We start from the raw sequence: 281,940 nt of genomic DNA, 5'->3' as shown, positions 1-281,940 counted from the left end.
TACACACACTGGAGGGATGTTCTTGCATGTACATACTCAAAGGGGGAACTGAAGCATAGAGCCAATGCAGATTACATAAGCACTGCATTGGGAAGAGGTCCTCGCTGGCTGGAAAGCATCCATGGGAAACTAAAACAAGCCAAGTTGGAGCGAAGATGTGAGGATCAAACAGACAAGCTCATGAGAGAGGTTTCTGTAGTCACTCTCCCTAACAGAGAGACCTGATGAGGCTTTATTATCAAAGTTATTATTTACCTTGTATTTTATGTGGCAATCTGCAACAATTTCAGTGCATGGATATGTTGTCATGACAACAACAGGTAGCACATCTGTAATAAAAGCATGTTTCCCTACTATACTTCAGACAAAAGGAAGGCGATGACGCACAATGCATGGATTTCAGGAGGAGGCGGTGGAGCTGCATTTTCAAAGAAAATCATCATTTCTGTTTTAACATTTAACTGCAGTGTGGGTTTTTGTTGTTGTTGTTGTCCTATCGTATAATAGCAGTGTCTGGAGTGTAGCGTAGACAGCCTGTGTATAAGCCTCAGTTACTGACTCGCAGCAGTATTTTCCCTCACCACATGCAACACAAATAGTGAAGCAACCCCATGATCAAGTAAACCTGAGTCCAGCGTGCCAGACTCTGGTTGGACGTGGCCTTTAGCCTGCTGCCAACCTGAGCATCCACGCAGCCTCTGCCAATGCAATTAGTCGATGTGTTCGTTCATCTTTTGGCTCGGGTTTATGGTCATGACATTTCCAATTAACTGTCCAACAATCCCACTCACACACCAGCATCTGCTAATTTTGCACGGCCTCTTTTGTATTTTTCCTTAAAAAAAAAAATCCCAAAAAAATCCATTACTCCCAATCCAGTAATTACCCAACAATGTAAAACTCTGACCTCCTGCAGATTAACAGGGGGGAGCTCCAGTCAATAGAAAGTCCAGTCCCATTTCATATATTAAATCTATTCTATATTTAACTCGTATTTTACGTAATATTTTGTTTGGGACAAAATGAGATTACTGATGTTTCTGTCTGGCAGGGAGAATATCTCAGTGAAATAAAGATAAATAAATGCAGGCTCACTGCTCGGTAGCGTATCAGTATGATTTAAAAAGGTGGAAAATTAAATATTTTGAGATAAAAGGGAAGTTTTTTTTATTAATTCATGGTGTGGATACTGGAAGCCTGTTACTATGCAACACATCAGCTCCAAAGACATTCCCGAGGAGGGTTTTCATCACCCTCTGCCTCTGTCCTCACTCACAAAGCCTTTTTTTTCTCTCTTTCTTCTTCCTCTTTTCTTTGCCTCACATATCTTTGGGTTGTTTGATTCACAGCTGGTTGGAGTCTTTGATGAGTAAATATGCATTTCCTGCGAGCCGCTATCCTTCCTGCCTTCATACTGACCGTACTGACGGTCCTCTGCAACAGGAGCGAGTGCGCCACATTGGCAGTAAATGCCCCCTCTCGCCCTCCTCTCCATCTCTCTCTAATTGCTGAGATGGCTTTTGATATTCAAAAGAGCTCTTGAGTGGAGACAAAATATTCATAGATCCACACTGTGTTTAACTAATGTGTTACTCTGTGTTACACTACATCTGCATTTGAAATATCTGTTTTAAATATAAAACAAATATTTGCGGTCATGAAATTCAGGAATGGGCAATAAACTGTGTTTGCTGATCTGTGTATAAATTAACTTTTTTTTTTTAAATGCTTGTGCTTAGATTTGTTTCTCTGCTGGGTTTGTGAGGGTCAGTCAGTCTGTTTTCTTTACTGATATCATTACAATAATCTAAATCGTAACTTTGCCCTCTTGTTCTGATGAAAAAAGGGGGACACCAGTTGAGCTATGAATATGAAAATGCACCTCACTGATTTATGTGTGTGTACAAGGACAAGCAGCGGCTCTAGTTACTCATACAAAATCTTATCTGACGTGATTAAGCTTTCTGTTTGCTTTTATGATTCAACGTCTTAAGCGCTTAGTGGGCTGTTTGTTGCCACGAGGTGCACCGTGCAGCTGTTCCGTTTGCTAATTGTGAGAGCTCCTACTGAGCAATCTGCAAGTGTGACATCTCAACATCAACAAACCACAGGTGAAACAAGGTGCCCACTTCAGAACTATGTGGAATTTCCCACCTTCACAAACTTAACCTTGATGTATTTAAAAAAACAACAACAAAAAAACAACCACAATGTAGCCTAGTGATTTAGCTTAGCTTTAGCCTGATCTTCTTTGAATCTCAATCTCTGCACGGATACTCACCCTGGCTCATATTAGAGGAAGAAGTTACATCACACATTGTTAAATAAAACCTTTGTGTGGCTCCCAATCTCTGCCAAAGAGTGCGCTCAGCTGCAGCAACCTAAACTTTGGCAGAGTAATATAAACCGTTGTGCAACATTTATCTTGAGCAGATCCATATTTGTATTAACACTCCATGTGTTCAGTTTGTGAAGCCTTTAAAGCTTTTGCACAGGGTCGTGCTTGAGCCCACTTCTTTTCATAATCATGATGCCTCCTCTGCCACACCAGCTATTTTGTTATTTTGGCAAAAACAAAACAAGCATTTTAACACTAATTATTGGAAATCTTTTGACTACAGTCTATTGATATTATATTTCTATCAGATGTGTAATATGTCTCCTAATTTCAGATTATTAGACAGCAATACTCCCATTCATTTAAATTTAAGGTATTCCAAACTGATCCATATGGAAGAATGAGTTTAAAGGGCTCATTACATTTTGATAGGTGTCACAATACCACCTACCCATGTAAAATATACCAGGCTGCACTGAAACTCAACAAAATCACTAAATGAATGGCTTTGTGTAAAACCAGAGGAGGTGTGATGTGTCCAATATATTCAATTAGACAATTTTTCTCCAGCCTCCATCAGCAGCTTTTTATAATGAAAAGAAATATTTTTTCCACAAAAGTGAAAAAGAAAAATCCAGCTGTTTTGGCTGTTCAGAAGAAAGACAGGCCTTGGTTGAGATTCTTGTTTGTAAAATGACAGAAAGGTCATGCCAGTTGCCATGACAGCCACAACTTAATTGCTCTTATATGAGATAGTCTGAGTGTGGATGGCCAAGGCTGAGGATGCGCACAAGGACAGCAAAGGAGTTTGTTATCCCTCAGTGCACCCAGGACAAGTTCCTTTGTTCGAGTCCTTTTAAATATTTTTCTCTTGCAGCACATCCATTCATTACATTTCCAGACGAATTAGATTTTGAGGCTGGTGCTCAGTCTGACCAAAAATATAAATCATATAACTATGAACAACTGAGAAAAACACTGTTCCTAATTTAGGTTTGGAGAGGTAATTACTGAACATTGTTTTAATCTTCCTCAAAGAGGGCAGATGATGGAACTTGTACCCTCATATCGTGGAGAAACTAGGCGCTCGCTAATGAAGAACAGCTTGAGCAGAGCCTTCAATCTGTGACACTGACAACCCAGCCAAAGATCCCAATAGTTGCCAGCTCTGCTGTTGTGTCCTGTCGGCGAAGTAACTCAGTAAATCTGTCAGCATTACTAAGAAAAGCAGAGGGTCTGTTCTGCTAAATCAGGCAGACTAAAAGCCATGTAGCCCCAGCTCTGAATCAGAGAACAGAATGTGAGAAACTGCCTCAGCAAACACACACACACACACACACACACACACACACACACACACACACACGCACACACACGCACACACACATTCATGTATTCACTGGTGCGTATTCGTATATACAGTATATGCACACACAGATGCAGTCAAGGGCACACAGACAAAAGCCACAGAAGCACTAGCACCCACACACCCACCTTCTATTTTGCTGTTCTTAAGCAAACAGCCTTAGGCGCAGTGTATGAGCATGTCAGCAGTGTGGGTTGACATTCTGTCACACAAAGAGTGTGTGTGGAGACAGATGCCTCCTCGGCCTCCTCCTGTCCATTTACCTAACACACAACACAGGCTAAAAATGTCCTTGTTTGGCATTTATGATTTAAATATGGAGATTTATATTTCAGGGAAGCCAGAGAATTTCTTTTTTTTCTGTCAACATTGGCATTGAAAGAGGAAACTGGGTGAAGGTATATATAAAAAAAACCCTACCTTCAAAGGGTATGCAAAAGTAGGCTACGCCTGGAGTAGATTTCATTACAGTAAAGCGAGAAGAAGTAGTGCCATGCACCCAGATAGACGGGTGCAGCTGTGATTGTGTGACTTCAACACCAGAGGATGAGAGGATGAAGAGGCAGGCAGGAAGGCAGGCGATGTGCCAGGGTTTTCCCCACAGCCAGAGACACTCTAATTAAGGAGCACAGTGGGGAGAGGGGGCGAGAACAACAGCTCTGCATTGTCACATAATGATTTTCTTATCATCTCTAGTACAGGAAACACCACACATCTATGGCCCGATGGGTACGTGTTGCCTGTGTGTTTCTCCAAAGCAGCTGTCTAGTCACACCCAGAAACATGAAATCAACAGTCTGATTTTTTCAGTGCCGGATGGAGAGCAGTGTTTGATGGCTACGAACGTAAGCAGCCACAGATGTATCCATTTTAATCCATACAACCAAGAGATTATTTTCACTCTGTCATCAATCCATTTCATATAGAGGTTTGTCGCTGTATGCTTCATCCACCCACAATATTGCTTTGCATGATTATTTATACATATTTATAGTTCTTTTACATTTCCTTAATTCTTTGCCCTCATTCCCAGATGTCCAGATGGACACTGACAGGGAAGGGAAATATACCTGCAGAGAGGGACAAAGAGTCACTGAATTCTATTTCAGCAGAAACAAAATTTGCATTTATACAATAAATGCCTGAAGAAAAAGTCAGTTGGGAGGATTCCTTCTTATGGAGACACACCTCAGTCTTTCACATGGAATATTTGATGTTCAAATGTAGGTTACATCCGCCGAGCTGAAAATGAATTTTGAAATGTGGATCTATTTGTTGTGTTTCCACAGCCCTTCTCTGCATGTTATAAATGTTCAGTCTTTCTCTGCTGGTTGAGTAAATACTGGACGATTAAAGCTCAAGAGATGAAAATGTGTGATGATGATGATGAGAAATTGATGGACTGGACTGATGAATTATGGGAGAAAAGGTGAGGAGGGGGAGGTGGGCAATGTTACATTTGACCAGATGGGTCCTGGTCTGCTTTGAGAGAGCAGCAGATGCCCTAAGATCCTAGGCCATAGAAATGCCCCGAGCCGCTTAACACAAGAGCACTAAAGAGAACCAGACCTCCACCCAGTCACATGTGCACTTTTCCTGATAGAAATATAGGTTAAAGATATTTTTTTTCATCCCGTAACTCTGTGCTGTCAAGACTGAGAAAGAGATCAGCTGTAAATGATTCATATTCAGTTGTAACTGGAGAGTCGAGCTTCGCTGCATTTAAATACATCTGAGACAATACAGTGGTTTTAGTTGCAGTTTGCAATATTTTCAACTTTATTTGAGTCAGTGGTGGCTACTCTAAGACACCTGTTACAGATTTAACAACATGCAAACGGCCTCAATTAAAAAGAAAAACAGATTATTTTTGTAAAGCTTTATTAACCTTCTAAATTAAATCTCTGTGTGTCTGTGCATGTGATTGCTATTAGTCTTAAACAGTATATGCATTGCCATCAGAAGGCCACAGATGAACAGTTCGATGTGGTCAAACACAGGGCTGCATCTTCCTCTCCACCGTACATACAGTAAATGCTGCTGCTGCTGCTGCTAAAGCTGCCCTGAGCCCCATAGAAACACATGACTCATCATCTACAGCAGATGCTCTGCTCCTCTCACTGACTTTGGGCAATGAGGTTTGGGAGGTGCTGTGGGACTGTGGGTTTGTGATGGTGTTACAGCTGCATACAAAGCAGAAGCCACACAGTACACCATCCTCTTTGAGGTGAGCATCGCCCTCTAGTGGACCACAGAGGTAAAAGAAAGATGTTTTTTTTTAAGTATCAAGAGGTGAATTCAGAGTATTCCTGACACTTGGTCTGATCCTCATTTTATTTCAAATTTAAGTGAACAGTGATGAATGTGCTTCACATACACCTCGTTGTATCATGTTGTCAACAAATATGTCATACATACATTTTTATTGAAAACATTTTTACCAAAACAGCCGGGTGATGTTTTCATAGCAAAGTCTACTCAAACAGTAATAAAGTGCAACTTTAAATCAAAATAAAACACAATGCCCTTACTCATCTAAATGTACATGTATACGGTACAGAGCATGTAAAGGCTTTGGTTATGTACGCAATACTTGCTGGAAGGATTGATTATGTGTTGGTTTTGGTCTTTTTGTGGAATTTGCTGACAGTAAGACAAATGTAAAACATCACCAAACTTAAAATATAACACACTATGACAATGACACATACCGGTACACTTTTACCTGCTAAGTTAACAAATGTCATCTCTATCACATGTATGCAGTGGTCTCCTACATATTCAATGGGTGAATAATTGTCAACAATATCAACGCAGGCACCAAACATCATCAGCGGTACAGTATAGGCACAGTGTTAGTTGGAAATCTTTTGACAGTAATGATATGTTTACATGCAGTTACATTCAGAAATGTCCCAGAGCATCATAAAGCAAATGATGTAAGACTACGAGTTGTGCACAGTTGTGGTCAAATCATCATCAGTCTATTTCACCACTGTGTATTTAAGACACTGTCACTTTATTTTGTTCTGGTAACCTCAACCCTGAGGATCATTTTACCACCTGCTCTGCCTTTAGGCACCAGATTTGTGATCTCATGTGATGCTGCTTTAAACAGAAGTAAATGGGTATATGTTATTGAGATGGTTTCTAATGATCAGTTACTATTGTAATCCTTATTGTATAGGCTGTATTTAAAGTCATTCTTTGCATAGTCTGTTGAAACGTACAATGAGAATCTTAAGGAAAAGCCACAAAGTTGTAAGGAATAATGCAATTGAAACACATTGCAGGAAAAAAACAAAAAAAAACATCTTCAAGTGTCATTGATAAAGGTCCCTGTTTGAGGACTGCGAAAAAAAAGTGCAGACTTTATACAGAACTTTTGTACAATACACAGTATTAAATCTATGTAGGATGTCTTCACCTATCAGTCATCCTCCGTCACTCCTTTGACACGAAGCTCCTCTTGAACCCTGAACAAATATGATGGATCTGGATATCCAAAACTGAAATGTAGAAACACAAGCAATCAGAAGATGTAGTCACTGGTTGCCAGTTTATATTATTCAAGTAAATTAGATATTATGCGACATGAAACGTTGGATTTCTTCAACAAGGAGGGCCACTGAAAATGTAAAACAGCAACAGTATTTTATTCAAGCAGCCATAAAATGCTTGTATTTTTGATTAGTGGCATTATCAATATTCAGACTTACATGATCATTATTATACACAACATCACTGCAGCCACACTAGCATGGATTGCAATATAAGCCTGACTGTAGTCCATCTACCTCTTTGGTCCAGGCTTAACTATATACCAACAGCTAGCTACTGGATTAATTGTCTCAACCATGATACACATTGTTCATGGTACCCAGATGAGGAAACCCCTCACTTTTCCCCCAGAGCCACCAGCAGGTCAAAGTCTGGATGAGAGAAATGACTCTTCTACAGCAATAATGTGCATACCATTGTGGACCACCTGTCATGTTGGTTTTGTGGTGGATGTCGTTCCAGGTGATGACGTTGTTGAGGCCTGTGGTGGCAGATTGTCCAATAGTGAAGGTCAGTCTCCTGTCGAAGGCTTTCCTCAGCAGCTTCAGAACTTTCTCCCCCGCTTCGCAGTTGGGGAGGTAGGCAGTACGAGAGGTGCTGCTGTACCTCACCCCAGGGTTTGGATGCTCAGGCTGCAATATAATAAACATGCACATATACAGTTTGTAATACACTCAGAGATGACAAGGTTGTACTAAATCAGGCAGAAATCCCCTCACGAGCTCAGGAAAAGTGTAATGGATGGGGGGTTTGTTTGGCCTTCCATAGACTCAGACACTAATCAAGAATAAAAATATCCATCACACCTTCTGTTCTGTTGAATTATTAGGCTTGAGCCCAGTTGTTAATAATTTTGGTTTCTGCAAAATCACATATTTTGAAAATACGTAGGCTCTGTTAAAATATTAAAATGCTGTTAATGTTTGCTTTAGGAAGTTTAAAAAATAAAAAAAACCCGACAGCAGACATCACATTGTGCAAATGCTTCCCATAGCAGCTAAAGGCCTCTCTGTTGTTTATTTAGATCTCCTTCTGTGACATTTTTGCATGCACATATTTTTCCATTATGCTTTTTCAATGAGGAATTTTCAATGAAGTCATGGGACTGTCAGGGACTTTCCAGAGGCTCCAGCTTGTATTTAAGCACAGTAGCCCATGTTGAATTTTGAAGTGTGTTTAGGATCACTGTCCAGAAAGCTAGACTATTTCAGTTTCACTATCTTAACTGGCTGCAGAACATTTCTACCCCCAGTCTAGGGTATTATGAAATCAAAGAGAGAGTCGGGTTGTTTGCTTCTATTTTTTTTTTCTTTTTTTAATTCCAGATGTGCTTGAATTTGTTTACTCTCCTTGTGGGTGTAAATATTAATAATAAAGAACATCTATAGCCTAACTCTTTCAAAGTATAATTACCGGTATATCACTTTTAGGTGGAAGTGTACTATATACTGCACTGTGGGCAATTAATAGAAATAATGCACATCTGCACATCTGTCCTCCTCCAGAGTTGCACCTATTGGCCTACATACCATTCCAAAACAAATTTTTTATTTTATTTTTTGATCTCTAACTTTTAGAGAGGGTTTGCTTTACTACACCAGACTGAGGTTAAGGAAGGCATAAGGTGCCTGATGTTTGGGTGGTGCCGAGCTGTTGTGATCTAATCCAGATGTTCTAATGTGCCCATGCAGGGTTATCAATACTATATTTAGAAGTAAACACTGCCCCCTGATGGACGAATGTGTGGGAAGCAGCCGGAAGATGTTGCTACAGCACCCTGACACTAGCTCTAACATGAACATAGTCAGCCTCACCCCTTGTATCCCCGCAGGGAAGCTGTACTGTATGACAATACATCCACAGTGCTCGAAGCCGGGCAGCCGCTGCCAGCTGCGGGTCACTGTCATCGTCCCCTCCGGCTGGGTCCCCGTGTACACTCCGTGATAGGTGTTGCATATCGGGCAAGCAGGTTTAAACCTGAACACCGAGTCGATACACTGAGAGCAAAAGGAGTGAAGGCACTTTAACATTTTCTTCTCCTGGATTTTGTCCAAGCAAATGGCGCAGTCCTCTGTGCTGTCTGTACTTCTAAGGTCCACATTAGAGTGGCCGTGTCCGGTGTTTTCCATTATTTCCCGGTGTGCTGTCTTTCCGTGTACGGGGGCACCGCCAGAGTAGGTTACCGGTGTTTTGTTGGGGTGAATTTCCCCAGTCGTTGTGCGTCTCCTTTTACCTCCTTAGACCAACCCCATTATTATCCTTCGGCCCGGTCAATTATCTCTGCTTCGCCCTATCATAACTTTCCCCTGACCGTCGCCTCGACCACAGAGGGCGGCGCTACCGGGATACGGGAAACACCGAGGGAGGCTTCAACAGCACGGTTCATTTCCTGTGGGTGTCACCACCACACTGAGTGTGAGGAAGCTGTAGGCTACAGACACTTCACCTGAGATTGGTGTGATGTTCATACTGAAACACGTTTACAGTCTAGCATAGCCAACTTTTGCACTACTGAAGTAATTTCTCATTGCCCATACTTGAGATATTGTAGGCTACTTTTTACCTCACTATTTAGCCTATCAGGCAGCTGCTACTCTAAGAAATTAGGATTAAACAAAAAAGTCCTAACAGCACATATAGGCTAACTTATATGTTAATGCATCAGTGGGCCTACTAATAATCCAATTATTACATAACCAAGTTACTTACTACCTTTTAAACTTTCTGTACAATTTGCTATTTCTTAGATAAATTTACTTTGAGTTGAACCAAAGACGGTTTGAACTAATCTAATATTTACTACTTCCGGAAAAAAGCCCATGGCAGAATATTTACTATACCTTTATTTAGTAGAATATGTGTTTGTCGATCATTAGCCAGTAAGTCATCACTTGAAGCCGTTTGCGCACAAGAAAGAAAATCAGGATGATCAGCAGTATCTGCTGCATCCTTATAAAACTGCTTAAGCAATGATTCTCAGTAGATAAGACTTGTATTTATAGTCATGGTGTTTGAAAGGGCAAAAAAGCTGTCATAAATCAGCCTTTTTTGCTATGTGATGCTCTTTTGAGTTAGATCTTAAGTACCAAATCTTTTTGAGAATGTTTCACGAAAAAGGAGGCTTAATATGTAAACTAAAATGAGAAGCCTATTGACATTTCATTACTGAAGGCTGCTTTTTTTTTTTTTTTTTTTTTTACAAAAGTGATACTTTGCTACTTTGCTAAAAAGAAAGAAAGAAGTAATGTAGCAAAGTCTACAGTCTGGTATAGTTAATTCTTAAATCAGCATTAAAGTATTGGCCCCCTACTACTTTTAAAGTTAAAATCTAAAATGCACAGGTACTGTACAAGTGGTGTTGTATCAGTATTACATCTATGAGTAGTGCATTCATTCATAATTCATAACCCTGATCTTCAGTAGTGTGCGCCTCCAAACACGGAGATTTGTGGCAGCATAGGATACCTTACATTCCAAATAATTAATGCAGATTTTTATTTTATTTTAAGTGGTATAGCCTAAGGGGCAGGAAATGTTGGAAGTGTGAGTAGAGTAGATGACGTGCAGCAAAGTTACCAAGCCAGATTCAGACTGCCTTGTTATGCATGTTACACATCATAGCCCCTTGGCTGACATGATGCCCACACTGATATTTACAATTGCACATCTTAATAAGCTGGAAAGTGCAGCCATGAATACTCATGCTGTTGCTTTAAGAAATATCTAATGCAGACTATGTTCAGTTTGTAGTTTTGTTAATACAGTGCAATTGGGTACATCAGGTACCTTACATGTACTGTCTTTTGAGGCTCTATTCACTCCTCAGTCATCATGATGTCCACTATATGACATAAAGTGCATTATAGGATTTCAGTATAGTATGATATACATAGATATAGTATAGCAATAGTGTGGATGATGTCATCTTGCATGGGGACAACCTGAACTCATTCCAAATGGACACTTTCCAAATGGACACAAGTTTGATATGCAGTTGCTTACAATGCACCTATTTATTTGGGGCCTACACTGAATATCCAACACAAACCCAAACATAACTTTTTATTCAAGTATTAAAATGTAAAGCACATTATTCTGAATATCAACAAAGTACGAATCAACACAATTAGAAAATCAAAACTCCAGCTTTTCTTGAACAATCAGTTTGTAATATGTGTAATCTCTCTACTGTCCATTCTTCTGGCTCCTCCTCGTCATGTTATGCATAGAAATGTTTGCACAGTAGCTTTAGTAAACTACAATCCTGTGTCCCAGAAAGATTTCAGTTGGTCCCTTAACTAAAATACAAAGGGGATGAAAACATAATAAAGGGGGTATTTGATTTATGGATCTGACCAGTCAAATTAATGACAAATTTAGCCATTAGCCAAGCGTGTTACTGTACTTAACAAAGCACTTTCACACATACAGCTTCATCCGTTTGAGGGTTTTTTCAGCAGTTGGACTACAAGAATGTTTATGAATGAGACGCTAATTTAACACACATTAGTATACATATTTTCATGAACTGTGCAGTATTTGTACTTAAAGCCAGATAGTATAGCTACAAACAAAATGCTGCTTACCTATCAAATAACACCGAATATGCCCGAACTGCTTACCATTAATAACATCATGCTTGATTTTTTTTAATTTTTTCTATCAAAAGTGAATATAAGAAAGGCACAACAAAATCAGTATCCCACCCACCCTAAATCAGATCAATTGTTCCCGCAACATTTTCTTTTGTTATAGTTTCACTGTGTATCATAGATTATCTATTCAGATAAACAGATTTACAACAGTTACCTCATTTTAAATGAGAACATTAGCAGGCAGATCTCCCAGTTTGACAGGACAGAGGCATAGATATTTAAAGAGCTTTTGTGCCTTTGATTTGGTTTAAGTGGTCTATATGCCCTTAACATTTGACATCGTCTTAAATCTGGTAATTAGATGAGCACATTACTAACAACTGAGGTAATGGGCTCAACACCTGGGAGACATCTTGGAATACCAGGGGTGACCAATGGCAAAAAAACCCAGGTGGAAGTCCTGATGCGTGTAATAAAAGGTGCGGCAATGATACATCGTTCAACATTCTGCCTTTTAAAGTAAAAGGGGGAGGGGGGGGGATCACACGCAAAGATAGAGTTCCAAGCAACTGACATCAACTCGTAGTCACCGTACTAATAGCTGATGGCGGCACAAACTGGTTTGCCCCAAGCACTCTTCCACACAGAGGAAGCAAAAGCCATGACTCCATCTTCACTGAAATACAGACTACCTTACCAAAGTGCCTGTGAGTGCTTTAGATTGCAATAATTTCAAAAAAACAAATTCTTTCTATTCGAACAGTGCTATTCTGTCATATAATCCTTACAACAAGTAATTAGTAACAATCAAATTAGAGACTTACTCAACAAACATTTCTGAGGAGATAAAACCACAAATGTGTGCTTGTAAAAAATAAAGGAATCCCCAGAGTAACAATAAAAAATAATATAACGTAAACTGTCTTTATAACATTAAACTTAGATTTCCTAAATAATATATAAGTACCATGAACGCCAACACCCCACGATGCTCTTAAATAAGTGCATCAGATATCGGTCCTATTGCCAAATGTGACAGGTAGAGGATTGTGTAATACAAGAATGCACTGCACTCAAAGTATTTTCTTCCACATGTAGCAATGGGTCAAGCTTAACTCTGGAGGAAAATGAACAAACAGAGGAACAGCAAGTGGAGTGATGTGGGCTCTGCTGCAGCATTAGACGCTCGTCTGCTGAGGGCCTTGTCTTCAGCTATCCTTTAATGGACGGGCAGTCTCAGAGCACAACCTGGAGCCGAGTCATGTCCACCGCAAGGACAAAGACACTCGGAAAGTCTTACAAAGTCCTGGAAGAGTCTGTCACTTTCGTGCTGTCAGTCCGCCGTGATGCCTTTCTCTCTGAGCTCCTCTGTCACTCGTACCAGGTAAGTGGGGTCTGGGTAGCCAAAACTGTCAGGAGAAATAAAAAAGGCATCACTGCATCTGTATGAGCTCAGCCAGCAATACTACCATCTAGCCAAGGACATCAACTGATTGCATTTCCTTGTCAGGATCTTCAATTACATCTGCCAGTCATGACTGAACCCTTTTTTCCAGCTACTGCACCTCTTAGAACAGTCGTTGAGACAATGGGCATTTACCTCCAACTAAAAGCTCATACGTACCAGCGGGGCCCGCCCCATATTGAGGTCTTGTGGTGAATGTCATTCCAGGTGATGACATTTTGCATGCCCGTAGTCATGGAGGTACCGATGGTGAAGATAAGGCGCTGTTCGAAGGCCCGGCGCAGCAGGCCCAGCACACGGTTCCCCTCGGGGCTGTCAGGGAGGTAGGCCACGCGGTCTGTTCCTGGGTATCGAACACCCGGGTTTGGGTGCTCTGGCTGTGGGCAATAAAGAGGAGGATCAGGATCAGTTTGGAGGGCTTTAAAGTGCTTTTAAAACAGTCATGTGTCTATTGGGATCTAGGACACCGTTACTACAATCATTCTTTTGTGTTCAAAGTTCAAGGAAAACTTAATTATCACCGAGGGGAAATGTGTTTACAGCCAGCACAGTGTCACACACATCCATCAAAACACATACGATATCACAGGCAATGGGTACAACAACATGACAACACCATTTCAATTTAAAGTGCATTATTCAAGAGGCCAATGGCAGTCGGAACAAAGGACTTTCTATGTTTAACTGTGTTTGCAACATGTTTTGTGAGCAGTACATCACAAGGAACTGTGAACACTGAAGTCAAGAACAGGTACGAGTTCATTCTGGTGTTGCTGTTGTACACACCTGAAAACTACATGGGGAATTCTACTGTTTTTGCACTAATACGTCAGTTTGCTTGTCAGAGGAAGTACTACTCATCCTGTAACAGTTTTATGACGCTCTCTGTGGGGAGGACATTTCACACTCAAGTTACTAAGAAGTGCTATTTCTGTTCACTTTTGTAAACATTTATAACAGAAAGCCTGCACGCAAACTGAGCACAAAGAGTTTGAAATGTGTTATCAGGGACGATCTAAAGAGAAAATACTATAGGTTTCATTATTTTAAGTATTTTTGGAGTAGAAAGGGACACAAGGTTGAGGTGCAGTATCAAATCACAGGAGTGTAGTGGTCTGTCAATGAATTTGAAAAAAACAACAGTTTTTTTTTATCCTGTTTTGTTTATTATTCGATGGAGATGGTCGCTTTCTCTTGTTTTGTTTCTGTGTATTTGGAGTTCAGTGTAACGGGGGCAGGTAAAGATTGTAACAGACAACAGATGGAAATTCTCAGCCACTGTGGCTAACTCTGGCACATTTACATTGATGGTAAAACTGACATGTTAATTAATGTGCACTGTCCCTGTTCAATAAATAAATGAAATGAATAAAATGAATTGAAATAAGTGTAAAACAGCTAGATATCAGTCAGGGTTAGAAAAGGAGACTTCACATGATTATTCAAAAAGATCTGATCATGTAAGTATCAAAGCCGCAATGCCACTAAAGAAGGAAAATGTTTTTAATGCCAATCTACATATAAATGTATTCATTTCCGTAAATCTTCAACGCAGTGGTAAAATTTGACAAAAGCACTGCCAAACAGCTGTGAGCTAAATTTCATTACGCTCATAGATGATGTTGAAAAGTAATTTATGTAACACTGAGTGGCACCTGCATCAGCACATGCTGTCTACTCACTGCCTGTAGGCCGGGAGGGAAGCTGTAGATGATGCAGATACACCCGAAGCCTTCATGACCAGGAATCTCCAGATCAGGATCTCTCTCTACGATCATTGTACCATTGGCCGGCTGGTTTCCAATCAGCTGACCGTACACTAGCCGACACACAGGGCACGCTTTCTTCACCTTAAAGGCTTGATCCAGGCAAGAGTGACAGAATGAATGGCCGCACCTCTCCAGGGTAGTCTTCGCTACTATTTCCCCCATGCAGATTGAACATGTATTGTTGTCCTCTGCCTCACTGTGCGAAGCCAAGCCGGAGTCCATGTCCTTCCTGTGTGCCTCCTCGTGGAGCATAGCGCAAGCCTCCTCGTCGGCAGGCTTCCTGAACCTCTGCTGCTGTCTCTGGGAGCGCCGGGGCTGGGGAGGTGGAGGCTGAAGCAGGCTCCCCTCACCGTTTGGCTCCAAGACTCCCACACAGGGTAGCAGAACCCTCTTCCTCTTGTTTCCCCCCTCCTGTTTGCTCATTTCTTTGCGGGCACAGCGGCATAAGTCAATGAAGGCTTTTCGTGTCTCACTGGAGATGGGTCCATCCATCACCCCAGCTCCAGCGGTCCTGAAGCCCTCCACCGGCTGCAGCCTCACAGCGCAGCAGCCCCCCCTCTCTCCTCGCCTAATGATACCAGCGCTCATCCCCTGCTTGCGCTGGAAGTCAATGAGCCAGGGCCGCCCGGCTGCAGCCAGGTAATCCCACACCGCCTGAGAAACCAGCACCTCATCACTGCCCTGGCCAGCACGCACACTCATCTCATCAGAGGAAACTGCACAGAGAGACACACAAAAGTCATTAGCATGTGAGCGTGTTAACAAAGGCATTCGGACAAGCACAATTTACACTTGTGTGAACATAAACACAGTTAACAGAAGTTGTGGCCCCTAAGCCCAGATGCACTAGCCAATACTGCTACTTTCAAATGCATTATGGGGAAATGATGCTATCTTTTGGCCAGATGTGGCTACAGGAGTGCTGATGATCATGGCTTTTACTTTCTTTTCTCCACAGCCAAACTGTGCAAATTTAGAAAAAACAAAAACAAAAAAACAATATGTCCACTTAAGTTGTATAGTTGGCGGTGTATCAGTGCATGACACAGTAAATCTGATCTATACATCTCTACACACATTAAACTAGCCTACTTGCAGTGGCTGCAGCGCGTCAAACACTAACAGGCAGTAACGCGGCACTGCTGAGGACGTATCAGCTGTTCAGAAATTCACACTGTAAACAAAGGGAAACTAAAAGCCCCCGTCACACGCGGAAAAAAAACATGAAAGCCCACACTGACAGGCGTATGCAAACACATAAGTGAGACCACTTTAGGGTTGAAAGGTTACCTTGCGATCCCATAAATCCCCTCAATTGCGAATAAAGCGTCCTGTTGAACAGAGAAAGAGAGAGGAAGAAAAACTGAAGCAGTGGTACCAGCAGCGTTATCACGGCTGCTCGGCGATGTAAAGACTGAGCCATGCTCCGCAGCAGCAGCAAAGGGAATACTGCGATTTCGCAACATTTGCTTTGCCTTTCATATATTTGGATGTCAACATTAAGCTAAGTACGCCTCCTCCCCCCTTTCTTTCCCTCCCCCCTTCCCTCCTTATCCGTCCACCACCACCCCTCAGGACCACTTGGATACCTCACCCTTTGCCGTAGCTAGTCGCTGCCTGTCAGGGAGGTTTCTGGCCGGATTAAAGAGCACCGTGCTCCATCGGAGGAGGAGGCCTTTCTTTCTGACGTGTTGCTGCAGTTTATCCGCGGAAAACGAGTCCTCTGTAGTTAGGACATGGTATCCCAAACATATCCCAAGCCCATGTCGCGTTAGGTCTTCGGCAGCCCTTCCCCGGCCCGGGTAAACGCCATCCAAATCCCGCACCTCGTCCCTCTTTCTCGCCTGTGTTTGCTTTCCTCGTACGTCCTTGGGCTAAGCAGCGTTAACACACAGTCACAAGCATTTGTAGTTCCTCTTCTCCTTATCTAGCTCCCACCACGCTAGCTGTGTGGCAGCTTTCTCCGGCTTGATAATATGCTCTGTGCTCTCACTCACTCTGTGTCTTTGCTTTCAAACCGTGTCCTCCCTGTTGACTGCTGCTGTAGAGGAGCAAACATACCCATCATCAATAAGGGGACTGGGACTTACGAGAAAATGTGACCAGGAAGTTCGTCACCGAGCTGACATGATTGGCTGACAAATGGTGGTTTGTATGTGTGTGTGTATGTATGTGTGTCTGTTTAGGCTGTGAGTGAATCACACTTTTTCGTCGTGATAACAGCTTTTTAATGATCACGCAGTGCACAACATTGTGCACACATGAGTCCGTCCTACAGCCCAGCGAGGGAATACCCACTCATTCATTTATGATGCTAATGAAGCTGTCTGTCAAATTACTGACACATAGGTATTTGTCATACACTGTAAAAGGTATTTGTTGATTCTTGTTGACTTAACTACAGCTTTGCATGTTTGTTAGTTGTGTTTTTTTTATTTATTATAAAGATGATTAATTACTGTACATGCCTACTTATTATTGCAACAACAACATCAATAATAAAACAATAATGATAATAATAACATATTATTGTTTTTTGCATTTTCCCCCTCTTTCTTTCTTTCTTTTCTCAATCCAGGTGGTTGTTTTGGTGCTCTCAGCCCCAAATTTTGTAATTAAGAGCTACTTTCACAAATTCAAGTTTTGTCCAAAAGTTGTTGTTTTTTTCCCCAAAATGACAGTGTGTTTTCACACAGACATTTAAAAGGGTGAAATGATATCCACAACAGTCAGTAAATCCATTTGATTGGACAGTCCACATAGAGCATTAAAAGCAGAAACATTCCCTCTACCAACACAACACAAAAGTCTCTGCTGCTTTTCACTCAATGCAGGCTGAGCTGCCTTTAAATATGAGACAGTTTCTGTATCAAACTTACTTCATTTGACTTGGTCTGTGAGTCTATTTAACAGATCTACTGGTCAAATATACTGTATCTTCAAATAACCAGCTATATTCAACACATATAAATAATTGATGACAGAAACGTCCAAAGAATTTCCTTAGTTTAAGTCATATCAGTCTTGGTAGTGGGCCTGTCATCATTGAGCCTGTAAACATCACTAGTGACTGTGTCTTGAGGGTTTCAGTGGAGAGTGAAGTGGAGATGGTTGATCACTTTTTCCTCTTTCCTTTAAAAACATTGCTGACTCAAGGACATTAGAAAAGTTAGAAGTCCCTCTCTAATCTGCAAAAACGCACCAGCAAGGCTTTTACTGAAACCATGGTATAATCTCTTTCCCTTTCTATTTTGGTTTTTGGTTAGATTTAGGATTTGCTGATGTGACAGTTGGCCCTGGCTGTCAGAGCCCATACACTTCGGATCACCCTGCTCGAAGAGCTTAGGCCAGCAGCATCACGCAATACATTTCACATCACTTCCCAACAAACACTTGATCAAACAGTTTCTTTACTTCTTTATATGTGTCATGTAGCCTAGTTATTGATATTTCAACTGCTTCTCACCAACATACAGTAGACTATAATATCTGGTGGCCTTACTCATCAAAGCATTATATTAAGATTACTGTAGGATTGCTTAGGTGTTTGCGTCAAATCTTTAATTACGTGTATGGCAGCTAAACAAAGCCATTTTTTTCTGATGTAGGCTATACGTTAGTTGAACCCTTCTCTGACTCACTAGCCTTCAGCAGGAGCAGTTTATGCCACAAAAATATTTGCAGTTATAGGTCAATTTAAGATGATTGTATCACATATTTTTCCTGACAGCACTACAAATTAAAACTGGCTTCTTTCATTGTAGTCATGCACAGAGGGAAAATAAAACAAATCTTACATTGTCATACAGTGATGTAGGAAAAATAAAGCCAAAATCAGATAACTCTTCCCTAAACTGATGATCAGAGTATCAGGATGTCATCATTTGAAACTTATTGAGAGTGAAGCTGTGGGCTAAGAGACCACCCCCCCCTTCCCAGATATTGCATCAAACGAGTTTTACATGAATGTAGGACATCCAGCAGTGAATCAGAAAATAAAGTCATATTCCAGCAAAGCTCCCATGGCTGCAGTCATAAAGGGCTGTTCCATTATTTATTGCATAAGCTGCTCCAGGATCTGTGTCTGGCTGACTTCATCGCAGCCATATTTGCCTACTATTTAAAGGAGAGATACCGCATATTAAACCTTGACAGATTAAGAGCTTTAAAGTTATATATACTGTACATAGTGTAAATTCTATGCCTGGGTGGATTTTGTTTTGAAAATGGAGGGCATAGCATAAAGGCTTAACGTTTCCCCTCTTAATTGAATTGTTATTTGTCAGAATTTAGTAAATTAGGAAGTTGTGATACTTTTCTGTTTCTACATATCTATTTTGGACCACAAAATTTTGAGCAAATGGAAAAGCCCTCCTTTTCATCTATGTATTAATGCTGTATTTTTATATTAGGTTTTTGCAGTGTAGCTATTATCTTTTATTTTGTTTCCACTTTTGACAGAGGTTAATAGAGGGACCTGACAGTGTATCATCTTGAAATTTCCGACCAAGTCGCGGACTTTACTTACACTTTCGTCAGCTTACTACGGCGTGTACAAGCTGCGATTGGCTGCTCCTCCTGCTCCCTCTACCTGACTGGTGGAGAATCTTCAGTCGCAGTGGATTTTGGCAAATATGATTACAGGCTGTAGGTGGAGCCAGAGGAGTTGGATTTTGTCCTAAATTACCCATTTAATGTCCAACTATCAGAATTCACAGTTCCAGCAAATATGACTGAATAATTGTTACCAACTGAAGCTTTAATGCTTGCTATTCAGTCATCTTACTAATGACTTACTATAACTGGTTAAAAAAAGTGTAAAACAATTAACCAGAGTTAAAACAATCTGAACAACACCTGTGATTACAATAAGGATGGCTGCTGAAAGCAATCCGCTCAAAGCACAACATTGCCAAGGTCTTAGAGTATGACTGTAGAATCTTGATATGATAATTTGAAATGACATATTAAACTTTTTGAACAGTAAGATCCTAATGAAGTCGACGGGCAGAAATGTTGGATCGTGATGGGGCAAACAAAGAAAGCTCAGTAACTGCCGAGATGTGAGGCTTAACAGATAATTATGGGTTCACTATTTGACAAGTACCAGGTAACTGTTGCCCTTTTAATCTAATGTGTTAAAACAGTTTATAGATGATTTAATAAATTACCATTCATACATCCTTTGCAAGGGTAGTTGTATTGTAAAGTGGTAACTAGTTATGCCATCTAAAGCTTTGTCAACTGATCCTATACCACAGCCAGAGCGTACTGTAGTATGCTTGACTAACTCTATGAATGAATCATTACAATCAGGCCAGTGGGTAAGCTGACCACTCTGAAGACGAAATTAGGTTTTAAGATCACATTAATGCATCCAAATTATGGCTTATTATCTGCCAGTAAGAGTGCTAGAAAAAAAAAACAGCAGCAAAGCTGTTAATTGCCCATTCAAATCACATCTAGCTGCAGAAAGCTCCTGGAGGTAATTCAGATTTCACTAATGTCTTCCTTTTCCTTAATAATGACTAATTAATGTGACTAGTTCATTGTAAAGCTTCTCTCCTCACTGGCTTCAAAGTGCAGGTGCAAGCCTTCGAGGACAGTAACACATTTATATTTGGAGAAATCTGTCATATTAATCAATACACTGACTGAAAGGGGCCACAGCAGACACTGTAGGAGTATTGAATAAATCATCAGACATATCTGCCAAATGATCCATAAAATGTTATCCATAATAAGTAATGCTTAGGCCTCCCAACTTAAAAATGTACATACCTTTTGCACTTGTTGGGCCCCTACAGCCTTTCATGCGGTAAAGTAGAACTCAGCCCCACATCATCAGTATGTTGTCCATCCATTATTTTTCTCGTCTCCCACAAGGCTTGTCACTCTTTTGGCTCCCATCTCTTCTTCTTGAAAGGGCAAATGTCCAGCACAGGGTGATTAGAAGTAGAAACAAAGAAGGATTATTACAGTACAACCTACTGAACTATCATCTGTGTCTGTGCCAGGCATTTCTAATTTGTCTTGTATAATTGACACACGCCCCATCCTCTTTAACATCTCTTCTCATGCTGCATCATTACACATGCAGAAGCAGCCTGGCATTGTTATTCTACACAAGCTATCATCTGTGTCATCTGTGGCTCAATCCACAGTGAACATTTGCAACTTGTCTGATGCTGCTTCTCCCTCCTTCCCTGTTTTGGTTCTTTCACATGCTTCATAAGCAGTCAAACCTCATGACACTGCCTCTCAGCCTATCACCAACCAATCTACTGATCTGTTTATCTTTCAAGTGATCTGTTATTTTCTGTCATTGTCTGCTGCTTGAATGCTTTGGTCCTCATAGAAAACCACCACACTTGCACCAGCAGGTGCATCTGACAGCCTCTAGCCCTATAGGGACCTGAACCGATAAGCAGATCCTCACTGTGATATGATGACTGATAGCGATGCTTAAGAGGCATCTGTTAATATCCCAGCTGAGAAGCAAGCTGTGACGGGAGATGCTTTGGCCTCAACCACTACATCTGTGCTCATCTCTTTTGAGAAAAGACCACCAACCATAGTCATGTGTCTTTTGCATCCAATCTACACTGGCACTCTCTAAATCAACAGGTTTTTTTTTCTTTTGTTTGTTTTTCATTGGTCACCTTTAACTTATGCAATGAACCTGACTCATTATGTTTTTCCTGCCCTTCTATCATTCTTTATAGGAAAACATAAACATTCAATATTCAATATGCTTCGAATTGTATTAGGCATACCACAACCTGATATAATTTAATCATCTTTTTTTACACTTAGTGTTAGCCCCCATATATTATTATTTTTGCTAAGTATTAGGCTAAATAGCCTAAAAAATGCAAACTAATATTTGTTTAAGTCTTAAAACTACATTTTAATAGAGGTAAATTATGTTTTGTGACCCCTGGGTTGGTGTAAACTTCAATACGTACGGTCGCAGTCAGTGTTTTGAGTCAATATCACTATAGAGTGCCTTTGGTGTCCTCATCAGAATCACTCAGTCATCATGAAAATATAGCAAAATAATGAAACTCTGAGGTCTTATTATAAATGGCCAAACATTTACTCACATATTGGTATAATTATAATTCACATAAAATATGTTCCCTTTATTTTATACCGTTTTCTTGCATTGGATGTACGTGATTTTGGCATGTCCCACACAGTGCTCTGCTAACTACAGCGTGTGTAATAAGTGCTTAAATGATACTAAATTAAAACTTTTTTTACATGGTTTTATTGTCCACAACAGCCTATTTGAGAAAAACAGTAAGTTTGATCATGTATATTCTATTTTCATAATTATATTGAACATTTTGTGTGTGTCCCTGAAATCGCTGTCCACCCTGTCATTTTGGGGTAACTGCCCCTTTAAGAAACCCTATGATGTTTTCAGAGACATTACTACCATCATTTTGTCTTTCTTCAATGGAGCCTGACACAGTGGCTAGTTGCAAAGTAAGTATTTACACATATATTTCGTATTTGTTCTCGTATTATGTGTGCAGTTGGATGTTGTCAAGCTTAACATGTCCACTCTGTCATAGTGAAATATCAATTAATATAAATACCTTTCAAAAATTTGAAACATATTTGTTAAAAAGTACACAGTCAGCTTGCTAACTGAATCATGTTGCTAACTGAAGGTCCACCATGTGCTCATTTAATGCTAAAATGATCTTAAAATGTCCACCCTGTCATTGTCCACCCTGTCAGTACAGTACTGTAAACCTCTCATGACAGGGTGGACATGGTTCATGACAGGAAGGACATGTGCATAATTTTGGCCTTATGCTGATAATGTTACACACTACTATACATTTTATAACAGTACATGCTGTACTGTACATAGTAAGAGTGGACAATATGGACTTTTTTGGTGATATTATTACAAATTGTGTTTCAGGCAAAGGCGTCAAGGGGAAAGCATTCGAAGGAGTTCGAAGAGGAAACTGAAAAAACAGCTTGCAAAAGAGAAAACTAAAACTGAGAAATATAAGAAGATTCAATTGTTCAACTGGTTTCCCCCTATATGGGAAAAAGACCTCTGACATTTTTTTTTAACATAATTTCTTTTAGATTTATTGCATTTATGAGTGTCCACCCTGTCATGCCCAATGTCCACCCTGTCATTGTCCACCCCGTCATTTTCATGTTTTATTAAAATAAACAAATTATTTTCACAAGTTATTGAAACCTTTTGTGTGATTCTGTTATAAACAAAAGAGGGCCAAATAGAATTGTTTGAAAGTTTGACCAGATATCTTTGTTGTTAGATTTTATTTAGAAAAGAAAGTGCAATTCTCGCAGATTTTATAGAGAAACAAAGAGTTTGCCATCATTTCATTAATATCCAAATACTTTTCCCATTAACTAAAATATAGTGTTGAGAAAGGGACTAAAAAGCTTTCTAAAAATGTATATTTTATAATCACTATGTAATTACAATGTATTTATTCTACTTTGAATGTGTCCATGACAGGGTGGACATATTTCGCTGTTTGCATATACTTTGTTTGCTTTCAGTAAATTTCTAAAAAGTGTGGGAGCTTGACCATCATGCATTTCTAATAGCATAACATCTACTTAATACAATAAATATGAAGTTACATGGAAAATCTCAGCTTTTTTTTTTGGAAATGGGGAAGTCTCAAAGGCACCTTATAGTGATATTGACTCTTTTAATAATCCAGATGGTACTAGCCTCACTCTCCTCATTATCAGACTGATACTGTCAGTAATGGAATGACTGCTGGTGGAGCTCTCGCACCGCCCTGGAACGCCGAGCACACATTCTAGAATTGTCTCCAACGGTTTTGGCCCGTGCCCACGCTCCATCATGCAGGCGGGTGAAACGGTACGTCACGAGAGAACGACGAAAGCACGCGATGTTTGGAGAAACACCAATGCATCTGTTGTAACTGTAAACGTTAGAGTTAGCAAACTGTTTTGATTTTACTCACCGGCGTTTTCCGGGCGCTACTCCTAGGTAACATTGTTATCTATATCGTGGTCCAACGAGGGATTGTAATTACTAAAACTGAAGATGTAAGTTTTGCAGTCACTGTGCAATCGGTAATGGTCGTTGCTAACTAGCTACAAGTCCAAGCGGTAGTGTGGATCAGACGGCTAGCATTAGCTAAATGAATTAGCACACGAGTTAGCCGGAGCGGTAACACGGATGTCGAGAGTAAAAGGCGCAGTACGTCGCTAAATCCACAATAACATTTACGTCAGTCTAGCAAAATTCAGCGACACTACGTCCCACAAACTGTTAAAAAAATGTTTCTGTACGTTAGCTCAGGGATATTCAGCTAGCAGGCTAATGTCAACCAACAAGACAAGGATAACGTTAACGTTAGCACTGAAAAAGCATGGTGTCATGATTAGCATGGGAGATTTGCTTTAGCTAACGCATGCTAATCTCAATTTTAGACGTGCGTTAGTCAGTGACAACGTTTGTCATACCGGGGAATGTTGTTTTCCCGGTCAGATATATTTCTCTAAACTTACATTCAAATGACGACACAGCTCACTGTTAATATAATGATTCCCGAAGCATGCTAATGTAACGTTGCTTGTAGCCACGGTGTATGTGTAGTGTCTTGTAATGTTAGCCGGTGCACCAATTTTATTAGCGGTTAAGTAGTTAACTGGTTTTGCTTCTCGACAGAGAGATGAGGGATAGTACAGAAGCTGTCATGCTAATCTGGAATGAATGAGTGAAGCTCTCGTCAACGTGATTCAAACGTGACCTCATATGTACTGCACCCTGCTCACGTGTTCCACCAGAGCAGAGTGAGCACCCCTGGCTGTCAGAGTGATGTGCCCAACTAATATAAGTCGACGGGAAACTCTTGGATAGTTACCATGTCAGATTAAATTGAAACATGAATCATGTTGAATTGTTGTAATTTTACTCTCTCCTCTTTGTCATTAGGCAGCCTGCAACCGCAAAATGGTATGACAGACGGGACTCTGTTTTTGTAGAGTTCTGTGTGGAGGACAGTAAAGATGTGAAAGTCCATTTCGACCAGTCCAAATTTGATTTCAGGTAAGCTGCAGTAACCACGCATCAAATTGTAATATTCCTGAGAATATTCCTTTTCTCAAAAGTGACTTAGGGCCCAATTTCCCAGAAGCATAGGGTATACATCTAGACATTCCAGAGATAAGACATGTAAAGAACTTCTTTCAATAATTGGTTTAATATTTTCGATAGTTGTGACATTTATCCATCTTGAATAAAAAAAATTATGATTCTACAAATAAACAAATATTTGTTTATTAATTTAACCTTTGCAAATACCGGACCATGATTGGGTTTCAAATTAGTTGTGATGTCATTAAATCATCTTTTTGGGGTGTGTACAGAAAAAGACATTCTCCTTCAGTAGATGAATGGGAATACAACTGTTATACTTAGATCCCAAACAAACAACCAAGTTTAAGTAACCCTAAAGTATAAACAAAATTTTGAGGGCTCCAGACTAACTTTTTTTTTTACCAGGAGCACAGTGGCCCCTAACTTAAAGCAGAAGTAAGCGATCCGGTCGTTTTGGCTACCGGTAACTTCCTGTCAGCGGATGGAGTTAGCAGTCCCCGCCCTCGTCCCTACGTCACCGCATGCACGTGCATCCCTCGGCTGCACACACAGAAAGGACCGCCCCTTTATGCCGTTCTCTCTCCTCATTGGATAAAGGTTGTAGGATACAAGGAAAGTGTTCTCCTCGGCTTACAGCAGAGCAGAGTGACTGACAGACCCGTGTTTCAGACCAAACACTCTATATAAGTGATTGCTGTCGGAAGATATAACTATTTAAGACTTATATTAACACAAACATTCCGCTTACTTCTGCTTTAAAATTTTAGGAGCGCAAGTAGAACATTTAGGGATGCACACTGTAAATTGACTTGCAAAACAAATATTCCCATTTCCTTTTTATTCATGGTCCTCACACACATTGGCCTGACACCTGTAATGACAGATTCCAGATTCTTTGAGTCGCCCCTCCATGTTTCACCAGTGTTTTTTTTGTTTTGTTTGGTTTTTTTAAGGCAAAGTTGCTGGTTGCACATGCGCAAGTAGATATAAAATTTACTTGCACCGTCTCAAATTTTAGGGGCAAAATGCCCCCATTTAGGGGCAGTCTGGAGCCCAAGGATCGCTTCGATGTTTGGGGAAAATGGGGCCCTGATCTGTGCAACAGTGTATGAGCAGAATGATGAAAACACAAATAATGTCTCCATTTTCTGTTGTGGTTGGCTGATGTAACTGGAATATCATGATCTCTTTTCATTTCATCATTCAGCTGTGTCAGTGGAACAGATAATATCAAGCAACACAATACAGTGGAGCTTTACGGGAAGATTGACCCCAAAGTACGTTTGTCACTATTCATCGTTGAAGATCTACAATGTGTTTTATCCTTTTAAAGCCATTATCAAACGCTCTTTTCCATGCAGGACTCCAAATACAGACGCACTGACAGGTCTGTGTTGTGTTGTTTACGAAAAGCGGAGGCTGGGAAGTCATGGCCACGACTCACCAAAGACAAGACAAAGGTAATTTTTACATTTTGATAGTAATTATGTCAGTCTTGGTAATAAAAATGTGTTATGAATACCATGTCACTTAGCTGAATAGCTAAGTCAATATCAACCTTGTGAAACACTGAAATATAGTAATTGTCATATTTTGATTTAAACACTTGCATCATCTTGTAGTGCAACTGGCTGAGTGTGGATTTCAATAATTGGAAGGACTGGGAAGATGACTCAGATGAGGACCTGTCAAGTTTTGACAAATTCTCAGAGGTAAAGATATTGAACATGCACAGTGCCTGAAGTGTGAATATGTCCAGATGTGCTGTGTGCTGACAAGTGGATTGTCGTCTCTTGTGCATTTCTCCAGATGATGAACACCATGGGAGGGGATGATCTACCTGATTTAGATGGTGCAGAGGAAGAGGTATTTTTTTTAATACACATTGTACTGTTTTTTAAATCTGGGTTATATCTCTTATTCCAGAGACAGGCATTTTATTTGAAGAAATATAAAACAGAAACTTAAAAGGTTAAACAGTGTGGGACGAATTGTAATTTTTTTGTTTGTTTTTGCAGCATGATTCTGCAGACAGCGACGATGAAAGTGAGTACAAAAGAGCAGTCTTAACAATTTGTAATCGAGTTTTTTATTTTTTTTGTGTGAATGATTACATACAAATTTGATGCTGCTCATACACATCACATTTTGAATTTTGTCTCTGTTCCAGAAATGCCCGACCTTGAGTAGATGAATACAGAAGCCACCCCAGTAGTAAACAAAGCGAGTTATACGGCGGTTGAAGAGAGAGACTAGGCATGAGTTGGCAGCCATGTTGGAGAAGAAACCTCATCTCTCGACACAGTTTCCAAAGCGAAACCCCTCCAGGGAGTGACAGGGAGTGACTGTTGGATACAGACATGCACAGAGATCCATAGCGACATACAGTGCTGTGCTTTGCTGTTCTGCATGGACAATTCTGTTCAAATGAAAATGTTATTGTTCATTGACTAATGGGATGTGCTGATGTCTTACACCTTCTCTGTCTTTTTTTTTTCTCGGCAATGTCAGGTTCATTAATTCAACATTGTGATTTCTAATGAAAAGACAAACTCAGAAATGCCTATTTTCCAAAAGAAGTAGATTTTTTTAATGGCAGATTTTCCCCTTTAATGTTTGTATTGTAAATTGCACTTATGTTTGTTAATTTAAAAAGCAGGAGGTTTCGCTTGAAATGGGTTTTCCAATCTATGCCAATATTTCAACTATTTAACAATTTCATTTTTAAAAAACATCTCAGCATTTAAAATAAACGGATATGCTTGTGCAACTTACAGCTTGTGTTGAGATTATGGTAGTAGAGTGATACACTCTTTGCATATAATGACACCGTTGCAAAGTTGAGTTTGTTTCTGCCATTACAAAATATTGCACATTGTAGCAGAATACACAAGTTAATTTTCTTCCATATGCATACTGTGGTGAAAGCAGAAATCCTATATAGTCTACCAAGAGTTTCCCAAGTAGTATAAAACGGTACAGTTTAAGTCGCATACAATAGAACTATGCTTTGGAGGCTTGTGTGTTTGATTCAATATGTGAACACATTTGCGTATGTCTTATGCTGTGGGAGTTTGGGTATAAATTTCTAATAAACTGACTGTTGAATACAAGGACTCTCCTCATGGTCATCGTGGCCACAAAATATTACAGTGTAAAAGAAGGTAGACAAACATCGGCCACCTGTCAAAACTATTTTCATTCTCTAAAGTGAAACCATGATAAGGTGCTTCAACAGCAGGAATTACACAAGTGGTAATCTTCGAAAGTGAGTCCTGTCTTTATTCATAGATTGTTTCCTCACTGTCCTGTGGTGAAATAATAGAAACAACGTTTTTTTTTTTGTATTGCTAGAAAACTGAAAGGTTATCATCGTCTTGATTAGTCAAACCCAGACTGCGGCCAAAAATCGTTCCTCATCTCTTTTACCTTGGAATTGTTCTTGGTGCCCATATGGAAAGGGGAACAATTACAACAGCTTATGGCACTTTCAATCTACAAATGAACACGACTGTTGCATTAAGACGGGAGGGTAAAATGTGAAAGAAATGAAAATTCACTCTGTAACCACCGTGTAGTGCTAAGACTTCACAGCACTGTTCTCACTTCTCTAAAGTTACACAGGGCACTTCAGGGGCTTCCCATCATCTCTGTACTTTTACACTAAGACTAAAAAGGGAAATGGTACTCTAAAAGTTCATGATGCTGTAAATTTCCAGTGTAAATTATTTGAGATGTTGCTGTGTGTCATTTTTTTCTTTTTTAAATTGTGGCAACTGCCATACGTAAAGGAAAAAGAGGCACAGAGGCAGTTAGCAGAGATATCCGCTGATGCCCATCTGATTAAATTTCATTATCTATCAAGGCCAAAGGTCATGCATGGCCATATGAAAGATAGATTATTGTCAGTGACAATAAGATAACAAATGCACTCGATCTGTTTGTTGTAGTCACACATTCTCTACATACTGTAATACATGTTTTCACCACAGTGTGGTGAGTGCAGGCCAGAGTTTCTACTCTACTGTGAGATGTTGAGGGGCTGCATCATGTTGTGTATGTGTCAGCAGTCTGGACCCAGGGAAGAGAAAAATACAATGCAAGCACCTTTTCAACACCCTCCCCTGTAAAACTAAACTGTGGGCTTAAACCCACAAAAGGTGGCTTACCACCGACGGAGGGAGTCATAAGAAGGACATAATACTCATGACAATAGAGATGCACAAACTGGCAAACTTCATAAAGTTTCAGCATCAGAGCGACGGCATATTAACAATATCTCTTTTAAGGAAAAAAGTGATACTTTCTCCAGCCACAATCACCACTGTCCACTGTATGGTTGTGGTTCATTATATGGTGGTCGAGTTGGTTCACTATGCTTTCCCTGAATGGGAGGTACAAGCAACAACATCCACTCGTCAGGCTACTGTGAGACTGATAGAAGAAATCACCATGAACATTTGTAAAAATGCAACTTCCAAAAGCAACCGACATCCTTTGAGGCCTGAAAATGCACGGTGGTCGTCTTTGAATTCCCCTGATATTGCTCCACTCTCTAGTATTTATGGCCTACAGACAAATATATATATATATACCGGTATATCTGTATGGACCAACCGCCCAATGGAAAAGGGAACTCACAGATTCAACAGTGGCAGCTAGACAAACAGATCATAGAAAGCAGCAGAAAGTGTTACTGCCAGCATTTTGTTTCCATGCATAAAGGGGGGAAAGCAGTGAGTTCAGCATAATCCTTTCAGAGGGCTGCGGCCATCCCTCTGGCTGCCCTGGTCAGCATGATGCTCCAGTGCAGAAGCTCAATGCCAGGCCCTGCTCTCCCCTCTTCCTCTCCAACCGTGGATTTTCCATCGCTTTATCTGACCTGAGCCTCCAAACCCATCCAGCACATACAATGTAAAACTCTAGCCTAATCAGTTCTGCTGCCATGAACCTAATTTGTACCAATCCAGAGCACAAGTAGAGAAATTGAGAAATTGCTCGTGCTTTGCCGATCACAGCTTTGATTGGAGTCAATGTGAAATGGTGATTGCACATATCAGCAGAGACTGAATGGAAGATGGAAATCGAGTGAATGGTTGAGATTGTAATTTCATTTCTACTGTGCGTGCAAAGCCTACCAAAAAATATCAACAAAAAAAAGAGGCAAAAGTACCAATGTACTCTACTTGTACCAGCCCTCCAATGCTAATATGTTTTCAGGTTTGAAAGTCTGCAGCTTCTTGAGGGAGGTTTTCAGTCAGTGGTGTTGTGAATGTGATTTTCCACCACTCTCTTGGTGCTTTAACCAGACTGTTGGTGGCCTCCAGGGGCTAGATCTTCACCTCCTCTAGTAACAGCAGCCCCTGAAAAACCCTGTGTAAATGTAAAATGCTGCAAGCCATGTACTGGCAAAATAGCATTGCTTCACCAAACACATTCTGTTTACTTCTCTGCTGTCCATGATCACTAAAGGTAAACCACCATGTCCCACTTTCTGAAGTACCCTTTTAAACTGAGGATGCTGTATTTTTAGAGCTTTCTCACATGAATCCTGTCAAGCTCAACTTTGATTGTTTGAGCAGACAGCGAGGTCAGGGCAGGAGAAGGGTTAAATGATTTTGTTTTGATTCGTAGTATTGTGCACTAGCCCCTCCCCTGAGATCGCTCCGGGCCCTGTGGTGTTATAAAAAGGCCTCTGAGCTCCCCCTGCTCTGGTAAAGAGGCTGAATGTCTGCAGGACATGCTTAACGTTTGTCTATCCATGTTCTTCTACTAACAACCAGCAGGGTTGGCACATAGATGCACAGAGACTGGCGTGTTGCTCCACTCAGGAGCTCTCTATGACAGAAATCAGAATTCAGTAGGCAGAGCAGCAGGTTATTGACAGTTACATGTTGAGTAGTTTATGTGTTGTTGCATTTAGCCTTAGAGAGGTAATTTCTGTTTGAGGGCAAATTTTGTCATTAGCTTTTTTGTGTTTTTGGTCTCAAACAATCATTACTGTGGAGAAGCAGGATCTCCCATTAATTGATTAGTTTGTTTTTTCTTTTGACTTTTCATCCCTCCATTGCTTAGAGGTTGTTTTTTGACCTTTTGACACCATGTGGGAGTTCAGATCTATGTCTTTCTGGCGGGCGGTGTTTGCTGAGTTCTACGGCACCATGTTCTTTGTGTTCTTTGGACTGGGGGCAGCCCTCCGCTGGACGACTGGGCCCCATAATGTCCTCCATGTTGCCTTTTGCTTTGGGCTGGCGGCTGCCACTCTCATCCAGTCCATCGGCCACATCAGTGGAGGTCACATCAACCCGGCCGTTACCTTTGCCTACCTGATTGGCTCTCAGATGTCCCTGTTCCGTGCTTTCTTCTACATCATAGCCCAGTGTCTTGGCGCACTGGCTGGCGCTGCAGTGCTCTATGGGGTCACACCCGGCAACACGAGGGGAAACTTGGCACTCAACACGGTAAGATTACTGCAGGAAGTCTCTATTTCCATAACTACAACTAGGCAGAGTGGTTCCCTCTGTTGTATCATAAATATTACATGATTTTTTTCAAATACAAAACAAGTCTAAAACCAAACAAGTCCAGTATAAGTTCATTCAAAAGAAAAAAGAAACACAATTTGTATCTATGGGAAAACTGTATCTGCATTATACATACAATACAACAGTGTTAAAATTGTTGCAATCTTCCCTATTGTCTTTCAGCTGCAGCCAGGTGTCAGTCTGGGCATGGCCACCACCATGGAGGTGTTCCTCACCCTGCAGCTCGTTGTCTGCATCTTTGCTGTGACTGATGAGAGGCGCAATGGGCGCATGGGTTCTGCTGCCCTCGCCATCGGCTTTTCTGTGCTCATGGGACATCTTCTTGGGGTAAGAACTAATTTGGGGGTCAAGAAAAACAGCTTGCCACACTCGAGGATCGAAACATTGTATCACATCATATATTTCTCTCTGTCTCTGACTTAGATGTACTACACTGGAGCTGGAATGAACCCTGCAAGGTCCTTCGCCCCCGCTGTCCTGGTCAGGAATTTTGTCAACCACTGGGTAAGATGGTCATATCTGTAAATCTGTTAACAGAGAAAACTCTTCCAAATCATAACAATGTGACATCTTCAAAATTCACATGTTCTATACTTTGTTATTTCTTTGTTAATGACAGGTGTACTGGGTGGGTCCCATGATTGGTGGTGCAATGGGTGCTCTGCTGTATGACTTTATGCTGTTCCCCCGTATGCGTGGTCTGTCCGAGAGGCTCGCCACACTGAAGGGCACCCGGCCCCCAGAGGCTGAGGGCCAGCAGGAGACCAGGGGAGAGCCCATCGAGCTCAAGACACAGGCCCTATAAGCCTGGAGTAGAAGATTGGCTTTCTGACCCCCATCCCTCACCCGTCACGCCTCACTCTGCACCCTCAGTTCCCGGTCCATTCTCAGCCCACTCAGCGTTTTCTGCACACATACCTCCTCCCCGCCTCCACAAATGTTGTTAACACAGATCCCGAACTCCTTGTTGTGCATCTAGAACTGGACCTACTGAATTACCATGAAGGGGCACCCACACCCTGACCACCTCTCCTGATTTCCCATCAACTCCTCCTTCCTCCTCCTTCTCCTCCTCCTTCCTCTTGGACTGCAGGACAAAGATGGACGGTTAGAAGAAGACTTGCCACTGAAGAAAGCTCCCTGTGCCCTGTGGTGTGGGGAGTCAAGTCACTCCTGGCTGACCAGGTGGCTACAACTGCTCAGGACAGGGGCCTCTCTATCTACCTTTCCTCCCCTTTCTCTCTTTTTCTGTTTTCCTCCCTATTTTGTAGTCTGCTAGGAGTGAAGCTACAGTAGAGCAGTGGACTTCTGCATGCTTTTCCATTTTGATCTAGTGTGATCTCACCCTTCGTTTTGTTTTGTTTCATGAACTTTGGGTAAATTACATGTACGTATTGTACTTTACCAGTATTTATTTGGCTCACATTCTTTTTTTTTTCTTAGTTGTATGTGTGTGTGTGTGTGTGTGTGTGTGTGTGTGTGTGTGTGTGTGTGTGTGTGTGTGTGTGTGTGCGTGTGTGTGTGCGCGTGTGAGAGAGACAGAGTGAGTGTGCATGCATGTCCGTGTGCATGTGTATGCTTGTTTTAACTGATCATTTATTTTTCACTTTTAATTGCCACGATCTTTTGTCTGTATCAAATTATTATTATCATTATTATTATTATTACTATTACTATTATTACTATTAGTTTGATTTATCATGCAAACTTATTTTAGGGAAAGTTGCTGCCTTTATCGTGCCCTCACTGATACTGCAAAAGTTTAACTCACTAGTTCAACAGGTTCCATGTTTAGAATAATCCCCTTTTTTTATCAGATGACAATCATTTCTGCCTTTGAGTCAAATCCTGAAGCCAAATTCATTCAGTTTAGCATCTGTGTCTCATCTAGTGAAGCACACACAATCATATTTATATTAAAATAAACACAAAATCCTCAACCATCTGGTCTTTTCTGAGCTCAGTCTTAAATGACGTTACAAATATCCAAATGGTATAACTGCCACCAAACCTGTTACCATTGCTTTACGGGTGGAAAATCTACAAGTTTCCACCGCATTTAGAACTTATACAGTATTTGTGTTGGGTTACATTTTCAAACGACTTTCTGACATGATTTTGTCCTTGAAGCTTTAGAGCAGCGCTTTTCACTGATTCATGTACAGGTGTGTGGTAGTTGGTTTGCTTTTACTTTTGCGTGTCTGCCATGGAAAAAACAAAGAGAGCAAACCCGACAAGCTGTCATAAGGAACAAGTGTTTTTTAGTTGAATTGTGTTGTTTGACACGACTGAAGGGTCTTTGTGACATCAACGCGAGGTTAGAAATGACAGAGTGCATGAGGTTGTGGTGGCTTCTTGCTGGTGTTGGCAAACACCTGGTGCCTTCTCTTTTCTACGCTGAGCTGGGTGGCTCTTTAGGAGTGAAGTAGTTTCATTGGTCAAGCCCCTCTCTGATGTTTGGGAGAAGAGAGAAGGTCACCGCGAGGCGACTGAAATCTTTAGTGTGTTTGTACAGGGTGATTAATGTACACCTCTATTTTCATACAAGTCTACGAGAACTTTGAAGTTGAAGCTCTGCATTGGCCCGATGTCCCCTCTCTCTTCCATCCCTCCTTCATTCACCCTACCTCCTCCCTTTGTTTATGAGGCAGCCATCTTGTTCTGCTCCAATGAGGGGACATCTAACGCTGCTGGGATGGAGGGAAGGGGATGGGGCACTGAGATAACTTAGCATTTTGACAAATATCACCAGAGCAGTTACTGAACCAGACATGTAAGCTGATTCTCTCTGCTTCCTCTACATAACCTTTTTTTTCAGTGTGATTTCCCTGGCAGTGGTTGAGTAGAATTTACATTTTAGTGGCATGTTGAAATTAGAATTTGTGTTCTGATGGAAAAGCTTTGTGATGTACAGTGTAAAGTTTTCTTTTTTTAAAAAAACATTTCATGATTGTTGAAACTGGATGGATAGGAAATACAATATCCTAGTAATGCAATGTCTCCTCTTTGGCTGATGGATTATGGAAGTGATGCCAATTATGTTCTACACCAATATGCTTTCATTCAATGGCCTTCATGATACCAGGCATACCTTCCCAATCTCAATGCCACTGATTTATTATTTTTATATGTCAAAAAAATCCAAAAATTCTTACGTTTTCAATCCTTTTTTTGTGTGTTTTTCTTTTAGACTCAGTAGAAAAAATTTAAATAGATGGATCCATGCAGGAGAGACCTGCACCAGCAAAACACCAAAGAATAACCTCAGCTATATGCAACCATGATCATATATGACACATTCATCTCCATTTACATCCATTTGCCAATCAGATGAGGTTATTACTGTGAAACAGCGCAGAGGCAGTGAAAGTTGCGATTCATCTGTCTGTAACTGCTTGTACAGGACATATTCCTCCATGTCCCACAAATTGTCACCCACTCAAAGGTTGACCTAAGGGAGATAATTCATTTCTTGTAAATAAATCACCCAAAAATATTTTTGATATTTTGAGAAAAACTGAGAGTTTACTTGTCACCATAGTTGTAAGATTATTTGGATTGTAGTAGTAGCGTCAGAGTGATTTATCCAGACGTCAATCCACATGATATAAACGATTATCATCCAGCAAATATACATACAGCACGTTACTTCCAACACACTATTGTATGCACAACATTGACAGTAATGTAGTGCAAAGCTTCTTCCAAAACCAGAAAGTTAGTTTATCGGAAAGACTGGTTTTGACATATACTCAGATGCAAATAAAAGCTGCTAAAATCAAAACGAAATCAAATATAGAGTGACGATAATGTATCCCCAGCCAAGTTGTTTCTTATTACCTACAGTGCTAATTATGTTTACGTTTGCTTTTCATTTAATTCATAAGAGCTGCTTTAATATTTAAGGATAACACAGCTCTAACAACACAACACATTGAAATGACATCTTGATATATGTTACGTGATACTCCGAATGGCAATACATTCATTTAGATACACAAGAAAACATCTAATCTGAAAAGTTGAATAAGATAAAGAACATATGGTTTGGGAATAACTTTTTATGATTTTATGACTGCAAAAAGTTATGGCGTATTCCATCACTGAAAGCTTTGTCTGTGCATTTGGGCATGTAAAATAAGAAACAACTATCTGAAGCATGTAATATGTAACATTCACACTCAATTACAGGGATACATACTTATATCTAACATAGCAGAATATAAGCAATGCCCTTCACCAGTATCATCACCACTTACATGTAAATGTCCATCAGTGTGGCTAAATTTCATTCACACTCAACAATGATGGAAAAGCTTATTCCTTTTTATGTCCCTAATCCTCACTACAACACAAAACAAAGTCAGGGCCACAAACACTGACTTGACGTGTGACTGAGTTATGAAGCGTTAACCATGCACACTGTTCATTACGTTGGGGCTGAGTGCAGAACATGCAACAGCTGGGGCTCAGCAAGCCTTTGTAATCACAATAAAAAGTTACTGTATGTACAATAGGGGCTGACATTCATATATGTTTACCTCATCTTACCGTAAAAAAAAAAAAAAAAAAAAAAGATATGCAACAAGCACAAAGGGCAACATGCAGTATGTTTCACAACCTACAAATAATCTCCATTAGCTCAAAGTCCACTGAGCGGTATCGTGTGGGTTACCTCTACCTTTTCCATGGGGGTCACGCTGTCTGCTGTCCCATATCCCATAGTCATTGTTAGAAAAGCACTGTAACCTGTACAGTAATCCACTTATGTTCCTGAATGCAAGCAAACCAAACAAAGAAATCCTCAGCAGACAGCGAAGAAAGCACTTTTCACTCTGGTTTGTTCAGTTTTACTTTGTCCTTGAATAAAAACATTTTGTCCTTTCACCAGCTCAACACATGGAGTCCCAGAGAGATCAAATATGCCTCAAAAAAGTTTTTACTCAAAAGCAGCAGAAGCTGTAGATGGCCGGGGTTGACGAAAGCAAAGGAAGAACGTCTGCACAAACAATGGTACGGTGACGGTCTCTTATATGATGGTAGGACAGATGAGTTTGACTGGTGTCTCTATTTGACATCTGCTTCATACTCCAAAAACAGCTTGGATGGGAAGTCATCCTAATTATGCAGAGTCTGGAGAATACTGTCCAAATCAAGTTCCATGGTAGCAGGGCCTCTGGAACTAAACAGACAGACACACATACTGTATAAAACCATCTTTGGAAAAGGAGAACAATGGCTTTCATGCACTGATATGATGATAAAAAACCTACAGTTCATCGAAGGGAACAGGAGTGGCTGCGCTGAACTCATCGTGGTTAGATGCAGTTTCCATGATGTCCTGATTGATGGACTCTTGTGGGCTAAACGGTTGCTGAAACTGAGGCCTGAAAGAAACAGCAGGAGGAGCTTTACAGCAAATTGATCAATAACCAGTAACACTAATATACATGGTATGTTTTAGAGTAAAAAAGTGACACTGGTTAAGTTAAAAGTATCATTCGTACTAATAACCCTTCAATCCACAAATCACTAAGAAAATAATTCAGCAAACATATGTATAACACTGGAGTCTACTCAGCCCATACGCCCATGGTTATAATAGTTAATATAAAATAATATAATATCACGTAATAATAATAATAATAATAAGTGTTAAAGGAAAATTAATGGGAAAATATAAGATAAAAACATATTTAGAAAACATTTAAAAACAGCTTAGGGATAAATCATGTAATTCATAGTAAATATTGGTTAAAATGCATTGTTTTTCATAAGTTTTAAGTTAAAAATGATCTGCTGGGGGTGCTGTTTAGCCGTTTAGATAACAGTCCTCTCTGCAGCCGGCCCTGGTTCGAATCCCGCAGCCCTTTCCTGCATGTCATTCTCTGCCTCCCCATTTCCTTTGTCTCTCAACTAACCTGTCCATTGAAACCTTGATTTGTTTCTTTTTTTCTCCTGTAAGTTGACATATGTATATGTATAGCTGTTCAACGTGTTGCTAATGTGAAAAAAATATACAATGGTAGACTTGACAGAAGCTACAGCATGTCTGTGTGGTCCTTTTCTTCAATTTTCCCATTTACTGGGGCATTTTGCTCTTTTGATAATGAGATGACAAACATGTGTGCAATTACGAGCTAGTAAAACACATCACCAGGGAATAATGGCATTGAAATAGGGAAATGTGCTTAGACTAGTACTTACACAGAGAAGTTAACAGAACCGAGAGGATTATCAGTCATAGGCGCCATACTGGGAGGTGGGAGTGTGGCTGATCCAGCTTCCCTGCACACACAAACACACACACAATTATGAAATGTTCATTATGTTTTCCATTACTCTCAAAATTAGTTCTAGTGCATCAAATGGCATGGTTTATATATTATTAAACTGTTTCTTACATGCCAACTTTAGTATGCAGTGTCACAGGGATGTAACCTCCAATAGGTGATGGTTGGGGCTCTGTTTCAAAAAGAAAAGAAGAGCTCCATCTGTTAGTTGCCTGTCACTTCTCACTCAAACATCACAACAAAGACTTGACCGTGTATGAAGATCATTACCTGAGTAGAATTTTTTGAAAACGTCATGTTTAGGAAAGTCAGGATACAGGTGTGTAATGTGATTGATGTCACGGATACGGTCACCAAGGCTGCGGATCTCAAGGTCTCTCTTGGTGAAGGGCTGGATATTCTGGATTTTCTGGCCTCCATCTAGGAGGAAATTTTTGATGGACCAGCAAGAGAGGGAGAGATGTGAGAGAGTTGTTCATACTTTATTCCTCTGCCATCCACTGATCCACCTTTAGGACACCACCACTATGTAGAACTATTACAATGTAACTCTTGATTAAACTCATTTTGGTCAAAAACTAAATCTGGTACAATGCACAACTGTACGATGTACATGCATAAAAAACCAACAGACAGACAGAAACTATATATGGCCGGGTTTACTTTTTAAAAGAGTCAGTCCAATGATGTCATAAAATACTGATGTAATTTTGACCCAAGATCAAGAATATGTTTAAGAGCTTAATTAAGCTTAATTAAATGGGCTGGTAGGCTAATTGGGGAGCCTCAACTCTCTATGACAGCCCTCTACGACACACAGATGCAGCGTAAAACCAGCTCTGTTCTTAATGACTGCTCACATCCTTTGCATGGTGAGTTCCAGCTCCTTCGTTCTGGCCGTCGTTTTGTGGTCCCCAAAGGCAGGACAAAACGATACAGATGTTGTTTTGTACCCACAGCAATCATTATGCTGAATAGTAAGGCCACAAGGTGACTTTGTTCATATTGAACTTCCAGGTGATGTTAAAGCACTTTTCTATGACCATATTTTTTTTTTCCTTTCTTTTATGGATGATTGTATTGTTCTTCTATTGTATGATTTGTCTGTCATGATGTCTTATGTCTTTTATATTGGGATTGCTGAGTTCCCGTCTGCACAACAAATTTACCGTCTGGTACCAATAAATAAACCTTGACTTTGACACACTAAAAGTAAGGTTACTAATTTCCCACTCATAAAAAAACAAAAAACTGATGACTAACATTTCCCTCCTGACCATGTTCTCATTGAATTCAATGGGTGTTAATGGGTGTGTACTTATAATCCAAACAGGAAACAGAGGAATCTGAGAAAAAAAGATATGAAACTAAACATAATCAAACTGATACTGGTGCCACGCAAGTACTTACTCTCAGATGCAGACACATAAGCAATGGTGATGCCTCCAATCTCAGAGTCGCTGAAGCGAAGCAAGAATGTCCCGTTGGGCCTGTCTTTGAGAATCAGGTGCAGATGTTGCTTCCCAATAAAACCAAATATCAGCCTAATGGAGTTAAATATCGCAAAGGATTGTTAGTACTGTGCAGCACCAAAGTTATAACAATGATAACTTAACTACCTTTTTAAAAACAGTTTACACAGTGCTTTACCAATGCATCAAAAGCAACGCTAGTCAGAATCATTACAGTCTCCTCACCCTTCGCTCCAGTAGGTTTTCAGGTGTTTCTTAGTCAGATCCATTACTCCCTCAAACCACTGCCAGAATGTGAACGGTCGACCCGGAAGAACCTCCTGTAAGATTGAAAACCACAGTGAAATCTGAGTGTATGACAATCTGTGCATGCCTATATGAAAACAACAAAGGCCATACAAGTGACAAGTGAATACCGCACCTTATTAAACTGGGCCCAGGAAACCATCATGTTGCTGAAGTCGTCGGCAAAGTCAGGCTTGTCAAATATCTTCTGGGCCAAGAAGTGCTGGTTGTAGTGGTCCAAGTTGTGCTGTGTCTGGACCTCAGACGTGAACTTACTGTTGAGAGTGCCGGACATCATCCTCCAGGGAACGCGCTCTGGCACCACGAACGGCACTCTCTCCTGATGACGACAACAAAATGGCTGACATCAACCAGAGCACTGATACACATTTATAATCTCTGTGGCAGACAAAACCAAAGAAATCAATGTATTTCTCACAAATCGTAGTTTATTAATATATTAAAAAAAAGAACTTCGTAATGCCAGAAACATGTTTTCCATATTCTGTGTTATAAACTGTTTTCTTGTCTGTAACAACATCTATTGCACTTCTGCCCGTCCTGGGTGAGGGATCCCTCCTCTGTTGCTCACCCTGAGGTTTCTCCCATTTTTCCCTGTTAAAAGGGTTTTCTCTGGGGTTTTTCCTCAGTTGATGTGAGGGTCTAAGAGCAGAGGATGTTGTTATGATGCTATGTAAAGCCCTTTGAGACAAACTGTACGTAATTTGTGAGGGAAGGAAATTGCATAGCCCATTTTTACAGTGTTTCCAGTCAACATTTTGACTTGACAGAGCAAAGAGAGCAGTAAACAGGAAACTGGTCCAGGCCCAAACAGAGTCTGCATGCACATTACTTTAAGTCTGTGGTTCAATTTCAGCTCAGTAATGTAGATTGGTCAAGCTCTAGACAATGATATATGCGCATGCAGGATGTTTACGAGTTTGCACGTTTGAGTATTTTGAGAGCTAAGTGTTCTATTGGTTTCTAGTTAAAATGAAATGGGATGAGAACATATCTGTTGTCTTATCACAGCAACTATCCTGCAGATGACCACATTTATGGAAACTCAATAACAGAGATTTGGATTTGCCTGAGCAAGAAAAACAGAGGTGTAATTGGTAACATAAACATCTCCATATAGGTGATTTAGGTGAGCTACATTCTGGGGCCTGATATAGTGCGTGTTGACATTGTTATTGAAATCTGAAGCAGCTAAATGTATTACAGCCATCATGATTATCATTATTTCATTGTTGAAAAGACACAGGATGGTCACAAGGCCGTTTTATCCTCACCATTCAGACTCAGCAGAGGATTAAAAGCAGTTTCACATTTTGGGATCTTTGCTAATTAACGTTCTGACAGAGTTAAGGGAACACACTGTTTTTTTTTCAGCTTTCCTTACTATTCATCATATCATTATAACGTCTAAAACTCTGCGTTTGTTTGACAGTTTACCATCTTGCTACACTCAGTCACATGGCAGAGCTACATGAGCTACGCTTGAAGCGCCAACACAGGCACTACTTGGATTTCACCTACTCTGGCTTTCAGAGCCACTACTACAGATGATTCACATTAATGGAATCATCTTTCTGGGGGGGTTTCTGCAGTACTGCCTTATGGTTTCCAATCTACGTTTGCATCCAATACCATATGCATAGGTTTAAAAAAAGATAGTTTTTCTGTGGTTGATTGGGGAGTTTTCACACATTCCTCCTGTAGCTTTCCATCTGAGACATTTTTCAGTTGGCTTGCACACACGTCTGTTCCATGTGCAATGCCTGACTAAAATAGAGTTACACAACAGCACAGAGAGAAGAACATTATTGCTAACAGGAAATAACGGGCAACATGACATAATAGTCCGGCAAAAAAATAAAAATAAAACAAAAGTATAATCTGACTCTTACAGGTTCAGAGAAAGCACAGTCCCATATGATGGTGGCCAGGGCGTTGTTGTCTTGACTTCCATGGACAATGACGACAACAGGCAGTGATATCATCTGTAATCAATGACACAATAATTAGCTCTTAATTATATTCAAACAAAGGATATATGCTTATTCAAAGTTTTACAATGTTTAGCACTTTGTTTCACTGCAGTTAGGCCTGTCACTGCCGTAGCCATTTAATAAGCCTGTATGTTAAGAAGAGATGGCGTGAAAGACAGTCATATACAACTGTATTTAAGGAAACAATGTTATGGGCCCGACCTGTATTCTGTAAGGAGTGTCACAGCCTGTGATAGTGATCTCTGTGGAGAACAGGAGAGCAAATTTCTCCTCTGTCACAGACTCTGATCCCTTTCTGTCAGCTCTCTTGATCTTCTTGATGAACTGTTAAACCAAAAAAAAATCTCATTTGTAAACAAGACTATGCAGTAATTCAATCTAGGCTGTTAAATGGAGACAAGCATACATACCATATTCCTAAAGGTGGCACACGTACTCTTGGTGGCTGTGTTGTGTTCTAGGATGGCTGTGTTGTTGATCAGTTCCCCGACATTATCACTGTGGGCAACATGACACAGTTTCAATGGAACAGCATCATGACAATATGCAGAAGTAACTCGGGTTTACAAAACGCTCAGTAACAAGCTCTATGGTCAGGTACGAGTTCTCTAATTCACTAATATTCATATTATTTAAAAAAATGTTCCCTTATTAAGAGGGTTTAGTAATGAACAGACACAAACACTTCTGCTTTATTCTGGTAAAGTGAAAAAAAGTACTGAATACCATGGCATGAACAGCAATTAAAATCAAGTCTGAAACTCTGATCCACCGTGATGCACTGTAAATATGACTCACCCGGGTACACTGCCCAGGTTCCTGGCCTGCAGTTCGTTAATGATTTGCACCTTGACCACCACAGGTTTCCCAGGAGCTACTTTCTCCCCCAGCAGATATCGCACAGTGGTGGAGAACTTTGACTGAGTCTTAATGACCTGTGGGGGCTGCTTGTCCACAACGAGAGTGCTGAGGGAGACATCGGCCAAGCAAGTGAGGGAAAGATGCATGAAACTTCTTTATCACTGTTTGTGAATCAAATGAACAAACTTTCTTTCAGAGTGCTCCATATGAAAACCTACAGAAGAGAAAACAGCGTGACCATCCTACCTTTGAATCAGGACCTGCAGGAGTTGCCCCAGCCTTTCCTGGAGCTCAGGAATCGGTTCCACTAAGAGCATCAGTTCCTGCCGTAGCTTCCTGTTCACCCCAAGCAGCTGCTCACACCTGACAGAAAACATATGCAAGAAATAAAAAAAATAGGCATTGTGAAATACCTAAAGCAGTAAAGCAAGCAAGAATCTAATGCCCTCCCATGATACTGATAAGCTACACTAATACAGTACCAACTTTTTATTCTATTCGATTATTCATCTTATTTTATTTTTTTTATTATATTAAGTGCAAGAGTAAGTTATTCAATGCATGTGTTTAATTCTGTCATAAAGTAACTGTAAACTACTATGGAATATTATACATTTCATGATAATCTGCTTGATGCCAGCTGCCATATGTCATTTAATGACACTATAAAACACAGGTGTTCATCGTCTGCAAATGTTTTTTGGTTGTTGGCAAACAGCCTTTTAGTGGATTACTGGTTTCAATACAGCCAACACTACTCCTCTGATCGGCTAATAACAGTGGCACCTCACTTCTCAATCAATTACATAAGAATTTGGACCGGAGATAAACAAAGGACTACTCAAAACAAAGGATGTTTTAACAGCATAGCAAACTGTAAATTCCTCCATGTTAGTTCACACTAGCGATAAACAAACAAGCCCATACTACCAGATGTGCGAGATGTGTAGAGCATTGTTAAATGCTTATCAAAAAACAACTTGCAAACACAATGTAGCATGGATACTCAACTTAAATACACATGTTACATGTGTTCATATGTATTCCATGTGGCCAAAGGCATGTTACATGTATCACAAGTGGAACAAACAAGAGGAAGTAATAGGCAAAAAAACAAAAACATCCTGCATTCCTGGAACAACTCCAATCCTGAACAGAGAAGATAATTCTCCAGAGATTTTCAGTGAAAGGCTGATGGACAACATCTGTTTGTTTTAAAGCATGAGAGAGGGAGAGAGCCAAATCTGCTGAGACAGTCTAATCCTGGACCACCACAAATCTCAAGGAGCACAAAGAGTATATGCTCTTTTTAGATATAAAATGTGATCACAGACACATGAACCTAAAAACATACTGTTGTCTTGCTTCGTTGTTTACTGTTTAAGTAGGTCCTTACTTTTACTAGGATGGGACAAAAGTGGTGCAACAACAGAGGCAGTAAGTCCTAAAGGGAACAAGTGGAGTGGGGTGCACCTCACCAGGTCTGCAGGGGGTTGAGGTTTTCGTCAAAGGGATGTCCGATGGCAGCCTTGTGCTGCTCCCACCTCCATGCCTTCAGCCTGGTTACCAGTCGGGTCTGACACTGCTCCAGACAGTCCACACACTCCTGCAGCAGCTGAAAGCGTTTCTACACACAAGCGACATGCAAACATCAAATGCAGTCAACAACAATGTGCATGCCAACAAACATTTTAAACACAGAAAGCTGAGGATTTCCGTTTACAGTAAGATTTCGTATAAAATGACAAATGCCAGAAAAATAATCTTGTATTCGGGCAGAAAGGACAGACATCGCCACAACCAGAGACATACAGGAAGTGATAATCAGCATCAGAGTAGGGAAAACATTGAGCTCTGGCCTTACAGCAGCCTTTCACTTTGCCCTACTACTGTCTGCACCGTCTAATACAAACACGTTTCTTAAACACGAACATGGCAGTAATGTTGGCACTGGCAGCAGAAGTCATTGCCAAGCTCACCGTGGCCATAGCCTTCACATTGTACTCCAGTTGCTGGATGTGGTTCTGGAGTTTCTGGATTTCTGACTTTGTGGGATCCAGTCCGTTCTGCTGGATTGGCCCTGACAACATGAAACAACAGAAAACATCATATCCTTTGTGCGCTATACGATACTACTGCTTTTGCTTCAACAGAAAGTTAAAGACTGCTTTGGTGTGATGAACCCGTGCCAAACCAAGCATTATGAAAACACATTCCTGTCGTTTCTAACAGTGATAGTGACGAGACAGCAAAGTGAAATGTTAAAGTTAACAGGAACGTTGCTAAATAAATCCTGACAGATCAAACAGGTTGGACTGAGCAACAGGAGATAACAAGAAAGACAAGAAAGACAAAACAAAAATGGGCATGCAAAATCCAAAAATACATTACATATGCAAACATACAGAACATTTGTACAGCTGATGTACGTAGTATCTCAGTACTTGCACTGCACATGGAAAAATCATTTTGCAACATAAAGAAAGAAAACTGAACATTAACTCTGGAACAGAGTGAAATGCAAAGACTAAATCTTTCTCACTTGTTGATTTCCTTATATACACAACTGAAATTCAAACTGGGGGACGCAATTTATCCTCAAGTAGCAGGTAGGAGCAGGGGGGATTCCCTGGTGAGCACTTTCAAAAGGAAAAAAATGAACTCACACTTACTGTTATTGTTATGTATTGAGGAATGCAGAAATTAAATGTAGGCGTATAAGTAGAGGGTGCACCTTTTGATAACACTAACGACTGCTAGTGATTGTGTCATCTTAAAATGAGTGGGCACGTCATGGTCTGACTATTTTCGAGAATTTATGACCCTGCATGCAAAACAGGGCTTACGGGCACAAAGCAGCACATAACATGAACAATGTGCATGCTATATAAAGTCTCCCAGTGAGTGTTGAAGAACACTGTGATGTTATGTAATGAGCACTTGGTCTGATTTGCAACACAGATACTTTGCCCTGAATCGTAAGATGTTTGATGTCCACATCTGGTTTCAAAAAAAATTATTTCACTCAACATAACAAGTTGTTGACTTTTGTCCCCTCTGCTCTGTGTGTGACACACAGTAAAACAGAAAGAAGAAGAGAGGAGAGAGACACGACTGTAAATAAGAGCAAAACGCAGTAGAGGTTTTCACTCTAAATTATAATTTATAATTACAATTTATAAATTATATAAAAATAAATTATACTAGTCCACATAAACATTATAATAATTTAAAAATATATAAATAACGTTTTTTTTTTAAAGTAAGAACAGCCAGATTACATTTTCTAACCCTGAATTGAGCTAAACAGTTTTCCACAGAAAATTTGTCATAACAAATTCACATATAAATGAAAACAGAATGTGGTGACACTCAGAAAACTAAACCGAAAATAAAGTGAAATGATGAATTAATATAAAAAAACAGGAACTAAATAAACTACAGTCCAGTTTCTCTGTGGGTTGGTGCTGACATAAGTTCCACTAATCAGTCACTAATGCAGAGGAAAGTGCTCCTGCTTCAGCTGTTCATAGGATTTAAGGGATATGCACATGAAGCACAGCATTTCTGAAGAAAATCTGTGTCTTTCTTGTGTTTGTATATGTGCGTGTGTCTCACCTTGTAAAGTCTCATAGTTCTGTCTCTCCCAGTTGACCTCCTCTTGCAGCTGATGTATCTTTTGTCCGATGTCTTGAAGCTCCAGCACTTTGAGAACCAGGTGGTCGACATCCTGCATGTTGGGATACTGACTGTTCTGGTACTGTTGGTACTGTGGAGGGCTGGTGATCTGAGAGGGCTGCAAATATCGAACACAGTGTGATATAAGTTATAAACAAGAGAATAATACAGTAACACAAGCAATGATCTACATCAGGCGTTTCTGAAGTCTGACTCACTGGGCCTCCCTCCAAAAAACAATAAGACGGCTGTAACCCTGATTTGGGTTATAATCAAGCTTTAATTTGTATAGCTACACTTCCCATAATTTGTGGTTGAATTAGCTATGAGCAGTTCCTGTTTTCTATCATTTCTACGTGCTCCTTGAGCTTTTACTCACAATGGAAAAAGAGAGTAAGTCATGCTGGATATAAAAATATTGACTCAGGTATGAAGCAGTACAAATGTGTATAATTAAGAGTGGGCTTGATTCCTGAGCTTGGGGCCTTTCCGTGCGGAGTTTGCATGTTTTCCCAGAGCCTGCGTGGGGTCCCTCCAAGTTCTCTGGCTCTCTCCCACCGTCCAAAGACGTGCACATTAGGTTGAATGATGATGCCAAAAATTGTCCGAAGGTGTGAATAAGAGTATACAGTATGTGTTTATTTGTTTCTATATTTTAGCTCTGTGACAGAATGGCGACCAGTCCAGGGTGTACCCCGCCCGTGACCTATGTCAGCTGGGACTGGCTCCAATCCCACCTCCCCCCGATCTTGCACACATAAGCAGTACAGCTAGTGGATGGATTATTCCCACACATTTCTACTATCCAGGTAGGTCCTTTGTCTAGAGGATGGAAATCAGACAATAATCAAACTTGCTTTATGTGGTTTAGATAATCCACCACAGTTCACGGTTCCTTGCAACTTCCCCGTTCGAGGAGGCCTGCATTTGAAAGTTTGATCTTCCAGTTTACAGCTTCACATTTGCACCTCTTCGTAGAGTTGCATTGACATGAAAGAATCAGCTTTACCAACAATGTATGAAACATATTTAAGAAAAATGCCATGAGTCAGTAAACAAAAGTCCTGCACCTGTTTTCCAAAACAAGTTCAACATACCCAGGATTACCTATAGTTATCTCTGTTAACTGAACCTGGAACTGAACATAGACTATCCTGGACAACTTGTACTCCAAAAGTGGTTCAGTTACCCCAGGGGTTTTCCTCCCTGGCTACAAGCCCATTCATGCATAGGAGACGAAGAAGAGATGAATGAAGTTGTTCATATGAGGGTTAGGGTTACCAGTTAATCAACCTGCATGTATCCAGGTACAGACACATCTACATGTGAGATTCAACAAGGTCAAATGTAACGATATGATCACAACTTTAATAAATACATTTTAAAAAATCTAAACATATATTGTAAACAGGTGCTCAATATTTTTATGTCTCCAGTATTTTTGCTGATGATGAACAAACTATTGTGAACCTGTGATTCAGGAGTTAATATCTGACTGTTTCTGCAGCAGAGAGAAGAGTTGGTCATGTTTGATGAGTCAGTCTGGCTGAACATTTATAACCATGGTAATCAGGGAGTAGATGTTCTACTAACCAAAAGTTTTTATTTCATCATTGTCACAGAGTCTCCTGTGAGCTGCGGTGATGCCAAAAAATAAAAGCTTCATCACTTTTGTCTGTATATCTGTGAGAATATTTGTTTGAAAGGTTCTTACTGTGCCAAGAAGGGACCTCTCCTTCCTGAGGATTTCCCTGACCATCACTGCAAATTGCAGAGGCTGCTGTTGAAACACAATCTGTAAAGCAAGAACATGTCATTCAATCATAAACAGTCTATAACACCACCATGCAGCTGCCAGTATGCAGTTCTTTTTTGTAGCTGGTTGACACAGTGTGAACCTCTCCCCTTTCCCGGAGCCCCACAAACTCTTTACATCACTCTTAAATACTTTCTTATCCCTCTTCCTGTCTTACAGTCATATGAAATGACCAGAAGAAACTGCAGATGTAGCGCAGTTACAAAGGGGAAAAAGTGACATTGTACCCTTACCATGTTCCTGCTGATCTGCATCAGCTTCATCCTGTCCACCACGTTGGCGTTCTGCTGAGCAATAGACTGCAGCCTGGTGATGGTCTGGTCCAACAGAGCTCGAGCCTGGCTCTCCTGCTCCACCTTGTCCAGGACAAACTCTTCCCTGTAAGCACACACATACACAGTAACATCCACATACAATGTATATGCGCATGCAAACATACACACATTAACACACACACATGATGGCAGTCAATAAAATCTCAGCAAGCATGTCTGTGTAATTGTGTGTTGTTGCTACATGCATATGTGTTGGGTGTGTATGTGTGTGTACCATCTTTGGCTCTCAATCCATTCAGCTAAAAAATGTCTGACTTCAATGGGGAAGGACGTCGGGGGATAGAGGCTGTTGACAGTCTGATCAGGCAGGCACTGGATGAGCTGGGACATTTGGAGCCACTGGGCCATGGTCGAGCAGGGCTGCAAGAGTCAGAGTGAAATGACATAATGCGTTTTTCAAACAGTAAACAGGACATATTATTTTTCAATAACAGAGTGGCATTAAAGTCTGTGCTGGTGTTGTGTTTGTTTTCTTCTCAACAATTAGTAAAAGAATGGAAGCAAAACTGAAATTTCTCTCTCTCTAGTACATCTTTATACTCCTCTATACTTCTAAACCCAATTCCCTACTCAACAGCTTCATTCCTATCCACACAACCCACATAAAAAGTGTTATAGTTTAAGTCCATATGAATTTGGAAGAAACTTCCAACTGAAATGGACGAGAATAAGTCGAGTGTTTCCATTTGATGTTTAGAAATCATGGAGTCTTGGGTTTAAATGGGCTGTTCAGTATAAATATCAAAGCATCAAGCTGGAACAAGGTGATATGTCATAGAAGAAAAACAAGACTTTTCCAAACTTAAAGCTGCCTCAGGGGACATGAAAAAAAAGGATCTTCAGAAGCAGGGGGGAAAAAAACCTCAGCAATTTCCTTAAACAGCTGGGAAATTAGATTTTAAGTAAACATTTGTCAAACAGGAAGGAATAGCTATGTTGTTCAGGACTGTATTTACTGTATTCACAGACCCACATACAGTACATTGTTTATCTGAGCACAGCAATCAAATGTCTAATGTGGTACTGATTAAAAGCTGGCTTCAACTACATGTTTTTGTTTCAGTTTCAGTCTTAACATGGAATTTGTCGCCAATAAAAACAGGATAAATCATTAATAGACACAAAGCTTAATACCTGGAATTTCACCACTTTGTTGTAATGTGACAGTCAAAAGAGGGATTAATGGCCTCTACTTCCTGAATGTGTCAGGTATTCCCCACTCGTGTTTAAGATCCTTTTGACCTTCGTTTGTCATCAAAGGTTGGAAATCTCTCTGTTGTCTCAGTGTTTGTCATTATGTCACTTGACAACATTATAAATTATCTTCACTTCAAACGCTGAGCATCTGAAAGTTGGGAGGAAAGTTAAGAAAAGGCTTTTAAGTCATGATAATGTTCCTTAACACTGAGTAACTCTATAAAAATGTTGACGCATAGTGAAGGAACTCAGTATTGTGTAATGTCTTCTCAGCCAGGCATGTGGGGATCCAGCAAGTCTCGTCATCTAGCTGGAGGCCTGTTGCTTAGCAACATCAAACATTTCCACTGTGAGAACAAACTAAACCTTGTTTGTCCATCAGGAATACAGAATGATAAATTAATGTTCAAGCTAAGTCATAACATTTGAGTGTCTGTGGTAAATGTTGAGTAGAAAGCTCTGCTCTTCTGAGGAGCTCTCCAATCAGTGAGGGGCATCTCGTGGGTTAGAGCACAGGACCTACCACACCATACCATATCGCAGCATACCGTACCATACCAGTGAGGTTTGGTCCTAACCGCAGTGAGCCCTGCTCCAGCCAGCAGCCCTTTACTTTATGGCATCCCCTCTCACTCTTTCTCATACTTCCCTGTCTCTGTCACACTATAAATAGAAGCCACCTAATCTAATCATTAATAAGAAAACTGCTGAGAATAAATCCCCTATAGAGGAGTAGCCATTGCTGTAATTTATAGATGAGGGATTTAAAGGTACACTATGTAAGAAATCTAAAGCAACTGGCTGTAAAATCATCCTAAAATTATGTCCAGAGACTTAGGAATAATGTTCATATAACATACTGAACTCACCAACAACAATAGTAGGCTACAGCCAGAATATTTGCAAAAAAATTTTTTTTTAGCAGACCACAAATCATGTTTATGTTTTCAATCCTACGTGTTGGCATGTGTCGCCACCATAGACTGTAAAAGGTTGCCACCCAGCGCTCTCTCCCGGTCACAGCGTCAGTGGCATTTCAGCCTCCGGGTTGCCAGTTAAGCTTCCACTGAGCTGCAGCTACGGCTGGGAGGTAAAACGAGATTTAGATCGTTTTCTATTATCGGTTATTATGGTCATATTTCTTTAAAGCTAAAGGGAAGAATTACGGAAGAATTATCAAGTGAAAGTTAGAAAAGAGGGAGGAAATGTGGCGAAATGGATCCGATCATGGTAAATTAAGTGATTGTGAACGTGTGGAGCGGTTCATGAGATGAGTCTGGCCCGGTCAGGTCGCCTGTCTCCGGTCCTCATGTTTTATGATCCGACGTCAGAAAGTGGAGGAGAGCTTTTTTTTTTAGCTTTTTACTCTGCTTTGAGACTTTGAGACTGACTGTGAGTGAGCAGAGCAGGGGTTAGCGCGCCGCTGTGTGGCAACCTCGAGTCTGGGGGGTAGGGGAGGGGAAACAACGTGCTGCTGTGTTTTGAATTTGACTGCAGCAACAATTTTGGCCACATTCTTACATATCGCTCCTTTAAGGATCTATGCCTCCAACATGTCTGTATGCCAAGCTTGATGTTTAGCGTTGATTAAGGTGAACAGTGACAGACCACCATCACCTCAAAAGCTCACTCATTAAAATCAATATATATTTCAAATTAACATCAATAAAAATGTAGTTAGGATTATGAAAACTAGTACCTTTGGCTTATAAAAAGATGGAAGTTGGGGTTAAGAATTACTTTACTTAGTTAACACCTTAGTAAAGTCATTAATACCAAAATATATAGGCCATATCAGTGATGGAATAATGACAACTATGTGGAGGTCATGATACTGTAGCTGCACTGCGTGTCAGTTGGTTGTCACTAGCAATGAGCCTGTGGCCCTCAAATGTGAATAAAGCAACCGATGCTCCTCAGGGAGCACCACTCTAGTACTGGGCCTGAACTGATTGTATGTGACGCAGCCTTCTGCCCCTGGCGGACGGGGCTGTGGCTTGATGTTATCTCCTGACGACTCCAGAACTGCATGAACGAGCAGGTGAGCAGGTGTTCCACAGAAACTTGTCAGAGCAACTCTCAGTCTCTGAGAAAGGCTTCAGCTTTAACCCGGGGGGGGGGGGGGGGGGGGGGGGGGGGTAAGATAGCTTCACTTTAGTTTCAGCGAGATAGGTTTCCAAAACAACAACAACAACAAGTCTCAGCGTGTGTGTTCAGTACTTTATTTTAGAAGCATACTCACACCCAGTGTTAATTATCCTCCTACTGCCACCATTTCCTCTCGCAACTGAGCTGTGTCCTCATTTTGGGTCAGCACTTCTACAGCTTTGGTACCAAACAGTCCGTGCTAAAGTTTCACACCAGTCAGCACTGGCATTAGCGGGCAGACCCAGGCCAAGGCGCAGGGACCCATTTCCAGCACATTATGGGTGACTGTTCACAATAAAGTCTCTATCTTCTTTCTCAGCGCTCCCAGACCCCTGTGTTTTTCTTCTGAGCTCACTTGATTGAATTCTAAGTAGCTCACTACCTCGTATTTGATGTAACAGCTCTTTGGGCTTTCCACAAACATTTGGGCCTATTAAGCTGCAGCTGAGAGCCAATTTCTGCATGCATAAATGAACATGCACCACTATGCTCCAGTACTTTAGCTGCCTTGGCAGATACACACAAACAAGTCTCAACCAACAGATAATGGATCAATGTCAACGGTAGAAGACGCAAAAAGGAGGCTTCAGTTGTGGCTATTATCATAATTTCCTATATTTATCTATATGATCTATGTTTTCTGATTACCTCTTATCACATAATATGCCATCAATCAAATCAGTAACTATAACGGTTATGTGAAGTGCTAAGTTCTGTCGCAGTAAAGCAGCTCCCAAAGTCCTGCACTGCTATCAGTGCTATGAGGAGACTTGACCTCATGGCACCAAAAAGACGAAGTAGGTGGTGGTCAGTCACTAGAAGCTCTTTTAGCATTTAAGCTACAGCCCCTATTGTCTCTGGTTTGGGATCAATCTACTGTAAATGCACAGGATTGGAAATATATTTGTATCATGAAACTGCACTTTGTAAACTGGGACTTTTCACATTTGTGCTCAAACCATTTTCTCCTTTAAAAAAAGGCATATTTTAGTTCATTTAATATTTTTACACTACATCTTGGATGCTGTCACTGTTCGGTGAACACCAGCTCAATCCAGTCTCTGCAGTGCAGAAAGTGTTAAATTCTTTCTCATTTTGTGTGGGAACACATATGGGGAGAGGTCCCTAGTTAACAGAGGATTCTCTTTCTGGCCAGACGAATCCCCTGCAGAAATGATCAAGACAAGTACCCCAGCATTCAGCCTCATAATCCCATAAACCTAATATCTGCACTAATCCCTGTTCAAATCACACATTTCATGTAGTAAATCCACATCCATCTCTGTCAGAACAAAACAACATCAAGACTAACACACATTAGGAGGCTGCAAAAGTTTTGGCCCTTATTTTGTTGCCAAACGATTTGATCACATCCCACCAGTGTTTCCCCTAGAATTTGTTTCAGGCCCGGCGGAGCGTGGGACAGCATATTGGCACAGTCGGATTCGGTCAGGTGGTGCAGCAAGCAGTCTGCAATTTATATTTGCATACAATTTTTTGTTTGGCCTTTTATGGGCTCTATGCACAGCTCCACTACTCCCTGAACTTAATGCTGCTCCTTTGTTTCCCGTCTTACATTATTGGACAAACTGATTAACCCAGGTGTGTCTGACCTTTGTGACTACTCAGACATTGTGACTACTAGAAATAAGGTCCAGAATGTAAAAAACGGTAATTATCCTTTAAGAAGAAAGTGGAAACAAAGAAAAAAATGTGAAGATAAGACTGTTCATGTCTGTTAAGTTATGAAAAATCAGACATCAGGTTGATGTCGCTGCACAGATGAAAGCTGGTCATTTTCCGCTGCAATTCTCAGAAAACAGCGAGTGGAAAATACTCTTACGTGAGCAGACGTGTAGGTCGTGTAAGTAGTCCCCTCTGTCTAGGAGCATCTGAACAGTGGCCCTACACTGGATCTTTGTCATCATGGCCACGATACACATAGGTTCAAGCACAAACACTACTTGGTTAGGTTGGAGTAAAGGTTGTTGGGTTAAATGAAGTGACTTACTGACTGTACATAAAACTCTTTTACACTTGGGACTGTTTGAGCAAAACAAGTCATCTAAAAACATCAGCTTTGGGACCTTGTGATTATTTTCTGACATTTGGTAGAACAAGGGATTAAATGGCTGATGTTTTCATCTCTCGCAAAAAATATTCCTTTACAGCCAGCCACAATTTAGATCAAAGTAGAAATCAGATTATTCCTGGGGCGCCAGATAGCTCAGTGGGTTGAGCAGGCGCCCCATATGCAGAGGCTACAGTCCTCGCTGCAACCGTCCCCGGTTCGAATCCCAAATCTGGTGACCCTTTGCTGCATGTCATTCCCCCTCTCTCTGCCTCCCCATTTCCTGTCTCTCTCAACTATCCTATCAATTAAAGGCAAAAAGCCCAAAATATTTTTTTTTTTAAATGTATTAGATTATTGCTGCGATGTATTCAGATGTGGTCCCCTGCAATTACTTAACTGGTCAATAATCTATTAGTCCATTGACTGAAAGTTAATTGGCAATTTTCTAACAATTAATTTTGATAATCAAATATTTACTGCAGCCATATTTGCTGTTTGTAGTTTCTCAGATATGAAGCTTGGATAAATTTTTTTGTCACAATTCACACCCGATAAGTGGATTTGGATTTTGGACTCGTAGTTGGACAAAAGATACCAGACAATGTTGGCTTAGTCTGTAGGAAACTATTCCAGGTTTTCCCCCTACTTATCGTAGTTTTATAGCCCTATTAAATCAAGCAATTTTCAAAATGAGATCACTTTACGGAGGTGATGAATGGTACCTTACTGTCAAAACATTATAGACGTAGAATTCTGTGGAACTGGGAACAGTGTGGACACAATAACCCATAATAACATAAGCACATCTTTAAACCTCCCATTATAAGAGGGGCTTAAGGATGACTAAACAGTAGCCTACTGACACACAACACCAACACTTTTGGTGTTTGCTTCTGGAAGTATTTCCTGCCTAGGCTCTCGCTAATGCTAAAGCTTTTCAAAGCGGCGGCCACAAGATAAAGGAATCATGTGCCCTCACTTTAATCTCATCAGTCATTTCCTCACTTTAGTTTACTGACCTAAAGTTGTGGAAGGCCAGGATAAACTTCCCTAAAGTTTGGGTTGGATCGACACCTCAACATCATGCTGTTTATGGAGTTGATCCAAAAGGAGATCCCAATATGAGACAAACAAAACCTGTCAGACCACAATCTACAACTTGTTTTCTGAAGGTGTAAATATATGTTCTGTAGATTTTTAATATTGACATTCCACAATATAAGATTTCTTTAAATGACAAAGCAAAAGAAGTCCCACTGTGGTTTCATGGTGTTGTGGGAAGAAGTAGCGTGCAGCAGTAGCACAGAAAAATGGATCTGTCTTAGATTGCTGGGTCACTTGGGGAACCGACTGTTTCAGCTCAGCATGATTTACAACCCTGTGTTCGGGAAGCGTTTGGTGTTTTTGGCTAGTCTGTAATATAAATCATTGTATCGAAGATTGTGGTTATCTCACTGAGGCTTTTGACTCTGCCCCCACCCCATTGACCTTGTTGCTAATAGCTTCACTGTCAGATACAGGTGGTGAAATCAAGTTACTTTGATGTTAGCTCTGTGAAAACTAGACAGGTGCCAGTTTGAGTAGTTACTAATTTGTTACCTTACTTTGTACAGGCCGCATGCTTAACATCCACATTAAATAGGACCATGTTTAGAGGTCACTGCAACCAGGGGCCAGAAGCAAGGTGCAGCGGCAAGACTGATTCTAACATAACTTTATTAATCATACAATAACACCATCAACAAGGACAACATTTTCACTGCAATAACAAATAAACTGTGTAACCTGAACTGTCAGAGTCACAAACAAACCACATGACAGATCAAACACTGCTGGATAATAGACACAATTTAATATGTGAAGTGCATCACTCACTCACTCTCTCCTGCTCTGTACCACCAGCCGACAAATGACAAACACACTAGACTGGATCTGTCAGCGAGATGATTCAGTTATTGTCAGCTCATACTATTTCCTTGTGAAAAAGGGCCCAGCCTTCAGGTGTACAAGGACCAAACGTGAGAAAAGCAGAGGAGCAAAAGAGAACCCAGTGATACCAGAGTTACATGATGTTGTTTGCCAAATTCTGATCTTGCCTTGGGCACAAAACGGACATGACTGGCTCTGATCCCAGCTATACATTGTTTCAGCCTGTAATGTAAAGGGGGTTTCCAGGAGTTTTTCCTGAGTCGATATGAGGGTCTAAGGGCAGAGGATGTTGTTATGATGCCATGTAAAGCCCTTTTTAAAATGGGCTATACAAATAAAACTGCCTTGCCTTGCCTAATACACATGATATGTCGGTGTGGCAGGGAATATAGGACATATTCAAATCTAAGGATCAGCTCCATCAGCGCTGGGTAAATGCCACATACACAAACTCTATGAATCCTAAAGCAGCAGAGTTCAGATTATGCACCATAGAACTGCTTATTGAGAGGAACCAGGTTGGTAAAGACAACACTGCTGCTGCTGCTGCTGCTGCTGCTGCTTTGATCATGACTCCACTCCACATTTCCTGAAAATCAAGACAATTATTGAAAAGCAAAAGTGGAGCCATGTCTGATCTATGGACGGTGAGTAAACTGATATAGTCGCTTTTTAATTGGGGTTGTAAAGCTGTGAGAGGATACAAGGCCACTTCAGTTCGACACACAGGCCTGCACCAGCCTGTTTTTTTCTCTCTCTGTGTGTGTAACCAAACATGACAGATACGATGACTTTGACAACCTAATTTATGATGCCCAACAACCAAGGCCTCGCCAACCTCGAGCCGTAGTAGGCCTGTTAAACAAAAAGAAATAAACAAACAAAGGTCAACTACACACATTCTTACCTTTAGTTAAATGGAGATTTCAAAACATTGAAAAGTGCTATCTTCCGTCGCCTCTTCCTCCTCTTCTGTCTCATAAGTCCTCCGCCTGTCCAAGTGTCCTACTCAACATTGACTCCCTCCATCACTCACTTTGACGCGGATGTTTTCTTCCAGAAAAAACGGAGATTTACCGTCGTTTGGATTCGAGAAGAAGTGGATTTAGAAAAGCGCCGAGCACTTCACGCAGGGCGATGTCAACTTTTAACAGCCTACAAAGTGGGTTAGGCTCACTTCCCTGTTACGCACGATGTGCCACTAGACGGAGGAGCGCGCTTTATTTCCTGCCCTCACGTTCACACATGATCAAGATACCGTGTGTGGTTGTTTAGCTGTTTGCAGCTCGTTTGGCTGTTCAAGGGATCGTATTTGTTGTTGGATATTTCTCCAGAGTAAACTTTAAACTACATACGTTTTCTGTCTATGTTTTAGGAGTGTTATTTCTACATATAGGCTTAACTTTTGTGTTTTTGGCATTCGAAATTCAAGAGATTTTTCTGCAGGGATCTAATGTCTCGAGACTGGAGCAATAAGCTGAAAAAGCGCCTAAATTATTAAATGTATCGTAAATGTTTGCAGCGTTTGAGGCAGGCAGGTCTACGTGAATGCAGCGGGCACGTTCACTTCCAGCGGAGAAAGGAGAAGACGGAGGCGGAGTAATGTTGAGTCACCAGGGGCTGTGACTTCCAGTAAGTCTATTGAGACACATGATACCATATCTGCAGATGGCAGTGCCTTCAAGTCGGACATCTTTCCAACGGTATTCACTGACGTACTGACGGAAAACATCAAGTCTGTGGCCACTATTTTACAGTATTCAACTCTTTATTATTCACTTTTTCTGTTTAGATTCCATTGATTTATTTTATTTTTTAAATTTTGTTCCCGTTGTTATTGTATTGTATTTTTTAAGTTGTTTAAAAAAAATCTATATCATCATCTACTTCATGTACATAGGCTACAGTATGTGTGTTTATTAGTTAGGCCTACTTTAGTGCATAAATTCATATGATCCAGAAAAAAAATCTTGTATGGGCTAAAATTATATTAATAATGTATGTGAATTATTTAAGAAAATAAATAAATATTTGTTGACGTTGCAACCACATGCACGTGACATATCCCACTGTTTCCTTTTGAAGAAATAAAAAATTGTCATGTTTCCCGAGTGGAGCCACCAGAGGGCGTTAGTGTGTTTATTTGTCACAGTTCAGCTACTGGTTTGTTACCTGAAGGTTTGAAGCTGTTCTGCCTATGTATTTGATGTGCTGTGTTTATATCGATGTAAATGTTCATAACTGTCACATTGTACTTTAAAACACATAGTAGAGACAAAAACACGCACACCCCCCCAAAAAAACTCAAGACTAGGTGCTGGACCACCAAGGACACATAAAAAAAACACATCTCACTGGATATGAAGCAGTGTTTCCCTTGTTCAGGAAATAAATGCACAGTATTTGGGCTGAATTCATATATTCTGATGAATCGCAACAACGTAATTCTGCTAAAATACATTTCAGACAGAAGTCGTTTTTAGTGTCAGGGTGTTAATCTGACTAGATTCAAGTACTCAATCCAGTTAATACATTTTCCTGATTTGGCCACATGATGGAGCTGTACACCTGCATTAAAAAAAGAAAAAAGAAAACCTGACCTGCCTGTCTTGAGTGTGTCCAACAGTCTGTTTGAAATTAGGTGCCATGGCAAGATCACACATGATCATCAGCAGACTACCCAACATGAGTCAGTGCAGCTCTGCAGAAGAATTTAATGTGATTCCATAAATACCAGATTCTCCTCTTGTTTTCACAGTGACACATCCGTTTCAACAGAAACTTCATTCTCCCACACAGATATTTATCTGTTATTTATTCCATGATTACCTCTTGGTTATGTGAGAGGGGGCAGGCCAAGACATTCCACCTGTCAGATCCAATTTCCTGGAGGTTTTGATTGACCTCTCCAACACAGAAACAATTCAGCTGCAGAGATTTGATCATTTCCCTTCAAAGAACCTGAGGAGTTTCCTTTGTTTCCTTTTCCCCTCAGATTTTAGATTATTTTATTTACCTGGCTTGAAGTTTCAACTTCATCCACTTTTTGTGATTTATATTCTCTCCTCAGGACTCCTCTGACCTGTCAAATGAAGCTCGTCTGGTGGACTCAGACCTCAAAGATTAGACTCTTTAGTATTCAAGCCAATATTTGTAATGACAGCTACTCCTTCCAGGAAAGAGAGAGCCAATATCTGACGTTAAACAGCACCGACCTCACTCTCTAAATGCAGTTTGCAGAGGTAGGAAACAGGAAACCTTTCATTGAGAGAAACTGACTGTTCTTAAGAATTTTTCTGTGGTGTGTTTGTGTTATTGTTGCATTACCATTCTCCGTGCAGGTCTCTCATCATTTTCGGGGTCCTCTTAGGTAAAAGGCCCTCACCACTACCAACATCTTGCAACACCTGGAACCAATACAGTTGTGCTGGCTATCTGTGGGACCAGGGGGCTTGGAGGTTGTAGGCTGGGTTCAGGGGGGAGGCGAGGGGTTGGGCTAGTTGCTGCTTTGGCCCTGGGGGTCCATGTGTCCCTGACTTCAAAATAGACTTGATTGCTAACAGCTGGCAGTCCTAACTCACCCAGTGTCAGAGCTCTCCTCTGATGTCAACCTTGTCAGTATCAAGGCCCGGACAATGGAGGGCCAGCAGCACGGCAAAGGTATAGAGGACTGTGTCCATGTGAAATGAGATTTTTCCCTCTGTTTTTTACCAATGGTTTTAACAGCTAAGTTTTTGTCAAAGCACAAGGATCTGGCATGACACAATGAAAATCCAATATTTTAGATGATTAAGGAAATAACGCTGAAATAATATCTTGCAATCTCATGCTGCTTAAACTATAGCTACATCAGCACAAAGCAAACACGTACAAACACTGAACAAACAGTCATCATGAATGCATCCATCAGTGCAACCCATTGTCTAAAAACGTTGGCTTTAATTATAGCTGCACACATTTAACATTATTACATCATAAAATGTGTTTTACAGTCTATTATCATATTGACTAGTTTATAATCCATAAAGTAATAAGTCATATTCTGATAATTAACATATATATCTCTCAATTATTGTCTAATGTCCTTTCAGTTTCACTCTTATTAGAGTTGTATTGCAGTGAGGAAAGTGTGACAGAGCTGCGTCCTCCTATTCACTGCCACAGTATGAGTAAATAGGACAGCCGCTCATTAGCATCTTTTATTATCCAATTACAAACTCTGCTCGCCTAATTACCTCCAATCAGCAGGGAGAAGAAAATGATTGGCTTCCTGGAGGACAGGCATCACTCAGGACAAAAAAGGACAAACTGGTTTTCACACAAAGTCAGACTGTGGAAGAATGTTTCAGAAATGAATTATCACAAAAATCAAGATAGTGTGGACGTCAAATATTTGCACCAAAAGGTTTATAAAAAAAATAAAGAATTTAGATTTAGAACGTTTGGTATTTTACTTATCAGTGGGTTGATACTGTAACTCCAGTGTGAAATTAGTATGTAATGTGGCCAAATAGGCCCCCCTTCATTTCCAATGTCAAATTTCCACATGGTCTATTCTACTTGTGCAAGGTTATGTTGTTCTGTGGATTATGTTATTGAGATGGTGACAGGAAAAGATAGGATATAATTTTTAAACAGCTGCAGAAACGATTATCCTTCATCAGAGGATGAAGGGCAGCCACTGCACAAGGTTGCGCTTATAACAGAGCTATGCATCATTATTAGACAATTAATTACTCTGTCATCAACACCACCGGCACCACTGGTCTACTGGGATTCAGACACAGATGTTTTCAAACTCTACTTTTGACACCACTATCCATAAACTGGGCACCACTGAATCCCATTTCAGGCTTTGGCTAAAAACTTTGGCTTCTTCGCAGAGAGTTTCTCAGATTTACTTCTTCTCTCAGTTAGTTTTGAGTCTTTGAAAGATGTCAGGGAAGGCCAGAAATAGCATAGGGCAGGCCACTGGGACGGGCTGTTGTTTACAGACAGTGACAGGGATGAAGGACCTCTGTGCTCTGTTGCTGGGCCTGAAGCCTCAGGGGTGCACTAGCACTGCTTCTGCTGCTGTTCTGGACACTGCAACGCACACATAAAAACACACAAACACATAGGCCGACGAACTTGTGTGCACGTGGACACACAAAATACATACAGTAGGCTAATCTCTGCCTTCAACACAAGAACACACACCATTTCCCTTCTCTCTAATCTGGTTTTAATTCTAACAGAAATGGACCATCATTTTTTTTACTGCCTTTACCTGCTGACTATACAACCTGCTGTTGGGTAGGTCAATCCAGCAATCTGTTACTACAAATCCAAAACCTCATGACGTACTCTTGTGCGTTTATACGTTAAAGGTTCAGCAATCAGTTTAAGTAACCATGCTGACCTCAACACTGGGGTCAAGCCAGGCTGCAGACACATGAACATAGAGTCACCAGCAGCATCATGTAGTTTCCGCACTCTGCTCAATTACACTGCCTTGAAAACAAACAAACAAAGACATCACCTCAGTGCAGTATTGACAAATTCTGTTTAATATTGTGTGATACTCTTCTCTTAAAATACAGTCTTTTCTGAGGTAGACCATTACAGTTCAAGAACATTATTATCATTTTTAAAACAGACATCAAAAAAGACATGAAATAAATACTTTCATGTACAATATGCCGCAAAAATGAGGTAGAAATGGTTACAGAAAATGTACAATAACCAAGGACAAAGTTACCGTGATAACAGATCAAAACATGTAAAAAATAAAAGCTTGTTTTGTTGGACAAACTGTGGGGCGTCGTGGGAACAACAACAAATGAAAATATTGAAGCTACTTGTACCTCTCAGTCATCGTTATCATTTCATTCTTGTAATTTCATGTGAATAATTGCTTGCATCATCTAGGCGCTGCAGCTTGAGGCAGGGGCTGCTCTGTAATTTGTAAATGTGTTTTCAGTTTCTGGGACAGTGATCAGTATGCACAGAGGGGGTCACTCTGATTGATCTGGCTGTATGGCATGACTGAAGCCACCAGCTGGAGAGGGAAGGCTGCACTGTGATATAAGGTTGCTGGACATCAATCAGACCACTTCCACTCCCAAAGAATCGGTGTAAGGGGAAGGGGGACGGGGGTGTGGGGAGGGGAGGACACAACGCCACATGGCCACCGGGGCTCGTGGCCAGGGGGCAATCCAATCTAATGAGGCTGCATCAGGGAGAGAGGAAAAAGAGAAAGAGAATGATGAGGAAGGGAGGGAGGGAGAGGAAAGGGCGGGAGGAAATATTACATCATTCTGTGTAAACCTCCTCAGCACCATGTCAACAGCCTAACACCGTCGACCTCTGTACCTGCTGTCCATGTCCAGTGACCAGGTTTTTCCAGCTTGTTAAAACAGAAGTGTACCGTTGCTGGAAAAAGGAGAGATCTGTCTGGATTGTCGGGTTCATCCACTATATGAACACACTTTGGGATTTGCTGAAAGCTACACACAACAACAGAGTTTTTCTTTTCTTTCTTTCTTTCTTTCTTTTGCATCTGTGTTTTTGTACATCGTCTTTTTTGGAAGGTATAATTGTGCTCAGATCTTCACTGTGAGTGCATGTGTGCAGTTGTTTCTGTGTGTGTGTGTGTGTTATATTTACAAATGATATTTTGCAGCTGTTAAACTATAGACAGCAGACATGCATATACAGGATATGTAAACACTAAATAACACAGAGATCTGCAAGCAGTTTGTCCAACAAAAAAAGGAATATTTTCTGTATACTAGCATTTTTTGAAGACAATCATCACTCCACCATAAACTACAATAAAAACAAAAGGTAAAAGAACAGAAAAGAAAAATGTATTTATATATTCATATATAATAATACATGGATTTATGGCATCAAATATCCTTTGAAATACCTGAATTACATTCAATGTTACTCTTTGTAGCATATTCAAGTTTCTCTCCCGAGGTAAAGCCCAGCTGCAGTGAGTGTTACTAGACTGTCAGGTTTCTCCTCGCTCCTTTATCTCGCTCCGCGACACTCCCTACTAAGACCCTAAGATTACATACATTCTTTATTTCGTATTTCTGAGGTAAAGAAATTCTTCCTGAGCATTTCAAACAAGACTACATACTAAGAAAACAAAAGGAGTAAGTGAAATAGAAAACACGCTGTAGGAGAAGCTGGGTGTGCAGGTTAAGTGTTGCTCTGCGGGTGTGATTCTCAGGAAAACTGCACTCGATGAGGAATGTGAGACCCAGAACAGATTTATGGAAGTCCACCAACAACTATCCAAAAGTAATCAAGTAAGTTGTGAATTGTACCATTTTAAGTGAGTGTATATTACCACAATGATACAGATAAGATAAAAGTATTTCTACAACCAAACATGTCTAGTGCGACTGAAAGGTTTTGCTTGTACATTTGAACTCCTGGCGAGGGACAGCCGCACGGTCCAGTTTAATACATGTGATTACATTTTCTTTCCTCCCCCAGAACAGTAAGGACAAACTGCTGCGTCATGATTTGGTAACAAGCGATCAAGAATATTAATATACTGCGATTTTGAGGACCAGTCTGTTTGGGGAGATAGAACAGCACTGTTGATTATGCATTTGGTTTGACATGTTTTTGGTCAAAAACTGTGGTTTTCTGTAATGTTGCTGATCCCGAGCCCTTCGTTCTTAATGATTAGTGACAATCCAATGACTAAATCAACATTAGGATAACATGGTAGTGGACTGGCAATAAATACGATCCTGAGAGTAGCAGTCAAAGGGGGTATTTTGCAAACCCTGATTATCCATAATCTTGGACCACGTTACCTAGCAACAAATAATTGATTTTTGTCCTGGACCAAGGCTAATCAGGATCTCCGAGAGTATCCAAATAGCTATTTGATTCTCCCATTGGCCCTCCAGTACACTACCCCAGTCAGCAAGGCTAATTCATCTTTCTTTTCTTTGGGAAAAATAAAATATTGCGGATATTCATAGCAAAACAAAAACAGTACACCATGGCATGCTTCTGCCAGTAAAACAACTCTGTCAGCTCTCCTGTATCGCTGAGCTTCTCTGGCTCTTTTGGCTTCATAATCTGTAATTACAAAACAACAACAAAACATTCCCAAGGCTTGCCATGTCAAAGCAAAGACAGGTCCGTGGTGCAGTCCAAGTACAGTGACTGGCTGCTCTCTCAGTGGCTATACATCTTGCTCCACTCTGTACAAGTGTCCAGTTCTTTTGTGGTGGTGTGTGGGCACACCTTGCAGAAGGCATTCTCAAAGTCTGTGAAGGCTGGGGGTTTGGAGGGTGTGGGGAGGCCGTGCATGGCCCCGGTGGGGGAGGCCGCGGAGGAGAGCGCCTGCTGGCTGAGCTGCAGCAGCTCCCACACTGAGAAGCCCTCGGTGCGCTGGAGCACAGCGCTCAGCTCCCTCTCGCTCAGGCTGCAGCCCTGAGGCGACAGCGCCTGCAGCAGCACTTGCCTACGCATGCCCACATCTGGCAGGCCGACGTGATATCGCTTGGCAAAGCTACGATGAACCGCATCCTGCAGCAGATCTGGCCTGCCAGTGGCACACACAAGAATCACCAGACCTGTGGTCCCCACCTGGGCTTTCTCCAGGGTGGTCAACAGTGTCTGCCTCAGCCCCTCCTCTTCCATGGCCTCCACCTGGCTGAGCAGCACCACCGAGGGCTGCCGTGCCCCTGCCACCTGCAACAGAGACCCCAGGATGTGCTCTGCCTCGGCCTTTCCTTTAGAGGCCAGCATGGCTCCACTCAGCTGGTAGAAGGAGGCCCCCAGCTGTGAAGCCAAAGAACGAGTCAACGTGGTCTTACCCCCTCCCCGGGGCCCAAACAGCAGGACGGTTCTTGGTGGCCGCACCACTGGACTGGGCCTTAGCACGGGCCACAGCAGGTCCTCCTCCAGGGCAGTCTTGACGTGCGTGAGCCCGACTAGCTCACCCCAGCCTAGTGCCGGACTGCAGTCCAATAACTCCCCATTGACAAGGTCCAGCAGTCGGGGATCTGGACTCTTCATAGTCTCACACAGTGGAGGACGTTTGTGGGCCTGAGAGCGGTGCTGCTGCTGCTGGGTAAAGCCCTGCTCGGCCACACCATTCTCCCCCGTCATACCCGCTGGAGGGCTGTACTCCCCTGCTGCCCCATACTGGGGGGACACCAGAGGCTGGGAAGAGGGCTTACTGGGCTTGAAGGATTGAGGGTCTGTGCTGCCTGAACTGCTGAAGCCGTTTCCCCGGCACTCTGTTTTGTCATTCACACTGTAGGGTGAGTTTCCTCCGGCCTTCAAGGGATCGTAGCTGTATTTCCTGTAACGAGAGCCATCGCCTCCCTCGTCCTTCTCCACAGTCATCTCAAACGCTTTTCTTTTTAATGTCCCTCCAGACTCGGACGTGCCAAGGTTGGTGCTCTGGTAACTATAGCTGCCTCCTACCACTGTGGGCCTTGACGGTACAGGAGTGGGGGCTGGTAGACCTGAAGGCAGGTAGGTCGCAGAGGGATGGCTGTAGCTGGGGGCAAGGCTGGTCTGGGGAGGGTACGTGCTTGGGGGGTAGTTATAGACAGGTGTGGGAGGGCTATAGCTGGGTACCAGAGTGGGGGTGGATTGGAGAGTGTGCAGGGAGGCAGGGGGAAGTGCTGCGCCGGGTTGGGGACAGTACCCTGAGGAAAGATAGGTGCCATTGTAGCTGGAGGGGTACTCGCTGGAGCCACTGCAGGAGCTGCTGCCGCTGTAGCCAGAGTCCGAGAGGTTACTGTTCACCACAGACACGCTGCCAACTCCTGGGGGGCCCGCGGATGTGGCTGCAGCCTTGGAGCCCGAGAGGCTGTCGTGTCCACCCAGGGAATACGAAACATCAGTGCTGTGAGTAAGTGGCCAGGGCTCCAGCTCAGTCTTTGGGCCATTGAGGCCCCCGAAGGCTCCTGGCTCCGGGTAGGCGCCAACGGTAGGTGGCCGGTCATACGGTGAGTCCAGCACGCCAGCGTACTTCTCAGCATAGCGCTTCAACATGTTGGAGGCTGTCATGGCAGAGATGTCGTCGTTGGCCCAGGCGTAGTTGTAAGCGCTGCGGCCGCGGCCAGAGTAGAACTCCGACTTGTGGGCTGGAGAGGAGGTGGTGGAGGAGACGTCCAGGTGCTGCTCAGGCCACTGGCTGAGAGGCTGGGCATGCTCTGGGTTCCAGTGCATCTTCAACAGACCTGACAAAACAAAGACACACACGCATTAAATTTTGAACCTGACAAATCCTCTACAAGACTTGAGTCTCTGCAGACTCAGAACACAATCAAAATAGTTTGTTCACCATTAAATGTGATGAATTACAGGAATCATTTAAAATCTTTAGATACAACATCCACAACATTTACTTCATGTAGAGGACAACACAGATAAAAACTTATTGGACTCATTTGTTATGATCAAATTTGTATGACAATGGTATAACATTGAATATCTTCAACCAAAAATGCTAGTCGACATTCAGCCTAATATGGATTAGCAAACTAGACAGTCCACACGGTGACACATGGTCCGAGCCCCACACTCAAAGTGGCCAGTGACAAGAAATGGCCTTTCTTCTGCTTGGAAATGAATCTTTTTTCATTCATGCCTGGTAGCAGAGGGGGCTCAAATTTCCCAGAGAGGGAGATGGTATGGTAAAGAGGAGGTGGAGGGAGGCAGAGAAAGCTGCAGAAAGGAAAAGAGTGAAAGCAGATCGGTAGGTTGGATTGTGTTGTTTTGCAGTTTCCCAGCTTATGTGGGAGTAGCGATAAGATCCCACTACTATTCCCTATACTGCTAGCATCTGCAGGTCTCCCAGAGGAGCTATTGTTATCTCCCCGTGCATGTTGCTCTGAATGCCTGCTCTCTCCGCCCTGCACCCCCACCTACCACCCACCAATCCACCCACCCACCGAACACCAGAGCTCCAAAGGCCCAGTGGCCGGCTGGACAGAGGGAGGGAGGGAGGGAGGGAGGGAGGGAGGGAGGTTGTGTGGTTGTGTGTGTGTGGTGTGTGTGGACAGTGGTGTAGAGAGAGTGAGAAAGAAAGGAGGAAAGAAAGAAAGAGGGGGGTTGGGTTTGGAGTTGCAGCATAGTGTGCTATTCATCAGCACAGTCTCCCATGGAACATTGGGAAAGTGGAATGTCTGTTCCTCTGGCTGACTTCAGCACAGGCCGAGGTCTGATTGATCATGGCTGCTACACACTGAGCACATCAGGCAAGCTAACAGGAGACAGGGCAGCAAGGCCAAAAACAAAACAAAAAAAAAGAAGAGATTTTTGCTACATTAAGTGTTTTCCCTCCATGTGCACTCATGAAAACGCATTTGAAATCTGTGGAACTTGCACATCTGCACATAGCAAGTAATATAACATCTCCTTCAAGGATGTTACTAACAATTATTTTCATTATTGGTTCATTATTTTGTGATTTTTGTCTATGGAATTCCAGAAAACTGTGAAAAAATGGCTGCAGCAGTTTTCCACTGACAGAGTTAAAGGTTTAACCAACACAACAAAATCCAAAGATATTCAGTTTACTTTCATGTACGACTCTGCTTGAAAAAAATATATAAGCGCAACTGTGCTGAAAACACATAAAACTGACTATTTGATCAACAAAACAGCTGCTTATTTCTGTTGATCATCAAACTGATTCATCAATTTCTCAAATCAGCTCTAAACTCCTATTCCTGCATGTAAACTGCATCTGCACAGTGTTCATACACTATCAAGCCCATTTCACCTGTATATTAACCAGATAAATCACAATATCATAGTTATAGATTCATCTATTTCATGGAGACCAGCACCACCTCTTGCTGAGGCATTAGCTTGACATTCCACACATAGCTTGGCATTATTGAACTGCTACGATTTACCCTGAGGTGACGACTACTGCAGCTAAAAAAGAGAAGTAAAAAGGAATATTGCAAAAGCTGTCATTACCGGCCTCTGCCTTCCCTTCAGTGGACGCCTGATGATTCATTATTCATAGCTGTCTGTGTGTATGGAGCCAGGCTTCTTATTGCCATTTAAATCAAATCTCAATATCCACAGCCTGTGATTTTTTTTTTGCTGCTGTTCTCGCTCTCTCAAGCTCACTCCTAAACTTTGGCCTCTTTCTTTTCCCCGCTTTCCAAACCTCCCCATGTGTATTTTCAGATTACGCCTGTTATTTATTCAGTCAAATGAGACCAGCAGACCAGATGGCCGCTGGATTATCATGTCCTTCATATTCAAATCCACTGCCTTAAGTTCCCAATGGCCAAACCAGTTCAAGTGCTTCCCTAAGCTTCAGCCAACCCACACAACCACACACCCACCACGGCGAGCTGCACAAGAACGTTCTCACACTCTTGTATTTTTACAAACATACTGAAGACAGTGGCTTGTCCACACCCAGATTACCACATATTTTTGTGGTCTGACTTGCAGGTCTTTGTCCAGCCTGCAGAAACCATATATGTCCTGCAGGCCCTTCCCATCTGCAGCCCAACCAGTTTGTGAGCAGCCCCAATAATGGGGCCTGTGTGTGACAGAGATGGATGAGAGCCCAGGGGAGCTCATAAAACCTGCAGCGGGGAGGGAGGGAGGGATGGATGGAAGGAGGGGAAAGAGTGGACAGCAGGCCCTTCGTCCTCTCTAAGCGGACTGGAGCGGACATTAGAGGACTCACTGAGGCGGGCTAACTGCTGTCCACTCCATCATCAGAGCAGCACCAACACAGAATGGACTTCTCTTGCACTAACCCCCCACCACCACCACCACCAAAGTAATGACCAGCTGCCAATACCTGAGGAACCAATTCACCGTTACATCTGAGAGTAATATCCATACGTCTTTTAAGAGCGTGCATTATTCTCAGTAATTCTTTCTGTGTGCACACTGTGAGTTTGATGAGTGAGTGAGTGAGTGATTCGCTGCCACCCACCCCTGATGAACACAGCAGGGTTGCAGTGCAGTTCGGCCCTTTCCATGTAATTAGATCTTGCCTTCTGCTGGACTGTGGTTTTTAGAGCAGCAGCACTCCACAATAAACTGAGCAAGCTCTAATCTACACTTCTGCTTAAATCAGAGCCATCATGTAGATTAATTCACTGGAGGGACAGGAAGAAAGCTAAGATTAGAAGTAGGAAATCAGGACATTGTGGCCACACTGTGGGTAGCAGTGAAATCATTAGATTAACTCCAATATATGTTTCAGAACAATGCTAGATTGTCATTTATCCACTGAAACATGACAACAGGCTGCTAATATAACTTTATAATGTTGTCATCCTGATCAAGGAGGCTGTGTTCCCATTCTTACCTTTATCATGAAACATTTTCAGCTCTGAACAACATGACATTTGCCTTTCCTGCTGCACCCCCATCAACACTGTCTCAATCATATTAGGGGAGGATTATGGATAAAAACACATTTATAAAGCATGGACCAGGACAACAGCATGTTTGAAACTGGGGATCTTGTCCTCATCCTTTTGTTTTGGAAGCATTTGTAGCCGCTGTTAGTTTAAGTAAAGCTGCTCTGCTCTAGTCACAAAGGGGGTGGAGGAGTATTTCATATATTTTATTATTTCTCAGTGGCTTTGTCAGATTTATATCAAATAAAATCACAAATTGTGTCCAGGTTAGGTAAACATAAATATGTGCCGAGGCTGTTTTTCTGTTGACTGATGGTTTCACTTGGCTGCAAGGAGGTTGATAAGAACCTTGTGTCATGCACATGAAACTTCCCTCTGTTTGTGTGTGTGCTCTTGGCCCCAGGAGAGACAGATGTTCTTCTGCTGACCGCCTTACTGTCTGTGCGGCCATTGTCGTGGACGGCCGTCCAGCAGACGTGCACGGCTCGGACAATCCAGTTGGCCCTGAGACAAAGCCTGAAGGATCCTATTGTCAGGGGCCTGTCTAATTATGGAAATCTTATTAATCTATTCAGCAGCAGTCCACTGACAGCTTTTGTGTTAGCCTGGGATTTATTGAGGGACCTGTGTGAGCTGCATCCTATTGTAGGAGTGCGTGATGAAGACAGTGGCACGGCTCTCTTCAGCAGAAACCTGTTTTATTTTGAGGAGGCCCTAAAATTAAAATTAGATCGCTTATGGCTCCGAGGGAGTGTGTTAGGTTTATCTGTGATTTCTGCCCTCGAACGCTCTAATTTAGTTTCCACAAAGTCACTGAATCTGATGTTGACTGAGTGAAACTGAAGTAGCTTCTGGCCCATTAGGGCCTGTAGTACTCTAGACTGTGTTGTGGTTTCCTATAAAAGAAGTATCAGTGGGTGAGGTGAAACGTTATCTTGGCAGGAGGCCCAGAGACGGAGGGCTCCAGTGCCGTTTCACAGCTCCCCTGAGGTTGATTTCTCCTTCTCCCTTCCCGGCACTTTTGTTTTCTCTGCCCCAAGGAACAAAACGGACACGGATGCAACAAGCCTTCTGGGACAGCCGGCTATTAAACTGTGCCGATTGTGAAGAGGCTGCTTGTAAACAAGAGCGCTGTGGATCAATCCAATCAGGACTCTATTCAGGGTTGAGCTCTACCCCCACCGCTGACCAGAGAAAACGCCGCCGCTCCATCGTCCACCTCCACACAGTGGCACAAATTAGGTAGAGGAAAGTGTCTCTAAACCCTGCCACATTCTTTGTTAATAACTCATTAAAAAACATCAAGAGCCATCATGATGTAGACCATGGGAGTTCAGCTGGTCAACTTCACATTTATGAAATATGCTACATATATATATATTTATATATAACAGCAAGTTCTTTCATCAGAATTCAAGTCAAAAGATTTTAAGCTGCACGGTAACACAAGTTAAACAAGTAAAAGCTAAAACTTTCCCTCTGCTCTAAATGAAACCGTTGACCCTGATGGCTTCCACGGCACCAAAGCCATTCTCTCTGTTCAATACGGAGGTAAAAAATGTTGAAAAAGATATCAACATGAACAGTTTACTTTATGCCGAAAACAAAATTCTTTCAGTGCCTCAATAGAAAAAGCTGCACTGAGGGCAGTGTCCAATTGTTTTGAGAATGCTGCTCCGGCTGTTGTGGCAGTATGTCAGGGATTCAATTTAGACAACATCTCAGAAACAAGACACTTTAAAGAAAAAAAAAGAAAAAAACTGGGACTGAATGCACTTAACAATACACAAAGCACACAGCCGCACAAGGGGGAATGAGAGGCAGAAAGTGGAGAGAAGGGCAGACTGTGACAGACACTATATTTGTGCTGATAAATCACAAACTTGGTGCTTTGATGATTGCATCAGTTGTTATGTATTCAGCAAGCGCCGGCTGATCAATGAGAAGCTGGATGAAACTCCTGCTTGCTGGACATTAATATGTAGAAGAAATGTATCTATTTTTTTCTTCAACATTTTTCTAAACACTTTACACATAAACATTTTCGTTAAACTTCATTTTGTTATGTGATTAAGGGATGTGTTATGTGATTTTTTTAAATGAATGATTAAGAGTTAAGTTTGGTGAAAACAACATGGAATCTGTTATTTATCAGAGTTTGTTATCTTGATTTGTCGTTCACTCTTGAAGCCCCCTTTAGTCCTCTGTTCTCAAGTTCACTGTGATTTATGGCACTAATATCAAGCAGGACATTCTCACTAGGCTGCTGCGGTCCTCCCGCTGCATACTACCTGGCCTGTCATAAAAACACCAATCTGAAAGGCCGGCCACATTTCACAGCCTGGCAGGTAGAGACAGAGGAAAATTGTCTCTGGACGTTCTCTCATGTTGGTATGAAATACACATTTTATCAGCTTTTGCTCAGTTTCTACGAACATACTGAAAAACGGCAATGAATTCTTCAGATATATATGTGTGTGTTTTACTGCACTCATCTTAGACAATGTCAAGTTACCATGTCCTATGCTGAATAGCCTCTGTTATCGTGTGGGGTATTGCAAAAAAGCTGTTAAAGGAAGTGTGAGGTCAGTCCCAGAGACCCTTCCCAAACCGCCTTAAGACAGGGATAATGCACACACCAGACAACAGGGATCATAATTTATCAGCCATGCATAATTGGGCATTGCTAGGGAAAATTATTATAAATCTATGCGTTAGTCACAGAGCTGCTATCAATCAAGAGAAACACAATCCCGCACTCCCACTCTGCCTGTCGCTCCCTTCGGCTCATCTGCTCCCTCTTTCATGGCCCTAAAAAGATGTAATAACAGAAGAGTGCGGGAGCTCTGGTGGGGAGTTTTCACACCTGCTGCCCAGAGCACGAGCAGACGCAGCTCTTTTCAAACACGCCTCACCAGTCCAATCCCAGGAGGAAGAAGCCCATCTCCTGCAGTGGCATTGAGGGATGTCCTCTATGTGTGTGTGTGTGTGTATGTGTGTGTCTTTCTCTCTCTCTCTGTCCCTTTCTCTGTACCTTTCTCTTTCTGTGCATAGAGCTATCTGTACTCCATGTATCAGAATGACAGTTTGACTTGCTCTATTTTTTGTTTCATCCTCCTTTGGGAGCGTCCCGGGCCAACTGTCAGAATAGTTTTTGTCAGCATGTACAGCTAATATGGTTTTATTATAAGAGAAGGACAATGTGACAGCACTCTACTGTGCATTTTGTAGGAATAATAAAATCACATCACCCTTGTCTATAATAAAATATACTTAGAATAAATGACAATTATTTTTCAAAGCCAATCAATACGCGTAATGAAATTCACCTCGTTTTAGCACATCTCCAATTCATTATCAGAGAACAAATATACGCCGTCATTAAAAGTTGCTGTTTTGCAGAGTGGAGCAGGCAAACTGTTTGATGACATTTTGTTAAACATTGATTCATTGACAAATGTGTTTAGAGCTGAAACAAACACAACAAAGCAAGTTCCCATGTGAGTGCATGTTCATTTTACATCCCTTTTCTCAGCACTCTCCAAAACTAGAAAGCCTCCGGAATAATTGCTGGATGCGTCACTTCATGCTCGTAATTTTAGAAACAACTCCCCCATCCCCCGTGCCTGCTACGCACGTCCACAAATGGTGGAAGCCCCCCCTTCTACCCCCCACCCCTTTCCTTCAAGAAAAACAGGGTTCCTATTTTCTGTGACTGCAGGCTGGCTTTAGGTCATTGTGTCCACTAATATATCAAAGACCAGCTGTCCCAAGGCTCTGTGATGACCAATCACCCCTTCCATCTGTCTCACTCACCCAATCTCTGCTCTATCTCACCCTATTCAGCCCAATCCTTCCTTGCCTATATTCCTTGCAATCTCCTTCTCTCCCTGTTTCGCTGCGTCCTCCACCTCCCTCATTCCCCCCGTTCCCAGTGACCATGTTGCATTCCCTTCTGTCTGTCCAAATCCCCTGGCCCCCTCCGTGCTCCCAGCTTATACTCTCAGCACATGGACAGCGATGGGATTTGTTGTTTTCTGTTAGTACACACACAAATTAGAGAAAGCTCGATATATTCAACAGCCGCAGTCCCCTGCTATGGCGGTGCATTTTATGATCACTGCGCTATAAACTGCTAATGGAATAAAGATGTAAGTATGTTATTTCTCAAGTGTAGTCATTTACTAATTAGCTGCGCTGGTGTGAAAGACGTTGTGTCTCATTGTCAGGCCCTGGATTCTGCTGCCTCAGGAATCCAGTGAAGTGTTGCCATCCAAATGAGCCTCACCACCCTGCTTCTTAATTGGGCCCTTAACGGGAGCGGAGGTCTCCTTAATGAGCTGATGAACCCTCAGAGAGAGAGAGAGCAGAGGGCCAGCGGACTCACAGGGCCCTGGGTCCCTAACCTTCTTTTCTTGTGGACACAGAGACATGCAAGAAGCATGCACACAAACACATACACACACACACACACACAAATACGCACACATACCCACAATCATGCACACACACTGGGGGCTAATTAGAGCCCATTCACACCCTCCACTAATGATCCCAGCTCTTATTCACACACACTTTAGCAGACTGTGTGTTTACTCAAGGGCCTCACAGGCCCCTCCACTGCACCACTCATACCACTCTGACGACAATGGGGAGAGACGCATGCATGGCCCTCCAACCTGCTCCTTCAGGGGCCAGGATGAGACCTGCTCCTTCTTTTTTTCTATACAAACTACTCCATGACTTGGCCGAGTCATTCACAAAGACACTCGCACAAAACATAAAAACAGAGCCCGAAAGAGAAAGGAGAGGGAGAGGGGTCAGTCAGAGGAGAGCTATAAAAACTGCCAGATCTGGACTACTGTGTGTAGTGTGTGTGTGTATGTGTATGTGTATGTGTGTGTGTATGTGCTGTTTTAAAAGAAAAGGTATCGCTACACCAGCGGGGGCCCCCAGCAACAAGAGTTAGGGCACTCCTGGGTTGGCGGCCTGGGACTGATTTAAGAGTGTGTTTGAAGTGCAGATTACAGATTCTTTGCACCAAATCCCTCCAGGAGTATCCATGGCCCCTGGAATCTCTCTCGGGTTTCTTCTCAGGTCCAGCCGTGGTTTCTCGCCCCAGCTTGAAGTCCTCTGGACTGGCCGGAGACGAGCACCAGGGCCGGACACGCCATGGGAGAGTGTGACACACACACACACACTCACTGAGGCTGCGTGTTAGATTGCGATCACAGAGACTGGATATGTTAGAGCTGCCCTGATAACAAAGAGTGAAGCGTGCTGATGGGCGTACCTGTTCTATCTGTGTCACCATGTGCACATTGGTACACTTGTGACCGGTCCATGTGCAGAGGCAGAAATGCCTACAGCTGGAGTCAGAAATAGGGTTGGGATGTCGGAATGATCAACATTCCCACAAAGGGAATTTCAACATGGAGGTGAGAGTCTTCGCATGTCCTGCACATATGCAAAGTCCCTCACAGTCAGTGTTTCGCTCAGCAGAATCATGACTACAGTCTTTAACTAAAACACAGTGAGCTGCAGTGTCACAGGCGAGCAGAGGGATGTGTTTGTGTGTCACTGGTCTGAGAGTAAACAGCGTGACTACCTAACACTGCCGTGTGCGCTCATACGATCCCTGTGTCTGCACACACTTACACTAAGCGGGCTGTTCTGAAACGATCTGAACCCCGCTGAAGCGCCGCAGAACAGAGCCGCTCTGTGCACGAGAAACCATCAAGCTGCTGGACAAGAGCAGATGAAAACCAGCTTTGTGCGTCCTGATCATAAAAAGCTGATCACACACAAAGGCTGCTGCGTAAAGTACTGGAAGATTCCCATGAAGGAGCGGCAGTGTGCCAGCTCTGAAGACATGCAAACTATTCCACCAGCAGTTTGTGACATTCTTGGACGCGGTGTCCACTGCAGCAGCACCGAGTGTTGTCCGTATGGGCTAACAGGGCGCAGGGGGCTGATGGAACGACCAGTTAAACGTGCATTTGTGAGAAGCAACACAAGCATGCATGCATGCCCTTGAGAATAAATCTATGAGTGTTATTTGAGCAACTCCACCTAATTGGATTTGTTGCTGTAAACATCATTTAATGGGAAAGAAACATAACATGTTCTGGGAGAGCTGACATTAAGAGCCACTTGTGAGAGGACATGTTTCATAACAACACATAAGGTCAACTACTTATTCATCTGGCAACAATTCTGAATTCCACTTAAAATAACACTGGCTATTTCAAGGGTGAAATTTACAAAATGCAAACAAAGTGTAATGGTCACTGTCAAACATCCTCCTCTGATGCTTTAATCAAGCTGTTTTGTCCAGTTTGAATTCACACACCCACACACTTGTCTTACACTGCCTCTGCAACCTCTTTTTGGCAGCTCCAATAACTCCATCAATTACGGAGTCATATTTTTTAAATTAACCATTTTGAGTGATTTCCCTCTTTTCTTGTGAGAGTCATGCCAATAATGTTCCTTTGAGGCGAGTTAAAGAGCTGGGGAAAAGGGGCTGTTGAGGCCGAGGCCGCGGAGGCAGCCCCATGCTGGCCAGCAAACAATGCTGTTTTGGAGAGTCAGAGCACTGGACTCAAATGAAACCTGGTGGGAGGGTGCGAAGGGGGGTGGAGGCCAAAACTGGACACGTCAGTTATTAGGTCAGCACCAAGGAGAGAAAACAGAGAGCAGGGCAAAAAAAAGGAGGGAGGGAGGGAGGGCAGGAGGCGGCGTCGTGGTGGTGGGTCCTGAGCTGTATTGGTAAAACGACACTGGCAGAACTGAGGGGTTTCTGCTGCTCACACCATCAGCCCCCCGCACCCCCTCCCACCCCAGCCATCTCCGTCTTCAACCCAGTCATGAAACATTCAGACAGGGACAGTGCCCAGGGTTTAGCTTTTCCACAATGCAAGTTTCTCACCAGGGCATGCACTTTTTCACCTTTTGTTACCTGTGCATTTTTCTTTCTGTTTGCAAAATACAAAACACGACAGTGTCCACCCCTACTCCTGCATATTTTTTTTTTTTGAGCATTAGGGGCTCATTGATTTCAGGCAAAGTCCAACTAAGTCAAGTGAGGTTGTTTGGTGTTACGTGCAGCTGTGTAGACAGAAAGAAGGGTGCAGTGTACTCACTATAGGGGACAATAGGACTCAGCATTCTGTGGAGCTGGTCTCAGTAAGGAGGAATGCTGTTTTGTGAATGCCAGCTAAGGTTAGCATCCGTCCGGCTGTAGTCCATCACTGGCATGAGCTCGCGCTGACAAAAGAACAACCCTGAGAGAGAGAGAGAGAGAGAGAGAGAGAGAGAGAGAGAGAGAGAGAGAGGTGAGGCAGTTACAGGGTGCTGCACAATGTCTGGACAAACACTCACATGTCAACCAACCAATCACACAAGCTTACACACAGACCTAAACACACACACACACATGCAGAGAGAGAGAGAACACAATTCACTCAGTATGATAGAATTACTGACCAACCTGAAAACACAACCAGTGTAACAAAATCAGGGTTCACACACAGTCTCACAAATACACACACTCCGCCAAATTGACACACACAAGGGTATTCATTATTGGCAGGCATTAAGCTGATTGTGAGGCAGCGTTCAGCCTCTAAAGAGGGCTTTCTAAATCTGCCACACAAAAAGACTCATGCATACCATTGCTCTGTGCACTGGGGCAATAAAGACTGCATTCTTAGGACACCAAACACTTTTGGAGCTGCAAAAGCAAAGTGCAGAGGAAAATGTTGCCTGTTTCACATCTCAACCCATCTTACAAAATATATACTGTGTCAGGTATGAAAAAAAGTAGTCAAAAAAATTACTTTATCTATTTTCAAAAATGAGGCAGAGCAATCTGTGTGTTCTGGTCTGGGTTGTAAATGTCACATTTTAATCATGCACAGATTAAAGGCAGTTTAATCCTCCAGATTTTATTGTTTTATTCTGATATAAAGCACCTTTCTCGGCAGAGCCCAGAGATTAAAACCACTGTCAGAAAATTTTGTCGTTTCATCACAGCCATTTGTGTTATTTCTCGTTTCTGTGGACACCAAAGCACCATTTTTTTTATCTGCACTAGTGCTAAACTGCTTTGTGTAAAAACAGCAGACAAATAACTGAAACTCTCCTCCAGTTTTTACAATATGAAAACTTTTTATCCACAAACACACATTCATGTTTCTGTAAATACACAATTCAACAATTGGTAAAGATGAGAGATATTACAATAGCTATCTAAAAACAGTATAGAAAACCAAAACATCACAAAATCTCAAATACAACCAAGAACTAAACAACAACTTTTAGACACAGTATTTTACCTAATGCAACAGTGGAGACATTTACTGCATTCGCACATTGTTGGAGTAGAGTAAAACAATCAGCAATGTACACTCATTCCTGTAGCCTACCATTCATATGGAGAAGAAATTACGCAATGACCACACGGCTACCCCTGGACACCAACAGGCTTCACACACACAGCACCACCTCTTGACGGCGACCCCCTCCGCTCCCACTGACAGTCAACTTTGAACACTCTGCCCAGAATAACTAACTGCACTACAGCGGCAAACCACAGCTTCCACTCAAAGCAAACACAGCTCCGTCCTGACACAGTTCAGCGAGAGGCTGGAGGGACGGAGGGCAGAGTTTAGGAGGTTTGGTTTGGTTGCGCTCAGGGAAGTGTCTCATGGTCAGTGGCCAAAGAGGAGAGGAGAGGAGAGGAGAGGAGAGGAGAGGAGAGCACTGCCGCCGCTGCTGCTGCTGTTGAAAACACGCTCAGCTCCGGTCCTTCTCCTCCTCCTCCTCCTCCTCCTCCTCTTTCCCCTCCAACTTCAGCGGAGTCAAGTCAAACAGCGGAGACAGTGGATCAACAGAGATGCGGAGAAGACAAGACAGGCAGCCTTACCTCCTCATGCCTGCATGTCCTCCATCAGGTCTGAAAGCGCTACGGTTGTAATCCCTGGAGTAGACCGAGCCCGTGTGTGCACTGCTATGCTTTTTTTCAACATATGGGACTCAACTCCACACTCACTCTCCCTCCCTCCGTCTCTATCTCTCTCTCTACCTCCCCTCTCTCTCTCTCTCTCTCTCTCTCTCTCTCTCTCTCTCTCTCTCTCTCTCTCTCTCTTTCTCTCTCTCTACCTCCTCTCTCTCTCTCTCTCTCTCTCTGGCCAGTGACAACAGAGTGAGCACTCAGCTCCCCTCCCCCATGGATCTCCCATCCCCCCCTCTCTCTCTCCCCTCCTTCTCTCACTTTATGCTAAAAGTATTTAAGTGGGGAGAGAGAGAGAGAATGAGGGGAGGGCAGCAGGGAGGGTGGGGGACTGACCAATCCTGCTCCTAAGGGGAGAGAGGGTGAACACAGAAGCCTGGACACAGAGGACAGTGGAGTTTTTGGTTGGAGGGAAATGACCGGGGTAAGTTTGGTTTGCCCTGGGAGGATTAAGAAAGAGCTGAAGGAACAGTGGTCAGACTATGGTGCAAACACACAGAGGAACAATCTCTTATGTCTCCTCTGATTGACCAAAAGCAGGTTACTTAAAAAAAAAAAAAAACGTATATAATTGCTCTTTAAAAAGCCATTGTTTCACTTCACTAATTGCCCAAAAGCAGAGGGAATGTGGCGTTACTTGTTAACTAAGCGCAGCTCTGTCAAAGATGCCTTCAAACTGCCACACCCACATGTCACATCTTCTGAAGGTAACATGTTAAGAAAGCGAAAACAAGACAATGTGTTCAGCAAGCGGCCATCCCACACATAGTTTGGAGGAATTTACTGATTAACAGCTAGCACCACCCCTGCTGACTACAATCCACTAGTCCTGTCCGCACACAGGCCTCTGATCCTTGATGCCACACACCAACAGTCGAGGGACGGTCTTGGACATTTGAGCTGTGACAGGAAGGATGCTGAAATACAAACTCACCAAGAACAGACACTACAGTCCAGTGGGGAGGACACACTGCAGGACTTTTTCTTTTCTTTTTTTCTGGCCTTTCATGCACGAGATTTATCTTGATTGTGGTCATTAGTACTTTTTTATTGAATGCATTTAACTTCTAAAGTCACAACTGGGCAGTTTCAGCAGGTTTGGTGCTTTTTAGTGTTGTGAATTTGCACAGAACGTGTTGTCAAACTGATGAAGATGTTTTCTTCAGTCGCAGAGTGTTGAGCACTCAGGCCCACCGTACAAAAAAGACTGAACACACGTAGGTGAAACTCACCAACCTCCATCTAACCTCTGGAAAAACAGCAAAGAAAAAGATTCCCCCACAAGAGTTGAAGTAAAGACTGGAAGCAGTAGCGCTGATGTTATTTCTTTATATTTGATGATTAGTATTAGTATGATTATTTGGCGTTTTTATTACCCAATCTTCATGTCACTCAAAAATGTATCTGTGCTTCATCTATCTCATGGTCAGGTGCTGTCCCAGTTTCATTTACTCACTCTTCACACACAGCTGTCAGGCTGTTTTTAGCGCCACACTGAGGGCCACATGTTCCAGTCATCTCCTCCTGTTACACGGAGCCGGTGCTCCAGTCAAGCTTCCCTGCTGCGCTTCCGCACAAGCTACGGGATACCACACACACACGCTGTTCGTCACAAGTGAGCACACAGAGTGAGTGGACTGGCTGAAAATAGAGAGGGACATTGTGATCATATGATTGGTGTTCAGAGCATTCCATGTTCTTCATCATGTGACAGTATTAAGGAAAATGTTTGCTCTCTGAGTGTCCTAAAGGCCCACAGACATGAATCAATCATCCTGGACCAAAGATAGATAGTTCATTATAATGTAACTTAACATGACTTCCCACATTTCCCATTAAAGGATCTGTTATAACAGTTTGGTGTTTATCTAATTAGTTTTGGCCATTACTTCAATTAAGAATTACCATGCATTTTTGTTGCAAGCTGAGAAAGCAGGGAAGCCACTAAAACATCTGTTTAAATAGAATATATGATTAATTAACCCCCATGAAAGACAAACGTATATGGAATAGAAAATTAAGGCATCAAACACATCCATCAATTTACCAACCAATTCCCTGGTTCAAGTTTGAGGTATCTTGGTGTAGGATGCAAAAGCAGTTTGACGCAGCCATGTTTTTAACCCATCTGATCACCTGACCACTTGTGTTTTTTGCCCTGTCAGCCTCTTTCAATCCATGTCTATCTGTTACAACAAATATAAGTACTGCCCCTCACTTCAAAAACAAGACCCAGGTTGTAACAGGTAATAATTACCCTTTAAACACACGGCCTCTGAGAATCCTCTTTTGTAAGACGTGGCTTGAGCTATTTTAGGAGATGCCCCAGCGGTCAGCGACATGGCTCAAATTGGAATGTAGGGCAATAAACCCATTGGAGGAAACACTGCAACTCATTAGAGTGGTTACAAAACTTAACACACCCAGTGAGTCCCAGTTCAGAACCACAATTAGACTCCTTAATGTTTTCCCTAATATGGGATCCTCAATAGATTTGCTAATGGTGTCTCTGTGGGGGGTTAGGTGAGGGTATGGTTGAGTAGGGATGTTGAAAGCAGACAACTCCGCGCTCTCTCTATCACTCTATTGCCTTATTAGTGCTGAGGCAGCAGTGTGTGGACACAGGCAGCATGCTGAGCCCAGCACTACTGAAGCACAAAGACTTCAGGGCCCCAGGACACGAGATGAGCCAAAACCGAGAGAAATGAGAGAGTTTGAGTGAGACCGAGCGGGTACGTGTGCACAGCCTGGATCCTGTGCCACATGAGCGAGTCTGACAGGTGTCAGTCTCTGAGATCACGCCCCCTTTTCTCTGACTCGCATTAAGATATTTCTGCACACGTGTGGCAGGTCAGGCTCCCCGAACGCTCGGAGGAATTTAAGCCCATTGGACACAGGGGGGACATGGGTTACTGTCAGGACTGGGGATGTTGCGTAGGTGCCTGGTGGTTGGAGGTTAATGGAGAGATATGAGAAGCAGACAAAAGAGCCATGGCAGGCTGAAAATGACTCATGAATGGACAGAGGCCACAGGTCAATGCGCTAGTGTTTGACCTCATACGCCGGGGCATGTCAGCTCAACACCTCCATTCAGCAGGTTGTTCGCCCAACGATTAACCGTGTTAGTGTGTCAGCTGATTTCTTCGAGCCAAACTGATGAATCAGGCTTATGTTTAATTTGGTTAAATGAAAATCTGCATGGAATAAGGTGCACAGGTGATTAGCTAAGCAAGAAAGGTCAAAGGTGCACTTCCATGAAAGCACTTGCACACCAAAAGACACGGACTGTGAGATTTCAACAGTTGTTATTTGTCATGCAAGCCACACTGTGAGACACAGCTCTAAATAATATGGAGACATCAGGTTTCATCATGTACAGTAGACTCTGCAGTGATGACAACCACTGGATCGTAGGCTACAACACCAAAAGAATATAGGAGAATAAAATGTAATCAGAATATGTCATCCATCTGTACCGCTATACTGGTAAACAATGGGGTTCAGCAGCACGTTGATCAGTGTGTTTCATTCTGTCTTCCTATTGGCTGATCAGTAGACTTTTGTCATCAAAGCATGTACACATTTTGTGAAGTTCATCCTAAATTTCAGACAGTCAGAAATGTTGTCCTGTGTTATTATTAGTCCCACAACTGTGACGGCCATCTTTGAACGTCTCTCACACCGCAATGTATTTTCACCATTTTACTAGTAAGTGTAGGCAAGGGTCGTTGGATGGAGAAGATCAGAGACAGGATGAAGGGTCAAGTCAAGAAATTCTCGTTTACATGATTTTAACATCATTTTTTATTCATCTTTTTAAAAGAAGTACAACATCTTCTCCTAAAACAGAAAGAAAATATTTAATATAACACATACATTTATCATTTAATTTAGTCTGTAAAATGTCATAAAATTGTCAAAAATCAAAAAAGGTGACATTATCCTTGAGGAATTCCTCTGTATTCACTTGAACTCCTGAAATATGTTACTTGTGAGAGACATTTCCCTTGTGAGAGGGGTTGTTTGAGCCTCATGAAGGCTCATGACCATGTGCATGAGTGTGCTAATAATTAGGATGGTGTCTGCCTCCTTTGACCCAGGAAAAACCCTGTTAATATGCATGTTTTCAGTCATTCCTCATACAACTTGAAAAACTGGAAGTACTCAGCTCAAAGTGTAAATGTAAATACTTCAACCAGTCACACTTTCTGTTGGTGTCAAAAAAAAACCTGAACTAATAATTCAATGTTGTATTAATTTTAGAACACATATTTCAGGACAATGTTTAAAAACTAATGTCCCAGTCATTCAGCAAATATCATACACTTATAAAAATAAAAAAAATGTTTAAATTAAAAAAAAAAAGGTAAATATTACATAGGCTACATAGTTTGAAGTCTAGTCTATGATTCTTTGAAATTTTCAGGAATTTACCTAACAATTAAATTCTCAAACACCAAAAGCATTTTTGTGATCAAATGGCTTAAAATGTCCAGGAAGGGCAAGAATATCTAGATGAAATGTTATTAATTTTCAAATGTGTTGCTTTAAAGACCACAGGCACTGTAACTGACACAGTAGGTAACCACTCGGTTTGAAGACTGGGGGGATGTACAGGCTCTGTGCAGCTAAATGGACAGAGTGGACCAGAACTGAGGCATGAGACTTAAGGTCTGACCTCTGGAGACTAATTGCTTCCAGGACTGTGCAGGCGGCCCTGGACCACGGCACTGCCGAAGGGGAACTAAACACCCAAATTCAAACACAAAGGCCTGCAGGCAGAAAAAGATGCAAGACAAATTTGTACACATTTTGTATTTCAAAACACATTACATGTAATTTCCGGTGTTCCCTCTCTTGTGACGACATCTCAAAGCTCAATGAGGCACAAGTTAATGTTTGAGGAAACAGTGTAGAAAAGCTATCCGATGACACAGCTGAGAGTTGAGAGTTCACCCTTTGCCTACACTGAGGAGGGTGTGCAAGGATTATTTGTGCTTTGATGTGTTCACAAATAATCCACTAAATGTGCATGTGTGCGTGTGTGTATGTGTGTGTGTGTTGATGGCGATAATCAGTTCCAGCCTCCCCAGGTTCGCCGATATCATTTCATTAGAGCCGAGGAGCGAGTGCTTGGGCTTTGGCTGAGATTAGGGCAGAGAGAGAGAAACTCTACCCCAGCCGAGCAGTGGAGGAAGGGACACAGTGAGTGTGCATGTGTGTGTGTAAGAAAGAGATGGACAGGAGTATGTGGGGTGGGTGGGGGGGATTATTAGTGGGAGGTTCAGCTGTTTATTATTCCAATTCTATCTCTAACAGCTGAAAATTGGAGAATTAGGCAGCAGCCCTGGGTAACCTGGGGATCAATGCAGAGGGGTTAAACCCTGTGGCATGGCTCCACACACTGACAGCGCTCACAGATACTGACGCTGCACATACACACACACACACACACACACATCACAGAGGTCATTCACAAAACTTAACAGACACATCAGATTTACCGCTCTGAAGTGATAAGACACTCACACACTTCTTAGGTCGATGAATAGCTTCACACGTCAGTCCTGGTTGAACCATTGAAAAACATAAGAGTGTTAGTTTTCTGCTAATAAATTTAGCTAAAATTCTAATGAGTGAGTTTTCTCTTTCTACAGATAGTTAAAGTCCCACAAAGCCTCACACACAAATTCAAGTTTTGTGTATTACATAAAGAGAAATACTTTGTCATGTAGCCTTGATGTTGTTAATCATAGCCAATAACTAGAGAGGATCCACAGAGACGGCCTATGTCCTCAAACACTGTTTACTTCTCAATGCATCCTGTGCACACATGGACTTTTCTCTGCTACATTCAAATGTTGGCATAAGCCTGTGGTGTCAAAGTGTTTCTGGTCACGTCCATGCATGTTGTTAATCTGGAGAGGGACATGTGACACTGGAAACTGGGAAACCTGAACTTTCCACTCCATGAAGACATGTCTGGGGGCATGGGAATAGGTCTCTGGACATATGGAGGTCAGGGAGTTGAATTTAGATTTTAAATGGGCTTCTAGCTGTTTCAAATTACAATCTGCATTTTGTGTTGTTTAGGCGTTTAAGTTTTTTTTTTCTTTGGCTAAGAGAAAACAAGCCAATCAAGCAAGGAGAGAAGGTGCTGACAAGATGCAGTCCCAGTGGTCAAACATTAACTCCAGATGTGGAGATCTTCACTATTACATCAGTGCTGTGGATCAGTTATAGTATTTGCTGGCATTTGGACATTAGCTCTTAATGCCTCTTGTGTCGATTTACAATGAACAGAGCTAAAATAACAGGCAAAGAAAAACAATTATAGAGTGTAGATAGTAGGAGCAGCTCATGGGATTATTCCTTAATGTTAGCATTGATTTAAACGTTTGTGTGCGTGCGTGCGTGCGTGCGTGCGTGTGTGAGTGAGTGCGTGTGTGTGTGTGTGTGTGTGTGCGTGTGTGTGTGTGTGTGTGTGTGTGCCTGTACATTCTTTCATACTGCCAACTTTAAACTGTAATTAAAGACAGTGAGCTAATCCACTAGCTGCAGCCTAACACAGGTGACTATCAATAAGACTTTAAACATGATTTAACCTCAGAATTCCCTCAGTGTGTGTGTGTGTGTGTGTGTGTGTGTGTGTGTGTGTGTGTGTGTGTGTGTGTGATGAGTGTGTGGATCAATAGAGACATGCTTTTAAACAAGTAAAATAATCATAATTGATATATCTCGACATACACTCAAGGCCCACTGGTTCTCATGTCCTACAGATGAGGACATGTTAATCAAAATAACCGATGCAAAGCAGAACCTTGCTTACTGAGGCAACTTGACGCCACAAGTCACTGACATTAATTTACAAAAATGCTTACTTAATGAAGATGATTTCCTTAAATAATGGCATTCATTTATTCACTATGAATAGGTCAGCTGCAAATTGCATGAGCATATTCATTATTTTAAATATCTTCCAGTGGACTCTCTCTTTTGGCATAAGACTGAGCAATAGTTCACACTGTGTACTTTCAGCTTACTCAGCTGGTTAAAATAAACTTTCTCCTTGAGGATAATTCACAGTCACAACAGTGTTTCAAGAAGTGGCCAAACAATGGCACGCCAAGACTGAACATTAGTTAACCTATAGGCTTTTTTTGCAAATTGCTGTTACTTTGGTGCAGTTATGTGTTCCTTATCAGTTGTTTTCTATTAAATGATTTATGAAATATTGATCAAACTGCATCTACCATGCCACTAAAGTGGCATAGGTATATGTGAATAAAATCTTATCTAAAAATGACACTGTCCTCTCCAAACCAGCGGCTATTGATAGGTGTGTATGTGGCAGAAACTACCTCCAGAAAATTGATTGAATATTGATTTAATTTTGAAAAGACAATTCATATATGCAGGGCAGGCATGAGCGAAATCAATCTCTGCCATCTGCATGCAAAACAGAGGAGTGTGTATGAGTGCATCAAGCTGAGGGTGACTTAACTGAGATGAAATGTCGGAAATAGAGTTTTATCATTATGCGTGTATGTGTGCAGGTACATACTGCACAGGCTGGCAGACACATCATCAGCAAAGGCACAATATGAGTTAACTCACATACAAGTAAGTGAAGATCCATCTGCTGAATTAGACTGGATAAATGAGGTAACATGTGAGCACTCTTAACACGAGCTGCTTAAATTTTGTAGTGAGTGAGGCCAGGTCTTTGATGTAGTATACTGGTGGATCAGTCGGGCTAACGCTTAGGAAAAAGGAATTAGTTTCCCCTTTCCGTGATTGTCACAGACTCCAATAGTTCTTGTTGGTCTATTGGTCCCGCTATTTTCTCCTCCATCAACAGAGGTTGGTAGGGAGCTAATGGCTATTCTCCACTCCTTATTAAACCTTTTCTCCAGGGTCTAACTCGTGCCCAGTGTTCAGAGAAACAGGGGCAACAGAGCGGGGCACAGCTCACCGGGGTGTCCTTTCTAAAGAGTCCACCCTGTTGGAGAAGACCTGGACAAAGCAGGAGCCTGGTGAAAGCTGCCTGTTGTCCACCTAATCCCAGCTATGGCCCCGTCTCCATTGACAACGAGAACTCGAACAAAGGTCTCTTTCAAGAGTCGTTCTCTTCACTGACACACTGACATAGCAACAATAGAAGAAGACACAAGCAATGGAAAACCTTGTCCATGATCAGACATGTGCGTCTTTCACAAACGATACAGGAAGAAAACTGCATCTGTACATGATTGTCCAAAATAAATAGAGACTTCCTCGGAGAAAAAGCTGCGGGGGCAGAAATGAGAAGCCATGGCCACTTGAGATCAGTCTTCCATATCTTCACTGATGAATGCAATAAACAGCAGCCTAGGATAGCCAGTTGTACCAGACCAAAGGGTGAAATAGGCTTCACTGTGTGGTCCGGTATAAAATGATTTCTCTTCTTCCAGATCAGCTTTTCTCGCCACGTTTTTTTCCTTTCCTTTGCGCACATTTGCTGACCAACAGAAAAGGAAGATGAATGCTTCCATTTCAGATGCTGAGGCCCCTTTCTCTCATCTTCTTCGATCCAGATTTCACATTAAACTTGTAATGGCATGCGACCCTGCAAGGCACAATTCTCATTCAGGTGGGCCATGTTATATGAATGAGATTTGGTGAAATGCCAATATTTATGCACATACATTCACATTCTGAGCCTTTCTCATCATAGCATCTACCCCAGTGCTGAAGGAAGAGCAGCTGTCATTTAATACATCAAATTATACTGAGGAACATGCAGGGGTGTGTGTGTGTGTGTGTGTGTGTGTGTGTGTGTGTGTGTGTGTGTGTGTGTGTGTGTGTGTGTGTGTGTGTGTGTGTGTGTGTGTGTGTGTGTGTGTGTGTGTGTGCGCGCACAACACAGCACAAACACTTTATCACAGGCATGAAATGTACAGCTGCACCACAATGTCCAGACGCTGGTCAAGTTGTAATACTCGTCTTCCCAATGCTCGGTGCAGCACGATCTGGCCAGCAGGCTGTCCAGCTACAGCTACAGCTGCTGGGAAGGTCATCTGTCAGAGAATGAACTAGGCTGTGGCCGTTTGGCATCCCCAGGAGGTGTACAGAGAGGGGAGAGCCGTCTCTGAAGGACACTTTCCCTCCTCTCCTGCACTCTAATTCAATCGTTCTGACAGTGTAGCGGTGTCCCAGTGTCTGCCAGCCCAGTAATCTCTGTGTAATTGAGTTCCCAATCAGCCATCCATCAATAATGCATCTGGTTCCATGAGGGAGGAGACGACCACACCGCTCCGGCCCTGTGCATCGAGGAAGGAGACAGGATTCTGCTCCGACTGGCCGACTGGAGAGATCTATTACTTCCTGGAGATCACACACCAGTCTCTCTGGCTTGTATCACTCCTAAACACAAGCTACTTTTAAAAAATGGGATTATTATGTTATATCAGACAGTATCGTGATGGTGAGTGGTTTTGCAGAGCTGAAAACGTTGCTCAAGACAAACAGAAATGTTCAGATATCTGCCCACGTATCGATGTTGCAATGTGTTGTGTGGTTGTGAGATGGAAAAGATTCAAGAGAAATGTCAAGGGCCATCGGGGAGATATTCATGAAGCATCTCTCATGGTGTTTCATAAAGCCTTCTTGAAGCACAGCATGTCCGTACAGACACACACAGGTTTGATGTCTACCCACATACGCCTCACTTTTCAATTGCCACTGCATGCCAACCCATCAATTAGTGACTAAGACCATGGTCCACCAAGGTTAAACTGTACAGCTGTCTGAATGATTTTCAATTATACAGCCAGGAAGCCCCCGACAGCTCACTGGCTCCCACCTCCTTCTCTGGTCTCACAGGGTCATTTATAATACCTAACGCTTCCCACAGATAATTGTGTATCACCACCTTGCTTTCCTTTCCTCCGTAGCGTTATCTCCATTTTCAATTTCCGATCTTGATGCACCTGGTGTCCTTTTTTAAAAGCCTCAGCTAGCCTCGACCCTTGTATTATGAATAAACTGCTTTTGATGGAAGATTCTGAAAAAAAAAAAAAAAAAGCTGTCTTCCCAGAAGCGATGCACAGAAAATGTGTCATTAGGCGATTTAATGTAACACTTTGAAGGAGGATTTAGATGCATATAAGGTCCACCCACTTATGATAGCTACATTTTATATCAGTTATTCTTTTAAAAAATAGGCAATCACAACTAATCTGTGATCACCCGCAGATAGACCCCCACATCTTGGTTACATCATGCTCCCTGAATCCCTGTTGTGCTGTCCCTTTACCCTTGGGTCTGCCAGATTAATGGCTCATTTAAGTCCCCATTACATTACATTAGCCCATTCAGCCAGTGCATGCTGTACACTCCCCAGCAAATAAATCACATCATGAAAATATTAATCAATCTCAATAAGTGACTGCACATAATCTGTTTGATGATAAAGACTATGACAAAGGTTTATACTGGGAGCGGCAAATTACTGTCACTCACAAGGATAGACTGACTCTAATAGTTTTGGAGCTATTGAAGCTATTGGCTTATCATAGCAATGAGACTCTGAAGCTCAGGGACATAAAATATTCTGCTAACAGATTCTGCAACCAGAAACCCACGTATGTCAGTGTGAGAGTGTATTACACTAGTCAGTGGTCTGAACCAATTCCTGTGGTTGGTTGGTTGGGCCAAAAGTCATAAAATGCCACAAAATAGCACTGCTTGCCCAAGCAATTTTAGAAAACCGATTCTCCGCCGCATAATAGTGTGACCGCGTGAGTTGAAGAAAATTCTGTGAGTTGCAGGCATGTAAAAGGCGTAGGTGTGGCTCCCACCACCACACACCAACACACACACAACAACACCATTACCAGCTGGAGGTTAATTCAATCCCAGCGCGTTCCACTTTCAAGCTGCTGTCAGGCTCAGGTCTGCAGTGTGACATTGTGAGGGAGAGGTAATTACATTTTGGTCCAGTCCGGCAACTCAGCGTCTATTCAGAGGGTGCTGTCAGTGCCCTCCTCCTATAGCCCACAAACACCAGAGGAATGTCCAGCTCTGGATACACTGCTGTAGACAAACACTTTTATTAAATGCACCACTACACTTTGCAGGCTACAGCAGTGGACTCTCATTTTTAAATCTAAAATTTTACTTCAAGTAGTTAACTACAGGAAAAATAGAAAACACTTGAAAGAAACAAAACAATGCAACACATTTGTCAGCAAACAAACAGTCACAGATTAAGTTTTAAAACTACTCTCTATTATATGGAAATCCTAAATGGTTGCAGTGAGTCATGGTGCCACAGCTCTATATCACTCTCTGCCTGGCAGGCTGCAACAGACATACAAGCCTTTACGGCAGCTACTCGGCAATTAACAGTCACAAGTTGTTCGACTGATCTGTCTCGTAACAGGATGATCACATTGGGAAGTTTACTTTTGATTTTAAAGGGCTGTTTTTAGAAGACCTTCAGCACTGAAAGACGATTGAGCGATGATGTGACACATGCTGAGGACCCATATGTTTCACTGTGTGCGATTTGTTTTTGTTTGTTTTTTACAATGAGGAGTGACTGTGCTGTGAGTGGAGGGCTGTGGAAGCAGAAATGAGACACACCCAGCTGTTTGCACAGTTTCTCTGCAGTTAGGATGTGCACCTGACCACAAAACTTTGTGATAGATTTACAGCTTTGCTGATGCTCTCAGTTCATGTGTGGTCATGTTGTACTTGTCCATTGTGTACTATTGATCAGGTCCTGGTGAAACTTGTGACTAAAGCTTAGTCCTATCCCAGCAGAATAAATCACAGTATTGACCGTGTGGTTATCAATAAAGGTAATGACAAACATCTGGCCCCACCTTTAATGGAATCGACAGAGTCTTCCTGGCAGCAGCCCAGCATTGGCCACACATAGATTGCCTTGATCTTTTCAGTGGGAGCCCACTCTTAGTATGCAAATGAGAGGGGAGAAATGCAATCGCCATCTAAAGCTAAGCAGTGCTCCTATTGAATTAGGAGCTGAAAATCTCCATAAACACCAAAGAAAAACCTTAAAATGTCCGCTGACAATAAGCCTGTTTTAGACTGACTAAGATTTATTCTGTCAAGGAGCTCTGACACAGTGTATCTATGTCAATGACGGAATAAGTGAGGAGATCAAATCAATGGTCGCTCCACTGAGGTCCAGAGGTGCTGAGGTGGACGTTTGAATTGGCCTGCAGAGGCAGCACTCTGTCCTCCTGTGTGTCTTGGGTGTGTCAGGCCTGGGTCTACACGGGATATCTTATTATTGGGGCCAAGGGTCTCCAGTGACAATATACCCTCATGTATGAAAACGCCTAACCCTGGAAACAGAAACAATATCAAAAGGCTCAAACAGGAGTGTGGCTATTTTTTTTTTATAAAAAGCCATGCTGTCCTTCTAACACTGGATCAATGAGTGGCTCAGAGAAGCATAGATGTCTCTGTTTTCCTGTACACATGAGGATGGGCTATACAGTAATTCATCATATTGAGGCTGCAGCAGCATTACTGAAAACACAGAGGCGGTTGATACCCTGCAGCCCAGTTAGCGTCACTGCAAATGACAATAAAACAGAACATGTTCACCAGACTAATAGTGACTGACATAGAATTGCACTCTATTGACAGTATTGAATTAACGGCAACAACAAGCAATTACAGCACAAGCTATTTGAAATAACATCATTTTGTTCTAATGGAAATGTTATGACATTTTCTTTCATGGATAAAATGGCAACATAATGCACTACTGCAGCACACAACATACGGAGCAATGTTGAATTTATTTATTTTTTTAAAAGTGAAATATGCAATGTTTAAAGATGGATGTGAATTCAACAAAGATGATTTGAGTGTCTCGAAATGAAATAAGCAATAACATCGTCTGCTGTATCTTTCCTGGAGTTATCCAATGAGACAAGAACTAGTGAAATTTTATCAGCACGTCATAAAATTCAGTCATGTGTCTCCAGGTTTCCATCATCATTTCTTTTGGGTTTCCACTTCATTTAGTGGATGGGCTAGAGCACAATGACTGAGTGACTCATAAAGTAGGTAGGGATGTAAACACACAAACATGCATAGGGTGGGGAAAAACATAAAGGTTTACAAGAACAATTTAATTATGGGAGGCTTTAAGGTGTTTCGTTTCTGGAAGGCTGCATGACACAAAAACATAAAATGTATGTGTTAGTTAAAATCTGCAAATAAATACTTAGAGTGGATTCTCCAAAATACAGTTAATTCAGAATTAAGTAGTACAAAAACACAGTGGTGTTTGTCTGTAATGCAACAAAGCCCAGCAGGGATCCACAGAGGGATTATCCTAAAGTCTGAAATGAAAACAATGTTTAACCCTAACCCTAACCCTAACTATTGGCAGTACTTCACATTTGTCTGTAATAATAATAAAATAAAAATCTATTAAGTTGGATTAATATCTGATGTTTTTTTAAGACATGTAGTAAACTTTGTTAATAATGTTTTTGTCTTCACAAAACAACCTGAGGAGAATAACTAATATCCAGTTTAACTGATGACGTCAAATCACCGAGCAGAGAAGATAAGCAATGAGGGTGAATATTTTTCATCATTTTGGGTTTTTTTCTTTCTTTTACGGTAAGGTGAGGCAGCCCTGAACCTTCCAGTTCCCCGCCAATCCTGTTACTGCTGGGATTTGTTCTGGCTGGCCCTATAAAAGATTAGTCCTCGAGGAGAAAGAATGGACTTGATTAGCTAGACAGCAATTTAATGGGATTGTCAGAGGGCCTACAATAAATCAGCTTTTGTGATTAAATGGGATCTCCAGTAAAAGTTGTATGTCTCCAAATCAATAACTATTGAATGTTTCTCCCTTTGTTCCAGGCGAAGTAAAAAAAAAAAAAAAAAAAAAAGAAGATAGAAAAAAAAACAAGAGAAACAAAGCCAAAATTTCCGGTGAGTTAATGACCCTGTGGCCAACGGAGGGAAGCAGCTTACACATTGAGCAGAGGTGGAAAGAGAGGGCAAGGAGCCACTCAGCCTGGACTTGAAAGGGAGGAGGAGAAAAAGAGATGGAGATTTGTATTTAGAGTAAAGAACAAAGCATCAGGGAATAGTTGGGGCATTAAGTAAAAGCAAATGGACTTAAGCAGAGGCGGATGCATGGCCATAATTGGACAGATACTGTAAAAGCTCTAGGCATCTTTGTAATGGCTGACCACAGACAGGACTGTACTCCCTCTTTCCGTCTGTCTCTGTCCATGTGCTCGCAGGGATATGAGTCAGGTCAAAGAGATACTCTCCATGTGTATCGCTCTCATAGTGATTGAACACTTGGAGAAGGAGCTGGGCTTTGTCTATTAGTGGGAAATAAGATGGTGTGGAGGCACAGAGTCTCCAGCCAGCCCATGACCCTGTGCAGCGATGGAGAGGTGCCCTAGTCAATTAAGCAGCAGAGATCTGATTCCTCCATACATATTAACCACCAAACGCCAGTGAGACACGGAGGGAAGTGCCCATAGATCATCACACCAGGTTAAATAGAAAATATCATTGACCAGCAGAAGGTTTTTCTGGCTAAATAGATATGGGATTTGGATTTTGCTGGAGGTATCACAAGGTTAAAAGATTTATTGACGTTCAGAGGCGCATTGTGCTTTTTTTGCAAAACCACAAAAACGGGGGCATTCATCAAAGCATAACAAATGCTCATGTAACAAAACATGTCCACATTGCAAAACAAATGACCACCTCTTTTTCCTCTTCTTCTTCTTCTTCTTCTTCTTCTTCTTCTTCTTCTTCTTCTTCTTCTTCTTCTTCTTCTTCTTCTTCTTCTTCTTCTTCTTCTTCTTCTTCTTCTTCTTCTTGCCTAATGCAGGATCAAGTCTGGTAACCAGCTGTATGATTGTGGCCCTGCTCTGTATCTGGACTGCTATGTGCACTGACGAGGCTCACCCCTCCACTTCACACATCACATCAGATCAGAGGGTTTGAAGAGCGTTCCAGGTCCTACCAGCCCGCTCGACATTCCTGCTGCTTTGATACTGGGAGGGCTCCCCCATGTCTGTCCATCATCATAGTCTCCCCTCTCCTCTACCCTCCAAACCTCCTCTAATCCCCCCCACCATACACATACACATACACACACACACACACCACCACCACCACCACCACAACTCCCTATCCTCCCCCAGCTCAGAGGAATTCTCCAGCTCTGGACAATGTTTCATTTCTTCACAGGCCACAACTTTGATAGCTTAATGGCCCCCACAAAAAGGACAACATGCACTGACAGACAGGCAGCTTTCAAGTCCTATATTCATGAAATTCAGGGGTATAAGCTTAAAGGCCGGTGCGTGGGCCTGTTTGTTGCAATGAAATGATGTGGCATGGCCCATTCTGTTAGTAGAAGGAGTATGTTGACTCCCTTTCCATCTGAGCATGTGTTGTTCTGCGAGATCCGCTCAATGTTCCTTTCACAAGCTGCACTGAGGAACAGGCAAGGACAGAGCACAAGGAAAGAGTGGCCTTGAGCATTGTCCAACTTGCAACCAACAAACATTTGACATAATTGAGCCATGTGCACGAGCCTGGACTCAATTCCCTCTCTCTTTTCACCTCTGTTTCACACTGAGCCGCGGCAGCTCTGCTCTTTATCAGTGCCATTCCACTACCTTTCACTTTGACATCATCACAAGTGTGCGCGCCGTCTATGTGGCCTTCTGCACTTTGAAGGTCTGTTCATTTTCGAAGCTGAAGGCGCAGCACACAGAGAGCTGCCATCTTTTCCCTCTGACAGCATGGATCCTGCTGCGCTGAGAGGAGTGAAAAGCTCTTTATCTCTACGATTTTACACTGAAAGACATGAAAACGTGCCATTGAAATATTCTAAAGATAAAGTGAAAATGTACTGATTTATTTCGAGTGCTGCTTTATGCAAATCTTCTAAAGCAAAAAAAAAAAAAAAACATCACATGTATTACACTTTGCATTTGTCCACCTGTCCATCCATCTATCACATCTTTTTTCTAGATGAGTGGGTCTTAAGCCTCGACCAGAAATAACACAGTTCTGCTCATTTCCTCATCTAATTAAGGAGAGCTTCACACCCGGTTTGCTTTGTGAATGCGGAGAAATGTCCTCTGGATCGTAACCAGCTGAGCACATCATTTTGTAATATGCTGCAGTACCTCCAAAAGGTTCTTTGTGTGCTCTTGGTCCAACTGGGAATTTGTTGTTACACCAGCATGTCCTGGGACTCCTGGCAGACAGTCATGACTCGAAACACCACGAAACAACTGTGCCTGAACAGCAATCACTCCAAAAAGGCTTGAGTGATTCTATAAAACCTATGTAACTGCAGCCATAAAGACTTTTTTTAGTTTTTATGGCTAATCAGTTTTAAGGTGAAGAGGGAGATGGGTTATAAGACGTGCAGATCTCTACACACATTGCTTCAGGGTCAAAGGAAATACAGGAAGAACCACTGTGAGAAATGTAAACAGCATCCAAGAGAAAGTGCAAAGTAGTTGGAGGGTGCTGTAAAATTAGGCTGAATGAGGTGACGCATTTGAGCTATATACAACTGGATGGCATTACATAACATGCAAACAGGGGGATTTACATAACATGTAAACACGCTTAAATGGGGATAAAGAAAGCAAAGACAATTGGCAGGTATGTCTGAGAGAGTGTTGAAGCACAGCTGGAGAACCACAGCTGGCCACTGACCTTCAGGTGCCATTTGAGGGACAAGCCCATGATGCTGCTTTTATAGCCAAAGCCCCCCCCCCTTCCTCTCTCTCTATTCCTGGCTGTAATAGCTTGGCTTATAGTCATTTTCAGCTATAGGACATTTTATGACAGCCATAGCTATGATTGTGGAGCAGGCCTGTGGCAGCAGCAGCAGCAGCAGTGGCTGAATTCGCAGGACAAGGTGCAGGCTGACCCTGAACCAGCCCCCACACTATTGGCTCAGCCACACAGGCAAACAACAAGGGCTGGTGGAAAAGAAAGATTATGGCAGTGGAGGTGCGAGCCTGGGTTAATCTCAGGTGTTGTGAGCAGGTTTTAATATAGATGGTCAGTGAGGATGTGATAGGGGATAATTGCTTTTAGGGTTGTCACAGATGGTGCTGGTTGATCTGTTAACTACGGACAGGCCACAGCGCTGTCAAGGACATTTTTACTGCTCTGATCTCCTTATCACGCTCTCACAATGTCAATCAGAGCAAGTCCAGCAGATGTAGGAATTGATATGTAGTTAATTTCATATTTTCTTTGCTGAGTATTTATTGTGTCATTAAAGCACCATACAGAAGTGTGTTATGAAATGACTGATGTTCAAATCTGCTGAAAGCTGGTGTCATCTTTTACAAACAAGTATCCCAACAACCACATTTCAATACACTGCAACTCAAATAAATGCATGGAAACTGGGGGGGCATGCAACTACACAGTCCCAGCCAGGTTTATCACCCTTTAATGTCCCCTGGAAACAGCTAATTTACATTTTTAAAAATTGTCATTAAAAGTTTTCATTAAAAATACACGATTGATAGATCAGAATTAATGTTGCCTGTCCCCCATCACTTTTAAACCAATCAGGTGTGGCTGCTGAATCAGAGAGGCACTGTGTGTCTATATGCACTGGCCAACACAACAAAAGACAAAAGGCCATGTGGAACATAACAAGTCGGTGACCTTTCAGTACAGTCATCCTTGCAGAATCACTGCAGAATTTACACTCCGAGAGAATTGTGTAACATGGAAATTCATAATAATCCTACATGTTATGCTGAATGTTATGGTTATGTTTTTGACAAATCATCATAACTGTAATACACTGATGACTATAAAAGCAAATCACACGCCTTACCTGTAGTTCATGATTTGTCTCAGCACTGTAAATAATTTATCTTTTAACGATCATTACAAATTGATAAATCCACTTCCATATCACTGTATGGTTTTTAGTGCTACAGTGCTCCCCAACATACAGCATGCACAGACAGAAACAAAGAAAGAAAGCAAGAGTGACAGGGAGCAGCAGCAGAACGATCGAGGTCTGCGCTTGCCTCTCATCAGAGCTATTCCAAGCGGCCGCCCTGTCAGAACACGCCCCAGATGAGGTCTCTCAAGGCAGAGAGAGAGCTGTCATAACAAGACGCCTGGAGGGCCGTTCAATCAGACAGACAGCCCTGAGAGGTGTTAGGCACACACGCAGGACCCGTCTGCATGTGAGTGGTCCTGGTTATAGCCACGGAGTACAGCCCTGCTGACAGACAGCCGTCATTCAGAGGCCTTTATCCTTCTCTCTCTGCATCTCCTTTTACCCTCTTCTTCCTCTCTCTCTTGCTTTCTACTATACCACCGCACCAGGAGGGAGGGAGCACCACTTGACAGGTTTACTTAAATATTTATGCTGACAGAGAAAAGACAAGAATGTTATCTCCAACAAAACGTGCTTCCGTATCAACACGTCCTCCGACTCACATGAAATATTTGCTCCCTAAAACCTCTCCACCTCCTCTTAGAGCTAGTTAAAAAGGCATGTGCGCCAGTGAAGATTGAAAACCCAGATAAGATGACCCCAAAGGTATGTAGCTGCTTTCATCAGGTGTCGTGAATATTAATAGAAGCCACTTATGTGATAAAACGACCGCAAGAAGAAAAATTCAAGGCAGGAGTCATGGCACTAATGAAACACTCCTTCCACTGCAGCCTCTCTCTGCACTGTTGTTCACTCATTGACTTCTCTTGACTCTCCATTTACAAAACACAGATGGGCTGGTGTTGTTACAGTGCGCCGGGCCCCGGGGATGTGTGTGTGAGAATGAGGCAGCGCTGTACCACAGATGCCCCATCTCATGTGATGCACATCCCATTAATGGAGGGTGGACAGCTTCTCAAATCAACAGATCACCTTTTCAAACAGCCCTTTGTTCCTCGACCTCCAGCAGCTGGCAGCAATTAGCTGCCAGGACAGTACACAGCAGTCCGGCTTTCCAGTCAGTCCATTACTGTGGAGGGACGGCTGTAACGTGGGAGTGGACTCGCAAGAACTGGGAACTACAAATTAGATCCGTGATGGATGTGAAAACCATGCAGACCTAACTTTGCAACTTTCTAAGCATAGTCATATCCAAAGCAGAGCAACACACATGTTCATTAAACCCACATTATGCTACAGGGGATACTCTGTGTACAATTACTGAGATGTTAGTCCTCATACTCAGCTGGTTTTTTTGCTTTGCCAAGTTGGCACAACAGCTGATGAGTTCAGTTTACCCAGCGGACTGCCAAGTTTCCCCTTGAAAAGTCTTGTTGCTGACAGCAATAATAAATAGCAATCTGACCAATCAATTGTAGACCAGCTTGAACCCCTTAAGTCCTTAAGAATGAGAGGCTGGGGAAAAAATCAATTTGCAATTTACATCAGGCTGATGAGTGTTGAAAACACTAAGAAAGAGACAGCTCCAAGGATCCAAGTATAATTACATCCCATGCAGCCAGTGCAGAGCCGTGGTCATAATATCATCATGGGTTTCATAATTAATGGTACTGGGCAGGACTCAGTCTCACAGTGCCTAAACTTCTGTCATTCATGTGCACAGACTGCTCAGCACACTGCCAGGTATCACTCAGGGGACATTATTTGTGTCGCATCAGTGGGCAGTGAGTGTGTGATGACAACCTCTTAGTGGCTTAGCTTCCTGGAAACATGGCTACCTGGACGAAACACAATGGGGCTGATGGGAAGAGGACACCGTTAAGGTTAAGGAGCAGATTGAGTCGGTGGGGTGTCTCAGTTGCCAGAGGCTACTGCCACATTGTATTGTAACCTACAGTATGGACACACGTGGCAAAACCAGATCTTGTGGAGGTGTTAAAAGAGCAATGGACTGCAAGGCTTTTATTTTATTCCATTACCTGTGCAAACCAGGATGAAGAGCAGATCCATCCCCTGCCTATCTCTCACATGATCTCACAAACACATGCGGCAAATGAAAAGGGTAGCGACACATTTATGCAAAGGGTGCAGTGCACAGCCAGAGACGGAGCCAAAAGTCATAATGAAAAACAGAAGCAGAGGGAGGTGAATGAATAGTCGTGGTTTCAACTATGTTTTGTTTTCTAGTGGAGACAGAAAGAAGAGGCAGAAAAAGGAGCAGGCTCGAAGGGTTAAACGTTGGCAAAAAGCGGGGAGGGGACAAAAGGCCCATTGTAAGGGCCAGAAGTGTCCCCGGAAAGGAGGGGAGAGAAAAGAAAGCCACCACTGGCTGGTCCCCCGGACCCATTGTAGGCGAAGGGGAGTGCAGCCACGCATGACAGATGTCCCTGGCCATTGTTTCCCAGCAGCCTCCTCTCTGCCTCCTGCTCCAGCTCTGGAATTCCATGAGATGGCCTCCGCCTGTGAGAGTCGTTCAACGCGCCTCATCTCTCGTCGAGTGTTCCCTGGCCGCCACTACCCTGGCGATGCCGGGCCAGTGGGTGTGTACGGAGACTCTCAAGGTGGGGCTGCACGGAGCTGCGCTTCTCAGGAGGGGCTCTAAGCAGGGTGCCACAAGTTCTACTCACTAGACAGCACCGTTCCCACCGGCCTTTTCCTTTATGGTACTGCACTTGCCAAGACATGTGAGTGTACAAACGTATTACTAGAGACAGAGCAGCTGTGTGTGTGCACAGAAAAGAAATATGTTGGTACTACATAAGTCACTACATGAAACCTGACATTCACCAACTTATAAATCAATCAAAATAAGATCAATTGTGTTTGTAATTATCTGAATGGCTTCAAAAACAGCGGTCACATTTTGTTTTGGCCTGGAGGCTATGAGGCAAAGGCAAATTACTAAAGCGCTAAGTGAAGTGCAGGTGAACGCTTTTCGCAACATAAAGAATTGAGGTAAGCTGTTTTTTCAAAGCAGTGACATTTTGCCTTCCCCATTCAGCGGCCCACCATGTGGCAGACCTACAGAGGCGGCTTGTCGGGCTGTCAGTCACAGCAACAGTGTGCCAGTGGGAAATGAGCACAACAATAGCCCTGTCTGGTTAATGGGTGAGAGAAATAGCAGACAATCCTTCATTTCTATGCCTTACCACCACACTGTCTGTTCTCTGTCCTATTCTTCTCCCAGTCTTAACCACATTCTGCCAACACTCGCTCGCTCAGACTCCAGCAGTTACCCCACCCCCGCCGGCCTGTTTCAAACACACACACACACACACACACACTCACACACTCACATTCCTATGCATAAGCATGAGAGAGTGACCAAGCGAGAGAGAGAGAGAGAGAGATGTCTAAACAGAGTGGAAAATCTGCTTGAAAGCAATGAATGTTTACCGCGTGGATCAATGGCTGGCTGTTAAATCATTTGTTGAATTATAACAGAGCTGAGGTGTAGCTGCTGTTGTAACACCCGGCAACTCTGGGCTGCGCTGTCTGAAGCTACCCTGCCACCCTGACCCCAAACTAAACACTGCGTCAGCACAAAACCACCATCTAGGAAGACACTTCATCATTATATAGATGATACAAATGCAACTTCCACATATAAGCAAAATACTCTTTACTCTGTCAGATGCTCAGTACACAATCTGCAGAGGTGACAGGAAATGATCTGAGAGCATGGACTTGAACAGGAGACACTCCAACTGTTAAGATGGCGCTGGTTATACATGTGGGAATGTTTGCTTTGAAGTTGCTTAATGTGCCTGAGTCCTTCCATGTGGGGATGAGTCAGACACGTCACCTAGAACAAGATGCCCCACAATCTCTATTTCATTCAGCACTATAGCGCAGTACTACACCAGCAATCTTTTAATTTACAGGAAAACATACTGCGATTAAAGAAGAGACAACAGGCACAATGAGAATTGGAAAAAAAATAAAAATAAAAAACCTAACCCTAACCCTAAAACTAGGGATGCATGAGTACTGTTTTTTCCCAACCGACACTGATGACCAATAACTTCCTGCTTCTCATAACTGATGCCGATACCGATAACATTTTTAATAGTTTATATACACACCTGAGGTAAAGAAAGACAAAGATGTGATGAGTAAAGATGAATTAAAAGTATATTTTTTGGCTTTAAATACCTTTATTAGATAGTTCAGTTGAGAGAGACAGGAAATGGGGAGGCAGAGAGAGGGGGAATGACATGCAAGGGCCGCCTGATGCAGGATTCGAACCGGGGCCACCTGCAGTGAGGACTGTAGCCTCTACATATGGGGCGCCTGCTCGACCAACTGCGCCACTCGACGCCCCGTAAAGATGAATTTAATATTATAGCTCTGTATCTGACCAACATCACTGCTGTTGTAATCACAACAAAAACACGAACAGTTATGACACTTTAAAAATCAACATTTATTATTGTTTCAAATCAACTTAGACAGCAAAAAAAAAAATTATTTGACTTATCTGTGTATTTTGCCTATAATTATTTAACCCTAACCCCTTTAATTATTGTCCAATATCGGGGCAATAATTATCTGTATCAATAGTTATCGTGCATCCCTAAACATATTCACCACTTTGACGACACATTTATGTTTTCTTTAAAACACAAGAACTGACTGTCCTGGAGAGGCTGTCTGCAAATGTGTGCCACTAATTCACTATAAACAACACTGGGACCTCTGATGATGGGTATCTTATCAAGAGTGGTTGTTGTTGAAACAGCTGTAAACACTGCCCCAAGTATAATCTGCCCCTGAGGCTGCATGTACAACAAAAAGAATCACTTTCTTCGGTTACTTGACTGATGTTATTTTATACTTTATCTTTATTCAGTATTATATTTCTATGTTGAACCTTTTTGTGTGTAAGTTGTCAGTGATTTCCATAGGATCATCTCCTGACTTTTTCACCTCTGCCCTCTCTGCTGCAAACAGAACTGTCTCTGTCAGTCCTGTTGTTTTGTGGTCTAACTTTTTTTTTTTTTTTTTATCCCTGGAGCTCTTTGTGTTGTCTTTCTCAAGATCAACTATTTACCATTTATTCACCTCTGTTCGTCACTGTCACTCCTGGCTCCAGATAAGTGCACGACTGAAACGCTGAAACACAAGATACAGGCCTCTTTCTCTGTCACGTCTGGCAGGTTAATGTCAACAGTGAAGCAACATTAGTGTCATATGTTCCTCAACCCACTCGTGTTAAGAGCCATGTCTGGTGTCACAGCTGAAAGCTCAGACCCAAAACACAAGGTGAGGATCCGCCCACAGTGATTATTTATTCTTCCTAACTAGCCACCATAACCTGGTGGGTCTGACCTTCAATCCGGTGGTGGAGAAAAGCATGACATATGGCCATGTCTGCTCATCCACGGGTCGACCCTGGATTGGGCCGGGAGACCCCTGGGTAAAGTCAAATGAATGCATGTAAACATTTAGCCCCCTGCACACTGTTCCATGATCCCCCGCAAAGGCTTAGGTGACCCCAGTCAACATCAATCAGACAAAACACAATAGGAAGAAGCACACAGGGGAAAAACCGGGGTCAGCCGCACTTTTAATAAGTAGACACTGATGGCAATGTGGAAGCAGACCGGCCCTGTCCGACCGTGGGTAAGCTGGGCATTGCTGCCCCCTCAACCGCAAGCGGCAGTTATGAGGAACCCTCAATGCATGAGCTTTAGAGATGAGTGGATAATCTACTTGGGCGGATTTAAGACTAATCTGCCATTTCTGCTCTCCAAATCAAATCACAATGGGATACATATAGGGCTTATGCACTGATATGATGATTTCAAAGCATGAACAGAAGGAGGACGATTCACAGAATGGCCAGGGGAGCATTTGCAAGGATTTGGCAGGAATATGATATAACAACAACAAAATGAAATGCTTTATTTTGGTTTAGTTTAGATAGCCCAAATGGTCACCAGCTCCCACAACAGCCCGGTACAAATTGTACTATGACAATCTATAACCTCTTCCTTGCAGCTTAGCCGAGCTCTATCTCTCAGGGACATGCATCAAGTACACAGACAGAGAATGGGTGTTTTGACAGCTGCAGGGACAGCATTACCCTATTTCTCTGCCTTCTGAGATAAGAACTATCAACAGAGTAGGAAACGTAGAAGCCGGTCACGCCTTCCCTGCTGCAACATGCTGTGGTTATGTTGTCATCCTGAGGTTTATGTCTACCACAGTGGCACAGCTACAAACCCACAGAGCTAATGATAGTTAGCAAACAGTAACTCACATGGTCCCGTCTGGCTGTCTGACAGTCAGCAGGGGCAGCGAGTGTGGGTCCGAATGGGCATAAACACATGTAATAATTTGCACGTTTGAAGAAACACACACTAACAACATGCTGGATGGTGTGTATCCTCTGATGCGGGTGGCTGTCAGTTAAAGTCTCTCTCTCTGACAGTCCTGGCCCCTCATTTCATTACCAGTCCTCCTCTCTGCCAGACACTTACAATCCCATTACCTTCTACAGATCAGCTCCGGCCTGAGCCAGTGCCTCTCTGCACAGACACAAACAGATTGATCCAAAATCTGCAGCAGCAAACAGCAAGGGAAAAGACGAGCAGTGCCAGATTCACAGCCTCACAATCAATAAGTAAGGAAGTGTGAAAGAGTTGAAAGCAAATCTGGGCGAGTTATAGTCATCATATTTTTCTACCACAGATTAGACATGGATTTGACTTATTACTAACCGCTCTCAAAAGACACACAAGATTACTAAAATATTCTTGGTGCATTGATGCATGAGGACTTATGACACAGAATGAACCATTTCTAACTAAATCTCCCCCTGCGCATGTTTCAAAATCCTCAAATTAAAAAGACTGAATCAATAAATATAAATAAACACAGAACTACTCTGATATACTACATCTCTCCTGCTCTCTCTTTACCCCAAGGAAATTACATGAGGCTATGAAAGGCTACGAGGCAATCACTTGGTGGTTGAGCTTTGAGACCACAGTTGTCCAGTCCACAAGCATCCTCCAAAATCTGCTGAAAATAGACTTCCCCAGCTGCTCTACGACCACATTCACCCAAGCTGACTGCTACACCACCCCCTCCACCTATTCCCCCCGTGGAGACAAGGCCCGAGTCCACGCTGCAGTGGTATTGTTCAACATTTAAGATCCTGTTATGAGGCAGAAAGAAATCAAACTCCCCCTGTTGTGGTATAAGCAGGCAAGGGACCACCGGGCCTGTCCTCCCATTCATCCGCAGGAAAATGCAAGAGATGGAGGAAAGAGCATTTTGTTTTGTGATGGTGAAGAGAAAATCTACAACTAACATAAGCTGCTGGGTCTTTGCAGGCTTCCTTTCATTTCTCCCACCTCCCCGCCCCCACCACCAGCTCTGCCTCCTTTGTGGACCGTGGCCTGGCGTCCATGCCCCGAGTGCGCTCGCTGGAGCACAGGGCCCTGCAAGAAAGGACTCTATTCAACAGCCTTCCTCCAGATGCTTGCCAAAACAGTCCTCCAGGCTACAGCAGGGAGCACAAGAGGGGAAAGAGCAGGAAAGGGAGATAGGAATCTGATATCCTATCATTAACAGGCCAAATAAATTGAAGGAAAAAGTCCCAGGCTACACCGTTGCCCTCAGTCGTGATGTTTATAGGTGATAGCCTTATTGTTTTGTCTCTTGTGGCGTTTCAAAGACTTGTTGCAAAAGTAGAGAAGGTGTTTGTTGTTGCAGATAAATTGTCTAATGTGTAGCGTCCACTGTGATTCAGAGACACTGCCCTCCAAACCCCTAAGTAAGGCACGATCCATATGAGAGCATTGTGTGGGAGATTCTCATCAATGTAAATCAGCCTTACACCTTATGTAACATTTTCTTTCATGTCCTAGAATTGAAAAGTAAAGTAAGTAATGAAACATGTTTAATTATGACCTCCACATTCTTTCAGTTTCAGTCTCAAAACTGCAGTTACCATGTGATAATGTGCAGATACCCATATAATGAACATAAATGTAGCAGACCAAGCACAAAATAACACCAAACCCAGTGAGAGACTGTGAAGCTGTTAGATAGCCTTTACGTGATGCTTTGTAATGGAGTGCCCCTGTGTGTATGAGACAGAGCAGATCAATGCAATATTAATGTATCAATCAGCACCAAGTTATCAAGCAGCAGCAGAGAGAACAGAACTGTCGACCCTGTAAGCATGACCCTCAGCTATATATCCCTGCACTCAACTCCCCATCTTCTCTTAGTGATAATATATATTGAATATAGACTCAAACATTTATACCCTCCCTCCCCAAGGGTAAAGCCAGAGGAAAACACTGAGAAGACTTGTAAGGTAGGTGTGTGAACATTTCTCCAACGATCCAGCACAGTCCTTATGAATACAATATTACTGTTTTTTGTTTTTTACAGATCGTACTGGTCAGCTACTTGCTTTATTCACCAGTGCAATTGCATCAGGCATCTTAATATCTTTGAATACAATCAGGATCTGAAAGTCTCTAGACCTTCAAGACTGCAGATACAAGAATAGAGTTGTTTTCTGTGGGACCTACATAAAGTATGGAGGTACATTTGTGTCTTTATTATTCAATCAAAAAAAGTTGATTTAAACAAAAAAGATATTTTCAATAAAATAATCACTCACTTCAATCAAAAAAACCTTTTCAATCAAAGAAAAAAAGAGTTCAAACGCAATATTTTGGGTCTCAAATATTTTTTCATTCAAACATTTTTTTTGATTGAAACGGTTTTTTTTGATTGAAGTTGCTTTGATTGAAAATATAGTTTTTGTTTAAATCAACTTTTTTTTTTTTGATTGAATAATAAAGACACAAATGTAGGCTACCTCCATAATAAAGTTCCCTTTAGTTTTCTTTATAATAAAAGAAAATTAAATACTGTACAGCAGCAGCATTCAATAACTGACAGTAAAAGGCTGAAATACTCGCCATAGAGGTCACAGTGAACTCTGCAGAGTGAAGACAACCTCACTACTGCCGAGTGGTCAAGTCTGACACTGACACCTGGTGGCCAAAGCCCAGAAGTACACTGTATACAGAAACTAGCTATTCATTTGTGATGATTAGATGGTCTTCTGGTTTTTGACTCAATTAGGGGAGGGGGGGATCAATAAGTTATGTGCAGCTCAAATTAAAGTTAATTCTCAACCTTCACCAGATGAAACCAGAGCTAGCATGTCATTTATGCCAGTGTCTGGTGCATGATTTTTGTCTTTTTATTTGGATGTGATTTTGTAAAAAAGTATGGACAGAGAAACAAACATTTTGGCCATGAATAGAACGTAAAGTAAATACATCAATGAAAACATTAGAGTTAGATATACGTCAGCAAATGGCGGCTGAACGTTTAACACCACACCTGCAGAATTATCAAGAATATAGTATGATGGTTAGATGTTTATGTTTGACTTCAGCACAACAAGATCAACATTATCCAATGTGTGATGATACTAGAGGACAACATAAACTATACTGTATATCTCTCTTGGTAAGGTTTTTCAGATATATTGGTAAATAATCCCCTTTTTGAATATATCTAATGAATTATAACCTCCCAAAGCCATGGAAATTTCCTACTAACTAACAGATGCTTGTTTTATTCTGAAATTACAGTAAGTAACTTGTACATCTGACCCCACAGTGTCAGCAAACTTGAGTCATAAATGTCAAGATATACTTCTGTGAGTCACCTAAGCCACTCGAGTTGGTGGTGTGTTTACATTTAAGAATTGTCTTGTATATATAAGACAGCGGGGCCACTTCTCAAAATACTTACTCTGACTTTCTCTGTGGTCCTGACACATGTGTTCAGTCTAAACAGTGCATTTCATTGTGTGTTGTCAAAATGATTCACTGGTTTAAATACTGTTGAAATTGCAAAACCAATTGCAAAACAACTCTCATTCTGAGGAAAACTATGATGACATCTGAATCATCGGGATGGATTCATGTAAAGGAGAGGATAAGTGGTGAGAGGGAAACTAACAAATTATCAGATCACTAATCTTCTAAAAACCAAAACATTGCATTTAATCAATACTTCAAATACACTGAAGTAAATAAGATGATTTTTTTTTTAAAGAAAAAAAAAAGGTTTACTGAAATATACATCCACCACCAACACAGACAGATATGTACCCTGATAAGTCCTTGAAGACTGCAACACTGTGGCTGCCTATACAGTAGTCTTTATATCAAATATTAAAAAAGTGAACAGTGCAGTTATAAGTGTCATTTTCTTTGCGTCACACAGCAGAACAATGTTTCTCAACACCTGCTACTGTCTCAGTAAGTCAGAATGGGCTGTGACCTTTGACTTATGTCGTGAGTACTCTCCATTCTAGCTCAGATCCACTATGATCCAAAACACTGTAATGAGGAGGAGGGTCGTGGTCTGCGGGAGGTGACCCGTATATATGTCACACTGGGACACCTGCTGTCCTTAAGGAGTGACGGAGACAATCAGTATTTGTAGTTTAGTCCATCCCAGTGTATCTTCAAGGTTTTGATACAAAGTGTGAAGGAGCTCCTCAATACTACACTGCATGTGCACCAGACAAGCAAGTACAGCGCTTCACTGGAGACAAGCCAGAGTTAACCAAGGTGAGTTTGTTCATCAGACCCAAGCATTTCATAAGAAATGCAAGTTTTTTTCATTTCTTTAATAATCAAGTAGGATAAACATTGTGTTTTTGGTTATGTGTTAACCAGGTGACCTAAAGATGAGGCTACTCGTGTGGTGTATGTTGGTGCTGTTCCTCTGCTCGAGCAGTAAAGAGATGGTTGTGGATAAAACAGCAAGAGCAGCAAAGTGTGTCTTCAGCCTTATTCTGCTTAACTGGATATGTGCATGTTTGGACATTTAGCCTTTGTATACTTTTACATTTGATATGATTTTGCAAACAGAGTTATTCTGTGAAATCAATGAAATTATATAATGATCTGAATGTGCAGCTTCAGTTTTCTCTGTATTTTTTTTTCTTTTGCTGAACAAAACAATCAATATAGCCTACTATATTGTGCAATATCTGTATGCAATATGCAACATGATGTCTGGCAATTAAATGGACTGAAAACATAAACTTAACATTCACATATCTGCTCTGGTTGATCTTAGATGGCATTCATATCAGATAGAAAAAGGAGAAGACATCATCCAAAACCTGAAAAGGCACGCAGAAGGGACGTTCAGCAGCGACTTCACCCATCATCTCGATAAGATAAAGGCTAAGGATTTTGTGGAGTGGCTGGCCACCATCAAACGGAAAGGGTGAGCTGACAATCACTATTTATGCTGGAGCTGTTTCTTTGGTGTTGATGTGACAAGAAGGTGGAAAAGTAGACGTTTGTCAATAAATGTTTTTAATGGCTCTAAATCACTGTGATGGAAATCTTTTAATATTGGATCAAAGTGAAAATGAAGTGTTTCCAGCTGAGTGTGCTTCAACCCCTTTATTATTATTTTTTTATTAACCTTTACAGATGTCATGCGGATATACTCCACCCTCCAGAAGTATAAGAACCCCCTCCCCCTCCCAGAATGATGTGTTTGCTTGTTTTGCTTGTTACTGCTTAACGTTGGCCAGCAGCATCAAAGAAGACAAGCCAGTTTTTGCACTTTGCTGTTTCCATTTTAAGTAATAAAATGAAGAATAATTACCATGATGTTTAATTACTTATCTCAACTTCCATGTTATTTTAAAATGTCAGAATTATTTCCTTCATCTGGTTCATCACAGACTTTTATTAATTTATATTTCAGAGGAAACCACTGTCATTGCCCGCACCTTACATAGAAGGCAGGCTGTCTTATTTTAAATTTCTGCAGGATCCATAAACTAAGAACTAAACTGTATGAATGCATCATGAATTCACCTGTATGCCTTTGATGTTGTAATACGCACAAATGTATTTTCAAATTAAGATTTTAGAATAAAATCTTAAATTGTAATAAAAGAGGCAGTATTTAGGGCTCTGAATTATTTTCTTTAACACACATATTTCATACAGGAGTCTGACCAGAGGTAGGTGCTGTTGTTTAGCAAATGGGGAAAAATCAGGCAACCAAGCAGCTCAGGCTGATTTGGAAAATCTAAAAAAAAAAAAAAAAAAAAAAAGGCTGGCCGTGGGTGTAAAGGCATCTGTTTTGTTTCTTTTTGCAGTGCAGACTGTATATAGCACACACATTTACATTGTTGCACAATAAAGTTATGCAATGAGGCGAGCAGAAAATACAGTAGTTAATGGAGTTGATGTTTAGTGAAAAGGGAGGGGCTGGTGGATTTTAGGTATGGTGGGGAGAAACTGAGTGCTATAACTGGTGGTGGTGGTGGTGGTGGTGGTGGTGATGTATAAGCTTTCATGTGCATGTGTGCTGGGAAGGTAGGGGTGGAGGGAGAGGGTGAGTGGGTGGGTGGGGGGTTAGTTATGTGTCTGCCTCTCTCCCATTGAGAAATGTAGAGTTATATGAGGGTGCAGCTGTGGTGGGGGCTCTTGGCTTCTGGCCAGAGTGATAATGGAGAGCTCCCTCTTCGGGCTCCCTCCTCCCTCCTCAGTGTGACTCACTGGGGACAAAGGGAGACCAGGGGGGGGGGGGGGGGGGGGGGGTGAAGGAGGGAAGAAGGAAGGGAGGTGTTAGGGAGAAAGGGAGGGAACACCACAACAGCACAAACACAACCCTCTGATCTCAGTCAAGGGTTGAAATGGGATCAGATAGTAGGAAACCCCCTCTACTCCCATCCATTTGCATTTGCACTGACACTTAGCAGCAGGACTGCAGCAAAACAGGACAGAGTGGGACAGAAATATGATCCATGATCATTGCCTTAGATTATAAGGAGCCATTTGAAAACAGTCCTCATTAGTGACTAAAGGACTGTCATATTATTCAGTGCCACACGCTTACTTAAAAACAATCATCATGGCACAGGAAATACTGTGACACGTTAAATCGTTATATTTAGCCACGTTCAGGTCTACCCACAGAGAAGGCACATGCTATGTGGCAACACACTTCAGAGGAGGGGAGGTGGGTGAGAGGAAAGCGAGGGAGGAGGGTGAGGAGAGGGGAGTGTGGGTGTGGCTGTCTTCGAATTAGGTCGAGCTCCTCTCTCTGCACATTGAACACATTTATACTGAGGTTTATACTGAGCTCCACCGGAGACAGCGATGCCCTCCTCCGATGCAGCCCCGTCCAGAGAGCCTCATACCCCGGGCAGAGGTTGTTCGTCCTCGCGGTACCATCTGCAGCACCAAGGACAGCTCCTCCGCAGTAGCGCGCAGCAGCTAAACCGACAGCCGCGCCGCTGCTGCTGCTGCCGCTTCGCCGCGCTCAGATGCCGTTAACGAGGCTCGGTTAAGGTCTAAAATGTCCATATTTTTTTTGTAATGATTTGTTTTTCTACTGAGAGGGGCGAGCCGCTCTCTTGTAGGCAACCGTGCATGGGCACAAGCTGATGGAGGCACTGGGCCAAACTGGGAGTGTGCTGCTGACTCAGCCTCGACTGCTGCATTAATTTATCTGCACTGCAGTGCTCCACCACCTCCCTCCCCCTTCTCTGTTTCTTACCTCGCCCCTCCCTTCCTGACTCCCCCCTCTCCTCTCTCTCTCTCTCTCTCTCTCTCTCTCTCTCTCTCTCTCTCTCTCTCTCTCCCAGATCAAACCTGGAGCATGTAGCTAGGAGCCAGGAGGTGAGGGTCCATGCAGGCAATGGTTCTCCTATTGCCTGCATGTGTACTGTAGCACAAACATACAAGAATTTGAAACATAAGCAACCATACTGCAGATATAGATGGACAAAAATCCAGGGAGTTGGAGGATTGAGAGGGGAGGAGGGAGATGCTGGGAGTTGAAAAGAAACCATGTGACTTGAGGGAGACATTTTTTAGTGTGAATAAAAAAATAGGGGAGGGACAGATGAAGAATCAGCCATCTAGCTGTTGAGTGTCTGCCCTGCCCAAGGTTCACTCCACACATCATTTAACCTACACTCCAAAAAGCCCCCCGAACCCTCCCCCACCTTGGGGAACCCAACAGAAAAAAAAAAGAGCATAAACAGATCAATATCTCCCAACATGGCCATCTCAGCTCTGTTCACAGAAGGCTTACGTGGGTGATGACTGTATTATCATACCTCTGAGCTGGGCCTATTTATTTTATGGTGTACCACAAAGAGGTAGCATGACAGTACAGATGGACTGCATGGTAATTGGGCTATAGTACATACTCTGCCTGTGAGGGGTGGGGTGGAGAGGGAGGGGGGTGTTAACACAGGGCTCTTAACAAATCCATAAGTCCATTACATTTGAAAGGCTGCCTTTCATGACCCTGTTACCACAGTGGCACTCAGCTCCATTTCACAGGATGTTTTGTAATCCACTCGCATCCTCATACACAACAGAGCAAAAGAAAAAAAAAGAAAAAAAATTAAGAAGTCAAACTTACAGCAAGAAACAAACACAAGTTGTAACTGGAAGGCTGCTTTATTGGTAATAAAAAGGTTCGTGCTCAAATGAAGACAATCTTTCATATATTCTTACCAAGAGTCCAAGTGGTTGTGCAACACACCATCATATTGTACTGTATATCCTCTATCACGGTGTAAAATGATAACAACAGTTTGAAAAGCACTTTTTAATTTTTCAGCAAAAAAGAAAAAACGCCCATAACAAACCATGCTAAAAAAGAATGAGTCCTATAATCAAATATTGATACAAAAATAAATTTCAGATGGAAACAGAAATATAGAAGAAATAAAACAGAAATATAGAAGGCAAGCTGCTTTTTCACAAGCCAAGTGGGTGACACACATAGCACTAAGAACAGGACATTTTGAGTTAGCTGTTTTCTGTTAACATCACACATTGTTGAATATTAAAATGAAGTGGGGTGTCTGGATGATCCTCCGGCAGTATTTCTGACTCGACATCCCTGATTAATGTTGTGCTCACCCTCAAACCCCCACCCTCCACAGTTTGGAAACATGTTTTTTGTTTCTTTTAGTTGTTGTCGTTGTTTATCTTTTCTTTCTTTTCTTTTTTTCAGTGTGGCATCGACATCCAAATTCGCAGAAAAAGCAGAAAAAAGGCACATGCCATTGAGTGGAACACTAAAAACAAACCGTTTATCAAAAGAAATGTGAGGATGAGAAGCAAGTACGTGATTGTATGCATGTTGAGTTGTAATGGCACTGATGTGTGTGTGCATGTGTGTGTGTGTTTGTGTATGCGTGTATGGGGGAGGCAAAGGCCCTGGGGATGGTACTATCTCAAGGTGAGACACTGGGCAAGGAGAAGAGTCACTTGTGTGTGTGTTTGTGTCCGTGACTGTGGGCATGTCCTGTATAATCAGTGAGGGTGAGAGATATGACAGTAAGTGAGAAATGTGCTGGTAACATTATCCTTTCATCATGATCAGGCTACAATCCATGGCAAGCAGCTCCAGTAACATCGCACATGAGCTATTCCCCAACATAGAAGGGTGCTGGAAACAACCAGTTTTAGACATCCACTGAACGTGTTGCACATAAATCAAATGTGACAAACAGTGTTCTTCTGTTTTATGTATATACATATAGACATATATGTATACATGTATATATCTTTTGTATTATATAATATCTATATTTCATTCAATTTCTGTCAACAAAGTGAAAAGTGTCTCAAAAAATCCAAAAGGTAACAAATGTGACAAAGGGCATAGCTGGAAGCCATTCTATATTATTGTTATTATTCATTTTTTGATTATTAGTAGTAACATTTTTAAAATTCCATATTTACAAAAAAACACAACAAAGCATGCCGATAAAATAAAAGAATATAATACAATATTTATAGTTTCTCTCAAAAAGTTCGTTCTTTTTCAGCGATTGTGCCATTTACATCATAGCCTGCACTGTACACATATTATGTTTTTGTGTTTTCTTTTTTCTTTTTGTTTTTTTGTTGTTTTTTTATTTATTACTTTTTTTCAAGTGTGAATGTATCATTCTAAAACATTACATCCAAGATGAACATGGGTAAATTGGATGACATTACTCACTCCTCCTGTGGTTTTCATTGGGAATGTATTTGGTTTCAATGTGCAGCAGCCAAACTGATTCGGAGACCTCATATTGTAAACAGACCTCAGTTATTGTTACAGACAGGGGGTTCTGGTACAGGCAGTGTTAAACACACCAAATGGCATTAGTGGTGTGACAATGGATGCTAGATTTATGTCCAGTCATCCACTTATAAATAGGACCATCACTCCTGTGTAGAAAAGAAATGGCAGGAACACATTAAGGAGGCAGTTGTGTCTTGTCAACCACTTGACAAAGCCTCAGGTTTTTTTGTTTTTTGTTTTATGAAAAACACCCACAAAGCTTATTATACAACATAGCTGCGTCGATGTGAGGCCTGCTGATGTTTTATCTCGGCAAGTGTTAGGTTTCTACCTCCATCTCTGACTAATTATTTTTGAAGCGGGTGGTACTGTAGCGGTTGAAAGCCTGCACGTATGTGAGAAGATGGTGCGAGCCCGGGTCCAACACCACACAGTGTTTAAGAGGTCCCACAAAAGCACAATGATACACTGACAAACATGGGACTTTCAGCACTCCGACTCAGACCAAAGCACTATTCTCTTCTTCTGCTCTTGCGTTTCTTTCTTGTTCTCATGGCAGTCAGTCTAAAACCCTGAAGGGAGGCGCTCTTCTTATTTATTGGTCCACGTTTATGCTGTGTTAGTTATCAACCATCCACCTCCCTGTAATATCAGACGAAATCCATTTGTTTCTGCAGACAAAACCACAAGCCCTTCATGGCCATCCACCTTTCATACATGCTAGGCACGACAAGGCATGTCCTTGTGATAATTCTCTGCTAACTCTGCTGTATTAGATGGTCAGTGTCACACTCACTGATCGAAGCCTTTTCTGAGAATGATTGCATCACAAGGACATCAGAGAAGGACTTCAAGGCTTTTTGTTTTTCTAAAGCTCGCAACTCAAATTGTCTGAAAAGCACTACCTAAGACATCACTCACTGGGAAATTCTGTGGTGGATCTGACAGAGTACAAAAGAGGAACTGCAATGTATCTGTAAAAGTACTCTCTACTGTGTCTATCTAAATGTGATTTTCTGTTCTAGCCCAAAACAGTGAAGATCAAAATGAAGCAGAAAACATAAAAAATTCTTCTGTCCCTTCTCCAGGAACTATGGCAGTAGATGGGATACCTATTGACACTTAAGCACACCAGACCCTGACTGGTGCCAGATATGGATTCCTTGGCATGAAACATCATTTGCTCTCATTGCCAACACAGGGACCACAGGAAAGTGAGGAAAGTGACTGCAGGATGGAAAAGACAAGGAGATGTAAGCCCCAGATTGGGTTCGGGACTACTGACATGACCCTCTCAAAACTATGTATCCTCAACATGAGAATATTCTGCTTCCTAATAGTCATACACTCCACACTTTCTAAACTATCCACATTCAGAGCAGCAAAAAACCTTTTCTAGTTTGTGTTATGGCCGATCTGACTGAAACGTTGCCTCTGAGTGCAAACATCCTTCACTCACCTGAAGATTTGATAAAGGGCTGAATCAAAAGATCAAGGTCAGTTGAATAAACAAAACTAGAGAAGGATGGGATCATATGAATATCATTCCCCCTAATATTCTATATATCACTATCCATAATCTTCATTTTCCTTTTATAGTTCTCATAAATTTTTTCCCAGTGGACAGCCTCAAACTTATAGTCAAGCCACTGCAGTGGTCTGAGAATTAGTGTCTTGTGGACTATGATTACTCATGCATGATTCCTGATCAAAACATGCCTTCATGCAAGTCATTTCTATGCATTGAACGAGCACAATAATTATTATTTATCTGGAACTCGGTCTGAGCAAGTCTCCTTCAGCCCAAGTCAAAACAATAACTGATGACCCCCTACCCGGTCCGTGTGAAAGCCCATGTAGAAAATGTCTTTTTTAGTGTCAGTATAAGAAAGAGGAGATGAAAAGACTAGTGACATGGGCTAAATGTTACCTTTTTTGCTGCTCAAATAATGTAAAGATGCAAGTATACTCAGCACAAACAAACAAACAAAAAAATCTTTGTCTGCGGTTCTGGGTTTCCCCCTCCCTCGCAAGTGTTTCCTTCCTAGCTAAACTTGCTTGGTTGATTATTGTTTTCTTCTTGATAAAGATGGTAAATTCAGCGTTACAGACCCTCCTTCAGACTGCTAACACAGTTCTAGTAGGATATGTGGGATCCAGTCCCGTAGCACTGGAGGTTTCCACGCGTGGTGGTGGCAGGGATTTTGCAATTCTCCAATCATCTAGCGGAGATTTCTGTGCCTTGGCATTTGGTCCCCAAAGAAATGTGTCATTGGCCAGCACACTGTGAGTCACTGTTTTTCATTTTGTAATTGTTCCTCATCTCTATGAACTTGATCACTATGCAGCAAAAGTTCCACGGTAAACTGATTGTGTTTGGTTCAGCTGTCTTTGACGACATAAGAAACCACATTGCCTCAGTAGTATTTGAGTCTGTAAACATTTTTTTGTATGTTTTTGTTGGGTTTTTTTCTTACTTGCAAATGATCACGTTTTCTACATTTGTTGGGTTTGGGCTCAGAGTCTCATCTCGCTGTGTTTTATTGGATTTTGAGTCACTGAACCCTAACACTTGGATTCCCACTCATCTTTTTGGTTTTTGTCCTTCTCTTTCCTGGCCCACTCCTCCTTGTTTCCATCCTGCTTCTCCTTATCAGGTTTGGTCACGCTGTCATAAGAGGGGAGAGAGGCAGTGGAAGGTGTGCTCTCCTTCTTCTCTTGGTTGGTCCCACCATTCTCAAGCTTATTGTTGGTAAAAGGGTGGCGTTTAAAGATGATGCCACGCCTGATGAGGTGAGTGCGGTAGGAATTCTGGATAATTCTGGCAGAGACGTCCTCCTGTTTGCGGCGGAGGGTGGTGGTGATGGGTTCGTACGACACTTTGGAGGGGTTGGCTGCCACAAAACGCTCCTCCATCTGCTGCCTCAGCATGTCCAACTCACCACTGTCACCCAGCACACGCTTTGTGAAGGCAAACAGGATGTCCAGGCAGTGAATGCGATCGCCGCTCACCATGGGCATGTCCATGGCAATTAGTTCTATAGTGTTAGGCTTTGGCACACGAAGTGGGTGCTCCAATGCATCGGCAAAGTCAGACAGCTTGGCAAAAGTAATGAACTGAGAGGCAGAGGGGTCGAACTTCTCCCAGATCTCGTAGAAGGTCTCAAAGTCGTCCTCACTGAGTGGATCAGCACTTTCCTCTGTGGCCACACTGAAGTTCTCCAAGATGATGGCAATGTACATGTTGACCACAATTAGGAAAGAAATGATGATATACATGACAAAAAAGAAGATTCCCACTGAAGGATTACCACAGTCGCCCTTCACTGATGTACCAGGGTTTTCCAAGAGGGGGTCACAGTCTGGTGGGTAGTTCAGGATCGGCAGCAGTAAGCCATCCCATCCGGCCGACGTGGTGATCATGAAGAGAATGATCATACTGTTGCCAAAGGTCTCAAAGTTGTACAGGTCATCAATGCCTGCTCCATGTTTTACGTAACCAAAGTTAGACATGCCAAAGATTGAGAAGATGAACATGACCAGGAAGAGCAGTAGGCCAATGTTGAACAGGGCTGGCAGTGACATCATCAGAGCAAAGAGCAATGTCCGGATGCCCTTAGCTCCTTTGATCAGACGGAGGATTCGACCAATACGAGCCAGCCTGATCACCCTGAACAGAGTTGGCGACACAAAGTACTTCTCAATGATGTCAGCCAAGAACATACCTGAGGGAAAGGAAAAGGGAAAATAAGTGAGAACGCAATCAGGACACAACAGACTTCATATTTAGGCGACCTCCTCAGTGCCTCCTCTCTTCTATCTCTTTCACTCACCAACAATAGACAGGATAACCACAACCACGTCAAAGATATTCCAACCATTGGTAAAGTAATAGTGGCGAAGGGCAAAGAGCTTCAACAGGAACTCCGTGGTGAAGACTACGATGAATATGAAGTTGACCCAGTAGAGGACATTCTCCGTTTCAGGTGACTGATCATCCGTTTCCACCATCATAGTGACCATGTTGAGGCAGATCAGTATCATAATGGAGATGTCGAAAACTTGCTGCTGCACAAAGTCAAACACCATTCCCTGGACCTTGTTCTGTAAGGTAGGACGACACAAAGAGGAACAATGTTGAGATTTACTGACGTATCAACCAACAGCATATGTTGTTGTACCATCTGAACAGTTGGTTAAAAGCACAAAAACACACCTGCGGGCGAGGAATAGGCTTTTGTGGCTTTTTGGACCCAAGTTTTTTCATGGCATTGTAGTACTTCTTCTGCTCCTCTGTCATGAAGATATCCTGACCTCCAAAGTAAAGGAATAAACAAAGATTTGGTTATAATCATAATCTAGCACTTTAAAATAGAAAATATAGATGCAAAATATGGGATTAGAACTCAGAGCGGGTCTTATCTTTTTCTTTTGCTGGTTAAAGTTGTCAATGATCACACCAATGAAGAGATTGAGGGTGAAGAAGGAGCCGAATATGATGAAGACCACAAAGTAGATGTACATGTAGATGTTGACTTCATAGTCAGGCTGGTCTTCCACCTTGGAGGGAGTCACAGTGTTGATGACAGTGTTGTATTTTGTTAACACAATTTAAACAAATTGAAATTGCGATTTTGTGAATTACACTTTTTATTTTCTTACCAAAGGTTACATGAAACCTTTCTCATACCTGTACAATAACTATGATCGGTGTATACAGGGAGAGCATGAAAATATTTCTTTAAAAAAATTTTAAAAAATGAATATACCTCTCTGGAATCCACAGCTGCATACATAATGTCCATCCAGCCTTTGAACGTGGCCTTTCAAAAGAGAAACATAACTAAATACATTTGGAGAAACCATGAACACATAATGCCAAGAAAATTCAAAATTGAAATCAAAGAATACTCAAACTCAAACCGAAACTGATGAATGTCCTGTGGGAGACCTTGCGCATGGAAAGAAATAACCGGATAAAGAAAAGGCCATGGAGAAAACATAGACATATACAGAGTGAATACAGACAATAGACGGCCTCTGAGTGCTGTGAAAGTAATGGAATTTGAAACAACAAAACAGAAAAAACAAAAAAGTGCATAGGAAAATGAGAAAAGAAACCGAGTCAGCGTGAAACAAGAAATACAGTTTACAGAGGACAGAAGGAGTGACACTCTCACCACTTGCAGCAGGGCCAGGTAGCCGGCGCCCACATTGTCAAAGTTGATCTTGACGTTCTTCCACCTGACCTCGGTAAAGTTTGCCAACCTGAGGGCCTCACACTGGGTCTTGTTGTTGACCACGTCAACAGAAAAGTATTCCTCTGACGTCTCATTGAAACAGTAGTAGTACTTGCCCGCAAACAGGTTGACCCCCATTATACTGAAAATCAGCCAAAAGATGAGGCAAACCAGCAACACATTCATAATGGAAGGGATGGCACCCACCAAGGCGTTGACTACCACCTAGACCAGACCAGGGAAGACAGGATATGACAGTGTGAGAACCAGGAAACAAACTCATCTCATTCAAACCCTCCGACAGGACACTGCATACTGTTATGGCGTCACACTTTGTACTATTCGCAGGTGGGGTTAACAGCAGCCGTTCAATTCTATTGTGGCTTCATGTTGCCGAAAATAATCACTGCATACCGCTGTGATGTGCATTCGGAAGTATGGGGAATTAATGGGAAAGAGCGCTGTATCAGTCCCTTTTCTAATTAGAGCAGCACTGATGTGACTCTGAGATGCTCTTTGATCTGTTGAAGAACGCAGCTAGAAATGCTTAAGGGATACTCAAGCACACACGCTTATAAAAATTCTATAAGAATCACATGTTTATGATGTAAAATGTACACTTTTATGCTTTTTACATAAAACATAATGTGAATGTTTATGATTTCATCTTTCAAACCATTATCTAGCACTGACAAGCAGTTTGTAGATGGTTAAAAACACATGATAATGTAGTTTTTAACAGGCTTAAGTTGCATTTGTCAAAACGTATAACTACTGTTTATACAGAGTTACTGAATGTTATGTAGCAACAATGTTCTAAAAATAAAAGTTAATATAAAGTAGCAAACTTAAAATGTCTTATCTACAATCAAACTGCATTTTTATGTGTTGTAATTCATTGTGTAGCAGTGTTTCACCCTAACACTACTTTATGCACACACAAACACAATTACCAAATTCACTTTAAATGCTCCTGTTATTTTTGTGCAGTGTATAATTGCGTACAAAATGGACAGGCATCTGTTGCTGCTAACTTAATAAAGTTTACGAGTTAATCAAAGTGTTTGCCATACCACTATGAAGTGTCCACTCTTACCACCCCAACCTTAGACAGTCAATATTCTAAATGTTATTGATCCATAACTCCCAAGTCAAAAAATAAAACACTGAAGCAGTGAAAATTAACAGTATAACTCCCACCACCACCCCAGAAACCTAGTGCTTTCTAGCAATCCAATCTAATTACCCATAGACTTATCATAGCCAGTATTAAGCTCAGCACATAGTGAACCGCTCACTACCAGTGTTAGGCAGGCCGACCAGCAGCTCTCAGGCAGACAGCTGAGCATGCATGTCTTTGGCAGACTCGTTTTGTGGAGCCATATTCCCTCCTCATTATAGACAGACAGGGAGGAGCTCTAGAGCAGGATTCTCTCAGCGTGTGCACGACCTTCGCAGCCTGATGTAGAATCACATTGCGGTTGTGTATGAAGGGCAGACTGCTAAAACTAACTTTGGAATATTTCGCAAATGTAACTGTGAGTCTGTCCCACACAGTGTTGCCGTTGCACTCGCTGAGAGAATGACTCTTTGCTCAATCTGAGGTACAATTGAGCCACTTTCAAAAATTCTGTGTTTAAAAAAAAAAAGAAATTAGGCCATGCTGTACGGAAAGCATTCTCAGAAAGAGGGAAAATGGCTTTCAAAAATGCGTAATGTGCATCGGCAGTTATATTACATGCGTGTTACATGGCATTGTGCAATCTCAAGAACCGCTCAAGTCAATAGATAAATAAATAGAGAAATGTGTGGATAGAGAGATAGCGGCTAAAGAGATAATGGCTGAAGCTTTGCTTGCGTGTCTGACGAGCCATTCTGACATTTACATGTGTTATTTGGGTGTCCGACAAATATCTACAGCACAGAGACTAACACAACATTTGTAACATGTGTAAGCCACTGAGGTGATCGAGGTTTAGAGGTTTTATCCAAATACCCCCTGATGACCAATAACTTTAACAGGCTGCAAAGCTAATATTACAAAACAATTGTCATTTTAAAATGTTTTAACTTCAGTAGGTTTGTCAGGTAAAAGGGGATTTTCTGGGGTTAAGATGGCTAGACATTCCTGTACAATGCATTACTCAAAAAAGTAGGACTGAGATTACAAAGCAGCATCAAGAGAAAGAGAGAGCAAAGTACAAAGTCAGAACAGCCCATAATCATTGCATGTTAAGCAGTGCAATGTGTCCAGTTGAAGCTGCACTGCTCGATCCGCACTGTTGAGATATTTTGGCCTCTGCGATGCATCGTGCCACAAGTCAACTCAACCAGCGAAGACGTACAAGTTCTCATCATTCTAACTCTCCAGAATCTCTTTCATACGGTGTCATCTCTCCATTCATGTTCTTCCCTATTCATTTATTTATTGTTTTGACCTCAGACTTTCTGGTTTCAGTTCAAACAAAATGGTAACTCAACTGATGAGCATATACTGTACATTGTAGTCAGAAATTGATACAGCAGGATCGTATTCCTCTGTTTCCCTTTCCACCCTCACCCTCTTTTACCCCATACACCCAGTGAATGAGGTCATTCATAGGGCAATCGGCGCTGCATATATCCATATATCTATTTATTTCTCTATTAAAAGCAAATGTGCTATGATGTGCAACCCCAAAAATGACATCATTTTACTGGCAGTTCCGTTTCCCAGAATTAACAGTTAAACATCATTGAAACATTCATGACAACATCCATAAAGCCTATCCAGGGCCTAAAAGCATTGATGTCTGCTCATATGCAACGGCATCACATTTTAGTCGCTGGATATCTAGTATGAATGAGACACTCCGAGTCCAATTTTAAGATTAAATTTGGTTACAACCAATCCACCCACTGAATGATTACATTGGCCTTCTCCACCTGCTGGTCTGTCATTTTTGGGACGTACTAGAAAAAAGGGTGACACATTGTCTGTCTAGGGTTGAGAGTGCTGTCCTGAACGCTCTAGTGCTAGTTAACCTAAGGGCCAACACCTATCCAAGCCCAGAACTCAGTGTGTTGAACTGGGCCCGTTGTTGCCTCCCAGTTTCACTTCCTGTGGCAGTGGAAGGCAACAGGAAGCCAGGGCCTGCTGTACGTGCTACAGGATGTGGTGCCATGACATGACAGCAGTAATGTCTTGTGTGAAATGGCAGCCTGGCGTATTTGCTAAGCTTCTGTGTGCATTGCCAAAGGAAAGCATTGGAAATGACTGTAAGTATGTAATATGGACAATGTTTAAAAAAGTTTACAGTAAAAATCTGCCCCCAGATTGGACCGGTAGCAGATCAGTCGGTCAGATGCTATGACCTGAGGTGCTGACACTGGCAGAAGCTTAACAAATACTTTCCTCCCAAAGCCACAACACAGTGAGTGTGTGGTTTCTGTCTCAGTCCCTGATGCAGAAAGATCCTGGACAAGCAGGAGAGAGTGTGTGGTGACCCTCCAGTGGTCCGGCCCAGCCGAAACCGGGTCAAGATGGAGTGAGTAGTGGAGGGATAAAGGGTTGTGGAGGAAGAGGAAAAGGAAGAAGGGGAAGGATGGGATGGGTGCTGCACATGTGGGGGCTGAGGAGAAGGAGGGGAGAGTCTGAGGTGAAGAGAAGAAGCTCAAACTAGAAGACAAGGCAACCAGTCCAAGAACAGTGAGAGGTTAAAGAGAGTGAGATCACAAGAGAAAATAGGGGAAAGAAGAGAAAAAGACAGGAGGGACTACGCGTGACAACAACCAGGTGCAACCTATCGCTACCACCAGTCAGAGAAAACCAATCAGATCTGTGAATTTTCAGAGGGGACGGCTGAAGCAACCAGAGGTACTTTCACAGCGAGCGATTTGCTCTGCAAACCACTCAACTGTAAAAAATAAGACAGATTCCTCTGAGTGGCTGTCTGGCAGCCGCCCTGCATGCAGAAATTTAGTGTGACTGGTTGGGCAGAGGTTTTTGGTGTCTTGCAGCTCCCTGGTTCCTGCTGGTTGTTCTCGATGCCAAATGCACTGAAGGATGGTGTGAGCCGGGGGGAGGGAAGGGAGGGGGGTTTATGGGAGCAGGGGATGGGAAGGGTGGGGGGTCATGTGGAGAGGAGGGGGGTTCTCAATTGAAAGCAGTGGTTGAGAATCAGGCCAAATGAAGAGCTAATAGTTGATTTGGATGCTCTATATGAGATGGCATGTAAGTTTGGTTAGCTTTGACCAATTTCGCATTCACTTTGGCCAATCAGGACGAAACAAAGTCAGATGAGTTAATCAGAATTTCTACTTTGTTATTTATGTGATGAGGCAGCTTTGTGAAAGATATTTCTGTTGCTCTTTGGGTTATATTTGATCAAGAAACAAATCGATTTGCATGTTGATTTTTTTGTTGTTGATTTAATTGATATTCAATTGAAATGTATATTGTTCTGCTGACAAAAATTACTTCACTGTTACTTTACTCAGTCTCCCAGCTGCATCATGACTTGTTCTTTCGCTCTAACAAAAGGCATGGTACAGGATTGCGCATGAAAAGGTGACTTCTTGGTTTTCATTTCCTGGTTTTAAAAACAATCCCCCAATATTATGGAGTTTTTCTTTTTTTTTTGTCCTCAGTTTGTTTTTAGATCAGTTCTAGCATGCTTTAAACTGTTGAATGGGCATGCGGAAGGATCAGCTGCTTAGCTTTGGATCTTACCCTCATCCCTTCAAAACGTGACAAGGCTCTGAGGGGTCTCAAGGCCCTTAGTGTCCTGAGTGATTTAATGGGGCCTAGATCGGAGTAGCCCAGCGCATTAGCTACAAGGCTGACTATAGACACCTACACAAAAACAGAGAAGCAAAAGAGGTTCCAAACTGTTAGAAGTGAGAATATTCACTAGGGAAGAGAGACGGCCCTGGCATAGGCGGAGAGTTGCTTGACATACACACATAAATCTATGCATGTATATGCATGTATAATATTGCATTTATACATGCATATACACTGAGAGAGAAGGTCAATGTTTAGTATAGGTTTTATGTGCGTAGTATTTTTAGTAGCAGTAGGCCATAGGGATTGTTTGTCAGTGATTTTGGGGCAGTTGACGAGATGTGAAAAGTCCTTTGTACCTGCAAAGAAATTTGTGGTTGAGAGAGAAAGAGAGGAGATAGAGACATAAGACTCAAATAGAGGGTAAATTAGGCAGAGAAGAGTGCTACATGATTTAGTAAAGATACAAGCGAGGGAAATGGGAGAGGAAGAGGAATTGGGGAGGGAGGGAAGGAGAGAGGTTACCCTGTAGTAGCTGATAAAAACCCAACAGACTTGAGAGCCTTACCCTTGCCCCTCTAACATTGTCTCTCCATGTCGCTCTTGGGCTGAGGCATAAAATCCCATATAATTTAAGACAGACAAACTAACGGAACCTAAGAGAAAGAATACAAGTAAACATGTACAAGTGTGTCATTTTGCCATTTTGCTTTCTCAGACATCAAATTGTCACACAGCATTTAGAGTCAAATAGGAGAGCCACAGTCACAGAGACCACACACAAGAAACAGGGATGGAGGTTAAGGGCAGACCGGATATAGTTATTAGCACTGGATGGCACTGAAAGGATAAAAATAACACAGAGTACAGTCAAGTTACACACAGTTAACAATGGCTAACAATAACAGAACACAACCTCAAAGAAACTGGTGCAGCCCCTCTCATGTCCAGCAGCAGCCATCAAGGTACTGCTGCAGCCAAAGAACGCTTTATCATTAGGTAAAAACACCCACTCAACCAATCCTTATATTAGGTCCTTGTTTTACAAAACTGTATACATATTAATTCTCAGCACCACTGTAAATGTACAGAGCTCTTATCCCAGCTATAAATCAATCAATGTAAATGTAGGCACCAGGCCTGAGTTATGGTTTGGTGACTGCGAATGCCCTATAGCTCTGGTCCATAAAGCTGATCTAAGCTGAAAACATATACAGTATTGCCTCATTACCAACGAAGGAAATGGACTGTGGAGTGTGGTCAATAAGCTGCACTAATGTTCTTTGACGGGTGGTAAGTAGCAGAGGAATGACTTAGCCTTGATGAAGTCACAAGTCAGAACAGAAGTGTGCTAAGGCGGCCATTACAGGCTGTCTGCTGCACAGGGTAGCAAAGTATTCGTTGGCTGAATGTAGGTTATTCAAGATGCAAATGTAGGTGGGCAGCTATGTTAGAAAAAAACCTCAAAGTCTAATGACATCATTCAAATAGAGAAATTTTTTAGTTCTTCAGGAATTAGTACATTTTATTAACAGGAATTTAATTTTGTTTAATTTTTTTCCTGAATGTAATCTCTCTGGGTCTGGATGCTGGACAGACTGAAACAGGGGGAATACCAGTTCCTTTCAATAAGGAAAAATATCAACAGTGAACACATGTGAAAGCACCTCCAACCAGCCACCGACACCAACCGGTCAAACTCACCGCAAGAAGTACACAACATCCAAAGCTTACCAAAGTCACGGAGGGAGGATTGTGATAGGCAAAATCTTCATTTTGACTGATGCCATTATCAACATAGACTCCAAGAGATTAACATTTCAACCATCAAAATTTATGGAGAGAACAGCAGGAAAGGTGTCAGCATAGATTTAGACTTCTTACTATACATGTTGGACACTGTTCAAACAGCAGGCCTTCATTTAGATTCTATTGAGTCTCCAAGTACTTACTGTTTGGCACAAAGCCCTTATCAAAATCAATAACATGGCCCCTTGAGTAAAGTTAGCAGCTGTTCTGGCAGGTAGACAGTAAAATAAAGATTTTGCCTTTATCTACACTACAGTACTTGGGGTAATTGTCACCTTCAGCCTGACCCCTTGGAGAGCCCCCCTTTGGGGTGCCTGGCCTCTGACCCCCCGCTGGGCCAGCTGCGCAGTAGCGGACTCAGCACCTCAGCGTCCTTCTCACAGAGCTCTGCAAGGCAAGGCCAATGACATCTGGGGCTGTGATCCCATGATGACGACAGCACAAACCAGAACCTCACAGAAATAAAAACAAACTAAAAAACAAAGGGGAAAAAAACAACAAAACAATGATAATAACCTGAGTGAAAAAGAAAAATGAATGGGGTATGACACCTCTCACCTCACACTCACAACCCTCAGTATCAATGTTAATCTAGAATAACAACATAAACTAAATTGCTCTAAATTCAGCTAATTTAAGATGCATATGGATTCTTATTTCTAAGATTCAAGCTCAGTACTGAATGTTTGTCTTCACTTTACAAATAACTAGCTGAGCTCTTCAACAATGATTCTGTAAATTGATTTACCAGAAGACTTGTCTCTCTAACATTATCTTTCTTCTGACATTTTAGCCAATTTCATTATACAATAGCAAAACATTATTATAATGAAAATCAGGAAGACACAAATTGAATGGATAACAGAAAGATACAGTAACACAAGGGAAATGAGGAGCAACACACTCACACAAAGAGTCGGGCGCATCCACACTCAGAGAAATATACAGGCTGGTCTAATGATGGTGCCCCCCCTTTCTGAGTCCATGGCATTGGTTTTACCCCACAACACAGGACGGCAGAGGAACAGTCAGGCCACAACACAACCCAGACTCATCAAGCACAAGTCTTTTTTTTTTTTTTTTTGAGGGGGAGCGCTAGTGAAGACCAAACTTACCGCCGGCCGCCTGTCACCCACCATCATTACATCTCAGCACAATGTCACCACATTCCTGAGGTTACACTTTCAAGGGGGAATTGGGACGGGGAAAGAGGGAAGGAGGAAGGAGGAAGCTCTTTGTAACATTTTCACAACTTGGGAAATGTAGTGCCCTGCACTGTCCCAAGTGTCGGGCTTGAGATCACACCTACAGGGAGGGAGTATACAATGGCAATAACCAGAATCAGTACAGTGTGGTATTGATAATAATAGCCACAAGCTCTATGTGTGCTACTGTGTTAGTCAAACTTGAAAGTATAAATTAAAAACAGCAGAGTGCTGTCCCTTAAGGGAGTCTTTAACAGTAGCTATGTGTGATTTTAAGCCAAAGATATTATTAAATCTATATATGTAGTTCTAAAGTGTAAGATCTTAAAGCGTAGATCATGATATTGTGTTTGCTGCAGGGGGGTATCTGGATTACAGGAGCTTATAATGAATCAACATGGCAACCTCTGGCCATTGATAGGAGTCCATTCACGGGTATTGGCTGAGGTGTTGGACACTGCAGAGAGGTGGTTAGTTCAAGGAGAAAGCCAGAAGGCAGGGGAATTCTTATTCTATCCAATTCTGCTACTCGGTGCATTTATTACCCTTCGACTCAGACTTTATGTAATATTCAAAGTCATTATACCCCCCCTCCTCCCCCTCCCCCACTAGTGTCTGTCACTGAAATCCGTCACAGACATCTCAGCAAGTAATACAGTGTCAGTATGTACAGTAACTGCAAATGAATAGAGTGAAGAATTATCCCTGGTCTGGTCTTTCAGACTTGACTGGCACAAGGAGCAGATAAGTCCACAGAGAGAGGACAGAGGCACATATCAAACATCTTACAGGTCTGAGACACAGGTAAACACACATCTTTGACACATTTCGTTGAGTGTGACTTGAATATGGTTGTGGTCAATGAGGCTCGTTATCTAATTCATGGTCCAAATTGTTATGTTTTCACTTTCAATTCTTCCTGGCAGATGTTTTCATTAAGTTAAGAAAACAGAGACCTCTGCTTGCGGCACAGCAATAACAGTGTTTAGGTCTTAATAGTTGTACATATTCAAGCATCTCAAAGTCATCAACAAAGTAAAAACTGGGATTGTTGCTTGATGGAGTTGTAAAAGGTGCCACGGGCATGTGTTTACTTGATATGGACAGACATACAGTCTTGTAAAACACTGTCCTTACAACACAAGGAAATAAATTAAGGGTATTCTTGTTTGTACACAGCATGCCCTCTCACCTCTTACTGTATATACCATGAAGCAGATTAAAGCAGTTTATAACCTGACCTTTCAAACCTAACCACACCCTACAGACAACAATTGGGTTTTAGAAACATCAGATCTTGTATCTATGTGGTATACGTACAACATATGCAGAAATTAGCATTAACACTGCTGGTTAATAGACTGTGTAAATCTTAGTGTTAGTGTGTTGCTGTTGGACCAGGGTGTGGTTGAGGACCATGTAACTACTCTTCTGATCTAGTTTACCACACACGGTAGAGGAAACGAGAGCTGGACTTACATCCACAATAAAGAAGTCCAGCCAACACCAGGCATTGGTGAAGTACTTGACAAAACCATAGGCGACCCATTTCAGCAACATCTCCAGGATGAAAATGTAGGTGAAAACCCTGTCGGCATACTCCAAAATGATCCGAATAGTCTTCCTCTGCTCGATGTACACGTCCTCAAAGGCCTGTGGAGGAACAGGAAACTCATCTCAACAAAGAAGAAACTGCACCTGGTGATTTACGATTCTGATAATGAAATTGAGCAGTACAGCTCACTCCAGCTGATCGCTAACCATGATTTACAACAAATACAATCTGTTCTCCATTAAATATTTCTAATAAGTCCCCAGCTAATGTATATTTGCAGTCGCTGGTCTTATTTTTGTAGGATTTGAGATGCTTGAGAAAAAGGCCTCCCTCAATCCCCTGAAATAGATCCCATTCATACAGTCCATTAATCACACCCTTGGCCCCTCCCCCAACCAAGCAGCTCTGAGACTGAGCAACCAAACCGCCTGCATGCATCACTGACATTTAACACACACACACACACACACACACACACACACTGGTCTTTAGGTTATTTTCATTCAATCTTTATCCAAATGGAATTTTCTCAGATTAGTGAAATGTGTGTTCAGTCTTTCTCTGTGTTTTTGCAAAGGGTGCAAGTGCTAACACATGACTCCTTACCAGTGCACCACTACTAAGGAGGATCATGAAGATGATGAGCGTCTCAAACCAGTTGTGCTCCACAATCAAGTAGCAGGTTTTTCTGAGGAACCACCAGGGCTTCCCCCAGCCGTGTGTGATCGGAACGTCGCAGCACTTGTACTTGGCCACACAAGCTGTGTACACACAGAAGGAGGGACAACATTTAACCATAATACCAATATCAAGTGTTTGATTTGAATGTGTGTTGTACCCCTTTGTGTGCAGTTTTAACACTGTTTTGAGTGACTAGGTTAATCCTCCCTGTGAATCCTTGGGATCAAGTAGCAAAATATGTATGAATGAATAAACAGGATACATCCTCTCCAGTGCTTCACATTTCTTAATGTGCTTCACATTAACTAAGTAACTTGATATTTTTTCCAATAAGCATATATAAGTATTTACTTTGACCTGTTCCCCAGAGCTCTGGGAAAATGTTAAAAGTGAATTTCACAACTTGTCTGAAAATCCTGTTGACAACCTGGAGTTGAACTGAGCCAAACTAATCTCATGGCTCATCTGCATCTTCAAAATGCGCATGGTAGATACAAAAAAAAATCTCTTTAGGAATTAAATTGCTAAAAAAATAAATAAAAGATTAAATAAATTGAACATATATAATCTCTAAAGTTATATGTACTCATGCATCAGTCCATTAGTATCATAGCTAGACTCAGTGACTGATTAATTTAATTCCTATGATAGAGTGATCCCCTCATTATGTTACTGTGCTTTAGCCTAGTGCCATCCTATCATTTCCACTCCGCCCAGGGGGAGTCTCTGTGTTGTGGAGTGGAGGTAATGGGTGCAATGGGAGCTGTGGTCTCACCATCTGTCCAGCATGCCTCTGGTTCCATGTATTCCTCCACTGTTTCCACCACCACCACCTCCTCCACATCTGGCTTGATGTCGATGGTGCTGCCCTCTGACGAACTGGTGTCATCCAGCTGCACACACAGACATGCAAGTATAAATTTACACACACACACACACACACATAAAACACAGGGGCTAAGCTTCAGTAATTCACAAACATTTCAGTTTTCATTTCATGGCTGAGAATCGATCACTCATGACGCCTTCCACGACTTGTTGTGTGCTACCATGTGTTTCCTGGGTTGTGTCTGTTTGTATGGCGATACAGTCTACAGTCTGCACTTCTGCCCACAATGAATTTCCATCTGGGACAATAAAGTATATCTTATCAGGAAATATCATGTTATTCCCAATTTGCATGGCCTTAGTCTCGAAATGCAAAAAAAACTTGTACTATCTGATCACAGAGTTTTTTTCTGCCTGGAAATGGCCAACCATAACAACATCACATATCATCCTGACATGGATGGAAGTGAAATGGAAATATCAAATGGCAGATCATCTGCTCTGAAAGATTCCTAAATGAATTTTCTCAAAAGAAATGCATCATCAGATATCCATTTCATCAACAGCGCTCCAGCCACTCTCACAGACTCTGTTGAGTAATAGAGTTATATTAGTGTCTGAGCAGCACAGAGTGGACAGCCACACCCAAGGTTTTACAGTCGTGAGAGACTGCACGTAGCCCGAGGACTACAACAACAGAAACACGTTGCCTCTTGGAGGATCAGCTACTATATAATTACATGTTGGCATTTTAAAAATAAAAGATTATTTTAATAAATGCTTGAGAAACTGCAGATCAGACTCTTGACTATTGTTATTTTCTACATGCACCCTAATGATTTATTAGTTAATAGTAACTACACACTCCACTCACTGACCTCTTTACTGTTCTCATTTTCCGACTCGCTGCTGAAGTCCTCTGTGTTGAGGTTCTCAAAGTCAGATTCTCCCACAGCTATGGGCACGCACACGGTCAGGTTCGGGTTGTGGATGAAAGACATATGGTCCTCATCGATCATGTACTTCCCCACGCTGCTGCCTATACCGCTGGTGGTGCCGTTACCATTCTTTGCATAGTCCAGGTCACGGTTGATGTCGACCCCGGTGTGATTAGCGATACAGTTCAGCTTCTTGTCGTACATGTCGTCCAAAGGCTTCTGCTCGTCCTCCATTGGTGGTTTCTTCAGCATACTGGCCACTAGTATCCGCATCTTTGCTTTAAACCACGCAATCCCTATCTTGATGCGCTTAACTGAAATCTGGAGGTTGTTGGGCTCGCCGTCGTCATCTGTTGCAGCCAAGTTGTCAGCGCTGAACGAGCTCAGCAGCAAGGCAAGGAACAAGTTCAAAACCTTTGAACACAGAATAAAAAACAAGGAACTGAACATTGCACAATATTTTTCATAGATTCTGACCACATTATAATTCTTGTTCTAGTCTAAAATGCCCTGAAGACATGTCATTCTACACATCAAAATACCCTACACCCCCTCCCACTGATGTGCACGCTCACCACCAGGTTGCCGATGACCATGACCATCATGAAGACGATTAGACACATGCCCTGTCCCGCCACTTCCATACAGTCCCACATGGTCTCAATCCACTCGCCGCAAAGCACCCGGAAGACGATGAGGAAGGAGTGGAAGAAGTCGTTCATGTGCCAGCGGGGAAGCTCACAGTCGGCAGCGATCTTACACACACAGTCTTTGTAGCTCTTTCCAAACAGCTGCATCCCAACCACAGCAAAGATGAAGACGATGATGGCCAGCACCAGAGTCAGGTTCCCCAAGGCTCCCACCGAGTTACCGATGATCTTGATCAGCATGTTGAGAGTGGGCCATGACTTGGCCAGCTTAAACACTCTCAGCTAAAGTAGAGTAGGAGGAAAAGAGTGGGTGGGAAATGATTTAGTCACACCATTTCAACATTAAAACTTGCTGCTTTCTTTCAGTGATTTTAAAATGGCATCGGGTGTGTCTGTATGTAAACTCCACCTGCAAAGATGTTGAGTAAACAAAGTTATCTCTATTTTGGTTTTGCTAAAGCGGGGGCTAAAGTGAGCATTTACCAATCGGAATGACCGCAGCACAGACAGGCCTTCGACGTCTGCCAGAGCCAGCTCCACTAAACTCAGCGTCACAATGAAACCATCAAAACAGTTCCAGGCCTCCTGGAAGTAGTAGTATGGATCCATAGCCACCAGTTTGAACATCATCTCCCCTGCAAAGATCCCTGTGAACACCTGGCAAGTTGGAGAGAGGACAGATTTTAACAAAAACATTTGGCTCAACATTTTTTTTTTTTTTTGCAGGACAGTGAAAGACAGACAGATGAGAAATTTGTTCTGATCCATTATTGGAGCTGAACATAATAAATGCTGCATTAAAAAAATCATGTTATAAATTAGCCCTATAGTTAATGCATATTTATGTATTTCAGCAGGGTAAATCTAATTACTGAAAGCGGCAGAATATCTAGTTTGTGTGTGTGTGTGTGTGTGTGTGTGTGTGTGTGTGTGTGTGTGTGTGTGTGTGTGTGTGTGTGTGTGTGTGTGTGTGTGTGTGTGTGTGTGTGTGTGTACCAGCTGCTCTGTAGTCAGTAGGGGTGAAATGGCACTTCTGTGGCCTCGTAACAGCTCTAATAAATTACCAAGGGTGATCCTCAATCATAGACTCCACATAATGAATAAATGCAGTGTGAGTACATGTAAGGTTGTAAGGTTTTTGTGTGTGCGCGCGTGCGTGTGTTAGACGATGACTCATATTGCATCAAGGTGACCTAGAAATTTCCACCTGTACCACCCATCGGCCCTTTCTGATAAATTATTCTGGAGCAGGAGTGGTAAATAACACATCTCTGTCCTCATAGTAAATTAGTACCTGTCTGCACTGTGAATAGACACACACACATTCACTCACTCTCACACAGACACACACACAGTCAATAATCTAGAATTGGACTTGTGTCATTTGAAACAGATGCAGTTTTGGGGACAACTGCAGTACTGACAGGTAAAGTAACACAGTGCCGCCAACATTCAGATTTACTTAGTTTCCCCAAGAACGCCACTAGTGAAAATGGCCAGGTTGAGTTATCCGAGTCATGATTCAGGCACCATTTTAGAGCGGCTCATCGATCAGGCTCCATGAAATATTAACACGAGCCTCCCACCAGTCAGCCAACCAGCAGGAAGCCAGGCTGGTCCCACTGAAGCCAACATCAGCTCCACTCAGCCAGTAGAAAGAAAGAGAAACAGAGAGGGAACATGTGTGTGCTTGCACGTGAAGAAAACGATAAATGCACGGATACAAGGCAGCGGCGGGGGGTTGGGAATTTGTTTTTTTTTTCCCTTTCAACTCTGAATCGGCAATGAAACAGATGCCAATTATAGTCCCAAAAATAACACCCCGCTATTAGCGACTGAGAAGAGAAAAGAGAAGATCTGTTAAGGGCAAATCGGATAAAAATAAAAGAACAAAACAACCTGCCACTCACCAGATTGCCTACAGACAGCATATGCTCAAAGTCTGGGGTCATGGGGTAGTGCTCCATGGCCATGAAGAGGGTGTTGAGGACGATGCAGATGGTGATGGCTAAGTCGACGAAGGGATCCATGACTATGAGGTTCATAATCTCCTTGATCTTAATCCACTGGGGGTGGCACTCCCAGATCAGGAATGTGTTAGAAAACTTATACCAGCATGGCGGACACTTGCGCTGAGACTCCTCCAGTTCTGAAGACATAGCGTGGATCACACATCAAAACCAAACATACTTGCGTGCTTGAGCATACAGCATGCAATGGTATCAAATGATAGAAAAAAATTGTATGCATTGTATGTATCTGGTACTTTTGGATATGCAAAGCAGATAAGCAGGAAATTCATGTCAAACTAATCAACCAATGAGAGCAGCCCTAGTTAAAGAATAATGAGAGCAGGTTAAATAGCTGGGTTAAAGTGGCAGTACCCTCCACTAGTGTGTTGGTAATGACGCTCATGACACTGTTGGCCCGCTCTTTCCGCCCAAAGGAGGTATTGAGCTGGTCCACAGACACCATCAGGGAGCCCGACAGCTTCTTCTTCACCTCAACCTCAGTAGTTGGCTGTCAGGAGGAGAGGAAGAATCAAGCACCCATGGAGAGGACATGAACACCATCCCACATCACCACCGGTGGCCGGCGGAGGGAAGTGCACAACAGCATTGGCAGGAAGAAGTAGTTGAGGATCAAATTTTTTTGGGGGGGTGGGGACAGGGCATGTTTCATTCTTTTCTATCTCAATGCTGGTTTCAAGGAAGATGTGTGTATGCTGTAAATGCATGCAGGTCTCAGCCAAAGTGGGAGCAGTGGTCTAGGGCTACTTGACCTAATTGTGTTCAAATGTAATTAGCTCATCCAGATTAAATAATAAATGGATTGTGAGATATTGTGCAAGGAGAACTGCTTCTGCATGAATGCATTTTCAGTCCTGTCATGCAATAATGGAGGCTTTGCTGCCATTGCAATATAATCATTAGGTTATTTTACAAAAGGTCTCCCAAATCTGGCCATTTTAACATTACTTGCAAATCGATGCTACTGTATCTTCCTACTTTGAAACCATACAACTTATATTGCAACCATCAAGTCAAGAGCATTGTAAAGAGATCATATGGAGGCAGGTAGTTCAGAGCCATCCAGTTGTCATGCACGAGCATGCTCCAAGTCAAAGAGAAGGAGAGGAAATTACAGACACCATAGCCATCGTTCTACTTGTCTATGTCATGCTTGTACGAATTTAGGGTTTAAATCTACCATGCTAACTAGAGAGAGACACAACTAATTCACTACTGTTGACCAGGGAGAGTTTGGAAAACAGAGAAAGATAAAGACAGACAAGGACAGCAGCCCTCCTTTGTTTCTTAAATTATATCATTGAGGCTTGGTAGGATGGTGTTGGTTGCTTGTGTATCTGTTCTGGGATATTATCTGTGCATTAGGGAAGCAGATAAAAATGTCTGTGGCTCTACAGTGCTGGTCCCCTCTGTTTCATCCGCCTCCTACTGTAGATCTACCCACACAGGCTAGCAGAGGACCTGGATTCCTGGAGGAGGAACACATCAACACACTGGAGCATGTTAACTCATCATTATATGCCGTTTGTTAACAAGAATTGTGTTATTATTTGAATGTGTTAAAACTTCATGACATCCATACAAAAAGCTTAAAAATGGGTTTGAGCTATGTGACAAACTCGAATGATCAAATGGGGAGTTACAGAGTCACGTCTGTGGGATTAATGCCACAATGTATCGTGTAAATATTGTGCACGTATGAATAAATTTGATATGAACATATTCAAAACATTGACATTCATCGTTCAAATCAAACAACAAAATTGCCTGGAAGTCATTGATAGACCCAGTTTCACTAACCTACCAATTGCAGGGTTGGCTATAGTATAATAAGAATAAAGTTAAATTATTTCTCCATCCTTTGCCTACTGTCGGAGGGCAGCATACACTGCAGGGGCTGGGGGAGGGGAGGCGCGAGCGCTTAGCCAAGAGATACATACGGACTTGCAAAGATGACAGAGTAGATAGATAGAGAGCCAGAAAGAAAAAGAAACGGACGAGAGGGGGGCCATGCCTAGATAGGTCTACTCATTGACTTCCTTACACTGTCGTCAGTAGCTGCCTTATCTATTTTCACCTCAGGCAGAAGGCGTCCACCGGGCCCAGGGCCGATGAGCGACACCACGCCATTGCAATCCACCGTGCTGTTCCTTTTCCCATGGAAACCGCTGTAGCTGTTCCGCCGGTACGGGCTGAACAAGGAGCCCCGGCGCTCCTCGCACTCCTCGACCGTGCTGTGCTCGTCATCGGCAAATTCGTTCTCGGAGCCCACATCCTTACCGCGGCCCTTGAAACTGAAGATGCTGCTCTTACTGTTATGGCGGGACAGGAAAGGCGAGCCAGGTATACTGAGGAGGGACTGGAGGGGAGCAGGAAGAAGAAGGAGGAGAGGAGAGGAGAGGAGAGGAGAGACATTTATGCCCTGGGTATTCCTGAATTACAATTGATTGCACCATAATTTTTATGCTGTTTGTCATCAGTTCCTGAGGTCAGAGTGAAAGGCAACATCTGTGGGAAATGTAATGGAACCAGGACACTTTTCCCCAAAGAGGAACACTCTGCAGGAGCAATCACGTGACTTAATAAACAAGGGGGATACATATAGTTAGGTCGGTATCCTACACCGTCAAGGACACGCACACACAGGACAGAGCAGTTGAAACAACATATAGAGGAACATGACTCATGTCTACATCAGTCTGTGCTGCTGCCAGTATCCGAATATGAATATAGCAGCACAGAGATCACACTGGCTGAGGTGAAATCATATTTTTTGACAACAGTTCTCCGCCTTTACAGATGATGAATGTAAAGTAAAAATGTAAACATTACACATCACATAAGAAATTTTCACACAAGGCCGGTTTGCTTTTCTGTCTTGTTTAGTGAACACCACGCTATAGAGACATAAAAATCCAGCGGTGCCCAAGTGAGGCCAAAACAAAGCTGCAGGATTTCTCCCTCTGAAACATTCATGCAATCATTGTAAATAATTCAGGACCTGGACATGTGCTTCTATATCTCTGGCCACTATAAGCTGCTCTGTATGTGAGCTCATGCAACACCACATTGCACAGTAGCAGCACTCTCAGTCTAAAATACCACACTAGGCCTACCTAACAGTCAAAAAAACAACTGAAAATACCTTTTGTGTGGCCACATTATTCACCAACATCTTTACTCTATTCATAGATATACAGTAAGAGGCATCTCTGTTGTTTGTTTCCATGGTTTTCTTGTATTTCACACAAACAAGTATCACTGAGACTTAAAAGTGACTTCAGACTTTCACATGTTCGTGTTTTGACATTTTTGTGTGCAAGATTTCCCCCATCGACTGAATAAATAACCCTAATTTACTCAAGTCATTCACCACTTTCATTGATAAACTCATAAAGCAACATGTGTTTTCCAAAACAATTGTATCCTGTTACTTAGGATAATATAGAAATCCTTGTGTTTTTGAGCTGCACAAACAAAATTCTGTTTCATAGTGGATGTGCCTGCACATACAATTGGGAATCTTTTTTCAAATGATGAAAAGTATTTGAAAGTATTTACAAAAATTAAAGAAAAAAGGATGTTTTCTTCACCTGATTCATAATGGAAGACTTTCGACCCAGCCGGTTATCAGGGAAGCGGAAGCGGCTCCTCTTGCTGCCATCGTCTGACTCCGACTTGACAAACTTCTCACTATCACCTTTCTCCTTCTCCTGCTCTTTCTGCCGCCACTTCTTCTTACGGTTTCGCCTCTCTTTGGCACTCTTGGAGCTGAGTTTCGACATCTCAGAGGAGCTGCACGACAGCCGCCCTCCTCCATCGTCCTCTACCGCGTCCTCTGACACTGTGCCCGCAGAGGTTGCCATGGCAGCAGCCTGGAAAGAAAACAACAAACACAAGCATGAAGTCCTGAAACTGATATAACATGACAGAAGGAAGTATTTCAGTCTCCATCCGGCTCCGGACTGACCTGGGCATCTTCCTGCTGCTTCTTAAGCTGCTCCAGCATGGCCTTGAATTCCTCCTCCTTCTGCAGGGCCTCCTCCATGGTGGCCTGATTCTGCTCCTCGTAAGCCATGGCCACCACAGCCAGGATCAGATTCACCAAGTAGAAAGAGCCCACGAAGATCACCAACACAAAGAAGATCATGTAGGTCTTCCCTGCTGCCCTCAGGGTCTGTGGGGAGGAAGTGCAGCCGAGGGGGGAGAGAGGGGAAAAGAAAAACAGAGTCACGACATCTGATACGTGACCTAAACCCCTGCGTCAAGCATAGTGTCGACCTCACTGCACGTCAGACCTCACAATGAATCATCAGAAACAGACACAGTCAGCTGTTGATGGGGCAGAAAGGACAGGCAGTTGGAGTGATGGGACATTTGTGGGAGTTAAAATCAACTCTGCATAAACGTCTATCACTTCCTCTGAACAGCAGATTCAACTAAGAAACACAACACACCTACAGTTAAACAATTATTGCTAATTTAAAAAAAATACTGCAACAGTGAAATTAGCTCAACTCTAATCTCAAACAATAATCAATTGATTTGCAAACATCTATTCTATGTTCTGCATAGAAAAAATCTTATACCCTGAGCTTGTTAATGTTGTCAGTCCAAGGTTGTGTCGTTTATCAGAGAGAGCAACTGTATATTAGGTTACGCATTTTGACCTACTTTTCTATGCACATTATACCAGGCAGCTCTCAGCCAAACAATTTCTATGGATTGGGATGCTATCCCCAGTGGAGATGAGCCTGAGCTGCAGAGGCAGCTATAAAAATTGGAAATTTCTGGAAAAACCTAGGGAAACTGTAAATATACAGTTGCTACCTTCACTTCCATGCAGGTATTTTACAGGTTTTGATATGTCTACAATCAAATAGACAAATATCTTATTTTGTTTTGTTCTCCAATGTATTTTAGAGGTTTTTAGTAGAACACAAGATGCACCAGATATTAATTGAACTGTTCCCCACCCAGAAGCTCCCTCCTTCTGAAGGATAACTATTGTCTTCTGGGAGCAGAGCGGGGGGAAAAAAGGCCTTCCTGGGATAGAGAAGTGAAATTCCCCCACACATCAATTATAGATGTAGTTGACATGTATTGCTGAGAAGTGTATACAACAAAACATTCTCAACAAGAAATGTCCACATGTCTAAAACACAGTCTCTCAGTCCAACACATGACTAAAGCTCATGTGTATAAAAACAGAGACTAATTGTCAGGGACGTTACTGGGGCTGAAGGATGAACAACGGTGTCCTATATTCTCTGCCATGTCACTTTCATTTGTGAACATCTGTCAAGAACATTCAAACCTAAAGACTTTTTTCATTTCCATCATTTTTCTTAATATCCACTACACAATAGCAGTGAGAGTCTGTAGCTGGAAGCTGAATTTCAAAGATAGGACCAAAAATAGAAACAAGAGACTGGGTGCTCTCATCAGGTCTCATCTCCCTCATTGGCCATACTGTAATACTGAGCTGTTAATATTTCATACTCCCTTCCTTCCACTCAGCCTCCATGTGTGGAGGCAGGAGTGACTCCACCATTTATGACAAGCTAGACAGACAGACAGACAGACAGACAGACAGACAGACAGACAGACAGACAGACAGACAGACAGGCAGAACGGGAAGATGGCAGACGAGACAAAGCTAATCAGAATAGGAATCAACACACAGTTGTACTGGTTCTAGATTAATCCACCATTTCCTAAGACCTGGAGTTACAATATACTCAGAAACGTCATGAATCAGTGAAGGAGATGAAATGGTGCAAATAAACACTTGCAATTTTGAACAAATCAGAGCCTCAGCATAAATCTAGAGGACATACTGTAGACAAAATCCATCTTTGTTGTTGTCTCGCTGGCTCTCTGATTTTGAGTCTTTTTTGAGTAGATTTAAATAAACCAAACTATTTATTTAGGAAGTGACAAAATACACTAATGAAGCGCCCTTTATAAGTACTGAGAGCCCAAGGTGTTGTATTTTACTGTCTAGTTTTGTCCAAAGTCCAAAACTATACAACAGAGAAAAGCAGAAAGCCACTACATGTACAAAGCTGTAAACAGTGAGGCTTTGACGTCTCTGCTTCCGCTAAATAAAACATGTCAACATGACTAATTCTCTATTGATGGACTAATCAGGTAATCGACCAATTCACACATTTATATAGTTCTGTTATTTATATGCACCAGGATTTGAGTAATGATATGTGATGTATAGACTTCCTATTGAACAAATACTGTAGACATTTTGACATATCAGCTTTACCAGCATGTAAAGGTTTTCCCAGAAGTCCTGTGTCATGAGTCGAAAGAGAGCAAGGAAGGCCCAGCCGAAGCTGTCAAAGCTGGTGTAGCCATAGTTTGGATTCCTCCCAGCTTTCATGCATGTGTAGCCCTCCGGGCAGCGACTGAGAGATAGGGTGGAGAGGGAGAGAGAGAGTGGGGCACCCGGCCCGAGAATGATGACTCAGCATTATTTACTTACTGTATATTGTTATCTGAGTAAAGGCAGATAGAAGAGCTACATTCAGAGGAGATCAGAGAAGGCAACTCACCCAGAGTCAGAGCTGTTCCCACAGAGAAGAGCATCCAACTGGCCAGGCAGGAAGTAGAAATTGGCTTAAGAAAGAACAAATAACCATAATGAGAAATTCTGTCGCAGCTGCACTTGCAATGGTGTCTAAAATCATTCAGACCACGTTCTGACTTCAGTTAGCTCATGCATACATCTTCAATTCAGCACAGTTCATTTCAAACCATTTCCCTTTGTCTACCCTTTGCCAAAATGACATATTGTTTTTTTTTTGTTCCAGCATATGGGCTGACTCATATCCCTAGATCGCTGCCAGCTCACCATTGGCGAAGCCTTCCTCTACTTACTGTCGTTCATGATGTACTCATCCCAGTCAAAGCCCTTGCTGCCGTTGGCCAGGTAGCTCTCGGTGGTGTTGATGGGCCAGAAAACACACTTGTGGCGCAGGTTGCCCATGAAGAGCTGGAGACCGATGAGGGCAAAGACGCTCAGGCAAAAGACGGTCAGGATCATCACGTCCGAAAGCTTCTTCACAGACTGGATCAGGGCGCCCACAATGGTCTTCAGGCCTGGAGGGCAGCCACGCACACACGTACACAAACCATGCAGGTGATGCAGGAGCTGCAGTTGCCCCAGGTGTGAAAGACTGGACTGCCTACTTCTATTGGAAATGATCTCTTACAGGCAATACTGCAGATTGCTCATTACTTTTAAGGATCTATCACTGGGAAATATCCAGTTTTTACTGGATTTACTGCAGAATGGCAACACTGTACTGATTTCATATGAAATGGTACTATATTGTTTAAAGAAATATATTTTGATTTAATGAGTTAACCGTCAATGTAATAAAATGTCAAAAAAAATTTAACTGTGATAACAACTTTTTGTAGAGTACAACTCACCCAGTGAGGGGGAGAAATTGATTGATATAATAATTGATTTGAACAATATAGATAATTCAATGTAGGTAGTAATACATTTTGGACAAAACTGACAGGATACGTACATGACATCTCTAGAAACAAAACAAACAGGAAATATTTAGGAGCCTTCCCACTCTTTCCAGATTTATCCAGACAGAAAAATTTTGTAACAAACCAATTCTAGTAGATTTTCAACAGAGGAAATTTGCATTTCACTGCCAATGACAGAGATGACGAAAAAGAGGGGGAAGGCTGTAGAAAAGTGAGAGGAAATTCATAAGAGAGCACAGCAGCACAAAGAGGGGCCATGAAAGGGACATCGGCACAGGCAGGGGGGCTGGAAACCACATGCAGGTCATTTAAACTCCAAGGCTGAACAGGAGCAATTCAATGCCAGTGCCAGTGTGGCCACTTTCTTGAACTGTCTTGTATAAGGTGTCATTAGGAAAGCACCGACTCCCCACACCGCGACCCTGCAGTCTGTCTCATCCACAGGTTCACTAAAGACAAAATCGGTTTACCTTCCACACAGGCATCCTCTGGCAGCGTTCACAAAGGTCCGTGAGGAACTAAAACATGGAAGCAGGATGACCCGCACCCCCGTTTCTGTTTGGCCTCTAGAGCTACAGTGGCCTTTGCTGTGCAGTACATACTTTATCTTCTTGTAAAATATGCATAAGTTTCGGCTTAGTAAAAACTCCATTAGCTTGGCAGAGTCCAGTGAGACAAATGCAGGCTCACTATTATTAAATTCAAAATGTCTTGTTCCATCCAGAAGAACGTGAGAAGGTCCAATGAAGAAAATCAACCTAACAGTATGTTACAATATCAGCTGCACTAATATGTCATTAAAACAACCCCATATCTTGCTCTAACGTGTTAACTCCACAGTGCATTAAACATTGATCGCAAGATTAAAACAACTCTATTAAAACTACATTCTCCCACACCGGTGCTACAGGCCTGGATGAATTATTGTTTAGTTTGATTTTGGGACATATGCCAATTCATTTTCTGGCACAGGGTCAGATGAGCACAGATCAATCAATACCACTCTCAGGTCTGCTATAAGGCTACAGTACAGCCAGTTGCTGGTTAGCTTAGCTTGACACAAAGACTGGAAACAAGGGGAGGCAGCCGGCCTCGTTCTGTCGAAACTTGACCAAATCTACCTAAAATGATCATCTCTGAAGCTCAATAATTGACATGTTATACAGTAGCTGAATAAAAAATATAACACATATGGCAAACTTCAACTGAATAGTCTGACATACATACTTATAAATGTCAAACATTTCATAGCTTGTAACTTGTATTACTAGATAAAGCCCCTTTATAGACCCCATCTTGCAATTCAGATTCACTGAACAGTAACATTTTTTCCAGTTTTAGTCTTAGTTCTAGGTTGAGGAAGAGCATTCTCACTTGTCTGTTTATATAATTGTGTTTATGTAGATATCATTATAAAGACTGCTCCTGAGAACAGATGCTTTGGCTGCTTTAAAACACACAGAAGGTGGCTAATGGACTAAACACCAGCCTCTCCTCAAACATCAACCTGCCCTGGTTGATGTTGGAGGAGAGGCTGGTGTTTAGTCCAGCATGCCTTTTATTAACACGCTGTCTGAGTGGACAGTTAAGGACGAGATGAGCCACTTGATTGTGATCCATCAGATGCTTCTGCAAATGTGTTTTTAGCTGCACTGGACAATATCATTGGCCTACAGTCCAAATGTAGGCCAATGATTGCAATCACTTGTTTGTGTATTAAATGATTTTACTCAACTATTTGAGTTCAACTTTTTTTTCTCAAAACCTTATTAAATAAATAAATAAATAGCTACATTATGTCACAAATTAGCATGCAGCATTATGTAGCAACATCTGGCAACAGTCTTTCAAAAGTAATTGCTGCTTTTTGTTTTTTGTGGATTAACTGGTAAAATAGGTGGATTTTGCTCTATGAGAGTCGTACTTTCTCCTCTAACCCCCCACCAGAGCGTGAAAAAACATATTTCCCAAAATGTCACAGTTTCAACCAAATTAGATCCCTTTGGTTTGCACTTGATGAGTTTTCTTTTTTCAGTCTTAACAGTGAGTGCGCCATTTTAGAAAAAAGGCCATCCATTCCATTGTGGTTCTTTTGAGTAAGCATGACATCTGTTCAACATCCTCTCTCAATGGATAGATAGATGTGCGGTCAGTGTCACTCAGAAGGTCAATAGGTCGTCCAACCATCCCATCTGCGTCCCCAACCTTTACAATGTGAGTACACCGGTTTTTTTCCTGCGTGGTATATCATTCAAGTAGGTCATAAAAAAAAGAAAAAGGAAAAAAAAGCAATAATCAAACTAAAAACAAAAGAGGGCAAATCAAACTTTCAATGCCATTTGTCAGCCAAGCTCTTGTTAGGCTAGTATTGTAAAAGCAAGTGACTGAAAGCATCATGCAGCATAAGAGATATGTTCACAAACTAGGCTTGGCAGTCTTCATGCATAAATAATAGGCGTATTCTGTGGGATCTCTCTAAGAGCTATGTCTTTTCTTATATGGACATCAACAAATACCATGTCTGTTTTTGATCCCACAAACATGGGATCCTCAATTCCAATTCATTAACTCATTACAACTGTGCAACAAAATTATTGATCCTTTAATCACACTTGCACATTCTAGATGGATTGCCATCAAATTTGAGACACTGTGATCTATTCTTAGCTGATATATGATAAGTGTAATCACCTTCTTTTTGTCCTTAAAGGTAGAGTCTGTAGGATTTTCCTAAAAAAATAAATATATATAGGGAAGGAGATCCTGCTTAATCATCACCTATGGGCTTCTACTCATGTGTGGTGGTGACTGTGTCTGCAGAGCTCCTGCCCTCTGCCTGTATTTTGATGTTTTGGGGTAGACAGGATGTTTCTGGGTGGGCAGTCGATATGTTTTCCCCAGCCAATGACAGTGTACAGGTGCAGTTGGGCATGTGGCGCTGTGGGCTTGCATAAAAACTACCACCAAGATAGCAACTGGACACTGGATACACACTTTGTAGCGAAGAAATACAGTCCCAATGAAGTGCTGGAGGGTGGGGCCGAATTTCTCCCGGCTTGATGCCATCCAGTCGCTATCTTGGTGGTAGTAGCAAATATTCAAGCAAGAACTTTGAAGGCCTTCAAAGTGGAAAGGGGTTACATGTGACCAGCAGTTGAACATCTACTACATCTAGATCAACTACTGTCAGCAGCAGGGGCTGTGCGCAGTTGAGCCTGAGAGGAGCAGCCCAGTTTGAATGTTGTATTTACTGCAACAAACAAATATACAGACTCTACCTTTAATATGATAATATTCTGTTGATAATTTTTTTTTTGGTATATAAAAAGGGGATTTTCTGAATGTGAAAGCTGGTGAAAGGAGTGGGATAAAGCTAGATCTACAGAGAAACATAGCTGCCTTGTTGGAAATAAGCCCATAATGAGAGTGCTACTGGGGCAGAAGAGAGTGCAGACACTTTGGATGGCCCTAGAGGAGACTGCAAAGCCTATCAAAAATGTATTAGTACCATTTTTGATAATTTTGGAGGAAAAATAAATCAAAAAATGGTTGTCTCCAATTTTTTAGTTGTTGCTTAAATCATAATCGTAATCATAATAGTGAGTAGAAAAGAAAGGGTGAGAGGATCAGCCTTAGTGTTTAAACTGAGTCTCACCTGGAATGACAGAGATAGTTTTCAATGCTCGGAGAACTCTGAATGTTCTCAGCGCAGATACATTGCCCAGGTCCACAAACTCTGTTATATATCTGAAATAGGGGAAGGATCACACACAGAACAAACACGATGACAAAAACCACACACGCCAAGAGCACAACACCACCGAACCAGGAGGAAACGACGCCACTCACAGAGCCTGTCCACTGAGGAGAAGGGTGGAAGGTAAAAGGAAAGAAAGACACACACACCTAACACCGACCCCGCCCCACCGTCCCCCGCCCCATCCTGTCTTACCTGGAATTACAGAAATTGTTTTCAATGCCCTCAACACCCTGAACGTGCGCAGAGCTGAGACATTGCCTAGGTTTACAAACTCTGTTATATACCTGCAGGATCAAACCACAGTTACAACAGCTTGTTATTTACATGCAGATATGAGGTGATAAAGATAAATTCACACAGAGATGGGCCATGTCACACCTCTACAAACAATAATGATGTTGCATTTTACATGGTGGTGGATGATTCTTGGACATGTACTTGCTCATATGGAGGCATTAAGTACTATGTGACATGGGAGAGTAACGTGGGAAAGACAATGGGCCATAAATTGGATGTTGCAGACGACTCCGGCAGATTGGGCGGGAAAAAGGTGAATGAGAGGAAAAGTTAGATGAAAAGAGGAAGATAAGATAAGTCAGATGTCAGATGAGGTGTGGATGTTGTTCAGGGAGGCCTCAGTGTGTCGGATGGAAACCTTCGATTCCCAGAGAGAAAGACCAGAGGAGTCTCAGATCAATGGAGGAAACACGGAAGATGGGTTATCAGATAGAGAGGAAGAAAAAAGAAAGACAGAAGGATGAACAGTCATCTGTAGCACTGAAAGCTTACTTTCTTTACCCACCCTCTTTAATAAAACAATGGCAATATTTGTGCACATTTCATCATCCACTGACAGTTGATCACAAAAAAAATAAATAATAATACTTACGCCATCGAAATGACCATGAAATCCAGCCAGTTCCATGGATCTCTTAGGAATGTAAACCCGTCTATACAGAATCCTCGTGCTGTGATTTTTACAAGAGACTCAAACGTATAAATTCCTGTGAATGTGTACCTGAAAGACAAAAGCGTTGACAGAATCAGTTCACCAGGCTGGATCAAAGCGCACTCATATCTGAATGTCTGCACCCTTGTTAACTGCTGAAACATTTCAGGAAATGACAAAGTTGAGTGTAGGGCACAGGATAAATTTGGAAAGCTTAAATCAAATTAAACTCTATAATAAATTGTTTTTTACTTTAGCACATTAGCACTGGTGTTAGCCCCAGGTTGTGCGTTTAACATGTTCACCATCTTAGTTTAGCATCTTCATGCTAAATAGCACTAAACACGAAGTACAGTTGTGGCTGATGGGAATATCATTAATTTTGCAGATATTCAGTCATAAAACAATGCATTACAAAATTTAGTTTGGTTACAATTCACCCTGAGGGGAATGTGAATCGAAATATTATGCCTACAATTAGAGTAGAGAGATTGGTTGTAAAGGTTTTTCATGAGAAATCCTCAGTGTGGCACTGCAGCATTCATCCTCTGGGGATCATGAATGTCTTTTACAAAACTTTACGACAGATGTTGCATGTTGATTTTATAGCAATAAATTATAAAAGAATAATATGTTTTTTCTCCTTTTACATTTTCTTTTTCAATAATGTATTAACATTATCAAAGACATAATATACTTTCTATCTATTTGCATTAGAAGTCAGAACAATTTTAATCCAAGTGGTTAAAGGAGCCTTTATAATTGGACACAAACTGTTAGTATGCATTCATGCAATCATAATTATGGATATATTAAAAGTGTACTTACTCTACTTGTTTTGACCACTCAGGAGGATCACTAAAGGTCATGAATATACAGTTGGTCAAAATAGTACACATAATGATCATGCTGAAAAGAGTGGGGAGCAGGTTAAGGAAAATGAGGATAATAGTAGAGGCAATCACAAACACAACAGACATTATCATTATCAGCATCAAGGAGACAAGATATCTACTAACTACATTATGGATGTCATGTTCTTTGGTCCAGCCAGCTCTAGCAGCTCCAACATGTAAAGGGTTACCGTCATGAAAACCAACTCATACCACAAAGGCCATTATGTTACCCATGAAATATTTAAACGGTATATATTTAGTGAAAATACAATAGCATGACCAAAAGTACAGCATGTTTTAAAGCTGCAAGGTTCACAGTGCAGAGAGGTTTACATTCAAAAGAGGGAAAGAAAACCTCAGAATTAGCTGTAAAGGCAGCCACAGAGGTCACTTATAGCTCTAGCTTGTGGCTATGAGTGGGTGGATACTGGGTGAATGTAGGGACAGAAATATTCTGTATTGTTAAAGGTGTACAGAAATGGCCGTTTGTCCTGTTTGTCGCGCCGAGTTGTCACGAGCTGCAACACGAGTTTACCCGAGTGAGGAAAACGAATTTGATTGGTCGTTATCGAGCGGGCGGGATATTCAAAGCTTGGGGCGAGCCCGAGCTCCGTGTGTGTGTGCGTGTCTCAGACGTTTGAATGACGGATGACGGATCCAATATCAGTGGCTGGTGAATCGTGTACAGGCTGACGTATAATCCGTGCGCCTGCATTATCCAATGCGAAAAAAAAAATACACACTTTCATCCCGGATTTACTCAAAAATAGAATTTTGCACAAAGTTTGGCCTACAACGTCTGAAAGATGAGTTATCACATTCATTTTATGACCCAAAGTGGGCTCAAATTCAATTTTCTTTTCTGTACACCTTTAAGAATAGAATATACAAGAGGTTTGGGTTTAAGCTTTTGTTATTGCTAGTGTTGCCATATCTGACAATCACCTATTTGCACACTTTTTTTGACAAATGTGTCCGGATAAGGAAATGGCTGCTTGGCAACAAGATGAAGCTTTAAAAATCTTCAAAGCAGAGAGTACAACTCAGCTGATATTGGCTTTCTCTGTGTTTCTTTAAAGGGCCTAAAAGTGGCAGGCCCCACCCACATTAGTATCCAGTAGCCCTGGCTGCTTCGCTTAGTTGGCGGTCAAATAACCCACTCCATAACTTTAAGGGAAGCACTAAAACTGTATAAAGCACCATTGGTTCAGGTGCCTGGTGCACAAACTGGCAATGACGAAGAAAATAATGAAAAAGAAATTATATAAGAAACATGATGTCTCTGGTTCTGCTGCATCATCAGCGCTGATGAGGGGTTTCGGTAACATCTGGGGAACCGTGTCAATGTCACTTTCACCATGTGGTGAATCAATAGGCAGATCTGACCTACTTTATGGAAATGGTTTATCAATAAGAAGAAGAAAGAAGAAAAAAAAACTTTCCCTCCACCTCAAGTCTTTGTGTGGCAGCTCTCTGATGCCACAGTGTTCAACCACAATGGGCTCATTTAGGAGGTCTACCTTGGTTTACTGCTGCTAATGGTGACTCATCATTTGTGTGAGCCTCAGTGAGAAAATGGCTACTGTACAACTTCCTGTATTGGCCTCCATGTAAGGAAGTCTAACATCCTGAGCGTCTGTATCTCTCCTGTAGCATCAGTCACTTGAAACATCAATAGCTGAGTGGTAAGACAGAACATTTCATCATGAATAATACACACGTACAGGAAACTCAAGTCTCTGCTGTTAAGACACTTTTTCAAAGGATATGAATGTATCAAAATTTTAATAGCTATTCGCCTAGCCAAATTAAAAGGACTTATGAAGTACAAGGCAGGTGTGGCACTAAAACGGAAGATTGTCTTCCCTCTATTTAGCACTATAAATGTCTGTGGAGAGAAGAAAAGGAGAAAGAGATAGTGTTAAAAAAAATAATCAGATAGTAGGACACATACAAAACAGATTGTAAATAAAAACATTTACTAAAGGCAACTACGTTTGTTACAAAACCTAACATGCATATTCATATACATGAGGTTATTTATAATACATGCATTAACTCATAAAGTAGTTCAATGTGCATTTTGTGTCACATAAAATGAGCCGTAACACGTTTGAACAGTAGGAAAATGGCTGCCAGGATGTTTCTAATGTTGGTATGTTGTCCCAGTCACTCAGTGCTACCCTGCCCATCACGGCTTTGGTGGTTTCAAGAGAAGGAAACGAGCAAAACCGAGGGGAGCTGGCAAGGCTCTTTCTGTGGATAACCTCATAATTGTTTAAATAAAACATAGCGATTTGCATGAAACTTTAATGAGACTCTGTGCATTTGCACAAGTGATATGGGCCCTTGTGCTTTTAACAAGGCATCCCTCACTACATTAAGCCCTGCAGAGTCAAGGCTGGAGACGATGGAGTCAGGAGGGAGGAGGTGGAGGAACGAGGAGGAAAAGAGGGAGGAGACGTACAGTAAGAGACCTCATGGTAGTGTCACATGACTGTGACATGTATAACGTGCCCTTCCAACAGAAATGGGGTGTAAGATGTTGTTAACAAGGAAAATAAGCATCTCGCAAAGAAACATGGAAGCCGAAGCAAAGAGCATTTCTGCCCGGAGGACGAGACACACTTCTGTCACACGACCCTCTGATATTAATTTGACGGAAATCTACACACATCTCAGAATGAGCCAGTTCAGTCTAACATTAGATAATCTTACTCTCCGGTTACTATTCTGGGTCAAAGTAGCAGCAGCAGCCTCTCCCCTGAGTGGTAATACTCTCATATATACACTGTAAACATTCCCAGTCAGCACCACGGTCAGCCTTAATGACACACTTGGAAATGTCCCAGTTGCCAGTAGCATGGCATTTCTGTTAAATACAGTCAACACACACGCACTCACACATATACTGTATATTGTGTGCACATGCATGACCGACACACATGAACTACTGTGCACACAAACAGCATGCACCAAGCTCTGAAATGAGCAACCAATGTTGTCATCCAAACACACACACACATACACACATGACTGGTATGTATGTATGGAGTCTTTTTTCATAACGCATGACTAAACTGCTGCAAAGCTACTGAAAATTTCATAATCCAGAGCGGAGAGGAGAGGAGAGGAGAGGAGAGGAGAGGAGAGGAGAGGAGAGGAGAGGAGAGGCAGAAAACAGGGGGAGATGGAGAGCGGGAGAAGCAGGCAGGCAGGCAGGCAGCAACTGTGGCAGCAGCAGGCTGAGGAGAGGCAGGACAGAGGGAGCCAGAGCGAGGGAGCTGGGCAGAAGATGGAGAGGAGGAGGGGAAAGGGGGGGATGGGCGGCGGAGATGAGGAGGGAGAGAGTGAGTGAGCGAGCGAGAGAGTGCGGCTTCAGCACAGAAGCTCCAGCCATGAGGCAGGGCTGCAGCATCTGTGCCTGTGAGGGCCACAGCAGCAATTCAAAGAGCCCCCTTCTTTCAACCCTTGTGGTAAATGGCCGCTTTATGGCACCTTTAGCCTAAGAGCCACACACACACACACACACAGGGTTAGGGCTCAGCTGCCATGTAGGTGCTTACTTGTTCAGGTTTGCTTTCTTCTAGAACTACTATCATCTATCTTAATGTGTACAACCTGGGGACAAGTAGACATGTTCTTTAAGATTGAACTGTTTCCCTCATGATCAGACTAACTGTCCCCGAGATGATAACAGAGTTCAAATTAATCCGAGGAGGACGTATGACATGGTTCCTACAGCTTAAGCCAATTTAAATTTAAGACTTTTTAAGATGTTTTTAATGCCACTTGAAATGAAATTTAAGACCGACTTCACAATAAACACAAATGCAAAAAAACAAAACGTCACCACATCTATTATATAGGGTTAGGGACAATTTTACCCACTTTCCTATGTGGTCCAAGGTAAAGTGACTGCTACATGAATGATTGGGGGGGGGGGACTGATTTCGGAGCTGGTGGCGGTAAGAAATTTAGCGGTGACGGCCGCCACTAACTTCTCTATGTCAGAATGTTAACAATTATTTTGAGATTTGAGACTAATTATAATCATAAAATCCCACTTACCAAGTGTTAACATTTGTAAGACCTTTGAAAAATCGATTTAAGACATTTTAATGCCAATTAAGGCCTTGTCTTTAGATGAATGAATTCAATGCCTTTTAAGACTTTTTAAGGATCCGTATGAGTTGCCTAACCTTGTTCGCAGATTTTATTTTTAATAATCAGTTGATATCAGTCCCCTCATTCAGGTTCTCTCTCCTTTTTTTGCACCTTCGGGTCTTCCCCAGCAAAACACATTTTACTGAACCTCGCTGCAGCGAGAAGGAGAGCAAGTGCACTCATGCATCCTTGCACATGTCGTCCATTTCATCCCTGTCCTCACTTCATCTCTCCCTCCCTCCCTTCCTCTGTCATTCTCTTTCCCCTCTCCTTGAAAATGATCTGTTCCACCGGCCTTGTACGCCAACGCCAAGCTCGACCTGGCCTGGTTCAGCATCAGCGTTGCCCGGCCCTGCCCAGGCCACCACCTATAGGCGGGCAGGGCTCGATGCTGCGTCATCCGCCGGCCAGCCTCCTGTCAGCAGCCAGCCCTCTGTTTAAACTATGACACCATCTAAAAGAGCCACAACTGAAGATTTGCGATGAAGAAGATGAACACGTCTCCTTTATCGTTAATCGCTCCCAGAGCCGGCCCGCTGCCTCTCGGTGACAAAGACGTACAGAGCAACGTTCTCCCATCAAGGTCACCACCTGATCTGACGTCACGGCTGCTCGAGCTGCCAGATCCAAAGCAGCATCGGCTCCCATTGGCATTAGAACGAGACTAGATCTAAGGCCATAATTAGATTCGCCTGAGCCGAAACACAAGAAGCAGAAAGAAGCTTCGCAACACTTGTGTGTATCTGTGCCAGTAAGGTGTGGGCATGTGTGCAACAAAAGACAGTTCCTGAGTTAATTTATCAACTGTCCTGTGTATCACTGGACATGTTTTTCCACGTGTCATTTGAATCGTGTCTCTTTCTTGTGCGCTGGACTGACGTGTTACATAACAATCAGTGAGCACTGAGTAAAGACATGGAGGTATGAGACAGAGACAGATGGAGAGAGAGGAACGCAGATCCTGTGCACCAACACACACACACATTTTCTAGACCATTAATGATGGTGACGTTCACAGTATGCTGTGAGGACTGGCAGGGTTACACAACATTGTTGTCATAAAGGCATCAGTATGTAAAAGAATATGTGATAGGAAGGAGACCATTTTGAATAAAAATGCCAATTTTGTTACATAATTCTTTGTTAAAAATAGACAACAAATGATGTTACCAGGGAAGGAGATTTTAGCCTCGCTGCTGAGTCCCGTTATAAACACGGCTGATCTCAGTACACTTTGCATCTTGATTAATGGACAGCCATTTTATGCTAAAGTATTCTTGCGTCTTCTTAAAGTAACAAACAGATTTACAGAATACAGGAGCTCTACAGTGCACAGATGGCTCAGATTTTTCAAAATGGCTGCACATTTCAAGGAAGTTTTTAACTTTCCAGAGCCTCCATGTCACTCTCTATCAATATCTGTTAGATATGGATTTTATTTATATGTTTTTTTGTTTTGTTAAGGATGATTCTTTCAACAAGGGAAAGACGACCACATGTGAAATGACTACAATCTCCTTTACAGGTTTGGTTGACAGGTACACATGACCATGATACTCAGAGACTCTCAAGGTCACCCAGCCGTCTTCACACAGAGCTTTAGACATGACAGAAAACCCCAGAGAGACACGTGTCTCCTTTAAGACAACCAGAGTCCTCACAGCCTGCTGCTGCTTTCCTCTCCTGCCACAGATTAATTTTGAACAATTAGAAAAGTCCGTCATCTGGAACAACAGTCTTTCAACAGCTACCACATCTGACCTTTTCCCCAAAGCCCTGTGAGCACATCAGAGATACGCCAACGTCCCACTCAACAGTTTGAGTGCCTAACTCTTACCCTCCCCAAAGGCCTTTAAGGAGGAAAGCATAATTACATTCTGCAACCTAATCATAAAATTAAGATAACTGTAAACACAGCACAACTGGAAGCCAACGTCACAAACCACACATCTCCATTTTGCCCACGTGAATTCCAGCCATTATCTGTGATTCATTTTGACGTCATGAGGCTGCTACTGGCCATGATCTGAAACAGTCATATGCACGCCTGGGCCTGACAACTGTGCATCAAACACAGAATGTAAGGTGATCAATTAAAATCACCAGACTGACTAAAACATTTTTTTAAAACTAGCACAATTGAAATGACAAGTGTTCCTCTAAAGTTACAATCACACGGGACTTGAATGCTCTACATATTTTGTTTCGTAACACTCAACATACCAGGAAATTGTTGTTTCCTGTTGTTTCTAATTCAAATGAAAAAGAACGATTAAAGACAAAGACATGTATGTTAAATCTCAAACAACACTTACAGTATTTTGATAAAAAGGGAAGAATCTTCTAACAGGGTTAAAGGCAAAACAATACATTGAGAAGTGGCAATGATGTCACGTTTTGATATTACAACTAATATCATGGTTGTAGTTTGAGATTTTGAGAGTCTGAGGAAGTGGGACAAATACCGTCTATAAACTGTACTGGGCATCGTTAAAACATTTCAGTAGTCAATAATATTTCTTTGTGTCAGGATAAATACTTTGACAGACACAGCTGTCACACAAAAAAGCATTTTCTATATTATTTGAATCCAACAGACACGTTTTGGTCCGTGCTCATGTTCGAGGCCCAGTTCCAGTCAGAAGCATCCTGGGCTTTAAACAATTACTTTGAGTTGAGTCATTATGTGTTTGTGTGTGTGTGTGTGTGTGTGTGTGTGTGTGTGTGTGTGTGTGTGTGTGTGTGTGTGTGTGTGTGTGTGTGTGTGTGTGTGTGTGTGTGTGTGTGTGTGTGTGTGTGTGTGTGTGTGTCAGGTCTATATGAACTCACTTTTTGAGAGTTCAGGTAGTATGGGTCCAGGTCCTCCAGTGGTACCGCCACCATTCCTTTAGGGATGTCCCCGTAGATGTAGGGCAGGCTCTTCCCCGCCTCCAGATCGCTGTTGGGCTTGGGCTTGTTCTCGTCATCATCATCGCGGTAACTGCTGTCCTGCTTGGGTGGTTTCTTCTTCTTCTCCTCATTGATGCGCTGCTCAAGGCCAACCAAAGATTCCAAAGTAAACTTCTTGAAGCTATCAGGTCCTGGCGGTAGAAGGGGTGCAGCCATGTTTTCATCCTGCAGCTAATTGGTCTTTAGGTTTGTACCATCCACAGTAGCAGCTCTGCAGGAGACGCAGAAACAAAGAGGATAAGTCAGCCAACAGTCCATCCTTCACTGAGATCACGACTTACAACGTTTTAATATAAAAAAAAATAAAGCTCACATCTCATGTGTTAAATATGTAACATTATTGGTTCTTTTTTAATATCAGCAAGAAAAATAAACCTGTGTTAAAATATTTCTTGGTTAGGAACATGTATAATGAAAATAACAAACATCCTGGTGTATTCATGTTCTCTCATTAACATTTCAAGTGATGAAGTCCTGATGATTGAAATTTGAGTTGAATGTAAAAATGCAATATATCCATTTTTGCTTTAGATAACATAAAGTATTACAAAAATGGCTACCTGAATGTTGCACCCTTAACACAGTTCATATTCATTTACAGTTGCATCATGGTCTGTATAATGCTGGTGTAGGCTATCTGTCATCTGTGTTGTTCCACAGTCAAGGAAGTGTTGAAATGAATGATTCTTAAAAATAATAAATGAAAAAATGATTTTGATTTTAAAGCAGGGAAGAAAATCTTAGCTAATTACACCTTTGCATGTAATAGTAAATTAATTTGTAAAGGCAGCAATGCTTTAACCAAGAGCGTTAAGACAGAAACATAAACAGAGCTGCTGCCTTAATGCATCAGAAGAAAACACAAAACTGTCCGTCAATGTTTTCAACGTTATGTTTACCAGGTTTCTTAGACCTCGCTCCATGTCTGCTTCACTTACATACAGAGATGAGGTAAGTTTGAGAACCTGGGTCTTACTTCCCTATGAGTGACAGGACATGCCATCCTGTAAGGTGACATAGATGAATCTTTCCGTTTTTTTGTGGGTTAAATAATAAGTTATACTGATTTTATTATGAAAACTGGAAAAGGAAAAATGTATGATGCAACTTATGGTCCATGACATTAGATGTATATGTTACACAGGCTTGTAAGAAATATCTAGATGTTTGAGTAGACAGTCCATCCTTGAGGCCTGTATTTCAGATATCCGATCTTTTTTGTAATGTTTTACCCAAGTAACACAATATCTGATCTTTTTAAATTTGAGTAAGCTTTATATAATAATTTCTTGTCCCTTGTTGCTAAATATTTCAACTTGTCACGAATCTTAACATTGTGCACAAGCTGAAAAACACAAACATAGTGCAATTTACCGGTACATATTTTTCATCAGTTACGCTGGGTCTTGTGTTCAGGCACCAACAGTTTAATGCTGTGATTAATAATGATCTCAAATTTCTGTTACCCAGTGCTGAAAAACAAAGTTCTGGCTCCTGCACTAACCCGCTGACAATGAAGACAACGGACCCATTTAAGGATCTTACTCCTTATGATTTTTTGAATAGCTGCAGAAAGGCTGACAGAAAACACAGCACACTTTAATGGCTGCATGACTCAGTGGAGCCTTTATCCAGCACACTTAGATGTAAAAAGGGTATGATGGTTACATGACAACTGTTCAAGCTGCAGGACATTTCAGGGTCAATGTACTAATGTGAGGCAGTGCTGAGGAACAGAGGAGAGGGCTGACAGGGAAGAAGTGTTCGGTGGGAACACGGCCACACCTGAAACTGATACACTGACTATTTGAAAGAAGACAAATGACTTGAATCATTTGATTTGGGCAAATTTTAACATTATGATCCTACCTTTCCTGTGCATTAGCCTATATTACATCCCACTCACTGTTGTTACACATAAACCTGTCCCATGGCAGTGGAGAGAAAGGTGAATGCTGCCTTCACATTACAATTAGCCATATCTGAATCACAAGGCCTTGTCACTTCCCTGCTCCCCTCTTGCATAACACGGTCTAATTAAAAATGCTCCACATAAAGCAGATAGCCTATCACACAGGAAAGACTCCACTCTATCCGTCCTGGTATGAGAAGGTGGGGGGGTGGGGAGGGGGAGTTGATGATGGTGGGGTGGAGGAATCACAGAAAACATGCAGCCTGTGAGCCAAGACGTCTGTTTTAAAATGGACCCCGGAACCTCGCAGTCACTGAGCCTTCTGCTGCTCTGCTGGCGCTGTCCGCTTCAGCACCACAGGAGCGCGCACACACATACACACACGTACACATATGCACATGCACGGATGCATAGCCTACATGGAGGCTTCATTGAGAGAGGGAGAAATCATAACCGATCTGTCTGGGGGAAACCAAAAAAAAAAAGCGTTTCGCTGTACAGCGGGCCTGGCGCTGCTCGACGCCTTCGGGCCTCCATGCACTTTATCCTTCATTTCCCTTCAATGGCATCAAAGTCTCGGTGACAACAATCGTCTTGTTGTGTCTCGGGTCTCGTGGGCTGCACACTGCTTGCTTGCTTGCACCCGGGCTGGTCATTTTCACAGAGAAAACGAGCAGCTTCTGGCACCTTCTCGGTCATTCGCTCAGTTTCAGAGACGCAGTCAGAAATGGAGACACTTGTTTACTAAAGCTGTTAATTAAAGAAGCGGAGGGAGGGGGGCCCGTGGACGCTATTAGGCTATGCATTTTCTCTAACAGGGTAGGGTATATGTCATTGAATGGTAGAAAGTGCAGCCCAGCCACAGAGAGAAGCTGGAGGCTATACTGCGCAGAGAAGTGGCCCGCTACAAACCAAATTGGCCAGAGCAGTGTTGCTGCAGTGGGTGGTTTGTATGTTGAAAATGTCACGCCGTGGTTAAACGCACCCGTGGATTTGTCAAAGTCACATATGTGATGTCGATGTATCATAACGAATCAGTGCAATATCTCCTGCCTCTTGTTATTCAGCAAAAAAAAGAAGTAAAAAACGATAGATTTTTGTAGGAGAGGGTGGGGGGTGGGGGGTATTCTGTGCGTTTTTGCGCGTTGCCTTGAAGGATCTGCACCACACCCGTGAAGCCATGTCGACTGCCAAATCAATAAGGGTCTTAAATCTGTGCACCAGATAGCCCATAGTATGAAGCTAGACATCGGCATAAGGACAACACACACACAGAGACCAAACACAACAAATTAGGGGAATCAGAGAACAGCGATGGTGCTGCCACACCAAAACCCCCCTCGAAAAAACACCACCTGGAGGAATGTCAATTTCTTGCCTATCGATGATGGAAGGAGGATCAGGCTACTCACATAGCATCAGCCCCATTTTCGAAGCCTTGTGGTGAATCAAGAGCATCATCCTGTGATCCGGAGGGTGTAAAAAAAGAAAAAGAAAAAAAGAAAGACAAATACTGTGACCACAATTTTGAAGAAATTAGCAGCTTTCGGCGTTTCTGGGGCTGGGATCAGTCAGACGGTGCCCTACCTGAAGCCGAACCTAGGCTACGAGACATATCCTCTCACAAAAACCTCTAATCAAAAAGCCTCAGATCCTCGATCAAATAGTTAATCCGATGAATTCCACGCCATCGATATCAAATTATTGATAAACAGATCTCCCCCTCCTTCCTTCGCTCTAGTCCAGCCGATAGATGCTCAGCAAATGCAGACACCCCTCTTCCATCCCGCTCCAAAAAAAAAAGAGCAGTGTGCAGCTCTGCGACATTTACGCAAGGATACCGACAGCGAGAAAATGTACCCGCACCTAACATCATGCGCACCTTTCTCTCAAGCGATTAGAAAAGAGGCATACTCACTTTGTTTGCGTTACAATGAATCCGGAGAGCCGCGGCAGGACTGCAGATGTGGAAAAGATTGGGGAGAAACTGCAGTTGTCGCCATATTGTTGCTGCTATCTTCCCCCTCAGTGAGAGCAGTTTCCCTGCATAATTGATGACTCTCAGCGGAATGTGAGGGAGTGTCGGCGAGTGCGTTTCGTGAAATCGTAAAGGTCATTTAGGCCTGCAGCCTCCAAACCCCGGAGTGCAGCTCCGTGAACGCAGCTCGCGGGGCTCGGCGATGAGACTGTGCACAGAAAAACGCGCACATGGTTATTTCTGACAAAACGCACTGGGCAAACCGTGAGCTCCGAGAGGGGAGTTTGTAGTGCAGGAATTTATTGGCTGCCAGGTTTGTCGGTAGTCAAGTCAGTCAGTCAGTCAGAGACATCTTCCAGAAGACCACTGCGTGTCTGAGGTATACAGACACAAGAAAACACATTAATTAGGCTAAATACACGTTTCAAATCATACACAATACGAAATATATCGTATTTAGTATTAAATCATGTACATTTTTATATATGAAAATTAAATTATACATAACCTACTTAGCAACAAACCCTCCTATTCTATTTGTACATTAAAAAAAAGAGTTTATTAAAGCCAATTCAATCATGTTGTAAGCAATATTATGAAATATAAACGATTTCCTCCTTGTAAACTATTTTCATTTATCGCCCCTCCGCCACACCTGCTCTTTAATAGCACAAATTAATATGCAAATAGACAGCTCTTAATCTGGTCACCTGCATTCTCGTCTTTGTGTTATGTAATGTTAAGTGTGTGAATGAACACAACTGAGCTCAATCACACAGAGTTTAAACTCTTTTGATAATAATATAATTAAGACAGACGTCAATTCTGATGCATTATCCCAGCTGGGGGGGTCGTTTTGTTTATTCTGTGTGGTAATTTGGTCACGATGTCATCACAGACTTGAGTTCACTTGTGACTCAGGACGTGCAAATGACGTCATTTGTTGGAAGAACAGAGTTGTTTTTGGTCAAAAAAGAAAAAAGACCAGAGCAGTTTGAATGATGGGGTCTAAGGTGCTTCTGCTGTGTGTGAGTGCTGTGTGTTGGGCTGCAGCGACCTCACCACAGGAGAGTGAGTAAAACCAGAGCGGTTTCTGTGTTCAGATAAGATTTTAATTGATTTCTCTTGACTTGTTTTTAAAATAGATGCTTTCCCTTAGCCTACAGTGACAGTGGTAACTAGGTGCATTTAACGTTACTCAACATTTATCATTTTAACATGTCTTTTGAGTTTTTCCATTTTATGCTACTTTATACTTTACTCAAGATGAAGTTTCATATAGGCTAGAAAACATGTTATGAGCATGATGATTTTTCCTTAAAAAAATAAAATAAAAAAAAGATTGCTGTACTATTTAAAACAGTCTAAATATTGACAATTAGGCTACAACATAAAAGTTTTTGAATTTGGAATAATTAATCTGTTATAAAATATCAGCAAATTTTCTGTAATGAATTGACCGAATCATTGTCTCCCTATTCATTTTAAATAAATTATACGACAGCGTCACACCCACAATCATGTACACTGTGAGATTTCACTTTGAAATTGAACATTTTTCTTTGATTCTGTTTTTTTTTTTAAGGCTGTGGGCAGCGGCCCCTCGTTGCCCCCCCAGGTCTGTCTCGTATAATAGGGGGCCAGGAGGCACCTGAGGGGGCGTGGCCGTGGCAGGTGAGCATCCAGATCAAGTCCAGGCACCACTGTGGCGGGACGATCCTCAACAGCCACTGGGTGCTTACTGCCACACACTGCTTCTACAAATACCTGTGAGTGTTATGCAATCTATACACAAGGTTGCCAAAATTATTGATTAAATAATGTGAACACTTTGATCCTGAAAGGTGTCAATGAAAGCACAAAAACAGATGAAAAGGTGAGGCATTAGGTTACAGTTATCAGCATTTTCCAGCTGTAAAAACATGTCTGTCACATGTTTATATGTGACTTAACCAAACATCATGAAACAACACACAACTGCAAAGAGGACACACAGCATCTGCACTGGATTGTATGCCAAAGTCAACTCAAATGTGAGATTTAGAGACCTAGGAACCATCACACTGCACGCACAGTGGTTTTCTCATCGTGTTGAGACTATTGTCTCAACACGATACATAGCCTAACTCCTAACCATTCAAACCCGGACCACATGGCTGTATAAGTTACACCATATCAAGCTGCGCAGTCTGATGTCCTCAGGCAGGGACCATTTGACGGCTCCTATGTTGAGGTCTAATATGAAACCGGACAGATTGATGCATTAGTATATCTTCTTTTGAATCAATAGCCTACTAACAGCTTATACTTATCAAAAGGGCTTTGACAGCAGTTAAACACAGACAAATCTACCTGGAACAGTTCAAACTAAAATTAGACATCATACATTTAGAGGTGCATCTGTGTTTAACCTCAAGGTGTCAGGATGCAACCAAAATGCAAACAAAGCAAGCAAAGAGTGGTTGATTGTGCTGGTAGATGTGATAGGTGCCTGACTGGGTTATTTGAAAGCCTAGGTCGGTATTTTATCGTCTGTATTAACCTTTCACACACATGGCTTTTATAGATTGTAGAGAGAACAAACCTAAATGCCATAATAAATAGATACAATATTGGCTGCAAAACACACATTACCCTCTACAATCTACACTGTTCAGGTTTAAACACCAGGGAGCCCATAAATCAAACCATGAATGTAGACTGAGAGATGCTGCTGCTGTGATTCAGCATTTATGATGCAGTGTTGTTTGAATTTCTCTCCTCGTGTCAGTCGATGCCATTGTGTGGGCATCATTTGTGCATGTATTGTTGGTTTACAGGTTGTTTTTTAGACCAAAAGACCAAAAGCTGTGAGCTCTTTAGCAATAGGGCCACTTCTCTTCATCTGTTCCTCTTCTAGCATCATCACAGAGGAGCCTGTGACTGCACTGCAGCCATACAAATGTGTACATTTAAAGGATAATTACAGTTTTTTACAATCTGGACCTTATTTCCAGCATAAAACATGATCATTTACTCACCCAGATAACTTTTATGTCATTACAAGTCGTTCCGACGAAATTAGATCCAGCCGAGAGCCGCGTATATCCGTATAATGCGAGTCTACGGGGCAACGGAATGCAGCCTCTAAATAACACATTACTGTATCTGCAGCGAAACTCGTTCATTTCACCAATATTTTGTTATGATACGCTAGTGCTAGTCCCCTCTGAGTCCGGGCTGACCTTATCAACATCCGGCGTCTGTAGGTTGACCTACTAACCTCTGACCTGGATGATGTCTGATATGATACCTCATTCTGATAATAATCATTCCGCTTCGGCATTCTGGTCCATTTTTAGTGCAACTAGCCAGAGCTTTAGTAAGTCCAGATTGCAGAGAGGAAGCCTGTGGATGCTGCTCATTTTGTTCTGACAAGTCGGAAACACGCAGAAACGAACCGTAGCATTAGCGGTAGCAACAAGCCGCGCCGCGGTCGCCGATGACATCATCCAGGTCAGAGGTTAGTAGGTCAACCTACAGATGCCGGATGTTGATAACAGGTCAGCCCAGACTCAGAGGGGAATAGCACTAGCGTATCATAACAAAATATTGGTGAAATGAACGAGTTTCGCTGCAGATACAGTAATGTGTTATTTAGAGGCTGCATTCCGTTGCCCCGTAGACTCGCATTATACGGATATACGCGGCTCTCGGCTGGATCTAATTTCGTCGGAACGACTTGTAATGACACCAAAGTTATCTCGGTGAGTAAATGATCGTGTGTTATGCTAGAAATAAGCATCCAGATTGTAAAAAATATCCTTAAAATGAGCACATGACACAGACAGCTCATCTCTCTGGACTCCCTTTACAAACACAGTTAAATGTGTTACCATCAGGACCGATGATTTACCTTCCTGGAAGTAGCACTAACAGGTGAGAGCCTGATATCAGCCACAGATGTCTCCTGGTGTTTGGCCTCTTCTCCTTTCTTCTCTTCTTAGATAGCTTTGGTGACTGTGGGTTGACTGTCATTATTGTGATTATTAGTGCATCTACATTATTAATCTCTATGGCAGTTTGTAAGTCAAAGTTCTTCTTTAAGGAACATTGAGGTTTTACTTACAGTCTCTACATTATGTTGTACATGTACAATAAAGTTGGTAGGATCTGATGGTGCAAACCTTTGTACTGTATGTCATTTGCCTTGGCTTGGGACAAAGCTGAAAAAATGTAATGACTCCAATTCCGTCTTAATTTAATCTTTGTCCTTCTGGTTTGTCTACAGTTGGATCAACAGGGCCCATTTCAGCGTGGTGGCAGGACGTCATACGTTATCTATTCCTGGAGATCATGCCCAGACCCGTTCCATCAGTAAAGTCAAACTGCACAAGGCCTACAATGAGATGACGTCTGACAGCGATGTGGCACTGGTGCTCCTTAGCCTTCCCTTCAACTTCACTGACCACGTCCAACCTGTCTGTATTCCTCATAACATGGCCCATGAACTCACCCTCAACTTCACCCACTGTTTCATCTCAGGATGGGGGAGCAACCATTACAAAGGTTGGTTTTAACACACACTGATGCAGGATTATAATGAAGGACATGGTGGTGGAAATATTCACACTTAAGTGCACTTGAGCAAGATACAGAGGCCCTGATGCTTTCTCTGTGTGGAAGGAGAGACGGCTCCACTTTACAACGAGATATCAAAATTAATTTAACCAGAAAGTCCTATGAAATTATCATCTGTAAGGAAGGTGTGGACAATAAGGTTTAGGTGTTATAATCATAAAGTTGGGTCAAAATAATCATTCATTGAACTCAGAGGCATAAATAAAACTGGTTAAATAATAGTAAGTTATTTGTTTTGCAGATAAAGAGCAGAGGTAATTGTTATATGTAAATCAAAATGGCCAATTATTGTTCAATGACCGGTAAAACACATTTAGTTGCCTTGGTATGAAATGTGCTATATAAATAAAGATGCCATGCCTTGCCTTCTATACCAACAGGGCAAGTTTGCATGCCCAATTTACAACAATTATCAAGTCATGAAATGGTTTGATAAAAAATAATTAGGCTAAATGTGTAAAAAGGCACAAGCACCAGGGATCTAGCATATGAGTGGACCACGCCACTTGTGCAAAGGTTTAGTAGAACTCTTTATAATAAATTATTTCAAAGGTTTATTGCAGTTTTCTGTTTGGAAATTATGATTTATACCTGCTGAACAGTCAGCTGCCCATTTTGGCTATACAAACCCTTCACCCCTTCCTTCTTCAACTTAAAGCAACATTGCGGAGTTTCAGCACAGTGCTTCCACCATCTGGTTGAGAAGCGCTATCGTCTGGGGGGGGAAACGAAACTTATCAGCCAGCGCATCCAGCAAATTAACGGCTAACTATCCTAAAATATCATAGATGCTAAAATAGCCCCAGGTTGTCCTTTTCGTCGCACTACACCACCGCCACCTCAGACCAAAACAAAGATACTACCGTCTTTGACCAAAACAAACGCTTCTCAACCTCCTTTTCTCAACCACCTTTGACCTATGGCTAAGCCACGCCCCCAAACGCGATGAGCCAATCACAGTGCGCATAGTTAGCCCATACACTCGGACATTCTCTGCTTCCACGTCCATTGAAATGCATTGCAGTTAGTCAGTTTTCATTCGTTTTTATATGTTTTTTCTTGACATTTTAAGTTTAAAATGGTCAAACGGTGTGCATGGGGTACATGCAACTCCGACACTAGGTATCCTGAGAGGCTGGGCGACGGGGTGGATTTTTTTAACCCTTTCCCAAGCCACATCTCAACCAAGAGAAGTGTCTGCTCTGGATAAAGTTATGCAGTAGACCACAACACCAACTAAACGTGGATAAACTTAACAAGGATGTCTACATCTGTTCTAAGTTAAGCCAACGTATTTGAGGCAACATATTGTCAGAGATGTTTAGATGTTAGCCAGCATCACAACTAAGCATAAAGCCCGCTAGCTTAATGCTAACGTATAATGCAAAACTCCATAGACAGGCTAACAGAAGTTAGCCCGTCGCTATCGGCGTTTCGCGGCAAACGGCAGCCATAGCAGTAAAGCTAAGTGAAGTTTTGGCAGAGCCAGTCTATTGACAATTGACAATATTAGAAATTCTCTGGTTTTGGTGACTTCGAGATGATATTTAATCTTTCTGTCTCCAAAAACCATCAATTGCCTCCTGTGAAATGTCTCTTTTTTTTTTCTTTTTTTTTTCTCTTCCTTTTTTTTTTTCTTTTTTTTTATTCAAAACTTTGTTTCACAGTACAAACATAGTTTTTCATGGTAACATGCAATTACTAAAGCACATTTATATTATACGCCAGGGGGAATTTATAAGTTTACAACAAAATGTTCAAATTTTCACATATATTGATAGTCTTAATCGCTTTCTGGTTGTTTGAAAATTTGATGGAGGTTATGTATTGCTTGAGCTCACTGTTAAAAGCAGTAAAGGAAGGTTTTTTTTTAATGAACTTACATTTGTGAATATGAAATTTTGCCATTAAAATAATAAGGTTGATAATAAAAGTTATGTTAGCTTTTTCCTTGTTTTTTTTCAGGTCAGGGAGCCCAAACAGAACATTCCTCCAAAACAAAATAAAATCACCATCAACATTGATAGCAACAAAATTACAAATATCACTCCATAGTTTTTGCACAATAGAGTGCCGAAGCGGAAGCAGGAAGTAACGGCCCCATGGGTCCTCAACTCGAAAAAAGGCTCCATAGAAATGAACGAGACACCAAGATTTATTTCGTGATCCGTTTGAATTGTGCCATGACAAAAAAATATGTCCTCTACCTGTTTAAAACATCACGTTTCATGCCGAGAAATCAGCAGTTTGTTGTAAACCTATTGTAAAATAAAATTCCGAAGAATCCGTAAGCAGAAAGACTACAAGTCGCGTAGTTGACGTCACACACCAAATGCCGCCCTTTCCCGTGTCAGTTGGTGACGTATTTTTTGTGGGACACAGATCTGTAGTCCGTAGAGCGTCGTCACACTAAATACATTCTTCTGTTGCTGTTTTACGATAAACTGCTGATTTCTCGGCATGAAACGTGATGTTTTAAACAGGTAGAGGACATATTTTTTTGTCATTGCACAATTCAAACGGATCACGAAATAAATCTTGGTGTCTCGTTCATTTCTATGGAGCCTTTTTTCGAGTTGAGGACCCATGGGGCCGTTACTTCCTGCTTCCGCTTCGGCACTCTATAGGGCAGAGCCAAAACAAATGGGTCACAGTTTCAGGATGTACAGAACAGAAAGTACAATTCACATCAATATCTTTTTAAAATCTTTTTACAATGTGGTCATTGGATGGATAACATTTATGAATAATTATATTCGCTTATTTTATGCCTTTATTTGATATACAGAGGTAGAAAACCATAAAGTAGCATTTTTTGATAGGGTAGCTTGAATCGATAGATAGACGTCTCGGTTTATGCGGCGGTAGCAATTTTCGACAATTAAAAGCAGCAAAAATCGACAGAACACCGGGCGGGCCATTAGCCTACTGTGCTAGCAGTTAGCCAGCCACCGGTGGTCTGTCACTAAAACCTAAAACAGACATGTAACCTTCTTTTTACAGTCTATGGTACTAACCATAGACTGTAATAGGTACTAACATTACGTAGCCATAGAGTAACTTACAGTGGAGATGAAACACTTGGTCTGAGTCGGACTGGAGCTCCTCTCTGTCTTGACTGAATCCAGGAAAGAAATCCAGTGATTAACTCCTTTGCTGTCAGTGATCAGGTAAAAAAAAAAAAAAAACTTGAACCGGAAGTCTCCGTGACCTGTCCACCTGACCTGGTGCTCCTCTACTCTGATCAAATAGGCCTATGTGGAGCCTTTAATAATTTGGCATAAACTGGTTTCTTCTCTGGAGGAAAATTCTGGAAAGTTGTCCTCACAGGTGCACCCATATATGTCTATGGGTGCACCGAGTAAGTTGAATTACCTGTAGTTATCCCGGCCGGTGGGCGGGGCTTACTCACAGGAGGGCGGGGCTACAGTTAAACAGGAAGACACGGTACATGCACTAACACGCACGCGCCACCAAAACAAAAGTCAGAGGTGGTGTGGATGCCATGATAAACCCACTATATATATATTTTTTATCTAGAACATAGCTGTTGGCTGCTAAAATCAAAGAGTAAGAGACTATAAAATACATAGGCATTGAATTAATTAACATTTGCAAACAACAATTATCTAATGTGTTGTAAACCATTCATATTAATATTTAATACTGCTTATGAATGCTAATGGGGGTAGTAAATGCATGATATATTGACCATAAAAGCCCTTTAAAAATAAAGTACCATTTTGTGTGGACACACTGTAGGCAGGCTGCTGAACAGACTGCAGGAAGCTGAGGTGGAGCTCATTGACAGGACAACATGTAACCTGATCACCTGGTACGACGGCCTCATCACTGAAAACATGATCTGTGCTGGACTGGAGAGTGGAGGGGCTGATTCTTGTCAGGTGCTGTTATTCTAATAAAGTGTAAAGTCAGTTACAGCCAAGGCTGCAGGTTTCTGGGCAGTTCAACATGGCTGCTGTTTATGTCTGCTCCAGGGTGACAGTGGAGGTCCTCTGCAGTGCTACAGTGAAGATGAGGAGAGGTTTTATGTGGTCGGAGTGACAAGCTTCGGAGAAGAGTGTGGACTTCCTCACAGGCCGGGGGTGTATACGCGAACCAGCAGGTTTGCAGGGTGGCTGGAGACAAGTCAGACAGCATCAGTGTCTGCTGCACACAGACTGAACACAAGACTGATCTCTGCTCTGCTCAGTGCTACGCTGATGCTGCTCTGAAATATCCAGCCTGTCGGCAATAAACACCACCGCTGAACAAGAGTGAATGTTTTTAAAATCTTTTTTATTAATGTTTTTGTTGTTTTAGTTTTAATATCCACTCAGCCTGTTAGATTTACCAGTGCTCATTCAGAGGCCTTGGAAACCCATTTCCTCAGTCAGTGTGATGAATTAGAGTGACAATCTCCAACAGTTTTGTTATTTCACATGAGAGCTTTCTCTATCTGTGCTTTTCTTCATTCATCATGGCCCACGGCAAGTTCTACTACCTTGAAAAACTGTACACAAGTGTGGTTTGAAGAATTGCACTTTCTATGATTTATAACTGATAAATAAAACCTAATAATGGCTTCTTCTTTTTTAAAGCATCCTCAGTTTATTTCCTAAAACTTTTGCACAGTACTTAATTATTGATGCAGAAAATGTAATTATAATTCACAGCCTTTGAACCAAAGTCCACTGATCAACAATTTATGAACATTTTTGGAGCTACAGATCAGATGCCCTGAAAAAAAAAACTCATCAGAGTTCTTTGATACATTACTAACATTTTAATTGTATTGTAATTCTTTTTGCAACTTTGCAATCCAAAATATACAATTGATAAACATTCTGAAATAGGAAAATGTTTTATAAGAAACATCAAAAGATATTATATATTTAAAATTGTTGCTGACAATTTGTAAATGCATGCTGTATATTTTTTTTAGATTTTATTGCACCATCAGAGCTACAGAGGAAAGAAGAGGAAACACTGCAGACTTAAATAAATCTGCAACACATTTGCATTTCGAAACAATAACGTAACGGACACACAGCAGTCTGCTGAGATTTTCATATCATACAGAAATTTAAAAATGAATGGATGTCTGAGTATTACACCCAAACATCCTCAACATCCTATCACAGCTTTTTCTATCATAATTCAATAATGTGAATGTGATTTCAGGACATTGCTGTAAAATAACTTTATGCTGAGTCACTCTCCCCTGAATAATAACAACAATGGTTGAAGTGAGAAGTTCTAGTGACAGTTGTGTTACAGATGTTAACATCTGTAAGTCATTCCAAATGGCAGGGAAACATATTCAGCATTGAAGGAAACTGGGCCCTGGCCATGGATGTATTATATTATCGGCCCTGGCGGTATCGGAGAGGAAGCATTTTTAAGACTGACACCTGGTGGAAAGAAGGTGCTGGAAGAAAGAGGCACAAGAAGCTCTGACAAAGCATTTTTTTTCTTTATTTGACGTGAAACACATCCAATGACAGTGTGACAGTGTTTTGTCAAGTAAGACATGTTGTTAGAAGTTATCGCACCATTGACTAGTTCAGAATGTCTTTGCTGCAGCTTGACGATGCATAGTGAACAGACAGTCGTTGAGGTATACATTGTGGGCCCTTGAGATTTTGTGACGTTTGCGTGAAAGATCCTAATTTCATTACCTCACATGTACATTTTACATTTTGTGCTTAGAAGAACTTTGGAGGTTTGAAATGTTGCTCACAACACAACAACTCAAAGACCGATGTAAATATTCAGATGGAGAATGTGGACTTGCATTGTCTTGTGTTGAGAGATTTTTTCATCACAGCTCATAGTGGATGAAAAGTGGTGATGAACCAACAATCTCAGAACTGAGCAGTGAGTGAAAACTGAAGATGTTGGCATGGAAAAAGAATGACTTATTTTCATACAAAAAGGCCATCCAGGAAGAAACCTTGTTTGTAATGACATTGGAGGACTTGAGTCTGTCAACTTTCCCCTATTGAATAGCACCAATGTCTATTGAAAAGGCTTGAAGGGCAACATGAAATTATAAAACTTTATTAAAACTTGGAGTGAAACAGTAGCAACAAAGCAATTATCACACAGTCGCTCAGAAACTTCAGTTTGTTATTCATGAGTAACTGTAACTTGTCCCAGATACTGGCTCGCATACATGTCGTCAGTGTCTGTCACTGAACAGAAAGTGGTTTATTGACGTGCTGCTTCTAAACTAAACCATCCGTTTGCAGAAGTTGTGCAGTCTTAAAATAAAGATTAGATCAGGAAAATATTGATGAAACCTCTATAAAATATATTAAATACCAATTTTGGGTGAAAAGAATTAAAAAATACAGTGGAGGCGACATTAAAAAAAAAAAAAAAAAAATTAAAAAAAAAGGTTTAATATTCTGGGATAATTTTCTTACAAAAGACAAACCTTGTTGCACCAGAAAAGCCAAATATCACTGTTAAACTGGACACACACACACACACACACACACCCGCTTCTACATACACACGCACACACACACAAAATGATATTGGGAAAGTGCACATTGTTCCTGCCAAAATAATCTGAAACCTTTTCTCTTTTGTAAATGTGATATCATTAAATTAACAATGCAGAAAAAATGCTGTCAAGTATGAAAGATCAGTCAAGTTTTTTTTTTGTTTTTTTTTTTCAAATCAACAAAGTTCAATTCCATGTACACATTAACACCAGTAATACAGTATTTGACCTCTAGAATACAGTATACAGACAACACCCTTGCTCTCATGTTACCTCCTGTTTTCTGTTAACGGAGGATTCTGCCATTTTCAAATCACTGATTGCTCTTCATCCTTAATTTGATTTCTTTTCTTTTTTTTCAGTGTTAGAGACATTCAGAGAGAATTGATTTAAATGGTAATGATGAAATGAGAAAGGCATGACCACAAACTTAAAAATAACAAGACACCCCCCTTGCTCTGAACATATGTAAGTGAGTTCTCAATTATAAACTGGGGTCTGATTCATCATGTATGTGAAAAATATTGGAACAGTTCTTTACACTGATCATACAGCCAGAAGTGGGATTAAATGCAAAAAGTACTGAAGTCCCAAAGGTTTAGTAAGGCAAAGTTATGTCCTCATTCTTCAAGTCTTGATTTTTTTTTTCTTTTTAGAGATCAGTCCATAATCGTAAATATCACGTCCCCAGTTCAAGCCAGGAGAGGCAGTGACTTGTGAAGCTCCACCAGCCCGAGACTAATGGAAGAACCCCAACTCAAGGCTGACTTACTCACTTCTTCTGAAGCTTATAGTCATTTTACAGTCTTCATCAGAAAAATTTCCACAGATTTTTTTAATATACATCTGCTGATTCATTACATTTCGGATTCAGAACAAAGCATCTGATTTTCCCAAAAAATAAATACCTGCCTCTTTTTTTCTTTAATCGAAAGGGCTGTTCTGAGAGGCTCCTCTAACATCCTGTTTGCTACATGACTTAAAAAGTTACATTTTCAACCTGTTTCCTGTGTCCCATTTTCTTGTCAGAACAATGGTCCCAGACAGAAATGGCGCATGTTCTTGCTCAATTTCTACATGCATCAAACATTTTACCATCAGTCAAACTGATAAATATTAATGGGTCTTGTCGTACTAAGAGCCCCACTTAACATTACGTCACTTCCTGTTAAGTGAAATAGGAAACACAACTTGTAGCCTACAAATAGAGCTGTCGTATTTATTCATCCAGATGTTTGAGGAGTCTGAGAAATCTGGAAATACCTTTAGAACAGCAATCAAATGTTTTTAGATTTAAGTGTTAGAAAGATTACAGTGTATCTATTCTCAGAGAAACAGATGCTTGTGCTTTGAGTTGCATGTAATTTTAAGAAGAGGCACAAAATGGGGCTCAGCTCTGTCTGCTGTTTTACACCTGGACTTGTTAGATAGATTTCCTTTTCTTTTTTTTTTTGGACTACATGTAGACAATGATTGACTTCTGAACTAGCATGCACAGCTCAACACCAGGCATTGCTTCAACTCTTCTTCTGAAAATTGGTGCTTTTGAGAAAAACTGTATTAGTACTATCACAATCATGAGAACTATCTAACGGACCGCGGCCTACTTACAGCGAAAATGAAGAATCTTGTTTCACCTCTACTATCCAGCTTTGTACAAAGCTTTGCACGAAGCGAGTCTTTCTTTTCCCACACCAACAATTACTCAAGTGTGTTTTTTTGGAGGACTTTTTGTAATGTGTGATTGCCGACAGCATGTCCGCTGGCAAATACAGTATGTAACGGGAGGCGAGAGCCACAGTGCACCTGGTAGGAAGGTCATATATCAGGATCGCCCCCTGTGGGCTGCACTTGCTGGTGGAATTTTTTTAATACTGTTGTGGATTTGCTCTCGTGACAGCAGCAGACATGGGGTGGTGGTGGGGGGAGGGGGTGTCCCCTTGAGGCAGGTGAGACAGGAATTGGACTCAGAGGTGCAAGGACTTAAAAGTGCAAGGGGGGCAAAGTTCCAGCTCCTCTCAGCAGTTCTAGTGCACCAGCCTGCCTTCAAGAATGGAGGGGGGGGGGGTTAAAAACATAAACAGTGATGGATGGTTGAGGATAAAAACCAAGGATTGGAGGGGGAAGGGGAGGGGAGGGCGATTTCTTTCGTTAACGAAAGTATGTAATTAAAAAATGTCTTATAAAAAAGATGAATTGGAGCTATGAGGGAGAAGTGGGATGCACAAAGAGGATGAAGATCAAATTTTCTCCAGTGGACAGATGTGTCTACGACTCAGCGGAGAGAAAACCTCAGTGAACCCGGACTGCAGCGGTCGAGCAGGTGGAAGCAAAGAAGGAACAGTTTCTGAGAGGGAAGCACGTTCTGACTACAGTACTGGTACTGTACTCGCATCCCCACATTGTTTGGTGTTTTGAATGTGTGTGTCTGAGGTTTCACTATCGGGGGCTGCTACTGAACACACGCCCCCCGATTCCTTCTCCCTCGTGTCTGTTCTCAGAGCGCGGCTCAGTTTTCTGCATCGGTTGGTTTTAGGGGGTGTTCACATGTTGTAGGCCACGTAGATGGGGTCCAGTTGGTCTGCCAGGAAGGAGTCTCGCAGGTGCATCCTCTGCTTCTCTCCTCTGGAGTTGATGGGGATCACCCCGGGGTCCACGATGACCACCACCCCGACGATGAGGTGGTGCTCCTCCAGGACCACGTTGGTGACGAGGGGCACCAGGTCCAAGGCCTCCTGCTCCGAGCCGCTCAGCTCCGCCACCACCACCAGCAGGTTGGTCCACGTAAACACGGCACTGAGGAGGGTTAGTGTGGAGAGCACAGGGCAGGTTGAGTTCATTTTCTGTGTTAACTGTCAACCTCTTTAGTCCTTTTTCAGTAGATGGAAAAACTATGCAAAGACACGATTGTTACAGTAACTGAAGCTCACCTCTCTGCAATGCTGCGGTGGGCTCGGGACACAGACGTCTCAATGTCGATGGGGTGATAGCGCAACCCCCTCAGCTCCAAGGTTTCATCAAGGGAGCCCACCACAAACAAGGCATCGTGACGATCTGTAGCAGAAGAGGACAAACGTGTTGGATTATCACTATTATACAGAGTCATGGTGGTATGACAATAGACACACTGGGCCATCAAGAAAACACATTAACAGTGTAGAATATATTCCTTAAATGTGCCTGGTTATATATCGCCACTGCAGACAATGTTGCAAAATTTGCATTGTAGCCATATACAGGGATTTTTAATCAATGTTTTTCAGATCAGGGTGGTAGGGTAAGGCAGAGGTTAGCACTGCCTCTAAGAGTTCGATTCCTGGGCCTTGGCATTTCTGGGTGCATTTTTGCACGAGTTTGCATGTTCTTCCCGTGCCTGTGTGTGAGTTCTCTCCGGGTTCTCTGGCTTCCTCTCATAGTCCAGACACATGCATGTTAGGTTGACTGGTGACTCTAAAAACATGTATGTGTGAATGTGAGTGTGTGTCTGTCCAAGGTGTGTGTGAACTAGTGAACTATTATTACAGCTAATGATGAGCAGCTGGATTTCCCTGAGAATAAAGTAAGTATTTGTGCATTTATTTATCCATCTATCTATCTATCGGGGGAACAATTATCAAATGCCCTCTCACCTCCGCTTGCATCCAGGAGCTCTGTCCTCTTGATGAAGCCCAGGTAGCCCGTCCTAGCCCACAGAGTGTGGGGTTCTCCAAAGCTGAGTCTGGTGTTGAAATGATCCGCCTGCAGGCCCTCCTCACCGTAGATGGTGTAGTAGCCGCTGGCACTATGAGGACTGGTCACCCAGATCTAAACAAAAACAAAGAGGCAAGAGCATATGTGTGATGTCTAAAAGAGACTGAAAGAGAAAAGGCTGCGGTTAAAGAGGAAAGTCACAATGATGGATTGGTGTCTCCCCCCCCCCTCTCTTTGTATCAGCTTGCTCAGCCAGTGAAACCAGTTGCAATGCTGCAGGATCTTAAGAGGAAAGAGAAAATCTATTTAATTATCATTATCCCATGATCCTCTCTGCCCACTCACCTCCCCAAGATGTGAATCTCCCAGCGGGCCTCTGGTCTCCGGGTTGACTATGATGACCCTCACTCCTGGGAGGATCTTATAGGAGAATATGAGAAGAGGCTTTAGCTTTAGGGATAATACAACCACTTCTATTACCTCTCTGGCTCTGTGGGCAGTATGACCACCACACAAATGAGTTAACTAGTCAATAATCAATACTTACAGTGCCTGACTCCATGAGTGGAAGACTCTGTGGCGCTCCTCGCTCCACTAACCTCACCCTGAGGGACATGGACAAAAGATAGCCTGTCAATCATTCTGTTTGATCTGACCCATTGTGATTTGTTTTTGTTTTTTTTTCATATGTAGCATGTATGACTGTAGCTGCCTTGTACTGGTTATGAGGGCGTCCGGTCGTACCTGTCGTGACGCAGTGACTTCATGTCAACATAGACCGTAGAGGGGTCTGGTCCAGCAGTGCCCTGAGGACACAAGAGAGGACAATAAATCAAATCAAATCATCTTTATTGGCATTATGCAGTTTAGAAAACAAAAACAGCACAAAGAAATTTACTTGTGCAACCTCTATGAAAAAAGAGCAGCCTCCAAACATACCTTTACATACACACACACCCTGAAATAACACTGAAATCTGAAAAACTGAGACCAGGACGTTGCCTTTTCAGCAGAGCATAGTTTTTTTTTGCAAACTGGATAAAAGAAAAAAGGGTGTGTGTGGGAAAATGGAAGAAAACTGGCAAATGAAGTAACGATCAGTAGCAAGAAGTCAATGACAATGACAGCGTGTGTCTGTATGAGACTGACCTGCAGGCAGATGGCCAGGTTGACCCTGGAGCCGAAGGCTGTGCTGACGGCGCGCGGCGACAGGCCGAGGTCTTTGAAGAGCTTGGAGAAAGACTGCGTGAGAGCGAGACGGGGACGCTCCTCTGCAATCACCACGCAGCTCCGCACGCACGACAGGTTCAGACCCCGCGCCTGGAGACATGCATGGATAAAGGTTATTCACACTTTTAATGGAGAGGTGTAGATGGAGCTCGACACAAACAAGCACTCAGCAGTGACAGACATTTTGATCCAAAGTGCTGTGAGGTAGCAACAGAAAGAAGCGAGTTATTGTAGAAGAACCACAAGGAAAACTAATCATAGTCATATATTTTAATTTCTGACAAAGTACTTGAGTTTATATTTTCTATTTATTGTTTCCATGTGACTACTGGTACAGGAAAAGCAGACGGATTTGCTTATTTGCTCTTTTCATTATTCTCATTACAACTTATGATACAGTCTTTTTAAAATCTTTGTGCAGGTGTGTATTAGTTAGTTATTAGATAAGATTCTGAAAGAAACTATTAATCTATCACTGTGCTGAAATTAAAATAATGACAGAAATGACAAAGCAGTTCTTTTAAAGCAGAACCACATGTGGCAGATTGCTCCGTGTGCGTGTGTGTTTCTGACCTTCAGCATCTCTGTCTGGGTGCCGAGGCCTTTGGTGCAGAGCTCCATGACAGAGTAGGAGCAGAAGGTGTCTCTGATCTTGTACTGACTGAGCGTGCTCAGCCACACCGGCAGCGAGCTCTCCAGCTCCAGGGGAGGGATGAGGATGGACTGGTGACCTGAGTAAACGCTGAACCGAAAACAAATTCACTATAGCAACTCTGCCAAAATTACAGGCTATAGTTAACATGAAATATAATATCAAGTCTGAGTGTGTGTGTGTGTGTGTGTGTGTGTGTGTTACCTGGAGAGGCACCACAGGACAAAGCCCAGGCCACAGTATGGGTCCAGACAGATGGCTATTTGGCGTGAGGAGTAGAGCTCACACTGAAGCTTAATGGAGCGGCAAAGAGTGCTGACTGCAGCATGAGACATCTGGAGAGATATGTATGTAAAGTGTCATCAAACCTACATAGTGAGATAGTCAGAGCTAATTCAACAGGAGTCCTTGTGCCTTAGATCATATTTTATTATATATAAACACTGCTCATATAAGGTGCCTACTACAGGCTGTGACAGTATAAACAAATCACATTGTTTATGCATCCATTTATTTTCATTTCATTTTAGTGATGATGATTAAAGTGTCTGGCAAAGTTTTGCTACTGTGCTGCACCTGAAAAGTCCATCATCAGTGAATGTAAAGTGGGGGATACACATGTACTATGATGCACTATGATGCAGGCCTGGCTTCCAAAGTGCTACAGGGATTTCAAACTGATCTACTTCATGTGATGTATGAAGATCTGTGTGATTTTGTCAGAGTGAATTACCTTGACTCCCGTCAACATGCCAGTGGTGGACACACTGAAGTCCAGGTAGGCCAGCATCTCAGCTGTGGGAGGTTTATAGATGTGCGGAGGCCGCTTTCTGGGAAGATCATCTGGGCGGAGAGAAGTCTTGTTACATTTTTTTTTACTGGACAAAATAAATCACACACTTTCAACGTCACCAACTGTTTGATGATCTATGTGCTACCACTTGATAACCGATCAGTGCTTTTGTCGCGTGGGAGGACGGTATCATTTCCAATGTAAATGTGCTATTTCCATATAAATTTAAAAAGCTATATACTGTCTTCAGTCAATCCATGACACCTACACATCATACAGTACCACCGTGTTCATGTGTTACCTTCAGTAACTGTTTTATTTTAAGAAATTATTAAATATTTGTAAACATGGTTTCCCCACCCCCATCTCCAACACTTCTGTCCCCTGGAAACACTTCTGTGATTTTGTGGGAATTCATTTGTAACCATTTATTGTCATATCTTGTGATCCTTACAAGTGCAAATTGATGAAAATGTTTTGCATTATGTTTGTGTCTTTGCATGTGTTTTCTTAGTAAGCTGCAGTGCATTGAGCTCTCAGGGCCACCATAGGTTTCCTGCTTCAAGTTTGGTAAAGAGCAAACATGACACCTTGTGGCCAATGAGGGAATACATTTTCTAATCTCAGGTTGTTGTTTTTTTTTGCTAAGCCTAGTGTGCACCGAGAGATGTCATGCTTGTAGCAACTGTGCTCAGCTGCTTCCCATCATGCCTTGGTCCTCTGTGCACATCTCAAGAGTAAAGCACCTGTATCGATAATCGTGGGCCACGTCTTGACGTTGACGCTGGCAGCAGCCTCCCTGGACCTGAGGATCCTCATGAGAGGCTGAGTGGTGAGGATGCAGGCTGCTTTGCTCACCTGTGACACAGCACACACACACACACACACACACACAGAAGGTCATTAGCAGACATAAAACACCACAGTGAACTCTAGTGAAACTCCTCCAATTCAGGAGTTACTCAAATTAAAGGCATTTAATTATTGTCATACTATATTGATCCCAGAGGTAAAATTCAATTCTTTCGGCTTTCCTCCAGGGAAATCAGTTGTGGGGATCAACAGCAGAACTACTTTACTGAATCATGGTGGGATTCAGTTACTATTCATAACAGTTTATTAAAATAGTGCATTTTTATTAGCTGAAAGACACATGTTTTGGGGCTTGACGTCGATCTAATGCTCACAAAATACAGCTATGTTACAACGTTTTGGTAACAAACTACATGTTTTATTTTGGATAGATGCTGTATGATTCAGTGAAAACTAAAATATAAAGGTGTATTGAATTAATTATTTTATTCCTTTTCCGTTAATGTTTGATGTAAAAAAGAAAAAAAAGATTGCTATTGATTTTCATATTCCAGTCCAGATGCTGTGTACTCACATCGATGATCATGCGAACAGTGGGGAGAGTAGCAGCCAGGTTCTGTGGATGAGGCGGTCTCACTGTCACAGGGATGACCCCCGCATAGAGACAACCATAGAAGGCAGCTATCAGGTCAATACCTGCAGAGGTGGGAGACCGACATAAACCTTGTCAACTAAAATTACAGGCATATAAATAGGAAAACTTAGGGAAAGATCCATCCATCTGCAACGATGGCTGTTGTACTGTGTGTATGTTTACCTGGGGGATAAAGCAGCACCACATTGTCTCCTGTGTTGAGGCCTCCTCTCTCCATTAGGGTAGCAGTAATTTTCTCAGCTCTCTTGTGTAGCTGAGCGCAAGTGGCTGTGCACACTGCCACCCCCTAGAGCAGGAGCAGAGGAAGTTCAGCTGATTGTACAACCAACAACAACAAAATGGATCACCACGAGTACCATGGCACAATTTTAAAGATAGAAGACAACTGTTCATTGTTTGTGTGTCAGTATATTTATCTGATGTACTGAGTAGTACTATTCGCTAATTTCTAAAATTGATTGGTTGGGTGTGTCCATATGCAAGTGTGTGTATTTAATCTACCTTGGCATTGAGCAGCACATACAGGACATGGTCTGGGTCGGTTTGGGCTCTCCATTGCAGAGCTTCAGACAAGAACTGGTGCTGGAAAAGCACAGAGAGGAATATGTCATCACCCCCTCCCAAAAAAAAGGTGAGTTCAAATCTATTGTACAATTAACAGTCCCACAAAGGTGCATCAGTGGCAAATAATAACCCATATAAAAACCGATCAAAAGATAGAAACACATAAAAGCAGGGGAACGGTCAAATAAACGGTCTTCTCAGTGACAACAGATACATTTGGTCGTTTCAAACTGACTTTGTGAGGAACAGGGAGGAGCAAACATTGGAAAGTGCATCACAGATATGGTATTCTGTGACGCTTTTGACCTCTCACACAGAGACACACAAGCACACAACAGGAAAACGGGAGTGTCCAGAGAATTTTTTTTTTTTTTTTTGCCAAGAGTAGGGTCATGCTGGGACCATCTGCACCTGGTAGGAGGCAAATTGGAGCCACTGTCCGACAAACATTGACAAGCTTTGGGTCTTTCAAACAAGGGGGTCGTCGTGACAACTTTGAAAAGCTTTTCACCGACTTCCCAGAGAAGATTAGTGCCTCAGTGTACAATTTCTTCAAGAGAACAATCCACCTGCTATATTTATAATTAAATCCATAACTGATATTAAACACATTATTAACATCTTGGTCAGTAAGCTGAGGAACTAGCCAGTGCACAGGGCAAAACGGGACAGGGGGTGGAAGCAACACAGTCCTTTAAAGGCAGAAGACAAGTGAACATTAGGCAGCACACACATGTATAAGAAGAAATAAATAAAGATGACACCATGACGTTCTCTAGACAAACAGCAGTGTCACATAGCTGGCCATTAAAATCACTGGCAGGAGGTACCCTTTGTGCCACCCACTCTCTCAGTCAGACATCATCATGCAGACTGGCTGCCCTGACCACTCATCAAGCCATGCTACAGACGGGAGCATTACAGTGAACGCAGCGAGCAGAGGTGCACACGAAAATGTTCCTAATACTTACAAGTATAAAGTTTGCATAACCTCCTAAAAGAAAGTCTGTGTTTGCAGATTATGTGAAGGGAATATAAACTTTAATTCACGAACAATGAATGAATGTCATTGAATTTACTGCTGGGTTTATTTTACAGCAGGTCGGCTGCTGGCCAACTCCATTTTTTAAAAAGGTGCTGGCAGAGAGAGCTGGTTATGGGAGACCTATAAATGCAGAACGTCTTGTTTAATGTGTTAGAGTAATTTGGGTGTGTGGACCCCTGCTGGCCGTGGAGCCAGCCCGGACAGTCAGTCATCTCTGTGCGCTGGGCCAAAACAGTTGCTGGTGGCCGTCAGGCTCTCGCGGCTGCAAAAGCACATCTGACTGACAGAAGTAGCAGAAGCAAAGACGAGTGGGGGGTGGGGGGGCCAGACTAGAGCCTTACCATCATGGTGGGCCACATACAGAGCTAAAGCCCAACCCAAGCAGAGTAAAGGCAGAACAACAGAGGTTTAGGATAAGACATCAGCATCAGTTAGAGCATTTTATATGGCAGTTTGACGTGAATAGGTTTCCTATAGTGAACAGATGCAAATTATTATTTCCATTAATTTCCTGATTACTTGGGTTTATTTAGTAATTAATTGTTTGGTTTATGGAACATCAGAAAACAATAGCATCATTATACTACAGTCCAAGGTAATGCCATTAATCTTAATTGTCCTATCCATCCGAGAAGCTGGAACCATCACATATTTGGCAGTTTACTATTTAAATGACTTCAATAAATAATCGATTATCATTAGTTGTTGATTCATTTTCTGTCCTTTAGTTGACTAATAACGGCAGCTCTAATTAAGTGAGCAATAAACAGGTACTACGCAATAAAAGTAACAAACAATATAAAATATACTCATGTAAATTTCATCTGTCCAGGTGTTTGAGTCACCATTTAAAGAGATATCAACCATTTAAAGTCGTAAAAACTGTTTTTCTGACATCCCGCTGAAAGATGCTTCATTATCGAGTCTGATCTATTATTCTTGGGAAATGGTTTCAGTACCTTTCGGATCAGATCCTGGTCCTCCACCACACCCAGCTCTCTGCCTGTGGCCTGAGCGATCCGTTTCCCTGCTACCAGGTTTCCAACGAGCATAGAAGCTGGACCGACATCCACTGAACAGAGGAAAAACAATCAGGGTCAGACGGTGACACACCATAATACAAACTCCAGAACAGAAGTAAAGTCCCAACTAGTAATTTATAGATTCACTACTGTATTGGACTGAATTTAAGAAGAAGTCACATGTCACATACTGACAGGACAGTATTTATGATGCTTCCTTCTTGCTGTGATGTAATGTGTAGTAAGCACCAGAGGATGAGGTCTGAGGTGACCTACCTGGCTGTTTCTGGCGTGGTTTGGGGAGATTGGTAACACAGGTGTGTGGGCACATGAGGATATTACAGGGGTGCAGGTTTCCCTCCAAAAAGTTCTGCTTGGTTTCACAGATGTGGATGCCTCCGAGAGGCGTCTTAGGGAGGGTGTTCGCTGGGACGAGCGCAAGGCAGAACAGGCCGACCTGGTGGATGCTGTCGATGGCCTGTGCAGGGAACATACCATGATATTTCAACTGTGAGACAATTGGGTAACACTTTACTTGAAGGTATCGTCATAAGAGTGACATGACACTGTCATAAGACTGACATGACACAGTCATGAACGTGTCATAAACATTATGTCAATGTCATAACGTTGTCATTAAGTGTCATTCGTAACCCTAACCTTAAACCTAACTCTACAAAAACCGAATGACACTTAATGACAACGTTATGACATTGACATAATGTTTTATGACACGTTCATGACTGTGTCATGTCACTCTTATGACGATACCTTCAAGTAAAGTGTTACCGACAATTGTCTTGAGTCTTTGTAAACTTGAGACACAGGTACTTTTATTTTATCCATAAATGGTTTTAAAATGTACATAACATTTTCAAACATAGCTCAAGACCTTACAGAGAAAGATTTACCTGCAGTACTCGACTCATCCACTGGAAGCTGTCCTCCTCGCTGGCATCAGGCCTCTGCTCTGCCACGATCACTATCCTCTCATCGTAGAAAACCGTCACCGAGAACACGGCGATCCTGCGCGGATCAGAGAGGAGTGAGCACTAACACATGACCTAGTCCTACACTCTGAGACAAGCTCTATGGTTTATGCAGTTACACATCAATTATGACTATAATTAAGTTCTATGGAGAGCATGTAACAAATAATCAAGACCTTTAAAGGGATATTTCAACATTTTGGCAAATTCGCCCATTGCCATTATCCCTAATAGTCTTAGGGGTAGGTTTGTTACCTTTACTTGTCGGTGAAAACTGTTTTTAGATCAGTAACTCATCAAATACACAATCCAACAACTCCAAAACGCTCTCGTGGAGAAGTTGTGACCTGCACATTCACCACGCTATCAGATAATAACGCAACGTTACGAGACGGAGTTGTTTTCGAGGTAAATGCAAAGTCGGTGTTATGCCAAAAAGAGACTCCTTGCAAAAAAAGGACTGCCCCCGACGGGAATGTGCATCGGTGGCTTTGCATTTGCCTTGAAAACAACTCTGTCTCATAACGTTACATGAGAGTTACACGAGAGCGTTTTCTGAGTTGTGAAAGATACCATACCATACCATACCATGAGCCTCCGTAGCGTTAGCTGAGCAGCTTGCATCTCTGCCCGACCGATCTAAAAACAGCTTGCACCAATAATTAAAGGTAACGAATCTACTCCTAAGACTAATAGGGATTATGGCAATGGGCGAATTTGCAAAAATGTTGAAATACCCCTTTAAAAAAGATGCAACTCTTTTAACCTTCCATGTAATGTACTTTTTTGAGGGAACTAAACTCAGAGCCTTTTCAGACTTTTTAAGACCACTCTATAAAAGGGAGTATTCAGTTATATACATTTTCTCACTTTCTAATAAAATATCATATATTTAACACTGATTATAAAGGTTTATTTGCTGCAGGAATTGTTCTCCTCCTCTCCTTCCTGTTACTTTAAAATGGTACACACTCACACACACACAGTGGCTCACAGGAAGCCGCCAGTGTCTTACCTCCCCCTGTAAACTGTTTTGACAGGCTCAACTGCGAGTGCTGTGGCCACCAGGTCGTCCGCATTGTGGCGTCGCCCACTCACCATCAGCAGCCCTTCAATCTTCCCCACAACAAACACCAGGCTGCCCTGTGGGGCACACATATTTAACTCAGCAGGGAAAAACAAGTCTCACCACCTTTATTTCACTTAATTTTTGTGCATGTGTGCCTTACCGGTCCTACAAATCCAAGCAGGCCAGTCCGGGTAAAGGGAATCTCTCCGATGGGTGCTCCAGCTTGGTTGACGGGAATCACCTACAGAACGGAAGTGACATCAAAACCCAGACTCAGACAGGTGCACAACAACAATCACCCTGTAATAAGATTTCAAAAGTATACCAAAAGAACTGGGAGATACTTCAGGTAAATTTTGAAAGCACTTCAGGGCTGTTTTATCATCTGCAAGGATTTAGATAATAAACCTCCATTGTGTTATTAAACAGAAATCACACTACGGGGTTTGGGAGAGTAGTTGGGAGGGTAATACTAATATATATGGCTCCATCTAGTGGATCATTTCAGTTCCTTTCCCGTCCATCCATTTTCTAAACTAGCTCAAACACGGAGAAGGGTGACAGGAACTGATCAGGCAAGAGGTAGCTTACACAAGAGGTAGCTTACACAAGGCCACATCAACAGAAAGTTCATTCATTAAAAGATAACCCTTGGGGTAGCAGTGTGTTTGTTTTGCATGCTGTTGAAAACTACATTTCTTGCCTCATACCAACAACACGTTAACTGTTTTACTGTTATAACCTGCACTGATTTTGGCAGAAACTTCACATAGAGATCAGTGCATGAAGAACAGACGTGGAGTCACACAGGCAGCTCTGAAACATGACTTTAAGACTCAATACAGACCTCGAATGTGTTCTTGGTGACACCAGGCAGGCCGTAGTACATGGTGCCTCCAGCCCGAGAGTTGATCACAATCTCTCCTATTTCATCTGTCTTGCACAACTGAGGAGGCCCGTCGGGTTTCACGATGCACATCAGAGCTGAAACACACAGACAGTTCACAATATTGACATTACATACAGTTTGTTTGGGAGCCTGCACCCTGGCGTTGTAGGAGGCAGTGAACATACGTAGGTAAATAAAGTAGCAGCTGCTGCACTAAAACCATGCCAATTAAAACCAACTGCAGTTGCAAACCTCCAGGCATGATGTGGCCCACATCCTGAACCGTAAGCGCAGAGTTTTTGTCCTCTGTGTTCACCCTGATCACACCGTGGCTCAGCCCGCCCATGGACAGGATGGCCCTGGCTGGCAGCGGAGCTCCTCGTGCACCAGGCCTACAAAGACGGCAAAGGTTGTGAATATTTTAATTTTTAATTTTTCAAATTCAATAATGTATGTATGGTCTGTGTTATGTGTCATTTTTACATAGTGTATATCTTAAATTTTGGATGTTAAATGAAAAGTCCCTTAGTATGAGAAGAATGCATTTGTGTAGTTTCCTGTTGTTCCTATACATACGGAAAAAAACCTCAACTTAAAAGAGAGAAGTAACTGTGTCAGAAAGAAAAACAAGTCAGACAGGAAGAGCAGCCTCAGTCTAAAAGAGCAGTGGGTTCAAAACTGTGTCATCATGTATCTTTATCTTTGAAACATAAAAAACACGGTATAGCTTATGTTTATTTGTGCCAAATAATCCTTAACTGAATTTAAATGTTTACCCTTATAGAGGTGAAAATATTTTAGTAAAATTTCTAACTTGATCTAAGAAACATATGATGTTGGCTACAGATGTGAGTTTTTAAGTAACCAGCTGTGCAAGCATAAAGGTCAGCCCAGTTGGTGTCACGACCATAAGTCTGTTGTCTTTTTGTTCCTCTAACACGCTCTGTCTACTACAATCTTCACTTCCTGGGCTTGTGGGTACTCAGTTGCATAACTGTTTCAACATCAACAATAACAATAAACACAATTCAAGTGAGTGTTTATGTGCAAAAGCTCTCTTGCTGTGTGCAGGCAAAACTACACTCGTTTTGACCTCCTAATGTCCGAGAGGATGCAGATGTTGTACCTGCGTATGGCCACAGTCAAGGCCTCAGGAGAGGTGGCACATGGACAAATGACCTCAGGCTTCAGACCATGAGACTGGAACACATTCAGGAAGGCATCACATGACGACACAGACCCTGATGGCAAACAATGGATAAAAACATTACCACAACAGCGCAGTTAGACTATGTAGTAGTAGTTCTTCATTACACAGGGACGGTGTTTGCTCAGTCAAAGTCACTCACATGGGTTTGCACCATCCGCCACAATCAGCATTCGTATAGAGGACAAGTTGGTGTCTCTCTGGTCCTTGTGGGCCATCATGGCCCAGTGGAGGTCACGGCACTTCACCAAGGCCACACGTGCTATGAGAGGATATGGGAGACATGTTAACATACTGTGCTTAAATATTATTTTATCATTTACAAATACATTTGACATTTTCTAACATCACCCATCTTGATGGTATAATAATTGGTCATCATTTGATTTATATTTCAAATAAAATCTGTTTCATTTCATGTGGACAATCCATGCTTTATTTTTCATTTAATATGTAGTTACTTTAAATACATACACTGATATGAAAAAAAAGGCATGTTATAGTGCTTGATTCTTATCCATCCTCAGTGCCACCGAGGAGGCATCCAATAGCAAATTGTGCTGCTCGTCTGTAATGTCCCTTTTGTATTGAAGCCCCGACATGAGAAATTGTTCCAAAAAAAATTAAATAAGTCTATATTTTAAGCTTGTTTGTAGCCGAAGCTCCCAGTGTCTGGGTTCACTGCTCTTCCTGTGTCAGTGCAAATCTCTCGTGATTTGCACTGACCGGCGGAACAATTTCTCATGTCGGGGCTTCAATACAAGAGGGACATTACAGACGAGCACTATGGAGGTATTTGGATGTTTTTTGGTGTGTCTTTTTGGACTAAGAAAGTTGGTACCCATTGACAACCATTATATGAACAAATACTGCTGCGCGGACCTCCCCGTAACTCAGAGAAGGCACGAGGAGGACTCTGAAAATTCTCACAGCTCTTAGTCGACATGAGGGTGAGTAGATAATGAGTGAAATTTGAATTTTGGGTGAACTATCCCTTTAAATACTAATACTATAACTACTAAAACTATACAAATATTGATTATAAGTGAGAATGGATATTGGCTGAACCTTTGTGAATGTGGACCCTTTGCACCCAGGACATGGGACAGGCTTTCATGACAGCATATGGCACTGTGATGGTGTGGATCCTATTCATGACACTCTGCAATAAAAGAAAAAATACACATATTGTCAACGCCACATTGTGTTTCATACCAAGGTTAAGAGAATCTCATAGTCCAAATACTGTATATAGTACAAGTTGTTGTATTTAGCCTCACCGTTAAGACGCCATGCCACATGCCCATATCCTTCTTGCAGTCCAACACATTGACCAGAGTCTCCCCTAAGAGAGAAAACACAGAAAGACGTCAGTGAAGTTATGTGCAGTCTCTAGCACACTGATCCTAATCCTAATCTTCTCTGAGGTTTTCATGCCATGCGTTTCTGACAGCCTCTCTCTGAGGAGGAGAGAGGAAAATTAATTATAGGACAGGCAGCTGATGAAACGTCCTGCTGAAGAGCTCAAGAGTTGTAAAATTTGTTTTAATGCTTAGTTTATAATGCTGCACCATCTCAGAGAGAGAGACAGAGGGAGAGAAGCGCTGAGCTCTGACCTTCACAGTAGTTACAGGCCTGGGTCAGGGCCTGACAGTGGGTCAGCATGGAGATCTTGGAGACAGCCACTCCCATCACTGTTCCCTCCTTACTTGCTTTGTACTTTGAGACACACAGAAACAAACACGCACATTGACAACATTTAATGACAGCATAGTAAACCTGGACACAAACCAATAACAACAATCAGACATTTGCATACTTCACACGTTTACTATTAAAGTTTTAAAGATTAAATGTTATTTTCTTTACAAAGCATAAAAAAATTTACTGAAAAAGGAAAAAACTCATAATTATTATAATAATAATCACCACCACAAATGTCTATAGTGAGTAAAATCAAGCAAAGTCCATCATAACTAAAATAAAAAATGCTACATCTCCTTCAATATTTCATGTTTTAAAGAATACCTCTATGTAGGCGGTGTCTGTGTTGGCGGTGGGGATGTGAGGCTGCCAGTCTTTGGAGGGTTTAGTCAGGTACTTTGTGTCTGTCACTACCCATTTCATCCTTGGCCATCCTGGTGAACATAATCGCCACACCACAGAGAAACATTTATTACAACAAATATTTCAGCTGACAGAGAGCAAAAAGAAGAAAAAAGAGTTTGGGGACATTAATTTGGAAGTGGCCGTAAATTGTCTGCGTTCATGCTGTGACCTCCTGGTTTCAAGGCCAAAGGTGAGGAGCAAATACTTAACAAGCAGAGTGATTACACAGCCACCCACTCGCACATTTGGCCCTAAACTGGCCTTTGAACATCACGCCGTATATTCCCTCTAATGAGTCTATCTAATGGCTCCCAAAGAGACTGGGACAGAGATGACTCCTGCTGAGCCAGCAGATTTAGCAATGGTGCGTTTAGGTTGGCTGACCTTTGAATTGGATGATCTCTCCGTTCGGCGTCTTGGGCAGCCCTTTGAGACACACCTCGCTGGTCAGTGCCAGACTCACACCACAGCTGCCCAACAGGAAGCCAATCTGCTGGCTGCCTGCATCCTGCAGAGAGAGGCAAGGGTGAAGACACTTAGGACACACAGGCACCGTGACAATTAGAAACCATGCATTTACACTCTCACTGTCAATATGTTGGTCACCTAATAAATCATGTGCGGACATAATGAGGAATGAGGCACTTTATACTGAATATGTGTTTAGAAGGGCATGCATTCGGACTGCAACTATGAAATACTTCGATTACCGATGAAACTGCTGAGTGTTTTCTTGATTTAGTCGATAAAATGTTACAAAATAGTGACACAAGTTTCGCCTTCAACTGGTATTATGCTTTTTTTGCTTTTATAAAATAGCTAAAAATAATAATAATACTGTTCAGATATAATTGACCAGGTTTATTTAATCCAAGACCATAACTAAAAGTTAAACTACATGCTTTTGACAGAATGCATGCATTTCATTTGTACACCACAGAGGAATTCATCAATTCACAGCAGCATCTTTACCTGTCGAGACAGAGGAACCTCAATGGGCACAGGGATGACCTCAGCTAACAGGCAGCCATAGAAAGCCACCCAGAACATGCCGGGGTCACTGTTGGGATACACCAACGCCACCTGAGGAAAAACAAAAGACTTACTTTCCTTTTCATTTTCTTTCATACTTTACATACACAGCGGGGGGCTGTCAGACGCCTGACCTTACCCGATCTCCAGGTTGCAGGACAGGTTCAGTCTTGGTGCCAAGTTTATTGAGAAGTGTATAGGCCAACTTCAGACTGCGACTCCATAGTTTGCCTGTGGTGAATGGAAGTGAATAATGACTTTAAAATGTCCTGTTTGTTATTCGTCGTATTAATATTGCATAACTGATGGAGGGTAGGTTTTACTCCTCAACCCACTATAGCACTACAAGGGAGGAAATGTACTGTAGGTGTTATCATTTTCAAGCCAGTGAATTAATTGAGCTGAGCAATATCATATGCAAAATATGTCCCTCACATTTACATTTGTTAGACACGGTGATCTAGACATGCAACCATCTACCTTTGGGTTTTACACAATGAGAAGTTGAATAAAAAATAAAAAAACACGAATCGAGTAGTTGCTCACCATATGTGAGGGTGTAGAGGGGTTTGCCAGTGATGTCTAGAGCAGTGAGGGCAGGACTCTTGGCCTGGGTGGCCCCCCAGCGGGCCAGGGCGGCCTGCAGGGCAGGAGGCCAGTTACTGACCACTCCCAGTGGCTCCCCTTTCACCGGGATGATCTGACGTCCTTCGGGCTTTGGGGTGTTGGGGTCCGGCTGGGGAACTGATCATCAAAAAGGAGACACAGATAAGTACCGGTAGATGTTGCGAGGAGACATTTAGTGAGGCTGAAATCCTGCAATAACACTGTGAGCAACATATCTGATATGTCACAAGCACCTGGGTATTTTCCAAAAGATCTGAGTAACCACACAACAAACAGTCTTGTCACCAACCAGTCTACAGCCAAGATGATTAGCATGTATTTTCCAACCAGTGTGTACTCTTGTTTTAAAATAGCAGTTCTCTCCGGCTAGTGCAAAAAGGTAAATGAGTTCTTTTGGCCTGTACTTTTTTTCTATTACGCCTCCATTACCTCTACATGAATAGCAATAACTAGTAATTCTGGCTGTGCTGCCAACTGTGTAAATAATTAGAAATACCATCCAACCACAGTCACTCAAGACTTAAGCAACACATTCATCAATCCAACAAACTGTGAGATATTATTATTATATATGATGTGATGATAAGTTTTCTGCTGTGAATGTCTCTGTGACATTTCTCCTTTATCCATAAAAAAAGAACCAGTCTTTAAACTGATGTGGCCACTGTTACTGATGAGAAGGAGCGTCTCACCTTCTACTATTTCCTCAGAGTCGTCAAGGAAGAATTCGCTGAGTGGTGGTCTTTTGGGCCGTTTGAGTGTATTCAACAGCTGCTGGATCTTGGTGGACACCCTGCTGTTGACAGGCACGCCTGGACAAACACCAAGAACAACTACCGTCACAAACATATGCAAACAGGCAAACCAAAGGAAACACCGCTCCCCCCACACATGCAGGTCTATTCTAACACAAATCTCCACCGTATCACACACCCTCAGACAGGCAGGACCCTACGCACTAGCACACATTCAGGACCAGAATCAGCAGCAGGAAGGATTCGGAAAAAAAGGGAAATTTGTACTCTAAGAGACACAGATTGGACGATAGGGTAATCAAATACAGAGGATTCTCTACGTCTAGACCTACAACACAAGACAAACATAAAGATAGATCGACAAACACCAGGCTGGAAAGCAAGCTGAGTTGGGCCTCTTCAGCATCCCTCCCATTCCCCGATTTCGATTTATATTACCTTTTCTTTTTCCTTTTTTAAATGAATTGCAAGACAGGGACAGGATTAATGGACCCAAAAGAAAAAACACAAAATATCTGTCATTAGCAGCATTCACCACACACTGGAATGAGGATGATGTTGAAGGCGACTTGGGAAGAGCACGGGTTGATCGTTGACTGATTTGAACACACTTCCAATCATTTGTGTCACTACAATTAAGTGAGTCAAGCAGTCAATGCAAAACAGAAAATGTCACTCCCATGATCAGAACATGCAAATGGTTCAACCTCCCGATCTGAAGCAGGAACCAAAAGGACAGTGGCCGAGGTCATCGCATTTCAGGATCTGAAAAAAACTACTGATTTTTTCTCCCCCCCCCCCGGACATTTCTACACATCCTGGTTTGTGTGAGTGTGAGTGTACCGTCGGCAGTATCAAGCATGCTGGAGCGGCTCTGCCCGCGGCTCATGCCCCTGACCGCCGGGGGCAGGTCCACCCTGGACCCTCTATCCTGGGGAGTGGAAGTTGTCACATCTGGAGGAACACTGTTTTCTGGAGGAGGAGGAGGAGGAGGAGGAAAATTAGCCTCATGAAGAAAAACAACAGTCAACCATCACTGTTACGCTGTATAGGTGTTAACTCTGGAGCTGTTTGTCAGAGAGGTTTACCGATGCGTGTGTGTGCCAGTACGTCAGCCAATAGAGAAGCAGCAGGCTGAAGCTGAGGCTGTGGTTGGGTCTTGGGCTCTCCATGGGAGAGGGTGGAGGAAGCAGATGAGGAGGTGGAGGAGCTTTGGACGGAACGGTTGATCCAGTAATCAGGGCTCTGCAGGCTCTGGGCCAGCACTGCGCTGAGAGCAGCCTTTCTGCGCAGTGAGCCCTCGTCCTCTGATGCAGAAGACGTGTCTGATGTACAGAGAAAGAAACACACATAAATGGAGCATTGTTCTCTGATCCTGGCTCATTCCTTCAGCCGCTTAAGATTTTTTTTCACTTTATTCAGCCCCAGGGAACATATTTATGATTCTGTCCTGCAGATGGTCGGGTTATAGACTTGCTCCAGGGAACTTCAGTAGTAAGGACGTTTGCCGTACAGAGAAAATGAGGCAATTGTTTCTGATTGAAAAGCGGGATCCATAATCATGACACAGAGAGGCAGTTTACCTGGAGGTGTGCAGGTGTCTATGGGAGACTGGACAAAAGCTGAGCGTCTCTTGGTTGGCATGGGCAGTGCCATCTTCTCTTCTTTGTGTTTGGCCAGTGCTGCCTGCACAGCCTCTGTATGGATGTCTGCAGAAAGAGTAAGAGCAAACAAAGAAAACATATATTACAAGGTCAGAAGATAGGCTGATTTTATATTTATTTATTTAAGGTGTTTTATGATTTTACCCGATCTGTAACGATCATCCCTGGCGCCTCCACTGCGGTGCGCACGGTGGTGTCGGGAGGCCGACGAGGTGGAGGGGCCCGGGGCCTCGGGACTCGGGCTGGGGTCGGCACTGTGGCCTGGGGAGAGCTGCACATCTGGCAGAGACAGATCTGCATCTGCAGAGCAGAGGCAGGGAAGTACAACATCAATAAAAACTCATGAAGGACACCATTAATAAAAAAAACTCTTAAAACACAACAACAACAACAACAACCGCATATGAGCTTCTAGTGGAGTTGTACGCACACAAACAGAGCACACTCTTGTTTTACATAATACCATTACAGCTACATGTAGGCATTAATATTATATGATTCTCCCAGAAGCTCCCTAAATATAACCTCGCTACAGAGCCTCTGAACCTGAAGTGAAATAAGGACATGTACTTGACTGACGTAACTTGTACTGTTAACAGAGTACATGAAACTAGGTTAGATTCAAGCAAATATATTTTTAGTCAACTGTCTTCTCTTCCCAGAGGACCCGAGTCCCTTTAGAGACGGATGGTTTGGAGGGATGAGGAGACCTGAGGGGACGGGCGGAGGAGCAGGAGGTGACCTTTGGAGCTTCAAAGCTTCCCAGTGTGTGCTTTGACATTCAGGGCAAACTGACCACAATACAACACAAATCACAGCCCACTGACATCCATAGGAATTGGATTTGAGTTTTAATTTGATTTAGTCCTTTTTTAAATCCCCCTGTGTGTGCGCGTAATCGCTCCATGAAACGAGTATCATGTGTTAGCTGAAGTCAAAAACAACACAAGGTTAAATATAAGGAAGGGAAGTCAAGTATTCCACTTTTTAATTTAAGCTTCCACCGACACATCGAGATGGATTTTTTCAGGTCAGTGTTAAAAGTGGTGCAACTCTTCAAGAGGAAACACCACACCCTCATGTGGAGGCAGCTGACTGAGAGAAACCGAGTGGATCAGCAGCAAACCAATGAGGACAGAGGTGACTGGCTCATAGTGATACTCGAAACTCTGGTACTTCCCTATGGTTATGACGGTAAACCTACAGGAAGCTGTGTCCACGGTTTGACAGATGACAGCACAAGCAGTGTTTTTTTTTATTGTGGAGATTTGAAACATTATGTGCTGTTATTAGAGAAGTGGTTTAGATTTTACTGTACGCTTGGTTATCACCTGTGCAGTTCACATTTTGGCCACTAGAGTGCCACAGAAAGCCAGGAATTCTTTTGGACACAACTCAAGACAAAGAAAATTACAAGTGAAGTTGCTTTTTATGGAGCTATAAAGATACACATCTCCCATTAAAACACACATAACACAAATCTGCTCATTTTCAGTTCAGATTCTCCAGACAGATGGGGAAGAACCACCTGAGTTGTAACTATCAGTACTGAAAACACTGATGACTTGATGAGTTCCTCTGATGCAATTACTCTGAGTTTCTGAGTGGCAGACACCAAGAATGATGACAGAGGGTCGGGGTTGGGAGGAAAAGCTTATAGCAGAAGAAGAGGAGATGATGATCTTACTTGACAGTTTGGGGATGTAGGAGGCCAGCAGCTTGGCTCTCTTCTTCTCGTAGCCCTTCTGTGTGATGTCACCTAGGAGAGAGCACAGCGACACCACACCGTTATGTTGGCAGGAATTACCACACAAACACCAGATACCTCCACACACAAACACACAAACACAAACATAAACCAGATGAAGTACACACACACACACACACACACACACACACACACACACACACACACACACACACACACACACACACACACACACACACACACACACACACACACACACACACACACACACACACACACACACACACACACACACACACACACACACACACACACACACACACACACACACACACACACACACACACACACACACACACACACACACACACACACACAAGCCCCCTGCTTTAGCTAATACATTTGCAGGGGTTGAGTCATAATAATAATCCTCTTTAAACCAAATCTACTGAACTCCACATGTTGACGGCTCAGTCCATTTACAACAAGGCAAGGAGATAACACCATTGTTTGGCCTTACATTAGCCCCGGTGAACAAACATGATGATGAGAGCACAAAAAAAAAAAAAAAAAACCTCCTAACCCTGGCTATGAAACCCAAATATGATTACAGCAACTATGAGATAACCATGCCAGGCACAGAACAATGGCAAAACTGAAGGCTATCGGGAACAGTCGGGATGGTAAGCAGAGCAAAGAGGAAGCCATGTGAGCAAGTTTCACATGGGACTCGGCCATTTATCTCCTCCACCTCCCCCTCTTTTTCCCACTGTACTCCCAGCACCACCCCTTCCTCATTCGGCCTTGGACTGGCAGGCCTCCCAAACGCTACCAGAGTTTGTTAGAGAGCGACAGCGGCAGGGACAAAGTCCACTTAACTGGGACCCCCCCAAAAGCACACAGTCTGTCAAACATGCATGCAGGACACGCCCGATCCAGTCCAACTAACATGCATGCGCACTCCCCTTGAACACACAAACAAATCTCTCCCTCCTGCAATCTCCCACACTCACAGTTATTCCCCTTCCTCTATATCCAGCGATAACACTGTATGCTATGTCAAGTGCACTGAGCCAAAGGACTGCGTATTCTCAGTCCCCTGACACCTCCTCCACACTGAGCAGTGACAATGAGGAGACCCTCACCCAACCTATTGAGAGGAGGAGAGAAAGGAGCAAATCAAAAACAATGGAAAGAGGGAGAGGGTAGAAGTTGGAGTGAGAGGGGAAGAGAAGTTTGGGGATGGGATGGGGCGGGGGGTTGATAAGCACAAAGTGAGAGGCAGTGGTGGATGTGTATGAAACAACAATGGAAAGAAACTGTAGCGAAAGAGGAGGGGGGGGGGCCAGAGTTCAACACCAGATTTGAGGGTGGTGGGCTGGATAAGCCGGCGCTGGGTGGGGAGTCCCATGCATGACTCAGATTCTGTGTTGTGTCTTAATGCTTTCTCACACTTTCGGTCAGTATCCACGGGTGTGTGTGTGTGTGTGTGTCGTTCGCCTGAATAAACAACAGAATCAGAGAGGAAGATGTTTCCCTCAGGACCGTGTATGTAGATTACCAGTATGGGTTGCAAGATTTTTTTTTTTTTCTTTTATGCCTGACCCTTCCCAAACAGAAGACTCTAGAGGTTTCACAATACTGTGAAATCATGAGAAACAGGGGGAAGAGGGAGGGAATAGAGGGAGTGCGCAACATTCGCAGAGAAAAAAGTCAGCAAAACAAAGTCCGAGACCGTTTTTTTTTTTTGTTTTTTTTTACAGCGCGAGGCAGTGTGTGATTGAGTGCTGTGTGCTTTGTCATTCCCTGCGTAAAAAAAAAAAAAAAGCTCAAATGGGGTGGCCGGCATTCAGCTCTGACTTCATGCCTGGATAAGCACACTGGCCCCAAACTCTAGCCCGGGATGAAAAACACAGCAGCAAATGCGTGTTTTAGTCTCTCTCTCTTTGTTTCTCCTTCCCGTAGGCATGCCACGGGCCTGTTGATATAGAGGAAACACTCACAGACAGATACACAAGCACAGCAATCAACAGCAAATTGATTGTAGTGGACTGGAGCGTCATTGTTGTCGGAGACGGGCTCCTGTCAAACCCAGTCCTGGTGTGCCCGAGTCGGGGCCGGTGGAGGGAGGGAGGGAGGGAGGAAGGGAGGGATGGAGGTCATTAACACAGACAGAGGAGAGTCTGTACTGGTGTGGGGACATAACAACAGGCTCAGACTGGCACGACCGCACTGGCTCTGTGGCTGGCAGTGGGCAGAGAGACACTGAGGGGCTCGGGGGGTTGAGAGAGTGACTGTGACAGCTGCTTCAAAACAGAGGAAAAGCTGTATGTTTAGAGAGCAAGAATGTGGTGTTTTGAGTGCGAGCAGGAGCAAAACAGTACAGTAACTGTGTGTGTGTGTGTGTGTGTGTAATCTGAGGTCAGGGGACAGGATATGAGCGTTACCCCACCCTGTGTGTGCACTGCCAAAATCGTCTCCCAGTGTCTGTCTAGAGAAAGAGGAATGTGCTGATTGGAGAGCGCCATACTAACAGAGAGGGCCAACTGGCCAGGAGAGCGAGCTCACTGGCCAAAAACTCCCCTGAGGTGCAGGAAGTGAATGTATGTGTGTGTGTGTGTGTGTGTACGTGTGTGTACACAGCTGGTGCAGGTTAAAGGGCGCTACAGTAACACACAGGAATGAATGCTGAGCGAGCCCTGAGTGAGAGTGGCATTTCAGGCCCTGCCCTGTCAGATGTGTGTCAGTGTGTCAAACCAGGTCTGTGCGTGTACATTTTATCGTCCAGGCTCGTCGCCGTGGAACCCGCTCAGCTCAGTAACATGTCCGAAAAAACATAAACATGTCTCTTACATGCAGTAACTGCAAGGGACAAAGGTCATCTGGTTTTTCATAAGCAATCATCATAATCCTCCGCTCCAGTCCACCCGGCTTTTTAAGGCTGTATTTATGAGGATGGCGGTGTAAACAGGCCGTTTTCAGAGCTCAATGAAGATGACAGTGACGGCACAAGTCTTCCTTTGAACTGGTACTTTGACCTCTGACCCCCGGGATGGGTCAGGCAGAGGGCTGATCCTGTCACAAATGACAGCACAGGGTCACAGCCGCTATAAAAACACACACATGCACAGACACACACGGGGTTTTACATCAATAATTATGGCGAGCTTAAGTGCATTCTGACTTAAAGGGGGTTTTACAGTAGAAGTCGTGCATGCAGTCATTCTGACCACTTCAGTTTTAATCTGTACAGAGTTCTCATTTACTGATCCGCCACATTACAGCGTTTTCTGTTTGTGCAGCTCATCTTTGCTTTATCTCTGTATTGTGCATCATTTCATGCACATATTATAAGAGCTCGCACAATAAGAACAGACGCCAATGATGGTTGAGAGCTATTATTTTGTTACCTGAGTGTCGGCCTCTGCTATTTTTGTGACATTGTTTTACCGTGCACCTGGACCTGTCAACACTTTTTTTTAGAGTTGTGCGGATGTTCTCTACAGATTGAAAAATATAAGAACATACCATGTATGTATTAAAAAGGCTTTTATTGGGGGGGTTTTTTTCTTTGTGCTTTTGAATTTGCCGTCTCTATTATTTAAGGTGTGAAACTGTGTCAGCCTTTGCTTTCCTCTGTGAACCACAAACAAACATTCTTCTAAACGTTTTTTTTTTTATCGTTTTCATTGAATGTTGTTATAAATATCATTAAAAGTGTTCCAAGAAATAATATATAAATTTAGTCTTCGGTGTAATTCATGTAGGTGAAGTGGAGGCACAGGAAATCCTCCTTTTGGGGTGTTGATGACTTCACTCACACTTTTACACCAAGTATGAGATGCTGTTGCCATCAGAGATTCCTGACATCTGACTTGTAATTACAATAGGAGGCCAGTGTGTTCATAATTGAGGTCGAAGGGACATGACTCATTTTCCTAAATGTCTGGAGTTGAATCAAGTCAACCACTGCTGCTGCCTAAAGCATCGACTGTTTATAGTGCTTCAGTTGTGGATCTATAATATCAGTGAACAACAGGATGAAGTCTAATGCCTCTGTGGCCCCATTTGTCATTAAATCTTAACAATGAGATCTTTATGGGAAGTGGCTATTACGCCCATTTCTCCATATAGCCATCAAAAAAACAGAGATCCTCCTCCAAGCTCACAACAAACTGACTACGGCTCACATTTAAGGAACCCAAGAAGAGGTACAAGCTGTTCTTCAGCCATGTCACTTAAAGACTGATGTCCATGTTGAGTCATCTGACTCACTGATTGTGGCTGCCACACACAAACATTTTGTTTCTCGGGTTACTAATAACAATAGACCGAGGGTGGCCTTCTGGAACAAACCTTAAGAGGAACACAGTCACCACATCAGCTGTGAATAACAGATGAGTTAATAGCGACATGATGGAAGTAGCTACACAGGGAAGGAAAGGCCAAGGCTAGGGTTATAAAAACACACTGCATGGAGGGAATATGCATGAGTGGAATAATGATTATTGGAATTAAAAGATGACTTGAAAGGATCTTGATGAGTTTTTGTTGATAATTTTAACAAACAGTTTAATTTGCCACTATTAAGAAAATGACACTTAGGTGCAAGTCCCAGGCATTTACTTAAGGCAGCAACAATAAATCCAGTTTGCTCACTGCTCCACAGCTATTCTTCAAAATCAGAGCCACACATGCTGCCAGCTTTCATACTGTGTCACAGTCTTTTTTCTTCTTATCTGATATTAGATGGCTCATGAAAACTATTCCCAATTTTGGAAAATGCTCCCCTCAGCCCGAGAGGCTTAGTCAAGCACTTTTTAATGCCAAAGTTTTCCATCTGTCTTCTGTCAAAGCACATTTTCTTAAATGAAAAACCCCGTTGGCAGTTTCAAAAAGCAAGAAAAGCAAGTGTGAAAGTGCCGCCAGTTGTTTTTTAAGTATAGAGGAAGCACCCTGGGTTAGAGATGAAGACGGCAGGCAGCATATGAGCATGTTTCTTCCCGCCGCAACCCAGGGACCAGATAATGAAAACACGGGAGAACTTAAAAATGCACAAAGGCAATGAAATCGAGGCGTCAGTCGAGCTTCCAGCGGGTCTCAAACAGAATTGAAAAACAGTCGGAGGTCAGCGCCGGGCTAATGTTTCCTAATCTATGACAGAAGAAAGAGCTAATAGTTGATGATGGCAGACAGGAGAGAGTCTGGGCTGCGTGGTGAACTCCTGTCCATCCACCAACATGTGTACACACCACAACATACATACACACACAGGAACAATGAAGCGACAGTCAATGCTTGTAGTCAGTACATTAAAGGGATAGTTCACCCAAAATTCAAATTTCACTCATTATCTACCCACCCTCATGTCGAGTAAGGGCTGGGAGAATTTTCAGAGTCCTCCGTGCCTTTGAGTTACAGGGGGGCTCCGCGCAGCAGTATTTGTCCATATGATGGTTGTGAATGGGGCTCACTTTTCTTTGTCCAAAAAGACACACCAAAAAACATCCAAATACCTCCATGCTGCTCGTCTGTAGTGTCCCTCTTGTACTGAAGCCCCGACATGAGAAATTGTTCCGCCGGTCAGTGCAAATCACGCAAGATTTGCACTGACACAGGAAGAGCAGTGAACTGAGACACTGGGAGCTTCCACTACAAACAAGCTTAAAATATAGACTTATTTAATTTTTTTTGGAACAATTTCTCATGTCGGGGCTTCAATACAAGAGGGACATTACATACGAGCAGTATGGAGGTATTTGGATGTTTTTTGGTGTGTCTTTTTGGACAAAGAAAAGTGAGCCCCATTCACAACCGTCATATGGACATGCAGTGCTGCGTGGACCCCGCTGTAACTCAGAGAAGGCACGGAGGACTCTGAAAATTCTCCCAGCCCTTAGTCGACATGAGGGTGAGTAGATAATGAGTGAAATTTGAATTTTGGGTGAACTATCCCTTTAACGCACAGAGGTACAAGGTGTGTGTACCAAGTGGCTTTAAAAATCAGCCTCTTAGGCCTCTTACAGCAACCATAATAACATGTGCTGCCCATCTTCATGTTAAATGCACATAATGAGTCAGTTTTCACTGCTTTGTCAATGATGCGTCGACAACAACAACACTGATATGATCTCATCATATAAAGAACACATGTAGACCCCCCCCCCACACCACCACCACCATCCCCTCCTTATTTGCAGACACATATTTAGCCCCCCAGCTGAGAGAGCTGCTGTAATTACTACGGGCAGATTAGCCTGGGAGGAAGTGACACGACTGCTGCTGTCACCCACAATTTCCTCTTGCTTCACAGTTTCAGTTCCTCTCCGTGCATGTGCACACAGGCACCGACATGTCACAGGTTACTGTTTACAAACACGCATTTTAAATCAGACTAACTACCAACATTTCTCAGGCCGTGATAAAATTAAAACCTCCGTTTCGCATTGGTGAGAATCCGGTGTTCACATCCTCGGCTCTGTCCTAATCTGTAATCTGAGATTACTTATTTAAGAGAACAGATTACATCGTTCCGTCTGGACATTTATGTACACTTGTGAGAAGCATAGATGACAAAAAAAATGTCTGTGCTGCTGAAGCTGGCATCTATGTCTGGGATGTAGGACTGTCTTCTAACCCTGTGAAGTCATGGCTGGGCGTCGAGCCAGTGATACTGGTTTGATCTGCACAACGCCGGCTTTGTTTATCAGTGGTTTATTGTCTGTGACGAATGTGATGCTAACATGCAACACTGTTACAACACTGTCTCTTGAGAAATAGATAACAAAAAAAAAAGAAAAAAGAAAAGAAAGATACGGGCCCATAGGGTCCCGGTGAGCAGATGACTGTGGGGACACGCAGCACGAGCACTAACAGAAATACTCACACAAACAGCCACAGTGCGCACATTTACATGTAAATACACTCATACACAGACAGGGGCCGAGAGCAGAGGAACTAACGTCACCCACAGGATCTTATTTATAGAGACTCGGAGCAGAAACACAAAAACAACGAGCAGGCTGTTCTGAGAACACGGCTACATAGCGCTCGGCAGGAAATGCAAATGAATGAGTGTGACACCGAGTCCATTTCACTGCACCTGGTCATTAGTTAGTAAGTACATGGTAGGAGCTCATATCCATGGAGCGTGTGCTAAATATGGAAACAGGGAAGAGGAAAGTAGTAAATCTCCATATTCTCCCTTTGCATGATAATTAAGTACTATTATCAATATTATTAAACGCTTAGCTGTGGGTCAAGCGACAGAAATAAATGGCAACTTTTTTCAGATTCCCTGTGGTTTGTGTGAGAGTTGCAATGGGATTTTTCCACTAGTGTCTGACAATTTACAGACACTAAATAAATAAATTATCACTAGATTTGTTGAGAATGATGAATATCCTCCATGAACACAAAGAATGTTGGTTTGGTTTGGTTATTTTACCAGCTTATCATTGTGTACTCTACTTTGCATTTGTGAAACATTAATGAAATGTGCCGATGGAACAATTTTAGTTAAAAAAAACAAAACAAAGGGAATCACCAGTCACTATACGGTTGGTTGATGTATACTGGGCTTGATAATTAGGACCCTTAGGATTGTGTAGGTGTGCAGGTGCCTTTTTTTCTTGTTGTATCAGTGGTTGCATCAGAGCTATTAGATATCACAGGGTATCTGGGTATTTTCCGCATGTCTGGGTTGTGATTCAAACCGTTGTGCAAAGGCCTCCCACCTCCAAAGCCAATGTTTTCCACTGCAAAAAGCAGACCTCCTATCCCTCTGGGACCCAGGGAGTCCATGTGGGGGTTTTCAGGCAGACAGGGAGGATGAGGTGATATCTGGATGGGTGTAGAAATCAACTGGCCAGCTGAGGAAAAAGACTAGTAGGGACTGTGTAATTTGTCTTGACAGGATCAAGATAGGAAACAAAAATTGTGGTTGGTTTTTGGTCAAACAAACATACCGGTAAACTACATACAAACGTAAGGGAGTCATGAAGAAATTAGGGCCTAGGAGATTAAAAATGAAAATTAAAGAGAGAGTAGTTTCCGTGGCTGGCAGCATCAGCCCTATTTGGTTTCCTTGTGCCTATCAGTTGTGGAATACATCTTCACAATTTGACGCTGTGACGTCGTATACTGATCTCGGTAGAATATTTTTCTGATAACTGGCATCACAATGTGAATATCACCGCCTGCACTGATACGGTAAATTGGATTAGAGACAAAGAGAAAAAAGCAAAGAAGCAGCAGCTCGTGATGCAGAAACACATACATTCACAGCAAAGTGTCTGTATTCGTATCAAGACAGTAAAGCCTGAAAGTGTAAAGCCTCACAAACACCATGCCCGAGAATCATGGGCACACACTTTTAACCACACACATAAACTTGCAGACCAGTTCATCCCCGCCTGAGTAAAGCGCCTAATCGCTTTTGTTTCAAATCAGATCTTCCTGTACGGGGGAAAAAAACACTTCAGCTCAATTGTGTTGGCCGCGGTCAGATCAAAATTAAGATCATGCCCACTGCGAACGAACAGCGAGCAACAATTCATCAGACTGGACGCCGGTCAGCATCCTGGCAAGTTATTTTTGCCAAGAAAATAAAGCTAAAAGTCCCATCCAAGCTTTTAAAGCATTCCCATTCTGTCTGAGTGCAGAGGGAGTATCGCTCTACTTCCTCCATTACTTCTATTACATTGTGCACTTTATATTGGCAGATACAGAACTCTTGAGCCAGCTGTGTGATACAGTGGAGCTCGAAGCTGGGGACAGTTGAAGCATTGAGAGTTGGTTTCTACTTTTGGCTCAGCGAGAAAGCCACAGCGAGGAAGTAAAGAGAGAACACATTCAGTCTGAAGCTCCATAGAGAGAAAACTCTTTTGTGAACAGACCAGTAATATAAACAGATTCCTGATGCATTAAGATGAATTACCTTTCACCCGCATCTCACACTCCCCATTGTTAATCCACTTTCACAAACTAATTTGGGTCAACTGCGTTTCCTTGAAAGGAAAAAGCACGTCATGCAAACAACGGCTATGGCCAGCTGTTCTACAGATAAATTCAGGGCACATTACCTCATCAAAGTGATAAGACTAGTGAACAAGTGTGCACGGTCGATCGATGAGTCAGAGAGACACAAGTGGGTTGGACTGTTACGCTGTGGGAGTTGCAGGAGCTAACAGGTTGTTGTGTGTTTGTGGCATTAGATGAACGAGACCACCTGAGGTGAGAGGCCAAACCCCCGGTAAGATTAGCTATCGGCTCTGATAATTACAGCACCCTCTACTGTGGGGATTATCTATCACCTGGAGTCATTGGGCAACTAGATAATTACTGCCAATGTTGGAACCATTACACCAGTTTGATGATTTACTGGTCGTAGGAGACATGTTGACTTGCAATTACTGTGTGTGATATAACTATGATGACATATAACTGAGTAATTGAGATGAGTAAATGAGATGATGTGACATTTAATAAAACTATAGCCAAAAATTATGTTTTTTTCCTGTTATGGCAAATCAAAATGTTGATGAAACTCAAAACTCACAGAGTTTTGATTTTAGTAATACCATGTGTTCTAGAAATGAAAAGCACAGAGTTATACTCAGTACATGAACAAACGTACACAACACAACCTGCAGTGACGCAGCAGTAGAAAGACAAATGATGATGTTGTAAGTTAAAAACATATTTGCATAGGATGAAATGGTTTGAAGATACCAAAAGTGTCTCTTTTGCATTTCCATTTGCTGGCTGGCAGCCTGACATGACTACAGAGCTCTCAATGCTCTACCTAAAAAACTGAACAGCTTCTGTCAATAACATCTTGCATAACAAGTAACACTTGTACACCACTGCTGCCGTATGTTCTGTCTCAACTGGCCTTTTCACAGAAGGTGTTTCTGATCAGGGTCAAAATAAAAACATCGATGACGGCTGGGAACTAACTGGAGATCACATCTAATCTAAACCCCGCTTCACTTTCACAAATCCTCTCTAGTTCTAGTGAATGAGCCTTCCAGTATAACAAAATCCCAACCCAACATACTGTGGACATTTTGAAACGTGCTATATAAATAAAGTTGTTATTATGAGGTGCTGTGTGTGTGTGGTGGGGCTCAGCATTTCTGCTCACCAGTGAACCTCAGAGATAGTTTCCCTCCACAAACAAACCACTTTTCCTTATCATCCCTCCCTCCAAACCGCAAATCATGAGCTACTGTAGGTTTTGCTCTTTTTTTTTTTGAGCCAGTGGTCAGCAGGTGCCACGGACTGTTACCATGGCAACGGAGGGTTAGCCTCGTGGTCGGGAGGTAAGATTAGGCTTAAAATTAGTCAGGCTTTATTTTTGTGCATAGAAAAAAAAAACATAATTTAAGAGCAAACTTCCCATACAGACCAGTCTCAAACATCGTTGCGAACCCAGGCTCTGGTATTTTATGGACTGCTGCCTCACTATCACATTGTCATCAGCCATTATAAATGTTATTATACACCTGTGATTTTCCTACAATGACAAGTCAAAATGTCTGCTGTGTAAAATAACTATTCCCCAGTGGAAATTGACCAGTGGGAGTTCCTTTGTCACTGCCTCTTCTGGCTCATTTATTTTAACAATGAAGGCTGCCTCTGGTCTCCGACTTAATTCAGCACGCTGTTAAGAGGAGGAAAACAGAGCAAGAGACTTATTTAGACAGAGGCATCCCGGCTGGCAAACTGCATGACAGACCAGCTCTCAGCATTGCTGGGTAACCAGAGTGTATCCAGCAGGGAAAGTGAGCAGGAAGGTATCAGATTTCTACGTGGCTGGTGTTGTGGTCAAGAGATACAGCGGTGGGTCAGACAGACGTGTGTGGACCAGACCTGATCTGAGGTTCACTGAGCCTCACGCATCAACAGAACCATCAGTGGGGCACGTGAGACCGCGTACTGGGCCGTAGAAACTGAGCTTATCTTAGCAACAGCCTACATCTGGATGACAAATGAACAAATGATGATCCTTTTCTCTGTTTAATTGCTGCAGGGTGATGGGTTAAAAGTGAACACTAATGTAGGAGGAGGAATGTTAGCCAGGCAGCTGACTCATTAAATCAATATTACAAGCGCATAACAAGGCATGAGTGGCCTTTGTCTCTGCCGTTGCCATCCTTTTGGTGTTGAGTCTAGCGCTGACATTGAAACCACACACACACACACACACACAGGCCTTATTGCCTACGTTTCCACTCTCTGGACAGCTCAGAGTCCTGACCTCTCACCACCCACAGCTCACAGTCATTAAACAGCCTGTCATCAGGACGGGAACTCATGCCGGCTCTGAAAATGACGGCTCAGAGTCTGCGGGGGACGTCCGACCAGCAACACCAGAGGAACGTGTTAAAAGAGGAGGACTACTACTACGCTGCTGCGGTGAAAAACAGGTGAAAAACGAACGCCTGTCAAGCTCTAAAATACACAAAGCAATGTGTGTCAGAGAAAACATTTCACTTCACGTGGTGGGACTGAAGGTGCAAGGTCACAAGGGAGTGGTAGAGAGGAGATGTTAGCAACAAGCTGCTCGCTACCACGGCACACAGGCAGGTAGAGGATTGGGTGGCAGTCAGCGCAGTGACAGAAAGGAAAAGAGAGACTTGACTGTGCAGTATGATCATCCTGGTGAATCATTTTTCATTCACTGTATGTATATTGTGTAAAAATCCCCACAGTTTCACAGTGTATCTATGTGTGTGTGGTCTAAAAAACAGTACAAAACCAAAAATTATAAATAAACTACAACCTAGAGCTGTGACAAATGCAATTGTATTTTCATTTTATTATTATGTTTTCAGCTCCTTGACTACTCCGATTCAATGTTCGATCCATGAAACATCAGTAAAAACAGTGAAAATGGCAATAACAAACACTTGTTTTGTCTGACCAGTCCGAAAAATATTAAATATACCGGACAAGACGACACACACACATTCACACATTGGAGAATCTGGATCTATGAAATGTTTGAAATTTAAGATATTCAACATCAGGATTTCAGTAACTGTATGCAAAGTGGATACAGTCCACCATGTTGTTAAAAACAGAGAAATAAATAATTGTCACGTGGTTTTCTATGCAAGCACAAACAATTATTAACACATCTGACTCAGTGATACCGCACATCTGGCAATGACTCACTGACGTTCCTGGCTTATCTTTCTGAGGTGTGTCGAGATATATTTACCAACAAGCGTGCGCACAAGTAGTTTCAAGGGAAAGTTTAAATCTGTGGCAATATAACTTGAACTCTAGTGGCTGTTTCACTGCAATCACGATCAAATCTTTTAGATAACATCCAGAACAACAGTCATCCATGTGTCGTCACCGTCTGTGGGAGTATTTAACACCACACAAACCTGCTGTACAGCCAGGGCCTCCTACTGATACAGCAGTGTGAAAAATACTTTGCGTTGACATACTGTCACTACTCGCTCCACAGACCATCCAAACTCATCTCATTCAATGTTAACATTACAGAGACTCGTCTTATACTCACAACGGTCATAACAACACAGATCAGCACAGACACGGAGGCAAACAACCAGCGATCTCCAGGAAATGAGAACGGCCAGTAACTATAGCTGTGATTCTACCATGTGTCAACACATTAACCCAATGTTTCCATTCAAAGCAATAAACATCCAACATGGTGAGTTTGCACCTGCACAGAAGCCAGCGTTACCGACAGTTAGGGATTAAGAGGTTAAAGCCACACCCAACCTGTGTGTTTTCATGGCCTTTGTTTTACCTCTTTCTCTCGGGAACTGAATTAAAGGGGTCCATGACTACAAGCCAAGCACAAGCACAATGTGTTCCAAGGGGCCAAGAGGGGAGATACACATCGGCTTGTTCAGGAGGGTTTCCTGAGGACTTCTACTCACTGGGCCTTTTTGATAATCCTTTGGCTCCATGCAAGAATTAGGAAAGGAACCATTCAAATGCACGGCACAGGTCCAAAAGGGAAAACAAAACAAAAAAGTGACCCAATGAGTGACTGACAGATATGCGGTTGACCTTTTGGAAACTTTCATTGTACATATACAGAAAGTAGTGCTTTACCCCTGAGCTCTGGTTTCCCATCAGCCCTTCCTGTGACGCAGGCCTGCGCTTTCATATATAGAAACTGACCAGCTGCTGAGAAAATACGCTGTGTCCTTCATAGCCTCTTTAAAAGGCTGTAATGATCAGCTGTGGCCGATCAGCTGAAGAGGCTGGGATGACAGACACTGCAAAAGTGAGAGAAATAAACTATAGGTGAAACATTTAACAGCAGACAGCCAGTGTATTGGCTTATGTTCTGGCGGAGTTGCCACCCTGATAATTGTCGCAAAAGTCATCAATTTTTGAAGACCCAAATATCAGAAATGCCACACTAAGTCTTAGTGACTGACCCTCGGCGTTATAAATCTGAAGCAATGTAGAGACTTTTAAAGCTATATTTTTGAACGGTCTGAACAGCTATTGCTGACAGCTAAATGACATAAGTGAACTGACTTGTTTGTTAGATTCTTCAGCAAAGCCAAGGTGCAATAAAAGATACTGCATGACTTATTGCTTCATGGCACTCGTGTTGCTGTTCTGCTGTAAGCGTGTGGCTGGCTGTATTCAAAGATGTAATCAGTTGGCAGAATTGATATGCAGCACCACAACAAAAGGGAAATGCGACTGATTTTTATTTTCATGATGTGTTTCGGGGAAGCTTTGATACCAGGTGCCAAAAGTCCCTGCAGTCACAAGCTACATTATCTGGTAGCCAACCGTTAGTTAAACACGGACACAGTGTGAACTTGGTGATTTTGTGCTTCACAGAACTCCTGTTTCCCCCAAAACAATTGGACGCACCACCAAGCTGAGCAGACCCTCACTGTGACGAAGCACTTGTGTTGATTTTTATGGCAAAACATGAAGGCAGCCGCCTGCAAGCTAAGAAATTAGCCTCCGAACTAAAAGGCATCATTTGGTTAGCAATGATGTCGAGTATACAAAATGTGAAGGTAACATGCTAAACACATCTAAAACCACTGCTATGATGCTTTAACAATTAGCACGCCTATAGCAACTTTCTCCACGGGTCAGACAGCAGGCCGATTGGCCTGAGGAGGGCGGTTCTCAACAGGCCATGGTATTTCACACACAACCCATGGGCGTAACAGTGACCCACATGTAGCGGCCAACTAGCCAGTTGGTTGGATGTGGAAAGTGTTTGCCACTGGCTGCTGTCTCCACTAGCCAGAAACATTAGCCTCAGCGAGAAAGAGATACACACAATTAGGACTGACTCCTTGGGACTTGGAGAGGGTGGCCTCCGCTGCAATAATGGCAGAGCTTTTGTGTCAAAGAGATGCTTGTTTTCTCCTCCTCAGGCATGAAAGTGAATTTGTCTTGCCAGCCAGGTCTATTTATATTCACAAGAGCATTCTTCAGCATTAGCACAGTCACATGGCCTGCCGGGCAGTGGATATAGCCCTAGTGATAGATTGTAAGGGGCTCCACGTCAGCTCCGAGTCTGACAACAGAGAAATGCAGCACACCTTGGTTTCTGTGTCACTTCCACTGAATTCATCATTTAGCCCACGAAACGTAAATCAGCGTGCACATTACTCATTGTCTGATGCGTCACAGCATGGGCCCCTGACTAAATGACTGTAGGCCACGAAAGCAGTCTGAGCGAAGATTGCGAAATGCAACGTCAAGCTGAGATACAAGTTTCTGAATGAAGGTGGGTGGGTGCACAAGGGGTCTCATATCTCAAGATCCCCATTCAAGTCTTCTCTTATGATGAGTCACAGTTTGCATCACACCTTTCAACTCAGTAAACAGGAGGTTAAAACAGGTTATTCTCACTTTGTGCTGGACAGACGTGCCCCGGAGAGGAAGACACACCTAATTGCAGTGACTCACAGATCACCGGTAAGACAGAATCCAGGCTTCACCTCACCTGTAAACATGTCCTATTGCTCACATTGCTGGTTCAGCTGGAGATATACACACGCCACGTGGGTTTACATTGCCACATCAATGGACAACTTAGTGTAATGTGAAAAGTGTATTCATTGACCGCAGGGCACACACCTCCATTAACTTTCTGCCCATAACAGGAAGGCCACAGGAAGAGCACAAGGTCAGACACAGAGCAGCAATGTTCAGCGGCGGTTCAGTCCTGCTAAAGGGCACTTCAACAGAGTGGATGCTCGCGAGCACAGGCACTTCAATCAGAGTCTTTAATGGCTATCACTCTACACACACACACACACACACTGCTGCCATGTGTCATCTCACACACCCACAACAACTCCACACTGAGACTGGGCAATGACTCAGAGATCATATTGGTGGATTAATATGGTCAACACATCATCATGTTACGTTATCCTTGGACAAAAGTCTGTTCTCTTCCAGCAAAAGAAAAATTTGTCATTAAAGGGACAATGAGGAGTTTGTATTGGGTTATAAAAAAAGTCTCACTTTAATGTGGATGAATCTACGTTACCCACAATTGTTAATGGGTCCATTTTCAATAAATATATAGTTTTGTCTCTATCGTTATTTTGTTATTATTATCAGTGGTGGAAATGCTGGGCGAGCCAACCAGTGTTTCCTTACTTTTAGTTTCGCGGACGTGGGTCATGGGAATAATGCCGCCAAATTGCCGTTTATAGTCGGAACTACGACGGTTACTGATCGTCTTCGAACCTCCAACTTTCATTCTTGATGAATGAAAACATTCTTGGCAAGACATCCATCTTGCACCGGTCCAAGAATTTCACTGTGCACGCGGAGGCTCATGGGAAATGTAGTGTGAAAACACTTCGCTTTCCAAAACTCCTCGTTGTCCCTTTAACATATCTTAACAACAAGCTTTACAACTTGTCCTTTGAGGGCTGTGAGGGGCTGGAGCCAACCCCGGCTGACAGTGGACAGGGGCGTGGTTCATCCTGAAGAGGTGACCAGTGGATCATCACAGGGCTGTGGAAACTCTGCCTTCATAGTGTGGGAAGAAATACAGTGGGAAGAACCCCCTGTAGGCACACACAGACACCCAGCCCCATTCAGCCCCTATGTGGAACAGTGGATTAATGCTTTAAGTATATAATTACCCTTTTTCAACACTAAACTCCTCATATGTCATTCTGCCCTCCCTGGCCTGACATTACATGCAAGCTCATTCAACAAGTTTAGCATCTTCATAATAAAGACATGCAAGAGCTGACGAGAAGGTTGACAAGATAGCTCCTGAAAGTATTTCAAAAGAGTTAGGTTGGTTTTTCTGTTCCTATGCATGCCCCAACGTCTACCAGGGGAGGATGATGACGTCACGTGCCCTAACCACACACACGCCAACACACCCACACCGCTCTGTCAGGGTGTCCTGGTATTTAATGAGAGCATGTGAATAATTCAGCCCACTACTGGCCTGGAGGAGTCGAAGGGACTGCAGCCATCATTAACTATTCACAGAAACATTATTATGTCACATGCATACAAACATACTGTGTATACTACACACAAACACATATCAAGGAAGACCTTTGCCAAGACAACCCAACCATCTGCTTGGGCCTAAGGTCTTGGCTCTGAAGCTACAGGAAGATGCCTTTTGGATTCTGGTCTGTTAGGAGCTTTAGATAAAACCGACAACGGCTACAAACATCTCAACAGAAAAACGAGGCTTCATCTGAAAACTCTTTAGAGTTATTAAAATGTGATGAAAAATGGTGAAGAAACGTCCAAAGTTGTTTTGCAAGCACAGCTGGGCAGTAAATCATTTTTATTGTTAATCACCCCTCTTTGTATTCATGCTTGTGTTGTAAGAAGTACCACAACTCATATACAACTTGTTGTGTCTAGGTGAAAAATCATTTATATTTTGACCAAATTCTGTTACAGACAATCGCTCAATGAGTTTTAATTATCCACATTTTTAGAAAAGTATAGCATCATGTTCCAGGGAAAAAGAACTGGAGAACTGACCCAATGGAATAAACAACATGAGTCAACCTTTTCACCATGTCATTTGATACACTTCTGCACATAGTAGACACAGGAAGTAGATGTTCCCTGTTTGTTTCAGCTGAGAACATTTGTTGCATGTCACCACACACACTTTCCCTCCCCTTTAACTCCTGTCTCTCCAAAATCCAAAAAAAAGCCATGTGATAGTCTGTAAAAGACATAGCCTAAATGAAAATATTACTAAAATTTTGATAAACAATATCAATATTGATTTTAAAAAATCCCCTGTCGTATATGTAGGATAAGTGCACTCACTTGCATATGTTAGAGTTGTTAACAAAGCACGCAGGAACAGTTTTGAAAAGATTTAATTCCAGGCGGAAACTTTAGTTTGACAATCACTGTAGAGAGAGAGGCCCTGATCTATCCTTTTATACCAGCGCAGACAGGACTTTCTATCACACATCTGTCTGTCTCATTATAAGCACTCTGCCTCACTACTTACAAAAAAAAACTGTTTGCTACGTATCCCATTAATGAATGATACAGATAGAGTAGAGACATGTCTTCACAAACCTCCTCCATGGCTGGGAGGAGGGTCCTTCTCAAGGATCCATCAGGCCTTGTCCTACTTGCTGTCACTGTTGGCTGGGGTCAGGAGGATGGATGGCTGATATAGAAAGGGTCCATATCAGTGCTGTCATCCTCTGCTGAGGGCCCTATCCCTTAATAGACAAATGAGCCCCAGTCTGCTTCTGTTGGCTGGTTAACTGCAGTGTTTCCCCCAGAAAATGTGTTAGTTAAGGTGGTGTCTGTCCTGTTGGCGGGGGGGGGGGGGGGGGGGGTGCGCGAGCGGATCGATCGATCGTCCGGGGGGGGGAGGGGGGGGGGGGGTTCGGCGCGCCGTATGAAGTTTCACCACGCGCGCTGCTGTTATGCATGCGTGCTTCTCTGTGGCGTGTATGTGTGTGAGAGGATGCGGAGATGAATGAAGGCGCTCGTCCGACGGGGGGGGGGGGGGGGGGGGGGGGGGGCGGCGGCGAATATCGCTACATTTTAATTTTTTTAAGACGTTAGTTTAGGCGGCAGCTCATTCTTGTTAAGGCGGCCGCCTTAACAGGAAAGCGCTGCGGGAAACCCTGTTAACTGTATGATTGGCCCAGAAAGGAAACAACTGGCAATAATCTGGACTGTTAGTTTCTACGTGTGAGATGCAAACAGAGGGTGAAACTGCATCTCCACAGACATGTGCATGTGCACACATGAGTTTAAAGGAATACGCCAACATTTTTTTTTGTGTGTCTTGCCTCACTCCCGAGTCCATGACAAGCAGATAGACACCATCCTTTCGACTGTGCCGTATCGCCTGTAATTAGCTTAGCTCAAACGCTAGAAGTGTATAGGTAGTGTTAGCCTGCCTCCTACCCGAGCCGAAATCAGCAGTCAGAAGCTGATTTCATTTTAGCTCGAAACTCTGTAAATATATCACTTTATCGACATTTCAAACATTTTTAGGCGAGAAAGTAGCCGTTTAGATCAGCAGTGTGTCGTTAATTTGTCTAAATACCAGCTGTTTACAATTTTGCTAGCTGTTGTGACCAAAGCACTTCCGGTTACTTTCACAAAATAAAACACCCGTTGCCCTTTACATACAGAAAACCATGACGATAGAATTTGTGCTTTTACTTTGAAATAGGAAGCTAACCTACCCTCGATGTAGCTAGCTTGAACCAAAATAAACCGTCTTTGCTTGAACCCTCCGTTTTGACCGATCTTGTCCCGTTACCGGCATTTGACCGCTCAAGATGCCTTACCGGAGAGTTTTGTCAGCTCTGAGACAAAGATCGGCCCGCCGGTTTCCATTTAGAGTTGCTGAAGAGTTTCTCTGATGACTTTAGGTGGAGGCAGGCTAACACTACCTATACACTTACAGCGTTTAAGCTAAGCTAATTACAGGCGATATAGGCTCCCTCGTTACTGCATGCACAGTCAAAAGGATGGTGTCTATCTGCTTGTCATGGACTCGGGAGTGAGGCAAGACACGTAAAAAAATAATTGTTGGTGTATCCCTTTAAAAGCTCAGAAGCAGAAAGGGTCTAATGCCAATCACTTGAAGTAATATTTCCATGCGAAAACAGCGTGTCAGTCTGGAGTGGACCACCAGCTACACAGACCATAAATGTGGAATTCTGCTTGTGTCAGCAACATCAGCTTTCAGTGTAACACACTTGACAGACGGCAGGGGATGTCAGCCAGGTAGGAAGAGCCAGACGTGACCTTTTACCCCCTCGCCCAGCTGAGAGATGGCAGGGTGAGAGGGGTGAACCTCTCCCAGTAGAAGCACACACACACACACACACACACACACCACACGTCATCTTCTCAAGTATGACCAGTCCCCAGCCCCTCCCTTCTCTTCCTATGGAGGCAGCTCATTCCTACGTGCACACAAAGACTGGGTTCAGCTGAATGGCCTAAATGGCAGCAGAGCTCCTGGCCATGGCGGCTCAGACCAGCTGAATGGTCCTCATTGTGTCCCCATGGTCACAGGGGGCTAGCAGAAATGGGTTGTTTTTAAGAGGCCATTTGGCAGGCCTGTGTTCTTATCCGAGCAACGTAGGAACAGGCATTTTCACTTGGTTCGGAGGGAGGGGGGGGGGGGGGGGGGGGGCTTGTTGTGGACTCAAGAAAAAGAGCCAGAAAGGTGGTGACATGCCACATGCATCCAGTCGTAAATGGGGCTATGATATTTGAGAGCCGCAAGTTGAAAAGCACTGAATTTACAAGCTTTGTTGTCAGACGACAAGTATTGTGCAGACAACCTACAATTAGTAAACCTGAGCACCAGGACAATGTGAATTTGGTCGTATATCTTCCTTTGACAATAACAGCTTTGGTGACAAACTCAGGTCTCGTGTTTTTCTCACAAGCACTTGAATGCACCAAAAGAAAAGCTCTTCACAACTGCATTGCAACACATGTTTGTACTACTGTACAAATAAAGGTAACATGTTTTTCACTGTTATGGGATAAAGCAAGAAAGAAATCTCTGGTGGCAAAGTATGTCATCTACATGACTGATTCTACGATGGAAAAATAATACAGAGATTCAACATGACCATAAAATCAGTCCTGATCCTTGATTTACGACAGCACACCCAAAGATGCACTGTATAGTGTAAAAAAGTATTATCCATTTATGGGAGACACATTCCTATCTTCTGAAGGTGTACACTGTATATAGCTATATTAGTCACCCCTACGATGACCTTTGATACAATTCTGTTGAATTGCCTGTGATTTAAGGTGTAAACTCTTCTAAAAACATCCTAAAATCACTGCTGTAACTCTCTAACAGTGTGGGCCTACATACTAAATACTATCTGATTCACAGCTGAGTGACACATTAACCTTGGAGGTCAGCTCTTCAAATCCCTGCAGATGCATGCACCAATATAATATACATTCAGTCTGGGCTGATATGGTGTATTGATCAACCCAATCTTCTGATAACTAACAGTAATTCACCTTTGAATATGTTTTCTTGTATCTTTTAACCATCAAATACAAAATAACCATATCTTTAAGGTCTAAACTACCATATTCCTTTGTACTGGCTTATAGCCTAACAGACGTGACAATTATTGTTAACCTACCGCAGGGTTCTCCACAAATATAAAATACTGGTTATCTGTTTAAAATAAAAAATTGTCAACTAACCCCCCACTAATCAGCGTGCAGGATGACTGGATACACCTCATACTGTCAGGGATGTGTGATAGTGTGTGTCAGTGGTTGTGGAGCAGGACAGCTGCTCTGGGGGAGGGGTTGATTTGAATATGCTTTGGATGAATGAATGGTCCTGATATGTGTGAAATACAACAAATAGCACACGCACGCACACACCTGACACACATCTCACACAGGGACAGCGTAACCCACAATGAGCATCACGGCTATAGGCAAACCCCTAATTCCAGTAATAGCAGGTTTACACAGGTGTACTGCACTCAGCTCTGTGCACAGCTTGTTGGTTGCTCCAGTGGACGTCACTGAGGTCATACACTAGCTTTGGGAATTAGTGGCACAGTCATTTATAACAGCCTGTGTTGTCTTCATATGACACCAGAGCCAGATCATGCCTGCAGGCCTTCTTGTCATTACCACCTCAGCTCTGTGTCTGTCACTGGAAGTCACAGTTATAACGTGATTACAACTGATTTCCAGCAGCAACTTGAGCCACAAATGCCAAGTGAAATGATTATAAGGCGTCTAAATGGAGGCCAGAGGTATAACTATAAGGTGACAGGGGAAGGGGGTCACTCTTGATGATGATACCCCCAGACAGACCTCACCTCTGCCGGTCTGTCAGGGGCAGCAGGGCGGACTCACACTGCTAACTGGACCGGATATGGTACAGAAAACACGTCTTTGCAGCGACGTTTGGCTTCAAAAGAGCCACTGTATGGTTGGATATGAGAGGAGGAGGAGGGGGGGAAAACACGAGGATGAGGTTGAAAGCCCTTTCTCTTCATCCAGTACAATGCTGTCTGACTGTCTGTCATGCCCGGCTAGCTCCCACATCCTGTATTAGCACAAAACGAGCTAGTAGGTGCCACCACAGCCTCGAGTAGTGCGCTCATTCAGATGAACGGCAGTGAAATAACAGGAGGGACACCTCTGATTTAACCACACAGAGCAAGACATATCGATATCTTTAAAATCTGTCATAACATCCCCCCCCCCCCTCCTCCTCCCCGCCTCCCTTACCTTCAGACAGCTCCAGATCCAACTCCGCCAACTGGTCTCTAACCTCCTTTGGCAGGGCGGACAAATCCATGCCGCGGTCTGCCATGGCTCCGCCGAGAAACACGAGTGCAGTCTGGTTTGGAAAAGGAGCCCGGGCCGCCGCCGCCGCCGGGGAAGTGTTAAAAAATGTGGATAAATACAACGCCTCTCCCCTCAAGAGGCGAAACAAGCATCAGAGTGGGAGAGACAGTCCATCCGCACGGCTCGCCGCTCCGCCATAATGGGAGAAACTCACCAACGGCAACCAGCGGTCACGTGACTGCATTTACCTCCCCACGCCTCTGTGTGTGTGTGTGTGTGCGCGTGAAGTCACCGCATCCATCCGAGAGCAGAGCACGGCGACACCGGTGCTCCCTCTGGCGTCTCTCAGGCCGCAGCGCACACACACACACACACACACACACACACACACACACACACACACACACACACACACACACACACACACACACACACACACCTAGGCTACCTGCCAACATTGGGCTGTGGGAAATTTCCCCCTGTCACATAATGATCCCCCACAAATCAAATCAAATCAAATCAAATCAGCTTTATTTATATGGCACTTTTCATACATTGTAGTAACACAAAGTGTCTCACTGAGGATAAACAAAACAAAACAAAAAAACACACCATGAAAACCCCAAACCTCCCACCCCCACAAACTCGGATAGCCTACACAATTACATACTCACGCACATAGACATACCCACACACACAATATCAATCACCAAAATAAATACAAGGATGTAAACAAAATGACTTTCAATTGCCACAGCTTACAATACATTGTGCTACAATATAGCATAGCCTATAGCCCAGTGGTGCTCAAAGTGGGGTCCTTGAGGGGGTTCAAGGGGGTTCCCAACTTTTTCTCAGAATTTTACCACATTTTTTCCCCTGAAATTTCTCAAAAATGTAACGCCATTGGCCCTAATTTGAACATACATTGACAAAAAAAGTGGTTATTCAGTCTCAGAACAAATATTTGTGTACATTTTCTGGTGTTTTTTGTCCAAATTTTGTCCAGTGGGGGTCCGGAGAAGCCCCTGGCTGCAGCCCTCAGATCGGGCGTGGCTCAACATGGGAGGAGTCAAACGTTGATCAACGCCCACCCTGATCTGCAGGCTGCAGCCAGGGGTACTTGGGGGTCCGTGGTCTAATTTGTGTCAGTATAGGGGTCCTTGATGTAAAAAAAAAAAAAAAAAAAAAAGTTTGAGAACCACTGGCCTAGCCTATCAGAAAATGTGTGTTAAGTGCAAGTGCAAACATTGTGAGAGTGTCAGTGAGTGTCTGTGTTATGGTTGAGGAGCCATCACCAGTCAGAGGAGGAACACAGCACATGAATAGGTAAATAATTATTATAATTTCATCCCTCAGACACATGTTCAACTCAAGAGCATGGTAAAGATTTGATGCATGCCTGTGTGAACTTTGAGCCCAAGGGCCAGGGGGTCACCTGACACCTGTCTGTGCCCATATGACATGACATGACTGTCCACATCAAGTCAGATAGCCTAACTGACCGTTAAGGAATACAAAATGACTGAAAAGAGAGAAACCACATAAAGCAGTGTGAAAGAAAAAAAACGATGATTGTAGAAAACCCCAAATACTCGAAAAACCTGATCAATCTGAAGGATTCACTCACTGGTCGGATGAGAACTTTGGAGTGTCGTATATTTAATCAGAGCTCATTAACACTGCTTTAGTATGTGCACAACAGTGCACCAATCACAAGAGACAAATTTTATAGATAAAAATAATCTGAATCAAAGCAGCTGAGGGAGCGATATCCTGTGGTGACACTTATTGAGGTTGTATTCACTAATGAACGCTACAAGACTAAAACAAGTTCTTTGGTATGGTTTAGCCTAATAGTTAGTTGGTGACAGTCATACTTTCTCAGACAAATTATCAGGGGCTTTCACTTGTACACTGGTGGGGGGGACAAGGAGGGGGCGTCATACACGAAATACAAGAAAATAAAAGACATGTAAGAAACATACATACAAACATGCATTAATGTGCATATTAACAGAAAACATGAAGATGACATAACAATCACCAAAGCACATTTATGTAATTGTATTATCCAGGCATAGACATTTAAAGTAGGCTATGTGTTCACATGTTCAAAACCATCTCCACCTCTACATGTAAAAAAATAAATTAAAAGAAGGTTAAGAAAATAAACATCTTCAGGAAAGACAAATGAGGACTGCATTTGACTATTATTTCACAAGAAATTCCCATCACACTATCCGAAAGTCAAGCATGTAGGTAAACACAGTGCCCTATAAGCCAACATAGGTCTCAGTTAGAGTCAGTCTGGTGTTATACCAACAATGAACAGGAGAGGCTCCCATAGCCAGAACAACAATCACTAGCATATATTTAGAGAATATTCAGTAATAACACCTTTACCTCAGGATAAGTTTACTTTTAGTCAGTCCACTAAAATTAATAGATCAGATGTAGTTGATGTATGCACAATCGTAAAATTATCTCTTCACTACCTGGCAGAAAATTCGCTCAACATACCTGTATGCCTTGTTAGAAAGTCATTCACAAATGCTTTGAATTTTTTTTGTGAATGAATCGAATAATTCACAGATAAATTTGTGGATTAGTTAAATTGGTTTGTTTATTTACAAGATATACTGTATTTGTGAGTTTGCAAATGAAAATGTTGTATTTGTGGGAGGTATATATACAGATTACACCTTTACATTCAGAGTGTCAATCTGTTGACACAATACAGCTGCAGGTGCAGCACATATAATTAGAATATGGTGGAGAATGGTTTTGTTGTTGTTTTCGTCTCATACCAACTCCTGAGGGAAATATCTGTCTCTCCGGCTGCTTAATGCTCTTCTACATTCACCAGGTAGTGTGTGCCTGCTGTTTGGTTGTTGGTATATTGTGTATGCTGTACACTGAGGTGTAGATCTGTACCTTCTGAAATTGATGCTATGAAACTGAGAAGATACAATTACGAGACAGGCAGCTAAAAATGATCTGAAACTTAGTGTGTTTCTAGTTTTTAGCAACTAGTGTCAATGAATGAATACATAGTCATTTCAATAATTGTTTCAGTGGGATGGAAACTACACAGTATAGGCAACATGACACATGCATTGCATAATGTCAGGAGAATGGGGTAGATCTTTATCTAATCAGACCCAGGGCCCTATAATTAACCCTGATCCGAAATGAGACTTGACCTTAAATGTAACCAAAAGTCGTTTGAGGATGCTTGCGCTGGGGAAAAAAAAAAAAAAAAAAAAAAAACAGCTCAAAAACACAAGTAACTTATTGGTCAGTGTGGCATCTTGACTGTAACCATTACAAAAATAAATACAGTTCCAGCAACTCTCTCTGCAATTAAAGGCTGCATACAAAAAGTTATGATCATGTTCATTTTATAATCAACATGTATATTGTCTCAAAAGGAAAACAAGCTTCAAAACAAGTATGATGATCATAATCATAGTCTTCTCCTTCCAAAAGCACTTGAGTCCCCAAAAAACATCAATTTAAAAGCTGCACTGGAGCAAGGATTTTTGGCAAATCCAAGCTCCTCAACACAACCCTCAGCTCCTCAGACGGTCTGGACATGCCACTTAACGGGAAGTACTCCAAATGATCTATTTCTGCATATTTTTCATATTTTATCAAGTTCAGTGTTTGATGAATTACATCTTCTGTAAACGTTCTTTCCCAGGATCAGGGTTAAAATGCTGTTTCTAATTCTTGTTCCACACTGCCTGGAATAAAACAGACACTGAAACATTGCTACATGCCTGGGAAGACTGAAGAAACACTGGTAACAGTGTTACAAACAGAGCAGTACATCATCTTTATGTTCAACACCAATACAAGCATTATGTGAGAGTCTCCACAGAAACCATGCTTTATCGTTGTGCATCTAAAATGAAATGTAAAAAACACATGATAGTCATTAAGATGTAGTTTCTTTAATTAAAACTGCAGCACTGTAAGTGTTCATAGTATTCCACTTGGACATGCATGGAAAAGTAAATATATTCATATAGTACAGATATGTACAGTACAAGGACAACTTTTTGAAATCATCAGTCCAACAATGGGAGTGTGAAAAACCATTAAAACACTATGTGCAACTGTCACATTGTTGCATTTTTCATTAAATTGCTCTTCTCATAACAGTTCTAGGGAACATCAATATGCACAAGACTGTGATGACGATTGTTATTTGACCAATTAAGTAAAAATAAGTTAGACAAGGACCATCAAAAGACACAACCAAATTTATCTTAAAAGATATAACAAAAGGGATAAAATCTCTTTTTGAAAAGGACTAATGACGTTTTCCTGCAGAGCAAACAAACAAAAAACAGAAATCTGTGTTAAAAGCAATTTGTCTCTATATTCATCGGTACAATCAGAAGCGTAATGACAAAAGTTGTATAGTGCTGAAAATAGCACACAACAAAAGAAAACAAGAAATTACAGAAAAGGTGCCAATGACATGAATTACATGAAAATATGAAAGCTAAATATAGTTTTAATTTTCATTTCATATGAACAATCGTCTATAAGGGACTGCCAGCCAAATATAGCGCCAGCAACAGAGTACAACAAAATGCCGGGCTCGCCATTGGGACTGGAGGACAAGAGGTTCAGTCAAAGGTGAGAAGTATTAAAGTTGCTGAGCAAATTCCCGTTTATGTATACAGTACAGATATGTGAAAATACCACTTTAAAAAAAAGAACAATAGAACTGCAAAAACCTAAATGAACAGAAATACAAAGCAACAAAAAAAAAACTTGCATTATTATTTTTAGTGCATAAAGACATGCCCTTATGTTAATGGACAGATATCTTGTTGAAATATTACATCTTGCAAATATAATCAGACAAAAGAGGGACAAAACTATAAAGGGACACAAAATGTTTGTTAAGGTGTTTATGTAAAAATATACTGATATCTGGATAAAATATGTTGGTGGGATTTATGAGAAAATGGAGCCATTCAGAAACTCAAAAGAAATCTAAACTTTTTCCTACGAGTGGGGATGTCTTTGCTGTGTCCCTCCAGCAGATGACAGACAAGTGTTTTATCATTCTGTGTCACTGGAAAGAGAGAGGATAGTTAAATAAACTCTTAATCTTAAAGGCTTAGAGGAATCGGCAACAGGTTATTAAATCGTTTTGTTCCTCATTGTTTTGACGAAATGAACAAATTAAGACAAATATTTTCTTTCTAAGGCTCCATTGATTATCACACGAGCAAATCTGCATGTTTTTAAAAGTGGGGGGTATCGGAGGCACCAACGTGATCTTAAGGCAAAAATTACCAGACATTGTGTGTGAGGCTGTGTAAGTGCAAGTAACAAGCAGTGATATACTGTAGATTGTGTCGCTGTGACCTCTGAATCACAAAATAACAGTCTGGCTATTGACTGCCTGCCCCAGAACTAGTACCAGGTGGTCTTTGGAGATTCAGAGATCTGACTTGTTGTCATATATGGCTTAGGTTTAGGTTTGGTAAAAAAAGCAGAGACCTAAGGGGTTCATCGCACTTCCAATGAGCAGCAAGGATGTGCAACCATCCTGAGAAGTGTGAAAACAACAGTTACAGAGAAACACAGTCACTAGAACAGTTTTTTTTTTTTTTTTAGATAAAATGGAAAAGGCATCCACTTACAAACCAATAAACAGCACAACCGCCTCTTTTAGAGGAAACGTGAGAAGGAGAGCAGAGGTTCAATTCCCTTCAGGTTAGACAAAAATATTGCTCAAACAATATGATTTTAGGATACTACACTGTCTTGGACAATCCAATGTATTTTGGTTTTATGGACTAATCTTGGAGGATGTGCCAATTAATTAAAAAAAATATATAGCTGCACATACTGTATCAAGAACATAACACCCTAATAGAAAAAGTCACATGCTAACAATCTAAATATTAATGTATCAGATCAGGAGTAGGCAAACTGCTATGTTCTGATGTACACAAACATATACACACAGAGCCAATCACACACACAGTATCTAAATTGTTTATCGTAAAGGGGTGTAGATGAGGTAAGTTTAGGGTCCATGTTGAGATCGCTTTGAGGTGGAACCATTTACAAAAGGTTTGCGTGAATATTTGAGATCGAAGTCGCCGAAGCTGAGACAGCTACTGCATCTTTGGAGCCGAGGGTGTGTGTGTGGGGACCTATGCGATGATGATGGCCTGCGTGGGTGTGTGTATGGCTGAAAACTCAAGGAGCACAAGGCACTATTCCCTGCTGAAAACAGTGTAAAAAAAAAATCCTGTGTATTGTTTGGTATCTGATTTGATCAAGAATGTTTATGCAACACCGGTGTGTGTGTGTGTGTGTGTGTGTGTGTGTGTGTGTGTGTGTGTGTGTGTGTGTGTGTGTGTTTCAAACTGTGCACGTGTGTGTGTGGTACGCGTCCACGTGGGAAGTTCATTACGGCAGTACACTCAGAGCGATGCAGTCCTACAGTCCAGTGAAGAGTCATTTTGACTGAGGGTGAGGAGAGATGAGCAAAGGGGGGTCGGGGGAGGGAGGGGGCGCATAGAGGGGAACAGGGTGGTGGGGTGGTGGGAGGTGGTGGTGGGGGGGGGGGAGTCCAGCCCCTGTAGTCTATGGCAAAGTTAACAGGAAGCTCTCTCAAAAGTCTCAGTCCATTCCCAGAAGGCTGCTGCTGAGCTCCAGGCCACAGCATGACGGCTCCACAGGAGGAGCAGAGAGAGCAGAGGAGGAGCAGGGAGGCCGAGGAGGAGGAGGAGGAGATATTTGGACTTCTAGACTGAGGTGGGGGGGGGGGACGGGGGACGGGGAGGTTGCCTGCTGCTCTTCTTTGCCCCTCTGTGATGAGCCAAGTCTTGGCTTGGTGGCATTGCTCATCATCTGGCAGCAGATTGAGACTGTGCAGCCATGATAATGTGAGAGGGTCCGCTCTCGGCCCTCTGCTGCTGGCCCATTCCCGCAAGCACAGACATGGCCATCGCCTCCGCCGCTGCCCTTGAGCTCAGGCCATTTTGCCCTGCGGAGGGGCTGTGCGCCAAAGAGCTGTGCTGGATCACTGGGGCCGGAGACCCCGTGGGCTCTGAGGTGTCTTTCATGCTCTCCTCAGCAACTGCACAGAAAAAGACATACAGACGTTTAGATTTATACTTTAATACACTTGAATAAACCTACTTAGCACAATATCCGTACTGGTTTGGAGATTATGTTTGTTGTTTAACATTTAAATTAAAACTATCCAAGTCAGGGACCCCATGTGTTGAGGCTATAGTCCTCACTGCAGGCGACCCTGGTTCGAATCCCGCGCCGAGCGGCCCTATCCTGCGTGTCATTCCCCTCCTCTCTGCCTCCCATTTCCTGTCTCTCTCTCGACTTTCCTGTCCAAAAAAAGGCAAAAAAGCCCCAAAATATACTTTAAAACTAAGTCAAAAATCAAAAAGTTCTGCCCTGAATAATCGGGAATGAGAAAACAAATATGGAAGGAAATTTGTAGCTTAGTAGGTTTTAATTATGTATGTTGTCTTTTCGTCAGCTCTTAGAAATGTCATGAATTGCTGTAAAAATGAAAATGCTGTTCCCTCAGCTTTGTTTAACTATTGTTTTCCTGGTCCAGATGCTGCTTTTTGAACCAAACAAACTAATAAACAGTTTATTACAGGAAGTAGCATGGAAGTTCAGTTGTTGGTATATTGCACAACTCAGAAATTGTTAATTGTTTACTAATAAATTGTGAGATGGCAGTAATATAGAGTTGTTGTTTTGGCTTTAATTACAGGTAACTGAATCATCACGCCATCCTGTCTGATTAATCAGAAGTGATTTCTAGTTGTTTTTAAACGTTTTCTGTAACTAACAGAACATCATTCATATGTAGATGTGGAAGAAATGTGATTGTAAATGCATTTTCCTGTAACTTTAAATATCACAAATAGAGTATTACTGCATAATTGTGCAGGGCTCACCTAAGTAGGCAGTCTTTTTCTGTAGGGTGGTAACAGGACAGTCCTTGTGGGCCAGCAGCAGCTGCTTCAAATGAGCCACTTCGTTCCGCAACAGAGACACTTCATTCTGACGGCACGGAAAATCAGACCCGTGGAATTACATATCACAGTTAGACAAACAGTGAAACCCAAAGGATTATTATTGTTAATATAAGCCGAAATAATACAACGAGAGTCTGAGATGAGTTGCAATGGTTTACAGGGATTCAAGTTACCCGATTTTTTCCTGAAATTGATTTTGCCAATCAGAAATACACCTCTTAAACTCCTAGGATTGTTGAAAACCTGTCAAGTGGGCAGGCGGTGTGACAGTGCACGCACCAACACCGGCTTCCCACAGGCCACTTTTCATCTCCGTCCGCCCACTCCAGGCCCACTCACCGACAGCGAGACGTTCAGGTTGCTGAGCTCCTCAGCCTTCTTCTCTAGAGAACTGACCCACAGTTTGCGTTTCTGTCTGCAGCGCGAGGCCGCGGCCCGATTCCTCTCAAGGAAGCGCTGTCTTCGTTCATCTGGGTCATCGTCTGCTGTCCGTCGCCGACGCCCACCTGTAGGCTGTGCTGGAGATACCTAGAGGGGGGGAAAGGGTGAGAAGCAAACCGACAGGCAGGAGGGGAGAGGAAGCAAGGCGAGAAAGAAAAAGGGAAGTTTGAGTCATAGTTTCATCATTTTAGTCAGAACACATCATAGTCATCTCACTACAAGAAGTACAGCCCTCATTTTCTGTAACTAGAACAGGTGTTACGGCCACATTAGACAAGATTTTATGTCAGTTACTTTGGGGTATTTCTTAAACTTTCCAAGTTTAAATCATTTTGACCTTTGACACCACAGTGTACCTGAGGTTGTGCAGGTGATGGAGCATCTGGCTGCTGGACAAGCAGTTGGCTCTGCTCTGCTTTCTGAGGCACCATGGGGCTGCTGCCCAAGCCCATGATCCCCATACTGTGTCCTGATGGGCTCTGCTGGGAGTGGGACAGCGCGGCCTTCAGCCGCTTGAAGAGAACAATCATACGACCGACATCATTAAAAAGCACAGGAACCAGAACACACAACACAACAGTATAATCATTGTAAGTAAGATCAAAGAAAGCAAAGAAAGCACAGACACCACAGATCAGATTTTATGGCGATAGCTCACTAATTTTTTGTGCCAAGTTAACTTAACATGGTTGCTAAGCTTAAAAAAAGCCTCGAGTAAGTTGTTAATCACACTTACGCAGCAGATGCATCATTTCATGGAAGCCAAGTAATTTCGAGTGATAACTATTTGTGCTGTGAAATTCTGCTGCAGACAGACAGAGATAAATCTACTTGATTATGTTTTCTGCTACGTCTCTGATGTTTTCATGATGAACTCTAATCCAGTGCCAGGTTGTCCCGCCCATCCATCCCCTCAGGAAAACTCTGTATCCTCAGAGGAATCTCTTTAAAAAGGTGCTCTAACTCTGCTGAGATCCTTTGCCCATGTTGACCTGACAGCTTGTTTTTAGCAACACATTCATGTGACATCCTGTTCTGTCTCAACCTTTTTGCACCGGGCTCAGCTCTGGAGGCTTTTCATGTTCCTGGAATAATTCTCACACCGAGGATGATGTTGCTTTGTGATATGAAGGTTGTCAATAATGTTTTGAAAACAACTGGCTGTGGCTCTGAAGGCATACAACTGGTAAACATCATCAGCCAACTAACGATTATCATTTGGTGCTAAGAGAGGCTTGTGTGTGTTTGCCAGTGCCAAGAAGAAAAAAAAACCTGGCCACACTCACTTGTTTTCATCTGTGATACAGATGAAAACTGTCACCCTCTGTGTAGTATCATAAGTTCAGTGCAAATTGTTATTGTAGTGCAAGGGTTAAATTAACAAGTAACTGCAGTAAAAAGTCATATGATGAACAAACTAAGTCAGCGCAGAGGAAAGCCGGAGGGTGAAGATGGAGACAAAAAGAACAGATAAAGAGATAAAAATAGAGAGCTAATCTAGTGCTGACCATCTTGGCCTCTGAGTGGATGCTGTAGCCAGAGGGGGAGTTAGAGCCGCTGCTGCTGCCTCCCAGAGGAGGACCAGGGATCCCAGGAATGTTGGGTACCATGCACAGAGGTCGGGCCAGCTGGAGAGCAGAAACGATACACAAATACACATGTATTAACAACTTGAACCAACTTCTTAGCTTTAGGGTTGAAATACAATACATTAGGACTGCGCTGCCTCACATTAATGACAGAGGGAATCTGTACGGGACCAGGGAGCAAAGGCACTGCCTGGCCAGAAGGGAGCATCATCATGGGGTAGTGGCTGGTTGGTGAACTAGACAGACAGACAGAAAGACAGACAGAGGAGAGACAACAGGAACAGGAAGTTCAGTCATTTTTGCAGAAATGACAATTTAGCACCATTCAGGAAACATATTCACTTCAAGTCCACAAACTCCCCACACTTCCATCCATCATAACTAGTCCAAACTGTGCAAAGAATTACTGCATTTTCTACGCACATTTATTTAATATTTATGTAAAATACATTTTTTAGAGACCAAGCATGTGTCGATTTAATGATGAAGATATAAAAGATATAAAAAATATGCACAGGACAACTAACGAATTTCAATTTGTGAACATGACGACCCTTAAGCCTCTTTGGAATTGGGAATATGAGTGTGATATCGCCACACCGTGAAAAGGGGGGAAAGGTATTTTCTGAGGCAAATCAGGGTAGAAACAATTAGCTGCAGTCAGAAGAAGGATGTTGACTGAACTTAACTCACCCCAGAGTACGATTGGAGGGCGGTGCCTGTGTGATGACAGACGTCGGTGATGGCATGGTGGGCTGAAGGGCATCGAAGCCCAAGTGTAGTGGGAGGGAGCCTGGACGAACAATGGTCGGTGTGGGGGCTGAACTCCTGGGGGGGGTGTCCTAGGAGATTGAAGGTGTCGGAAGTTGTGTTAAACAGTTGAAATACATGTTGAAGTCGTTCTCGATAAAGAAAATGGAGCTGTGCTTTTCAACATGTCAGGAATTACAATTTTATGAAAGAAGGTGACATGATTCACTTGGGATGTATTTATGTAACACTGCACAAGTCATCGTGACATGCATAATGAGCAACACTCCCTCCCGCCCTCTTCTTCTTACATACATTCAGCCCTCCCTTACTCCCATTTCTGTCCTACCTTTCCTCTCACCAGAGGCTCTATGCTGCTGTCTGACTGTCCAGAGTAAGAGTCTGGGCTATCTGGGGGTGAGGAGTCGACCTCTACAGGTTCCTCCTCTTTCACCTTCATGTCTGATGGTGTTTGCAGGCTCATGTCCAACGCCACAGAGTTTGCAGCAGGGAGCTGCGAAGAACACAGGATACAGTGAGAGAGAGAGATTAAGAAAGTAAGTTCACACCACTTATCACAGATAGCTTTCTCATAGACTACAGTGCTTTAAAAGGGGGAAGTGGGTATTTATCAGACACACCAAACAACCACAGCATCAATTTATGAAACATTGTCTTATCTGTAATAAAAACACACGTAAACTTGAAATGAAAGCATCATAATAAACTGCTGAAATAGCTAGTTTAAACTGTAATAACACACAATCAATGTGCACAAGGCGGGAATTCCTACGAAGCAATCATTTTTGACAAGTTCAACACTTGTCTGAGAAAGAAGGAAGTAAAAAAATCATATTTCACTTCATGGGAGTCTCTGCAGAAAATTTCCTTGGTTCCTGTACAGTAATGCATGCAGTCACACACACAGTCACACACATTTCACAGATGAAAACGCAGACAAAATAATCAACCCCAAGCCTTTCTTACAGCGTTCTTGGCCCTCTTTTCATCATCGTCTTGCTCGAAGGAGCTGGCCAGCTCGTTGAACAGACCGACCTCCTCGCAGTTCTTTAGGAAGCGGGTGGGAGTAGGTGTCTGGTCTGTCAAATGGGAATGAACAGAGATAGCTAAATATGACACTTTCACACATGGTTCACACTGAGCATTGAATATAGAAAGAAAACCGTGTCATAAACGAGCCTTTGGAGCTGCTTTTTTTTTTTTTTTAACTGTACTAATAGTGCTGGGGCTGAGCTTTTCCTAACAGCCAGGAGAGGATATATAACAAAGATAAAGAATAAACTGATTGTCTTGAAGACAAACAGTACCTGCAATTATGACAGAGTCAGTCCTGGGTGGTCCAAATTTCAGTGTCATCTCATGCTTGTGTTTGTGTACAGCCAAGTGGTCCTCATTGGTAAACCTCTGTAACAAGTGAGCAAGAAGATAAGAGGAGAGATAAGTACGTTACATGATGTCGCCTCAAGGTAAGCGTCTATTTTTTCCTGGTGACCTAAAGAAGCACTCTATAGTGCCTTAACCCAAATATCATGTTGCAAAAATCAGAGACAGATAATCTCTCAGAGATATATCCCAACACATGCAGCCAATACCATGTACATTATGTGACCAAACCACAAAGAAAACGATATCTGTGGTGTACAGTGTCTTAAAAGCTCTGTACGGGCCCATTATAGCTGCAGGATAAAGGCTCAAATTTCCTCAAACCAACTCGAATTATCTAGAAAAAGAAGAAGCGCTGTATGTAATGAGACCTAAAATAATTTCAGCCGCACTGAGATGTAGGAAATGAGCGTCAAAATGATGAACTGTAAAAACTACTGGCAAGAGAAAAAAAAAACGATGAACTGACACATCATATTGGGTAATGTCCTTTTTACAGAGGAAACCTAATTGTTTCCAATAGTAAGTGTGTGAAACATGCGGTGAGCTGTGTCTCGGTGGAGCTCTGCACTGGACTGTGATCTGTTGCCTAATATCAGGCGGTAGGAGCAACAGGAGGTCCGGCAAACAACACGACAAGATAGCCATTCACTCCTGTGTGAGACGCGCCGGCACTTCTTCTTTGGAGAAGTGGCAACGAGGTGAATCAGTCAGAGAGACGTAGGAGGAATAATCTTGGCTCTGGCACCACCAGCCTATTCACCATTCGCTGCAGCCTATTTTAGGGTGCCGCCGCGTTGCAGTTGCGAGTTCAGTCGTGAGAGTGAAGTGGAAACACAGTCAAGTGTCATGGGACTTATTTTTAGCCCCACCAGGCAGCATCACCAATACAACTACATGTCTCTTCCCCCTGAACAAGGAGGCTGGGTCTGGTGGTGGACAAAACTATCTGCGGCTAATCTCCCTGTATGAGATACTGGCAGATAGGATTACCCTGTCGCACACAGTAAATACTGGGAGCTGTTGTTGTTGTTGTTGTTCTTGTTGTTGTTGTTAACTTGGTAAAGGGAAAACCCTGGGCATACTTGTTCTATTATGGGCATGATTCAGACTTTCCTGGTAGACAACTGTTGCTTGTAAAGGGCAGCGGTAAAACAGCATTTGTGCATGAGCTACGTGTGACATAAAGGATGTTCCATGTCTAAATGTACACAAATAACCATCTCCAAGGCAAAAACACTCATAGATAACAGTCTAGACCTAAAAACAAGTTGTATGAGTAAGTAAGAATTGATAAAGGTTTTTTTTATCCAATGCACGAATGTCAGTTTTTGTAGTTGTGTTTGTTGATTCTTTAATCGGGCAGTTTTTTATTTAAAGTAAGAATTTGATCATTTTAGGCTGCATTTTATTCAGGTGCATTTCTTGTTTGATAGCTTGTGCTTAAACAGCCGAGGCTGCAACTGATCAATACTTTTACATAACCAGCTGATCAAAATGACGGTGTGTAATGCGACAGGGACTGTGGCCTTTAGTGACAAACCTACACACACACACACACACACACACACTATCCACAACCCAATTCAGCAGCTTCCCTCAGCTCTGTGGAGAAATTTGTGTGTTTTGTTGTTTTGGTTTTCTGGCCAGAAACTTTATTGTTTTGGTTCAGTCCTCAACAGCACTGACTCCAGATTCTTTTTTTCAGGGAATAAAATCTAATAAATCCACCGTACACACTGTCCAGAACAGCAGACACACACACAAAGGTAGTGACTAACTCTGGTTCATAGATACAATGGAGAAGGAAGCAGCATGTGCAGAAGTTTTTTAATTGAGTTTGCAGAGACCAAAACGGAGCTAAAGGAGAAAATATAATACCTCAATGTTGTGTTTGAACTTTATTCTGCTGCCCGACAGTGTAGAAATGAACTAATGTGTCTATAACATCTGGGATTTAATTGTAAATGTATTCATAAAATGGTGTAAAAATAAATAAAAATGTTTATATTGCTCAAAGTAAAGAGGTGTTGTGAAAACGCACCCAACCATCTAGCTAGATCACACCCTACTACGAGACCCTCAGACCTGTTTATACAACGGTTTGTCACTCAAACAAAGCTGGTCCGAGGGCTGCAGCTGTAGACCACCACCACCACCACCAACCTTCACTTTGCCTTGAGAAGCTTCAATGTGATTTTGTTACTGTCATTTAAATTAATGATGATGCAGCGTTTCCCACAGGATTTTAGGAGACTACGGGGTCGCCATAGTCTGTTGTGAATGAATGGGAAGCACTGGATGATGTCTGCAAATGAAATATGCAGAGTATTTACACCGCCAAAACATGTCAGGGATAAGTTAAGATGTCTGTTGCTATCAGGCGAGGCGTCCCACGGCGTCCATAATGTTCTGAGAAGAACAACGAGCAAACAAATCATCATTTATTTATCCAACACACGCATGTTTCACTGCCTTACATGGCTGCCGTTCAAGCCGCAAAGCCATGCGTACACATCCCGCCTGATCAGAGAACAGTACATGTGGGCTTATGAATCACAAATGTTTCTTAACCTCATTAACACTTTTCTTCCTCCACGGCTCAGGAGACATAATCCATCTCTCCGTCTCTGGGGGATATCACACCCAAACTGGACACAGCAACAAAACAGCTGAGCTCAACACCAGACATGATGTTTCTTGCGTTGGATAATAATCATGACTCCTAGGACACACTTGTTTTATTCTGCTGTGTTATCAGGCCAAGCCCCGACATCACACCACGTTACTGGCATGTGAGCGCACTATTGGCACTCAGCTGAGTCACTGCCGCGGCTCAAACCTGTGTCTGCAGGCGCTGCAAGTCAACAGTGACAGGTTGAAACAATAACTGTGCTCTGATTACTCACCGGAGCCTCCAGTGAGTCACGGCCAAAGGAGACAGCATTGTCTCACAAGACAGCATGCTCGCTATACAGTGCTATCGATGTGATGATCATTAAACTGTGCTGTGTAAAGCGAAGTCATTCTGGCAACACAAAGTGTTTTGGCAGACCGGAAGTTACTTCTCAGGGTCGAATAGTTGTAACACTGTTCAAACAGGAACCGTTATTATACTATATAAATAAATACTATCATGTAGAGTTCAGTCTCTTTTTCTTCTACCTTCAATTCATTTTCTTTTGGAAGCAGAGTATACTTACAACACTGACAGTAAACTGTAAAGTACTTACACAAAAACTAAAATACCCCACATCACACACATGCACACACCTGAAACCTAAGGGACAAGGAGGGAGAGGACTTACCTGTCCACAGCCAGGAGCGTTGCACACAAAAGGTCGGTCGTCCCCCATTTTTGCAAAGAGCTTGCAATGTAACTGTGGGAGAGGAGAAGAGGAGAACATTGCTGCGGCTTTTCTTGATTTGTGAACTGGAAAATCCTGGAAACAACAAAACAGGGATGCTGTGGCTTGTAGTCTTTAGTCTGAGCAGGAAGCCGAACGCTATTTAAAAATAACCCTGGCAAAAAGGAAAACATGCACAGAGGCAGCGAGACGAAGTTTCCCTGGTGATACTTCCTTCACACAGGGGGGCTTCTGGTTGGCCAATGAGGAGCTGCTTACAGGAGAGGACGACAGCTACCATTTACACAAAGACATCTCCCTCTGTCTCGTTTTCCCTCACTTCCAATCCCTCCTTCTCTCGTTACCACTCCCTCCTCTCACTTCTCCAGCACCTCCCAGCCTCCTGCCTTGTTGTACCCCTCATTCAGCCTCTCTCTGTCTGATGAAGCTGTTTCTCTCTCTCTGCATAATCTCTTCACACTCCCATGTGAATCCACAGCACAGTAATCCTGAGATGGGCACTTGGACGCCGGCTGACACTGTACCTCGTTTGTTCTTGTTGTGGTTAATTCATGATACGTTTGGTATGACCAGTGGTGCTTTCAAACAATATAATGTAAACTAAGAGTGGGCGACATGTAGAGCTGCAGGTGGACAGAGAGAAAAATGTAATATTATAAGTAATTCACTGGTTTTTTGTCAGATTTTAGTCTCTAAAATATGCAGATTTCCTGTATTTCTCTGTTTTACACCGTATTTAACTGGGTACATTTGGGTTTAAAACTGTTTACAAAACAAGAAATCTAAAATGTCATCTTGGACACTGGAAAGGTGGCATAGGTTTCTTGTCTCATGGACTTTGGATAACATGACAGCATTAATGACACAGCAACTTTTATTATGTAGGGCAGGCCTATACATTGTGTTTCATTATAACATGTATTGCTTAGGAGACATCTACCTTTGTGAATCACAAAAAATACATAAATGTATTGTATTATTGCCAATGAATAGTATGATCTGAAATATATGCCACAATAAAGAGTCATATTTACCTCAAAAATTATCAAAAAAAATTATAACTTTTTCCAAATACATCAGTGTGTAACAGCTCCATCCTCATGTCTGATGTTTTCAGTGATCGATAACATTATGTACAGTTTCACATCAAGAATCCACTTCACATTAACTTGTTGGTTGAACTTCTGGGTGAATATGATTGGCTGCCGCTGTTTATTCTTAAGATTTTATTGGTGTGCTATTAACGCACCATAAATATTTGGTAACACTCTAAAAATAGAGGTTCATAAGGATACCACTGTTGGATATGTGAATGTACTGGAAGCATTTCCAAGGCTTCCCACAGGACTACAAACCAAATACTACTCCTACTCTTCTCTTCCTGAGTACATGCTATTGTCAAGAGTTAAATATGCACATGCTTCTGTTTGGTTTCTCCTCCTGTTGTGCCTCAAGCTGAAGTGACATAAACTAAAGCTGTGTGATGCTTACTGCCTCTATCAGCTGTCTCCGCAGAGGAGAATAACTCCTTACAACCCCCCTCTCCTTGCTCCCCACCACCCCACTGCCTCAGCCCCAACCCCAACTACACTACACCACCCCCCCACCCTGCAGTGCTCTGCACAGCTGAAACGCGCTCCATGCGAAGACAAACTGGGAAGTTTAGAAAAATAACTTGTGCATTAAATTTGAATCAGTGAATTGGAGGAGTAGCAATGCCAATGGATGAGGGACATTAATGTTTTAGCACTCTCAGCTGGCCCAAAGTGACGTCTGGCAGCTATTACACAATGCTGTCCCACTGACAGTACAGCAACTAGCAACATGCATCAAGGACACAGTGATGTATACGAGTGGAAACCTTTCAATAAACAAAAGCCGCTGATTACTGCAATATTCAGCAGGACTCGACTAAAATGCATGAGCAGAGATAACGGCTGACCTTAATGATTTAATACCAGCTATTTAATATTTAAGTCTTAGGTGTCTTTATGGATCGACCTCCTGAACTTGTACTTCAACTGTGACGATTTGACAGGACACTTTCACTCCTTCTGTGTCCTTTTGACTTTTTTCTAAATGTGGTGCAATTGTGTTTGTTTGTTTTTTAAAGTTGTTGGTATTTTATTCAACGCACAACATTCAGCCTCCACAAACTGCAGAGCATTGTCCGTTAAACATGTTCAGTGTTGTAATATTACTGATTTATCGACGGCATTAATCTCTGCTGCACCGACTACATGGGTTGAGCATGTAGCCTAAGATTATTGAGTGGGACAGATTATTCATTATGTTGGCGAGGCATAAATGGCTGAAAGTTTTCCCAAAGTTGAAGTCAGTACATTTTCCTCCTTCCTCCCTCCATTTCTCCCTCTGTCGAGGACAGCTGCCCCTGAGCCAACACATGATTACTGAAGCCTTGCGCTGGAATACGACGCTCTCCCATGACGCCGGGCCTGTAACAGGCCTTACCGTTGTGTCCCTCAGCTCTGTGTCTTTATGAGGAAAGAGGCCTGCATCGTGTTTTCATGCAAAAAGCCCTGTCCCTCCCTGCAAAAGATGAAACGGCCGATGTGGCAGAGCAGTCTGATTTCTTGCAGACCTCCCATGCTCTGGAGAAAGACAGGAGATCGGTGCCAGGACCTTCACAAAGTGCTTACAATCCACTGAGTCTATTTGGGCTGAGATGTGTCTACAAACAAGATACACCGTCTAGCTCGTTATACCGAGGGTGTGGACTGTGTGGAGAAATGTACACATCTGGTGTGAGGAGTGGGAACAGATTTCAGAGTTTACATCTTACTAAAGACATGCTAGACATTAACTTGGCTGGCAGGCACCGACATGAAATGTGGGGTTTTATCTTGTGGGAAGTCCACCATAAATTCCAGATGACAGGGGTGGAAAATCATTTCTTTTCATGGCTGCCCCAACAAATATCTTAACCTGATTGAGACAGATGTGTTGAGGTCTTTTCTTTAGACTCTACTTCTTGGGTTTTGTAGAACGACTATCAACCTTGGAGGACATCTTCAAAGACTGCAACTCTGTACAAACGGAAAGAATACTATTAATCTGCTACTTTGATCAGTCAGATATGTCTCACTGAGAATAGACTCCAGGAGTAATTAATTAGTTGACAGTGTAACGTTTTACAGCACACTGTAAAATGCTCTGCTTCATTCAGACCTCAACTGTGTGAGAGACAATAAATCAGTCTGCTACTCACATTAGTCCTGATGCACGTCACAGATATTCATTTCAGGCATGGATATCAAGTCCACCTATTTTCGCCTCCTTTCATCCAAGGTGACATGGAAGCACTCAAAGTGCCCTAATTCCTGCCCCTCTCATTGAGCTGCTGCCAAAGTCCCACCATTAACTTGGATTTCTCCGACTCAGCAGGTGTAGAGGAACGAGTCCCAGCTATAATCAGCCTCAGCCATCCAGTGTTTGATGCAGCCTGCTAGGAAACTGACTAAACAAACTGTATTAATAGCTCCTGCTGCAGCCATGACTCTGGAATCTGAGGCTTGAATTGCCAGAGGGTAGGGGAGACCCCACAAAAAGGAAAAAAAAGGAAAAGAAAGAAAGAAAGAAAGAAAGAAAGAAAGAAAGAAAGAAAGAAAAGATGCAGTCAGCAGTCGGTCAAGTGAAGGATCATGGGTATTTGCTGGATCACAGGTGAGGTCTTGTAAATGTGCTATGCGCTCTAGAGACCACAGATCTAGGCTGTGGCTGGGTGTGTGTGCAACAGCCAATATGTATTTATGTAAGCAAAGTGAACACGAGATTTGGTAAATGGAACAAATGAAATCCTATATCCATGTCTGCATAACTAACAAGGCCTAAAAGCTAAATCCATGCCAAGCCAGGAGACAATGCGGGACAATATGGGATGGACCCAGAGCGGTTTTCCAAAATTAAATCAAAAACACTGTCCTGATCTGATTCCTGCTGGGCGGCTTTTACAAGCTCTTGCCGTGAGGTCTTTTTTCTAAAAAACCTCAAAAAGAAGAAAAAGACCATGTCATTTTATGTTTTGCGATTCAAACAGAGCCAGCACAGCACTGGCGCTAAATCACCAACAATTTAGCAAAGTCCATGCTGAACAGCATTACCAGTACGACACTGAATTAACAACTCAATAATAAGATTTACAGGCTTTAAATCACTGACATTGCACTGATTCATACGCCGTATACTCTATACAGTATGTGTGTGTGTAAGATTAGATTTATTCACAGTGTAGTTAATGTGATGGCATTTAAGCTGCAGTCAAATGCATGTCATGAGTGTGGGTCAAAATGTTTGGTTGGACTTACACAGACAGACTGCAGCTTTCTCTCCAGTGTAAAACTTTCTCTATGTGATGGAATGAGGTACAAGTCTGCCAAAAACATGACCTACATTCCTAGTGAAGGTGTTGACATGCATGTGGATGCGGATCCCGGGGCGTTCAACAGCTCCAATTGCAAATACTATGGATATCATTATTACTTTAGCCTATTAATTCTTTTGAGGCTCTCCCTGCAGACCCACTTTATCATCGTGTAATAGCCTGCCGCCAAAAAGCAAAAAAAAAAAAAAAACCCAGACAAGACAGGCAAATTATGTTCCCATGGGTTTTGAGCATGTGTAAGAGAGGCAGTGTCAAAGCGAAATCCTGAACTCCTGCAAACTTTAGTTCCTTCTTCTAGACAGCGTTGCCTTGCTTGAAAAAGTTGGGTCTTTCTTAGCCTCCATTACCCTCTGGCTATGTACGGGCACACTTAGCCCTGCCTTTTCCCGTAACAAGACCGCCTTTTCTTTTCAGCAATTGGCTATAGGCACGCCAGTCAAACGGCATCTAATGCAAGCAACGCGTTAGACCCTGTCAATAACATCGACTGGCACCATCTTATTGGTTGAGAACCAGAAATCAACTTTTTGTATCCACGCAAAAAAAAAAAAAAAAAAAAAACTAATGGCTAGCTGGCGTGGCTAGCGTTAACAACAGGCCGTATACACGTTCAAAGTGAGTAATAACAGCTCCACTACCACTCTCTGCTGTGACAGCAAACACACGGTAACACACGTTTAACTACACCCGAAGTGAACGGCTGTATTTTAGAGATATTGCGACATAACCACAGTCAGAAAAGTAGTAAAAAGCTAGCAGTTGGTTGGCTGGCTGGCTGGTTAGCGGAATGACACTTGAGTGCAAATCGAGACTCTGGGTCCGAATGAAGCGCAAGTAGCTGCCACAACAGTTTTGACAATTCAACAGACGCGTCGTTTTAGCAACAACAAACAATGAAAACTGGCCCGGCGGGTGCTACTTTGTCATAGTTTAGTGCAGTCGAGATATCTGTGGTAGATTTCAAGGGTAATAAAGTGTTTACAAACTCACCCTTGCGCCCCTCTCTCTGGCTCCCCTCTCCTCTCCTCTCTCTTGGAATTTGACACTCCCCTCGGCGACGTCGAACTATCGCGAGAATTCACGTAGGGGGCAGACATTTAAAATGTGGTCTAGACGCAGAGAGAGTCCCCCAAGAAGGAGATTACTCATATTGAGTAATTGTAACGACTCGCCTTTGTTTAAAAAAAAAAAATATATATATATATATATATATAAGTATAGTCATATCTTGACGAAATTGGACATACAGTCACTGGTTGAGTCTCCTCAGCGTTTGGCATAGATGTCAAAATTTACAATTCAAAGTATGAAGCTGTCTATCTCGGTGGACTTGGGCCCTGATGTCTTTCACACACAAACAAGCAAATATATGCAGTTCTTTAGAGCAGGGGTTCCCAAACTTTTCCATGCCAAGGCCCCCCAAATAGGATCAGCCAGAGACGATCAGCTTCTGGCCAGGGACCCCTTTTGCCAAGATTGAGGCTTGATGCACAAACTGCCAGGTCAACACAATTTATGATGTCATGAATGATATTTTGCCTGGAAAGCAATTAGAAAGATGAGCATGATGGCAAATAAGTTTTCAATATGTTATATTACTATAAATTATATTTCATAATGATTCTCAAAATATAATGATTTTATTTTATTTTGTTATTTGCATTTTTACTCATCTTTGCTCAAATTTGCCGAGGACCCCTTAGCAACCCCAGGCAGCCCCCACTTTGAAAACCACTGCTTTAGAGGCATCAGCATTTTAAAAGTCTGAATAAACGGAAATCTTATGATACAAGCATAATCTTGTCTTCTCATGATAGTGTGCCTACTGTTTCATTAAGCAATTTTTTCAATATTACAGAATATTTCATCATGTAGCATTAGTCAATGCAGCCAGACCTTAATATATAGGCCGATCAAGCAAGTACATAATGTTAAGTTCTTCTTGACATAGTTAAAAATGTATCAATTCAAATATACACCCAGTTGGCACAAAGCTAAAAACCAATGCAGCCCTGGAGTAAATGCCAACACTTTAATATCCAGTTCATTTGTCAAAAACTTTTCATTCAATTTTGATCATTGTGGAGACTGCACTTGTCAGTAGTGTTAAATTGTATTGTGCATACTGACTTAGAAACCGCAACCCTATCTTGTCCACCCCATTTATATGTGAGGTATAGGTTAAGCAATTAAAACACTTGCACTGCAAATATCATATACTGTCCAAAATTATCATTGCTGAATCTCTCTGAAATTGTTTTAATGAAATCTGAGCATTACAAGGGAGGATTTATTGCAGACGGCATTTTTAGCGGGTTACCCGTAAAGTACCAACTGAGTGTTTATTAGTCATTTTGTTACTTGATTACAGGTCGTAATACTTCTGGGAAGAAACAACTTAATTCAAGTAAAAACTCTGCACACAAAATTTTACTTAATTAAAAGTGCAAAAGTTTTAACACTAGTTATGAAAAGTTATTAAAAAGCATGATGCATCACATCACTTTTGCAGCATGGAGCTAATTTGAATTATTTTTGAATTTCCAACCAGCAGTCATCATATCATCATCATATCTTCACATCATCATCATATCTAATGTAATCTAATCATATCTTTATTGATTAAAGTTATATCAATATACAGTATGCAATGTAACTGAATCCGACAAATAGCTGGATAAAGTGTGTCATATTTGCCTGTGAAATGTAGTTGAGTCAGAGTATAGAGTATAAGTAGAAAATATTGTACAGAGGTGAAGTATAGCTACCTAAAATTACATTTAAGTACAGTCCATGAATAGATATAGCCTACTTAATTACTTTCAACCACTGTGGGATAAGGTCACTACCACAAAATATTGAGAGGCATGTTCACAACAAAATGATCACAACTCTGACCTCAGTGCTAAAATAGGTAAAAAGCAGTTAGGGAAATGTTGTCAATGATGTAGATATTGTGTATTTGATATTGATCTTTTTCTATAGTCTCAGGAAAAGCTGAAGTTGTGATTTGAAACTTTAAAATGTATTTTCTGATAGGATCTCCATGCAACCTGATATTAAAAATGTGCAATTTTAAACTAGTGACCATCCATGCATATTGTTTCACTTATGTTATATAAATATATTTTACATATCTTTTACATTCTGTCTATTATTGTGTAGAATTATGTCTTTTGTATAGCTTACAATAAGTGTTGCATGCAATGTCCCAGTTCACATGATAACAGTAAACTGTTGAAACTTCTGTATGAACACAGAAAATAAAGGCGCCGTCCTCCCCCCACGCTTTGTTTTTGTTTCCTTCCTGATACTCTCACCCTATTCTTTTCCCTTGAAGTGAACGTCCTGAATGTGGAGGTACATGGCAGCACCATTAACAAACCTAAGAGAATGGGCTGGGATATATGACAGCCCACATCCATGGTTGAACAAAAGATTCTGTTACCGTAATTATATATGTTAAACTCAAGCTGTATGTTTGAAAGTGCACAAATTATTGTAGATGAGCCATCTGATGTAATCCACAGCTGTTGTTACTGAACAGTGCAATTTACCACAGATATGCAAATTACACTCATTCACATGTTACTTCAAAAACCAATTCATGTGAATCCACAGACAAAGCTTGAGAGACCCCCAATGGATGATTTGAGAACTGAGTGCATTTAAGTGAGCTTTGGTATTCCCCTCTGGAGATAGAAACAAAGACACCACGAGTTCACCCCTATTTCCACAAACTAAATAAATCTCTCACAGTATTGGAATAAATCTAGTAACTCTGTTTATATATAACATATTGTCCCTTTTAATTTCATAATTTCATTAGCAGGCCTAGAGTAGTGTGAATTTGATTAGACAAAGAATATGATTTCATCTCACCTCAAAACTGTAGCAACATTTAATTTACTTCCTAAACTTAACAGGAGCCCGTGGACAAAGCCATTGTAAGTGACATTAACCACTATCACTGAACCACCTGTTGAAAATTGACAAAGGCAAAAAAGAGATATTTAGAAAAAGGTGGTTTTATTAGGAACTCTGGTATTAAAAACTACAATGAGGAGGAGTTATTTATTATGTTTAACTTATAAATGTAGTATTGTTTACCACTATCATGCACCCTTGTCAGTTTGTAACATGTTCCTAACCATGCTGTTAAATGAATCTTAAGTTGATCTATACCACCTTCCCACAATATTAGTATGTATTAGGAATCATCCCAAACACTTTATTTTGGACCTCAAAAACTGATTACATGTACATAAATTAGATATAGCATCTTACACTGTGTTTTATGAGGTAAACTGTGTTGTATCTATTACTTCATACTGTGCTGTGGTTCACTGCTGTGCTCTGATTGATAGACTGTTTGAAAGTGCAGGTGAGGTTTATAGTGAGGCCACACCACTGTTTACACTGATCTGATGAGAATTGCTGATATAGCGATGGTCTGTGAGTGTTGAAATTGCTCTTGAGCTTTGATTACAAACTCTCTGACAAGTTCTGCTGATGGTTTGAGGAAGGTTTAGACTGTCTTTACTTTTTTTTCTTTTTTTTTCACCCCTAGCACTTTTACCGTCATACAGGAGCTTTTATTATGTTTGCTTGTACTAGTTTCTCTTCATTTTTACTGTCATGCTTTGTATCATATAGACTCTCCACAACCATATCTCACTCATTGTACTTTGGACCTGAATGAAAACTCCTTAAGCTGAGATGTTTTTCCTGATTTATCCATGACTGACCATTTGGGTTTTTAACTTTTAATTGATTTGAATTAATGATTTCCTTTACTCTGCCAACAAGTGCCAAGAACTTTATTCAGAAAGTAAGCTCTAGGTAACAAATTCTGACTGTTCATCTTGTGGTTTCTCGTATTTGAGCTCCTCTGGGCCTCTCATTGTAATGACAGTGATTCAGTCTAATGACTGCACTAAAACGGTAATTACACAAGCCCTAAAGAGATCACGGCTGTGTTCAGCCCTGACCACTGACGGAGTTTCACACTGTTGAACAGCAATTAAGCCTTTTCTTCACTGAGTTAATATTCACACTGATCTATGTATAGACCCAGGAGATAATGAATATGGATATATTTTCAGCATAGAGTTTCATACACATCCAAACATTGCAGATGCATGTCCACCTCTAATCCCAAAGAATTGACCCTGGATAACTTGTTTGGTAATCAAAATAGGGGCTTATTTACATGTATTTCTTCTCATGGAAGAAATGTGGACATGAGAATTATGGGAATCAAAAATAAAAGGAATCAAGGTTAATGTACATCTAGCTGTTTCAGTTTCAGACTCCTGGTGTGGAACATGCTGCCTCATTGGAATATCCTTTGTTAAAATTATAACTAAAACTGTTAAGTCTATGCAAATAAACCGAAATTAGTCTGGCCCCATGAATATGACACAGCTAAATATTTCAGTAGTGTTGCACATCCTACCACAGTGAAGCTTTTAAAGTATGGTAAAAGCACTTAATCCAACAATGTGATGTCTCCTGTTAGTTTAAACAACCTAAAAATTTCACAAATTTTGTAAATAAAAATTGCCGGAAAAATAAATGGAATATAAAGGCATTTACTTTCATTAGGTTGACAAAGAAAAAAAGCACTTTTGCTGGTGCACACAAGACATGATCTAAGGGGTTCATTTTTATACATTTGCAGAACAAGCAAACAAAATCACAGAAATGGTAAGAGTTCAGACAAATACCATAACAAACGTAAATACATTTTGCAAGCATATTTAGTGAATCTTTCAAAGACAAAACTTAGTACTCATGCCATTTAATGGTTCTAACATTTAAACAGTTAATTTAAAATAATCTTTAAACATATGCTGCAAAATGTTGGGCCCGTGAGCACCCTTGAAAACCTGAACTCCTGCAAGTTAAGATTGGAACACATTTATAAAAAAACAAAAACAAAAAAACACAAATTATTCCTCCTTGGCAAATGTGACTGCACCCTTGGTTAAAACAAAGCCCAAATAAATATTAAATTACATACAACAGCAGGCATGTTGAAGTGACTTTTACCAACGAGCTTGATGGGGGCAAGACAAATGCGCCCATCATACTTTGTGAAATCAATCTGTGAACCAAATAATATTCTTCTTTTTGTTGCCTCTACATGACAAATAAAACTGTTGTTTTCCGTTCTGGTAAAAGTTTGTTTGTTTTCTTCCCCTTGGTAAAATGCGGTGGTAGCTTGTAGTGGTAAAACGACTGCACTGTGAGTTTTCCTGGGGCGTCACTCAAAGAAAGATGGCCACTCCAACTATTAAACAAACTACTTAACATTTGCTCCTGGTCACTACTTCAGAAACTGTATCCTCTTAATTACTAGGCAGCCTGCATTATTCCGCATTAGCGTTCATTCATAAACTTAGATTCTGAAACCTGATTCTAACCTTTACATTTTTACATAAAAAGCAAAACCTATTTTTACCACCACACTCAGTATTTTATTACGTTTTCCTCATCCTTTGTGACATACCGGTACAATGATAGTAATTACGTTCCATTATACTGAAGTTTTGTAATATTCAATAATAACTGTGAATTTTGCAAACAAAATGAATAAACCTATGACGATACACTGGCTCTGTATAAACATACAGAGAAAGGCCGGGTAGTGGGACACAGTTAGCTTTGTGTAGGTAAAGATAACTCCCAACATCACAGGACTCAATCTGATGCAATCGTTTCTTTTTGTACACCCCATTAAGGTTGGGTGGCATAAGATTTGTTGCACAATGACGTCCAACAAGTCAGTAAAATAACAACATGAAGATAATGCATTGGTAGAGGCTCGCTCCTCGAGCTAAATCTGATCAAATGTATCGACTTGAACTTAAATAACTGCTCATTTCAATGCTGTGCACTAAATTTTTTTTTTTTTTAAAGAAACATGGTGAGTTTTGCTCAGCTCTCCCAGTGCATGAATCTGTATTGATTTGCAATAAGGTTTAATAAACGAGAGCCACTGTCAGACACTGTCATACATTTCGCTGAAGACACTTCCTTGCCAGTACATGCTGTGGGATGAGCTGTAAAGGTCAACCAGTGGGGTTTATCACCTCAGTCTCTCAGCAGCAGGTAGTCTTTGATCGTCTCTGGTAAAGGAAGCTCTTTTACAGCCGTGGGGAGGAACTGCACTCCAAGACTCTGCCGGACAGCACAACGTGCCAGAGAGCGCAGCGTGGGAGCCTGAGCCACCATGTTGGTCAGCCTCGCCAGCAGCTGCGGATCTTTATTCAGCTCCCTGGGAAGGGTGCCGTCAGCCCGTCGGATCTCAAACCGCCCTGCTGCCCGGCACAGCAGATCAAGGCACTCCTCCTCCTGTTCGGTGCCCAGGCCTCGGGCCAACAGAGCCACCAGTCGGGAGATAGGGGTCTGGCCCTTCAGGTTGGTCACATGGACCTGGGCTCCATAGTCTAATAGCACTTTGACACTCTCTAGGTTGCCTTTCATAGCTGCCCAACTCAAAGGAGTGTCATTGTTGTAGTCCCGGGCATTGGGACAGGCTCCGCTCTCTAGCAGGGCCCTCACACACTCAGGGTTATCTTTGAAGGCGGCCCAGTGAAGTGGAGTGTCCTTGTTACCATCCAGGGCATTTGGCTGAGCCCCATACTCCAACAGCAGCTCCACGCAGCTTTCATCCTTCTCTGCCGCATAGTGCAGCGCTGTGCGGTTGTATCCATCCAAAGCATTCACCTGTGAAGTAAAGTCAATACATTAAAGGGGCAATATGCCAAAGAGGTAACAGCCCTAACCACATACATGCAACAGTAGGTCTTGGACACAACTCATTTTGTTTCATATACCGTGGTATACTCAAGAGCATGAAGTGTGAAAGTTGTGGGGGACCTGGTATGTCGATTCAAGGGTGTGGCAATCAGCCACTAAGATGCAACATTACTTGCAAAACCAGTTTCAAGGTTAAGTGTTGGCAGATGATTGAACTGATCACTGTACTGCCATGACTCTGAGGTTCTGAGGGGTCCATGCACACAAATTAAAACAGACACTGTCAGAGGAACTAACTTTCTACCAAAGATTTATCCATATTTGTTCCTGGTTATTATCTTAGGTAACAGGGACCGTTTCTGGAACACAAGCATCACTGGTATTATTAAGATTAATGAATGCAATTTCCTCCCTTTCAGGCAGCCACTGTCTCAAGACAGCACAATATGACCCTCAATATGATTCTGTAAATGAACATCATGCCCAGCTTTACTTTGCACCTGCATATGAACTTGGGTTATGAACAACTGGTTTAAAAGGGCTTTTTAACATTTCATTGGTGTGTTCAAGTGCGTAGGAGTGAACTTCAACTTCTAACACTTCAGAACTGTCAATCATATGACAATCTTTAAATACAAGCAACTCTGTATTTTGTTTTCGATTTCAGTGTTGAACACACCCACTGGAGGAGTTTTAAAGCTTGTGCTCACAATTGAATTGCTTAAAAAAGATAAGATATCCTTGGTAAAAAAAACAAACAACAAACAACAACAACAACTGGGCATTATGTCAAGTGTGATGGATTGGATCGCCCAAGTATCTTAGGCAAGGCTGTCACAGTGAGTGCCTGGGAGGTAGCAGATTAATACAAAATCTTGTGGTTTGGTGTTTGTGAGAGTCATCAGTGACGTACCTCTGCTCCCTTCTCCAACAGCAGCTCCACACAGTCGGCATCAGCGACCATGCACGCACAGTGCAGGGGCTTAAGTGTGCCATGCATCCGGTTCACATCAGCTCCCTTAGACACGGGGATAGTGATGTCAATACAACTGTGTTGACACTCGTAAATCTTATACACGTGAAGTCAAACTGAAAGATGAGCAGGTCCATACCTTACGAATGAGATCCTCCACATTGTCGTGTGGGAATGAGCGGATGGCTGCGATGGTGCGGATGAGCCGCTCAGACAAGGAGTATTTACTTTGAATGCTTTGCATGATGTACCACATAGTAGAGCTCATGTGTAACAGAGGACCATGGCACCCAGGCAGGGGTGACACTACGGCACGCTGAAAGACAAGGTGGAGTTAAAAACTGTAAGACACAATGGTTTTCACAACTAAGAAAATACTACATACAAAAAAAACTACAAATTGAAAGGGTCCCTCTTCTGCTGGTAATTATTTGGGGTAATTAATTAATTAATTCAGTGACTAACTGAAGGTGGTTTTCTGTTGCTTGTGATGGACAATAAAGTTTTTTTTACTGGATTGAATTGAATTAGACTTCTTCTTAGGTAGTGGCAGAATGTGTGTTTCCTGATTGTTTTATTACAACAAGATGCTTTAAAACCTAAAAAAAATAAAAAATAAAAAATAAAAATCTATGTTTAAAGTTAACATGAAATAAGAATCATAATTTCTGAAGTACGTGTTGGCATTTAATCAAAGTGTCATACATTTACATTACATTACATACATTTAGTAGATTTCCCAGGTCTTTAATCATTATCATGTTGGATAGACCGTGCAATCTATACTGTGCACGCTTGTACTATCGTTTATCTGAGACCGGGTGCCTCACGTTGCTCTGCTGTCGCTGCTCCCTTGCAGTCGCCCGAGGATCGACTGTCAGCAAGGTGACTGCCATGTAAATAACTGAACGTAAACATATGACTGACACTGACAGCTAATGCTAGCTCTCTTATCTGGGAGAGGACATGGTCCACAACAAAAGGAAAGAAAACACACGATGTGCAACAGTGATGCACGCATACTACCAAGTGATAGTTGTGAGGAATAACGGGCTAACGTTTGCATACAAATCACAACAGCTATTTGACCGACAGGCAGACGCTGACAGGCAGGTTTAGAGGCGATAATTATCCCCGGCTGTATTTTCACAAGCTGCTAGCACTAGCACGGTAGCTAGCTAGCGAGCGAGCTAACGTTAGCATTATGAGCTAAAGCACAACCGACACTCGTAGGCGGAAAAAAAAAAATCAAATGACATCCATCTTCAAACACTTGTGAGCACTCCTAGAAATGCTTCACCCATCTACCGTCGATAAATAAGCAAAACAAACTAGATAACGTACCGTTTTCGGCCCTCGGTTTGGTGGTCTGACAGGCTGCGAAACGGTTTTGACATTAACTACATAAACAGATGACGTCACACAGCCACGCCCTCCTCCTCCTCCTCCTCCACCACCTCGCACGAGCTCCTGTTGCTGTGTATTTAAACCTTTTAATACACAGTCAGTCTCTATGATTTAAACCCAGCGGAGCCGATACCGACTTCCCGGCTGGTCTCAGTGCTGCTGCCTCAGGAGTTGGGACCTCCGCCTGCAGGATAATAATGTCTCCGTCAGAGCACTCACCCTCCTAATATAGGCTTGTAACGCTTGTAACGTAATGGCAGGACCGCACCACCACATACCATGAATGCCTCCAGTTCATGTCCATGTAAAGGACGGTCGAGTCGACGAGACGAGTGCTTCACAGCCAAACCAGCGACACTTTTTTTTTTTTTTTTACATGGACAGTCTGTCCAAAGTCGTAGTCCTATTATAGTCCATCTTTGACAGCTGACACACTACAAGAATATGCAAATGAAACAGGTAGTAGCACTGGAGTGCTCAATCCCATTGAATATTTAAATATTTTCTTTATTTAATCCTCAGTATATAAAAACTCATCACAGGACTTCAGTAGCAAAGGTCACTGGGTCACAACTTCAACATCCCTTTAAACAGATTTTAGCCTCCTTGGCAACCCTCAGTGATATGCCTTACAGCTTCCACAGTTGATTACTCCTACACCTGTTATTAAAAATTGTATAGATAACATTACCAATCTTTTTTTATGATCACATTGATTACTTTGCTCAGTGCAGAAAATGTGAAATTTACACAAATACATTACACATATAAAGCGGGAACCAGTGACTTGCCAAATGATTAGCTGTCAACATGGACATAGATTCAGATCAGGGCCTTCATGATCCATTTGCATCCTGATTTTTAGTTATTTTACTTATTGAGGATCACCAGGTAATTGATAGAATATGCCCAGTATCAAAATATCAGTAGGTCAGGTGGCCAGTGGGCTTGCAAACAGTCAGTGTAAGGGTTAGAGGAATAAACAGGCCCAGAACCTATAGACCCTGACCTGACCTGGTATGACTGATATAAGACACCCAACTAAGCTAAAATATTAGCATCAAAGTTGACACCTGTGACTCTCACACATCAAAGGCTGAAGGAAAAAAATGACATTGAAATTACCACTCGGATCCAACCTGGCACAACTATAAACCATACATGTGTCGTCATCATCAATGCAACAAAGACAAAAAAAAATGGCAGAAAGAAATGTGACGCTGGAAAAGCCAAATCAAAATAATTTATTTTTGGTGACATTTCATACAGTTCTAGGATTGTGTCTCAAACACTTGGTTGATCCATTACTATATTTCCTTTTGCCACCCCAACCCAAATTAACAGAAAAAACCCAAACATATGGAGGGGGGAAGCAATTCCTGTAGGTACTCGCAAGCCTGTCAACATCAACCATATGCTTCTAAAATGATTTCACCTTACCGACAAGTAAGATTATTTTTTTTAAAAACAAGTTAGTGCATTTATTTAATTATACTAAATCACTAGCTGCTCATACTCATTAATGAAAAAGAATTAAACAGCCCCAGTGATTGGTTACTCGTTTACTGCATTACTAAACCCAAAGTCAATGCATCAAGTATTTTCTCTCAGCTGACATCTCGAACAGTATATAAATGTCATATGCGTGATTTTATTTTGCCAATGCGATTTCACACAACTTTGGGGAAACCAGCCTACCAAGATTGGGAGAAAAGCGTTGCGCATCAGAATTAAAATAAATAAATTTAAAAAGCAATACATACAGTAAGTAAAACTTCAAATTCTAAGTCAACCTGTTTGTTTTTTGTTTGTTTTTTTCAAAAATTAAAAAAAAGGAAAGAAAAACAAAACAAAAAGAAAACAGCAAACTCACCCTAAAAGCACAAAACAATCTGGTGGATACCTGCTGTCAAAAGCCTCCCTCTGTAAATTCAGAACTAGAACAATTACATTCTCCCACACACATTTCTAGTGAAGGGTTATTACAATATAGCATAGGCAACTACACTGCTACAGCTTCTTCAAAATCCAGTTTTACTGGGCCAAAGGTTCCGCAAGACTACATTATTTAGCAGACCTCGTCAATAAAAATCAAAACTTTATTCTAGCACACTATGATCGTAGGCAGCTGGCACATAGCACGTGAAAAATGTTCCAATTCTCCTTATACCCACGACTCGGCTGCCAATTATTATGTAGCTATCATCCTTAACTAACAGCACTCCTCAGTCTATTTTTTTTGACACTATGCCATTGTTAAGAACAATTCACAGATATAAGCTTAACCTGGATATCCTGTGATGATGTAGAAAAGCCAAACCTCACCTAAACCATCAGGCGCACTGAACAGTCAAATCTTACCATTAACCTATTTGTTGTTGTTTTTTCCTTCTCTTGAAACACATCATCCTACTACCCAAACAAACATGTAAACAGAGAACCTGACTGATTATCAACATGACAATAATCTGAATCCAATGGAGCGGGTACACTCAAAAACATTTCAGATAGATAGCAAAGATAAAACTTAACATGAAAAACTTTGGACCAGGCTAGCAGATTCACCGTGGCCAACAGGCCAGTGAGCACCCCAAAGTGGATTTCGGCTTCAAACAAAACCACACATCTGACTGCGGCGTACATCAACGGTTTTCTGATATCCGACTGTTACGGCTGTAGCCAATCATAAACCAGGATCAAAATACCACCATAGAACACATTTCATTAATATACATTAGAAGACTACACTGTCCAGTTCCAGGACAGCGACTCTTAATCTCTGATGTAAAAATCAAAAATCATCCATTTCATTACATCAGTGCAACAGCACACTGTAGCACTTCAATCATTTTGTTTAACAATCAATGCATACACAGACATCAGTCAACCCTTCAGTCATACTTGCAACCCTAAGCACACACAAAAAAACCAAAGAAAAAAAAAAGACTGATGTCTCATTGCGTGTTAGTGATATCTTTGTATATGTACATGACAAATATGCATGTTCTTTTCTTCTTAGTGCATATTGTTCTTGCAGACCAACATCTATTCTTTAAAATCAAAAAAAAAAGGTAGAGGGCCAGTTACGTGGCCCAGCATCCCACCTCTCCCTAGCAGAGCGTAAATGAGATGACCTCCAGATAAATCGCACTTAAATTCTGTTAAGCATAACGCTGGAGGCCGAGACAAGATTTTTGTTTCCTTTTCAAATCACTCGTCAAAGTTCTTCAGGTGTCATTTTGCCCATTAGTCCTGGATGTCCCGGTCTTAATGTCGTTTTAAAAGCTTTTCATTGGACAAGTTCCAGGGGGGGAAGGTGGCTACCATAATGTTGTTGCTTTTATGTTATTCATTTGTATATAATTATATATATCCATGTATATATTCATACATCTTTTTTCTATTCATATCAAGTTTTTACTTTGGCGATACTGGTGGGATATTCTGCTCTTTGCCAGTGTGCCTGTAGCCTCCCTGGGGGGAGATGCGTCGGGCCGGAGGTTGGCGCCGCTGGTCCCGGAACTTGAGGCCCCCGGAGCCTCTGGGGCCGTTGCTGCGGTAGTAGCCTTGAGAGTCACGTTCACGCGGTGGCCGGCTCTCCTTGCATTCCCATCCGCCCTCTCTGTCGTGGCTTTTCTCGTGCTTGTCTCCGGGAGCGCTGCTGGAGCCCGACTCCTCGGCCTTGTTCACGCGCAACTCGCGCAACGGCTGGCCCGACGCGGTGCTGGGGGGAGCTGGAGCAGGGGCCGCGGGGGGAGGAGGGTCCTTGGGTGGTCGTTGGCACACCTCGGCGTAGCTCAGCTTACGTGGCTCCTGAAGCACGACGGGAAAAAAGAGCAGAAGTAAAAGATGTACCTAATCATCAAATTCATACGTTCATTTTCATGTTTTCTCGTGTGAAACCCTCAGATCTCATAATCTTAACGCTCATTGGGATGGGAAGTGAACGTTCTGGACTTGTGGTGGGAAAGGTCAGAGCGGGAGAAAAAAAGACAGAAAAATTGAAAGAGAGACACAGAGAGAGGAGAGAAAGACCCACAGCCAGTCAGTCCACTGCCTCATTTCCCTCTATGCGCAATAGATCTCATCATCGGGAGGACGTGTCCGCCATCGTTGCACAGAACCAGATTCTCACCTGCGCAGGGGTGGGAATAGTGGCTGGAGCGGCGGCCGGCGTGCTGGGTGTCGCTGGCGTGGAGGCGGCAGCGGGCTGAGGCCTGGGGCTCGGCACAGGCACAGGCTGTGTGGCGGGGGAGGCGTTGACAGTAGTCTGGACAGGTGCACGTGGGGTCACTTTTGGTGCTGGGATCTCTGCCCGTTCAACCCTCTTCTCCTGACGAGTGACGCTGTCAGCAGAACAGTTTCGGACATACACGTCAATACTCTTGAGTTTTAATACAGGCATCTGATTCCTAGAGGTACTGAATTAATTAGCTACTAGTCAGAAAGTCGTACCCAGGGGCCGAGGGGCCGAGTGGTTGTGTAGCAGGTTTTGCTGCTGCCAGGGCAGGACTTGGGACCGCTGCAGCTTCCTCTGCGCCTGAGGCTTGGCCTGAACCTTGACTCACAGTGGCTTCTTTATTGGCTTGTTCGGTCTGTAAAAAAAAAAAAAACATGACGTACGTTACACCTCCTCTCTATAAACCTACCCGTGTTAACAAACCCAAATGATTTACAAACTCTTAAAGTTTTCTCTTCTTACCTTGTCCCTGTACAAACCGCGTACAACATCGGACATTCGGTTTTCTAATACAGGCTCTCCCTGCGTGCTGACCACACAACCAGGAAGTGGTGGGAAGTTGGTAGCAGCCAAGTCAAACTTGGGTGGAGAAACCTTGACCTCTGCTAGTGGTACAGGCCTCTGATAAAGGAAAATGGACAAAACAAACAAAGATCACGAGATGATTCATGCTTTCGATGCAACAAGGTTTCACGACGACATGAAAACCGCCATTTACCGAAATCCGCTCGTCCTCTCGCCTCCTCCGTGTTCCTCTGTAGGTCGTGCTCCGTCTGAAATGCAATTAAATTATCAATAATGACTCCTCATCAATCAACAGTGCCACTGATCAAATCTGAGCTGAGGAGCAGCAGCAGCAATGACGGTCAGGCGGCGATCAAACAGCAGCTGAAGCCAAACCACCAAAACTCACCTTCCGCGTCCAGACATGCCACTGTCATCACTTGGGTCCGAGGAAGAGGAGGAGAGATGTGAGAACGCCATGCTCAGGTCAGAGACGGTCTGGACTGGGTTAGTGGTGGCCGCGGCGACGGGGACAGGGGGCTGCGGGCTGCGCAGTCCAGTCAGGCTCTCCAAGGCGACAGGAGTTATGGAGGGTGGGGTCACCTCGCTTGTCCTCACCTGGGGCTTCACGTGGTTTCTGTTGCAACAGGGAAAAGGCAACGATGAGGAAGGGCAACGTTTAGAAAAAACAAAACAACTTTTACAGCATAGTAGCAACCAGTGTTTCCTGTGAGGATGATTTATACCTCTAGACCTTCAGGAGGTGCTACACTGACCATATAGGTGTTTTTTTTTTTACACCAATTAACTGTCTTGATTAACTTTCTGGTAGAAATTGTTGAGAGGTATTGCTTCAAATATTTTTGCGTGATGTGGTCGCTCGTCACTGATATAAATAAATGTGGACAAACAGACCTAGAATTCAATACCGCACCTTTATCATGATCATGAAGCTGAAACAACATCTATGAAACAATATTGACACAAAATTAAATGTATAACCTTTAGGAAGTCCGGCTTTAATCCAAGAGGACTATTGGATCAGTTCCCACTTGTTTTGGCTGGGTGTACTTAATAAACTGCCAACTGTGTATATTTCTAAATTATACTATTGTCAGGGCCTAAATAAGCATTGCTTGAAATAACATGCTCTAGGTAATTTCCCCAAAACCTTTAAAGGGATATTCCAACATTTTGTCAAATTCACATATTGCCATAATCCCTATACTGTATGTATATAATAGTTTTAAGGAGTAGATTCATTAACTTTAATTGTTGGTGCAAACTGTTTTTAGATCGGCGGGGAAAAGACGTGAGCAGCACGGTTTTTCCACATTTCCCTCATCAAACTAAATACACAATCCAACAACTCCAAAACAAGTCACAAGTTGTGACCTTTAGTTTGATGAGGGAAACGTGGAAATACTGTGCGCCTCCGTCTCTCCCCCGCCGATCTCAAAACAACATGCACTGACAATTAAAGGAAATTAACCTACTGCTATGACTATAGGGATTATGACAATAGGCGAATTTGCCAAAATGTTGAAATATCCCTTTAGATTAGTATGTGAACAATAATGCTATAGATACTGTTACACAGCCACTTAAGCTCTGCAGGCCAGTTTAATGGGTATTAACATGGTCCTTTAAATGGAGCTTGGGATTGCATAGAGGAAACTGCACTGCAAGTATTGATTATAGGGCCTACAACAGGCTGTGTACAGTAAACCAAATCTAATAACTATATTTTGAAGGATCCCTCAACAATATTTGGATAATAGAAGCTGAGATTGGTTGAAGAGTTTAAAGGAAACACTGGTGACACCCACTGAAAACGTTGGCACGTTACAGGAGGATTGAGACAGCATGCTGTGTCCTCAGGGTAAATATGTTCACATGCAGCGGGCACTCAACTACATCTGCGCTCATGATTGGTTGAAGAAGTATAAACTAGTGCAGACGAGACTATACTGTGTGTTTGATGATCTGCAACCAATCATAAACTCATTGAGTAGTGATGACAAAATCTTAAGACCGAGACTAAAATCTCAATGAACCACAAAAATAAAACTGAGGCCGTTGTTGCCGTCAAAAACCTGGCAATGTGGTTGACAATGGATTGATCTTCTAATCAGTCTTTGACCCTCAGATCTCATAATCTGAACGCTCATTGGGATGGGAGTGAAGCACTTGACTTTGGAAGGAGAGTAGAGAGAGAAATGAAAGGAAAGGAGGAGATAAAGAGGAGAAAGACAGAATCAAAGCCAGTTACCCCACTCCCCAGCTTCCCTCTATGCGCATCATGATCTCATCACCGGGTCTGACTTGGGAAGGGGACTGTGTGGTAATTCTTTGTGAGGCTGCTTTGTGACGAGATTTGAAGCACACTGATTAAAGCTCGATATGGACACCAGCTTCAGACTGTCAGCAGCTCTTTGTTATGGCGTATGACACATAGCATAATGGTAATACAATCACAGATAAGGGGAGCAGCAGTAAAACATGGGTGGGGGGGGGGGGGAAAATGAATAAATCAAGTTGATGGTTAGTTGTGATGGACAGAAACTGTTACGTGTAATCGTGGAAATGCAAAGAGGATATTTTGCAGCCAAAGTGATGATAACTGGAGAAAGCCATCTACTCCGAATCAGACAGCAGCTGCTGCCGTTTCGTAGGCAGGCCTTCATTTATCAAAATGACATGACAAATCCAGGATGTCCATTACCTGGCAACAAATATTTATCACAGTGAAGATGAAAGGGATTGTGGCTATTTAAGTCTGACTGGCAGAAGGAATGGGCCCTGATATGGATTTAGTCATTTGCTGCTGCGGTATGGTAAGAGATGAGGGTAGCGATGAAGCTTATTGTACAGTATAATAGTACCTGAAGGCATTTATTACATTCTTTCTTGAATAGAGGGGGACACTGTGGGGACAGTAAGAAGACAGGGAGTGAATAACAGTTCCCTGATGAGGTTACATTGTTTTTTTGTTTTTTTAGACAAAACTTAATTGCAGATGATCTGAAGTTCAATATTTCATTTCATGCAAACAACGACACAGGTGGTAAAACATTCCAAGTGGAAAAGTTTAGCTCACTTTTGATTTTGGTCGAAACCAACAAAGAAACTCAACAAATGAATAAATGGCCTGCACCAACCAGTCAAACTGCAGTTTACATCCACGTCTCTCCTGACTTATACATGGAGTGAAGAATTTGAAGGTGGTTACTTACTAAAAAAGTATGATGTGTGTGATTCTTAGATTTGGTCTAAAAGTGTGTGCGTCAGTGACCTTTGACTATTAAACTAACCAGTTCATTCTTGAGCCCGACTGAACCTTTGTGCTAGACGGAGTGACATTCCCTAAGGGTAATCCCAATATATATATCACTATCACAAGAATGGGATGGGTGTGAGGCTACGCTGACCCTTGACCACCAAACTCTAATCTGTTCATCCTTGAGTGCAAGTGAAAGTTGGTGCCAAATTTGAAGAAAAATTCCCTCAAGCTGTGACCGAGATCTCGCGTTCATGAGAATGGGACAGATGAGAAACTTTGAAAACGTGACACCTCTGGACATGAAAACGATTTCTTACCGATTTCTGTTGAATTGGCGCGTGATGTTAAGAGAACTGGAGGCCGTTTTGTAGTGTCCGGCTGAGCCAAATCCATTCACAAAGCTACTGTTGGGGAACGGAGCCTGTACGTGGAAGAAATGCAATATTAACAAATCCTATTTCATGCAACAACCTCCACAGTTATTTACACAGTAGCGAGCACAAAGACAGGAAAACACATTTACAGCGTCATTTGCTCTGGAAGTTTTAACTGTTTTAGAAAATACAGAATATCATGACTAACTCATTTAGCTAAATATTGGGTGTTTACTTCTAACAATTCAAACTGCAAGAAAGAAAGGACTCATTTGAATTCACTCAACACACTTCCCTCCAGACATCACAACAAACAGGGTGGCGATGACTCATAACTGATTACGCAGACTCCTAATAATGCAGCCGCACAATGTGCAGTTTTTCGGGTCAGTTTCATCATATTTATGTCTTGAATTCATATAAAACGCAACCACATTTGGATCTGTGTAGGTTTGTGTAGCTGCGTTACCATGTTAAGTACTGTGTGTCTCACCAGAGGAGTTTCAAAATACGGTGTGGGCGAAGGCGTCCAGGTGGGAGGTACGATGCCGTAGACTGGGTACTGCTGCTGGGGGTAGACGTGCTGCATGTAGAGCGGAGAGCTGTACTGGGACTGGCTCTGGGACTGCTGAGCGTACAGGCTGCTGTCCATGCTACGGTAGCCATTCTTCGCAAAGAACGTGTTGATGGCCTTTATCCTGGCCTGTCAGCAGAAAAAAAGGGAGGAGGAAATGGTTTATAATGCGACAAACAGGCCTTTCCAAAAATGACAAAGGACTTTTGATTCGACTCACCATGATGGGTTTTCCCTGAAATGTTTTTACTTCCTCTCTTAGATACTTGTACGCCTTGGGGAGCACAAGAGAGAATAATACATCAGTGCACGGTGCAACATTTTCACTCAACACTCTGACAATGTGAGGAAAGGAGGAGACATTTGACCGCCAGTACCTGTTGAGCATCCGTGTCTGATTGGAATGTGATGTACCAGTTGTTGTTGTGCGCAAACTCGACACTTATCACCTTTGGACAGTTGTCGTTTTTGAACAGCGACTCCACTTCCTGTGAATTAGACAAAGACAAGTTTTGTAAAATCATCCTAAAGATAATAAACAACAGTTTGACAACCGTGTCAAAACAAGCATTTACCTCAACAGGCGTTGTTTCAGGGACCTCCCTCAGGATGATAATGCACCGCTTGTGATTAGGACGCACCTTCTCCCCTTTCTCGTCCACTTGTACCATAGGAGAGGCTGAGGGAGGGGTCATGGTGTTAAGATCTGGACGCAGCACAGACGTGTGTAATTCATTTTAACGTGCATCGCAATGAGCTTTTCACTTACATCTCAACACATCGAGGATAAGGTCCATGTCAGTGGTGAGGACCTTGATGCCCTCCATGCTGGCTATAGTCCAAATGGGGACAAACTGGTCACTGTCCATCTGGGACATCAGGTACAAATCCTTCGAGAGGTTTTCTCTGAAAATCACAACACAATAAATCCAAGCGCATTAGTCGACTCTTGACTTGACAAGAACCACCGTATTAACCATCGTTCATCAAGTGCTCGCCCAATACCTTGAGAAATAAAACTCCAGCTCCTTCTTCAGAGACTCTCGTAGATTCTCGGAGGAGATCGGCTGCTCTTCAGCTTTGGAATCCCCTGATCACCAAAAACAAAATGTCAGCGGAAGGAAAAGTGAATAGTTCACTGTTTTCAATACAAATATTGAGACGTGAGGCTTTACTGGACTGAAATGTGCAATTAAGTTGTATTGATGGTTTGACCTTTTGAGTCACACAGTCACACACAGGGTTTTGCATGCAAACGTGGTGAATGAAATACAAATATCTGCACAGGCGAGGTGTGGCCAAACAGTATGCGTGCTTACAAGCTTGTCTTGTTGCAAGTTTGTGAGAGTTATGACTCTGCAGAGCAGATGAGTCCGTTTATGGTTTTACAGTAAACGATAAACGTTAACCGACTGTGCATGTGAATGTTTTGATTCCATTTAATCTTTAGATCGTAAAAACTATGTACTGAAAAACACCATAATCCTTAGTTGCAGCCACAGCTGGCGTGTGGAGACGACTGCATGTGATGTGACGTGGCTGACCTGCGGTCCCTGTGGTGGACTCAGCGGGGGAAAAGCCCAACTCTGGAGGGTCCATTCCATTTACTGCTATCTCAGCTGTTGCTGTGGAGCTGCTGTCATCCAGGGCTGTGAATCCCACAGTGTACGGCTTGCACCCAGCAGACGAAGACTCAGAATAACCTGCGCACAAGGTGAAGAGTTTCATTCAGAACCAACAACGGACAGACCAAATTTTTAGGACGGATTCACCTCGCTTGTTTTAAAAGTCCTGTTCATACAATACCATCGCACTGTGTAAGTGTATTAATAAAAATAAGCTGTTTGTTTTCATGTTTTCCTTAATAATATCTACACATTTTTAAGTGTGTGAATAGCTGTAATAGCAGGTGTCAAATGTGCATAAGTTAACATTTATATCAACAGATGTGGATGTGATCGAGTCCACTTTTCACTTTCAAATCAGTTAACTGCAATAAAAATGTCCTATAACTTCTCTAATGGACATTAAATTCTGCTGATGGAAGTAAATCTCACCCTCACTTATGTCCGTGGGGGGCCAATGAGGGCTGTTAGTGACAGCCTCGCTGGGGGCCACAGGCATCTCCTGCCACACCTTGGCATTTGGGTTCAAGCCGGCGCCCTTAGAGGTGACCTTCAGAGAAGAAAAAGCAGGATCAACAGAGTGCAATTCTTATCAGCAACAGCAGAAATGTGTTTGTATTCTCACTCAAACATGACAAACTCACACAGGGACAAAGAATAATGTAGATAACATTGTACACGTAAAACTGTCACTAATCAGACAGCTGCTATTTGACGTCCGACAGCATCTGAATGTGATTTACATGCTGCATCTCCACCTTAGACCTATGCTATTTTGAGCATCGTGTGTTTAATATTCTTACTGCATCTGACCAGTGTTACAATCAATGAAGATTCTGCAAAGTTTGAGCCGTTCAAACTAATTTGTTAATGACCAAACAGTACACAGACCGACAGACAGTATTTTTTAATTATTAACCAGTCAAACCACTAGCACTCATTTGTTTATCTACATTATCACTTTAAGTTAGATTATACCCAGTTCTTACTGAGCATGAAGTAGGAAGTAGAATCACAAATAAACAAATGAAGCTATTATGTGAGATTCAATGAGTGCAGGAAAACTATGAACTATGGGCAACATAATAATCTCATGTAATTATTTCAATGGAAAAAATACACAAGAAAACTCATTTAAAGACTGTAAGTATATCAATGACACCATTTAAAAAGGACAAGAACCAATCAATTCTGAAATTTGCATCAATACCAGTAGACTCTTAGGTATTGAAAGTCTGGAAGTGAGATTCAATGTTAACTCACAGTTTTCAAAGTAAATATAACATCTTAGCATTGCGCACACACAAACACACACGTCCACTATCTTAAAACCAGCAACATAGAAAAACTGAAACAGTGTAAAAAAAAAAAAAAAAAAAAAAAGTTATCCAACTGTGATCTCCAACAACAGGATGGTGGCAACACCTGCATACCACTGGAAACCAGAGAAGTACCATGAAATGTGCCCACAAAGGGTGGCATGATCCCCTGTTTACAACATTTAAGGCAGCAAGCAGTCTGCTGCCTGTGTGGACCTTTAAGAGGGGGGGGGGGTGATTATAGAGGCTTTGTGTGACCAAAATGTCTGCAATGGGCCAATAAATGCAGACAAAGCTGGGTAAAATAACTTGCATAAATGCTGACGCTATTTTATGTAACTTTAACCCAACATGTTACATTTTTGAGATGCATTATTCAGGGATTTGCCCGGCCTCTCTGTATCAAAGGGGGGTGTGGAGTGGCAGTAGAAATCCTGACCCTGCAAAGATCCGTGGCCAAGAATAGATCAGGTACAGTACATATTAAGGCACACAGAAACTGATGTCAACCTGACTGTAGTAGATTGTGCTTTAATCCAAAGGGGGAATGGATGACATCTTCATACTACCTTCGAAACACTGCTATATCAAAATTGGCAGCTCCTTCTTTTGACATTGCCACTCTCCCTCTCTTCACCTGCAATTGGATCCACTCCCTTTTTTTTTGGTTGCAAAAGCACCGGGCCTGACCAGACCAGCTGCCAGTCACAATAAGCCTTGGAGACACACTTCTCTCCACCAGCAGCCACACACACACATAAGAATTAAACGGGTTTGTCAGATGGTCAAGGCCTCTGTATCAATCAAATGAGCACGAACATTTTATGTGCCGTGAAACTTGACACATGGTTACAATGCACGCTTCTGTGTCACAGGCCCGTGACGAGCCAAGTAATATCAGCTGACTGCGCTGCGCAGCACAGGGCCAGGTATTTGCAACGCATGTCACTGCGCTATTAGCTAGGTTGGGTTAGCTCGGCTCGGCTCGCAGCAGCAGCGCGATTAGCTCACAGATAACGGAGTGAATGAACCTTCATCCGTCGGGCCAATAAATAACCGAAGCATCGATCAGCTACGGAATTGAATTAAAGATGATTCAGTCGGTCCAAAATCAGCCAAACGTGCCCATTTTACAGTTACTGTGTCATAACTTCACTTATAAGCTAATGATTACTCAGCAAACTACTTAATGAGCTTGCTGCTGCTGCTGTTGCAGGAGCTAAGCTAACGTTAGCAGTGAAGGAGCAGAGCAGATCACCTGCAGCTCACTCCCTCTCTCTGTCTCGCTCCTGTTTGTGTTTGATAACCACCGTAAGATTACACGCTGCTACCAGAGGGCGGTTCACACAGATACTCGCTGAGTTGAAGCCGAATAAAATTGGGTGTGTTAATAATAATACAAGTCTTGTTTGAGTTAAATTTAGCTGCTAGCTGCTTGATAAATATCGCTCCACCACCACACGTTTGGGGGGTTGGGGGGTTGGGGGTGGGGGTTATGTGCTGCTGCTAACAGGTTTTTCCACTGATAACTATTAGCGTTAGCTCGGTAGCTTAGAGAAGGCCGCACTCACCATGCCGCCTGACCCTCCCTCGCTCCCCAGCGGCGGAGCCTCGTCGTCCTTCCCCCCGGTCTTCGGTCCCGGATCGGCCTCCTCCTCCTGCAGCAGCGGCGGCTCCCCGCTCTGGTCTGAACTCATCAGCCGCTCCTGACTCACCTCCACCCCGTCGCGTTCTCCCGGCCCCCGCCTGCCACCACCTCCACCACCACCACCACCACCACCGGCGTCGTCTCCCTCGGAAACACCGGCTGTGTGTGAGCAGTCAGTCCGTGTCTGGGCTTCCAGCTAACCGGCTAGCAGGCAGAGGCTAACGCTAACGTTAACGCAGCGGGCTAACGTTACCAACGGCTACTAACGGCTCAATGAATCAAACCAGCAGCAGCAGCAAAGCGCCGAGACACTAATGGTGGAAGCGATGCCAAACCATGACTCTTCTTCTCACACCACAGGCCCCGCTAGCGTTTCACCGAGTATATCACGACTCCACACACCGGGCTGGTGAGGCGCATTCCTAGCCGGGCGACCGGAGCGGACACTGGGGACACGCACCTCTCCTCAGCGCAGGCACACAGTCCGCCGAGGTCCCGGCTGCCACCGCGAGTTCTCGGTGACCTCTGCTGAAACCATTTCCTTTTCCTTTTCCGCCGCCCGCACTGTAGTTTTCTGCGGGGTTTTGGTAGTAGATTGTAGTTATTGTGCTTTCCCCCCCCTCCTTTAGTTTTTATTGAGAATTTTTCTTTTATACAGATGTAAAACCAAAGTTTATACATAAAGACAAAATATGAACACACGGGAGTTACTGTCTTGCGAACGCACCTAATGAATGTACATTTTGTAAATAAAATAAAATAAATAATAATAATAAAATTCAAACACAAGAACACTTTTTTTCCCCTCCTGTGATGTTTCTGTTTTATTTTGGGATGCATTTTGTGGTCGACTTACAGAAAATAATTTGTCTTTGTCAAAAATAAATAAATAAATAAATACGATTTGGTGTAATTTTAAAGGACTCAAAACTGGAATTTCTCTTAAATAATCTCATAATATATTGGCAACATATGTAAATCTCTAAATGTTACCCCATTTTTTCCTACTTTTTGGAAAGAGTTATCAATATATTGTGATTCACTAAAAAGTATCATATCTAAAAATGTACAATGTCTATATCAATATTTGTTTGATATTTCCCTTCATCAGACCCCAGGAAACTATAATTGATTTATGTATTGTAATATTATTAAGACTCTAATATGTCATGTTTATATTTGTTTATTTATTATTTTTATTTTATTTTTATTTTTTTCATGGCTTTCCTGTTCCATTCATTACTGTGTTATACCAAAGACGGTTAGAGTATCTTTGGTTATACTCAAACGCTGAGATGTTTTGCTCAGTTTTAAAGTATAATTTGTATTGGAAATTATTCTGCTGGTAAGATTTGTATTACTAATAAAGCATTTTTAAGCTAGGGCACATTATGCAGATCAGTTCCTGTGTTTTATTGATGTGTTTAGAGTGAAGACAGATCAGTTCATTGACTTTTATTCTAAAACTGAATCATACTGAGGATTTTTAAAACAGACAATAAAATGTACAGTACACTCTATATGATCTTCTGTTATATAGTGTCATGTCAGTGTAAAGGTTTTTACCATCAAGAATAAAGTGAGGATATGCCACTAAATCTTCAGTGACACCCCATTTCTATCTGATAAGCCACATGAAAAATGGGCAAATACACTGACAATATGCCCAGTAAAGTAAATGCAATGGCTCCACAGTTAATGCTCCCTGTGGGATAAATAAAAACATGTTTATAAATGTAGAATATTATGATTCACTGACTTAAAAATGTATTTGCAATCGCATACAGTGGTGTGTTTGATCTGTTCCCTTTAGCTGTCATGGATGACTGAAAATCAACAAAGACAATGTTTTATATGTACTGAAGTGACAGGTTTAACAAGTTCCCAACTAAATACACTGTGAGCTTCACTTTAATGGACTTGAGCAATACTGATATCCAGAATGAGAATATAAGTTAATAATACGATCCTCCTAGAGCTTTACATCATTTCTATCTTTCAAATTTAACATTTAACATAAATCACAAACAATGTGCCATATTTGAAAGATATCTTTAATCTGTTAAAATCTTTTTGAAAGTTCATTCACAGGAGGTTTTGGAGAGTTGGAAGTGCCACAAAACACTGAAAATCATAAAGAGGCACACATTCAGGATAAGAAAGTAAAACAGCAGCTCTTTTAGTAAGGCATGTGGATTCTATTTTCCAAGAGCAGTCCTCTTCTTGATCACGTGCTCCATGTCGGTGTGTTCGGATGTGTCTAGTTTGATGTCGTACTTGGCCAGGATTTTCATGATGGGCCTAATCTTCAGCCACCACTGTGACTTTGGGATGCGGTGACTGCAGCAGACAGGGAGATCAGTTAAAGTTCGCCATTACACTTGTTACTTCTATAGTACACTGTGTTATATGGGAAACATGTGTCTTACTCAAAATCTGTGTCTGCCTTCAGTTCAGCAAGTGGCTGGAAGGTGAGCGCCCTCTTCCTCATGCCCAGCACACAGGCAGAGTCGGGTGTGTTTGCAAAGATACGACCTAAAGGTCACAAGAAGTGAAAATGCTCAGTTAAAACACTATGTAAAGCCCACGACCATCAACCACTCAGATTTAATAAAGTAGGATCAAGACAACAGCGTAAATCAATGTTGAGGTATCAAGAGTACCAGAAAAGTATATGCCCTGTGAAGGTTGTTGCCCATAAAGTTAGCATAAGATATTTATATAGCCTACCTCTTCTCATGAAATGATTATTCTTGATAGATAAACTGTATATTATCAAAACTGGTAACTGGGACTCAGTAGCCTATGTAATCATTGCAAAGTGATTACTGATGTGTATAAATAGGAATAAAAAGAGAAATGTGTCTGAAAACCAAATTATTCCAACTTTATGTGTGTATATTATTGGTTAGTTGTTATATTTGTTGGTGGGGACTGCATTTTAGTTTGAGAAATGTTAACTACATCAAACTGGGTACAAAAATATATAATATAATATAATATAATATAATATAATTTAAGCTGATAACATACATGTAAAATCGTAATTTGTAAAGTAACTAGTTACTAAAACTGTCAGATAAATGTAGCAGAGTCAATACAACAATATTTCCCTCTGAAATGTGAAGTTTAAAGGGAATATCTGTATAGCCTGAAGAAGCCACATGTGAAATGCCAAATGTGTTGCTCTGAAATAAATCAAAGACCCTTTTTCTAACCATTGTATTCTTTCGCCACACTATCGGCACCTCGACTGTCGCTGTGCACAGGCATCCTTCTAATTTTTGGGAATATCTGTAGGTTTTCTCTGCTACCCAGTTCTTTGTCAGGGGCAGGTGGTGATTGCTTCAGCCATCATAGTCTTTACAATACAGGTTATAATATGTCCTCTGATCGGTGCTAACTCTTCAATATACTGGACACCACAGTGACTCGGTATTGGAAAGTGACAAGACGGGCTGGCCAGCCCAGGGCTAGCAGAAGACAAGAAGTGATACAAGTGAAATAAAAGAGTTAATATTGGTGTTGCTTTCACTGCTGGAGACAGTTCCTGGAGAGTAAAGGAAGTTAAATACTAAATTCACAATGTTACTTCTAGACTAACAGCTGCTGATGCTAACGCTGGCTATGTACCAAAAGGAAAAACTTATGTCTTAGCCTAACTGCTTTAAGTGTAGCATTAGTAGCATATGAAATACATCAAGCATGTTGGTATTATTATATATTGTCAAAAATGTGCAGCAGGAGCGTCTGATTTTATGTCAACATACCATGCCTATAGCAGTCCTTGAGTTTCTCAGTCAGCCACAGAACAGACTTGGCGCCCATTTTTGTGCCAAAGTTTCTGTCGAAGGGCGTTGGGGTGCCACCCTGCAGATAACAGACAGGCATGTTTATCAGCTATTGTGATATAACAGGGAAAAAAACTATGAGAAAATCAATTAGCAGTTATTTGGACTGGTTATACCCTTCATCACATTAACCCACCTGCTGCATGTGTCCCAGAACATTCTTGCGGCAGTCGAAGACGCCTTTGCCCTCCTCTGAGTACAGGTTGAAGATGAAGTCAGTGGTGTAGTTGGCGTTACAGCTCTCATTCCTGTTGCAGAAAGAACAGTGACAGATCCTTAAACTGTCATCAGTGACATCATTAACATTATTTTTTTAACCACAGATCGCCATGTCAGGGTCTTTTTAGTATCCATCACTGTCATAGACATTACATAAAAATATATATTAAAAAAAAACATTAAATTATTGATATCAATGCTTTATTTTGAAAAATATCTTTATTTCTCTTGTACGTTTGAACTATTTCACTTGAAATAATTAGTTTATAGGCCTAAGTATAGATTTTGAGTAGCAACATAAATCTAAAATCGTACATGAATGACCTTTAACTATTGTGTTTTTTAAGTTTGTTTATCTTTTTTATCTTAAGGTATCCAAACTGAAGAAAGAGATCTCCACACACTTAGATCTATGCAATCTCACTTTATTAAAAGATCTATGCAAAGTGAGATTGCATAGATCTAAGTGTGTGGAGATCTCTTTCTTCAGTTTGGACACTTTTGATGCCTCCAGCACCTTAGCAAAGAACCAACCGGGTGAAGCGGCAGAAATCTCATCAGTTAGCTTTAATTAGCCAGAGTGTGGTTTGCTTCTTGCCTTTGTTATGTTGTTCCTATGAAATTTCCATGATTCCCCCTGTATTACCGCTTCTACAGCAGCATACTATATCTTGACTCAGTTTTTTACCGAATATGCGATCTACCTCTTTGTTTTGCCTTTATTGGGCAGTGTAGCTCAGTTCAGATCAACTGTATGCCTGGGCCATGTGTGGACAAAAACCCACCTGAGAATCAAACCTCTCTTCACTGTTGTCTTCATCTTTGCCACAAGATGCTCTACATTCACCTGTAGACGAAATCCACAGTTCATATTCTCACAACACATTTCTCTTCACCTGGTGATCCCACTAAGATTTTAACATAATCAAGAACAATCAAACCATGACCTAATTTTAATGTTGCACAAATAGGACCTGCTCTTGCATGATTAACTCACCTCCAGATCTTTAATGTTGAATTTGTCTTCATAGATGTAGGCAGCATCAGCCCCAGCAGCCAGACCGGCCATGGTGGCCAGGTAGCCGCAGTATCCGCCCATTGTCTCAACGATAAACACGCGACGTTTGGTTCCTGCTGCTGACTGCTTGATCCTGTCACAGGTCTGCAGAAAAAAACACACCAGATGTGTTTAGCTCCTGTTTTACAAATGTGTGTGTATCTATGTTACCACTGAATCTTGGCACTGACCGAGGTGATGGTGTTGAGGGCCGTGTCAGCGCCGACGCTGAAGTCGGAGCCAGGGACGTTGTTGGAAACGGTGGCGGGGATAACCACCATGGGAATGCACATCTCCTCATATTTTTGTCTGGCCTGAACCAGCTCCAAACCTCCAACAAAGGCCTGTAGTGGTGCATAGATAGAGGGAAGATGTAATGTACTGTCAAGCTTTCATATTACAGGTGAAGCCATTCTTGAGTCTGAGAGAAAGGTCAAGCAACATTTACACATGACCTCTGGTGTTAAAGGAGAGGAACAGCTCTACTGTTTTACCTCAAATCCACCAATGATCACCAGAGCATGGATGTTGAACTTGGCGATGTTCTGGCTGATTTCCTCCAGTATTTTAGCTGGCAGAGTTCTTTATTGGACAAAGACAAATATCAGTGAACAGCTTTGTAGTGAAACTTCTGACAAGAGCAGCTTTTTATTTTCTGTAATGCAGAACAATGACGACGATCAGCTAAAAGGCTTTACCTCTTGGTGCCCAGCACTGAGCCTCCCTTTCCAGTCCAGCCACTAACTGTTGTCCAGTTAATGGGCTCAACCTGCAATGAATGGAAATAACACACCACTAACCATTAATACTAATAATGCCTATAATATTATGGTTGTTACCATAATTTCTTATAATAATACTACAGTTATTAGTTGTATTGTTATTATGTTTTTGGCCATGTTTGTCTGTCTGTTGTCTGGACAAACAACCTATGGGCTCGTTTTGCACTGGATGATATTCCCGTTTCAGTGGCTGGTTATCAGTTTGATAGTTAGCAAGCTAATAGCTCATTCAACTGTCAGTGTGAAATCTGACATGAAGTTGGTCCAGTTTCTGGGGAAGTGAGAAATGTAAACAATGAAACATTTTTCTCCTGGATTCTGTGGCTCCAGCTGACAAAAACATAACTTTTATAACTTATTCTAAAACATCATTAAATCTTAACATGCTGGGGAAAAATCTGTGTTAACCTGTCCGTGAGCCAGACCGTCAAAGCCGTCATGGACAGCCAACATGTTGTGACCCTGGATGATGCCCATCCTGACTGCTGCACGCACTGCAGCGTTCATGCCAGCGCATGGAGCTCCGATGTTCATGACGGCCACGTTGATGTTACTCTGTAAAAGAAAGACATTGTCGAAGAGTCTGTTGTTGGTCTAAATATAGGACAACTCCAGTCATTTGTTAAGTTAAAAATGTTGTTCAGAAAAAAATGGATGGTCCTCACCTTAGTATCTGGGGGGTTGATGTGAGCCAGCAGTTTGTACGTGTTCCAGTTGTTCTCAAAACTCCTGCAAATTCATAAACACAGCGCTGTATGTGCTGCATGTTCTGTGCTGCAGCATCAGTCAAATGCACTGAGACTGTGGTTGTATGGAGCCTCAAGTGTATCAGTGAAAAAATTTGAAACTTTTAAACAGTTTCAATATCAGTTAATAACAAACTGTAGACTTAATAACACTTTATTGCTCTGGCCCAAATAAACAAACTTATTGTAAATCAGATGTAATAACTTGTGATGTCATTAAACATGAATGAGTAATTATATAATAGTAATTGAAAGGTACTAAAAATGTACTTTAGAAGATTTAAATACAACTTGTTTGGTTTGGGTTGGTTTGGTTTGTTGATTTAATATTTACATCACTTTACCTTAGAGATGATGTATAAAAGTGCAACTGTCTGAAAATGAATGGGCTTCTTACCCACAGAGCAACAGCTACTTTTGGCTATTTGTTTAGCAGGAGTCTGGCCAGTCAGAGCTTTAACTACGACTCTGTGGGTTGGATTTCCTTCAGTGATCCCTGCCAGACATATTTCATTATTTATACTGTATATTAAAAAAAAAAAAAAAAAACTCTGCTGTGAGAGTACATTTTTTTTGAGTCTGGTGTGTTTTTTATCAAAAACAGATCAGTTGCCACTTAAATAAACTTGCACCTACACCTTCTCCCTCTATTAAAAATACAGTCAGTGAATACTCAGTGAATACGTATGCAATATTATACTCCATTAAACCAAAAATGAAAACACGCACTTTCCCCTGAGCTTGATTGCATCCTCAAATCTGCCCTCAGCCATGGCAGCAGTCACATCTTTGGTCTGTAAAGGAAAGAGAGTGATGAAGACTGTGAGAGGGAGACAGATGAAGAGGAGCCCTTTACTGTAATGTCAGCGGGTAAGTAGAGCAACACATGAAAATGAAACACGGATGGGAAATGTTTTAACGTACCACTTGCACGCACTCCATGAGCGGCAGTCTGACCGCCTGGTTTCCAGAGAGACTGACCACACAGGCGGGAGTGTCTGGGGTGGCCTCCAGCAGCGCCATCACAGCCTCGACACCCATCCTGCTGCCCTGGACAACACACAGACACACAGACCGTCAACAAGCTTGTGTGAGGAGAAAGGGAGTTACAAATGTACCTACTCTGTTGTGTTTCTATATGAAACACTCACCAGGATTCTGTCGAAGGCGGAGGGCGTGCCACCTCTCTGGACATGCCCGAGGATAGTGGTGCGAGTATCGAAGCCGAGTCTGTCAGTCACCAACTGAGGGGAAATAAAGCAATCAAAAAGTCAGCCTGTGATATTGTCTGTGGATTTCACTGATTTGTATTCAGTGATATCAAGAAGGGGGCTCGCCTTTTTAATCTCCTCAGATGAAATTGGTTTTCCGTCTCTAGCCATCGCACCCTCAGCCACGATGATCACATTCAGACGGGAACCTCGGGCCCTTTGCTGAAAGAGTGATCAATGGAAATTTGAAAGAAAAGAAAAAAAACACAATAGTGCACTCTGATTGACATGTGTAGAGAGGTGTTGATGGCAGCAGGCATCTCCATCTGCAGATTGAGACACACATACGTTGGCCAGCCTCCTGCACAGGTGGTCCTCCCAGCCGTCATCTGGTGGCATCTCTGGAATAAACACCCAGTCGGCACCGCAGGACAGAGCTGTCACCAGGGCCAGGTACCTGCAGCCAAGACACATTCTCCACTTTAGAGGGATAGTTCAACATTTTGGCAAATTGGCCTATTGCCATAATCCATATAGTTTTAGCAGTAGGTTCGTTATCTTTAATTGTCGGTGCAAGCTATTTTTGAAGCGGAGGAGCAGAGCCGTGAGCTGCTCAGAGCTATGCTACGAAGGTTAATGGGATTTCTTGGTTTCCCTAATCAAACTCATCAAATACACAATCCAACAACTCCAAAACGATCTGGTGGACAAGTTGTGACCAAGAAATCCCATGAGCCTCTGTAGCTCTGAGCAGCTCGCGGCTCTGCTCCACCGTTCTAAAAATAGCTGGCGCCGACAAATAAAGGTAACGAACCAGCTGGTATGACTATAGGGATTATGGCAATGGGCCAATGTGCCAAAATGTTGAACAATCCCTTTAAAACTGCACCCAGTCCTCTGTCATCCCGACCAGACACAAATCTCTCAGTCGATATCTTTGCTTCCTTCTTTACTGTAAAGGTCGCGGCCATCAGTTTCCACCGTTGCCTCCTATGGCTTTCTCTGCCTCCTCTGATCAATAGCTTTCCACCTCCCTCACTGTTAGCCCACTGCAAGACTCCAACCAAGACACTAAAACATATGGTGTAACATATAGTAGTCATAACACGTGTCTCTCCAATCTCCTTGGGTCAAGGACACATCTTCTCACAGGTGGTCGTCCTATTACATGTTTCCTTAAACATCCTGCAAGACATGTCTCCTACAATGTGCCAGCAATAACACATTGGATAAATGCTCTACCGCATTCAGACAGGCTCGGGTAACTCCTCTTCTCAGCTGCCCTCGCTTGACCCTGCTCAAGCGTGCTGTAAGGGCAGTTTTCAACCAGGTCTCATGGGAGGAACCCCTTGATCCAGATCAGTCAGGCTTTAACAGCTCTGTTGTCTATGACAGAGGCAATAAGGCCACCGAGAGGCGCAGCGCACTCCTTGGCTCTCATCTTACTGGACCTCTCTGCAGCCTTTGATGCAGTGTTTTTAGTCATGTGGATAAAACTTCAGTGTGTCACAAACAGTACTGGCACTCCTTACATATATATTATACACCACCTGGACGCCATGCTCTGGGTGGACCTTGGCTATAAGGAACAGCACCTTCAGCTGAACCTCTCTTCAGTCATCCCATCTAATCAGCCTCTCTCCTGAAGACCAGTTAACCTTCTCACTCACCATGTTGCATTTATTTTTCTGTTCTTGCTGCTTTGCTCATTATAGCATAAGAAAAGGGTCTGATTTCAACAAACAAATAAGGACTAGAATTAAACTTAGCAATATTATAAAAAATATATTCAAATAGATGAAGATGTATTGTATCGTAGGCTACATACAGTACACACACAGTCACAAATGTACCAGGTACTGACCCACAGTGTCTGCCCATCACCTCCAGGATGAATGTCCTCTGGTGGCTGTGGAGAAACATAAATTACAGGTAAGGAAGGAGCAAACTAATAAAGATTCTCCATTTTGCATGAGATTGAAAAACCAAAAAATATCTCTTTATTAATATTTATTTACACAACCGCATATTCTGCGTGTACAATCTCATACAGACTATAAATGTATAAATCAATGAAGCTGTATATTGACTTCTACCTGTCTCCTTTTATTTTCTGTGACTATGACCTGGTTGTAGAGTGATATCTGACCTCTGTGCTGTTGTGGTGATGGCGTCCACCACCTCGATGATGCGGTGCAGGGCGGAGTCGGTGCCGATGGTCATGTCAGTGCCACAGAAGTCATTGTCGATAGAGCCGACCATGCCGACAATGTTGAGGTGGGAAGATTTACTGGCTTCTTCCTGTGTAATCTTACCTACAGGACATTTAGAAACAGATGTTTTATATCTAGTTTTACACTCCTTTAAACATTGTGTTTTTTGTTATTTACAATTTTTTTCCCTTCTTTTCTTTGAGGCATGACAAAAATAAGCTCTGGCGCTCCTAACCGAGCATAGTTTGAAGTAATATGTTTAATATAAACTTCTTTAAAGGGATAGTCCAACATTTTGGCAAATTGGCCCATTGCCATAATCCCTATAGTTTTAGCAGTAGGATCGAGCAGAGTCGCGAGCTGCTCAGAGCTACGCTACGGAGGCTAATGGGATTTTTTGGTTTCCCTCATCAAACTCATCAAATACACAATCCAGCAACTCCAAAACGCTCTGGTGGACAAGTTGTGACCTGCACATTCACCACGCTATGAGATAATAATGTAACGTTACGAGACAGAGTTGTTTTAGAGGCAAATGCAGAGACTGCTTACTGAAAAAATGCAACTTGCATGATTTTACCTCTAAAACAACTCTGTCTCATAACGTTCTGTTATTATCTCATAGCGTGGTGAATGTGCAGGTCACAACTTGCCCACCAGAGCGTTTTGGAGTTGTTGGATTGTGTATTTGATGAATTTGATGAGGGAAACCAAGAAATCCCATGAGACTCCGTAGCTCTGAGCAGCTCGCGGCTCTGCTCCGCCGTTCTGGAAATAGCTTCCCCCGACAATGAAAGGTAACAAACCTACTGCTATGACTATAGGGATTATGGCAATGGGCCAATTTGCCAAAATGTTGAACTATCCCTTTAACAATACATTTTGGTAATGGTAATGAGTTATCTTCTCTTCTCAACAAGTTGTCCAAATGAAAAGACAAAATGTCACAGCACAATCTTCATATTCATCAGTCTGTCTTTTAGTGATGGACCAGGAAACAAGACATCTTGACAGACACAGCACTTTGTTTTTTTCTCTTTACCAGCTTTGACCAGGTCAGTCAGCAGTCCGCTCCACTCAGTCCTGAACTGGTTGGCTCCCGTCAGACTGCCGTCACCTCCGATCACACACAGGTTGGTGATGCCCAGCTTCACCAGGTTGAGGGCAGCCTTCATTCGACCCTCCCTCTCCCTGAAGTCCTTGCAGCGGGCACTGCCGATAACTGTGCCTCCCTGACACAAGAGGAGAAGAGAAGAGGCAGTTTTCATCACAGTTATACAAACATTATCTGGCAGTGAAGGAGAAAAAAATACAATATTTCTGTCATCACTGACATTTAACTCCTTAAATACAGATCCCTATAGAGAAACTGGCATCAGGGCAGCAGTGTGGCATCATTAAGATGCTTTGAAGGCACAACAAGTGAGGTTACATCACATCAAACAGGCACTTTGAAGGTGATATCCTAGATGGCCCATGCCCATCCCATTGCTCGCTTTTACACACATCATGAATCTTAGCGTGTCATGTTTTCTTCATTGCCAGGCCGCTTTATTTAGACAGAGATGACAAAGCTGTTATTGCATCTCCATCATCCCTCAGTCACAGGACCAGGCCGGCCATTTAATTTCATCACTCAGAAAACAGTTTCTCATGTTATCAGAGCTCATAACACCTGGAGGAAACTCTGAACTGGAAAGGGCACTAAAGTTCAAAGAGCCCAGATTATGAAATATCAGATCTCTTACTTATGTGTTGGTATATGTTTTCTGTTACTGTGAATAAGCCATAGCTGGCATCTGTTTACAAATATGTTCTGTGGACAATGAGGTAATTGGCAGCTTTGAGAAATCCTGTGGGAGAAGTTGAGAACCGTCTTGAACTCTTCAATATGTCTACCTAATGATTGTTTCACTGTTCTCTTTAAGTCATTCTCATCATTTTTGATTGAAACCTTTATTTCTGTTTAGATATAAAAACTATATATAGGGCCTAAACATCAAAAAAGTAAAGTGAAAAATCTATAGTTTTAGTTTGGTTTTATTTATAGTTTGGGTGAACTCAGCCTTTAAAAACACAGTTCTGGGAATCCATATAGGACAGCAGGAGCATCAGATAGGGCTCTTCGCTGATGATGTTATTGTGGCTCTTCAAGACCCAGATAGAACATTTCCTAATTTGATGTCGATATTAGAAGATTACAGCAAATACTCAGGCTATAAATTAAACATAGCAAAAACACAAATTCTTACACTAAATTATTCCCCAGGCCGAGAAATTAGAGAAAAATATAAAATAAAATGGAATTCGAAAGTAATTAAATACCTGGGTGTGGTATTGGCAAGAGACCACATTAAAACATTTGAAATTAATTATAAAAACATTAACAATAATATCAAGACAGATATCGGGCTGTGGTCTGCTTTTAACATGGACTTTGAGACACGAATCGAGGTAATAAAAATGAATGTGGTACTGAGACTGTTATATCTTTTCCAATCCATCCCACAGATGATTCCAGAAACACAATTCAGACAGTGGGATAAACTTATATCTAGATTTATCTGGGCCGGTAAGAGACCGAGGGTCAGGTATAAGACACTTCAATTACCAAAAGAAGAGGGGGGGCTGTCCTTGCCTAATCTGAAACAATACTTTTACGCAGCTCAAGTAAAGTTCCTGGTTTCTACATGCTGCCCTCTATATCAGGCAAGATGGAAAGACATAGAGGCCCAGATGGAAAGTTTCCAGATTCAGGCAATATTAGGGGACATGGGAAACAAATTGGCTCGACAAAGCAAAAATGAAATTATTAAACAAACATTGACAATATGGAACAAGATGGTAAAAGAATACAATATGGAGGGAGACATCAAATTATTAATTTGGCCTGCTCTAGATCCCAGATTCGAACCAGGAATCAGTGATGCTGGATTCAGGCGATGGTGGGACAGAGGCATCACAGCAGTATGCACAATAACTCATAGAGGGCTCTTAAAAAGTTTCAGTGAGTTACAAAAAGAATTTGGGCTGGAAAACAAAGATTTTTTTTGTTACCTGCAAATTAGAGATTTTTTCGATAAAAGAATCAAACCAACATTGTCCAGAGAGGGCAATACAGTGATAGATACTCTAACTGAAGCCTATAAAAAGAAGAATAAAAAAATAATATCTAAAATATATCAAGGCCTTCAGAAACAGAATGGGATCAACACAGGATACATTAAAGCAAAATGGGAGAAAGAACTAAATATAGAAATATCAGAGGAGGAATGGCGTTCTATGTGGAGTGCACAGCATTCATCTACAAGTTCAAAGAAGTGGAGAATATTTGGCTGGAAGAACTTGTTTCGTTTTTTCATTACACCTCTTATAAAAGCAAATTCTCTCAATCACAAGAACAGTGCTGGAGGCAGTGCGGAAACATGAACGCAGATCATTCCCATATATTTTGGCTATGCCCAAAAATTCAAACCTTCTGGGGTCATGTTAGTACTACTGTGGCAAAGATCCTGGGATACACAATCCCTAACAATGTGACGGTCCTCTATTTCTGTGTCCTAAATGAAAATGTGGTTCTTAAAAATGACTGGTATCTGTGTAAAATACTGTTGATGGCTTGTAAAAAAGTTATAACAAAATGCTGGTATAAAACAGAATCTCCAAGCATTAACCAATGGATGGACAAAGTGAAGGAAATGTGTTTAATGGAAAAGATGACTTTCTCTCTCCGATCTAGAGGTGCAACCTTTTCCAGGAAATGGGAGAAATGGACTGCTTTTATCAAAACAATTGAGGACGCTACACACTAACAAGTAAAGACACTGGACATTATATATAGGTATTTCAACTGAGGAGCCACCATGTTTTCGTTTGTGTTTTTGTTTTATTGTCTTGACAGTCTGTTGTCAACTTGTTCATCTCTGAAAATACTAAATAAAAAGTATCAAAAAAAAAAAACCACAGTTCTGTCCCATATCATGTGTTTGTGGGTGTGTGTTTGTTTATTCGGCTGCTGCACATCACTCACCAGCTGAAGCATCATGGACACGCTCTCCCATGTGGCGGGGCGGATGTTGTCCCCTCCGTCCACCAGGCCCTGGTAGCCCTGCAGCACATCATAACATACACTGTGATATAGATACAGTTATGTTTAAATGCTCTGGTTTAGGCTTGTGCTGCAACAAAATACTCTGATAATACACCAACCTAAGACAGCCTTAGTATTTATTTTCAATATCTTGACATTATCTGAGTAATGCAGCTTGTACCAACACATACCTCATGGACAAAGTAGACTTTGGCTCCAGTGTAAAGACCAACTCTGACTGTGGCTCTCACAGCGGCGTTCATACCTGAGACACACACATAGCATCGTCTGTGATGACTGATTGATGCATTTGCACATAATACAAGTAAGGGTATTATGATACGATGATCCCCAGGGTATTTAAAAAATCTGATATTGATAACATGTTGATAATACACTCCTGATGATGTCATGATGTCAGGTGATAGGTCATGTGGATCTTGTTTATCTCTTAATCCTGTTCCAGCCTCACAATCCACAAAGTTTTCATATTGTTTTTCATAAGCTTTAATAGAGTTATTGTTTATCTCCACCTCTCCATACGTGTTTATGAATATTAAGATGCAAAACACACAATAAACGTAATAAAGAATTGAATTTCACCAATAGCAAATACTCGATAATATTGTTATCGTGATTATTTGGGCGCGATAATCGTGTGATAATAAAAATCTGATATCGCGACTGAATCACGAGACAATGTCAGTGTCATGTCTTACATCACGGCTTTTTACACCCATCTTAACCTTTAAGTGACCCGCACTTTGGAATCAGATGAGACAAAAATACCCATAGGGAGAGGGGCTGGAGCTGAGGATTATGGGACGGCACGTCTTGTGTACCATCTCGCCCTTGGCCGTGTGGCACACGAAAGGCCACAGTGTACGTTTGTGTTGTGGCAGGCTGGCAGTTCTTGCAGCTCTTGTTTCACCAGACAGCAGCTGTGGATGGTGGGCGTTTCTCTCCTCCATACCACAAAAAGGTCACAGCCACTAAAATTAGCCCCAAAGGTGAAATAGGGGAATGCAAGGGGGAGAAAGGGGTACATAAAGCCTATACAAAGAGAGTCAGGCTCGGAGGAAAAGATGGGACAGGGATACGAGATGCAGATGAGACATCAACATGCTGTGCCGAAGTGGAGTTGATGGATTCATTGTCAATAGAAGCTTAATTTTAAATAAGTTATAAATGTTAATTGCCTAATTAATTTGGAGAGAAAAACAACTTGTTTGAATGATATCTTAAAGAACTCTTGGAAAAAACTTGATTTGTTGACATTGTCTTCATCAGCAACACAGCAACATCTATGAGAGTGTAAGGGTTTTGTGCATTAGGAAACTGCACATGATTTCAAATGTGGTTTTCATCCGTCATTCTCGACAGCTGAGCCTTAAACTGGGCTGCTCTTACATTGTGGAAAAAATGTACCATGCGCTTGCTTAGGATGTCATGCAGTCAGAGCATTAACATGATACTTTGAGAGTGAAGAGAGAGCAGTGTTTCTGCAGCTGTTTGGATCCAGCGTTGCACTCAGAGACGCAACAGCAGGGAAGATGCTGTCCCACACAGCTTGTCCTGCTTTGCTGAGACTCACTTTATGTTTGACAGTTTAAAAAAAAAAAAAATACAGAAGTGATTAAGCAGTGGAGGCTCGTCCTCTGCCTACCTTGGGCGTCTCCTCCTGACGTCAGAACAGCAATGGACCGTCCGAGCCCCATCTTCGTGGGGTCCGCGGTTGGATGGTCATTGTGGGACATGTTGCCAGAGGGACCAGTCAGACAGGTGGCACCGACCAAGGGAAAAGGAAAAGGAGAAAGACCAGAGAGGGCTGCTCTTCCTTTACTCTCTACTTCTCAGAGGAGGCAGGAGTGAAGGCGCAGGCTTTATAGACTACAGTTCCTAATCCTGCCCCAAGCCCCCTCCCGCTGACACCCTCCACCACTCACTCAACTCTACTAAATATACATCAGGTCCTGTAACCACCTGCAGTGGACAGTCACAGGCAGGGAAACACAATGCACATGGCTTTAATGTGTCAGTAAACCCTTTGACCCTACTTCAGATCAGTTATTTCCACTTGAAACAAACATGAAGAGCAAAAAAAAAGGAAATGATTTTGGTTCATTGTGATTTGATTCACTGTGCCACATCTGTACAAGAAATTTAGCAAAGTGACTACAACTTAACAGATTTAGCAAAATAACAGTAGCTACTCACAACTCAAACAGAGCAGTCAATCAATGGATTGGTCAATCAACAAAACTGAAAATGAATAAATCATGTGTCATTTTACATATTCAACCCTGATATGAAGCTTCTCCTCCTTTAATGTCATTGTTAGTTAATTAAATGTAGCTTTTTATGAACAGTTTGGTCACATGAGGTTGTCAAATTCATCCCTTTGGTCTCAGGATCTTGTCCTGTACGTTTGACATTTAATCGTCCAAATGGAAACTGTCCTTTACAGTTGCCGATTCAGCAGCAGGGTGTGTTTCACGTGTAGCATGCTCGAGTCTCCAGAAGAAGGCTTGAACTCTACATCTAACCCAGAGAAAATCTGGGGAATGCAAGACATTAGAGCCCATCTAGTATCATGACAAAAAAAAAAAATCACAAATTGCGAGTAGTAACATATATACATTTATTATAAACACTGTACATTATGGCCTTTAATCATTTCATCACACAAGATTCTTGTTTGTTAAAAAAAGTAACCAATAACCTAACAGAAAAGCTCTGACCCTTCCTCCTATGTGCACTCTACAGCTACAATACTGACGAAGACGAGTGTCTTCATTGACCTTTTACAACATTTACTTTTTCTCATTTTTAGGGTTCATGTCATATCATAAACATAATGTACAATTCTGATGCAATAATGTAGATGTGGATCCACATTATTGACAAACACGAGTGCTTGTAGTATAAAAGACGTTACTTTGAACAGATAGAAATCATCTTTTAAAAAGTAATCAGACGGACAGTTGGTTTCAAAATAGTGACACCAGTAGAGCTTTTTTGGACTCGTGTTAAGGCTTACAACAGCAGTGTTGGACAAACATTGTGAGTTTCATTAAAGAAAGTGTCATCAGTACAAGGGAGAAACATTATCCACTGTGGATATTCACAACAGCAACAGGTACTGTACTTGTAGTGCAAATCATCTCTCCTGCAGTGGAGAGCTGGGTGGAGACGAAGGACCGGAGGAGAGGTCGAACTCAATTGGAACAAATCTCTGGAAAACACAAAGAAAGGTTGCATTGATATCAGCTCTGTGTTGACGTGCAGTGAATATCCACTTACTGTATATATACTGTATATATATACAGTACAGGCCAAAAGTTTGGACACACTCAATGCATTTCCTTTATTTTCATGACTATTTACATTGTAGATTCTCACTGAAATTCCACTAATGAACCCTGACAAGGCACACCAGTGAAGTGAAAACCATTTTCAGGTCAGGTTCACCTCTTGAAGCTCATCAAGAGAATGCCAAGAGCAAATAGCAGTAATCAGAGCAAAGGGTGGCTACTTTGAAGAAACTAGAATTGGTGGGGTCAGAGATAGAGGAGGAGGAAGAAGAAAAGAAGAAAGATAAGACAAAGAAGAAAATACATGTTTTTAGTTATTTCACACTTTTTTTGTTAATTCCACATGTGTTCATTCATAGTTTTGGTGCCTTCAGTGAGAATAAAAGGAAACACATTGAATGAGAAGGTGTGTCCAAACTTTTGGCCTGTACTGTATATATATTATGTTTCAAAGTGCTAAGCGTTGTTTAGGGTGTCACTGTAACACTACATGTGAAAATGTGTAGAGCTATAACACTATGCAGTGTGATTCACCAGGAGTCAGACGAGAGCGGACGGTTAGCTTGGCTTAGCAATTAGGCTTAAAACCTGTTAGCCTGACTCTGTCCACCAGTGCTTTTAGAAATCACTGATTAACATGTATTGTTTGCTGGAACTGTGTCAAGAAGCTTAGAGCGACTGCACGTTTCAACGTATTGTTGTTCCTTTAATGATCACGTAACATTTCTTCTAGCGCCACACTCACAATATACGAGTGGTGGGGCTCCAATAGTCACTTATTATCATTGTTAATATCCTCTGTTCAGTCCTTTTGTGTTTTGGTGTGCAAAGAAAATTGTAGCATCCCTGGCTGGGACGCAAGGCTTTAGACTTTAGTTTTCCGGTAACATCAAACTGTTTGAACACATTTTGTTTTTGCAGGAGCAGCAGCAGCAGCGTACTCACAGAGGACTCTTCGTAGTGCAGGATGGCGGCCAGTGGGTTTCCACAGCGAGGCCGAGGGGGTAGAAACCCAGACGGGGCAGAGACGGACACTGAGGTGTAGGTGGCCACCTCCTCGTCCATACGCAGCTCCTCCAGAGGAGGGAGACGCTTCCGAAGCAACGCGACTGCAGGACTCAGACCACAGCTCTTCTGAGCACCGATGTCTGTGAGAAAAAATGTCACATATTTAACAGACGGCACAGTGGTAATACATGCTCATAACAGTTTACATCCTCTCTGTAGGAGCCACTAACCTTTCTATCTAAATAATCATATCTGTGTTTTCCTCTTACGTAACACAGAATAACTTCCAGGATATAGTTTATCATACAAGGTAATAATGATTGTGGGAATGTGATGGATCAGTTACCTCTGTGCAGACTCTGAACAGGAGGGTTGATGCGAGCGGTCGGCTCCGACACAAATGACGTCTCTGGCTGCACTTTCCTCTGCTCTGATGAAACCGGACCGTGCTGATCCTGATCACATGAGCTCTCCAGCTTCTCAAAACGTGGGGCTCTGAAGAGATTTTTGCCCGTTGAGAAAAAAATAACCGAGTCTCTGTGTGGTGCTTGGAGGAATGGCTGTTCTCCCACAATCCTCTGCTGCTGCTGTGGCTGCTCCTCTTGCTTGATGGTGTTTGCCCTGCTCTTCTCTACCTTTTCCTCACAGCGGGTTTTAGTCTAGAGAAATGAGGGAGGAGACAACATAATGATAAACACCTCAGACACAGAGCCGAATTCAGCGCTGTTGTGTGTAAAGTTGTATATTTTGGACTTCTTACACTTGAGTCTTGAGCTGGGAGCTGCTCAGCTTGTGTCTCTGCGTTCTCCGCGTCCTCGGGATCGTCAAACAACCTCTGGATGACCTCCTCCTTACAAACAACAAAGTAATAAAAACTGTGAACCAGAGCACTGTAAAGTGCGTTCATTTAAATCACTTTCACATGATATTCTGTGCTGGTAGCATTTAAATGCTTTGGCTGTGCTATCTGCATGGTCTTTGTTTTGAAGTGAATTTAACTGTGGCTTCTCCAACGTGTGGCATCATAATGGTCTACTTTTAAAACCTGCAAGCTGCTCTTCAAATGCATACATTTAGCACAAAACTTAATTTGTTCTACATCTACAGCATCCAAACTCTTAAGAGCCCTGATTACATGACTTGATTTAATATTTACAGCCTCCGATGTCCAGCAAAAATGTAAAAAAATCTAGTAATTCATAGGGTCATTGTTTATTTTAGCAGATTATCTAAGATTTAAAATCTAAATTTGACTGAGAATGACATCACATAAAACTGGATACACCTACTCCTAATTTAACATTTCAGACCCATCAAGAGGTATAGAGCACTGAACATCCTTTAATTTACTCCCATGGTGTCATGGGCTTTTCTGGCACATTAACCAGCTGATGAAACCACTGATTGAGGTGAATTTATTGAAACATGCCTCAACAACAAGTTTTTCCTCTGACCATGTCAAACTTATTTTCTATTCTATTCAATTTATTTCTTTATTTCAGACCCAAGGGGATCCATATCGCAATAAAAGCACAATAAAAAAAGTGCAAAAAAGAAAAACACAAAATACAAAGTACAGAGCCTTCCCCACTATTCAGTATTGTTACCGTAATAAAGTATTTCTGTAAAGCACAGGTGTAAAATCTCTCAACACATCATAAAATTGAATGAATTTCCTTCTCTCACCTCCTGCTGCAGCTGAAGGTTGGTTTTGCAGCTCCTTAGCCTGGGAGTGCCGGTGTACGGTGTCTGCTGTGACGACAGATGCCATTTCTGAAAACATCAACAGCATCGTGTGATAAGGAAGCGGATGCCAGAAACACAAACGCATGCCAAAACGGAGAGAATATGCGCGTACAGTGCCTGTGTACTGACCATCGCCGACATGGGCTGATGTCTGGTGTCGCGGACTCTCTTTGGAGTCCATTTCTGCAGCGGAGACTCGACGAGCGCTCCTGCTGAGGATAAAAACAGCCGAGTCACATCAGGATGAAAGGACAAAGAGATAAGGATGCATTAGGTCTTATAAAGATAACAAGAACAACGCTGCTGCATCTTACCCACTGGTCCGCCGGGTGCCTCTGCATGATTCTTTCTGACCGGCACTCTCTGAGGCTGCGAGGGGAAGCAACACAGAAATTGAAACTGGGCACTTGCCACTCGAAAGCAGCGCAGTCATCTAAATAAAGCTATAAGACGTGAAATGAGGAAGGAAGAAATGAAATGAAAACACATTTAATCAGTACATACTGTGTAGATTGAAGTGCCTCTGCCTGACTGACGGACAGACATGCGGGTTGCGGCACCGCCCGCCTTCACCCCCTCGTTCTGAAGGATACTTTGCAGGGCAGCAGCGTCCGGAGAGAACCGCACTAACTTTACTACTCCCATGAGAAGAGCACAAAACACACACAAAGTCACTGATATTGTATTGTTTGTTATTGAACTTCACACCAAAGCCTTCAACAAGTAATATTAAAGGGATAGTTCAACACTTTGGCAAATTGGCCCATTGCCATAATCCCTATAGTTTTAGGAGTCGGTTTGTTACCTTTATTTGTCGGTGCAAGCTATCTTTAGAACGGCGGAGCAGAGCCGCGAGCTGCTCAGAGCTACACTACAGAGGCTAATGGGATTTCTTTGTTTCCCTCATCAAACTCATCAAATACACAATCCAACAACTCAAACGCTCTGGTGGACAAGTTGTGACCTGCACATTCACCACGTTATGAGATAATAACGGAACGTTACGAGGCAGTTGTTTTCGAGGTAAATTCATGCAAAACCGCTGATGCACGTTCCCGTCGGGGGCAGTTTTTCATCAAGCAGTCTCTGCATTTGCCTCATCAACAACTCTGATTCGTAACGTCCCGTTATTCATAGCGTGGTGAATGAGCAGGTCATAACTTGTCCACGAGAGTGTTTTGGAGTTGTTGGATTGTGTATTTGATGAGTTTGATGAGGGAAACAAAGAAAAAAACAGCTTGCACCGACAATTAAAGGTAATGAACCTACTCCTAAAATATAGGGATTATGGCAATGGGACAATTTGCCAAAATGTTGAACTATCCCTTTAAGTAATACTGACTCATAATTCTGCTCAGTTTATGGCTCTTGAGTCTGTGGTACAATATGAATCTGCAGTCAGCATCCCAGCACCTCTAAAGCTCACAATATAATATGCTGTATCATATCTGCTTTGTATAGTCCATATATTATTTAAAACTGTTCTATGGACAGTGTGAGGCGAGTTGTTACTCCGTCTCCAGTCTTTCTGCCAAGTTGAGGTTGCTTCACATTTGCCATCTAGACTTGAGCTTTGTTATCAGTCCTCGTGCAACTCTCAGCAGGAATGCTTATACGTGTATTTTCAGAAATGCTGACCTACCTGCAGCCTATAAGTTTACATATAAATGTACCATGACATTGTTTTGCATCTCTCTCTGTGGCTAATGTAACACAAACAAAATGAAAATGAGGTCCTATGCTAACCTGCGGTGGGTGCAGCTTTTTGTCGACTCTTCATGACGGACACTCGCTGGGGCTACAAACGAGAGAATCAGTAGCACATAGATCATTATTGGGCTCATTGTCAAACACATCGACATTAAAACACCCCAACAGTATGGACATCAAAGATCATGTAAATAAGGGCAGTGAATGACATCTCACCAGATTGTTGTAGGACTTCGACTGTGGAGTTCCCAGACCTGCAGTGCTTACTCCCTCGTTCCGCAGGATGCTGAGCAAAGCAGCATGGTCCGTTTGAAATTTGTTCCCTTTGTCTGAAATACATAAGAACCCCAGCTAAGCATCGGTGTTGGATGCTATTCACAAGGACAAACAAGTGAGGGATGTAGTAACCAAAGACAAAACTAATATAGCAACGCTCACAACCATCTGGAGATACAGTACATAACTGTTAACAGTTGTGTAGTTTGCGCAAACAAATAAAACAAAACTTACATTTAAAATCACTGTAAATTTAATTTGCTGCCAAAATATTCTATCATATGGTATCTGCACTGCTGTTATCACATTAGTACGGTATCTGCACAGCAACAGAAATGGAAACTCAAAAACAATGTGAAGTTAACTCACCACTTGAACCCTTTGAAAAATTAAGCTGCGAGGTGAGCTGTGTGTTGTGGCTAGCATGCAGTGTATCGGTCGGGTCTTTGAGACTGAGCTGGTTCATATTTTCCAAACAGGTCTCTGCACTAACAGCAGGATGTGCAGAAGAAGCAGCATTGCTCTGCACAGTGTTATTATTGGGATTGGCTGAGTGAGGACCAGACAAAGTGGATGGGGTCTTTAAAGAGTTGGGAAGTCCAGACTTCCCCAACAGGTGGGAAATATTTTCTGTTGCCTTTCGATGAGATTTAAGTGTTGAATCCACATGGCTGTGCAACACATCTTGGTGTTTAGAGGGTTTGACATCTCTGTCATTGGTCTTTAAACAAGTGTTGGATATATTCTTTTCAGGTTGGACGGTGCTGCTGCCGCGCTGCATGAGGGGTCCAGTTAGGGGTTGTTGATTTTCGCTAGTCGCTCTTGAACTCCTGGGCTGAGAAAAGTTAAACGGCACGGGCCTGGTGCATGGCTTTTTCTTCCTAGCCTTCCCCTGTAGCAAATAAATGTAATGATAAAGAATAAAACAATCATCTTATTAAATGAAAACATTTAAATCTACACAACAGGAAGGAGCCACTTACAGCCAGAGGCTTCTCCTCCCACCGACAGTGTGACTGACTGAAGTCAGAGGAAGTCTGAAGGGAAAGAGACTTGGCGAGAACTGGAAGCCTGCTCCCACCTGGTCGCACAGGCGTCTTTTTACCCACTTGTGAGGTTCCTGGATCTTTGTTCTCACTGTCCAGCTTAGAAAGATGAGGCGCCAACACAGGTTTGGAAGGCTTCAAGTCTGTTGGCATTTTGTTGTGTTCATTCTTAATTCTGTGGTGGAAAAAAATGGAAAAAAGCCATTTAGAGAGAATAAATGCAACGATAGTCATTTGATGACTTTATTAGAAACACCTGTACAAGCAAAGACTATAGAAACTCTTGGGCAAATTATTATGGTCTCATTGACTTCAACTGTGACATGATTGTTGGTGCCTCGGCTGCTTTGATAAACTCGCCACAACCTATCTTGTGCTTACTTCCAGCATGTGAATGCTCCAAATTGCAAAGCAAAAACCATCACACACTGGTTTCATGAACAGTTAAGAGATCTGAACCAAATAGATTTTTTGGGGGGATGTGCAGCTGAATGATACAATGCAGTCCTGTCAACATTGTCAACATTCAGTGCAAGCGGGTAAATGGTATTCATAGTGGTATGGTGTTCCTAATAATGTGTTGAGTTGGGTATAGTGCGATTTTTTATATACTCGTGCCTTCACAACACTTGTGTAGGGCTGTTAAAAAAAAAATGTAATAGTGAACTACAATATCCAAATCGCAGGAGCCAAATTGCAGGAGCTAACCCTAAACCTTTTATTTTTTATTTTTTTTATAGTTCATATTATATATGATAGTTCACCCAAAATTCAAATTGCACTCATTATCTACTCACCCTCATGTCGACTAAGGGCTGGGAGAAGTTTCAGAGTCCTCCGTGCCTTCTCTGAGTTACAGCGGGGCTCGGCGCAGCACTGCATGTCCATATGACGGTTGCGAACGGAGCTCACTTTTCTTGTCCAAAAAGACACACCAAAAAACATCTATACCTCCACACAGCTCATCTGTAATGTCCCTCTTGTATTGAAGCCCCAACATGAGAAATTGTTCCGAAAAAAATTAAATAAGTATAGGTTTTAAGCTTGTTTGTAGCGGAAGCTCCCAGTGTCTCAGTTCACTGCTTTGCCTGTGTCTGTGCAAATCTTGCGCAATTTGCATTGACACCCAGTTCACGGAACAATTTCTCATGTTGGGGCTTCAATACAAGAGGGACATTACAGACGAGCAGTATGGAGGTATTTGGATGTTTTTTGGTGTGTCTTTTTGGACGAAGAAAAGTGAGCTCCGTTCGCAACCGTCATATGGACATGCAGCGCTGCATGGAGCCCCGCTGTAACTCAGAGAAGTCACGGAGGACTCTGAAACTTCTCCGAGCCCTTAGTCGACATGACGGTGAGTAGATAATGAGTGAAATTTGAATTTTGGGTGAACTATTCCTTTAAAACATTGTTAGCATTGTGGTGCTACAGAGATACCTTGGCCTACACATTAAACAAAACAACAAACAAATATACAAGAAAACAAATTCTCTACATGTAAGGGAACATGACATTTGGTATGACCCATCAGCATTTCTATTTTTTCAGTGAAGATTAAACCCAAAATAACAATCCCAACTTAATTCAAATACTTTGACAACAAGACACAGACAAGACAATCAGCTGAAGGATCTTGTCTGAACAAAACACACTCTACAACAAGCAAAATTCAAATAAGGAACACGTGATTGAAAAATTATTAAACTAGATTGAGTTTGATCGGCTTTGCTGCTGGACAGTCTTTACTAGTTTGTGCCACAGATACATTTCAGTCCCTACTGGCACAGTGTCCAGCCCAGGAGTCAGGGAGAAAAGAAAGCTGAAGATGTGTCTCAGGCTTTCTATAACCTGACCTACCTCATGAAGTCACTGCAGATTTTGTTGTGACTTTGCTGCCGAAGAACCGGAGAGGAATCCATCGTGATGACAGTGGAGGAAGTGGGGGGTGAAGAAGGTGTGAAGAAGAACTGGAGGAGCAACAGATGGGGAAAAATACAAATGAAAGGAGAGCAACCATGCGTGAAGCAGCACCACGCAGGCTGAGAGCAAACTGACCACAAAGATGGACGAAATACGTCAAGTTTGAGCCCGCAAAAAACAAACAAAAAGGCTACGATACCATTCAAATAATATACTTCATAGATAAAACAGGTTAAACAACAACAACAACAAACATAAAGCTAAATCTAGGTCGATAAAGCTGGGGGTGAAAAGAAGCTCACCACCAACACTGCAGTCAGACAGGGACAGCATTTAGTGGTCTGATCTATAGATATAATTAATAGCACATACATGATAGTACACACGTCTCTGTAACAGAAAACGACGGATTGACTAGAAACAATAACGAAATAAATATTTAACTCGAGGGGAAGGATAAATTCAAAGTCGCTTATACTAAGAACACGTTATACACACAAACTTAAACCCGTTTACTAGTACACACTTCACATACTTTCAAAAATAGCCACTGTTACTTCCTCCTGGGTATCCGGTGTCCGTTCCCGATACAATTTAATCCAAACGTTTGTGCTTTCTTGGGGTTTTGTCCAGTTTAAAGATCACTGGCTGCGACCTTTCAACACACAGCAAAGGACTGACAACTTCCTGGACTCGGAGCAGTTTGTAAAAAGCGCGCTTCGCCATTGGTCGCAATAAGAAGTCGGACCGACCAATGACCGCGCACTCTTTGCCATGACAACACCTCCGACCAATCAGAGACGGACTTGCATAAACAGCTCCATGGTAACGACGCGAAAGTGATTCAACCACGTGACTTCTTTTTGCCGCGGCACCCTGCGTGACGTCACACCCATTGGTTTGTGAAGGGCCGTTTTTAAAAGGATGCTGACAATAACTGGACGTGTGTGTGTGGGCTGATTATACAAGTCAGCGGTGTAAAGTTTGGACATTATTTTGATCATATTTAGATCAATTGTTCGGCCGTGATGCAGTTTCTCATAAATCTTATACCGTCATCGGTCCGTGAAGGCAGCACTGTGGCACCATACACACGGTCTGTGTGGCACACACATAGGCCTAAGAGTGAAATTTTGAGCACATGGTATTAGCCTTATGCTGCTGTACACTTTTACCACACTGTATTTTTTTTGTTTAACAGTGGTCATTTTGCATGGCTTTCAGATTCTACAGACAAAACAGCCTATTATCATATTATTGTGAACAAGTCCAACCAACAACAATGTATGAGTGGGGTAAGAGATAAGCCACTTTTCATATTCAGGATCACTACATCAA

At 42.2% G+C, this 281,940-nt stretch overlaps 13 protein-coding genes across 25 annotated transcripts; 3 read left to right on the top strand and 10 right to left on the bottom strand.

Moving 5' to 3' along the window:
* Positions 1-7,039: 7,039 nt before the first annotated feature.
* Positions 7,040-9,546, bottom strand: LOC310988834 (putative E3 ubiquitin-protein ligase DTX3). Its single transcript, XM_083975601.1, has 3 exons — positions 9,080-9,546; positions 7,680-7,897; positions 7,040-7,213 (listed from the first exon to the last, which is right to left on the bottom strand). Exons 1-3 carry the CDS (start codon positions 9,392-9,394, stop codon positions 7,135-7,137), a joined length of 612 nt encoding a protein of 203 aa, XP_083831727.1. The 5' UTR covers positions 9,395-9,546; the 3' UTR covers positions 7,040-7,134.
* Positions 9,547-11,470: 1,924 nt separating this feature from the next.
* Positions 11,471-24,666, bottom strand: dtx3 (deltex E3 ubiquitin ligase 3). 3 transcript variants are annotated; one of them, XM_083974765.1, is made up of 5 exons: positions 24,644-24,666; positions 20,876-21,012; positions 15,008-15,810; positions 13,485-13,702; positions 11,471-13,269 (listed from the first exon to the last, which is right to left on the bottom strand). In XM_083974765.1, exons 2-5 carry the CDS (start codon positions 20,907-20,909, stop codon positions 13,194-13,196), a joined length of 1,131 nt encoding a protein of 376 aa, XP_083830891.1. In that variant the 5' UTR covers positions 20,910-21,012; positions 24,644-24,666; the 3' UTR covers positions 11,471-13,193. The 3 variants fall into 3 exon arrangements, with proteins under 3 accessions (XP_083830891.1, XP_083830892.1, XP_083830893.1); XM_083974766.1 differs by lacking the exons at positions 20,876-21,012; positions 24,644-24,666 and adding exons at positions 16,385-16,425; positions 16,689-16,798; XM_083974767.1 differs by lacking the exons at positions 20,876-21,012; positions 24,644-24,666 and adding an exon at positions 16,689-16,835.
* On the top strand, positions 23,986-27,612 carry ptges3a (prostaglandin E synthase 3a (cytosolic)). The gene is made up of 8 exons (XM_083974768.1): positions 23,986-24,178; positions 25,071-25,184; positions 26,443-26,512; positions 26,597-26,695; positions 26,858-26,947; positions 27,045-27,101; positions 27,254-27,281; positions 27,406-27,612. Coding segments are annotated over exons 1-8 (480 nt in total). The 5' UTR covers positions 23,986-24,176; the 3' UTR covers positions 27,426-27,612.
* A 3,724-nt stretch (positions 27,613-31,336) lies between these two features.
* Positions 31,337-32,585, top strand: mipa (major intrinsic protein of lens fiber a; the record flags this gene model as incomplete). Its single annotated transcript, XM_083974882.1, has 4 exons — positions 31,337-31,696; positions 31,943-32,107; positions 32,204-32,284; positions 32,400-32,585. 4 exons carry the CDS (start codon positions 31,337-31,339, stop codon positions 32,583-32,585), a joined length of 792 nt encoding a protein of 263 aa, XP_083831008.1.
* Positions 32,586-35,288: 2,703 nt separating this feature from the next.
* On the bottom strand, positions 35,289-57,446 carry stat6 (signal transducer and activator of transcription 6, interleukin-4 induced). Its single transcript, XM_083975453.1, has 20 exons — positions 56,791-57,446; positions 48,750-48,895; positions 48,434-48,578; positions 48,099-48,179; positions 46,325-46,502; positions 44,686-44,786; positions 44,185-44,333; positions 42,953-43,069; positions 42,644-42,811; positions 42,256-42,343; positions 42,047-42,169; positions 41,744-41,836; positions 39,967-40,170; positions 39,771-39,865; positions 39,484-39,617; positions 38,344-38,493; positions 38,185-38,245; positions 37,988-38,068; positions 37,054-37,167; positions 35,289-36,962 (listed from the first exon to the last, which is right to left on the bottom strand). The coding sequence occupies exons 2-20, from the start codon at positions 48,881-48,883 to the stop codon at positions 36,899-36,901; spliced, it is 2,280 nt and encodes a 759-aa protein (XP_083831579.1). The 5' UTR covers positions 48,884-48,895; positions 56,791-57,446; the 3' UTR covers positions 35,289-36,898.
* A 5,555-nt stretch (positions 57,447-63,001) lies between these two features.
* Positions 63,002-78,326, bottom strand: fignl2 (fidgetin like 2). 2 transcript variants are annotated; one of them, XM_083976220.1, is made up of 3 exons: positions 78,198-78,326; positions 76,414-76,554; positions 63,002-66,100 (listed from the first exon to the last, which is right to left on the bottom strand). In XM_083976220.1, exons 2-3 carry the CDS (start codon positions 76,436-76,438, stop codon positions 64,077-64,079), a joined length of 2,049 nt encoding a protein of 682 aa, XP_083832346.1. In that variant the 5' UTR covers positions 76,439-76,554; positions 78,198-78,326; the 3' UTR covers positions 63,002-64,076. The 2 variants fall into 2 exon arrangements, with proteins under 2 accessions (XP_083832346.1, XP_083832345.1); XM_083976219.1 differs by lacking the exon at positions 78,198-78,326 and adding an exon at positions 77,698-77,814.
* Positions 78,327-114,945: 36,619 nt separating this feature from the next.
* scn8aa (sodium channel, voltage gated, type VIII, alpha subunit a) lies at positions 114,946-152,482 on the bottom strand (the record flags this gene model as incomplete). Its single annotated transcript, XM_083974608.1, has 26 exons — positions 114,946-116,105; positions 116,214-116,484; positions 116,597-116,703; positions 116,787-116,940; positions 117,150-117,203; positions 117,561-117,845; positions 122,332-122,454; positions 126,879-127,052; positions 127,561-127,715; positions 128,411-128,528; positions 129,342-129,815; positions 129,977-130,333; positions 130,535-130,708; positions 131,962-132,200; positions 132,436-132,571; positions 134,126-134,440; positions 135,675-135,956; positions 136,052-136,258; positions 138,362-138,503; positions 138,651-138,714; positions 138,976-139,197; positions 143,261-143,352; positions 144,255-144,383; positions 145,143-145,223; positions 146,965-147,098; positions 152,207-152,482. 26 exons carry the CDS (start codon positions 152,480-152,482, stop codon positions 114,946-114,948), a joined length of 5,925 nt encoding a protein of 1,974 aa, XP_083830734.1.
* A 4,735-nt stretch (positions 152,483-157,217) lies between these two features.
* LOC310988092 (transmembrane protease serine 11D) lies at positions 157,218-165,071 on the top strand (the record flags this gene model as incomplete). The annotated part of the gene is made up of 5 exons (XM_083974607.1): positions 157,218-157,287; positions 157,802-157,985; positions 160,487-160,764; positions 164,599-164,741; positions 164,835-165,071. 5 exons carry the CDS (start codon positions 157,218-157,220, stop codon positions 165,069-165,071), a joined length of 912 nt encoding a protein of 303 aa, XP_083830733.1.
* A 1,239-nt stretch (positions 165,072-166,310) lies between these two features.
* On the bottom strand, positions 166,311-211,895 carry dip2ba (disco-interacting protein 2 homolog Ba). The gene is made up of 38 exons (XM_083976060.1): positions 211,632-211,895; positions 189,843-189,914; positions 188,300-188,455; positions 188,075-188,200; positions 187,580-187,816; positions 187,335-187,463; positions 186,429-186,548; positions 185,656-185,853; positions 185,249-185,340; positions 185,050-185,160; positions 184,462-184,585; positions 183,997-184,106; positions 183,585-183,687; positions 183,249-183,313; positions 183,037-183,130; positions 182,111-182,230; positions 181,888-182,002; positions 181,014-181,153; positions 180,720-180,856; positions 180,033-180,113; positions 179,819-179,946; positions 178,726-178,840; positions 178,091-178,292; positions 177,752-177,864; positions 175,685-175,765; positions 175,346-175,469; positions 175,103-175,224; positions 174,462-174,573; positions 173,656-173,765; positions 173,127-173,257; positions 172,844-173,012; positions 172,190-172,360; positions 171,785-171,846; positions 171,588-171,645; positions 171,386-171,460; positions 170,980-171,154; positions 170,281-170,404; positions 166,311-170,146 (listed from the first exon to the last, which is right to left on the bottom strand). The coding sequence occupies exons 1-38, from the start codon at positions 211,714-211,716 to the stop codon at positions 169,894-169,896; spliced, it is 4,740 nt and encodes a 1,579-aa protein (XP_083832186.1). The 5' UTR covers positions 211,717-211,895; the 3' UTR covers positions 166,311-169,893.
* A 3,746-nt stretch (positions 211,896-215,641) lies between these two features.
* On the bottom strand, positions 215,642-242,023 carry asb8 (ankyrin repeat and SOCS box containing 8). Of its 7 annotated transcripts, XM_083976067.1 has the most exons (14): positions 241,784-242,023; positions 240,579-240,755; positions 240,380-240,484; positions 227,238-227,309; positions 223,854-223,950; positions 223,513-223,625; positions 222,875-223,039; positions 222,469-222,617; positions 221,918-222,011; positions 221,695-221,814; positions 220,543-220,698; positions 220,085-220,273; positions 219,665-219,770; positions 215,642-218,814 (listed from the first exon to the last, which is right to left on the bottom strand). In XM_083976067.1, exons 2-14 carry the CDS (start codon positions 240,705-240,707, stop codon positions 218,582-218,584), a joined length of 1,728 nt encoding a protein of 575 aa, XP_083832193.1. In that variant the 5' UTR covers positions 240,708-240,755; positions 241,784-242,023; the 3' UTR covers positions 215,642-218,581. The 7 variants fall into 7 exon arrangements, with proteins under 7 accessions (XP_083832193.1, XP_083832189.1, XP_083832191.1 ...); XM_083976063.1 differs by lacking the exons at positions 240,380-240,484; positions 240,579-240,755; positions 241,784-242,023 and adding exons at positions 218,981-219,079; positions 232,690-232,733; XM_083976065.1 differs by lacking the exons at positions 240,380-240,484; positions 240,579-240,755; positions 241,784-242,023 and adding an exon at positions 232,690-232,746.
* Positions 242,024-243,075: 1,052 nt separating this feature from the next.
* larp4aa (La ribonucleoprotein 4Aa) lies at positions 243,076-255,920 on the bottom strand. 4 transcript variants are annotated; one of them, XM_083975723.1, is made up of 17 exons: positions 255,337-255,920; positions 252,879-252,996; positions 252,366-252,524; positions 251,827-251,911; positions 251,591-251,727; positions 251,397-251,500; positions 251,199-251,309; positions 251,042-251,095; positions 250,741-250,950; positions 250,191-250,294; positions 249,476-249,517; positions 247,000-247,227; positions 246,805-246,859; positions 246,549-246,707; positions 246,302-246,441; positions 245,982-246,192; positions 243,076-245,659 (listed from the first exon to the last, which is right to left on the bottom strand). In XM_083975723.1, the coding sequence occupies exons 1-17, from the start codon at positions 255,460-255,462 to the stop codon at positions 245,264-245,266; spliced, it is 2,439 nt and encodes an 812-aa protein (XP_083831849.1). In that variant the 5' UTR covers positions 255,463-255,920; the 3' UTR covers positions 243,076-245,263. The 4 variants fall into 4 exon arrangements, with proteins under 4 accessions (XP_083831849.1, XP_083831850.1, XP_083831852.1 ...); XM_083975724.1 differs by having other exon boundaries at positions 252,885-252,996; XM_083975726.1 differs by having other exon boundaries at positions 255,874-255,910.
* Positions 255,921-257,108: 1,188 nt separating this feature from the next.
* On the bottom strand, positions 257,109-271,498 carry pfkma (phosphofructokinase, muscle a). The gene is made up of 22 exons (XM_083975398.1): positions 271,249-271,498; positions 269,774-269,847; positions 269,523-269,600; positions 266,535-266,724; positions 265,429-265,594; positions 265,144-265,188; positions 263,628-263,736; positions 263,406-263,501; positions 263,220-263,312; positions 262,993-263,118; positions 262,798-262,862; positions 261,988-262,051; positions 261,731-261,877; positions 261,239-261,309; positions 261,035-261,122; positions 260,732-260,884; positions 260,481-260,645; positions 260,269-260,330; positions 259,401-259,512; positions 259,184-259,283; positions 257,843-257,948; positions 257,109-257,753 (listed from the first exon to the last, which is right to left on the bottom strand). The coding sequence occupies exons 1-22, from the start codon at positions 271,337-271,339 to the stop codon at positions 257,612-257,614; spliced, it is 2,343 nt and encodes a 780-aa protein (XP_083831524.1). The 5' UTR covers positions 271,340-271,498; the 3' UTR covers positions 257,109-257,611.
* Positions 271,499-272,742: 1,244 nt separating this feature from the next.
* troap (trophinin associated protein) lies at positions 272,743-281,270 on the bottom strand (the record flags this gene model as incomplete). The annotated part of the gene is made up of 14 exons (XM_083974606.1): positions 281,138-281,270; positions 280,540-280,649; positions 278,620-278,857; positions 278,006-278,528; positions 277,577-277,689; positions 277,397-277,448; positions 276,155-276,285; positions 275,965-276,019; positions 275,780-275,862; positions 275,591-275,677; positions 274,665-274,754; positions 274,251-274,563; positions 273,842-274,044; positions 272,743-272,817 (listed from the first exon to the last, which is right to left on the bottom strand). Exons 2-14 carry the CDS (start codon positions 280,599-280,601, stop codon positions 272,743-272,745), a joined length of 2,025 nt encoding a protein of 674 aa, XP_083830732.1. The 5' UTR covers positions 280,602-280,649; positions 281,138-281,270.
* Positions 281,271-281,940: the final 670 nt, after the last annotated feature.

This window comes from Trachurus trachurus (assembly GCF_905171665.1).
Source record: "Trachurus trachurus genome assembly, chromosome: 7".
Classification (NCBI taxonomy): domain Eukaryota; kingdom Metazoa; phylum Chordata; class Actinopteri; order Carangiformes; family Carangidae; genus Trachurus; species Trachurus trachurus.
Note: the sequence above shows the minus strand (reverse complement) of the source record. Positions and strands in the feature narration are given on the sequence as shown.

Coding starts and splice junctions, on each gene's coding strand:
- LOC310988834 (XM_083975601.1), bottom strand. CDS start 9,394: ATGGAAAACACCGGACACGGCCACTCTAATGTGGACCTTAGAAGTACA. Junction 7,898..9,079: donor TCCCTGCGGGGATACAAGGG/GTGAGGCTGACT, acceptor ATTATATTGCAG/CCTGAGCATCCAAACCCTGG. Junction 7,214..7,679: donor ATGACAGGTGGTCCACAATG/GTATGCACATTA, acceptor TCTACATTTCAG/TTTTGGATATCCAGATCCAT.
- dtx3 (XM_083974765.1), bottom strand. CDS start 20,909: ATGAAAGGCTGTAGGGGCCCAACAAGTGCAAAAG. Junction 15,811..20,875: donor GGGCCCAACAAGTGCAAAAG/GTATGTACATTT, acceptor CTCTCTGTGCAG/TTTCCTCTGATGAGATGAGT. Junction 13,270..13,484: donor ATATGGGGCGGGCCCCGCTG/GTACGTATGAGC, acceptor TTCTCCTGACAG/TTTTGGCTACCCAGACCCCA.
- ptges3a (XM_083974768.1), top strand. Junction 26,696..26,857: donor TCACCAAAGACAAGACAAAG/GTAATTTTTACA, acceptor ATCATCTTGTAG/TGCAACTGGCTGAGTGTGGA. Junction 26,948..27,044: donor GTTTTGACAAATTCTCAGAG/GTAAAGATATTG, acceptor GCATTTCTCCAG/ATGATGAACACCATGGGAGG.
- stat6 (XM_083975453.1), bottom strand. CDS start 48,883: ATGGCCCAGTGGCTCCAAATGTCCCAGCTCATCCAGTGCCTGCCTGAT. Junction 48,180..48,433: donor TGCAGATCAGCAGGAACATG/GTAAGGGTACAA, acceptor CTTGCTTTACAG/ATTGTGTTTCAACAGCAGCC. Junction 38,494..39,483: donor TTATGTGTCTGCATCTGAGA/GTAAGTACTTGC, acceptor ATTTCCTCCTAG/ATGGAGGCCAGAAAATCCAG.
- fignl2 (XM_083976220.1), bottom strand. CDS start 76,438: ATGCTGAGTCCTATTGTCCCCTATA. Junction 66,101..76,413: donor GAGTCCTATTGTCCCCTATA/GTGAGTACACTG, acceptor TTGTTTTGTCAG/GTCTGTTGAAGATGCACTGG.
- dip2ba (XM_083976060.1), bottom strand. CDS start 211,716: ATGGCAGACCGCGGCATGGATTTGTCCGCCCTGCCAAAGGAGGTTAGA. Junction 180,857..181,013: donor GGGCCACATCATGCCTGGAG/GTTTGCAACTGC, acceptor TGTGTGTTTCAG/CTCTGATGTGCATCGTGAAA. Junction 172,361..172,843: donor CCCAGACAGAGATGCTGAAG/GTCAGAAACACA, acceptor GCATGTCTCCAG/GCGCGGGGTCTGAACCTGTC.
- asb8 (XM_083976067.1), bottom strand. CDS start 240,707: ATGAGCTCTACTATGTGGTACATCATGCAAAGCATTCAAAGTAAATAC. Junction 227,310..240,379: donor TGTTGGAGAAGGGAGCAGAG/GTACGTCACTGA, acceptor CCTCTCCCACAG/TTACATTGCAAGCTCTTTGC. Junction 222,618..222,874: donor AGCCTCTGGTGAGAGGAAAG/GTAGGACAGAAA, acceptor TCAATCTCCTAG/GACACCCCCCCCAGGAGTTC.
- larp4aa (XM_083975723.1), bottom strand. CDS start 255,462: ATGAGTTCAGACCAGAGCGGGGAGCCGCCGCTGCTGCAGGAGGAGGAG. Junction 251,912..252,365: donor GTCCACCACAGGGACCGCAG/GTCAGCCACGTC, acceptor TTTGGTGATCAG/GGGATTCCAAAGCTGAAGAG. Junction 246,708..246,804: donor GAGAGGACGAGCGGATTTCG/GTAAATGGCGGT, acceptor TTCCTTTATCAG/AGGCCTGTACCACTAGCAGA.
- pfkma (XM_083975398.1), bottom strand. CDS start 271,339: ATGTCCCACAATGACCATCCAACCGCGGACCCCACGAAGATGGGGCTC. Junction 260,885..261,034: donor TGATCATTGGTGGATTTGAG/GTAAAACAGTAG, acceptor GCACCACTACAG/GCCTTTGTTGGAGGTTTGGA. Junction 260,646..260,731: donor CCCTCAACACCATCACCTCG/GTCAGTGCCAAG, acceptor TTTTTTCTGCAG/ACCTGTGACAGGATCAAGCA.